The following is a 252428-nucleotide window of genomic DNA, read 5'->3' on the forward strand; positions in this document are numbered from 1 at the left end:
GAATATGGGACGGTGCCAGGGTATCTACGCATGTAGCATCCCAGACAAGGGGCCGTCCCATACTCCAAGGCACCAACGTCATTCCATCAGGCCTCTTACCATCATCCCTGACCAGGCCGTTGGGCTCGAGGACCGCCGGCACCTTGGCACTAACAAAGGCCCTACGAATGACGTCATTGATGCTGGCGTGCCGAGGTATCCTCCCAGCACTTCGGCTGCAAGAGAGGCCGTGGTGGCCTAGGTTGTCTACCATGACGCCGCATTGGCATCGGTGAGGCATGTTTGTTGATGCTCCTATTCTAAGGCAAGTGGCCAACCGGAAAGTTGAGTTGTCCAGCAAAGTTCCTATTGTTGGTGATGGAAGTGCCTGCAACCACAGACCCGACTCCCACTCCGCTGTCGCAATGAGACGAGCTCGATCTGTTGGACTTAGTGCCGTCTCTAGGAGGCTGTTCCTTGTTAGACGACAGAGAGGCTCGTCCCACTGCCTTTGCGAGCATGGGTTGACAGGTGGGTCTGTGTTGGGGCATGTTAGTGACCATACGTTCTTGGCCTCGGAACAGTGCGCAGCCTCCAGGACCCCAAGAGAAGGGGCTAAAATTTTCCCGATAAGGTTTTGAGCACCGTGTACCGAAGCCAAGAAAGCTGGTAGCGCCACGCTGGAAATTTTGCGGATGCCCAGGCCACCCAACCTAACGGGCAGGCTAGCCTGGGTCCAAGTTCTTTCCCCAAAAGATATGTTGAAGACGGTGGTGAGAGTTTCTAAAATTAAATTGTCCAAATTTGAAATCAAAGTGGGGTGTTTCCAAAAGTGTGATCCGCGAAGTATGTATGTAAATTTTGGAACAAAAAGACAATGTTTCATTATACAATAAGCCGAATGTATGTTAATTTTAGTCAAACGATGTGAAGATGCCTTGAAATTTTGAATTTTTGTATTTATAAAATTTCCAAAAGATTGGTCTAAGATGGGACAGCCAAGAAGATGAAGCGTTTCTTTTGTAATAATTTTGATTCCGGGGGCAAGTTGGTTAAATTGTTCCAATGTGCGTTCTTTGTTTGGGCAGGACTCTTTTCTCTTATTTTAGTAACACATTCATCTTTTAAAACGAAATACCTATAAACGTATGAATAGCTTCGTACGAGTTGTCAATTTTGTCATTTGTCATTACGTGGCTCTACTAGTTTAGGAAAAGAAAACAAGCTTATGGTCGGCTAATTGCAGAAATATCTGTTTCTTATCAAGAATTAATATATTATTAGCAATATGGACAGTAAATGGACTAATCTAGGCCTCATAATAGCAGTTTTTGTCACCTTACTTAGCTCTGTAACTAGCTATACTATCACAGTCGATGCCCATGCCGAAGAGTGCTTTTTCGAACATGTTGAAGCCGATACGAAAATGGGTAAGCCTAATTTATTTAACCTACAGCCGCTTTGTTTGTTTTGTGATTAGTTTTTATTCATTGTACATTGTCAATTACTGACATTCTGTTTTCATATCGCTTAGTTCAAGTTGTTTCCAAATGTAATACATTATTAATGACAAAAATTGTTTTCAGGCCTAACCTTTGAAATAGCAGAGGGTGGGTTCCTTGACATAGATGTGACAATCACGGGCCCCGATGGCACAGTGATATACCACGGCGAGCGAGAGTCCTCAGGCATGTACACATTCTCTGCACATGTGTCTGGTCGCTACACTTACTGCTTCAGCAACAAGATGTCTACTATGACACCAAAGGTAATTTGATACACAACAAAGCTGTTTTTAGGGCACTGTATTATAAAAATATTTTAACAAATTATAAATAAGCAAATGTGACAGCCATTACAGGTTTTATTAAAAACTGTAAAAAGCAATTAATAACAATTAAATTGTAAAGTTAATAGTTATTTATTATTAAATAAACATTTGAAATCATAAAATACATAATAAAAATTATCATATATTATTTTCAATAGCAAATTGAACATGAAAAAATATTCCACAGGTTGTAATGTTCAACCTGGAAATCGGAGATGCCCCCCACAAGGCAGAAGGAGACAAGGATGAGGCAGTGGACCATAACAAACTGGAAGACATGATTAAAGAGCTAGCCACCACTCTCAAGACTGTCAAGCATGAGCAAGAGTACATGCAGGTAATTCATATTAAAAAAAAAAATTATTGAACACAACTATGACACACCATCGTGAACCTTATTCCAATACATTAAGGTTATATTAAAACTTAACCGTGCGCATCTGTGGCCGTCTTTGTTGGTCAGATTAATGTAAAAAGTTTAAGGTAGGTATTCACCACACATAGGTAAGTTTTGGTAGCTTGATTGGTAGTGGTAGGCTAGCCAGATCTAAAGTTGAAGTCCAACATGCACAGAAGATTTTTTTGCTAACAGGCTTTTTCGCCGAGTCCAAAATAATGATTCAATTCGGTTTTATCTTCCACTTCTTTCTTATTTTTAACCACTTAACTAGTGTGTCATCGGAGTAAACCAAAAATTTTATTTGTCAAAATGTGTTGCAAAATCTCTCTAAGAGGTTGCAACGACTCATAAAACAGGAAAAAAATACTGGTTACTAAAGGGTTTATGAAGTCGTAAAGCCCGTTATAATATTACATTACTATAAAGGACGGAAAACGAAGGGTTGCAGGCCAAGTAGATATAGACGGATAGGAATACGCGGCCGGCACGCCGAGATTTGTAGTGCTTTTCTCAAACTTGCAATTAAATAATAATAAAATAGAAAAAACTATAAGGCTGTATCTCCTAAACCGTGCGTCGTAGCGCAAAAATAATTAAATTTTCATTCCCCTTTGGAACCCTGAAACAATATTTAACAAACACAAAAAGAAAAAAACCAAAAAAAAGCATAATGGCTGAATTTTGCTTATAGGTTTTTTAAGGTTGAATGCCACGACATGCCATAATTTGACGTTTAAAAACAAAAGAATGTTGCCTTACAGGCCTAGGTGTGTAAGGCTGTATGAAATTCCTTTACATATCATCTTCAATCATTGCACCTGATATGTGGTATTTCCGGACCTAATTATTTTTTTTAATTCCATGTCCATATTTCATTATAAGTTTGAGAAAATAATATTTATGTAAAATTTGCAGGTCCGCGACCGCATCCACCGCTCCATCAACGAGAGCACGAACTCGCGCGTGGTGCTGTGGTCAGTGTTTGAGGCGTCCGTGCTGCTCGTCATGACCGTGGGGCAGGTGTACTACCTCAAGCGGTTCTTCGAGGTCCAGCGCGTCGTTTAACGCACCATTCACTGCCGGGTTTTGAGTAATTTACAGAGTTCGCAATATGAAGCATGCGCCAGGCTTATTATTTTCGTGTTTATAAAGCATTCGTCATTTTCACGGATGACCTGTCATAGGGTATCAAAGAAAAACAGTCCAATATAGATTCGGTTTATCCAAAAGGTATGGTTGATTGGTGCAAGTTACTAGTGAATCAAATAACGCGAGTGCTAAATAAAATCCTGTATTGTATCTATGAGCTATCTTACTCGAAATCAGTGGGGTTTTGTATTTAAAATCAATTTGTCACTAGGCGAAATGTGTTTTTAGTTCAATCAGCAGTGTTATGCATATTTTAACCAACGCAATGTTTCTTTATAGTGATAAAAAATATATGTTGTTAGAACTGAGAACATAGACAGCCTGTATGACTTCAACTCGCTCCCAGTATGTGACAATATCATGACTGCTTTCATATTATTATAATCAAGTGATGACACTCTACAATAGACCTTATTTATAAGTGTTTATGAGCTACTTTTGTACTTACTTCGGTATAAGGCTCGCCATCATTTGAGGTTTGTTTATTTACGAATTCGAACCATCTGTACAAACAAACGCATTCAGAATGATAAATAGGATTCGTTATATTAATATAATCGATTATTGTAATATAATGAACCCCAAATATCATGCCACGCACGCACATATCTGTGGAATAGTGCTCATTTCGTTGTTATCCCCGTAAAATAAAATTACCATGATCAGTTTATGATGACCATAGTACAAAGGAACTGGGTGGTCACTGCCAACGCACTTGGTCAATATTTGGCAATCATTCACCCCTTTTTCGCAAACATGGCTCTGTTTATCTTTTCTTTTTATACTAAAGAAAGAGATGCACTACGAATATTTGTAATATTTTAATAGGTACTCTAGTTTAGGTGGGATAATCGAGATAAGCCGTAATGGAGTTTTCGCGCAAATCTTCTGTTTGTAATAGTAATCATCACAAGGGAGCGAGGCGTGGACGCGTTCTGATCTGAGGTGTGACCGCGTGAGTTATCGAGTTATGAGTTTTGATGAAATAAATTAATATAATGTTTGTACATTAGTGTGTTTTATTACCTTCAGGCTTCTCTACAAACTTGAGAGTTCTTTACAGTTAACAAAATTGTTTATTAAACTAAATATTTTTATACATATATTGGGCACAAAAATAATGTTTCTAAAATATTTTTACGCGTAAATAAAATAGATAGTTTTACTTATCAAATGCACCGTAAGTACATACACTTAACACAATATACATCTATAACTGGTGTACTGCCTCTTAGCTAATATTTTATACTTAAAACGACCTTTCAACACAACCAATTCAGATCCAAAATAAAGTGGAGTTACTTGAAGTATACCAGTTTTAACAAGATTATGTCACAACCTCTCTTTCATAGCATTAATCAGTTCATTCTTACTAAATTCTAAATTAACTACTACGGAAGCTCTAGAAGCAACAAGTACTTAGTTTTATGTAGTTTGCATGCATTGCATACAGCATGGCGCTATTGTTTAGATAATTACTATAATATACGTAAATACTACTACTAACTTTTATTAAAATTTTAATTCACTTTTGTGCACTATGGGTATTGACTGCCTGAAATAAAAGCTTTTTATTTAATAAAGTAATGTCCTACTTTAAAACCGCTTAGAATTTTTCATCGAGTGTGCTCGTGTCGCCGTCGGTACCAAGTTTTGTTTTATTTGTTAGACTGCTGCGAAATGAGCTGGATATTGTATGTTTTATATATCAGACTACGGCGGTCAATAGGTTAATGTGCAAGTAATTATCTAAACAATTGCTCCATATGCTCATCGCGTCATGTTGCTAGGCCGCGTCTACCATAGTCGTACTAAAAAAAATGTCGAACGGCGAGGCACACGACAAATCGAGGCAAAATTGTATAATGTATAGAGCCCCTAAGGCAGGTCGAGGCGGCCGATGACGAGCGCGGGCAGCGCGGTGCCGGCGGGCAGCTGGCGCGCGGCGGCCGACGCGCCCGGCAGCGCCAGCAGCACGCCCGCGCCGCACGCGCTCAGCAGTCGGCTGCTGCACTGGTGGGGAAAATTATATGTCGTTTTAACAATACTAATAATAAATATGCCACTAGTCAGGGCACAGCTTCAAATGCGAACGTCTAGTATTGTGCAGTTTCAACCCAGTGGTACAGCTTCAAAGGGATTTGAGCAGCGTGCACCGAGGCCGCTCGCATATGCTCCGCTTGAGCGTCCACGGTATGCACACGACACATAAATACGCAAATGCTATGGAATGGCATTATAACCTAAATCCTATGAGATACCATGGATGGGCAAACGTAGTAGTAGGGTACACCCTCTGACAAGGTGGAGTGACGGTGTATTCCCATCTGTGCCCGCCCCCCGGTCAGGTCAGGTCCATTTTTATTTCACGAATTGGAATTTTAACTGTTCTAATAAAAACTCTCAAAATCGACATTTGTATAATAAAAAGAATGGAAGAAAAAGAGGCCGTCACAGATGGGAAGGATCCCGCCGGGAGGCCAAGTTCCCGCCGGGGAATACACCGGAGTAACGATCTTCGCAAGGTGACTAGCAGAAACTAGATGAAAGTGGCCGTTAATCGCGCTCGTTGACGTGAAGTGGGAGAGGGATATGTCCAGCAGTGGACCAGTACAGGCTGGTGATGATGACGTACCTGGCTGCACGAGGGATTCATAGGCAATGAAAATGCAGATGAACTTGCCAGAGCCGGATCCGCAAATAACCACATAGGTCCGGAACCATTCGTGGGGCTCTCACAGGGAACCATTATAACGGCTATTAAAGACCACACTAAATTCAAAATTCAAAAATTTATTCTGCAAGTAGGCCTCAAGGGCTTTTTTAAGTCAATACAACATTTATAGTAACATCATATAGTGACATGAAAAATACATAACAACATTTATAAATACAACAGCCAATAAATACCTGGGTAAACATTACATTATAATAATCTTAAAATAAATAATTAATACAATACAATAGAGATGTATAGTCTCTATGGTTAAAAACACATTAAATCTGGAAATGTAAAAGGTCCCCAATGTCAGAGTACTAATACTAATAAAATTTGGAGGTTTAAAGTCTCTCCAAGTGTCAAAATAAAATTTATACTAAATAAATAAACCGCGTCTGGACTGTTAAACTAGCAGTCTCATAAACTAATGCTACATTCTGTACATAACTAGTATGTACCAAGTCAAGTATATTATACAATATGACAGAGACGTATAGTCTCCACGGTTAATACATTAAGTTTGGAGATGTATAAGGTCCCCACGGTCTGAGAAAAATAATAATACACAATAATAAGATTTGGAGGTGTAAAGGTTCTCCAAATGTCAAAGAATAATAAATAAAAAAAATTGTATGAAATACATATTTCACGTCAAGATACGAGGACGAGAAACCAAAAAGAATGGGACAGTCTGACGGGTCTAAAGCACTCAAAGCTCTTCATACAAGAAGTAGACTCCGGTTGGAGCAAAAAGCTATGGAAACTTAGCAGGAGACAACTCCAAATTATAACAGGGGTGTTTACGGGCCATTATGGGGTCAAAGGGGTTTTGGCCAGGATGGGACACTCTGACAACACCGATTGTCGAATGTGTGGTGAAGAGGAAGAGACAGTAACACACCTAATGTGTGAATGTCACGCCCTCGCCAGACAAAGAATGAAGGACTTTGGAACAGGCTATCTGGAACCAAAGGAATTCAAAAGGCTACCCATAAGCTCCATCACCCGACACATGGAAATGGTCAAAAAGGCTCTTGAGTAGCTAATGGGTCTTTCCTTAGGGGGCAACTACACAAAAGATCCCTATGGGTCGAAGTGTATCCGCAAGGGCCCCCGGTAATTAGAAGATAAGATAAGACCTGGCTGCCGAGCAGCGTGGCGGTGGGTATGTCGCTGTCGGCGGGGTAGGCGAGCGCGGCGCGCGCGTACTCGGGCCGCGGGTCCAGCTGGGCGGGGTGCGACAGTGGACCAGTACAGGCTGGTGATGATGACGTACCTGGCTGCCGAGCAGCGTGGCGGTGGGTATGTCGCTGTCGGCGGGGTAGGCGAGCGCGGCGCGCGCGTACTCGGGCCGCGGGTCCAGCTGGGCGGCGTGCGACAGTGGACCAGTACAGGCTGGTGATGATGACGTACCTGGCTGCCGAGCAGCGTGGCGGTGGGTATGTCGCTGTCGGCGGGGTAGGCGAGCGCGGCGCGCGCGTACTCGGGCCGCGGGTCCAGCTGGGCGACGTGCGACAGTGGACCAGTACAGGCTGGTGATGATGACGTACCTGGCTGCCGAGCAGCGTGGCGGTGGGTATGTCGCTGTCGGCGGGGTAGGCGAGCGCGGCGCGCGCGTACTCGGGCCGCGGGTCCAGCTGGGCGGCGTGCGACAGTGGACCAGTACAGGCTGGTGATGTTGACGTACCTGGCTGCCGAGCAGCGTGGCGGTGGGTATGTCGCTGTCGGCGGGGTAGGCGAGCGCGGCGCGCGCGTACTCGGGCCGCGGGTCCAGCTGGGCGGCGTGCGACAGTGGACCAGTACAGGCTGGTGATGATGACGTACCTGGCTGCCGAGCAGCGTGGCGGTGGGTATGTCGCTGTCGGCGGGGTAGGCGAGCGCGGCGCGCGCGTACTCGGGCCGCGGGTCCAGCTGGGCGGCGTGCGACAGTGGACCAGTACAGGCTGGTGATGATGACGTACCTGGCTGCCGAGCAGCGTGGCGGTGGGTATGTCGCTGTCGGCGGGGTAGGCGAGCGCGGCGCGCGCGTACTCGGGCCGCGGGTCCAGCTGGGCGGCGTGCGACAGTGGACCAGTACAGGCTGGTGATGATGACGTACCTGGCTGCCGAGCAGCGTGGCGGTGGGTATGTCGCTGTCGGCGGGGTAGGCGAGCGCGGCGCGCGCGTACTCGGGCCGCGGGTCCAGCTGGGCGGCGTGCGACAGTGGACCAGTACAGGCTGGTGATGATGACGTACCTGGCTGCCGAGCAGCGTGGCGGTGGGTATGTCGCTGTCGGCGGGGTAGGCGAGCGCGGCGCGCGCGTACTCGGGCCGCGGGTCCAGCTGGGCGGCGTGCGACAGTGGACCAGTACAGGCTGGTGATGATGACGTACCTGGCTGCCGAGCAGCGTGGCGGTGGGTATGTCGCTGTCGGCGGGGTAGGCGAGCGCGGCGCGCGCGTACTCGGGCCGCGGGTCCAGCTGGGCGGCGTGCGACAGTGGACCAGTACAGGCTGGTGATGATGACGTACCTGGCTGCCGAGCAGCGTGGCGGTGGGTATGTCGCTGTCGGCGGGGTAGGCGAGCGCGGCGCGCGCGTACTCGGGCCGCGGGTCCAGCTGGGCGGCGTGCGACAGTGGACCAGTACAGGCTGGTGATGATGACGTACCTGGCTGCCGAGCAGCGTGGCGGTGGGTATGTCGCTGTCGGCGGGGTAGGCGAGCGCGGCGCGCGCGTACTCGGGCCGCGGGTCCAGCTGGGCGGCGTGCGACAGTGGACCAGTACAGGCTGGTGATGATGACGTACCTGGCTGCCGAGCAGCGTGGCGGTGGGTATGTCGCTGTCGGCGGGGTAGGCGAGCGCGGCGCGCGCGTACTCGGGCCGCGGGTCCAGCTGGGCGGCGTGCGACAGTGGACCAGTACAGGCTGGTGATGATGACGTACCTGGCTGCCGAGCAGCGTGGCGGTGGGTATGTCGCTGTCGGCGGGGTAGGCGAGCGCGGCGCGCGCGTACTCGGGCCGCGGGTCCAGCTGGGCGGCGTGCGACAGGCGCACGCGCAGTCGTGGCCACTCGGGGTTGCGGCCGCTGCACACCTTGGACGATATCAAGAAAACGGTGACCTCATCGTGATCGTAATATTGATCGTTGTGTAAGGGTATCGATAATTGAATGTTTTAGTATAGATGTCATGTAACCAAACGCTGGAATTCGACCCCGACCCCGAACCACTCTAAACTATATTATTTACCTTCTTAGTGTGAGAAAAGCCACCTACGCATAAATTAAAGAAAACTTTAATTCGAATTAAAGGATATTAGTACGAAAGTTTAGAGGGTAGTTTGAGAAAAATCGTTTTTTTTTCAAAACATTTGCTTGATGATTTATTACCTTGAGGGCTCGAATTACGAACAGCAGGCAGCACACATACGCTGACACTGGGTTACCTGCAAATGTAAAAACATTAGTAGGTAGGTACAGTCAGCAAAGCTTAGCTGCATACAAACGTGTATGCAGATTGCAGGAGTGCTAAGCTAATAGTTAAGATGACTGTACATTTTAATTAAAAATGCAAGTACAAAATATCATCACACATGTTATCTAATCCCACTCACATGACCATGCCTGCAATCTTATCTTTGTCAAATGTTAAGCTCATCAGTTAAAACAAGTGGGTATTAGCCATTTGATTGGGAAATGCATCATAAAATTTACTTTGGAATTCCAGATAATAGTCTCTCGATCAATAATGGTACCTACAGCGTCAATCAAATTTGTTTAAAAAAGTACATACTTTGTGTGACTTATTTAGTATTCCTAATGTGTATATTGTATAGTTTAAGTTACCGGGCAGCGCGAAGATGTACTTGGTGCGTCCGTTGAACTGGCAGGTGGCGAAGGTGCTGGGCTTGCCCGGCTTCATGCGCACGCGCCCGAAGTGCAGCGTCGCGCCGAAGTCCTGGGACACATTTATAAGATCTTAATTCGCGAGTCTGTATGAACCTATAAATATCTCGGCCTCCGCTGTCACTCGACATCTATATTATAATGTTGCTGTTTACGAAACACCTTGTAAGGCTTAGCACGCACTGCGATTAATTTCTTGCGGTTTCAATCTTGCAAGTGAGTGTGCTTATATGAAGCATGCCGTACGTTACACTCTTTGTGGTTCTGATACGCGTTCTAAACCTAAGACACCGTTGTAAACGTTTACAGAGAGCACAAGGTCACACACAAAGGTGCAATGTTACTTGTAAAATACTATGATTCTAGCAGTACAATCGAGTTGCATTCATTCTACACCATTTTATACTGTAATGCCCGATTCACATATATTCCAGTGGCATTCCAGTCCAGTGATCGAATCAGTCGCTGGAATGCTACCGGAATAATGTAAACCGGCACTGAAATATAATCATTCTAGTTATAATTCCAGTCCAGTGACTGGAATGATGGTCCACTTATTGATTCCAGCTCGCCCAATCCAACGCCACTGGAATATGTAGACATTAAATAGTGAAAACGTATTGTCTTTTTGGTAACAGTCTCCATAAATTCACTGCATGATGAAAATTACTGGAATTAATTGTAAACGATTCGATCCAGTTCAGTGCTGGATTCGATCACTGGACTGGAAATTTACTGGAATAGATGTGACCGGGGCATAACAGCTCGCTAATTTAAACGAGTAAATTAGTACGGTAACCAATGTGTAGTGACCGTGATTGTCTTATGTTCTCCGTCTAGTATACGTACTGTGCTCGCTATTCGAAATATATTCTTTGATTGATTTTAATTTTGTGGGTTAAATAAATAAATAATAGAATAATAATAAATATTGTTATTATATTATTTATTTGCGGCTTTGCGGTTTTTACTGTAATAGTCAATAGAATCTCGAAACGAGACTACTTTGAATCTTAAAAATTATACCTTCGGTCCCTCTCGTCCATTGAAACACGACCCGATCATACGAAATCCGAAAGAGCCATGGCGCCCGCCAGCCCTATGGTGTAACCGTGGAGTTATCCCCCAACCTTGAGGAGCACCGGCTTCAGCAGGTCCCTCTCGTCCATTGAAACACCATCAGAGCACACGACGACATCAGCGCAAGTTATCCTCATATCTTGAGGAGCACCGGCTTGAGTGAGTCCCTCTCGCCCATAGAGACACCGCCCGAGCCCACACTGACATCAGCGTGAGCCATGGCGCCCGCCAGTGCTCTATGTTATAGCCGTGGAGATTATCGTCATACCTTGAGGAGCACCGGCTTGAGTAAGTCCCTCTCGCCCATGGAGACGCCGCCCGAGCACACAATGACGTCAGCGCGAGCCATAGCGCCCGCCAGCGTGGTTGCTAACTGCGCCGGCTCGTCCTTCGCGATGCCGCAGTCTATGGTATCATAACCGTGTTCCCTGCGAATATAGACACAATACAGTAGTAATTATAAGGGAGATACATAATAACAAAAGAAGTTTTAAACAAAATGGTTAGTTGTAATTAACGTTCGGCCAACACTGCATTGGGTGAGATTTTTACAGAAAGATAGATTTATTTGAAAGTATTGAAAGGGATTTTATGTATTGGCACCTTAACCCTTAAGGGCGTCCCCTATCTGAATGACCTCGCGCGTTCCAACTCCTTCGACCCCCCTTCCTCGTTATTCACCTTTACAACTTGCATTTGCACAAGCAAGCAAATTATTGCGTCCATTCGCTCTCTTAATATTCACTCACTCACTTTAATCTTAAATAAACAGTGAAAAATCAAAATCATACGATCAATTCACAAATAATATTTGCGCGCGCGTCGCGTCGAGTGACACAGGTTCCTCATCTGACGGTCAAGCCGCGACTGCCCCTCGTTGCCCGCACAGACACCTGCACGCCGGGGAAACGCACGAAGTTGAATAATATCGATTTCTCAAAAACTATTTATTTATAAATTTTATAATTGAAAAATCGGCAGACGTTAATGGAAGTGTCAGAATCATTATTCACTATTGGTTACAGTTTCGTGTCTAAACGTTGCATTATATGGGAGTTTATACGGATTTCAACTCGAGAAATAATTATTTACTGGTGATACGATATGTTTTTTGAAATATCAGTAGACAAAATTAAAGAACAATTACCAAGCTAAAATTGTGTACAAAACTTTATTTTTCATACAACGTTCAAGCTTGCTATAGCCACGTAAAACATCGAATTTGGCCTGGTAGCCCCTTAACGTAATCACCAATGGCTTTGCACCTGTACGTTTTTAGGGTTCCGTAATCTGTACCCAAAGGGTCAAACGGGACCCTATTACTGAGACTCCGCTGTCGTCCGTCTGTCACCAGGCTGTATCTCATAACCGTGATAGTTAGCCAGTTGAAATTTCTATAGATTATGTATTTCTGTTGCTAGCGGCAACAGACACTAAACAAATACTAAAATCAGAATAAAATAAATATTTCTTTCCAATCTCGAGGTTCTCATCCAATCTCCGAAGTTAAGCAACGTCGGGCGGGGTCAGTACTTGGATGGGTGACCGTTTTTATAGATAATGGTACGGAAACCTTCCTGTGACTTGGTTTTTTTATTATTAAATATATTGTAAAGTACAAAACTGTCTGTATTGTGGGTTCGTTTGCAGATAAAAATCTAACTTGTCGTAACGTCGTGTTTTTAGAGAACTTATATTTTTGACTATCTAATTTCTCCCAACTTCTATAGGTTTTGATAACCAGTCCAAAATTTTAGATAGAATGCATACAGTAATGAAATTCAGTAGCATGTTATCTGCTGTGAGATAAAAATAACTGTAAATATAAGCAAAAACTTGCTTATATTTACAGTTATTTTTATCTCACAGAAAAAGCGATAACGTCGACAACGAAGATTATAATCAACATTGTTGAAGTCTCATTTTTGATCCACTGTGTACCGTGCCCAGTGGGGTTATCTGACTGACATAAAAATAAGATATTTTGCCAATTTTTTTTTATAAGCTTCTTTATTATCTACTTACACTGTATTTTCTTTTAACCAATCATCAAGACGATTTTAAGAACCGCAAACCGAAAATAATAATTGTAAACATTTGATGTAGGTACTAAGGTACGATGCCACAACACAAGTTTATGAACTATACTTAAGGTGCATTTTCGTCAGTTCATTGTCCGTTACTTGGCTGTGAAGTGAAGCCTGTGAGTGAAGATTTGTGTCATCAGCAACTTATTTTATATAACCTCCTGGGGTTCGAAGTACTAATACTAGGACAAAATCGGTTTGCAGTGAAAGCCCAAGTATCAAAATAGATACTTGAAGCCAAGACCCAGCGTGATAGTACTAGGACAAAATATTTACACGCTCCAGGTGGATTTGAATTACCCGCCATGTCATTTTGACGTTACTGGTTAGTCAGTGTATATATTTGGCATTGTGGCAGCACTGCTTGAAGTGAGCGGGGAGGGATATTTTCGGTCTTCTGTCACAAGACGTCGCAGCAATGACACGTGCAACGAGAAGAGGTTAGTTTAACTTATTATTATCTTTGTAATCTTTACATTTTATTCACTACGATTGGTTTTATTTTCGAGATAAAGAAATAAATCATTCGTAAATACTGTGATTTCAACTTAATTTCGTATATTTTAATATGATTCTTGTATGAAAATGTATTCGTTCTAGTACTAGTACACTGGGCGGTCATACCATAAATTGCTTTTCATATTGATTTACTATGCTCCTTACTCTAATGTGTACTGACAGCAGTACCAGCTCAGAACCTGTGAGTGCAAGCCCTCCGCCAGCCCCGCAACTTATTCGAGGACGAGGTCGAGGTCGATCGTTATGTTTTTGATTGTTAAAATTTACATTTTGTAAGTGGTTTTTTGTAGTTACTTTTTTGTAAAATTAGACTTAAATGTAAATGCTTAAGTTTTATATTGGTCTATTTTTGTAGTGACTATTTATGTTCCTTTTTCTGTAGTTTTTTAATAAAAGAAGATTAATTATGTTAACAAAAAAAATTTTCAAAAGGAATATTTTGTTGATTTGAATGTTAAAATATGTTTTTTCTGTAATAAATTTAAGTTCCTGCTGTGAAGCATGCTATTTTTTTGTATCTTAGATGATATTAATGATGATTAAGTTGATTTCTGCTAGTATAAAGTGTTAAAACTCTTGTTTTCTATAAGATTTTCAAGACTGATTGATGTGATTTATATTATAAGTAAAAGCCCAAAGTGCTAAATATAGAACAAAAGATTATAGTGTTTTTTTTTATTTCCTGGCAAGCCTAAATCATTATTATAACACCCCTAAAATATAAAACTTGTACTTGTTAGGGTTGACCAGATATGAACAATGTTTGTTCTGGGCGTTCAGGACTTTATTAATTAGTTCTAATATTAGGACATTGGGTCTTCCTCGGATGTACCCTCTAAAAATTTGGGTCGTAGGAGGTTATAACCATACCTGAGTAGAACTCTAAGCATAGTTCGGTTGGAGTCTCTGATGTGCGCGGGTTTCAGTTTCGCCTCAGAGGGTTCCTGTAGTTCATTGCCCGTCGAAAGTAGCGCTACCTACGGTTACATAAAATTAAATTAAATTTTGTCATGGACACTATATGTCGATTATAAGCAAGAGACACAGTTTCTGTAATGTGCCGCGTGATCGAGAGCACCAACAGTCTCGCGAATCTGGAATTTCATTTACATGAAGTCTAGAGACCGGGTACTGTGTACTGTAGGAATATTTTAATTAGTATTAAACTAATGATCTGACGTAGGACGTAAGGTTATTGTTCTTATTGAGCATTTATATGCAATAAACTATGTCTAATGCAAATAAAATGAATCGAATTGATTCTATCATATCGGAAAATATGTTAAACAATAGTACTTACTTTTGGGTGTCCTTTGACAGTAATATTCAGGTGACCGGCTCCTGCCAGGATCCCAATGTGCCCCGCATCCAGAACAGATCCTGATGGAAATTCATGATAGGCTCATTAATAAGGTCGGTGTACCTACACCGCAAGCGTGAGCATGGACGTGTGAACTGTAATGTATGAAGTCTCATAAGATACGTAACACCGCGCTGCACGCACATGACGTGCAAGCGGTGTGACGTGTCATGGGAAGATTCATAGATTACAATTCGCACGTTTACGTCGTTGCGCAAGCATCCGGCACAAGCGAGATATTTCTAAATATTTGTGATATTGCACTAAACAAAGTAAAGGGCTAACATTTTTGTCTTATTCTTCTTCTTTATTTGCCATGGCCTAACGGACGTCGGCGACCACCTTTGCCATCTCTCTTCTGCTCTTGGCCATTCTTGCCAGTACGGCTGCGTTATTCACGTTCGTCCATTTCTTAATATTGTCAAGCCATATGAACCTCCTTCTTCCCCTTCCCCTGTTGCCATCAATTTTTCCTTCCAATATTAGTTGTAGTATATTATATTTGTCATTTCTGTATAAGTAATTATTTTTTCTGTATATATGTCCAAAATAAGACATTTTCCTTTTTTTCACCGTAACCAAAACCTCCAACTTTTTCTCCATTCTTTTAAGTACTTATTAGGTACAATATTTAAATTAGTTTCACCTATCCCTTCAGCAGAAGTCCTATTAGTTGATTGAGCTGAAACTTCACATACTTATGTAAGTGAAGTGATGAGTTGAGTGGAAATGCAACATGATGGTACCACCGAGCTGATATGATGTTGGAGACCGAAAGCGGCCATAGGATTTCTGTGATAAAACAACGCAACCTCATTGTGTATCTCAGGTATTATAGTTTATGTATCCGTACCTTTCTTGACCAGTTCAGCTCCCATGGGTATGTCGAAGCCGATGGGCCGCACGTCCTGGCCCGCCGTCGGCGCCACCATGATTTCCACTTCTAACTCTGTATCACCGTCTTCTGATGCTGACACTAATTTAGTGTCTTCCACCTGTACAATGTAATCTAATAATTATGTGGATACCACAAGATGGATAATAAAATGCAGATTTTCACGGATGAGAGAGCGTGAGGATTGTTCGCAAAACCACATTCCTTATTACACTTCCACTTATTACGTCCAAATGTTATTTAATTAATTACGTTTTTATAACGTAACATTGGTCATTGGTTTGAGTAATTAATTAACTACACACAGCACCATATTTGGCTTACGCACTTGAGCGTCGGCGTCTAGGTAGCCCTATGGAAAATAGTATCGCAGTGCACTTGCGCCAACGTTTCGTTGAGCAGCAGCCATAGAGTTGTTTAGACGACGACACTCGGGAAGGTATCTCTAAGTAACCCAAGTCGCGCGGTTCCGAGTTCCGACCTACAGAACAGCATCCACTATTCGCTCCAGCGGGCAACGCCGAGCCGGTGTTGAAGCGCACGCACTGTTCGGGAGCCGTCGGCGCCTCGCTCGCCGGCAACGCCGCGCGCACCGTGCGAACCCCCGTCGCAGCTTACTGTTTAGTGGTTACAGAGACCACTCCGCGTGGTTCCTACTTGCATGACAGCATCCGCTCCGGCGGGCAACGCCGCCCCAGTATTGCCGCGCGCGAACTGTCCGGATGCTAAGTGCTAACGGCGCCTCGCCCGCTGTCAGCGTCGCACTCACCATGCGAACGTAATTTGAGTGTACGCAATTCCTACCTGTACGACAGCATCCGCTCCGGCGGGCAACGCCGCGCCTGTGTTAACGCGCGCGCACTGTCCGGGGGCTAAAGGTGCCGTCGGTGCCTCGCCTGCCGTCAGCGCCGCGCGCACCGTGCGAACGCCGGCCCCGTCGCAGCTTAGAACTGCGTAACCTGAATCAACACTCGTCGAATGAAGTTCGCATAGAAATAATGGTGGACTATAAATATGTAAACTTGACAAACAACAAGAAAGTCCTATAAAAAAAATTAACCATTAATTAAACTTTTTGATACCTCATAAGAATATTTTTAAAGATATGGTTACTGGAATAAGTGCTTAAATAATAATTACCATCTTTAACTGAGGCAGGGAATGGTGGCATAGGTTCCTTAGTACACAAAGATTCAGCTACCACTCTGCCCAGAGCCTTCTCAATTGGAACTATCTCCAAAACATGAACCCACTCCCGCATCACATTATCCACAGTTTGGAACGCCTCCTTCATTTCTATCATTGGGAACGGGGATTCCCGGGCTCTAAATGCTACTTTACCCAATACCACATTACTAGTTTTATGCCCATGAGAACAGGAGTTGAACTGCATAGAGTCATGTATAGTTCTCACTTCTTGTAACTCATCATTGATCAGAGCTAAAGCATGGGTTAAAACAGGCTTTACAACTGCAAAACATTCAGTAACAGCCTTTTTGCTACCTGGAAAATTAATGATTAAAGTTCTGCCTCTTATCCCAGCCACTGCTCTTGAGAGCATTGCCATTGGAGTCTTCTCTAGACTCGCCTGAGTTATAGCAGCTGTAATAGCCGGTGCATCTCTATGGATCACAGCCTTAGAGGCCTCAGGAGTCACATCTCGAGAGCTAAACCCAGTCCCTCCTGTTGTTAAAATTAGGTTTACGTGAGCTTCATCACAGAAGTACTTAAGCTCTTTTTCGATAATCTCCCGTTCATCTGGGATGATAATTGTATGCAAGTTTGCCTTGGGGAATAATTCTTTTACAGAAGCAGCTAGAGCAGGCCCGGATGTGTCCTTGGAGTTGTCTTTAAAGCAAGTGTCACTGATGGTCAACACTGCCACAGCTTTAACCATTTTTTAAACTAAAAAGATAAATAAAGAATATATTATATTTTCAAACTTTCTTAATTACTCTATTATGAATTTCAATTATTTAACACAAAATTACGATTCAATTTAAAGAATCAAGACCTTTTTGACTTCTTTCCGAGATTAATGAGTTTTATACAGTTTATACACAATACAAAATATGCGTTACGAAAACGTCTCTTTTTTACAAAGTCGGAGATATAATAGGGGCATAGTCTCCAGAAGCAAATGTATTGTTATCAATATCATTAACATGCAATACAAACAAGATATAATGGCATAATGAAAGTCGGTACTTACGTTACACGCCGGTGCACACTGTAATGATAACAAAATACAACCTATACGTAATACTTAAGACGTATTATTGGTTTCTGAATGGGTATGCGATAGAAAGATTATTACTGTTACATCAGAATGATAAAACAACAATGTGTAAATATAGATAAGGAAGGATTATTTAGATCAAAATCAAACGCTGCCGCGTAACCTTGAGCGGTCAACAATGTGATGAGTGTCAACTATGTGTCAACCCTCAACTGTCACAAATGTCATCTTTGATATTGGCAAGCTATTTGAGCTAGCCGTAATACCGCTTAATAGTTTTTATTTTTGGACTGGCGATAGCCTACAAAGTATTAAATATCGACACGGACAAAGTGCCAAAAATGTATATACACGACCTTATTGCCCCTACATTAAGGTATTGTGTACATATTCCTATGTCTGTGCCGTGTAGTTTGTTCTGTACATAGTGTAGTGTTCATATTGTTTAATAGTTGTATAAGTTGTATGTAGTCTATTAGTTAGTGGTAATTTGTATTTCTTTGCAGATCGGATACTCCACCGAACACTGTCTATGACCGTAATATGATAAGATTAATATACTAGCCGTGTCTTACCCAACCTCGACATTGGCAGAATCATCAACACCTTGATGGAGCCATAACACGAAAAATTGATTGATATAGAACGGCCATTTGGCGCTGACTAAGCGCCGACGCTCATAAGTCGCCGCTTTTGAGTCGCTCGCAAAGACGCCGGTGTGCGGTTGCTCTAATTCCTTGACTGTATAAGATTGGCAAAGCATTCTTCAAAAAATCTATATAGAGTCACAGAATAAGTAATAGTAATACCGTACAGAAAGGAAACTTCCTACAAAACCAAAGTTTGACAGCGATTCAGGGCCGAATCGTGATGTTTTAAATAATTTCTAAACTATCCCTTTCGGCTATTTAGGGTTATCAAAATTCATCTAATTTTCTTATCTGTGATTGTGCACGCCAAGGAACGTCAAGTTGTGCCAACCCTAACAATTGCAGGGAGAAGCCCAAACCCACAGGCAACGTGTAAAGTAAAGCGGGCTTTAAGACGTACGCAAAACCTTCGCGCCTGCGCATTACGCACACCTCCATAGCAGCCCGCGTAACCAACATGCCACTCGTAACGCTCCGTAGCGAACGAAACGCAACTGTCACTGTCGCATTAATAAGGAAAAGTGATAGAGACAAAGAGTAAAGTAAGGATAAAGATGACTACGCTGCGCTACGGAGCGTTAACGATTGACATGTTGGCTACGCAGGCTGGTACCGCAGAATAAATAATAGTACTACCGTACAGAAATGACACTTCCTACAAAACCGAAGTTTGACAGCGATTCAGGGACGAATTATGCCTTCCCTTTCTAATGTATGGCCTTTCAGCCATTTAGGGTTGTCAAAATTCAAGTCATTATGTTATCTGTGGTCATGCACGTATTAAATAGGGACGTCATGTAGTGCCAACCCTAATAATTGCTCGAAGCAATGCCGAGCCGAACGGAGCCGGGAACAGCCGAAAATAGAAGTATCGCCCCACTGCTGGTACTGGCGAACCTTTTAGTAGGTATTTAGCACGAATTATTGCATATATTTTTATATTGTTTTCTTTGTACAGCGTAACAGACTGACCGACCACTAGGACTAGGTAGTCCTTGCAAAGAGGTCTTTCAGACCAATGGAATAAAATTACAATTACAATTAAAAATAAATTATAATACTTCGGACATAATAAAATCAGAACTTACTAAGGCACATAATTATCCAATTACAAATAACATAATTTAATCACAGTGGCTTATGAAACTACACTTTTATATTTCTCTATAACTTGATTAATGATTTCTCTTTCCATAACCAAAGAAGGGCAAACATCTATCAACCGCTTTAGAGGCACGTATCGTTGAAGCGCCTTTGAATTACCAACTATTAGTAGTTTGTGTTTGGCGCGTGTTACTCCGACAGCTAAACGACGCTGGTCGTTTAGGACTTCGCCTTCCTAAAAAAAAATCGTGATTAAACATTGTGATAAACAATTAACAGTTGACGTCTGTTAGGATGGTATTCCACCTGTCCAATTTCTTGGTCCAATGTGCATTTGCATCTTCCATTTTGCTTAATGAGAGAGTAAGACGCAATGCACATTGGACAAAGAAATTGGACAGGTGGAATACCATCCCAAGTAAATATTATTTATTGTGCACCATACAGTTAAAATGGTAATGTACTTCATATATTGTTTTTAGTTTTATCATTCTCTCATTTTAGAAGTTACAGGGGGGGGGGGACACATTTTACCACTTTGGAAGGGTCTCTCGCGCAAACTATTCAGTTCAAATGATATTAGAAACCTCAATAACATTTTTGAAGACCTATCCATAGATCGACAGAGGCATCCAAGTAGATGTTCTCTATTTTGATTTCGCAAAGGCTTTTGATCGCGTAGATAACGATGTGTTGCTGATGAAATTAGATCAGATTGGCTTCTCTCCCACTTTGCTAACTCTCTTCGCTAGTTATCTGCGTGATCGGCAGCAGTATGTCCAGCATGGGTGTTTTGTCTCGGCCCCATATCATACGCGGTCTGGTGTCAGTCAAGGCTCCATATTAGGGCCGTTTCTGTTTGGGATCATGATAAACGACCTCAAGTCAGTTCTCCAGTCGGCTCAGTGTCTCCTATACGCTGATGATTTAAAACTAGTGTATGGAGTGGAGCAAACCACCGATTGTGAGTCCCTGCAGAAGGATATCGATGCGGTATTCCGGTGGAGTGTGGAAAACAAGCTGTCATTTAACACCAGTAAGTGTTGTGTCTGCACCTTTACTCGTGCACGTATGCCAATATATGCCAAATATTTGCTTGCATCCGAGCCCATCAATCGCGTGTTCTCCGTTAAGGATTTGGGCGTGGTTTTTGATACGCGGTTCACTTTCCATGAGCACATTACATCGCTTGCTGCTAACTGCTACCGAAAACTAGGCTACATCATTCGCAACCTTCGCGATTTTCATGACCCTACAGCAATCAAGCTCGTCTACAATGCCTTAGTAAGAAGTAAGCTAGAAACTTCCTCAATCGTTTGGCATCCCTTTGAGTCGACGTATGCACTGCTACTTGAAAAGGTTCAAAAAGCCTTCTTGAGATTTTTTTACCGTAGAACGCATGGGTACTACCCCTTCCTATACCCGACGAAGTACCTTCTAGGGACTCTAGGGTACAACTCATTGGAGGTAAGACGCAACTATAATTTGTTGACGTTTGCGTGTAAGGTGATACGCGGTGAGTCGGACTGTCCGGAACTGGTGAGTCGCCTGGTGCGCCTGCATGTTCCGGACGTTCCTAGGCAATCACTAAGACCGCGGCGACGCGATCTGTTGGCGGCGCCGGCGGCGCGCACCGTGTCGCGCATGAATTCTCCATTGCTTCGCTCTCTCTCACAATTGAATGCGCTCTTGACATTAGCACCGGAGTGCGACTTGATTGCGTGGCGATGGGAGGCTGTGAGAAGGGAATGCCTGAGATTCTGTGAGATGATGGATGCTAGGCCCTCAACTGTTGTTGTTTAGTTTTACGCTTTTAATTTATATAATTTCATGACGTATTGGTTGCGACTGTAATGTTATGGAAATATGTTTGAAATAAAATAAATAAAAATAAATAGATACGCCACACGTATGGGTTTGATGAAAAAAAATGTTTTGAGTTTCAGTTCTAAGTATGGGGAACCCCCAAAATTTATTGTTTTTTTTTTCTATTTTTGTGTGAAAATCTTAATGCGGTTTATAGAATACATCTACTTACCAAGTTTGAAGAGTATAGTTCTTATAGTTTCGGAAAAAAAGTGGCTGTGACATAAACTGACAGACAGACAGACGGACCTACGAATCTATAAGGATTCCGCTTTTTGCCATTTGGCTACGGAACCCTAACTAGGTATCTAAAATAGGTCACGATAGCTGATAAATGGTAAACTGCAATAATACTGGACGAAACAGTAATAGTAAACTTTATATATTTCCAACATCGAGCTAGAAATTAGGCTTTTATATGATATAGTATTATTCCAGGCTTACCAACGTAACGGCTAAATATTTTATCTAGATTATGTCAACGCAGAGTTTTGCGGATGTTAATAAAATAGTATGTGGCTAATACAGTGTACCAACATTAGGTAATTGTAATATTAGTTATAATGACAGTTACTGAAAGACCGTCAGAAACATACTTTTGGCAGGAAGAGTTGTCTGTCGTCTGTCACAACAAACGTTGTGAATTGTGATAAGCGAAAGAACATATGTTTTGACATAAAATGAGTTGATTAAAACCTGTGAAAAAGGGCAAAACTTTTATACTTGAAAGCATCATACGTATCCCCAGGAAGAGGATCATGAAGTGTGCCATAATGAAACATACATTTTTTCATTGAATTTGTATCGAAACAACGACGAAGCAAAAAATAACCTTCACTTTGTTGTCAGCAACGTCCGTTTCGTACAAGAATACACTATGACAGACTTGTCCCTCCCCTGGAACTGGTTGACAGTGCTGACTTCAATACTTGCAGAATGGGACAGTATAGGATCTAACCTTCACTTTGTTGTCACCGATGTCTCGTTTCGTGCAAGAGTACACTATGACGGACTTGTCCCTCCCCTGGAACTGGTCGACAGTGCTGACTTCGACACTCAGCGCTCGCCGTAGAAGCGCCACTTGCTCGCGGAATGGGGATATTACTCCGATGTCCGATGATTTTACTCCACCCTAAAATTGGAAAGTTTAATAAAAGCAAGATTTTCAGAATCAATATCTCTTCAAACACAATGAGGCAGCGAATGATGATCCCTATTACAGTTCCTCCAAGTCGTTTTTAGATAGGCTTCATTTAAAAAATAATTGAAGAAATAAATTTTTACCGTGTTTTGATTATTTAATTTTTATAGTTGGTGTCCACGATGACGCGCAGATTAGTCAAATATAACCTTTAATAACATTACGAGTCAAGGCACGCGTCTTCGTGACTGACACGATGTAAATATTTCTAAATAAAAAACCAAATTTGAAAATACTAAAAAAATCTACAAACATTTGATATTGACAGTTACTCCATACAAAAACGGACAGACAGACGGACATGACGAATCTATAAGGTACGGAAGGTGGAGGTAAGGAAATAAATCTCCATGTACCAAAAAGTGTCATCAAAGAACCTTAAATAGGTGGCGCTACAATACCTAGAATACTTAAACAAGAAAAATCAAATCATAGACAGCGCACTTCACTCCGTCAATAGCGCCTAGTTTCTTAGCTACTCTAGCGCTACTCTGAGAGATGTCACTCCTCTTAATTCCACACTCCATACTATAAGGGTTCCGTTTTTTGCCATTTGGCTACGGAACCCTAAAAAATGAACTGTTATAGGGATCATCATTCGATGCGCTAGGTATAACTTAGAGACTCCCTAGATTGAGGTGCATTTCAGCGAAATCCAAGTAGTCTCGATATCATCGAGTTGCCAGTTTCTCTCACATGATTACAGATAAATCATTATGCAGGATTTTGGTGGCAGCGTACTCGTATTCACGTAAAGTCCAGAGAGATAGTAAATTAAGATCTGATAGACATTATTAATTCATTCAGATCCCTTTCGAGCGTAACTGACACTAAATTACACTTTATGACATGTTAATTGTATTTATTTATGTTAGTTATATAATTAAGTTAAATTATTTCAAATCGATATTATTTAATGTGATTGTGTGTGTGTCGTCCTGAAATGTATGTACGCCTAAAAAGGTAGAGTTTGGTGAGACTACTAGAGTTTTTACTAGAATTTTGTTACTAGAATTTTAGCTAAATATGTAACCAATTCTCCACATGCAGTAATAAATTATTTCATTTATATTTAATTTCATTTAACCATCGCCTATATTATGCCGTTGATATGCCTTCTAGAAAGTGACAGTTTCAATATAATTACTTACAGCTGTTAAAGCTTCAACTATCGCCGAAACTACACAGGCCTCGTCGGGGTTGGCGCACGTCTTGTGGCTAGTTTCAGTCTTTTCCGCCATCTTCATGTCCAAGAATAACACAGCGTTCTCTGGTTCTGCGCTGCACGCCTGCAGCAACCACGATTCTGATGTGTGTGCTGACAATTTCTAGAAGCATACAATATACTTTATATATTACATACCAATGACAATGAGTTTTTCGGAACTCATTTGATATTTACCAGTCGCTCTGAAAACATCGTAAACATGTCGAATTAACGTTAACCCTTTTCCAGGCATAGTACCATTTATCGACCACATACGCACCATTACAATTTCAACTTTAGCATTGCGATTTAAGGTTCAAATTAGATTGCAGTTTCTGGAAATGTGACTTGTCTTCAAATGAATCGTCATAGCTGGATTAATTGGAATATATTTGGATTTTTTGGGAAAACCTTGTAGATTGGTGGGGCCTGGAAAAGGGTTAACTCCTAGTTCCCCTGCTAGGTTTGGTCGAGGGCTGTGGATTTCGTAAAAACAAGTACTTGTAATTTTTTAGGAGTAGGCTACCGGGCGACCCCTAGTCTCCAGTAATAAATCCAGGACAACGTAAAAGCATGATAATGTCAATAAGTTTAATTGCAAAGTTAAAGTTAACTTTATGACCTGGGTATTCATTCTATCATTAGAAATTAGACTTCCGCCTGGTTCATTCGATATTGCAGCTAGTTGACACTGCATTTATACATATGTTGACAAAAAACTTGCTCTTACTTTTAAAATCAGTAGACTCTGTTACCTGAGCGTTAATGTTCAATTTAGCCTGCGCAACTTTTTCATCAGCACACTTCAGTCTATCATTATACGCCACTTTGTTAGCCAGATCGGCTAGGGCCTGGTTCATTCGATATTGCAGCTGCAGCGTGGACGTCGCTTCTGCCGTCATCAGTCTGTGGAATAAGCTCTCCTCCATGCCTAGTCGTCTGAAATTATTGTAAATTGTACTCTTATAGAAAGCAATAAGGTATACTTTTAATAAAACAGCTTATGATTATAAATTCCATTATTAGTAACTTCTTATATAAGAAATATATCTAGTGACTATTAATAACAAAATAAATTAATCAAAATTCAAAAAAATATTCTGCAAGTAGGCCTCAAGGGCTCTTTCACGAGTCAATACAATATTTACTGTGACATCGTATAGTGACGTGAAAAGTACATAGCAACCAAATAGCAACATTTATAAATACCACTATTTAAATAATTACTACAATATAGCAGAGATGTATAGTCTCTTTGGTAAATAATACATTAAATTTAGAGATCTAAAAGGTCCCCAACTTCGGAGTACTAATACTAATAAGATTTGGTGGTGTAAAGTCTCTCCAAGCGTAAAAATGACATTACAGATCAGGACTGTCAAGCTAACAGTCTTATAAACTAATGCTACAGGATGCATAACTAGTAAGTATTGAATAAGTCAAGTATATTAAATACAATATTACAGAGACGTATGGTCTCCACGGTTAATACATTAAGTTTGGAGATATAAAAGGCCCCCATGTTCTGAGAAAGATAATAATACCCATTAATAAAATTTGGAGGTGTAAAAGCTCCCCGTGTGACAAAAGTTGTATAAAAATACATGTTTCATATGGGAGCTACTAGGGATGGAGAATAGTTTGCGGTTACAACATAATGCAGTACAATACGAGTTTTTTTATTATCTATGGTTACCTTGCAGCACGACTTCTAACTACGGGTGGCAGTTGTTCAGGGTCTCCTACCAGGACGAACCGATTTGCAGCGAACAGAGGCCGAAGAACTGTGCATTGTAAAACCTGGAGAATAAATGCACGCAAAACATATGTCGCAGTTTTTTTAAATTAGTTACCAAATGATAAAGTTTCTTACACAAGTAACTAATAACATTTTTGAGCTAAATTTGTTTGAGAAATAATTTTTAGAATGTAATCAAGCCAGGTGAATCAATATTAGTCAAAGTGGTAATTATACCTGTGCCTTGAATTCAAGTAAAATTATGGAATGACGAGTGTTACCTGAGTAGCTTCGTCTACTACGCAGATATCGAACGTGGTGCGAGCCAACATTGCGTGCGCGGCTCCCAAACACGTCACTCCAACCACTTCCTGTATAATAAGATTTAACATTAGTGATACAGAATTCAAAATCAATTGACAAATTCCACTATTTTGATTTTACGTTGAAAAGAAATCCGCTCACAAATGATGATGATTTTGCTACTGTCGAAACGAGGCATTTTTTAAAAATCATACTGTTTGTGTATCCCATTTTGGCTCGGCTCCTGGCTCTTGATATTGCCCTGTACTTAAAGACAGTGGGGACGGAGCGTCTTCCCCCAACAGTGGAAACTACCATAAAAACTGTTTTGTTTTAACACATGTATATTAATTAATTTCCATTAAATCGACATCAGAAGAGGCTAAAAAGATATTTTTATATGTACTAGATCATTTTAAAAGGTACAAGTCCCATAACTAGACATGTAAGAATACAAGAATAAGGTACGATGGGGCTGGCATAATCATGTAACTGATTTAAGTCCCTAAATAATAAATAGAAAAAAAATCCATGAAATTGTTACTCGCCATAGAGTTATACAGTAGTTCCAACTGATCCGGTGTCTCGCATTTAGACGCTAGTTGATGTTCGCAGCGAGCCAGCAGGCTCGGAGCCACGCGCGCCGCCGAACCGAGCCGCATCACTTTCAGGGACTCTGGTATCCTGATACACGAATTCGACAAAGATGATCACAATATTCTCTTCTTTTACAAGCCATACTCGCTTGGAGTTCACTGAAATGGTTGATTGTTCACAATTCCGATGCACACGTGCGTGGTTATTTTTCTCGTTTGTTTCACCCTCATTCTGGTGTTCCAAAGGTATCTGACCAGAGTCTCCTCATGTTTCTTACACGTGAGGGCTCGAAATAGACGAAATGTATATGGAGTATTTTTTTTTTCACCATTTTCATATCGGTCCCATGGGAAACCTTGTTCAGTATGACCATCTCAATACATTTTTGATATTGTGGATCACGACCCCGAAATCACCCAGTATTAGGTTTACTTATAATCATACAATAATGCAAAACTTTTTTTTTCTATCTTTAACAATCTTTCCGCTTAAAGGAGTTTAAGCCGAATGATTGTTAAAGTTAAAGATCGTCTGATAGTCGGTTAACAAGTTCCTGTTGCAGACGAAGGAGCACCAGGTCCCTCAAACCTCAACCCTGGAATCCCAGAAGAAAGAGCCGAAAGCCAAACTGTGGCATCCGAGCCAAAAATGTGGAAATGTAGACTATTTAATAAACGGCGAATTTCGCGAACTGGCCAAGCGATTTCACATGCCTGTTTATCTCGAGCTCTAGACATTAGAGTCGTTTCATTACATACCTGCTCAATACAGTGTCGACGGCCGAGTGTGTGTGCGCTGTGACCAGCACGCGCTGTTTAAGCGCCACCAGCATTTGTATCAAGACGCTTATCGTCTGAGTTTTACCTACACAACATAAACACTCATTAAATACCCTATAATTAAATTATACGTACATGTATGCCACTTATCCATAGTCAGTGTGGCTTATGTAGGCTATTCCTTTAGTACTTTTGAAATTGTTAGGAAGCCAATATTTAGTTTGATGATATTCCATGTACTGGTGATTTCTACAGCAGTTGTCTCTTCTTCTGAAATGTTTGCTACCCGTGTATGATCACAACAAAACTCGAATTCCACGCATTGTCAAAAAAAAGTAGTTTGCAAGCTAGATTCTGGTAAATTGATAATGTAGGTAATCATTTCTAGTGAAGCACACGCAAAAATATAATATAGATATAGATATATATCATATCATCTACATATACTTTTTTTTTAACTTTTAAACGGCAATCGATGCAAGAAAATTATTTGCTTTTTGTCTGATATAGTTAACTGATTCGAATATATGTCCCAAAAAAACTTAAGCTAAGGAAGCCGGCCTGCAATTCCTTTTCTTTTCAACTATCATCACTTCAGTTTATAGTTTTTTCATGCAAGATGATACAACACCAGTGTTAAAACGGCCAATGATTATGAAATGTTAATCCAAACACTGCACTACTATAAATAAGACAAGTTTTAGCTAAGTAATATTATTATTTACAGTGCAGTCTGCGTATTTCGTAAAAACAACTTTGTACTAACAATTAAGTAGAATCTCACTTACCTGTCCCCGGCAAGCCCTGCAACAGCGCATAATCTTTAGCAGCGAGTGCTTTGAGCACGGCTCTCTGTTGTTGTATGTTAAGTGACTTCATCAGTTTAGTGCCGAGTCTGCCCACTTCGCGGGGGAGCTTCTTTTCAAATTCAGGCGATTCTTTGTCGATTATTATTCTGTAATTTTATTGTCATTTAGTCATATGTATATTACATTTTTTTTACTAAATGTGATGAGCATTAGGCTTATTTCCTCTCTCTATTACCACTTTTAATTTTGTTTCATCCAATTATTTATATTCGCAGTTTCGAGCTTCCTAAACACGTCAAAATCGGACCTGTCATTGAAATAACGATTGTTACGCCACTTGCCGGGTCCAAATGTAAATCTAAATCATCCTTAGACCAATTCAAAAACACACACAAAAAAACTCTTAGAAAGAGTTCAGTAACTAGGAACTCGAAATTGGGGCGTTTCCCTCCCGCCGAGTGCGATACGCTAGGGCTAATATGCGTAACGAATTTAACGGTTCTTCAGCTATCGAATGATGTTATATTACATTTTAGATGTAAATGATAATAAGTAAATATAACACCATACCGTTTCAAAGGATTTAGTTCATTTTTTTTAGATTGCTTCCAAGCGTGCAAGAAGATTTGTAAACGTGTTAACGTCAAAAACTTAATTAATACAACATTGCCCTATGTTACTTTACGATTAATATTACCTTATTCACCATGAATTCCTAATTTAATATCTTTATTTAGCTATTTTCTGTCAAGCCCCTACTGTTTAGATTAGTACCAACATTACTCGCTAGATGTCTCTGAGCGTAGATTAGATGCCGCTATCGTTTGTTTGCCGTAGTTTCGTTGGGGTGGACGCGAATGTTTACAACGCCAACATACATACATACTTACATTATTTTTGAAAGTCGACTCTCCTGTAATGCGGGACTAGTGCGGCTTTATGATAATTGATATAATATACGTACAGTTTACATTTAATTTTAAATCAGATTGAATTCAAATATTTATTACAATAACAATGACGCTTGTTTGTATTTTGTAACTCACGCACGGCGGGTCCCGCGTATACGATAGGTATTTAATTTTATCTATTCCACATTGATATTACATTAGTATAAAAAAATCATATTTATCTCAAAGCTCTGCATTTTTTCCCCTTAAGGAAAAACCGGCGATTCTATGTAATTTATTCCGGAAATTTTAATTAATTTAATTTTTATATGTGCAATAGTGGTTGGAATTCAGTACAATAGTAATCACAGTAAAGTACTAGGTAGTTTTCCAGCTTATAAAATGTAGGTACCAAATTTCAACGACACCCGTTCTTGTGTGATGAGGGAAAACAGACATACCTGCAAACTCTTCTATTTAAAATATTTGTAGGATAAGGCTCTGAACAGTAGACGTGGATGAAATCGGGTTAAAACCCCCTTCTTCAGACAACTTAGCAACTTCTTACAAACCTCTGTTAAATACTGTCTCTATCTAACAAATAGAAATGTCAAATGGCGGATAGTGACACACAACAATCAACGGTTTGTTAGATTTGATTTTTGTCAATGAATGACGCTATAAGAGTGAGAGAGAAACTAACTTTCTCAGTCGCAGCGCACGATCGCTGTCTTCCAGCAGCACTCCCAGGTTAGTCAAGTTCTGTACTGTGGTCGCGTATGACTCGTACGTGTCGATGTAGTACACTGTGTCTTTGCTCAGCCGGCGACCAAGGTCCCTGAAACATAATACAAATTTAAATACCTTTGTAAAAGGCAAACCAAACAAGAGATGGGAGAACCTAGATACATTTTGTTGCGACTGGCAGGAGCATGCACCAAGCCGTTACGAGGGGCGCAAGAAAGGTAAGGGTTTTGCCTAGCAGTCAGGCGCATAATAGGCTAGAGAAAAAAACGATGCAATAATGTTTTATTTACGAAGGTTTTTTTTATTCATCATATAGAATATATTCTACGCTCGGGAATTCTTCCGCATAAAGTTAAAAAGCAAAATTATCACCAATCTGAGGAGGAGAGTAGCGGCGGAGACGGATCAAGATAAACAACCGATATGTTCGACGTTACGTTTAATACTAATCTCTTAAAACTAACACACTACATGATATACCACGCCACACCACCGGGGTTGACAAAAAAAAAGAAAAATATTATACATTTTTTTTTTTTTTTTCGCATATATAAACAATGTACTTAGTACAAACATGTCACACAATACAGTTGTTGTTTTATTTTAACAAAATATTACTTAAGAACCTTACACATTGTAATAGTTTTACATAATAAAGATATAGGTATGACAGTTAAGACACGTTAATTGTCTGGAACGAACAATTTAGTTCTATTAATATGAACAGTATCCTCTTTTCCGTTAAGAGAAATTACAACATTAGGATTTTCTAATCTAATCACTTTATATGGTCCTTTGTATAGCGTATCGAGTTTGTTACCAGTTTCACTTTTCACTAAGACGAGATCGTCCTTTTTATAACTCACTGTGTTCACTTTTGTATCGTAAGTACACTTCCTAAGCTGTTTACACTTTATCAAGTTTTCGCGCGCGTCTTTGTGTGCCGTCTGTAATCGATACCTTAACTCTAAACTATAATCACTAGGGTTATACAGTGGTTCAATTGTACTTCTTACTCTACAAGGTAATTCACATGATTTACCAAAAACAAGTTCAAACGGGGTGTACTTTGTTACTGAGTGTACTGAGTTATTATATGCGAAACACCAATATGGAAGCCAATAACTCCACGTTTCTGGATATTTATTACACTGTATCCTTAGATAAGAACCTAGATTTTTGTGACTATTTTCGAGGGAACCTATTGTTTCATGGTGATATGCTGTTGATTGTAGTTTATCTATTTTTAACAGTTTACATACCTCACTCATTGTAGACGAGACGAATTCGGTGCCCCTGTCCGTAACTATCGCCTTGGGTGGTCCATATCTTAATATAAAATTATTAACTAAACTACGTGCTACACTTACCGTATCTTTATTTCTAAGTGGGTAAGCTTCTACAAATTTGCTCAGCTCACACTGAATAGTAAGTATATACTTATAATTTTCATCGTCCTGATCGATCGGTCCCATTAAATCTAAAAATACCTTATTAAATGCCGCCGAGGCTGTAGTCGTCACTACCATCGGCTCCACGGTATGTCGAGAGTGTTTGTACTTTTGACAAGACTCACACTTTCGCACGAATTCCCTGACATCATTTTCTATTGATGGCCAGTAGAAACGTCTCTTAATATTGTTAATCATTCTACGTACCCCCGCGTGGCCACTTGTGGGCAGTAAATGGTAGTCACTAATTATGAATTTTTTTTCGTCATCATCGTATATTCTTTTTACTCCTCTTAATACACATACGTGTGGGCCGGACCACTGTTTACGATTATTTATTTCTTGTATTATTCGTTTGATAAAAAGCTCGTTTTCATCATTTTTAATAATACATATTTGTTTGACGTCAATTTCTTTACAGTACTCACTCAATTTAGTTACAAATTCGACTCGCGTAAAGTGTAATCTAAAATCGAGATTTACATATATTATATTTTTATTTTTATCATAACTGAAACATTCCTTCTTTTTTATTATTAATTGTCCTTTCTTTTCTAAGTTGCTTACTTTCTCGCCTTTTACTAACATCATTTCTACTGCATTTTCTGGTATTCTTAATATCTCTACAACACGCGGTTGATCAGGCCGCTTGCTTGTGTCGACATTAGGAATATCATTTTGCACGCTTTCCGATTGTAATCTCCTAGCTTGCGCTCTCGTTACCACTGTCATAATTTGATTACTCATCTCTTTTAATTCGTTAGAAGTAATTACTATACGTGATAATGCGTCCGCAACTACATTATCTTTACCTTTCACATAACAGACATTAAAATCATACTCTTCTAACAGTAGTCGAAATTTTAATAACCTACTTGAGGGGTCTTTCATCCCGAAAAGGTAAATAAGTGGTTTATGGTCTGTCATGATTGTGAATTTCCTTCCGAATAAATATGGTCTGAAATATTTTATACCCCATACTACGGCTAGTAACTCTTTTTGTATCGTCGGGTAATTTTTTTCAGCTTTATTTAATGGTCGACTGGCGTACGCCACCGGTCTCATATCGTAATTACATAAAACCGATCCTACCGCTGTACCTGACGCGTCTGTTTGGAGAATAAAATGTTTATCTTCGCTAAAATCCGGATATTGTAGTATAGGTGGGGAAATAAGTTTATCTTTTAAATGTTTAAAACTTTGATAACATTCTTGGGTGAAACTGAAAGGTACATCCTTTTTACACAGATTAGTTAATGGCAACGTAATATTAGCAAAGTGTTTTATAAATTTTCTATAGTAGTTACAGAATGCTATGAACCGTCTAACTTCATCGGCATTTGTTGGTATTGGGTAATTTTTTACGATTTTAATTTTTTCAGGGTCCGGTAAAACACCTTTTGCTGAAACCACGTGACCCAAGTAAAGAAGTTCAGTTTTTAAGAATTGACACTTGGTCGGATTTAATTTTAAATTTACTTGTCTTAGCCTTTCAAAAACATCTAAAAGGTTTTTGTTATGAATCTCTAAATTTCGTCCAAAAATTACAAGGTCGTCAAGGTACACGAAACATTTTTCAAAATTTAACCCAGACATAGCTACTGTCATTACTCTAGAAAAGGTACTAGCACTAGTGCGCAGGCCCATCGGTAATCTTTTCATGGAATATTGGCCTGTATTTGTGGTAAAACTTGTGTATTTACGACAATCTGGGGTAAGCTTGACTTGATAATATGATTGGCTGAGGTCTAAGTGTGAAAAGTATATGGCACCAGAAAGTGAATCCAATATTTCCGTGATATTGGGTAGCGGGAATTTATCGTCTTCTAATTTCTCATTTAATTTACGGTAATCAATTACTAATCTCCACTCTTTTTTATCTTTATTCAATCCCTTTTTCGGTACTAATAGAATAGGACTAGACCATTCGCTTCGCGTTTCTTCAATTATGTCATCATCGATCATTCGTTTAATTTGCTTTTGTATTTCCTGTTGTTGACTCTTAGGCACCCTATAAGGTTTTACATACACCGGACTACAATTCTCTTTAACCTTAATCGTATGTTCGCACACAGAAGTACTTGTAAGTTTATCCCCTGGTAGATGAAATATGTCAGCATACTTAGAACAAATAGCTTCAATGTTTCCACGCTCATTATGTTGCAAGTGGTCAAGTTTCAATAACGATAACAACTCTTTAGCCCGAACGGAACTTGAGTCGCACTTGCTGAATTGACACATGTTGTATTCGTTTAATGAATACAATGTAGGTTGAAATGTAGGTATTGTTATGTTGTTATGGCTAGCATTTAGAATTTTAATAGGGATTACATTGTTACGTGGTTTTACTATTAATCCTGCTAGAAGCACGTTTTCCTGTAACTCTTGCGGGCATACGACACAATCCTCTAGTATTGTTTTATCTAACCTAATATAATGAATAGATTCGCTGCGAGCGGGAATCGATAAATGATCACGGCTAACTTTTGTCGAACCGTAAATTGGCACAGTTGTCGATATGTTTTGGTTTCTTAATGTTAATTGAAAGATTTCTAAGTCAATGTTAGCTTTATTTATCTTTAAAAAGTCGAACCCGATAATTCCGTCTGATTTTACAGGTAAATTGTCGAAAATATGAAATTTATGTTCGATTGAATAGCCATTCGGAGTAAGTAATGAAATGTACGTATATGCATGGGAATGTAAAGTACCGCCTAGACCGCGTACCGGTATGTCTTGGTTGTATACAATAGTATGTTCTGGTAACGCCTCGGATTTAATAGCTGATAGCGAAGCTCCAGTGTCGACTAACCACGAGCACTCTTTATGTGTTGTGTTTAAAAATACGTATCCGATATTATCGTCAAAGGTTAATACATGCTCTTTAGGCACGAAAAAACTCACCCGTACTTGGCTGTGTAAGTTCGTTGTTTACATGAGTCGTAGCAAGTACCTGTCCCCTACCACGAGAAACTCGACCGCGATTCGAACGCGATCTTACATAGCTGCCGCGGGACTGGTATCTGTTATACGTAGGCATGTTATAGTTACCTCTATACTGTTGGTAACCTCGAGTCGAGGCATTGAAATTTCCTCTATACTGTTGATGTCCTCGATTTGAGGTATTCGGAAGACCTCTATATGGTCTATATCCTCGGTATCCGTGGCCATGGTACTGGTTTCTGTGGAATGACTTACCTCTGAAATTTAACATCGTATTGGTCTCTGGCTGCGCTGACTCTTCGTCCTGTGCAGCACGTACCGCATCCTTGAAGTTAGTATAGTCTCGAGCCGCTATAATCGTACTGAGGCGTCTATTTCGCAATCCGTCGGCGAACTTTTTTATAGCTAGCTGCTCATTTATCGGCTTAAGTACCTCACACGCTTTTTCGTTCGTGTTGGATTGTGAGATAGTTAGGTTTACGAAAATATCCTCTATTTCATTTGCGTATTGCGAAATAGACTTCTCACCCTGTGAAACACTGTTTAGTTTAATGAGCAAGGCGTTAGCTGATTTTTTGGTCAGCAAGAACTTTTTCATGTCCGCAATTAAATTCTCGCAAGTGTCATACTCAGATTTAAGTTTTAATTTTGCAGACTTTGTTAACCTTGTGGCTAGGACAAACTTTATTAGTAGTTGTTTGCAACTACTTTCTTTCAGACATCCTTCATACATACAGATTGCATCAATCAAATTATTTGTTACATCTTCAGAACCGTCCATTACAGGCAACAAAGTCGCCGCCGTTTTTAATTCGAACTTGTCCATGGTAGTGGTGTTTGTATAGCTATTTTTAGAACAAGCAGGTTGCGTTATGTTACACTGATATGATAAAATCTTTTTATAAACGCACTCTATGTTATCTATTACATTTTCTAATGTATATTCTGCATACTCTATCGTAAAATCTTTCTTATTTAAGTTAACAAGGATCAGTTTATATTTTTCATATAGATTCGTGGCATTTTTTATTTTGTTAGACACATTTAATGGGTACAAGTGCCTTTTTTGACCTAATTTTCTTAATGCAACTTGAATATCCTTTAAATTTTGAAATACGATATCAAGTTCTTCCATAAAAATAAAGATAAGAGCTTACTATTAGTTCTAACTGAAGACAATTAAAAAAAAAACTTACATAACTATAAAGCGCCACTTATTTTCGTCGAACCGTATTGTTACGCGCACACGTTTATATTGCCGGTACCGGTACCTCCTGGTTCTGGACGTCGCTGCTGGAACGATCACCGCGCCCCGACAGCCTTAAGCGAAGCCTCCGGAATGCGTTGTCCCGTAGTTCATGTCTCACCAGCTTTCTATGACAATTATTATATTGTCTATAGGCGATATATATGACGCCTGCTCCACATAGGGCCAGCACCACCGACAGCAAGATATTATTAACACTTGTGTGGGCCCTTATTTCGGCTCCGGCATCGTTCAAGTTGCCGTGCTGATTCACGATGACCTCCTTATTGTCGCACACACACTTTGAGCACTCTTTGCCCATTTTTGATAATTAAAAAGTTTTCTCTGAGTGAACGAAACACCGTCGCACGAGTATCGAGTCGCGATTGCGTCATGATTCCCGTGTATGCAAAAAAGTCCTTCGTTAGCGAAACGCGCTGGCAAGGGTCGCCATCTGAGGAGGTTAGTAGCGGCGGAGACGGATCAAGATAAACAACCGATATGTTCGACGTTACGTTTAATACTAATCTCTTAAAACTAACACACTACATGATATACCACGCCACACCAACACTCAGGGTTGTATAGCACAAAATCCTTTTTTACTTACCTTTCCAGTAGAATCTGCATTTCGTTTTCTTTAGAAACAGTGACCACTCCAGCGGCAATCCACGGTCTGTTATCTATGCTCACTATTGAGAAATCGCCTTCCTGGGGGCCCTTGGTTTTATGCTGTGTTTTATCTAAAATGTGATATCACATGGTTGTTATTTGTAAGGTTAAAAAAAATACCATTCATACGTTTTAAAAATAGTTAAGTTAGGTGACATAAGGCACCTTTTAGCCGAAAAAAAGATGTATATAACTCAGTATAACATAAATAGTCTAAAAAAAAACGTGCCTCGAAAAAACAAGAAGAAATTATGCTCGAATAGATGGCGATATACCTTAGGCCTATACTCGAGTAGATGGCGACACCGTTTGATAAGTTGATAACACACATTACTGAAAGAACATAGGTCAAATAGCCATATGTCATTCTAAGAATTTTAGCCCTGTAAATTTAGTTGACTACAAAATTTACGTTGACAATACGCCTCTATCCTCCTGGGACCCAGAAGCAATTGTTTTGTATTTGAATTTGGAATCCTTAGTTACACAATAAAAGTTAAAAATAGATTTTGGAATATGTAAAAAAAATTGTACTCGGGTCTGAGGAGGCTATACTACATACTCTTTGGCCGAACCATTATTTCTTGCTGAACATACGTGGTAGGGTCAAATCAGTAGCTCTTAACCCCTTAACGCATAATACCTATAATAAATATTTTATTTAAATTTGAACTTTAATAGCTGTCAATAGAGTTGAATATTATAACTGCCATATATGGTGGCATGTGCGGTAAAAGGTTAAGACCCTCTATAATTGTCCTTCGATTCGAAACCTATCAAACAAAATCTTACCTCCATTATTTATACTCTGTCGTTCGAAGGTATGTGTGTATCTATCGCCAGATTGTACCACTGATTTCAGTCTTAAATTCGCAGCGCATGTTCCACGTTTTGATCTAGAACAAAATTATTTTAAATGAAGCTGTTCTGACCAGCTATTTTTGCTGTCACAATCGCTTCTATACGTTTTCTAGATGTGTTGTGTGTTCTACCGCTTGTACACTTGGCTGTGCTCTAAGGAATTGTTTGACATGATGCCAACGGCCGGTTTTTATCACAGAACCGTTCGCCGTCGGCAGGGTGTTCATCCTCATACCCTAGAGCTTAAATGGTCCCGCTCTGTGCTATTCAAAAGGAATTTCCTCCCGCGGACGCTCCGGCTGTGGAATGAGCTACCTGCCGAGGTTTTCCCTAAGGGGCTACAGTATGGGGTTCTTAAAAAAAGGAGTGTACAGGTTTTTAAAGGCTCGGCCACGCGCATGTAACACCTCTAGAGTTGCAGGCGTCCATAGGCTACGGTGACTGCTTACAATCAGGCGAGCCGTATGCTTGTTTGCCGCCGACGTGGTAATAAAAAATCCCAGTATGCCGAATATTTCCTTAACGTTTTTCGAAACTGTCAGACGTCATTCTATTTAACTCAGATGGCTGATGAGGTAGTTGCGTGGTGGGTTATAGTATAGTTTTAATCTTTAGACTTTGAATCCTGTGTATTTCGTTTTCAATTACTGAACATTATATAAAATAGCCGCACGCACCCTTCAACCACATAGTCAACCATAAAAACTATGCACCAACCATCATGATAAGCGGCTGACTTATAAAGACTACACTGACATCAGCCCGAGCCATCAAATCATTGAAATTATTGTAAACCTTAAAAATAGCACCATAGTGTCGATAACCGAATACTAACCTTTTCTCAACACTGTCAGTCCACAACGCATGCAACGGGGACGCCGACATCTGTCCAGTTTCCTCCATCCTGAGAAGCGCCGTCCAGTGTAAGAAGTAGTTGATGTGCTCCGCCGACAGATGGCCCAGGGCGTCCTGCTTCAGTTTCGAGAGGGGGTGGGTTTCTGATACTATGGGACCGGTTGTGTGCCTGGAGAAGTAGAAAGAAATAAATACAAGTAAATTAATTATAAAAGCAGTCGCTATATATAATTTTGTAAGTCTTTTCACTGGCTTTAATTTCAAACCCATATTGCTATGGTAAGAAAAAAAATGTTAAGGTCAGACAGCCAAAATGTATGAAACAACTAATTTTTTTTCGCACATTCGGGGTTGGTCCGATAGCAAAAATTGCTCAGTATGACCTATATATTCACCCAATAAATTATTGCAAGTGACTAAATAAGCACCCAGTATGTCAAAAACCGTCCAGCCGTTTGGGCTGCAGGACATGCCAAAGAAATGGACATAGATACTCGAAAAACAATACCCTTCTTCTGACGCAGTCGGTTCAAGATGGCACATAGCCTTTAAATCAAACACATGACAATTCGGTGTGCATGAAGATTGTGATGTAATAAACAACTCCTAACGTTATAAAACTTTCAATAACTCACAAGGAAAGGTACCCAACTGTCCGGTTCCGATTTGATTTATATTTATATATGTTATAGAGTACTTTAAAATAACGGACACGTATGTTTTTTTAGCTGCCCATACTCAACCTATTGGGAGAAATTGTCCTCCAAAGTACTAAAAAGTTACTAAATCTTCTAATTCCTATAGAAATTGATGCTCAAGCAACTTGCTAGTTTATGGCTGGTTTGAGTATATGTTTGAAAGCAGCAAAAAATAATGAGCACGTGTTTTGTTATATCGGCTAAAACTCATTTTTCCTAAATGATTCTAGATGACAGGCTGTCTGTAAATTAGTCAATAGGGATATTAGTATTACTTACTGCAATGTTCTGCCGTCAAGAGTGCCGTTCTAGCATCTATCGTAAACCGTAGAATAACTTATACATACTGTGCCTTAAACTGTTTTTTGACAAGTTTTCTCGGATAAAAAAAATTACATTGAAGCATCAAGGCGGTTTGCTCACAAAGGACCTACTGAGAAATGTGAAAATTGAAATTTAGTTATCCGCCTCTTTATCGCTCGAATACGCAAGAATGATAGAGAGGTTAGATAAGGAAATTACGATTTTCTTGTTTCCCGGTAGACCCTCAGATTGTGATAGATTGTGGAAGTGGCGCCCCCTACGCAGTTTCGCGTAATATTCCCTGTTCACATTAAAATAATATTACGAAACCTTGAAGACCAACTAAAATTTCACTTCAACCTGTGAGTCAGTAACACATTCCTTTTTTTCTAAATGTTAAACTTACCACAGATGCAAGGAACAGACGGTGAGGTAGGGGCACTTGGCGCACGCATTGTGGTGGTTAACCGGATCCGGCAAGTTTTGTTGCAAGAGGCTCGAAGCCTCCTCTATGTCAGTCATTTGCTCTGCAAGACGAGATGAGACGGGATTTAATTTACATTTTAAATTACAAATTAGTTTTTTTTTTTTAATGTACAAATGAACATGATTCAATGGAATAAATGATATGATATGATATGATATGATTTTAGAGAGGAAAAGGCGCTTAAAGAAAAGGAGGAAGGTATACTATAATATCTCATTATTAAAGGAGGTAAGCACTGTTTATATTCAAAAATTTACTAACAGCATTTCTTGTTTATGTAAATAATTTGGTTTATAAGTCTACAGAAAATCATTCACATTTTTTTTTATCACCCGTTATGTATATTTGCGTACGTATAAATTATCATAGTTACTTCGACTTCTGTCTATTCTCATACCCACTTTTTGCAATCTTGCACCAAACTGTCTCTGTTTAGCCCAATGGTTGACTGGTAGAGAATGCCTTAAAGCGTTAAGTCCGCCATTTGTGCTCTTTTTTTGTAAATTTGTGCAATAAAGTTTAAATAAATACATATATTTTGATACCTATAGGTATAAAAGTCTATAACAAGACACCAAAAAATGTCACCGAGCTTACAGACTCTAACCCCCTTATTCATAAACGTGTACTAAAGTTACGATGCTACTAATCGTCGTTTGTCCCTTTCCATCATACCAATACGTCGGAAAGGGACAAACGATGATTAGCGGCATCATAACTTTAGTACACGTTTATGAATAAGGTGGTAAATTCAAAACTGTTGTTAAGCAAAAACTCATTTCATACTATAAAATAAGCGATTAATCATGGATAGGGATGTATTTCAATAACGTCCTGCATTAGCAATCTAGTGCATCAAATTTCTATAAGAAAGTACAGAAAGTACCTACTGTATGTTATCTTATGATTTTTTTTTAAATTCCATATTAGTTTAAATTGTATTTTTTTATCTAATGTATGTTAGTTATAAGATGTAATGTTTTGAAAAAATGTCCCGTCGAGTTTCTTGCCAGTCCCATATTGGGATACCCTCCTACAATTTAGGAGGGATTTAAATCTTCGTGGGTCAGAGATGTAGGGTTAAAGCCGGCATAACTTTATTTGACGATCATAAGCGCATTGTAATATGCCTACTTAAAAAATAACCTATCTTTATCTTTATTTCATGACTACTTTACCTGGGTCGGTCGCCGTGGGCCCATCGGCCAGGTACTGCACTAACTGGTTACGCAACATTATCAGATCCCTTCTTTCAGGGTATCCACAGCTCACTTCCCTCAAGTCCACGCGCTCTCTGTGAACCACAATACTCGCAGTTAAAGATTTGATCTACCCTAAGTAGCAGTATAGATACAGAATGGGTCTAATAGGTACAGTCGGGTCAAATAGGTAACAGTTAGTGACGGTCAATGTGGCCAAATATATCGTAACACACCTTTGTTACCTTATAGTCTGTGTGGAAAGAGAAGAGTCGTAGAATGTATTGGATCCCATACATTTCATGACTCTTTTCTTTCCGCACAGAATATAAGGATGTGTCTCGACTGTAGTAAAGCTGCTCTGGCAAATACCACGTTATTTTTAGGGCAATAAAGTGGTGTAAAAACTTTGAGAGAATAGGATTAAAATAAAGTAAAATATGTTTCTAGACTAAAATATGTAAACGATCTCAAATACTAGTCTTAACCACTCTTAATAAAAATAATAAAGCAAATTGTGTTTTGTTTAATAAATCAAACACATTTATACTCAAGATAAAATAGAAATTGAAAGTACTCACGTGACACTAGGGGGGAGAGAGGGAGTCGAGACAAATCTCACGACATCTCACCAGGGGCTGTCAAAAAATCCTCTAAAACCCCTCACGTAATTAAGGGAGCGTCCCTAAGCGGTCCAGTCTTCTTGCTCCGCGCGGGAGCTGCTCCGCTGACAGTAGTGATGCCTTACTTGAGGTAGAGCAGCAAGCCGCGCTGCTCGCTGGTCGCGGGGTCGGCCGCGCGCTGCAGCGCCAGCATCATGCCGTACAGCACGAGCTGCTCCGCTGACAGTAGTGATGCCTTACTTGAGGTAGAGCAGCAAGCCGCGCTGCTCGCTGGTCGCGGGGTCGGCCGCGCGCTGCAGCGCCAGCATCATGCCGTACAGCACGAGCTGCTCCGCTGACAGTAGTGATGCCTTATTTGAGGTAGAGCAGCAAGCCGCGCTGCTCGCTGGTCGCGGGGTCGGCCGCGCGCTGCAGCGCCAGCATCATGCCGTACAGCACGAGCTGCTCCGCTGACAGTAGTGATGCCTTACTTGAGGTAGAGCAGCAAGCCGCGCTGCTCGCTGGTCGCGGGGTCGGCCGCGCGCTGCAGCGCCAGCATCATGCCGTACAGCACGAGCTGCTCCGCTGACAGTAGTGATGCCTTACTTGAGGTAGAGCAGCAAGCCGCGCTGCTCGCTGGTCGCGGGGTCGGCCGCGCGCTGCAGCGCCAGCATCATGCCGTACAGCACGAGCTGCTCCGCTGACAGTAGTGATGCCTTACTTGAGGTAGAGCAGCAAGCCGCGCTGCTCGCTGGTCGCGGGGTCGGCCGCGCGCTGCAGCGCCAGCATCATGCCGTACAGCACGAGCTGCTCCGCTGACAGTAGTGATGCCTTACTTGAGGTAGAGCAGCAAGCCGCGCTGCTCGCTGGTCGCGGGGTCGGCCGCGCGCTGCAGCGCCAGCATCATGCCGTACAGCACGAGCTGCTCCGCTGACAGTAGTGATGCCTTACTTGAGGTAGAGCAGCAAGCCGCGCTGCTCGCTGGTCGCGGGGTCGGCCGCGCGCTGCAGCGCCAGCATCATGCCGTACAGCACGAGCTGCTCCGCTGACAGTAGTGATGCCTTACTTGAGGTAGAGCAGCAAGCCGCGCTGCTCGCTGGTCGCGGGGTCGGCCGCGCGCTGCAGCGCCAGCATCATGCCGTACAGCACGAGCTGCTCCGCTGACAGTAGTGATGCCTTACTTGAGGTAGAGCAGCAAGCCGCGCTGCTCGCTGGTCGCGGGGTCGGCCGCGCGCTGCAGCGCCAGCATCATGCCGTACAGCACGAGCTGCTCCGCTGACAGTAGTGATGCCTTACTTGAGGTAGAGCAGCAAGCCGCGCTGCTCGCTGGTCGCGGGGTCGGCCGCGCGCTGCAGCGCCAGCATCATGCCGTACAGCACGAGCTGCCCGCGGTGCTCCGCTGAAACTGACGCGCGGCCGCTCTTTAGTTCTAATGGGACTACTGCTGACTGGTGTCCTGTGACAAAAAACATGATTTAGTTGTGTCGTGTCATACTCACGAAGCAAATAAGTCTGTGAAGGCGTATCCCGCCGAGTTATATCCCTCCGAAACAGCTCGATCGGTGTCGACCTGCCTTATACCACATGACCTCGGCGGATATTTTTGTTGCTCTTTACAATTTCAAGAAAAAAATTGAATTGATGAAAGCAGCACCTTAAACCTCGCGGGTTAATAGTGTTAATCCCTAATTTAATAGTGCAAGAAATCATAATAATTTGTAACTGAGGAACTGGAGGGAAGCGGGCTGCGCTGTGCACAAAGATGTGTGTAAGGGAAGGAGAGGGTTATTATCGGGGATCCTTTATGATACATCCGACTTCGTGCAAGGACTGTACCTATCTGAGACGACGCCAGCACGTCGGGTCGCACGGGTTATTTCAAACGTTTACTTGACACTTGCACCGTCTGGGCTATCAAAACCGCTGCCAACTTAGTCTGACTCTAGTACATTTTTTACAAGAAAATACGGCATTGAAGTCCGAAACTTTAAGCTACGGTAAAAGAAGATATACCCAAGCTATTAGGCGCAACTATAAAAAATTACTAGCCAGCTATATGTAAGTTCAGTACTAACAATAATTCGTATACTTTCATATTTTCATGTTTAGGTTTACATAATTTAATTAAGGTAACTGTTAAGTTTACAATATTAGTAATAACTATTGTGTCTAATGTAACAATACGAGATTGTTTGTTTGTTAATAAATAAAATAATAAAATAAAATAAATTATATGATAAGTGTCTTAATTGATTTTAATAAGTAATAACGCATTTAGTGTTTACCTGTAGTTGGATAAACATTAAACACTTAGTCATGTATCTGTTGGTAAACATTAAATAAGAAAAGTTTAACCTTTTCGTTCATGAATAGTGACTTGTAGCGTGGCGTCGATCTTCCCCTTCAGGCCCAGCTGTGGGCAGCACAAGTTTTCTTCAATGTCCAGCACTTCGTTGATATTTCCGCACCATTTATCTTTCTGGCCCTAAAATACATATGGAGTTTAGACTCTATGGAGAACCAAAACGAATAAAAAAAAAACATTTGTTCAAACCGCTTGGCAATATAATCCAAAGAATTGGCGCAGCTGCTAAAACAAAGGGGAAACTAGGCCTTATTGGGACCCTTACCGTATTAGGAGGCGGTTTGTCCGACATATACGTTTGCATGAACTCTGCCAGCGGTGCAATGTATTGTTACATGTTCGAACTCGCCTCCTCATCTGATAGACCTGCGTTGTATAAGCACTGGATTGATTCCTAATAGACCTTACCTTGTTCGGAGGTGGTTTATCCGACATATACGTCTGCATGAACTCCGCTAGCGGTGTAATGTACTGATTCATGTTCGAACTCGCCTCCTCCTCTGATAGACCTGCGTCGTATAGGCTCTGAATTGATTCCTTTATTATATTGTTCGCCTCCTTACGTAGTGGTTCCACAGACCTAATGTTCTGCGTCAGGGCTTTTTGTACCAGCTCGTGCACTAATATGCCGATTGTCATCTAGAACAAATTTATATAAGATATTAATATAACTTAGGTATATCATAAGATGATTACATGTCCTGTTCTTGGAAATAAGTAGGTATTCACAGAAGAGATAGCCAAGTAGTTATAGTTGCGCTGTTTACACTTTACTCATGCTTCCGCTACTGCCGACATTTTGCGGCAAATCATAATCGACATTAAATCGTCATAAAGCTTCAAGTAAAATAAAAAAAGCGGCCAAGTGCGAGTCGGACTCGCGCATGAAGGGTTCCATACCATTACCTATAAAAACGGTCACCCATCCAAGTACTGACCCCGCCCGACGTTGCTTAACTTCGGTGATTGGATGAGAACCTCGAGATTGGAAAGAAATATTTATTTTATTCTGTTTTTAGTATTTGTTGTTATAGCGGCATAATCTGTAGAAATTTCAACTGGCTAACTATCACGGTTCATGAGATACAGCTTGGTGACAGATGGACGGACGGACGGACAGCGGAGTCTCAGTAATTGGGTCCCGTTTGACCCTTAGGGTATGGAACCCTAAAAACTCTGCTCATGCTGCTACTAAAAGACACATGCTGTCAGGATAGTGTAAACACCCCTTGAGCCCAATGGACGTGTTATCGGGTCAGCTATGGCAATCAAAATTCAATTCTAATTTTAAACTCAAGGTCGTTTTTCGGCTGCCAAGATATCAGTAGATCCATCAAGATGGATCTACTGATATCTTGCCATGGTTGGATCTATTGAGAATGAAGGCCTGAACCTTGGGTAGATAGGTAGGTTAATCTTACAGCAGTATTGGCAGAGTCAATGCCGCGCCAGCGCTCCTGTAGAACAGCCTTCCGTTGGCAGAACACACTAGTGTATGATACGAGACGGTCCGTCAGCAGCACCAGAAGCCCTGAGGAGTTGGTGACGGTGAAGCTGCCTTAGTTACATGGGGCGATGAACCTGGGCCCTGGGAGGGGTTAATCTTACAGCAGTATTTGCAGAGTCAATGCCGCGCCAGCGCTCCTGTAGAACGGCCTTCCGTTGGCAGAACACCCCAGCTACCACACTAGTGGATGACACGAGACGGTCGGGCCGTAGCACCAGCAGCCCTGAGGAGTTGGAGATGGTGAAGCTCCCTGAGGAGTCCCGTGAGGCGAGGATGCTGACGATGTCGCCGGGGTGCAAGGGTGTTTGCAGCCTGAAAACGTAGGTAAACTGAATTGTTACAAAGCACTAATGATAGCAATTATTATTAGGTAGTTAAACCACTAGTAAGACTGTTTTCATTGCATTTTTTATATGAACAACAAACATGAAAGTAGGTAAGGATGGAAATATGTCTGCTACTTGTTCACACAAAAAGCACTGAATGTATTCGGAGACTTTATATAGGTATTGAAATTTACCCCTAAAGGCCTGCGCAAACCGGCGGAGCGCAGCGCAGATGACCGAGGATTTACTCCACGCAGCGCTCACCGAGTAAAATCCCCTGCGACACCGCGAGCGCCCGCCAGCGCCGGCGGCCGGCGCACCAGGGAACACTTCAGCGCATGCCGGGTGTACTTTATCAAAAGGGATTAGTGACTAGTGTGCACGAGTTTTCCCCTGTTGTCTGCCCCGCTACCCCAGCATACTAGGGGATGCTGCGGCATGCCGGCGCCTACTGCCGCGGTATCCTCTAAAGTGCTCCTCGATGCCGCGGAGTAACAATGCTCCGAGGTCGATCTCAGAGCATTCAAATTTATACCTAAATAGCCGGGTCCACACAGAGCGAGCATACGTGCGAGGCAATTTCCTCACGCACAAAACGGCCAATGTAGACGTGCCTCGGCCGACGTGGTAATGTAATTGAAATAGGAAAGAATTTACATTGATAAATTTAAAGCGCACTGCGCTTCGCCGGTTTGCGTAGGCCTTAAAGGCAAGGGAAGGAAAGAGAAGGGATACTTCCTTTTAAAGTCCTATACATATGTATGAGAGTGTTTATAATGACTTTATATGGACCAGGTTGTAATTATTGTAGCAGGTTGTAGTAATTTTACAATAATTTATGAAAAGAATAAATTGAAACACATAATAGTAAATTTTAATCCTGAAAACTAAACTGAAAAAATGTTTGTTAAAAAAAATAGATAAGTCATGTTGTTTCTTTTTTTTACTTTCTTACCAGATGCCTTCAACAAAACATGTAGCCCTATTATTAGTAGCATTCTTGAGTTTTAGTTCCAGCCTGTTGGATAAGCTATTGACTGCTTCTATTTCACATCTCTGCAGCACACTCAAATCCAAGTCTTCTATATTTTCCTGATAGATCAATTATATCAATTAGAGTAAGTTACAAGTAATTCAACTATATTCACAATCATCCTAAAGGTTTTTAACACATTCACTGCTGGGAACCCACCTGGTGGGCGCTCGTGAACTTTGTTCAGATGCCGGACATGGTGGGCGCTCGTGAACTTTGTTCAGATGCCGGACAACCCGCTGGGCGGGTTGTTTTGTACGCAGCTATAGACCACCGGTTTCTGGGGTAGTGCGCCGTTTTTTGTCTGGCAGTCAATGTGTTAAGCTAAACTTCTAAATTGGTATAGTTCAAATCATGAAATTCGTAATTTTATCAATTTAAAATAACAGTTGTGAAAATTTGTCATTTGAATACAAAAGTGATGTATACCCGCTAAGAGTTTAGAGACCATTATTGATGATGCTTTATTTTGCATAATATGAAGGACAGAACATAAGAGCCATACAATAATTTTATACAACTTACAAACTTTATCCTCTAGCCACACATTAAAACTTGTCTAGCCTTGTGCCGCCCAATGTACATTAGGATGTACACTCCATTTTGATGGAATGTCAACTTTCATTAAAACAAACAATGTAGCATTTCATTGGGCGGGTCCACACAGAGCGAGTATACACGAGGCCATGCCCCACGCACAAACCGGCAGCATGTGAGTTTTCTTCCTATTTGTCTCATAAAATATTCGAACAAATGAAAATCAACCTAATTAAAAACACAACTAGATTCTAACTTCCTTAGCTATCATTTTGTATGGTGGGCAGTTCGAGGCTAGAAAAATAAGATATGTCGAAAATAAAGATTCAAAATAGAATGGAATGGATGACCTTTTTATCGGCCTTTGGGCAGCTAGAGGTTATAGTAACCACAATGAAGTTTCCATACCTCATCAATGTCTTCAGCCCAGTCATCACCAAACATACTGTCAACTTCTGGGTCATCAAATACAAGAACTTTAGCACATTTGTCAGGAGATTTGTTAATTTTTACAGGAGAACTGACAGACTTTGGTGAACTGCAAATCTTTGGAGTACCTTAAAAAATAAGACAATGAAATGAGATAAAAGTTAAGTTAAAGAAAGTTTCCATACTAAATGAAATAAATCATTCAGATTCAAAGCAGCTTTAGGTTTCACCACTGAAATATTTGATAAATAGATTTAATTTAGAATTGTTGCATATTGAAATTTAATTATGTAAATATATTAATGTACCATTGCTGTTTTTGGCAATATGTGGCACCTTATTGACATCTGGACTATCTTCATCATGTATATTATAAAAGTTGGGTGAAAACTTTGCTTGGCATAATACATTAGAACCATGATTATTACTTCCATTTGATTTACACTCAATCTCATCATCATCCAAGATACTTTGTATTTCTTTTTCAATAATATTCTTTTCTTGACTTGAGGTCAGTGGTGACCTTTTCTTCGGAGAACAATTTTTAGAGATCCCATTGGTTTCTACATGATCATTTCTTAAAAGACTATCAAAATCATTTTCTGTATTTGCTGATTTATAACCATTTTCTTTCCCGGGCGATTTCTTTACTGTCTCACTGTAATAACCATTTTTTATTGCAGATTTTCTTGTGCCATTTTGAAAACCATTTTTAATTGGACTTTGCTGTATACCATTCTGGTTTTCACTTTTGAGTTTTTTACTTATATCGTTCCCATTAATCGTGCATGCTTGGTTAGTCCCAGAGGTCTCGACATGAAGAGGAGAGGTAGCTTTTCGTTTAACTGACAACTTTTCAACTTCTTTTGTAGGTAAAGACTTTTTTACAGGTGCACTTTGTGAATTTGTAACATTTGTGTTTTTAAAAAACTGTGTAATGGCTTTTTGATTCTTAGGCGGCCCTTGTTGAGCCTGTAAAAACGTACGGGGTTAACAAAATTAGCATTACGATGTTTACGTTCACACATGATCAACATGTTTATACAACATAGTGATAAATACCTTTTTCAAGCTTAAAGATTTAGGTGGCATTACTTCACAATTCACATAAGCAACGAACAATGTTAATATTATATCCTAATAAGGAAATATTGCAATTGCACAATAATAAAATTGAATTGTTCTACTTCAAACTGAAAATAAATGTCATGGTGTAGTTGTTTTTTGCCCGCGAAATATTTGACGTTTCTGAGGGCACGTTCGAAAATATTACGAAAATCATAATATGAACGAAATAGAATACAATAGAATTCTAATTTCCCATTAACAAGTCCAGAATGGAGAAGAAGAGGGAGATAAAGATGTTTCGGTTTAGATGTTTTGCGATCACGTTACAAACAAACCGATCCATTACATGCTATTGATCGTATGACTTATGAACCTTTATCGAAATGTCAAGACAAGTGAAGTGACATATTAATGTTTTGATTTAAGGTTATGGCTCGTGCTGTAATTTAGCCTTTTGTATTTATAAATAATTACCGTAGTTATAATATCAATTAGAATATCTATACCGATTTACAATGTCACGAAGACCAGAGTTTCAGGCGCCACCTGAGATCGTAAGTACTCTTTATTTTATAAATTTAAAAACTCCATAAAGCAACTTCTTGAAATAACTTTTGCATTATTTCAGTTTTATAATGAAGAAGAAGCAAGGAAATATACTCAAAAGTAAGTTTGACTACATATATTCATGCATAGTTTTTATTAAGACTATTGTGTAGTTTAATATACATTTATCCATTTAATATATTTATGTACTCCGGTTTGGCCTAGTGGGTAGTGACCCTGCCTACGAAGCTGATGGTCCCGGGTTCAAATCCTGGTAAGGGCATTTATTCGTGTGATGAGCATGGATATTTGTTCCTGAGTCATGGGTGTTTTCTATGTATTTAAGTATTTATAAATATTTATATATTATATATATCGTTGTCTAAGTACCCTCAATACAAGCCTTATTGAGCTTACTGTGGGACTTAGTCAATTTGTGTAATAATGTCCTATAATATTTATTTATTTATTTATGTAAGATTGCCCCATAATATTATTATTTATATATATTATTACAGCTCCCGAATTATCGATATTCAAGCTCAGATGACAGAGAGATGTTTAGAGCTGCTGCTGTTACCTGAAGATACTCCTTGCTTGCTCTTAGATATTGGCTGTGGATCAGGGCTCTCTGGATCAGTGCTAGAGGAAAATGGTCACATGTGGATTGGAATGGACATCTCAAATTCCATGCTTGGTAAGATTTTTTGGTATTATAGTATTATACTTAATATATTGATGAAAAAAATAATAGTTATTGTTCAGTGTTTTAATTCATTCATTTATAGATTTAATTGAAATAAAAAATCTATCAAAATTTATTTCAGTATTTGTTTTTTACCTGGAGAAAGAACCTTTTTGTTTTTTTATTTAAAATTGAATTTAGAGGCCTAGGGAAACAGTGGTTTTATAAAGGTTAAATGAAAAAGTTACTTTTACAATTACATAACTTAGAAAAACAGATTATTAGTTTTCTTTTAAAAGCAGTTAGTTTTGTTAAAATATTATCAGACTAAATGTTACAAAACGGGACCCTAAAATATTTATTTATGATTTTAGAGGTGGCACTGGAGCGAGAAACGGAAGGTGACTTAATACTAAGTGACATGGGTGAGGGAGTCCCATTCCGAGCAGGTTGCTTCGATGGGGCAGTGTCCGTGTCAGCCATCCAGTGGCTGTTCAATGCAGACAAGAAATCACACCAGCCTGTCAAGAGGCTGTATAAGTTCTTTAGCACATTATATGCTTCACTGGTATATTACTCGTTTTTTTTCTTCAATTTTGCAGAAAACTATCACACCATACTTTTGCAGATAACAATTTCTAATTTTGGATTAACATTAATTTTGGATTTTGTGATTTCACTTATTGCATTGATTTCTTTGCTGTTACATTGATACATTAAGAGATAAATAACTATATCTACTTTTATTACAGGCTTAGATTTCAACACAAAATTCAAAGCTAAAAAGCTAATCTACTATTAAATAATGATTGATGCAAACCTATAAAATTATATCAACAGTAAAATTAAAAATTATTTATAATGTAAGTTAAAAATTGTTATAACTCTCAAAAATTTGCTTTTCAGTCTAGATCAGCTAGAGCAGTATTTCAGTTCTACCCTCAGAATGAAACCCAGCTGGAACTGCTCACTTCTCAAGCTATGAAGGCCGGCTTCTATGGAGGTGTTGTCATAGATTATCCAAATTCTACTAAAGCCAAGAAATTCTTCTTGGTCCTTATGACTGGGGGTCAGGCACCACTCCCTAAAGCTTTAGGTAATTTTATTTAAGTGTTTTTGTTATAATATGTACATTACCATCAATTATAATGGATTGGTAAAGTTATAACCCTCTTTTTCCAAACATTTTCCCAGTTGATGTGATATTTTTATTAAGTGGGAATTTTACAATATTAAGTATGCATGCTGTATGATGTACTATGTTACAAACAAACTTTTCTGTTAATAACAATCAGGTACTGAGGAAGAAAATAGTCTGCAAGTAAAGTATGCCAGGAGAGAAGCTGGCAGAAATGCAAGAGGGAAACCTCTAAAGAATACTAAAGCGTGGCTTCTGGAAAAGAAGGAGAGGAGGCGGCAGCAGGGCAAGGAGACCAAACCAGACACCAAGTACACTGGCAGGAAAAGAAGTGGAAGATTTTGATAACTATTTATTTAGACTTATAAGAGATTTACAATATTAATTAAGAAATAAAAAATATTAATTGAATCTATCTTTTGATCTCATATTTCCAAACAGTATCAACTCCATGTCCTATTGTCTCAGCCGGTGTCATGTTAGGCAGAGGGAATCTACATGCTACCACTACAGTACCATTTTCAGTTTCAGCTAGAAGCTTACTTTCAAATTCCGACATCATTTGCTCAACACCAAATATAACTATGTTGTTGTATGGTTTTAGACTAAAAGTCCATAAGTTTCGTCTATAAAATTTCGTGTTCTGACTTTGAGAAGATAAAAGGGCTACTATTTTAGAGTAATAAACCAACCAAGGGTTGAGTTCTACTCCATCCGACTTGAAACCTAATTTGGCTGCTGTAAAAACGATTCTTCCATCTCCTGAACCAACGTCAAGTAGGCGACCGCTTCGCCCGCTCAAGGCTTTAGTAACTCCAGCTAGTTGTTCTGTTGTAGCGGGAACATAAGGAAGGCAAACCTTCCTCAAAGCTGGTGACACAAATGGGATACACACAATGCTGACTCCTACTGCTAATCCCCCTGTTGTATAAATTAGTATCTTCCCTGCAGGTGATAATTTTCTAGGAGTGTTCGTTTCAGAACCAAGTAGCTCTAGTTCCATTATGTAATATTATAATATATTAAATTTATCCATCTATTTAAGGTTATGATAATTTTGACATACCAGCTGATTACCATAGACTAGATTTTTTTTTTACATCAAACTGTTCACTATCAAGCAGGTTCACTAAACTCTATGCTTAGCTTATTTTGTTACTGGCAACACTAAAATATACGCTAGTGTCAATGTCAAAAAAGGTGGACATCGGCTGAACCGGGTGTACTGTATTTATTTTGCTGAAATATCATTGCATTTTCTCCATCATGACTGCCTTCGAGGAGTTCGGCGTCCTCCCCGAACTAGCTAAAGCTATCGATGAAATGGAATGGACGCTACCGACAGACGTACAGGCTGAAGCGATTCCTCTAATTTTGGGTGGTGGAGACGTACTCATGGCTGCAGAGACTGGTAGTGGAAAGACTGGTGCTTTCTGTTTACCCATTTTGCAGATTGTGTGGGAGACACTGAAAGATATACAGGAAGGCAAGACCAGCAAAGTGATAGCACAAACATCGTCTGAATGGACAATGTCCTTTTTCGATCGGAACGATGCGTTGGCGGTGACTCCAGATGGGCTGCGCTGCCAGTCGAGAGACCAGAAGATGTGGCACGGCTGTAGGGCCACGAAGGGCGTGCACACCAAGGGTGCTTATTACTATGAGGCTACAGTCACTGATGAGGGGCTGTGCCGTGTAGGCTGGTCTACACAAGCTGTAAGTTGGTTATGGTATTAGGCTTGCTATCTATGTCTCTTAGTTCAATATAATATAACAAAAATAACCTTTGCAATTGCCACAAAATGCTGATAGTGATAGTGTTTGGATTTCCTAGAATTTATTAAATATTTTCTTCAAACATTAACAGGCAAGGTTGGATCTTGGCACAGATCGCTCAGGGTTTGGCTTTGGAGGTACCGGTAAGAAGTCCAATGCCAAGCAGTTTGATGACTATGGTGAAGCATATGGAAAGAATGATGTCATTGGTAAGATAATATTTCGTCCTTGTTGCATAATTTTATTTATTGCTAGTCTTATAACTTTATTATTACTTTTATATTACTAACACACAAATCAAGCCAAAATATTCTGATATGATCTAAATTATAAAAATCTGTTAATTTTCTTTTCATTCTGCCAACAGCAACACATTGTGTTAGGACATAACTGCCAGTACCATTTTAAATTTACAAATCTTATCTTCATATGTATCAAAATGTAATGAAAGGTCCCAGTTTGTTGCTTACCATAAGGACAAGATGCTTGTATCTTTATACAAATTACCTGCCAAAGCATCCTTATGGCAAGCGACAAAGTGGGACCTTTTGCTCGGAAGCAACACATATGCAAATAATATGTTAATTCAGTCATCACAGTTCATTCACTTCTCTCTAAAATGCAGGACCAATAAGCACACTGTCTTCCAGTTTGACATGAATTGAATTTGCACAAAATTTCAGACTAGTTTACCACGGTTTTGTTTGTATACTGACATAGTTACCACCACTTTCAGGATGTCTGCTCAACTTTAATACTGGTGAGATCCGGTACACTAAGAATGGAGAGGACCTAGGAGTAGCATTCAAATTGGATCAGTCCCGTAAATCTGATTGCTACTTCCCTGCTGTAGTGCTTAAGAATGCTGAAATGAGCTTCAACTTTGGAGCTACACCCTTCAAGGTATTGAGAAGGCTAGATCAGTTTTTTGCATGCTAAGTAGATGATTTGCCTTCTGGCAGTTATTAAATAGGTTTACTTAAATTTAACCATCATAAGATTATCTCGATTACCTTTTCCTTTGCTCTTTGACACTTTTTTCATTGCATGTTTATCATATAAGCTGAATATGTCAAATAGACGAATATTAAAGCTTGCGGCTATGGTTTTTACGCTTAAACAATCTGGCATTCCACCATATCTCGCGCGTAAACTTGAATGGAAGTCTAACCGAAAGTTGAAAGGTTTGCATGAGCAACAAGAGCGTATCTCCCGTCCACTATTTCGGCTTCAGTCATTTAGAGGCAGTTTTGCTATGCTGCGTCTAAATGCTGGAACAATTTGCCGCCACCCGTAGTTAACAGTAAGTCCCTGGCGGTTTTCAAACTGCGTTGCAAGGCATATTTACTGGACCTCCAAAAGAAAGTAACGTACACTTTTGGTTGAATGACCTGCTCTATAGATATTTAAATTTAGTTATCTTTTTTTTTTGTATTCACTGCGTATTGTTCGGTTTTGCTATCCTGTCCTAAATGTAATAGTGTTAATGTTTCTGCTGTCCTTAGCTAGTGTACAAATACGGCGGTGGCAGAATAACAGCGTCCGTTGCTGGAAGTTCTTAGGGCCGCTGTGCCCCGAGACCTTTTGGCGCAGACATTAGCCGAGCCACTTTCCCTTTCAATTAGTTTGTAAGCATTATTGTGTACCTATGTTTAAATTTTTTGAATAAACGTCTTTATTATTATATTATTATTATTATATACTACATAGAGCATACATACATAACACAGAACATACATTGGTTAATTGGAAGAGATCCCTCATAGGGATCCTTCAGAAGTTTAGTATAGTTATAGTATTCATGTTTCTTTTGTTCACTTTGTTTATTTTTATAGTAATTTATTCTTAGCTGTCTTTTTGTATTACAACTGACCTTAATCCCTTTTGAAATCCATTTAGGAGTTTGCTGCAACACATAGTTAACCTTGATTCGCCGAATGGGAAAACAGAGTTTGTAAAATACTGATAACAACTCGTGGAATTTTTGAAACGCGGTATTAAAGTCACTTTCAATGTATACCTCGGAAAACGATAGCTTTGCTAGACATTCTTGGAATAAGGCCATGTTTTCTTGACAGTAGTCCCGTTTGAACTTATAATAATGTTTTGGCTTTTTTATTTTTGAGTTTACTTTGAAGCTTAACATTTGAGCAGTATCATGATCGGACAAACCTAAAGGTAGAACTGCAGCAGAAGCATTTTTAATATTGCTCAGTATGTTATCTATGCAAGTTTGTCCTCTAGTTGGACATGTGATATGTAATGTTAAATTATAATTTTGTGCGATATCTAAAAATTCAGTACTAATTTTACTACTTACAAGAATATTAATGTTGAAATCTCCGCATATGACAATTTGGTTAAATTTTTTACTCAAATCGTGAAGCATCATATTGAGTTTTAGGAAAAAGTTGTGTGGGTTTGAGTTTGGTGTTCTATAAAGACAGATAATGACCAAATCAAGTTCAGATATTTGTATTCCACAACACTCAAAAACTCTTTCCGTTGTAAATTTTTTGAGTCCCTCTAAAACACAAAAGTTTATACCTTTTTGTACAAAAATGCAGACTCCACCTCTCTTAGTTTCTCGTGAAAAAACTGCAGCTAAAACGTAATTTTGCAGCTGTATATTATTCTCACTTCCGGATTTAATAAATGTTTCAGTTAGACAAATAACATTAGGATCTTTATATTCTCTTGCCAAACTGTTTATAGTTACTTCTAAGATATCTTTTTTTGCTAATACACTTGCAATGTTTTGATGCATTATTCTAAACTGGTATATTTGATTCTTGGTTTGAGCGAAAAAGAGAGTTTTCATTTTCTGTGTGTTGTATAAGCTTTGAATCGGTTTTAGGAGTTTTGTCATACTGTTCAGCATTATCTAGTATTATATCTTTCTTTTTAAAGTAGAATGTAATCTTTCTTTGATTACTATTAGGGGCAGTTATTTTTGGGGACACAACAGGAGTTTCCTTCGGAACAAAATTGTAATAGCTTTCCTTATAATCCTGTTGATCTATTACATTACTAATTTTTGTGCATAGCTCGTTTAGATATTTTATTTTGCTTTTGTCATTGTGTTTGGATACGTCAATGAATGTGCAATTTGATTTAGAAGAACAGCATTGATTAATTAAATAATTCATTACATCAGAATATACCTTTTCACTCCTTCTTATGCTTAAGACTAAAACTGTGTATTTTACTAAATAAGTTAAAGCATTATTAAGTTCATATATAGTGTCTATAACATTTTCATCACATTCACTTACTGATAGTACTATTTTGTCGCCTTCAACAAAATCATACTTGACTACTTCTTCCATTATTGATTGTGTAGTAGACCCTGGTTTGACGACTGAGAACACTTTATACTTTTTATATTTACTCTCTTCCCGCATAAGTGTAAGCTTTGAGGCTAGCCCGACGCACTGACGCCCGCCAAACATAAAAATTGTATCGGTAATTTTGTCGTTAGTGTTATTTTCCAGCTTCCATTGTTTTGATGGCGATGATCGGGAAGAGAAAGTGTTTGCTTTTTGCAGATTTTCTTTTACATGCGGTATAGTAGCCACTTGAGTATCTTCTGGGTTAGCTTCTGCTCTAACCCTGCTTTCATCGTTATTTTTATTTGTAGTTAGGTCATTCTTTGTTGATGCAGTCGTCACTGGAGAATCTTCTAGTCCGGTAACTATATCGTTGCCATCATCCCTATTATTAATAGGGCTCTTATATTTGTGATTCAGTGGTGTCTGGGACCTGATGTCTTTTTCTTTTTTCTTCCCAAGTCTTGGGGTCAATTTTCTTCCAGCTTTCTTTCTTATGTTCTATCTACTATAAAATATTTCTTATTCATACAATAAAGTGTTTACTTACATTAGGTAGTAATGTATATCCTTGTTCAACTAGAAAATGATTCAAAGTTATTTCAAGCTGGACTTAGAATCAACTTACTTCTTCAAAATTGGAAATGTTTTGTAAATTGACTTCAAAAACAATTAGAGACATAAAATCAACAAATCCAGGAATGTATACAATGTATAACTTTTTCCGACAAGTAATTCTTAACTGGAAACCATTATTTATTATTATTATTTGAAATTTCAGCATCAGCCTCCAGCCGGCTATGTAGCTGTAAATCAAGCGCCCAAGGAGTGTGTCAAGAATAATGTGGTGCAGGCCGGAGTGGCTACTGAGAGCAAGCCTGCCAACAACGCGCCGCAAGCTATCATTATTGAGGTAATTTTTTTAGTATGATGACTTTGGTGTACTATAACCTTGGAGGATTTAAAAACTAGAGACACATTGACTGTAATTTTCTGTACAAAACAGTACAGAAAATTACAGTCACAAACAATATAAGTATTATATTAGTATTGTTAGGTATTTATTTACTAGTAACTGAAGGTAGGTAGGCATGTACAGTAAGCTGCAGAGTATGACCTCACATTGCAAACAAATTTCTATGCAGGGGGGGGGGGGGGAGGGGGTCACTTAACTCTGCAGTTTACTGTACTTGTAGTATCCCAATGTGTGTTTTGTAAACAACATACATATCATTCCAGCCATCGCGCGAGTTAGCAGAGCAAACTTGCAACCAGATCACCATGTTCAAGAAACACATCGACAACCCGAAGGTGCGCGAGCTGCTGGTGGTGGGCGGCGTCAACGTCAAGGACCAGATCAGTCAGCTCAACGCTGGCATTGACATTGTGGTGGGCACGCCGGGGAGGCTGGAGGATCTTATTTCTGGAGGTAAGGTTGTCTTTGTAAGACTACCGGCTGGTATGTATGTGTATTTATCAGAGGCAAAATTTCTCAAGTCGTGATTGTGGTTTTGTGTACCGTATTTTTAATTGTATTTCTCTATTGGAGAAATAATTTAATCTAATGTAGGAAATGTTCGAACATCTGATTAATTTGGATGACTGCTAGCGACACCTAGTGTAACATGTAGGAAAACTGAACTCTGCATACGACAAATTAAACAAATACCCAATTGCCTTACTACAATTACGGCTTACAATATCGGCCCAATTGTCTAGTTAAAGTTTATTTACTTCAGCTTAGTTCTGTAAACGTAATACAACTTTTTTCCCTCAGTTGTTGTGACTACTACTGGCGACATCTAGTATGAGTCTAGGAAAACCCAACTCCTTTGTTGGTTGGTTAAGTCTCTGAAGCCGAATAGGGACGTTGATTGACAAATAAAATTTGCGTAAATACAACTTACAACCAATTTTTGGACGTTTTCCACAGGCCTTAGTTCTCTACTCTAATAAATAAAATATATAATATCTCATTTCAGGTTACCTAGCGCTGACTCACTGCCGCTTCTTCGTCTTGGACGAGGCCGACGGGCTGCTGAAGGCCGGCTACGGCGACATGATCGAGCGACTGCACCGGCAGATGCCCAAGATCACGTCGGACGGACGCCGGCTACAGATGGTCGTGTGCTCCGCTACGCTTCACGCCTTTGAAGTTAAGAAGATGGCGGTAAGTATTGGATTCTTGAAGGCCGGCTACGGCGACATGATCGAGCGACTGCACGAACAGATGCCCAAGATCACTTCTGACAGACACCCACTACAGATGGTTGTATGTTCCATTACTCTTCACGAATCTTCACTCCTTTGAAGTCAAGAAAATGGCGGTAAGTCTTGAATGGTGCAGTCAATCAGATGCAGAGAGAGGTGACCTCCTCTGGATACAATCAGACTATGCAGCTATATAACATTCTTCGTGATATTTCACTGTCAAATAGGTATGGAGAATGAATTTTGTATGTAGTTGTTCAATAGCGAGAGAGTGGACTGTAGTTCGAAAAAGGGGGGCGATAGGGAATGAAATTTAGGGGTCGGTTGAGCAAGAAAGTTGTGTTGCGATAAAATTAAATTACTGAGTTGAGCTTGAGTGTAAAAGAACAGTGTAGGGCGGAGTTACCTTCCAGTCCGGGAGTTGTGGAGTGAAATCGTCGGTCGCCGCTGAAGACCGCTGGTGGCGATTCCGGCTGTCCTTTGTCGCAAGCTAGAAGTAAGCTTAGAACCGTTACCTTGAGTCATCCAACTTAGACCTCGGATTTTCCACTTCACGGATGTGCACGGCGTCCTTCGGCTACACAACACTGATACTAAATATGTGCTAATAATGTTACTGGTAGTAGTGCTTTGGGTCAACGCGAAAATAATAACGAGAATAGCGGAACGATGTGATCTAGTGGTAGGTTCGTGACACACTGGCTCTGTCAACTGTATGACAGGGCAACAGTTTATTTTTTGAATATTTGAATGTCAACTGTGACATGGTGTTGCCACAGTGAATACAGAAAGTATATTATTAAGGCGTAACTGAACATTCCGCCCACCAAAATACACTAGTATTTTGACTAAGCGAAAAAGAACAATGAAAGTGGAACGAGTACGATAATATTAAAACTAAACGAGGAATGGACAACACAAATGTAGCGCACTAAAGTGACTACGCAGGTAGTGGACACAGCTTGACCACAGGTCGTTTGTACAACCCTGTGGCAGTGCGCACAGTAACCACACGACAGATCCCGTCGGACCCGGGATGTGTATCGATAATGCGACCCAGTGGCCACTTCATTGGGCTCGTCTGCTCGTTCACAACGAGCACAAGTGCGCCAACTTCGACGTTAGGATGTCTATCATGCCACTTCATCCGCTGCTGGAGAGTATGCATATACTCCTTCGACCATTTGTTCCAGAAGTCCTGGTGCATCTTCTGAAGCAACTTCCAGCGTTGGAGAGGGCTAACCCGAACGTCTGAGAAGTCTTCCTCAGGCACGACCGATAAGGGTTCCGTGGTGAGGAAATGACCCGGTGTCAAGGCCGACAGGTCGTTGGGATCAGTGCTGAGTGGAGTGAGTGGCCTTGAGTTGAGTAAAGCCTCGACTTGGGCTAAGATCGTCGAAAATTCCTCATATGTTAACCTTTGGTTCCCGACGACACGCGACAAGTGTGTTTTTACAGCCTTGATACCGGCCTCCGCGAGACCTGAAAAGTGAGGGCTGCCTGGCGGATTAAATTCGAATTTAATCTCGCTATGCGTAGCAGCATCTCCTACTAGACGTTGCAAAATGTTGCTCGCACCGACGAAATTCTTCCCCTGGTCGGACACCAATCTATTACACCGACCACGACGTGCGACGAAGCGTCGAAGCGCGGCGAGAAACGCGTCTGAGGACAGTTCAGTGACGAGCTCCGTGTGTATGGCCTTTGTCGAGGTGCAGACGAAGACGCAAATATAACCCTTGTAAGTTTTGTTTCCCCGTCCGCGACCCAGGGCTATGTCGAAAGGTCCTCCGAAGTCGACAGCAGCACTCAAGAACGCCTTGAGCTGAGCCACCCTATAAGATGGCAAATCACCCATGAAGGGCGCTGGAGCACCGAGTGGTCGGACACGGAAGCATTTCATGCATTTCGACGTGACTGCGTAGATAGCTCGCTTCGGGGACAGTATCCAGAAATGCTGCGATAGCAAATTCTGAAGCGTTTGGACGCCTGGATGCATGAAACGCTTATGATACTCGTCAATCAAAAGGGAGGTTAGCCGACTGTCGCGAGGTAGTAAAAGGGGATGTATAACATCAAACTCGAGAGAGGTTCGCGACAGGCGTCCGCCCACCCTCAAGAGACCCGCGTCATCGAGGAATGGGGACAGTTTTTTGAATGACTTCGGGAGGGAGTTCGAAAGATTGTTCTTCACCTTCTCGATCTCCGAAGCAAAATGGCATTGTTGCACAAAGCCCACGAGAAACATTAGAGCCTGTTTTATTTCCAGGGGTGTTAAAGGGCCATCCAACAGGTTGTTAGACGTCCTTTTATTTCTCACGTTGTGCACGAAACGACGACAATATGCGAGGACACGTTGGAGTGTCCTCAGCGCCGAGAATTTGTTTATTAAGTTGTCAGTCCACGTCTCCTGCACTGAGACGGAGAGGACAATCACCTTGCGCTCTTCGTGTAGGACATCCACGTCGACTGACAACGTTGGTTTAGGCCAGTCAGACTTGTCCAGCACGAGCCAAGATGGACCCTTCCACCAGTTACTATGGTGGACCAGGTCGTCCGGCAAAAGCCCTCGCGACCCACAGTCGGCTGGATTGTCGCCAGTCCTAACGTGTCGCCAACAATCAGGAGGGATAATCTCCTGGATGTGACTTACCCGGTTAGCCACGAAGGTTTTCCACTTGGAGGGGCAAGACTTTATCCAAGTCAACGCAACGCTGGAATCAGACCATGCATAAACCTTATCGATTTTGTGGAGAGGCTCTAGAGCCTCTGCGACCGACGCTACTAAATCTGCAAGCAGAACTGCGGCCAGCAATTCCAAACGTGGTATGGACAACTTACGAAGAGGGGCCACTTTAGATTTACCACAAACCAGCTGGACGTACCGCGTTCCGTTCTCACCCGACGTTCGAATGTAGATCACCGCGCAAAATCCTCGCTCTGAGGCATCGCAGAACCCGTGGACTTCGAGCGAGACAAAATCCTTGACCCTTCGGCGCGGGACTGACACGGATCTCAACGAGGGCAGCTGCGCTTTGAACTCTTGCCAGTCGGAGGCAAGGTTCTCTGGCGCGTCGTCATCCCACGAGACACCTGAGACCCAGAGCAACTGCATAAGATATTTCGCGAAGAATGTTACTGGTGATAGGAGGCCTAGAGGGTCAAAGATCCGAGCAATCTCCGAGAGAATGGTACGTTTAGTGCACCGACGATCTTCGACAGCCACCTGAAAGGTAAAGTCGTCCCCTTGAGGTAACCACGAGAGGCCAAGAATTTTTAGGGAAATGTCCCCAATGGAGTTAAACTCCCGAAAGTTCTCAGAATACAGGTCTGAGGTGGGGACACCATCGAAGAACTCCTGTTGGTTCGACGTCCACTTCCGTAAATGGAAACCACCAGAAGCTAATATTGTCGACAACTCTGACCGAAGCCTCCGAGCTTCTTGAACAGAATCAGCTCCAGACACCACATCATCGACATAGATGTCGCGGTCTAGAACTGTTGAACCGGAAGGGTATTCTGCTACCGATTCCTTGGCCAATTGAGCGATTGTTCGGAGAGCTTGGTAAGGAGCGGACGAAACGCCGTATGTAACGGTCAGCAGTCGATAGTCCCGGACAGGCTCATTGACAGACGGACGCCAAAGGATACGCTGATATTCAGCATCTTCCGGGGACACTAAAATCTGCCTATACATTTGCTTGACGTCGGCCGTGAAGACAACACTATGCCAACGAAAACGAAGGAGCAAGTGGAAGATGTTGTTTTGCAGCTTCTGCCCTGGCAGTAGCGCGTCATTTAGCGAGATGCCTCGGCTGTCCTTGGCACTGGCATCAAATACGACCCGAAGAGGAGTGCTGGTCGACGAGGGCCTCAACACTCCATGATGGGGAATGTAGAAGAACTTCCCCACATCCACCTTCGGGGGGTCACATTCCTCAAGGTGGCGACAGCTTTCGTAGTCCTTCATAAAGGCTACATAATTTTTGTAAAAATCGGAGTTACTCAATAACTTCCGCTCTAACGAGGAAAATCTCTTAAGAGCGATGGCCCGAGAGCCCGAGAAAGTGGGTTTGTTGGAAGTGTCAGTAAAAGGTAGAGGAACGACAAATCTACCTTCTTCTGTGCGACGAAAGTTAGCGAGAAAATATTCCTCGCACAACTGATCCTCCTTCGACAAAATGACAGTGTTCGGGGAGCTGACATCTTCCAACTCCCAGAACTTCTTAATAGAGTCGTCAATTGACAACTTGCCCACGACCAGTTGACAGCTGTTGCCACGGAACCGAGACCGACAAATCTCCGTAGCACCGTCACCCGCGTCACCCATCAAAATCCACCCGAAAATGGTGTTTAGGGCAGTCGCCTGGCCAGGGGCCCCACGGATTAAACCGGGGCGCAACGAGGAAGCGAAAATGTTGACATTCAGGAGCAAGTCAACAGGCCCTGGAATGTGCCAATAGGGGTCGGCTAATTCCAAGCCCCTAATATGTTGCCATGAGGAGACATCAATCTGTTCCGTTGGCATTTCTGGACAGATTTTTGGCAACAAATAAGCCTCCAATGAAATAGAGATATCAGAACTTCCATGGCTTGGCGAAACGGTACATGACAATGTGCCACCGGGCCTAGCCTCCACTTCACCGATACCAGTCACAGAATGCTTCCCATATTCTGCCCGAAGACCAAGCTTTTGTGCACATGCTTCGCTTAAAAAGTTGCAACCACTGGCACAGTCAAGCAAAGCCCTTACCGCTACTAAGTCACCTTGGGCATTTCTCACCAAAACCTTGGCAGTTGAGAATAAAGAAGAAGCCGCAACATTACTTGCTACCATTGCCAGCGGACTTGATGTGTCTGATGGAGGTGGCGAGTTATTTACACCTACTGCCGGGGAAACAGGCACATTTGCCTTATTAAAATGTAACAGTGTATGATGGGAGAACCGACACTGCTCACACCGCTGTTTTGACTTGCAGGTCTTGACAGAATGAGACCCCGACAAACACAGAATACACAACTTGTTCTCTTTAACACACTTGAATCGAGCAGCGGGGTCATATTTAAGAAAAGTTGGACATGATGTAAGGCTATGAGCCTGCCCACAGATCACACATATTGGAGCGGAGACTACTAAGGCCATTTTTGGCTTACTCGAAGACTTACTACTACTAGGCTGAGGAGTACTAGCAACAAATCCCATTGACCCAGCAGCATCTAGCGCTCGGTGTCGTCTTTCAATAAAATCCTGCAACTTACTATATTCTGGGATATCATCAGAGTCATGCTCCAGCTCAAACTGCTCCTTCGTGTTCCTATCCAACTTCGACCACAGTAATTGTAAAAGTAAGAAATTTTTGTCCGGCAAATCAAAACCCTTCAAAATCGATAAGTTTTCAGTAAAAACCCTATGAACCCGTTGTAAGTCACTAGCCCGAGACGCTTTCACTGGCTCACAATGTATAAGTTTGTCATAGTATGTAGTTGCAATTAATCTAATTTTATTATATTGCTTGTACAGCGCTTCATATGCAACCTTATAATTATCATCGGTCACAGGATAATTCTTTATAAGGTCGTACGCCTCATTCTGCACACTCGATAGCAAATAGTGTAACTTTTCTACAGGGGCAATGTCTGTTCGCTTATCTACTAACGAGTTAAACAATTGTATAAAGGTTACCCAATTTTCAATTTTACCATCGAAAGCTTTAATTTGTAATTTTGGCAACTTTGGCAAGACTGGCTGTGGTGCCCCCGAACCTGCCGAAGCCCCAGCGAAAGATTGCTTTCCATTCTGCAACCGCGATCTCACTGCCCTAACTTTCGAGTCGAACATCGCGGTATGGGAGCAAATCTCGCGGTGCTCGCTTCGCGGAGCATTGCTTAGAAGCCTTATTTGTGCTTCATGAAAGTTCTTTGCAATTGTACACAATTCATTCTCGTCACATAAAGCTAATTCCGAATCCGATAGCATCTGTAAATACTCTATTCTCATCACTTGATAGTCACGAGCAATCATTACCGTGTCTACACCATCCTCTTTCTCGACAGATTTATCACCGTGCGACATGTTAATAAACACAAAACACTGCGATTATTACACAAAAAAAAACTTCAAAACAAACTGCAATTCACTTAGCTTCATAGACATACAACATAACCTTAGCTTACACTTCAATGACTGACACTGACAGCTGACAGTTGATACTTGACAACGAGTCCGGTTAATGCACAGCCAAATAATGTACATCCCAATAATTGGCGACCACTTTTTTGGACGCCAATTATCGGGCTGTACATTATTGCCCTGTACAAACAGTGGCTTCGTATTATTGGCCCGGACCGAGCTTGTACAGCCTGATAACGCTCAACCCAATAATACACGACCCTATAATGCGAATCCATTTAGTGGACGCCGAATATTGGTCGCACATTATTGGCCCGTACCGAGAATGCTCGACCCGGGATTGCTCATCCCAAGAATGTACAGCCCAATAATTGGCGTCCACTTTTCGCTACAAACCACAGATTATAAATATTTGACACATAGAGTGATATTCTAGGGATGGGGCGACGATTTTTAAGTTTACGATTCAATAATGTTGCCATGCGCAAAAAATAAGCAGATAATGGTAAAATCAGCCTAGACGGGAACAAGTTTTCGTCAATCTAATTAAATTTTCCGATCAATGAGACGTAGTTTTATTAAAGTGACAGAGAAGTGCCTGCAATCTGCAAACTTACGATTTTCGCGTTTAGGTATAGCCCTGGTGGTGTGGAAGTGACCAATATTATTGATGAAGCGCCAATTACATCCACACTTCGATATCTTCACGAAATGTCCCCATTTCGGGCCTGATAAGCGTTTTCTTTTCACGGAATATCAGCACATCGTTAACAATATTTGAAAAGTAAAAAGTACTTTGTCTCTAATTGCCAAAATGTTCAATATTTGTTATTTTGCAAATGAACCATATTTTTACATTTCAAATATTATATTTAAATTAAGTTTCTTTTCTCTACTACCTAAAGGTTATCTGGAAGAGATCGCTATGTAGCGATAAGCCGCCTGTTGTTTACCTCTATCTATGTATTATATGTGTTTCCATTTACATTTTTTCAGAGGTTGTGCAATAAAGAGGATTTGTATATTGTAAACGATGTGCTTATATTTGATGAAAAGGAAAATTATTATTTCTCGGGCCCGAAATCGGGTCTGATATCAGGCCTGATAAGGTGTGGACGTAATTGGCACTTGATATGAAGATGCGGAAATCATCAATTAATCATAATAATAATTACATCCACACTTCCCGATTTCGGACCCGAAATCAGTCCCGATTTCATGTCTGATAATCGTTTTCGTTAAAAAAATACTTTTTCTCTAATTGCCAAAATTGTGAAATGTTTCATATTTTTTGCAATGAACCATTTTTTACATTTAAAATAATGTAAACGATGTGCTAATATTTATTTGGTGAAACGGCAAAATACTCTTTCTCGGGCCCGAAATCGGGTCTGATATCAGGGGGCTTAGCGCGAAAATAGAAATTCGCAAAATGGGGGTCTTTCTTTTTTACTCCAACTAAGACGTAACTAGAGTGACAGAGAAAAATGCCTGCAATTGACTTACTTCGATGTACGCGGTTATAGCCCAGGTCTGATAAAGTGTGGATGTAATTGGCACTTATATACAATCAAAAGTGATCAAGTGAAGATACTTTTGAATAATGAATGCTTAGAGATGGTAGATAAAGCACTGTTTCTTGGTTTAATTTAATTTAATTTAATTTATTTATTTCAAAAGACAACAATGGTCCATAATGGTTAGTAACATTTAAGGTTTAAAACTAAGTGTTAGTACATTGGACATAAATCTACAATGGAGTCCTCATATAAGAACGCTAGCAAAGAAACTAAGTTCGGCCGCTTACACCATTAGGAAAATCAGGCAATTGACCAATGTTGAGACAGCTAAATATAATAATAATATATATAATTATAATTATAGACGTATAATTTATTCGATTTTCTTTGCCGAATGTTAAACCAGTCGAGACTAAGATACTTTTGAATAATGAATGCTTAGAGATGGTAGAAGCACTGTTTCCTGGTTTAACATTGGACAAAAATCTACAATGGAGTCCTTATATAAGAACGCTAGCAAATACATTAAGTTCGGCCGCTTACGCTGTTAGGAGAATCAGACAATTGACCAATGTTGAGACAGCTCGCCTTGTCTATTATAGTTATTTTCATAGTGTAATGTCATATGGTATTCTGGTTTGGGGCAGAGCAGCTGACATACAAACTATATTTGTCTTACAATAGAGAGCCATTCGTAACTTAAGAGCACGTGAATCATTAAGAGAACTTTTCAAATAAATTAATATTTTAACTGTAGCTTCCCAATACATCTATGGTTGTATTATTTATGTTGTTAAGAACCTAGACTCCTTCACTAAGAATTTAGATGTTCATAACTATAACACTAGAAATAAAAATAAGCTTTCTATCATAAAGTTTCGTGTCCGCTAAGTACAAAAGTCATTCGTTGGGCAATGCATTCATTTTTATAACAAGTTACCTGACGATGCTTTAAGATTACCTTTGCCAGCTCTTAAGAATACTTAAAGAAGTCATTGATGTTGAAGGCTTATTACAGAGTCGAGGACTACTTGACAGACAAACATGCATGGTCCAAACCAGAAACTGTAAAAACAAGTAGCAATTAAAATCATTGTACTGTGTGTATATGTAAAATCATTGTATAGGTGACACAGCTCAGGTAAGAAAGCACATCAAATACTTTTTGTAGGTATAGCAATCTGTCAGACTTATATAATGTATATTCTCATTATTGGAGCCAAAATATGCTCCGCCCATACCTGTGCATGCGGCAAGGACGTGGACCGGCTAGGCCGACATGGCCTCTCATGCACCAAAAGCGCCGGCCGATTATATCGCCACGGCACTATTAATGATCTGATTCGGCGGTCGCTTGCTACCGTCTCTGTGCCTGCTACTTTAGAACCCACAGGCATGGCGAGAGACGATGGCAAGCGACCGGATGGAGCCACATTGGTGCCGTGGAGACTGGGTAGGCCTTTGGTGTGGGACGCCACATGCGTAGACACCTTTGCGCTGTCCCACATCCAGGCTACCCGCGCACAAGCCGGCGCTGCTGCCGACCAGGCCCAACTACTCAAGCGCCGCAAATACTCATCTTTACTGCAAGATTATGAGTTTGCGGCGCTTGCAGTGGAGACAATGGGACCTTGGTCGGCGGACATGAAAACATTCATGGGGGCCCTGTCGGCACGGCTGATCGACGCCACTGGAGACCATAGGGCTGGCGCTCTCCCAGCGTATATCCCTGGCAATACAGAGAGGTAACTCGGAGGTAGCGTTATGGGATCTTTGCCGCAGGCGGAGGCTTTAGAAGGGGTATTCTTTTTATAACTAATTTGTTCATTAGTATATCTTTTACTTTTAGTTTTATTTAATATTAGTTTAATTTTTAAGTAGTTTTATTTTATGGCTAGTTTAGTTTTAATTTTATACCCTGTGATTAAGGCATTTAATACCTAATATAAGTTTTTATCTGATTATTACTAGTGGCATTAATAGATATAAAACACTAAAAAAATATGATCTATCGAGCAGTCATGAAAGTGATTTTATTCTCATTTCTTTATTAATTTAATTTTCTTTTTCTTTTATAAGAATTCGATATGTTTTCTGAAAGAGCTACGTATTTGTATGATTTTATATGACATACATATATTATATTCTTTTATCAATTTTCTATAAAGAAAAGTAGCTACTGTATCATGCAATTACGCATGATTTCTATAGTAATCTAAATTGTATTTTATTTTTCTTATTTAATGCATGTCAATTATAAGATGTAATGTTTTGAAAAGATGTGTCCCGCCGAGTTTCTTGCCGGTCCATATTGGGATACCCTCCTCCAATTGAGGGGGGATTTAAATCTTCTCGGGTCAGAGATGTAGGGCTAGAGCCGGTGTAGCTTTATTTGACGTTCATAAGCGCATTGTAATATGCCTACTTGAATAATAAACTATCTTTATCTTTATCTGAAAAACTTGGAGGTGTCGCCGATCTAAAAGTACTTTCATTTTTTTTTTGTATCGCAGTGTGTTCTATAATAAAATTGATGTCGTATAATTGCCTTTACTATATGCATAATATATGTGACGCACGTCAAAATCGGCTCGCTAGAAAAAAAAAATTGAATAAAGATCTTTTTTTTTTACCAAAATCTATAACATTTGGGGGGGCTGATATTTTGCATACTTGCTACTAATATAAAGCCATATCATCAAAAAAAAATTTACAAGCCAAAACTCGCTGGGGGCAGATTCACTTAGCTTATCCAGGCATGGCCTTTCATCTAAATCGGTCCAGCGGTTATTGTTTCGCCATACAAACTTCCCCCTACTTTTCACACTCTCAAAAGATGATTTTGGTTATAAAAACTATCCTATAGCGCCAATTTATAGGGCCTGTACCCCTAGTGTAAATTTATTCGATGGCGTAACGTGACGTACGCGTTTACGTTAAGTCTCATTTTGTATGGGATTTTGAGAATTCAAAACGTTCCGCTTGGCGCGCTGTTTCTAAATCCCATACGAAATGCTCCAGTCATGGAATGTAAGGCACTATTAACTTTCAAACTAACAAATATCAATGAAAAATGTAACTTAAGCAGCTCTTTGGCTCTTGTTTATGGAAAAATGTTGGCAGCGATTAAAAACTGATGGTAAATACTTGTTTTACAGAATTTGTCTATACCATCCCATTACTGATGCTTGTTCCATTATAGGGGTGTTTACTATATCGGGCGTTTACTCAGTTGGTACTGGTTAATAAAACTCATCTCTCACAAAGGAATTTGAGATTAATTTGGAAAAGTTAACAAAAATAAGAAGTTAATCCACTATGCTTTCTTCGACATCCGCTTTATTTGTCACTTGATCACTTCCCTTCGATGTCATTATATGCGTATTCTACTGTAGGTATAAACAAACTAGTATTTTACCTCAAAACTAGTTTTTTACTTAATAAAAATTAGAAATTAGAACAATCACTGCACTTACCTATACCTACTTAGCATATGAATGTAAGTTCGAAGAAATCTTTAGATCTACAGAGACAATAAATTCTAGTCTAGTATTGTAGTAGATTTAGTCTACCTTAAAGACGCCTTGTAATGGTACAGTCAGCGTCAAATACTTCGTAGCAGTCAAAGTAGCCAAATAGTTCGGTACACCATATTTTTAGTATGGTGTACCGAACTATTTGGCCACTTTGACTGCTACGAAGTATTTGTTTGACGCTGACTGTACTATCAAAAACCGCCCAAGTGAGAGTCGGACTCGCGCACGAAGGGCTCCGTACCATTACCTACGCAAAAAACGGCAAATAAAATCACGCGTTAGTTGTTTGGGAACCCCACTTTAATTATTTATTTTATTCTGTTTTTAGTATTGGTTGTTTTAGCGGCAACAGAAATACATAATCTGAGGATATTTCAACTATCACGGTTCATGAGATACAGCTAGGGTCACAGACGGACAGACAGACGGACTGTGGAGTCTTAGTAATAGGGTCCCGTGGTTACCGTTTGGGTACGGAACCCTAAAAACTAGTCCTTTAGGGTTATAATCGCCCAAATCTACAAAATCCGCAATTTTCGCGATTTTTTGGGTTCCGTTTCTGTACCTTAAAAGGAAAAAACGTAACCCTCCATCCGATTCATAACTCTAACATCCGATTACTCCGGAACAACTGGACTTTGGTACACGTACAGTCGTACACGTATGTAGCTTGGTGACCCAAAGACCGACATGCACCTTCAAGAAAAGAGCGTACTCCCATCTTAAATGCCGGCAACGCACTTGCAACCCCTCTGGTGTTGCAGGTGTCCATGGGCGGCGGTAATCGCTTACCATCAGGTAATCCGTCTGCTCGTTTGGCTCCTGTATCATAAAAAAAAATATCACACGGGCGGTGACCCCGAGTCGTCTTATAAGCTCAGGGGGCCTACCGCGAAAACCGAAATTCGCAAATTGCGGGGATCTTTCTCTTTTACTCTCACTATGACGTAATTAGAGTGACAGAGAAAAATGCCCGCAATTGACGAACTTCGATTGTCGCGGTTAAAGCCCAGTCTATAGGGGTAGGTGTAGGTCTGAATTGGGGGCAAGTTTAAATAAATTAGTAATACAAAAAATTTAAATTTGCAATAGTTATTTGTACAATAAGAGAGCAAAGTTTGATATTGCTTCGAGTGCTTGTTTTGAGTCCCGTGCAAGCGAAAGATTCTATAATATAATCTAATTTAGAATATTGAGCGTAGTAAGGGACTCAAAAGCGCACGAGATGTAAATAACTTTGATCTCGTGTAGTACACAAAAATTTTCACGTCAGTCAGCCATCAAAAAATACTACCTGAAAAAATGTAATCCGGACGGATCATTATTTAACTCATGTTTTCTGAAGGTATTCTAACAATTAACTTTAATTACCACAATAAAACAAAACGAAAGAAATTTCAATAAAATAATACGAAAATAATGAATTAACGAACATCAATTGACAGTACAATTGACAACTTTATTTGTAAAAAAAAAAACTTTGTAAGATACGGTCCGAATTGCGGATACTACTATTTGTCAACTATAGTAGAGATCGTTAATAGTACATTACGATACAAGTGCGAAAAATAGGAAATTCAAAACGAGTGGCGATAAATTAAAACACGACCGAAGGGAGTGTTTTAAATCGACACGAGTTGCGAATTACCTATTCGCACATGTATCGTACAACGTTTTACATTACATATGGTCCTTTAAATGCTCGACACAGTAACGTAAATATGCTTATTTTTGCACTAGTGCTATAAAGTAGCACCATATGTACTGTAAAAGTAGTTAAGTAGGATTATTTACTGCATAACAATTGCGTAAATTTGTATAAGTTCATTGTTTTGATTGTATAATAAAATACGTAAAATATGGCGTTTTTATTAATTTTTTTTTTTTTTTTATTTAAATACACAATAAGAAATACACAGAATAATTCCTTTTACATATTTAAAACTTAAATATATATTATAAATTTTAAACTTTTATTTCTTTAATTAGTTATTATATATACGAATGGAGACTCGTAGGGTGTTTTGGAACGATGCGGTCTGACTTATTTTGGGGGTCTATTATAAACCGTCGTAAAAGAAGTGTTTAAAAGTAAAATGCCAATAAAGCTGAAAAGGAAAGTTATGAACACATGTATAATTCCATGTTTAATATATGTAAGTCAAACGTGGAAATTCACCAAAAAAATCCAGAATCTAATAACTACATGTCAAAGAGGTATGGAACGTAGCATGTTAAACTTGAAAAAAAATCAAAAGATACGACACACAAGGATAAGAACAGCGATTAAAACTATATACCTAGATGCTCTCAACCAAGCTCAAAAGTTGAAATGGCGATGGGCCGGACATGTGGCACTACTAAAGACCGCAGATGGACTAAAATCGTCACATTATGGAAAGGCCTTAAGGCAAGCGACGCAGTGGAAGACCACACTCACGCTGGGACGAGGACATCATAAAAATAGCTGGACCAAACTGGCATCAGACCGATCAAAATGGCAAATTTGGAAGAGGCCTTCACCTGAGAGGGGTTCCTGTTACATATCTACAAATTATTTAGGAAATAACTAACAATTCCAAAACTAGTATGTAAGCAAAAAAAACAAAAAATGATTTACTAACCATCATAAAATAAGAAACAAATAATTGTACTAATTTAGCGGGAAATAAAAGGCTTTATATTTTATTTTATTATTTATATTATAAACCGTCAATATACCGTTGAATTACGTATGCACTTTTTTTGTCTCTTTCTTTTTGCTAATGACGTGAAAGGGACAAAGACAATAGAATCCGAATATTTCGAACTTGTATTAGGCAATCTTGAAATGACATTCGAATCTAAAGGTCACTTGAATGTTATTTTGTCTCACTAAGTGAGCAAAATGCGATTTTGCTCACTTTTTTTTAAGCAGCAAATTACCCTTGTTCGAGCTGCTGACGTGAAAACTTTAGTGTATTACATATGAAATGAAAGAGCTCATTGTGAAAAAAAAATTTTTTTTATAATTTTGGAATATACAGTTTAGTATTAGAAGTTATTCAAGAAAATAGGCATAAAAATTACCATTAACCCCCCCCCCCCCCCCCCCCTACCGTTACTTTGATATTAATTCTCGAGTAATTGTGGAGAATTCTAATGCCCTAATTTACAAAGCTATCGAACGATATTTTTCCTTCAAATGTGCGACAGGTAAATGGACAAATAATAGTACATTAACCAAGTGCAGTCGTGTTTGGCGCCATAAAACTTTGAAGACGAGCATTTATAAAATGGTTGAGAAAGAACAGGTATGGGGATGATTTGTCGATAAAAATCATCGTACTATCCGTGGTTAACGGCTCCACTATACCTGTACAAACATATTGTATAAATATCACAAGTAAAAATATAAAAATAAAGAGTGCTTAACCAAATCACACTGCCTACATTGGAAAGCCAAAAGCTTCATAAGATTAACTTTGAGTGGTACACACAGCCCGGGACTGTTTAAGCGACAGGGGCAACTCGTTCCACAACTAGTGCGCACCGTGAATGAATTTGCACACGTTCGCGGCTTATTTGAAGGAAGAGCAAGAGTGAGATTCGCACTTGAACGTAAGCGGTGATCACTTCCTTCAGTCAGTTAGTTAAACCCATCAAAAACATAAATGTGAAATGACAGCCAAAAGCGAAAGCCAAGTTCAACATTAAAGGCCTCCCCACGATTTCCATAGATTTTTGACAAGTTTTGAGTCGTATCACCTACATTTGCACTACAGCTAGAAAAATTATAAGACAAACGGCTATCGGTTATGCCCTGGGGAGCTACTGCAAATTTCGCAAATTGCGGATGTCTTTCTGTTTTACTCCAATGAAGGCGTAATTAGAGTGACAGAGAAAGATGCCCGCAATTTGCGAACTTCGATTTTCGCGGTTATAGCCCGGATGCCCGCCCCTTTAAGTCAAATCTCATATTCTCAGCTATATTCTAGAAAAAGGGGCAAACTATGATGGCACCATCTATGCAAACCTTTGACAGTTGCCAACCCCATTGTGTCGCTTCTTCCAACTTCCAACTCGGGTAAATCCATTCGACCCTCTCAGCAAATACCTATTATCTACCCTATTATTTACCTTTGTTAATACCAAAATCGCATAGCTGACAGATAGATTTACCAGAGTTTGAAGTTAAGCGACTCAATTGTTACTGGAAGAAGTGGAAGACCTGATATGTACTCACAGTAGGGTTCAAAAGTGCATGGACATGTTATGAATGACATCATTCATAAATTGTAAAAATTTGAACCTGATGATACGTGTAAGCAATTATAATTAAATTGTAATGTTTAGATAGTTACATATGCTTTTTTATGTGTGTACCTAAATATTTAAAGTTTTAGATAGTTTAGTATTTTTTCCCTGATATTTTACACTGTAGCTATAATATGGTGTTAAATTAATTTGTAGGTACGATTTCCGCTTAATTGTAAAACATGATGCTGTGTTGTTTTAGATCTCGTGCTATTTTTAAGCAGACTTCAATTTCATAGAAGGAGGAGGTTCTGTATCCCTGATTCATAATTAAATTCCATCAAATCTACCACTGTGTTGCCAGTAAAATGAAACGTTCCATAAATAGTAAATATATTATTGGCGAACGAATGCACGTAAGTAAATAATTTAATACTAATTTGAAATACAATATTTAAATACTTAGTTTAAATAATCAGACTTATGAAAAAAGTATTAATTAGCGTTAATTAATACTGAATTAAGACTATTTTGAGGTAGAAATGTTCGTTATGAAATGGTGATACTTCAGGTGTAAACAACATTTGGTATTCCGTTTTAATACAAAAACATTATCGTCTTAAGATGTGTGTATTATTAGTATTATTACTATACCTCAAAACGTAAATTCGAAAACGACAACTACAGGATAGTGTAATACGCCCTTATGGTACCATGATAGATTTATGGCGGCCATGACACTCACTTGTCAATTGGCAAGTCAAGTTGTCACTTCATTCGGCATCTGACGTCTGTTACTCATAGTATTTTTCAAACAGAAAGGGTAATCAGAAAAGAACAGACGTCATCTCAATACAATTTAGCGAGATTTGGCATTTTAAGATTATAAATTGTAGGAAATGACACCTCTCACCGTACCCAGCATGTTTTAAAAATACCCTAGTCCCCAACTGAGCAAGGCTTGTACTATATACATTATAATAGGGTTGTTCCAAATTTTTTGAAACGCTTGTATTACGTTCTATATTAACTAAAAGTTGCCCTAAAATTCAACTCTTATACTAAAAACGGCTTTAAATATGTTAAATTAACCAAATATATTTTGACAGATGCTTTGGCGCCCAAAACGCTCTTTGAAAATTGTGTGACGTCACAGTTTACGATTTGACACATAACTACATACACACGTAGAAGATACGAACTGTCAACTGACATTTGTCATTTGTTGTTTATCGCCTAACTATCAACAGTGTCAATCCGAGAGTTGTGACGTCATCAGAATCTTCAATGACGTTTCGAGTTTGGTCACATGACGTGTGCCAAAAGATATTTTAAATTCAATACATATTTGCAAAAATATGGTCATTACAGGTCCCCTAAAAGTAGTTTAACATGTTCTTATAATCCAAAAGAATTTATTGGGATACAATTCTGCCCTAAGATTTGTAGATGGAAACAACCCTATTGCTTAAAGACGATACATTTGAATGTAATTTTGTACGTATAGTGAATAAATATTTACTTACACATAACAAACATCTAAAAGTCGAAGTATAGGCGACACATTAAACAAAAACCCTTCACTTATGGATTTGGCAGCGTTCAATTAAAGGTATAGAAAATGGAGTGACCGAAACCGGTAAAACGTCCCACTTTGTCGCTTGCCATAAGGTCGACATTTGCTTGTATCTTTATACGAATAACCTGTCAAGGCGTCCTTATGGCAAGCGACAAAGTGGGACGTTTTGCCGGTTTCGATTAAATATTTTGACTTAATTTCTGTATTCCATACAAATACAGTTTTATTATGTTCGTCACCTTCAGTAAGATAATATTTTTTTTTTTATTCCAAAAAGGTTGGTGATATCTGGTCCGTCATACTGACGTTGACAGATGTCATTGTGACAGTGACATTCCTTAGTAGATTTGATGGAATTTAATTATGAATTAGTGATTTTTTTATGTGCGTTCACCGATTACTCACACACCCGTAGTCCGATTAGAGTACCTAATTCTTTTTTGTTTGAAAGGAGTCACATGCAAGGTGGTTCCATTTTACTTTGGTCCCGATCTGATGATGGAATCCATGAGGAATTAAGGGAACTCCTCAATTTTTAACGGCACATGTATGGTATGGTGATTTAGGTGTTTTCGAGCATTTTCTCTCGAAAATCACCAATTTGTAAGAGTGGACCTGATGAGTGATGATGATGATTGTTTTCATGATAATGATTTTTTAAATATATCTACATTACTCCAGCACCGGTGGTAAAAGTAACTCTTTTTCTGTTTGTAAGAAGTTACCTCCAAGTTGTTTCCGTAATATTTTTAGCTCTGATGGAAACCATGAGAAATTGAGGAAACTCCTCAATTTTTAAAGGCACGTGTATGGTGATTTCAGTGTTTTCTAAAGTACTTCAAGCATTTCCTCCCAAAAACCACCCATTTGTGCAACTGTAGCCTAAGCCTAACCACGAGTTTGACCTTACATATTCGCTAACGTCTTCGTAAACAAAGAGACTGAGAGGTGAGGGGTAGTTGTGAGAGATGAAGGTAGAGGGTAGTGTTTTGGGGGTCTGAGATTCGGGGTTGAGGGGTTGGGGTTTGACGAGTCAGGGTTTGCGAGGTTAGGGGGTTGAAGAGGCGGTGAGTTGATCGGTAGGGGACTGAGGGGTTGGGAGTTGATGGATCGGGGGTTAGGTTAGGAATAACTAGAAATGTTTGTTTGTTTGTTTCTTTGTTTTTGTTATAACAAGTAATATAATGTGTCTTGTTTGTGTTTACGAATAAAAATTATTTTGTTCTAAATGGAAAATAAAAAAATATAAATATCCTTTATGCAGTTTTCGAAATATTAGTAAAGTTTTTTTTTACTTTATTAAGTACACTTAACCGATATCGTACAATATCATGGGAAACATGTATGCACATTATGGCTTAATGAAAACTTTTTACAATAAAAGAAAACCGACTTCAAATAGGATATAATCAAATATTCCGTACTTACCGCCACCGACCGACACCACTTCTAATCAAACATATCAGTTGGTATATTGCATGTTGTATATTATTTGCAGTTGGTTGCATTAGGATGCAAGATAATATTTTATTTTATCCTTTTTGAAGTCGGTTTTCTTGTTTTGTAAAAAGTTTTCATTAAGCCATAATGTGCATGCATGTTTCCCACAGCGTTTCCCATGATAGGTATTGTACGATATCCGTTTAGTGTACCTAATAAAGTAAAAAAAAAAACTTAACACACACATTTTACCACTTTGGAAGTGTCTCTCGCGCAAACTGTTCAGTTTAGAAAAAAATGATATTAGAAACCTCAATATCATTTTTGAAGACCTATCCATAAATACCCCACACGTATGGGTTCGATGAAAAAAAAAATTGAGTTTCAGTTCTAAATATGGGGAACCCCCAAAAAAAATTTATTTTTTATTTTTGTGTGAAAATCTTAATGCGGTTCACAAAATACATCTAATTACCAAGTTTCAACAGTATACTTTTTATAGTTTCGGAAGAAAGTCGCTGTGACACGGACGGACAGACAGACAGACATGACGAATCCATAAGGGTTCCGTTTTTTGCTTATTTTATGTCTTTCCCATCGCGGGATAATAGGGATCCAGACAATTGGGAGGCGTGCGTGGAGCTGAAGCCAACACGTAGAGTCCCTTTTGACACTTATGAAATGTAAGGGTTACACCGAGCGGGTGTTGCCCTTGCCCATGTCATCTTAAAATGCACGCAGAGGCAACACCAGCCAGGGTGTAAGGACTATTGAGAGTTCATGAGATCTAAAATGAGCTAGACTAATCGGCTAAATTCTGGGCTATGGGATATCCCATTCCCATTTTATATATGTGACAGTCAGACAGAAAAGGATTAAATATAAATGGGACATTTCTCAGTAATCTCCGCTTTGCTGATGACATAATACTATTTTCTGAAACAGCATCGCAATTACAAAGAATGATTAATGACCTTAATGAGGCAAGCAGTAAGATCGGCTTAGAATTAAATATTAGCAAGACCAAAGTACTAACGAACCACCATAAAATACCAATAAGTGTTAACAACAACACACTAGAATACGTTCAAAGCTATGTTTACTTAGGCCAACAGGTGTCATTCTCTGCGACAAGAATCGAAGAGGAGGTCAAAAGAAGGGTTAACATAACATGGAATAAATTTTGGAGCAATAAAGAAACCCTAAAATCAAAGCTCCCTATGAAGCTCAAGAAAAAAGTTATCGATTCTTGTTTACTACCTTGTCTGACGTACGGCTGCCAAAGGTGGATCTATAATAAAAAAATTAAAAATAAAATACAAGTAAGTCAGAGAGCAATGGAACGGAGTGTACTAAATATGAGATTAAAACACAGAAAAAGAAACACTGAAATAAGAAAAACCACTAAAATAATAGATGCTTTGGAACACTCTCAAAAACTAAAATGGAAATGGGCCGGTCATATAGCACGCATGGACAAAGAAAAATGGACAAAGCGAATAACTACTTGGCAAGGACCAGCAAATAAAAAGAAAAGAGGTAAACCGAGGGAAAAATGGATCGACGATATTATAAGAAAAGCCGGCAAAGACTGGATCACACAAGCACAGGATAGACAGGCGTGGAGCAAAATGGAGGAGGCCTTTACCCGTAGAGGGGTCCATATTGAAAAAAAAAAAAAAAACAGTAAATAATTTTAATAATTCAATTTAGTAATTTCGAATTTTTGATCATATCTGCTTCGACATAATTATTATAGTGATAGAAAAAAAATAATTTATATAATACATATATGTAGTTAATGAAACTTGATTTCTGCATGGAACTGATTTTTTTTTAATTAATTAATCATAATTAGACTATATTTTATTTAAATAATCAATGTTGAAATCTTAATAATTAATGCATGTTGAATATGTACTTAGATTAGTTATTCATTATGGAAATAAAAGGCTTATTATTATTATTATTATTTGTATCTCCGTTACAAACTCTCGGGTTTTTAAGCCCGGTCATTTATAAGGCGTGCGTGGGGATATAGATCCAACACGTAGAGGCCGTTTGGAGAGCTTTGATGTCATGTAGAACGCCTGCTGGAACCCATTCATGTGTACATAAATAGATACCCATAAACCGGTTTCACCAGGCATTGGAGGCTATTGCAGAAAAATAGAAAGAGTCCTGGTCTATGGTTTGAATTTGGGTGGAAAATAAGACTGGGCTATTGCTCAGAGTTCCGGACACCTGCCATAACATTGTGATATACAGTGTTATCAAGGCAGGCGGTGACTCGCCACTCGCTAGATGGGCACCTGATGCGCCATCGTAAAGACGGCCAGGCGCAACACCGGCGTGAGCGGCAGTTACTCGCGGCGTTATGCCCTTTAACACTTCCACCCCTGGAGCGTATAGCTCTAACGTCTCCCCTCTGGACGGCCAATTAAGGCAAGCCAGAGCAGAGAGTCCTACGGGTCCCCTTGGGGTTCCACTCCGACCGACGAAGACACGCCGGAGACGGAGACCCTGACCGACTCTCTGGAGCACTCGGGTCCGTGGGGTCGTTACTCCCCAACAGCTCGCCACAAGCTGCCCTGCGGGCTTATTATTATTATTATTATTTGTATGTCTCTTACAAATTCTCGGGACCATGGGGTCCCGGGCATTTTGAAGGCGTGCGTGGGGCCGAAGCCAACACGTAGAGGTCCCTTGTAATAAGACAATTTACTCTAAAAGTAATGTGACACCAACCGACGATTATCCCTGTTCACACTATAGCAGTGCACCCAAGGACAAGCCCCGGTTAGTGTAGGACTATTGTAAGAAAAAGGTACAAAAAGAAACCGGGCTATTGGGTTGAGTTGCTAGTGGACTGGTAACCGAGACTATGGAGGTGACTATGGCACCTGCCCTGATCATATGTTAAAAAACACGAAAAAATGGACAGGTGGTGACTCGCCAACTCACAATATGGGTCCCCGAAAACGGCCGCTCGCACAGAGCGACAAGGGGACAACATTGCGTGAGCGGCTCAGGGTGTGGAGAGGTGTGCGCCGCTTTCTACCCAGTGGCTGTCAGCAGCCACTGTGCCAACTCGCGTCTTATGCATATTTCACTTCCACCCTGCGAGCATATAGCTCTGACACCCCACTCTGGACGGCCGGTAAAGGCAAGCCAGAGGTGAGAGTCCTGCGGCCCCTGCTCAGTATTCACTCCAGCCGGCCAATCAAGGCAAGCCGGAGAGAGAGGCCTGTCCGACTCTCGGGGGTATGGGACCCAAGGGACGTCACTTCCCATTCAGCTCGCCACAAGCTGCCCTGGGGGCTTATTATTATTATTATTATATGTGACAGTCCATATCAAAAGGGACCTTAAGGCGGTCGGCGCTTACGCCATTATTAGCGGCGCGCCAATACTAATGCAGAGGGCCTACCGCGAACCACGTTCGACGTGTTTCCTCTTTGTCGCTCTCGTAAATTCGTACGTAAGTGTGACAGGGAGGCAACACGTCGAACGTGGTTCGCGGTAGGCCCTCAGTACTATGCAGCAACGCGACGTAAGCGCCGACCGCGTTAAGGTGCCTTTTGATGTGGACCGTCACATATTTGAACAATTTTGATTTTGGGTGACAGCGTGACACCCACAATCTCCGCACCGGGTGCCACTCATGCTAGCTACGCCACTGGGTTCGACTGTGTGTTTTTATGTACCTACAGAAAATTATTATATTCATTGCCGCCGTGTAAGGCAATCCAACGTACGTACGTACTCGAACATTAAGTATATATATCACTACCAGGGATGTACATGTAAATACAAAATACAAGATACTAGATAGTCAAGTATCTAAGATATCAGATATGGAAGGTGGAGGTAAAGAATGGAATCTCCATGTATCAAAAAGTGTCATAAAAAAACCTTAAATAGGTGGCGCTACAATACCTAGAATACTTGAAAAAAAAAAACAAATTATAGACAGCGCGCTTCACTGCGTCAATAACGCCTAGGTTCTTAGCTACTCTGGAGAGATTTGGAACAATTATTTATAGCTGACAGCTGGACACTTTTGCAACAGCTCTATATTCTGTTTTTTTATTCCGTAGACTAAAATGACATTTCATGTGGTACTGACTTTCATGTCATGTCTTACATATGAAACGTCATTTTAGTCTACGGAATAAAAAAACAGACCTTACCATAAGAGATTTCCCTCCTTTTAATTCCACACTCCATATACAAGACATTGACGTATTAAAAGAAGAGGACGCCCAATGGCCAATGCCAAAGAAATGTGTCAAAATATATAGAGCTGTTTGACATTATGCAATGCGCTCTGGTAGATGCTAATAACGCTTCTTTATAATTTTAGTCAAGAAAAGTATTTCATACAAAAGTAAACTTAATGAAATACAGTTTTCAAACGGACATTTTAAAACATTGAATACTTTATGGTTAAATGACGTTTTCGTAAGTTGATATATCATTGTATAAACGTCAAAATGAATAGCGAGTGAATGGGAATCGGGTTGTATGGAGCCGCCGCTACTGCAAAATACATATGTCTAAGTTATGATGACTGGATATATTTTCATGTTTCTAAATTAACTTCGGTGCTTTTAGTGTCCTTGTTGCTACCGAACTTTTATTAAGTACTGAGTTATTACATGGTCTTTTTAAATACCTGTTATTTAAAATTTCTTCATATTATTAAACGGCAAAATAACATGCTCAAAGATCTTTTGAAGGGCCGGCAGCCGCAGGTGTTCAGAAAAACCATAAAACATCAAAGTGTTTGCCAAAACACGGTGTCTTTATTTTGTTTACTTTAGGAGTTCCTTTGGCCACCTTCGGGCTCCACCATCAGACCAGCTTCATAGCACCATAATATTGCACAGTCACCAAGTGCACCAGATACTACCAAATACCAGGCCAAATCGAACGTCGGGAAGTGGTAGTAAATCGACTCGCAAGATTGACCTAACGACAACTTCAAACTTCATTCTAATTCTAAATAACATGTTATTCCACTAAAACCTTATTTAGAATAACTCCATTCATGGAATATTCCGTTCCGTCTTTTATTCTTCATTTAAAATAAAAATTGCATGATTTATTCCAGTTCATGTAATTTTAAAATAATAAGGAATGGATTTATTCTTATTCCATTGTGTTGGAATAAGAATAAAATTTCTGTTTTTATTCTTATTCGAATTGATTTTTGCCCAACACTGCTCGCAACATGGTTTTTGCATCCGACTTAATGATTAAAGCTCGCCGTGACTTGAGGGACGATTGCCAAGAATTATGGGTTTCTTCTGGACGCCATGTTGGAAAACACTATGGAATCATATAACCAATTATACCTCATAAACCGTGGTTCTTCCGTTTTCATTCTGCTAGTAAATAGGCTACGTCTACACTCTGCCGTCTCCGATTGGGTCACGTCTGCACTCCTGTATTCCTCGCAAAAATTAGCTCTTTATGCGAGTGCTGTTTTGACGAAGGAACTTCGGATCACAATTTCTTTTTTTGCAACAGACTTAACCGCTCGTTATACGATGTATTACCGAATAATATCCAGCGGCCTATCAATTTTCAAACGCTTCTAGTTCTCATGGATCCTCCCATCACTGGAATTCTTCTTAAACAAGGTGAGGGGGTGAGTAAGGTTGCCAGAGCTTAACGAAGGAAGCATACGGGCCGCCTGATGGTAAGCAGTCTCTGTAGCCTATGTACGCCTGCAACTCCAGAGGAGTTACATGCGCGTTGCCGACCCTAACAACCCTCCCTCCCCTCTTTGAGCTCTGGCATGGCAACCTTACTCACCGGCAGGAACACAACACTATGAGTAGAGTCTAGTGTTATTTGGCTGCGGTTTTCTGTAAGGTGGAGGTACTTCCCCAGTTGGGCTCTGCTCTAGATCTGGAATGACATCCACTGTGCTGTGCCTTACCACACTAAGCGAGATGATATTCACAATACCCATACCTCTCTTGTGGATGTAGTTTAAGGACGTACCCGGGTCCATTGTCTTTTTGATCTACATTTATTTTTGGAGCTTTCTTTTTTCGCAGTGTAATGTAAACGTACAGTTAGTAACAGGTTAGACATCGACTTTATTACAACAATTCTGTGATTGTTGTTATGTTTTTTACGTGAATGAATGTTTTCAATACATTAGATGCTATTATAGAATTGTTATGGTTTATTCCCCTTCGCATGTTAATGTCTTTAAAAAGTTTCAGTTGTTTTGCAAATAGTAAATACATCTTCAGACGCATAAAAAAGCCCACCCATGTACAACAACAAAAAAACGTGTTAGCAACGCGTATGTGACACCCTGGTGTTTCAGGACCTCATTGGCTACGGTGAACGCTTGCCACCAGGTGAGCCGTATGCCTGTTTGCCACCAACATGGTATTAAAAAAAAAACTAATGTAGACTCCATAGATTTTTGTTCCGTGACAACCGTTAATTTGTATCAACAAAATGAATTATTAAATTTTTATTTCTGTTAAATTATCAATAGAACTCACTGAAAGAAATATATGCCATCCTTTTTTAGGGTTCCGTACCCAAAGGGTCAAACGGGACCCTATTACTGAGACTCCGCTGTCCGTCCGTCCGTCTGTCACCAGGCTGTATCTCATGAACCGTGATAGTTAGCGAGCTGAAATTCTACAGATTAAGTATGTATTTCTGTTGCCGCTATAACAACAAATATTAAAAACAGAATAAAATAAATATTTATTTCCAATCTCGAGGTTCTCATCCAATCACCGAAGTTAAGCAACGTCGGGCGTGGTCAGTACTTGGATGGGTGACCGTGTTTATAGATAATGGTACGGAACCCTTCCTGTGCGAGTCCGACTCGCACGTGGCCAGTTTTTTCTTGTTGTTTTGCTAATAAACGCATTTTTAGGGTTCCGTAGTCAACTGGGAACCCTTATAGTTTCGCCATGTCCGTCTGTCTGTCTGTCTGTCCGAGGCTTTGCTCCATGGTCGTTAGTGCTAGAAAGCTGAAATTCGGCATTGATATATAAATTAATAAAGCCTACAAAGTAGTACAATAAAATCTAAAAATTTAATTTTTTTGAGGGTACCTCCCCTACACGTAAAGTGGGGGGTGATTTTTTTTTTCTGCTTCAACCCTACAGTGTGGGGTATCGTTGGAAAGGGCTTTCAAAACTAATAGGGGTCTTCAACAAACATTTTTTGATAAAGTGAATATATTCGGAGATAATCGCTCCGAAACAAAAAAAAAAAGGGTCCCCCCACCCCCTAACTTTTGAACCATAGGTCCAAAAAATATGAAAAAAATCGTGGAAGTAGAGCTTAAGAAAGACTTTAAATGAAAACTATAGCGGATATGATAAGTTTAGCTGTTTTTGAGTTATCGCAAAAAGTTTCCCCTTCATAGTAAAAAGACTTTAATTAGGTACTGATTATGCAAATTTGCCTATTTGTTTAACTCGCGTTTCATCCCTTGGTTAACAATTTACTATACTTTAAGCTCCAGTTTAGCTTATTGTGACGGAAGAGTAACTACGGAACCCTACACTGAGCATGGCCCGACATGCTCTTGGCCGGTTTTTTTTACAGAACATTTCGTCATGTTTGACAGTTGTCGTGTCGACCGCCGAAATGAGACTGGGAGCAAAACTCGTGCTCGAGCCGTTCGAGCATTACTTTTGTGGGGCCATTTTTTTCGGCTGATAGTGAATCCAGTTAATTATACTTACATCAATGATACAATTTAAGATACCTACCTCTGGAAATGGTATTTGAAATACTAGATAGGTATCTTCTAAATACTTTTTAAGATAAAATACTTTTTGAAACAAAACTCCGTTTTAAACCGACACGTCACGCTTTACGCAGTCTATTATGGGTTAAAGCGGAGCAATGGCGTCCTACGTTGCGCTAGCCTAATCAGCACTGTCGCTGTCGCCACTGTCCATTCGTTACACATGCCCTAGCCACCGCAAGCGTTTTTGTTTGAGTAGCGTGGTCTCAGATCATAAGCGCGGTGATATTAGGAAGTTGAGCTATCTCCAGTACACTTTCGTTGGTACCCAGTAACCCTGTCTTTCCACGTTATGTTTATGTTTAGTATACCATACGTACCTACTCACTACGTACCTAGGCAGCGCACGTGGCAGGTGTAAATTCCGTCTTTGTTCCTGGGGGCCTACCGCGAAAATCGAAATTCGCGAAATGCGGGGATCTTTCTCTTTTTATATAGCGTACGACGTCCAGTTTTCAGCCCCCTACAAGAGTATGCTCAAGACACAAGTTTGGTAGACAGTCATTTTAGTCTTTTTCGTAAAGTGTTTGTTATTCCATACTCTTGCACATGGCTACGTCCAAGAGTATGGAAAGAGCAAGGGCTCTTCGACAGGCTTCTTATGATGATTTGATGAAGTATTCAGTATTCACCGCCATTATGGACAAAATTCAGCTGCGACCCAGTTACACTTGAGGGCCTACCGTGCGGGCGCTAGGGCGCGTTCGTGTTGCCTCCCTGTCACACTTAAGAAAGAACTAATAAGTGCGACAGAGTGGCAACACGTCGAACGTGGTTCGCGGTAGGCTCTCTGGTATACTAATAGGTCTTTTTTACCTTTTATTTTACATACGGTTTTTACGTAGTAGTCCCCTATTACGGTAGGTACGTGGAAGGTACCCTAAAAAGGGCAGCCAAATTAAGCCTACCAAAAATAAACGAAGTATTAACACGTTGGCTGCCCACCATACTTCACCGAAAGTGTTCCTCCCGTGCCCCATACAATTTTCGTGTTCCCAGCATCGGACTATTACTGAGGTTAATAAAGATGTAAGTAACAAGCTTTCGATTCCACCGGTGATGGTCATAGCGACACAGCCAGAGAGCTGGCCAGAGAAGATTACGTGATCCCACCGGTGATGTTTATGGCAGCCAACGTGTTAAAGATTAGCCTTCCTGGCTTTGCAGTGGTAATCTACATTAGGCTATATTGGTGGGCATATAAGTGAAACATCGACAAAGGTACAACGCCTTGTAATATATTTATAATAAATATGAAATACATAGTTATTAAGTAAATTTTATGTAATGACACATACATTAATACAAATTTATAATAAAATCATTTCTCATTGGTTCTTCATTTTCTACATAATTAGGCGTAGGCCGCTGTCTTTTTAATTCCATTGTATGAAATCCAAAATCAACAATAATCTTTTCATCACACTTGCTCGAAAAAGATCTTATTTCATGCAGGTGTGCTGAAGGACAAAGGCCTACTTTGTTGCCGCGGGATTTATGGATTGTGAAAAAAAAGCTATAACTCCCTAGGGAGTTATAGCTTTTTTCTTTAATTATGTCACTTATTCATACAAACCAAGTAGCCTAAATGAGTTTTACTTTTAAAATACTGACGTTTATAATTTAATTTAATTTGATTATTTTAACATCCGATAAAAATATTTTTACTTAATTTTCAATCGTGGCTGAATGCCGAATAGGTCTGTGCCTTCGATGCCTCACCTTCCAAGAAATCGGACGAATGTATGATATGTCACCGTATTTAAGAATTATTTCGCTTAAAATTTTGTTTTTTTTTCTTCGCAAGTGTGATGAAAAACATTGTGTGTAACTCCGGGGGTAAGAATATTGCAAACTCGAAACATACAAAAGACAGCGAACTACGCCTAATTATGTAGAAAAGGAGGTAAATTGTTTTTTTTTGTCACTGCACCGACCTTGACCCATTTCAGATTTGCCCTATGGTAGACTGGTAAGATGCCCGTAATTTGACTGTATTTAAAATAAATTATTTCACACCATGCATGAAATAAAGCACCAGATAATTATTATAAAAACATAGGTAGCTTTCCGGTGCAGACAGACAGACGGACATGGCGATACTATAAGGGTTCCTAGTTGACTACGGAACCCTAAAAAGGTACAGATTGTAAAGTAAAATTTTATTTTTAAAAATCAGATAAAATTACATAAATTTTGTGGGTCACACTAGGCTAAGCCTGTCCCGTGACTCCACGTTTGCGTATTCTGTTAGAAGCGACTTTCACATATATTTCACCTAATGGACAACTTTACAGTAATACATTTAACACAAACTTAACATTAAGTACAATTAATTAACAAATTCGCTTATAAATGTGAAAATAAGATGTCAGACTTTCGTAGGTTCAAAATTAATTAGAGGTATAAATTTCTTATTGACAGAGTAAGAATGATTATGTTGCAAGTATCTCATACCTAGGTTAAAAGCACAAAAAATATGTTTTTAAGTATTTTTTTTTTTCAGTTTTAAAGTTTGAGTAAATTAGTAACTCAAAAATTGGCAATTTTTGGACATGATTATTTTAATTTTTTCTGAGACGTTTTTGCTATTTTTTTTACCAAAATAAGAATGTAACTTAATGACTTATATGTTCTAGAAACCTATAAAGCACTAAAAGTGTGTTTAAATGTTGATCTCTTTCTTAAATTTATTTTAAAATGTTGCATTTTTAGAAAATGATTATTTCTGGAGATGTTGATTAATATTTTTAGGCATCTCTTTTATTTGCCGGTGTAAAGTCGAACAGCGTAAAACCAGAATTATTAATCTTGGAATAATAATCATTCTAGGCCAAATCGAAAATCATACAATTTCCTTCCTACAAAAATCGCATTTGGCAGTTGACATAGAATAGAGTACGAGCTCCAAACGTCCTGCAGTGCCGTTCTATCAACTATTATTGGGCTCAAATCAAAAGTGTATTAAAAGAGAAGAATGAAACAGCCAAAAAACATTAACAATTCCAGCAGGTGACGGGGTGATGCAGGCAAATATGAAAAACGGGTCCGTAAAAAGCTGCCACTGAATGCGCTAGGAACAAGCTGCCTATCACTCCTACAGAACAAATAAAAAAAAGTGACAATTATCTAAATTAAAAGTCGCTTTTTATTGTAGTTATTCTAAAAAACTTAATTTGTTCTCAACTGCATCAGTTTTTTTTCATTTGAAGTTTACAGTTTTTTTTCGGTACACTCCTTATACGAGTATATCGTAATGTACTAATTTTGATCTACGATTATATTATGACTTATTCCAATTCCATTTGAGAACTATTGACATGCACAAAAGGTTTACATTTGCTCCATGGGAAGCTGTTGGAGGAAAGAAAATTATGAAACTCATGAACTTTCCTTTTTCATATTTTACTGACAGGTTTTAAAAATGTAGTGCAATTTCCTTTACCAACGTATTTTCACGAAAACGTACGAACGTGTCATGCTTTTTCGGTCATTCAGTACAATAAGTATTGAGGTTGACTGAAGTAGCATGACGAATAGCAACGTTTCCGAGAAAATACGAAAAATAAATAAACAAGTATTAAAGGGATATTCTTACACAAATTGAATAATTCCCACATAGAAAACTTCCATGACTCAGCTACAAATATCTGTACTCATCACTAAAATAAATTCCGTTACCGCGAGATTCGAACCCAGGATCATCGGCTTCATAAGCAGGATCACTACCTACTAGGCCAGAGTGGTCGTCAAAATGGTAAAGGATTATGCACTACACCTGTAATCTACCCCGTGAACTTGAGGAATACCTCGGGCAACAAGATTAGTATTATATCTATCATTTTTTAGCGACGTCATGCACGCCTTTATAACTATTCGCATCTTCCCCTGCAACTGGCGAGAGACACGAAGACGTCAGACGCCCGAGGCGCGCGTCGCGCGTCCGGCGCCGGCGACCCAGCAGACTCATTCTGGCTGCCTGTATCAGCTCCTGAAATTTGAGATTTATTTTCATTAGAAACGTTGTTTAAAGTGATTTTATCTGTGCAACATGAACTTTAATTTACTTTCATAACTATACATTACAATTGACTAATATGTGTCACTATAGGTGAGCGTCAGGATGGCGGGTTGAGCTATGAAATCTTGTCATTGTACCTACCGCACTAAAATATGCAGTTATATTGCACATTCAGTGTACCTCTGTAAACCTTTAATAGAATAAATAAATATTATAGGGACATTCTTACACAAATTGACTAAGTCCCACGGTAAGCCAAGCAGGCTTGTGTTATGGGTACTCAGACAACGAAATCAGTACATCTATTCCTAAAACGACCTAGGCTTAAAAAAGGGTACGAAACCCCATACAATGGATTTCGGATATAATATAACGACGATGAAGGGACCACCGAAATTTCGTCGTTATAATCGTAAGTAGTAATAGCCAAAGGTAAAGAGATACAAACAATATATATATATATATATATATATATATATTTATATTTATATTTTCGTTCATGTCGTCACAGATATGGGTGAATATGGTATCGATGCATTCAGTGTAATGCCCTGAACACATTGACATATATCTAAGGACGGGCCTTAATGGTAAGAATGGGGTCAGTAAAGCGGTGTCACGCACACGAATTCGAGCCCATCGTACAGTCTACCGCCAGAACGCCAATTGTTGATGAGTTCGCATCACATGCGCGATTGGTCGCGACTAGTTGCGTTAGACTGCAGGATTGGCTCGTGAGTGACACCACTAAACTAGCACCATTCTTAGTGCCCGTAAGGCCCGTCCTTAGATATATGTCAATGCCTGAACACAAATATACGAGATGACAAGCGCGAAGTGGTGGGGGTAGTTGCTGTGACGTCATAAAGTCGGCAGTACAAACTTTTATTTTATTTTCCTTTAAGCATACCATGTGAGGTACCAAATAACAGGGCTTTGTGATTAGATAACAAATATATAACATACTGTAACTTTTTCAATACTTGCTCTAACAAATTAGTTGAAAACTTTCATCAATTTTGGCCATTTGGCGTAGACATTAGCTGAGCCACTTTCCCTTTCAATTAGTTTGTAAGCATTATTGTGTACTTTTATTATGTACCTATGTTTAAACTTTTTGAATAAACGTCTTTATTATTTTTATTATTAGGGTGCCTTTCGACGAGAGATGTGCTATGCTATGTTTTCAATCATACATTTGAAACGTAGCTGCAGCTGGAGCTGCGTTTCAAATGTATGATAACATAGCATAGCAAGTATGGCACATCTCTGGTCGAAAGGCACCCTTAATCTCTTTATTTATTTTGGGTCTTAGGTTAGACATTTTATAATATGATTATACATAAAAGTAAAATACAAAAAACCATACAAAAAGAATACAAAAATACATATAAACACATTATAAAAAACTTAACCTAGGGTGCCGCCAGTAGCGGGGCAGGGCCCAAGCTGCCGGTGGTCATGGCCGCAGAGAGGAACCGCCGGACTATCCGCGCCGTGTCCAAGATCATCGCCTTCTGCATCTGACCCTTGATACAACCACCTAGCGAGAGTCTCTCAAGGTGTTGATCGAGACTCTTTGCTATGCGACTGTTAATATCCTCTTTATAATGATAAAAAATAATTAACCAGATTTATCAAAAAATATTAATATTAAACTGCAACACAAAAAACCCGACTGTTCACATATATTTTTGAAAGAACATTTTACTAGGTAACTTTCATTTGGTACCCATATTGCTATGGTAAGACCCCCCCCCCCCCCGTTTTTTCATTAGCGGGCGCCATTTTGAAAATGTATATAGCCTGTCACTAAGAAAATTCTGACGAATTCAACCAGAACTCATATATCAAAAACCGTCCAGCCGTTTGAGCTGTAGGGCGTGCCAAATAAATAAACATAATTATAGACATACCCGCGCTCGAAAGACGTTACCCTCTTTCTGATGCAGTCGGGTAAAAATACTATTTTGTTACTGAAAACATATTTTTACCCGACTGTGTCAGGAGGAGGGTAATGTTTTACGAGCGTGGGTATGTATATAATAACCCCTACCACTTTCGCCGCTGTCATCTCATATATTTGTGTTCAGGGAATTACACTGAATGTATCAATACCATATTCACTCATATCCGAGACAACATGAGTGAAAATCGATTTCCAGAAGACTTTTTGTTTGCTGGCAGGCGTCCATAGGCTATGGTGACTGCTTACCATCAGGTGGGCCGTATGCTTGTTTGCCACCGATGTGGTATATAAAAAAAACCTGCATTTGTTTTGAGTCTATATCTCATTTCACGGAGAGGTACACAGGTTTCTATAAAATGTACACTGAAGTACAAAGAAGGTTTAACATGTTTATTTAATATTTTATTGAAATTGCTGACATCCACCTGCCATTTGACACTCACCAGTGTTGACCTCAGCATTGTTTTTTAAGATTAGAATTTTTCGAACCTACAAATTATTTTTATTGAGGTAATCTAAAAAACCTCAAACTGAGGAAATCTGAAAAAGGCGGACTATAATTATTTAAATTAATTAAGGTACATGTGTGGAAGACTGCCTGTCAGGTAACAATGTTGTTACATGACCATTGTAAATTTATCATATCATGCATTATAATTAGAGAATATATATTTTCTGAAAGTGTTATGTTTCTTTGTATTAAGGGGATCCACCAACATATGCATCCTTTTGTAGTTTTGCTCTTAAGATTGAGTTTTTGATGGTGTATGACCCATTGACCAATGACCCAGTCCCTGTTTTTCAGATAAACAGCTGTCTTAATGGACTCACCCTAATATATTTTGCAGAAACCTGCACCTTGTAGCATACACCTTGCTTTCTCAGCCAATCTCCATATAACCAAGATATTCTATTGAACAAATGGCCCATGTCACTGCTGGATTCAATCTGTGCTCTTCATAATCTACATACTGCTGTATTTCCCTCATGTAGTCTGCAAAAAAATTAAGTGAGTGTGGGGTAAAACCAAAGCCTGCTAACTTTGACAGCAACAAGTCATTATCAACCAGATCTAGTGTCTTTAAAGTCAAAGTAACCATTATCAGTTTGACTCCTGCTACCCACTATACATATTATCTGCACTACGTGACTAAGAAGATTGCTGGCCGAACTTCTTGTCGTTCGAAAGTCGAAACCCTCTGCCTTATCTCCTGATCCACCTATCAGTACTGGTTATCACTCAAGTAATTTTATAAATTTCTAGGAATACTTTTAGCTTGAAACAGAGGTGCAATAGCGGCTCCGCCAGCACAATTCTACAGTCCTTAAATACGCACGAGGGAATACCATCCGGACCAGAAGATTTTTTTGGCTTGAAGTTGTTGAAGGGCTCGTCGCACGTCTTGTATATCTAGCCTGTCATAACCTGAACCCCTACAGCGCTCTTCTCGGTGCCCGCTGCGACTATTGCGGGCTGCGGCGCTTACCTCCAACTTTCCACACCTTCACACTGTATACAGAGTGAAAAAACCTAGCAAATTCACTACTTGTTTACCGGACAAAGGTTCCATTAAATAATATTTTTTCCGTACCTCTACTGTTTCTTTTAGAGTTCATATAGTTCCAAAACGATTTAGGTTCTCTTGCCATATGATTTCATGCATACATTACAAGTATTAGAGCTCTTGAAAACCATACATTAAAAATAAAAAGATGATAACAAAGCGTAATGTAAACCAACACGTGTCAACACTGTCAATATCATTGAAAGATGTCACTAGAAAAAACCGATTATTTTTAAACTGTCAAGAGCTCATGTCAGAACGTCCCTACTAATTTTGACAGCTGTCTTAAAAAAAAAAATGTCTCTGGTTTTTGGCTTCCAATTATTGGGATGTACATTATTGGGTCGAGCATTCTCGACCCGTACCAATAATGCGCAGCCCGATAATTGAAAGCCAAGGGACTCAGATTAGTGGACGCGAATTATAGGGTCGTACATTATTGCCCTGTGAAAAGAGTGGCTTCGTATTATCGCCCCGGACCGAACTTGCACAGCCCGAGAATGCTCAACCCAGGAATGTACAGCCCAATAATTGGCGTCCATGATGGACGCCAATTATTGGGCTGTACATTCCTGGGTTGTGCATTATTTGGCTGTGCATTAGTGGCTCCCCTTGACAACTATCAAAAACGTTGCCAGCAATATTAACAAGTGACCGAATGATTTTATTAAAGCACCACTACACGACCAACTTTCTTGCTTACCCTCGAACTTTTTAATAAGTCTACCCTAAATTTTTAATGCAAAAGATGACAAAACAAATTTGAGTAAGCAACTATAAAACGAGAAACGACAAACCATAGGTACTTTATCAAACTATGCGGATCGAAGGCCAAAATGTTCAATAGCGAGAGAGTGGACTGTAGTTCGAAAAAGGGGGGCGATAGGGAATGAAATTTAGGGGTCGGTTGAGCAAGAAAGTTGTGTTGCGATAAAATTAAATTACTGAGTTGAGCTTGAGTGTAAAAGAACAGTGTAGGGCGGAGTTACCTTCCAGTCCGGGAGTTGTGGAGTGAAATCGTCGGTCGCCGCTGAAGACCGCTGGTGGCGATTCCGGCTGTCCTTTGTCGCAAGCTAGAAGTAAGCTTAGAACCGTTACCTTGAGTCATCCAACTTAGACCTCGGATTTTCCACTTCACGGATGTGCACGGCGTCCTTCGGCTACACAACACTGATACTAAATATGTGCTAATAATGTTACTGGTAGTAGTGCTTTGGGTCAACGCGAAAATAATAACGAGAATAGCGGAACGATGTGATCTAGTGGTAGGTTCGTGACACACTGGCTCTGTCAACTGTATGACAGGGCAACAGTTTATTTTTTGAATATTTGAATGTCAACTGTGACATGGTGTTGCCACAGTGAATACAGAAAGTATATTATTAAGGCGTAACTGAACAGTAGTATTTTCTATTCTGTACCTTGAACTGTACTTGAAACATTATTATACTATACTGAAAATATAACTGGAATTGCAGGAGAAACTGATGCACTTCCCAACGTGGATCGACCTTAAGGGCGAAGACGCGGTGCCCGAGACTGTGCACCACGTGGTGGCGCTGATTGACCCGCAGAAGGACCGCTCCTGGGAGACCCTGCGCAAGTAAGCTAACAATGCGTGTTCCCATCCTTCCCCACATTTACGCTGACGCGTCGTAGACGTAGTGGCCTGACTCGTACATCAAGTTTTTAACTGCCGACCCGTGGTATCGCGTACTTATCGCTCTGTAATAACACTAATTACTTTGAACAGCAGTGTGGCCGATTATTATGTATGATTAAGTGTAGGCACGTCCGGGCGGAAATGGGCGGGCTTCACTTTATATTGGTATACGCCATGCATGACTTCCCTAATTAAGTAAAAGGATAGCTTTGTACCGCAAAGATCGTTTAACTCTGACTTATAGTTATTAAATATCTCGTTTTCACTCAAAATGGTCTAATATCATATTATCAATAAGCGTTATTGCCATAACTAGGGTGACTGCTATAGTTATTGGCCCCTTCATAATAATTGGCCACTGTTAGCAATAAAACTTCTATTGCCTTGTTTCTTTCTGCCTTACTATGAAGTGGCCGATTACTCTTTAGGGGCTAATATTCCAAAAAGTGAACTTATCAACAAACAAAATAGCGAACGGTATGTCTATGTACATAATTTTTACAGACAAATAACAACAGACGCTGTTCACGCGAAGGACAACATCCGCAGCGGGAACACGACACCTGAAACGCTTTCCGAGGCCGTCAAGATCCTGAAGGGCGAGTACTGCGTGCGCGCCATCCGGGAACATAAGATGGACAGGTAAGGAAAGATTTTACTGAAGCCTAGTAAATGTGGACAGCGGAATGGACATGCAATATACAAATGGAAATATTCGCAAATCACAAAAGTGTACATATTTTTAAAATTGGACTATTGTTCGTTTTTTAGCATTAGAAAGAAGGAATTCGACTTTCTCTTTTTATTGAAAAACAAGTCACGGCAAAAATGTAACAATTCACATACGATTATTAGGCGGGTCCACACAGAGCGAGCATACGCGCGAGGCAATTTCCTCACGCACAAACTGGCCAGTGTAGACGTGCCGCCGATATCGCCTCCGCGTATGATCTCTGTGTGGGCGCCTGTTTACATTCTTTTGCTTTCATACAATAAGTACTTCCTTTGTTCCAATTTAGGGGAAATTCCAATATGGTGTGTATTGGGCCGGAGATGTAATTATTTTTTTATAAAGTGGCCAAAAACAGCGTCAGATCATCGACCTGCAAGTCTGCGATAGTTGACTTACAGGCGAGCGGGGTGGAATCAAGAAATTCATATCCGAATTCATCATTCGCTGTTCAGTCGAGTCAGTTAAGACCCTTCTGATGGCAATTTGACTGATATTCAACCAAACGTTGGCTACATTCTACGGGAAACAAACGATACCGCGATGTACGAATCGGGCCGGATGACAAAGTGACATCTAGCGTGGAATTGGGTAAACTTTGTCCATACGGTCGATGACCTTGGTTCACACATGTGGTTTATAAATAGTGAACTCTTATCATATTTAGCTTAACCTAAATCTCCCAGGGGTTTTAAATTTTTCATACATTTTGTACTAGATATCGCGATGGTCGAAGGCAGAAATAACTTCCCTGCCGACTCGATATCGCGACGGTGGGTCATGCACACTTTTTTACAAATATATATAATTATTTTTCAAATTGTTAATGTTAATTATTCTAGTTTACTAACAATTGGCCTTCATAATCCGGGACTTGGCCAAAACTCTGTATGTATACAGTGTGTAAATCTAATACTGGCGATAAATTAAACCAGACATAGAACTCATTAGTGTAATCATTAATTAAGATGTTTTTTTAAGTTACACTTAACTGTGACCCCATAATTAATTTTTGAAAATTTTATCAGCAGCAATGTACTGTAAACATGGATGCGTTACCAGAATATCTATTCGAAACGATTACTACGCATTTACAAACTTACCTAATATCTGCAGGAACAATCACATGTTAGTATTACACTGCGTTTAATGTTTTGTGGTTATATTGGTGGACAGATTGCTACTAGGCATGTTATAGTATTTTATGCAACAGTTGTATAAGAAGGGTCAAAAAAGGCGAGTGGCGTGAATTGTAAAGGAATACGCCACGAGCATTTTTTGACCTACTTATACAACGTTGCATACAATACTTTTCCTACGAGTCAACAAAAATAAATCTTAATTTAGGCAAATAAAGCAAAAGTACATAGCCAAGACGCGCGAGCATACCTTGTTACGCGCGCGGCCCGCCCCGGGCCGCGGCCGGCCGGTCAGCGACACCTTCTCGTAACTCATGAGGCCCTGGTACTTGCTACTTGCTAAATTAAATTTTTGGATTGTTTTTTCTCGATTTTGGCCACCGTAGCCCACTGAGACTAACAAGCAACGCTAAGCGGTCTTCGTAGTCTATGGGTGTTGCTATATTACGGGTGTCACATGCGTGTTTCTGACTTATGAAGTGATTGTTTTTACTATGCAACCAAATGAATATTTTGTAAGTTGGCAGCAATGCACTTAGTTTAAAACTGTATTCGTTTTGATTTTGTTAGGTTGGTAGCCATTAATCGCAGTAACGTTATAGCGATTAAAAGCACAAGAGCTGTTATGAGGAATAGACAATATAGACTTTTCTTGAAACCTTTTATGTATGTTCTTATAGTCGTGTTAATGAATGCATAAATGACAGATAACAGTAGTTAGTGTAGGAAATAAAGGTAGTGGACCCCGCAGTAATTACTCTGCCAGAAAAAACTTTACAGTATGATAAAGTATCAATAAATAAAAAGTATTGTCTTAATTTCCAAAGAATAATAATAATAGGATTTAAGTAAATACCTAAAGTATTATAGTATTTTATGCAACAGTTGTATAAGAAGGGTCAAAAAAAGCGAGTGGTGTGAGTTACAATGTGAGCCGGAGCCGAAGGCGTAGGCGAACATTGTAAAGGAATACGCCACGAGCATTTTTTGACCTACGTATACAACGTTGCATACAATATTTTTCCTACGAGTCAACAAAAATAAATCTTAATTTAGGTTAAGAGCTTTTATGAGGAATAGACAATATAGACTTTTCTTGAAACCTTTTATGTATGTTCTTATATTCGTGTTAATGAATGCATAAATGACAGATAACAGTAGAGGAGTAGGAAAAATCGTTAATATCTTTTTACGGAAAAATGTTCCGTTCAAACTTTCTTCACCAGACATATTCATGTAACGTATTACAACAATATATGAAATATCCAAAAAAATATCCCAGCAGAAATACCAATATTAATAAAATATATAGTACAAGTTTCATCAAAACTGGTTCAGTAGTTTTAAAGATCTCGACGGTTAAGTTTTAAGATATCGCAATTTATTAACGATAAGCATACAATAAGTAGGTAATCTTTATTACGTGGCAAAAATTTTAGAACCTAGTTGTTTTTGACGTCGGTTGTTATTAACGTCTTTAGCGTGTTATTATTCTAATCAATGTTATATAAAAAAGCGTAAGTATATATTATTCGGTACAAAGAAAACGCAAAAATCACTAAATGTAGTGTAAAGACTCACACATGAGTGACAACGACAACTCCCTTCTTAAGTGTGGACTGCGGGTCACGCGATCGGGTCGTACTAGTAGCACAAGGACACTAATCTGCACTTAACTGCTAAAGGAAGACGGTACATTATTGCGTAACCGCGGGATGGATTTATCTTCGCTTCAAAAATTTCGGTGTTCTGGATGATATTTCTTTTGGATATTTTGAATTTAAGTGTATACGTGACTACTTAGTATATATTTAAAAAGAATACAGGCTGAGAAATTTTCCACTCTCAGTTTTTAATAGTTTTAAAATACATACATTCGGGTATGTATTTTTTTTTTGGATATTCTTACCCACTACGCCAAATTATATTCTAAGATCATATAAGAAGAAAAAAATGACAGAGCAATTTTCCGATAAAAATGAGCGTCAAAAAAAGGAATTATCATTTAAAAAAAATCACGTTTGACAAAATTTTTAGATTTTTTTCTAGTATTACATACTGGTACAAATAACTTATTTGGTAAAATAATTTTGGACAGAGGAATGACTCGGTTAAAAATATAAACAGATTTATATTTTTACGTATAAATACCTAACTTAGAAGTGTTTTTTTTTGGATATTTATATGTTAGTTTCGACTCATACTATACAATAACCAAGCAAAATTTTATTGACTGAGAAATTAATGCATGGGTCTCCATACAACAACTTGCTTCATTTCCTACACGAAGAGGAGTAGGAAAAAGATATTAAATGTTATTTATTTATCATTTTTATCAACAAAGAAATGACTTCTTCTACTTCTAATTAATGTAATTTTACTCTGTCAGTGTCACGATAACAGCACTTGACGTGATGTTTCCTAATCCGTAGTTTCCTAATACTGAGCCAGAGACATGTCAGTCGCTTTATTTCTATGTACTGAGCATAGACATACTTTGATAGCACCTTTTCTGAAAATGCATTTCATATCAGTACCTAATTCTAGGAAGATAATTGTTTTGATATCAGTCATTTGTCTGATTTTGTTATACCAGATGGTGGGAAATAAGCATACGGCCCGCCTGATAATTGTATTATTACCAAAATTGATTTCGAGAATTAACTAAACAGTCTAAACACCACAAACTTTGGTACATTGTTTCAAAACGTGACTAACTCTTTGGTAAAGTTAAATGTTTTTTATTTTATTTCAACTTTGATTTGACAATGTCAGTCATTCAATTCAATACAGAAGTAATCGTAAGTTATAAAAATGCCTCGTTTAACAAATTTTACTGTTCCCGAATTAATGGACATGATTTTAATTTACGGTGAAGCATTACAAAATGGTAATCGAGCGTTAGCTCTGTACAGAGAGCGATTGATGATTTACTGAGTTATTTGAACTTAACAGATTAAACATTAAAGGTACTAAATCCTGGCGTAATAAAAATAATTGTACCTTCGCGTTTTTTCTTAAAAATGAAATCGATAATTTGAAAAATTATAACGCCTGCAAAATTGTAATAGCAAGCAAAATATAAAATGAGTAAAACTTGGAAACCAAAAATAAAATGACTCGTATTATAATTGAATATGAAGGTACAAAAAAGGTACAAAAATTTGGCTTTTATGGAATTTATCAATAACCACGGGAACGTAGCGTAATAAAGTACGACCGCCATTCTGACTGTCAGGATGGCGGGTGACCTGTTTTTTGGTGATAACTTTAAGTACCGTGAGGTACAATTTTTTTTAAAGGAGGTACTAAATAGGTAACCAAAATAAATATATTGGGACAAGCTTACACAAATATTACAATATTTTTAAATCAATTACAATAGCTATATTATCAAAAAACTAAGCCTAAATTAGCCTGAGGCATTGTTCCCAGGACACTGGCCGCGTTCCCTCTCTGCACAGTGAGGTACTAAATAGTACAAATTAGGTACAAAAATATGGTATGGTTTTCATTTAATTTTATTTAGGTACACCCGCCATTCTGACTGTCACAATGGGAGGCTTTTTATATGCCTCTTAGCTGCTTCGCATTAGTTAAAACATTGTTATTTAAATGCCATTAAAAAAAAAAATAAACAGATTTTAACGAACAATTACCTTAGGAAGCGTATTGCCTAAAATTATATATGTATTTTTACAGGGCCATAATTTTCTGCCGCACAAAACTCGACTGCGACAACATGGAGCGGTTCCTCAAGTCTTTCGGCAGCGAGTTCTCGTGCGTATGCCTTCACGGTGACCGGAAGCCGCAGGAAAGGAAGGCCAATTTGGAGAGCTTTAAGCAGCAGAGGGTCAAGTTCCTCATCTGCACTGATGTCGCTGCTAGAGGCATTGACGTATCTGGACTACCATTTAGTGAGTTGTTTTTTGTTTAGTGTGTTTATCTTATGAAAATATTACATGGTAGTTGCCGCCATAGTCGCTGCTAAATCACTTCGACTAGCACTTGCTGGATTTAATTTTATATAAACAATGAGATTGTATTGATATGATTTCTGGAGACTACTAACGCCACCTAGTGTAAGAACAAGTAAAACACACACGTATAATCTAATGGATAATAGAACACGGTCTACCAGTAATTCTTTAGAACAAATTGATAAGCGTAGATCAGTTTCGAGCAATTTTCGCACATATTTTTTATTTATCAACGTACGTTTTAACAGACTACCACCCAGGTAAAGAGGCATTTTACTTAAGTGTCGCTTACATAAGTACAGTTTCAATCTTTTAGATAATGCTAGGACGAATAGTTGGTCTAATAAAATTCCATGGCTTGGCTTGAAAAATATTTATGGAGTTAAAGCAAAACATATTCATAGCATTTTCTGAAAGATCAAAAGAGTAGCACTTGTAATCGACGTACTACTATTGTCAAAGAAAAATGGAACCTTGAAAGTTGTACTGGATGGCGTATCTGTCGTCAGTTCTTTATACGAAACTTCAACAATTAAAAATGTTTCAGTGATAAACGTGACCCTGCCTGATGAGAAGTCAAACTACGTGCACCGCATCGGACGTGTGGGCCGCGCGGAACGCATGGGGCTCGCTATAAGTCTGGTTTCCACTGTGCCTGAGAAGGTATGAAACTAAACCAACAACCAACCAACACTGCATATGCTGTGAAACAAGATGCCTCGATTGACATCCTTCTTCTCGGTTGTGGGCAATCTTCAGTCGTTGTTGAGATGTACGCCCAGTAGCAGCCTCGCCCATCTTGCGGCACCCACTTTGTAGTTATTTTAGCCTACTGCTGTGTGTGGGTGCATGCGGCAGAAGTGGTCGGACCAGTCCCAATTCTGCATGGCGGTCTTAACTCCAACATTATTGATGTAAACACGGATATTTGAGAGCAGAGTGATTAAAGATTCGTTCGAAAATGCCAAATATTTTTTTGTTTTTGAAACGCAAACTTTTTTTTTGTATTTAAATAAATTCACAGTTCGATTGTACGACCCCAATCGAATGTAATCGAAAAACAAATACGAAACAAGTAATCAGTATAAATGTAGAATTTAGCATATACGGCCAGTTTTACATGGGTGTTTACGTAACTTCCAGGTGTGGTACCACGGCGAGTGGTGCTCGTCGCGCGGCCGCAACTGCTGGAACACGAACCTCATCGACGACCGGCCCAAGGGCTGCTGCATGTGGTACAACGAGATGCAGGTGATTACACCGCGTTACACCGTGGTTACATCTAGTTAGGGGATATATTGGGATATTATCAAACTTATTAAAATCAAGATTATCCCGTCAACCCCAAATTGATGATGCGCCAAAAAATGTGGTCGCTAAAGATATAATTTTTCACACCTACATGAAAGCTGAATGCACTGATCATATCCATATTTTATTATTATTATAATTACCGAACAATAATCTCTTCTTTTTTTTACGAATGATTTTAATTAGTAGAATTCGGTGCATACAATCAAAGGGTTCGAAAAAAGTGAGGACACCTAACGCCATCTGTTAACAATTCAGTTGAATCAATCTAGTTCATATTTCTATTCTAGATGGCGCTAGTAGTAGTCAACTTTACAAACATTTGTACTTATATAAATTAAGAAACCGTTCTATTTGTGACCGTTAGCATCAATTTATGCCAGGATGTACAGTTTATCAATCGCAGGGTACAGTTAATATTTTCCTCTATTTGTTTTAGTATTTGGCCGATATTGAGGACCACTTGAACGTGACGATTCAGCAAGTGGCGTCCGACCTGAAGGTGGCGGCCAACGAGTTCGACGGTAAGGTCGTGTACGGACAGAAGAGGACGCAGATCGGCTCTGGCTACCAGGTAAGTGTTGTTGTACCGGGCTAGCACAGGAGTGGCGCGACAGTACCTCGCAGGCGAGATAGACGACCCGTTCCACTTTAATTAATAAAAAAAGAAAAAAGGGTAGTCTATCTCGCGACGGGCGAGATACTGTAGCGGCTCTCCTGTGCTAGGCCTACAGAGGCTATTATTTTATCAATAAAATAGTGGTGCAGTTTTTATTTAAATTGTAAATTTTTAGAGTTCAGCTCTCAGGATAATAGTTTAATATTATGTTATCCGCTGTGCAGGGATATACAACTATTTTTGTATAAACCTATGTCAGTAGAGTATATAATCTTTAATTCCAACGAGGCCTAGTTACTAAACATGTAGCCTAAGTTGTCACCCCCGTGTTTAGTTAAAACGAAACGAATCGGTAACGATAGCATTGAAACTTTTTCGATCTCATGGTTCTTTTTTTTTACACTAGAAAGAAGGTAAGCGATATTTTTATTAAACAAGTTTTGTTTATTTACTAAAAAAACACTTTTGAAAATTAAGTGTAAGAAAATATGTTACAATTATAAATCATATACGATTATTTAAATTCTTTTACTTAAAAGCGTTTATCAATAAAACGAACTATAATAGGAGAAGTATTCTGAAATGACTTGTATTTATTACCTCCCATGATGTTAGTCATACAATATTTTTCGAATCTAGTGTCGACATACATATATTATTATTTTATCATACTCTTTGGTGTCGACTAAAAAATGTTCATAAAGGATGAAGAAGCTAAGAGGGTTTTAAACATAGATTTAATATGCCTGTGGTTTTAAAGACTTAGACACGCGTAAAGTACAAACTAATTGTTTTCTTCGAGTTATGGAGGTTTTGGGCTTTATCTCGTGTCAACGAGGATTTTGTCTTGTGTTTCCACTGTATTTACAAAGTTTGTGTTGTTACAGGACCACGTGACACAGATGGCGCCAGTGGTCAAGTCCCTGCAGGAACTGGAGTCGCAGGCGCAGCTGTACTACCTCAAGATGCACCACAACGTCACCATTGCTTAAGCTTTAGATATTTATTTATAAGTTTCGTGAATATAACGACTGATCTTGCGTAACTCTGTTTTATTGTAAGAACATTTAAAGCCCTAACAGCCGTGAAATTGCATTGCCACTTTCTAAATTAATTCATTCATGTGGCCATCCAATTTTCAGCTCGCTGTATGTACATGCATGCAAACATCTGTAGTCTTTTCCACGAGTAATACTACTAAGCCTTACTGGAACGTGGAGTGGGTATTCGCCTATATTCGTATTGTATGCTTATGTTCGCGTTGTCTCCGTTTCGTGTCGGTAAAATGGCCAAACATCAAAGAGCTCTCGTGAAGTTTCGTGCTGGCGCAATACTGTTCCTCTGGCTGTATTGGGATAAAAGAAATAATACAAGTCACTGGCGCGTATGGAAATTTTATTTTAGGATAGGTTCACACGGCGCTAATTTTTCCAACATAAAATCGTTCACATGGCTAGACTGCTTTCACGCATAGATGCCATGTGGACGATTTTGAATGATGCCATACATGCTGTCTGGTGACAGCAGCTGTTTTCGATAAATCCCCGTATACGGTATACGGGAAAAATTAACGCCGTGTGAACGTCGTCAGATGACAACCAAAACTCACTACAAATTCAGAACAACAGTGTATTTATTAACACTTTTAGCATAGTGAGTTGTGCTTGTTACCTAAGTTCTCTAATGCAATGAATGATTAGGAAATAATAATTAAATAAAACACATTAAATCAAAGTTCATTATTTTTTTATATTTCACTCAATCACTACTGATTATTATTTGGGCAGTGCAAGGTGCCCTTATTCCAAAATAAATAAGTCTCATAACACCGCTACGTAGGAAATTAACCATAACAATACTGTTGCTAAATGTAATATCCAATCGGCAATTGTTTCATCTCATATTAATTAACAAACAAATACCAGCCTCTTAATAAACTGCCCATGACAAAAACAATTCATTTATAAATAATATACAACTACGTTAAAAAGTAGAAACACTTCTGTAAATTAAATATTGTTCAAGAAAAAAATATTCTACAGATTAAAATAAAGGCGCGATTACGGTACCCTTTAATACGGCGGTCGCGGCAGTCCTCATTTGGCTGCGTAGGCTTCGACTTCTTCGCCATGTAATTCGTGTAATCGGGCCCAACTTTAGGTGTTTATTTTGTCTTGGGTGATCTTAGCTTGAGGTGGTCTACAAAATCTATCCATTATACAAAAATAGTCAATTTTAACATGATTACGAATTAGGTAATTCGGCGACAAAACTTCGTAAATTAGATAACCTAGTAATGTGATAGCTTGTAGTATTGTAAATTCTACACAAAACTAAATAGGTATAAAATTCGAAAGTTTGCCATCCTCCAACATTTCATGTCTTACAGGATATGAATGTGTATTATTCTAGTAACTCATATTTGAACGTTTTTATCATATAACAATAATAAGCGAGTTTGGGGTGTTTTGCCTTGCTGCTGTGAACGTCAACAAAATTTTAGTTTTAACGTCGACCATAGACTGAATTTTATAAAAAACTTCAGTTTAAACGTTAAAATCTAACTCTAGACAATTCAGTTTCAGCATTAAGCTTAACTAGATGTTACGCTTTATTTTTGTTATAAATTTGATTCTCATTTTAAACATGTAAAAAAAATTGCCTATATCACGGTTATAATTGGATATAAAAGTACTTAAAGCTAGTTAATGTTCTTCCAAATAGGTGTAAGATACAATTACATGAGAAAGCCACGTGAATGCGACAAAGTCTACCATAGAACCGGTTTCCTTTAGAACTCGGCGTTAGTAGTTTAGTCACCAACGTACTAAGTGACTTAACGCGTGTATTCGAGGCATAATTCTACAAAAGTAACTCACAACATCTAAAAAATCATACCAACTCGAACCAAACCGCGGTTAACAGTATTCAGTGCTACCCGAATATTTCTTACGTGTTATACTTAAAACAAAATGCATTACATATTTGAACGGAATATATTAATCTATTTAAAATATATAATATAATTAACCTAGAGTTATTAGGATGTAAAATTATGCAGAGACATTTTTAAAACACCATTTGGTTGGTAGCACATTCAAACATATTGAAACAATCATTGTATAAACAAAAAGAAAGCTAAGAATATATTTTTTCATATTATAACGATCTTCAGCCGTATACCCATGTTTGTTTCAATAGTCCCAAATAACCTACCACACAAAGGTTCTAATAATTCTTGTCCAGTCTTACTAGACTTTCACTTTATTATATATCATAAGGCTTTAGAAGTATGTCAATTAACTAGTGTTAGAATCACACGAGGCGTTAGATTAAGTATACAGGAGTAGGAACTAGGAAATCAATACAATTATAGCGATGTGATGTTGCTGAACTGGTATAGGAATTTCGATTAAACATTTTTTTTTTTAAATTAGACCACTTGAATTTTCGTCAGAACTAATTTACATGGCGGCACTTATGCGAGGTCTCAGTCGTATAGTTATATTTTGGATAGCTCGTTCCTTAAACCTCTCAAAACGCAAAGCAAGAAAATTATCAGTTATTTTTTTACTTACTTGCTTGCTTAGAGAACCACAATCAGCAGCAGGTAACTAGTAATTTTTGCCGCTGACTGTACACTTTAATAACAAAGTGTATACATTCAGTCCAAGGTTACTATCCAGCAACATTAGCCTGTGTCATGAAAAGTTAGAAATCGAGTGCACGATAGGTAGTTGCAATACTATTCGTAATTCGAAGGTCGACCAGTATAAAGCTCCGTGTAGACGCGCAAAGGTCATTGACACTCCATTGTGGACATGTGCATTATAAACGCGTACAACTGGCATGCGGAACCAATGCTATGTTACATTTGACCTCGACTCTAAAACAAATGGTAAATTTCAATATACCATTTGACTCTTGTCTAGACAAGTCCTGCAGCCACAGATTCAAAATAATGTATTGTCTCTAAAATTAGGCAATCATAAAAGGTGATGTATACTGACGAATGGGATCAATTACCTATTTAACCGATGAATTTCGTCACACAAAAGCATGCATTCGTAAGATTTTTTTAAAAACAAGTACCAATCAAATCTTAACTATTAAAACCCTGGCAGTGATATATGAATGTCATTGCAAAAAATAATTCAATTGATGGATGTAGGAGAAATAAAGCGCTAAGATGCTTTTACCTTAAATTACTGGTGAACGATAGGCGATACAAGGACGTCATAAATATCTAAACGTTTAGTGTTTAGGGCTACCCACCGGTTCTAGCTTACAAATAATTACACTAAGTGAGATATAAAATTTTTCTTAACATTAAAATTTCTCTAACTGACGTGTATCAAATTTCGAGAGTCAACGATTTTCGAGTAAAAAATCGTTTAGAAATAACTTTTTAAACGTTCAATCCAGTCTTGGTAAATCGCTGACGCTCGAGGACATTTCTTTTATGTTCTCAATTTCTTTCAAATTTCCTCTCTTACTTTCTCTAATCGGGACACAGTCTCTATCACACTTACGCTTATGATCACTACAAGTCTCGCAAATGGACTTTTTGTATATTTCTATAATACAGAAAATGCAGGGAGATCTATATCCAGGGCGCGCCAAAAATTCCTAAATCAATAGGGAGTAGCAGGTTCCACATTTAACACATTCACTACCAACAACGCATATATGCGATCAGCATCAAATTTGTTCCCAGGCCACGCCCCCGGCAATGAATGCGATAATAATGTTGCTCGCCGAGATCTCAATTTGCCGGCCAGAAGTCGATATTTAAATTTTAAATTCAAAATTGAATTTAGTTTATCTTCGCTGACCCGATAATGCGCCGGTCGGAAGCAAGGAGTTAATCTATAGTATGTTATATATACGTCACCCCTGGATTATAATATTTATAATAATTTGAATAATGAATTAATGTGACTTCAAACATTCTGTGCGATGAACGTAATTTATCTCTTCGGTGGGCAAATTAATTATTTCTTTTAAATGAATGAGGATAGAGCATTTCCATTATTACGTCACCTTTTGATGATGGATTCGAAAATGAATGTCATTAATACACTGAGCAAATGTTACAACCGTGCGTCTTTCCAATGTTCAAATTAATAATAACTTAGAACTAAAGATAAATACAACACTATTCGAGTTAGTTGCGTGTCCGTAATTTAGGAATACAAGGTGACAGTCAAAAACTTATTACAACCTTCTTACCGTAAAACCAACTAAACAGAACCTTAGCCACAAATGATGCAAAACAGGAATTAAGTCTCGGATTTGGGTGAATGCACAGGCACGTAGCATTTTTCGTCAAAAAATGGGTATCTATCAAGCTGTCCATTTTCCCCACAGCCACACTACTATTAATGCAACCAACTCGGGCATGTTTTATGGTAATTTCTTGCATCGAAACAAGTGGTATTCAAGTTCAAGGATAATTTTTAGGATAACTTTAGTGTTGACGATGACGGCGCTAACGTCTCAGGCAGTAAAGGGCCGTCTCCAGGCCTCTCATGAAGGCACCATAAGACAGTGACGTCGGTCATAAATTTAACTTAAAACGCAATATTCATTTGTACTTGCATTTTATTCGAACGCAGTTGACGCTGTTTACTAGAAATATAAGTTGCTTCAATCACCTTTTGCTAAATCCCTTTGTTTGGCATAATCATTAAAAGTCATAATCGTAGTGATTATATGCTCTTTGGTCATAATGTAATAATAGTCATAACTCTGAAACCGTTAACTTTTCAGGAATTTCCTTAGGTTATGCTATAGATAGGTTAGGTTAGGTTTGTTTTATGGCAATCCTGAAATGTTACGCGTTTCTGAGATAAACCAAATTATGGCTAACGAAAATGCGGACAAGCAATACATTGTGACTTAAAGCTTTATGAGAAACAATAGAGACCCATTTCAAGCTGATGCATGGTTGCCCGGTTACTGTTGCAGTATTCAAAACAATTGTTCAAACTTGATGTCAATGTTGATTTATGTTTAAGATTTAATATGAATATTATAGAAAAAAAAAACTTATTTTTATAGTAAACCGCATGCGTGATTGCTCCTTTATAAAGTGGTGCTTTACTTAATTTTCATAGCCCATTATGTAAAACTATGAGTTAGAAACCTCTATGCTGGTATGTCGAATATTCATACATAAAACATCAATTTGTTATAGAAAACAGTGGCGTAGCGTGCCTTGGCGGGGCCCCGTATAAGGTTGTTAGGGGCCCTTAGGAAGGGTAAAGATTTCTCACAAAAACGCACGTTGGGGGCCCCGTATAATTGATACGGCAGGTGCGGCGGTAGCTACGCCCCTGACAGACAATCAAAGCCTTGAAACACATCATTTGGCAAACATCCAGCATCAATTCTAAACTCGCGTCAATTCAAGTAGTTAGGCCACTCGTCTTAATTCTTAACAACATTGAATATTATGTCCAACTTCAAACAAAGCGTCATAACAGAAAACTTCACAATTAAGCTAAATTATTAAATAACGTTCAGTAGTCCACCGGAGATTTCTGGAAACATACCTGTAAAAGAGTATACTGTGTGTTTATTTACAAATAAAAAATAACTGAGTTATTAGAGATTTTGGACAAACATATTACTTTGCTAACCCGCGAAAAAACAGCACGTATACTCAACCATTTTGATTTTTGGACCAATATTTACTCAGTAACAGTGATTATATTAAATATTGATAGCAGATTCAAGAGTCTTATGAGTTAAGAGTTTTGGGCATTGTGGGCTAACGTCGCAAGTCCCTTATCTTCTTCAAATGAAGTTAAGAGATTTGCATTTTAGGCGACGATATGTAGCATCAGGACGATCAGGCACTTGTACAAATGTAATCTCAGACTTACCTGTCACACGTCAGAGCGCGAGCCAGGGGTGGTGCTGCAGCGACTCCTTGGAGCGGTCGCCGTAGTCGTAGGTGAGCTCCTCGCCGGGCGCGATGTCCGTGGCCGCCAGCAGCACGAGGCGCGGCCGGTCCACCCACAGCGCCTTCGTGTGCAGGTTGTATGTAGCGTCAGGTACTTGTACACTCTCACCTGTCACACGTCAGAGCGCGAGCCAGGGGTGGTGCTGCAGCGACTCCTTGGAGCGGTCGCCGTAGTCGTAGGTGAGCTCCTCGCCGGGCGCGATGTCCGTGGCCGCCAGCAGCACGAGGCGCGGCCGGTCCACCCACAGCGCCTTCGTGTGCAGGTTGTATGTAGCGTCAGGTACTTGTACACTCTCACCTGTCACACGTCAGAGCGCGAGCCAGGGGTGGTGCTGCAGCGACTCCTTGGAGCGGTCGCCGTAGTCGTAGGTGAGCTCCTCGCCGGGCGCGATGTCCGTGGCCGCCAGCAGCACGAGGCGCGGCCGGTCCACCCACAGCGCCTTCGTGTGCAGGTTGTATGTAGCGTCAGGTACTTGTACACTCTCACCTGTCACACGTCAGAGCGCGAGCCAGGGGTGGTGCTGCAGCGACTCCTTGGAGCGGTCGCCGTAGTCGTAGGTGAGCTCCTCGCCGGGCGCGATGTCCGTGGCCGCCAGCAGCACGAGGCGCGGCCGGTCCACCCACAGCGCCTTCGTGTGCAGGTTGTATGTAGCGTCAGGTACTTGTACACTCTCACCTGTCACACGTCAGAGCGCGAGCCAGGGGTGGTGCTGCAGCGACTCCTTGGAGCGGTCGCCGTAGTCGTAGGTGAGCTCCTCGCCGGGCGCGATGTCCGTGGCCGCCAGCAGCACGAGGCGCGGCCGGTCCACCCACAGCGCCTTCGTGTGCAGGTTGTATGTAGCGTCAGGTACTTGTACACTCTCACCTGTCACACGTCAGAGCGCGAGCCAGGGGTGGTGCTGCAGCGACTCCTTGGAGCGGTCGCCGTAGTCGTAGGTGAGCTCCTCGCCGGGCGCGATGTCCGTGGCCGCCAGCAGCACGAGGCGCGGCCGGTCCACCCACAGCGCCTTCGTGTGCAGGTTGTATGTAGCGTCAGGTACTTGTACACTCTCACCTGTCACACGTCAGAGCGCGAGCCAGGGGTGGTGCTGCAGCGACTCCTTGGAGCGGTCGCCGTAGTCGTAGGTGAGCTCCTCGCCGGGCGCGATGTCCGTGGCCGCCAGCAGCACGAGGCGCGGCCGGTCCACCCACAGCGCCTTCGTGTGCAGGTTGTATGTAGCGTCAGGTACTTGTACACTCTCACCTGTCACACGTCAGAGCGCGAGCCAGGGGTGGTGCTGCAGCGACTCCTTGGAGCGGTCGCCGTAGTCGTAGGTGAGCTCCTCGCCGGGCGCGATGTCCGTGGCCGCCAGCAGCACGAGGCGCGGCCGGTCCACCCACAGCGCCTTCGTGTGCAGGTTGTATGTAGCGTCAGGTACTTGTACACTCTCACCTGTCACACGTCAGAGCGCGAGCCAGGGGTGGTGCTGCAGCGACTCCTTGGAGCGGTCGCCGTAGTCGTAGGTGAGCTCCTCGCCGGGCGCGATGTCCGTGGCCGCCAGCAGCACGAGGCGCGGCCGGTCCACCCACAGCGCCTTCGTGTGCAGGTTGTATGTAGCGTCAGGTACTTGTACACTCTCACCTGTCACACGTCAGAGCGCGAGCCAGGGGTGGTGCTGCAGCGACTCCTTGGAGCGGTCGCCGTAGTCGTAGGTGAGCTCCTCGCCGGGCGCGATGTCCGTGGCCGCCAGCAGCACGAGGCGCGGCCGGTCCACCCACAGCGCCTTCGTGTGCAGGTTGTATGTAGCGTCAGGTACTTGTACACTCTCACCTGTCACACGTCAGAGCGCGAGCCAGGGGTGGTGCTGCAGCGACTCCTTGGAGCGGTCGCCGTAGTCGTAGGTGAGCTCCTCGCCGGGCGCGATGTCCGTGGCCGCCAGCAGCACGAGGCGCGGCCGGTCCACCCACAGCGCCTTCGTGTGCAGGTTGTATGTAGCGTCAGGTACTTGTACACTCTCACCTGTCACACGTCAGAGCGCGAGCCAGGGGTGGTGCTGCAGCGACTCCTTGGAGCGGTCGCCGTAGTCGTAGGTGAGCTCCTCGCCGGGCGCGATGTCCGTGGCCGCCAGCAGCACGAGGCGCGGCCGGTCCACCCACAGCGCCTTCGTGTGCAGGTTGCCGGTGCGCGAGTGGTTCACTAGGCGGCCGAGGCGGCCCGATTCTGCTGTTGCGTCGATACTGCAATGTTCAACTTTATTACAATCTGATTTATATCACCTAGTCAGAAAAAGAAATGATTAGAGATGTAATCATCGTTTACTCAAAAATGCCGTCCGGCAAAGTAAACTTTGCCTGTTAAAAAATCCACTAGTTACCACCAAGTTGTGACCCAGTGGTAACTACTGGGAAAAACCAAAATTTTGTTAGCATTCAATACTAATAAATACATCCTAAATATAGAAAATGAATTATTAAGAGATAATTAATTATTGCTTTAATCAATAATTAATTATCGGTTGAATTAATTATAAGTTAATTAGTTATTAGTTTAATTATAAGTTGATTACTGTTTCAGTAAACTGCCTTAAAAGTGATCAAAAATATTGGGTCATTACCTATGAAATTGGCGTTTTTGTTCATAAGTGTAAGTCATGTCATAGTTTATTTATTTTAATAGTAACTACGAAGTATTTTTAAATTTCATTAGTGCGCAACATAACAACGTTTTTACATACAATTATTTGCTACTTTTATTGTTTTATGTGTCCCAATTAATTTAATTTAATGCAATTAATAGGCGCGTTTTCCTAGCCCGAGCGCGTCGCCTCAGCCGAGGCACGTCTACACCGTGGCCGTATTGTGCGTGAGGAAATTGCCGCGCGCGTATGCTCGCTCTGTGTCGACCCGGCTAATAAGATTAATTTCATCCTCACATTAATTTTCCCTCTTTATTTTTTACACTTGCACCGGTTTTAATATTTTTGATCACTTTTAAGGCGGTTTACTGAAACACTAATCGACTTATAAATATTTATTAAAGTACTCTGTAGTTATACTATGCTATTTCTACTGGACTTATTAGTATTGAACTCTAACAACTATTTGGTGCCAGCTATACTGGGAATTTTTTTCCCACCTTTTACTACTGGTAAAAAAATCCCAGTAGTTTTCCACTGATAACAACTTGGTGGTAAGTAGTGGAAATAACCCTTATTAGGTTAGTTTCGAACTTAAGAAAAGTTGACATGGTCATATAAAATTAAGGCATAGGTCCATTAAACAGCCAAACAGATGATCAGTACCTTATTATTACACGGTACCGCGACTATTTAGCTGTCTCAAATCATCATCATCATCATCATATCAGCCCTCTATCGCCCACTGCTGAGCATAGGCCTCTCTTCTAGTACGCCACTTATCCCGGTCCCGAGCCAATCTCATCCAGAAGTGACCCGCAGTCTTCCGAATGTCGTCCACCCAACGAGCCAACGGACGCCAGGCACTCCTTTCGTCTGTAAGCGGCCACCATTCCGTTAGCATTTTGGCCCACCTGCCATCACTCTGCCTGGCAACATGTCCCGCCCAGCTCCATTTTAATTTGGTAATGACGTGTCCGACGTCTTGCACCTTGGTGCGACGTCGGATCTCGACATTCCTCACTCGGTCTTGAAGTTTGATGCCGAGCATGGCGCGCTCCATGGCTCTCTGTGCCACTCGAATTTTATGCACAGTCTCCTTAGTGAGCGTCCATGTCTCGGCACCGTAGGTCATGGTGGGCAGGACACATTGGTTAAAGAGGCGAGTTTTCAGGCATTGTGGAATGTTAACGGGTTTGAGGATGTCCGCCAGTTTATTGAATGCCGCCCAACCCAGCTGGATCCTCCTGGAGATCTCCTTCCGTTGGTGTGTTTTGTCAAAAGATAGAATATGTCCAAGATACACGTATTGCTCGACCACCTCCAGTACTTCGTTCCCAACCATAATAGTTGGAATCGATTCACTAGAGATGTTCGTCATAACTTTAGTCTTGGACATATTCATCTTAAGACCAATCTTCAAAGAAGCATGGTAAAGGCTTTCAACCATGACTTGAAGCTCTTCCAGGGTCTCGGCGAACAATACAATGTCATCGGCAAATCTGAAATGTCTCAAATAGGTTGGCGTATTTTAGGCAGAGAAATACTCTTTAATTTTTTGATAAAAAAAGGCGGCAAAGCAAATCTTTGCAATAGTTTGAACGTTGCTTCTATAGTTATTTGTGTCCCAAGGGAGGAAAAGTGGGAAATTGCGTGCCGCGTGTAAAATTGTTACCCAAGCCGAAGGCGAGGGTGGCAATCACGCGGGATGGAATGTCCTACGTTTCCTCCCGTGGTACACATACTATTTTTCTGCTCGACGGAGGCGGAAAGCGGCAACTTCGTTTAGCGCAGCGGGAGCAAAGTTGATACTTTCCGCCCGGAGGGCAGAAAAAATATTTTCTGTTATATTTTCATTTCTTGTACTACTTTTGAGAAAAGCATATGACTCGACTGGAACTTGCTGTCTTCGGATTCAATTAAACGGACTCCCAAAACCGAATCCTCAGCCAGCAAGTAGCTACTTCCGCGCCTCGACAATATTCAATATTCAATAATTTTAATTCAGAAAATAAATTCCATACATTAAAATACAATATAAATTAAGATAAAAATAATGTACTATTATCGTTAAAGACTAATTGCTTTTCAAAGGATTGTGTTTAAGTTATTACAAATTGCGTTAGAATGGAGAGGTCAACTATTATACCCCGGTTTTTTAAGAATAGATAGATAAAGCGTTTATTTGTATTTTTTTTATTTGAATTTTTCTAACCTCAAAAGTAATGGTAATTAACTTTTTCTTCCGAAATACTAAGGTTTCTATGATATCTAATATTGCAGTACATTAATACGCAAACAAAACTATAATTCAGTGCATAGTTACTAAGATTTAATTTAGGAGGAAAAAATTAACTAGTAAAATTAGAAAAAAAACGAGGTATAAATGTTTCATATTATCCGAGTTTCCCTAACATTTTTCTGACTTTTAAAGACTCCCACTCAATGTTTATACAACTTTACTGCTCTGCTAGCTAGCTGTGTTCCAGTTAAAATGTAACAAGTATTGGCCTCTATCCTTCAGCATTGTGGATTTTGCTTTGATCACCGTTTTTTTTTTAAACATTTAAAATGTTCATACTATGTGTATTTATCATATTTCAATATTCTTTTTATTGGTTCTTTTCATAAATAACTATTGTGGGCAACTCCAGCGATCTCCACTCTCTAAGATGTCCGCTTCTGACCCTTTTGTATGGTCTGTATTTCGTAGGCTTTTAAAATGTATCTCTCCATCTTATGTTGCATATCCACCATTCTTTCATTCTTCTATACACCCAGTGATGGCCTTTGCAGCATACCAGCCAGAGTAGATTAAAATAACTCACCAATACTGTTGGTCCTGCAGTCTGAAGTAGTACATATAGCAGCCAGCCTCGGGGTCCTGCGCATACATGTGCTCGCGCTCGCGGGCCTCCTGCACGCCCACCAGCTCCCCCGAGTACTCCACTACGAAGCTGCCGCGGCAGAAGGGCCGCGTCGCGATTATGCCGCGCCCTTTGCCTTCGAAATATGCCACCTGTAGAAAGAATGCAAGTTTTCGTAAATTAGACTCTAATCTAAGTCACTAAATTTGTAATTTGTTTTAGTCTTTAGTAGTACAGTCATTAGCCGGGTCCACACAGAGCGAACATACGCGCAAGGCAATTTACTTACGCACAAACCGGCCAGTGTAGACGTGCCTCGGCCGAGGCGGGGCGCGCGTTTTCCGTATGTTCGCTGTGTGGATCCGCCTAATAATGGATTGTATTTTTTTGTGCTGAGATAGATGAGGGGATAAACAAAGTATGATAATGTCAATTTTACACTACTGTAACAACAAAACATTTAGTGTCTATCAAGTAACTTTAAAATATAGGTCAGTGCTCAATTGCTCATTTAGAGCAACACCTTATCTTAATATCATTTCCTGTGATATGTTAACGGAATAAAACAGATACTTATAATAATTATACTTTTCAAAAATTACAGTAAAATAAAATTATAATGCCTGTGTTTTGTAATACAAATTAAACTTTTGATTCTTAAAAGATTATTAAAAGTAAATATGTATTCATTTTTCGTAATCTATATTAATGGAGAATATCTAGATATTGTAGTAGCTCACAAATTCAGATTTTAAGAAGATAATTAAATAACAAATTATTTAAATACATATAATTAGATAATATTAAAAAAAAATCACCGCCAGCCCATCTTCTCTTTGTTCTCTCACAGCCCGTTCCAAATCTCTCATCTTCTCTGCCATCACACATTTAGAAGTCTTCCTAACACTACGTCTCACAGGGAAATACTCCGTTAGCTTATGATTTGAATTTCCATTTGTGATTTTAGGTTCTACTTTGACAGTCTTTTCTATATCTTTGGGTGTAGGAGGACGTTCAACCTTAGGACTCTTTAGTTCTTCCTTAAAATATTCAGTTAGTTTGTGGCTTTCTGCGGCACGGGCGGCGGCCCGAGCTGCTCGGGAACGCACACTGAGTCCGTTGGTCATGTTTGTGAACCCGTTACAATTTTTCAGTGGTTTGGATTTTACATCAATTTTCTTTATTTTTGGTTCAGATTTCACTTCTACATTCTCAGTCTTTGTGGGTGTGGCAGCTATAATCCTGTAATAGGATGAAAATTAATTATTATAATATGTCTAAAATTAATTATAATAATCTCATGCAGTCAATAATAATCTAGCTGGTTAGAATAATTAGCATAGTATAATATAGTGTTATAGTAAGTTAATATTAATTAAATAAATAATAATAAAGCCTCAGTTACCTGCGCTTTCTATAGGTACGGGTAGGTCTGACAGGCTGGTGCTCACATAACTCAATGCGATGAGGGGTCTTTACACCCTCCTGGGTGGCCAAAGTATTGGCTGGAACACAATTTGTGAAGTTTTTATCAAGGACCATCCAAAAGAAACAAGATATGGTTTTATCAGTTGACATATAATTTAAAGATTCTTTTAAAGGTTATAATATGAAAACTAGAAAGGTATATAATTTTTAAGAAGAGGGTAATAGATAAAAAAATATTAATAAGATTTCATTTATATATAAAAAATATTAATTTCATGTCAAGGATAATCAGAAAAAAAGACAGTCAAAATAACCTCAAGGTTTCCATGATGCTGATCATGTTTTATTTTGATAAGTGCCACCAATAGATTTTTAGATGCATACTGTGAACAAAGCTAGATTACAATATAACCCTGGACCTCTAATAGTTATGTAAAATTATACTAACCTCGAACCATGTCCTTCAAAGATTAACAGACGCAACAGAAAGACCCCAAAAGACCGTCAGAGAACTGGTCTTATCAGACGCAATGCTGAGGCAGCGTCGTGTTACGAATGTTTGGTAATAGACCTTGTCATGATATGATCGCGGGAAATCTTCATGTGATCAATCATCATCTGGTTCTTGTCACGAGCGGAACATGCAGATATTGTTACCTACAATATACTTCTTCAAACTTTAGGATGGCTTTGTGTCTTCGCCATTTATTAATTATAATTAGATTTCTTTTAAAAACTGACTCAAGATACAGAAGCTACAGGAGAAAGAAAATGGACGCTTGTTTTCGTTTTACTATTACCTTTTCTTTCATTGGCTATCAAAATGAAATTTTAACCAATGATATCTAATGAAATTGTATTCACCATAAACAATATGCAAACGCTCGTAACGATGAACTAAATAAAGGCAGCTGTTCTTTGTCAGACACTTCTATTCATTGAAGAGTATTTACTTTAGTACTGGCAGGCCGTACCTATCAACAAATTTTGATAATTTATATTACTGGTAACATTAACATGTAAAAAAAATTTGCTCCCGCCTTTTTATTGAAAGAGCTATAACCGCGAAAATCGAAATTCGTCAATTGCGGGTGTTTTTCTCTGTCACTTTAATTACGTCATAGTGAGAGTAAAAGATCTCCGCAATTTGCGAATTTCGGTTTTCGTGGTAGGTCCCCTGATGGGTGTCCTTGGTTCTTTGGAGCCAGAGAGCCTACCGCGAACCACGTTCGACGTGTTGTCTCTCTGTCGCACTTGTTAATTCGTGCGTAAGTGTGATAGGGAGGCAACACGTCGTACGTGGTTCGCGGTAGGCCCTCAGGGCTATAACTCAATCGTTAATTGCGGGCATTTTCTCTGTCATTCTAATTACGTCTTAGTAAGAGTAAAAGAGAAAAATCCCAGCAATCTGCGAATTTCGGTTTTCGCGGTTGGCCCCCTGGGACAGATATCGATGTGAGTCGAGTTCCAATTCCAGTCTAGTCGGACAGTGTAAGGTAGATATGACGACAAGTCGGCAACATTAATTATATTTTTATTAGTGGGTAGGAGAATATTCTTGACCTTCCGACGCAACCAGGCACTCGGCCATTTTGCCTGCGGCCATAGTGATCAGTCAGTAGTGTTATAAAGTATATTAGTTAAGTGCTGACGTCGGATTACGGAGACAACGACAGCTTATCTCTTGCAAGTTAAGTACGCTTGGTCTGATATTTACTCATTATATTATAATAATAATAATAAAGACGTTTATTCAAAAAGTTTAAATATAGGTACATAATAAAAGTACACAATAAAGCTTACAAACTAATTGAAAGGGAAAGTGGCTCAGCTAATGTCTGCGCCAAAAGGCCTCGGGGCACAGCGGCCCTAAACATGTAGTTTTACGGACATCGTAGACCATAATAGTATCGATTGTAGTTTGTTGTGATATTTGTGCGTGTGAGTTCCAGAATTAGTCACGGGGTAAGTGTACCGGCTGATCAATCCGCTTTATTGATGTCACTCTGTGATCATGGAAGGATTTTATATTAAAGTGTTATTCACACTCACTGTGCGACACTTTGTTCACAGCATACGGGAACGCCCTTCCTGTCGGATTCGTTTCTGAAAATTTAAACAAAAACTCCCGGAATAACACTGCGGAGGATACGTACTGCAATTTCGCCACAGTGTCATAAGACGATTTGGACTAGAGGCTCAAGTACTCGGCTGCTAAGCAAGTGTTCCGGGTTCGCTTCCTGCAAAGGCGAAGTCTTTTTATTTCTTTTATTTTTGTTTGTATTTAGTGTCTTACTTTTATCTTCATTCATTTTGTTTTTATTTTAATTTTTTTGGCTTTTATATAATTTACGTAAACAAGAGTTTCTGTAACTTTTAGTCATCGACGAAAATCTCTTGGCTATTTTGGCAGTATCGTGCACTGTAACTAATTCAACTTTATTTTAGTATTTAAGGTTTTTGTAATATTTTTAATTATTATACTGTAAAGAGTGTAAAGTTAACTGTCACCAATTGTTTTATCTATCATCGAATTCAAGAACCCGAGTCAATGCCAAATTATAACTAATTATAATCCTTAATTACCTAATTAGTATTTGTAAGAGTCTATAAATAGAATTCCCATAATGTCGCCCTTATACTTATGCCTTGTCTGATATTTATCTGTTATGACTCTTGATACTAAAGACCCTCCAAGAGAACTATAGAATGTTTGTCCGCGTAACTTGACTGTGATGTCCTCGACCGGTTGAAACGGACTGTGGTGATGGTGTCCCCAACCCAACGAGGGCGTGCGCCGGTGTTGGTGTCCCCAACCTTAATATCAGGCGTACGCAGGAGAGCTTTTCCTCAATCGGTTGAAACGGACTGTAGTGATGGTGTCCCCAATCCAACAAGGGCGTGCGCTGGTGTTGGTGTCCCCAACCTTAATATGAGGCGTACGCAGGAGAGCTTTTCCTCAATCGGTTGAAACGGACCGTGTATGGTGTTGGTGTCCCCAACCCAACGAGGGCATGCGCCGGTGTTGGTGTCCCCAACCTTGTAAGGCGTACGCAAAAGTGGATTTCCTCAACTAGTGGAAAGTGTATGATCTCCGGGACATTAGTGACTTACTGACTATGTTATAATGCAGAGTCTCCATGACGTTACTGACAGACCTTAACTAATAATATTTCACCCTCAGATGAAGGACGGTGGCGCCCTGGTAACGGCGAGGCAATAATAGGGTTGTTTCCATCTACAAATCTTAGGGCAGAATAGTATCCCAATAAATTCTTTTGGATTATAAGAACATGTTAAACTACTTTTAGGGGACCTGTAATGACCATATTTTAGTAAATATTTAATTTAAAATATCTTCTGGCACACGTCACGTGACCCAACTCGAAACGTCTTTGAAGATTAGGATGACGTCACAACTCTCGGATTGACACTGTTGACAGTTAGGCGATAAACAACAAATGACAAATGTCAGTTGACAGTTCGTATCTTCTACGTGTGTATGTAGTTATGTGTCAAACCGTAAACTGTGACGTCACACAATTTTCAAAGAGCGTTTTGGGCGCGAAAGCATCTGTCAAAATATATTTTGTTAATTTAACATATTTAAAGCCGTTTTTAGCATAAAAGTTGAATTTTAGGCAGTGGCGTAGCATGGGGGGGGGGCGGAGGGTGCGGTCCGCACCGGGCGGCACTTTGCCGGGGGCGGCGCTGCGGAGGTGTCAGTTAAAAAAAAAATTTTTTTAATTTAATGTATAAAAAAAAAGTTAATTTCTTCCAGTGTTTTTTTCGTCATTTTTTTTGTTACCAAATCCGGGTACCTATGCAGGTTCTATGCATGGGTGATGCAAGCACAAGGTTTCTCAATAACTATTATTTAGGAAACTTATTTCGTTTCAATGTTATTTTAAATAAATGTCTCCTTACGCATTCTTTGTACTTCACCGTAATACGGCAATGATATAATGATAGACCGTCGTTTCACATGACTTTGAGTAAAAAGCAAGATATAAAAACAAGCTTGCGAATTAGCGAATTGCTGCATTAGAATGATACTCGTGCGTAAAATAGCGTTCGTGAAGTAGGCGATTTCTCCATTATTCAGATTATTCTATTAAGTTTTCTCTGTAATGTTTCTAAGTGATATTCTACCTTCTATTCTATGTCAAAAAATGTTAATTTCACTTTTCAATTCAATAAATTATTCAATAAAACTAATAAAAGTACTCTTTTTACACCATGCCCAAATTTTTTATAATGGATGACAAAAATAAGAGGGCGGCAAATTTGGGATCCGCACCGGGTGCGAGTGACCTATGCTACGCCACTGATTTTAGGGCAACTTTTAGTTAATATAGAACGTAATACAAGCGTTTCAAAAAATTGGAAACAACCCTATTAGCGACGAAGCAGATAGAGATACTGCGATCATCAACAGAAAGATAAGGATTTAAATAATCAGATAATCCGTAACCAGCAAGTAACCAAGCACACATTTGATTAGCATCGCGACGCGACGCCCTCCACTTACTAGTATGTTATCGCAGTCATACTAATGATATTTAATATAATATATTATGTGTTACACATATGTGTGACTGATAGAAAGCAGATTAGCAGAGAAAGCGCTATTATTCTTTGTCCTTGATGTTTTTTGTTGCCCACCGTTCTTATGGTGGGCAACTAATAACCCGAGCAAATTACGTAGGTTGCTTTTGGTATGTTGTCATGAATGTTAAAACGTGTTTTTAATTTTGTCGCATTGCGTATGTTGTTCTACCCAGAGACATGTCAGTAGCTTCGCTTCCTATTTCTATGGTTCTACCTCACCAGCGCACGCGGTATAGCACATCCAGTGTTGTCACATCTACCAAATTTTCAGTAGATCTACCTATTTTGCCTGCGTTCTACCTATCTTCCTCCCTCAGCCTGAAATCTGCCTATTTTTCAAAATGGTACAATTGTAAGCAATTCTCAATACATGTGACGGAACATTACTTAATTTCTACCGAATTTCAATTCGATTTAATGAAAGCTTGCCAAAGAAACAGATTATACAAGCAGGTTTATTACCTACAAACAATGGAAATCCTAACTTTTGTTTAATTTTCTTTAATAAACACGTGTACTAACGTCACAATATTAAAAACTTATAAATAATTCAAAACATTTTATACACATTTTTAATCATAAAAATGTACTTCTATTGAGTGGTAGATCTACCTATTTTTCATTTTAAACTCTACCCATTTCTACCTATTTTTGCACCCTGTTCTACCATTTCGCTAAAATTGTATGTGACAACACTGAGCACATCCAGAACGTAGTGATTATATGCTCTTTGAGCACATCTATACCAAAATCTATATCTATACGATCCTAGGAAAAAGGGCGGGAAACTTCGACCTGTGCGCGCGTCTTTTTTTACATTTAACAAATTTTAAATAATTTTTGTGTTAATAGTGGTCCACTCTGTGTAAATACTTTGTAAATATCATTAGTAGTTAGTTTATTATATTTTGTATATATACATTCATCACCTAGGTAAGTTATTTGTACATTTTTCACCGCCATGAGCGGTGACGACGATGATCCGCATGACCCAGGGGGAGGTTGTCCTCCGGTTTCCCATACAATCACGATCGACTACAATAATAAATCTGATAAAGAAATGATGGAATATCACAGCGTGGATACAGATAGCTCTATATCCTCTGTGGCTAGGAAACGAAGGACAGCATCAAGGAAGATATGTCGTCATTGCAATAAAAAAAAGCGACATAATAAAGATAAAAATAGGGATAGGGAATCTATCAAAGATGATTGCGATTGTCAGGTTTCCATAAACCATAATAATGATAGTAGACATTCTCACGCTCCACTTACAGCTCCTGCCCCTGCTCCTGCTCCGGCCCCGGCCCCGGCCCCAGCCGCGATTCCTGCTGATGTTATCACCTCACAGCCCACAGCTAGGAAACAATATATTAATTCAGATTGTTCACCATACATTGTACATGTACAGAAGCAACAAGAATCTCCCAGCGATGGCACTTCTATACATTCAGTTGCTTTTGGCAACTTTTTAAAACGCAATCATTTTAAAAACATTGTAAATGGCAGTGTTAAGCGTATAGGTCGCAATAGAGTCTCACTATCATTTTCAAAATATGAGGATGCCAACCAATTTCTGCAAGACAGTCGACTGAATGAGAATAGATATAAAGCATTCATTCCATCCTTTAATGTTATTAAAATGGGTGTAGTTAAAGGTGTTCCATCTGAAATGTCTTTGGATGAGGTGAAGGAAAACATCAGTGTTCCAGTAGGTTGTGGTGAAGTCTTAAAGTTGAGGAGGATTAATTATAAAGTCATGGTGGATGGTTCTCCAGTCTGGAAGCCATCACAAACAGTTGTTCTAACATTTGATGGCCAGGTTCTCCCAAAACGCATTTTTATGTGTTATAACGCTCTGCCAGTAGATTTATATGTATATCCAACCATCCAGTGCTTCAACTGTTGCCGGTTTGGTCACACACAGGCTCAATGCAGATCTAAACCCCGGTGTTACAAGTGTGGACAGAGTCATACTGGGTCCTCTTGCACTATTGAAGAGGATTGTGCTTCTTGTTGCCTATGCTCTGGCCTTCACTTTGCTACAAATAAGTCTCGCTGTCCGGAGTATGAAAGACAGAAAAATATAAAGCTTACTATGGCCACAAGTGCTATTTCATATACAGAAGCGATAAAATTGCATCCTCCTGTGACGAAACCTTATGCAGATGTGGTTATAACCACTCCAACATCTCTACCGACCCAGACAACTAGAAATAATAATAATACAGGCACAACTACTCATTCATATAAAAAAACAGTCTTTCTGAAGCCTCGCAGCTTGCCAAAATCCCAAAAAGGTTTTGACACTGCCTCACATTACAATTTAGCTAAAGATTATAACATGCCATCTCCCTCCGGAAATGGTTGTGCCATTGTGCCACAATCTAACAATAAAACTACCAATGACCTCATATTAGAACTTATTCAACTATTAAGCATTAATCTTCATAAAAATCATTCAGAACCGTCCAACGCTGCACACATTACCAGTCCTTCTCATGTTTCCTCCAATAATGGCCAACAATTCCAAAATCCTGCAATGGAATTGTCGCAGTATCAACAATAAAAAAAGTGATTTAATACATTTAATTAAGAAATATGATCCATTTGTTATTACCCTATCTGAAACATGGCTTCGGTCTGAGTCATGTTTCAGAATTCCTGGCTATGCATGCCTCCGTGAAGATAGGTCAGATGGGCACGGTGGTGTAGCCATACTTGTTAAAAAATCATTTCATTTCACTCATGTTCCATTAGCACATAATCATGATTTTTCCATAATTTCAGCACTTGTAGATAACATTTGCATAGTTTCAGTGTACATACCTCATCCCTCACTCACCATACTTAGTGAAGTAAGAAATATCATATCATCTCTTCCTACTCCATGTTTAATATTAGGAGATTTTAATTGCCATCACCCTGCTTGGGGGTGTTACAACTCAAGCAGTTTAGGAGAGGAAATAATAGACATAGCTGATTATTATAATTTATGCATATTGAATACTGGTGTTCCTACTCGTCGGTCTGCTCCCAATGAGAATCCTAGTGCCTTAGATTTATCCATTTGTAGCTCTTCCATTGCACACTCTTTACTGTGGGAGGTACTTCCACTCTCCTATGGTAGTGATCATTTTCCAATTGTCATATCTTTTCCTTTCAAAAATAAACCATTACTTAAAAGATCTCCACTGTTGGCATATAAACTTCAAAATGCAGATTGGGATAAGTTTCGCAAACATATGGATGAGAGGTTGGGAGAATTGCCCAATGTATCTCGGCAACATTTGTTCAAATCTTCTGATGCTTTTGCTAAATTTATAATTAATGTAGCTGATGAAGTATTTCCACGTAAGAAGCCCTCTAAATTTAACATTCCCAGTCCTCCATGGTGGGATTCCGAATGTTCAGAAGCTGTTAAAAAGAGAAAACAAATTGAGTTAATGTATAATAATAACATGAGCGAAGAGAACTTTAATTCCTTCTTAGTTACTTCAAAAGAAACAAAGCAGTTTTTGAAGAAGAAGAAAGTTGACAGTTGGAGGTCTTTTTGTGCATCCTTAAGCCCCAGTACTCACCCGTCAGAAGTTTGGAGGAAAGTTAGAATGTTTAGAGGAGCTTTTGTAGAAAATAGTGGCATCAAACTTGATCATGCAGTAGCTGAATTTTTTTTAGATAGACTAGCTCCTCCATTTGCCCCATTTCCCGTGTGTCTGGAACCGTCTCCCTCGTCTAATACTGATAACGATAACTTGCAGCGTTTTAACAGTCCGTTCTCATTGTTGGAACTAAAGAATGTGCTATCTTATGTGAAGGATTCTGCACCAGGATGCGACGGTATTCCATATTCCTTTTTGACCCATTCTAGTGACAATATTCTAGGTTACTTTCTTAATATTATCAACTCAATATTTTTGACATGCGACATTCCACCAAATTGGAAAATACAGTTAGTGTTACCCTTTCTCAAACCGAATAAACCCCGTAATGATCCAAACTCTTATCGTCCAATTGCGTTATCTTCTGTTTTAATTAAGATTTTAGAACATTTAGTTAAAAATAGGTTGGAGTGGTTTATTGAAAGTAAGAAATTATTACCTGATATTCAATATGGTTTTCGCAAAAGTAGAAGCACATTAGACTGTGTTAGTTTATTAGTTTCTGATATTCTTTTAGCCTTTTCAAAACGCGAATATGTAGTAGCTTGTTTTATAGATATCAATTCTGCCTACGATAATGTAAATATATCAATTCTTGTAAATAAATTGTTCCTCTTGGGAGTGCCTGAACGCTTATGCAATATTATTGCTGCTATGTTTTATGAACGGTCGATCAAGTTAGATTTAGATGATAAAGTATTATACAGGACAGTTTGGAAAGGACTACCACAGGGCTCTGTGTTAAGCCCCTTACTTTTTAATGTATATACATACGACCTTAGTTCTAATTTGCCAGATTATATATCTATTATACAATACGCCGATGACATAGTTCTTTACTCTAGAAATAGATCAGTACAGAAGGCCTGCGAGCATATAAATGCTAGTTTAAAGGAACTAAATGTATTTTTAAATAATAATGGGTTAGACCTTTCAGTTCCGAAAACCTCGGCGATTCTATTTTCTCCAAGAAAAAAAACTGTTCATGAAAATTTATCTTATGGTGGATCTGCAATCTCCTTTTGCGAAGAAGTTAAATACTTAGGAATTGTTTTAGACTACAATTTGTCCACCAAGGGTCATTCCAATTATGTTAAAGGTAGATGCGAACGCTCATTAAACATATTGAGATGCTTAGCTGGTGTATGGTGGGGTAGCCATCCTTTCTATTTGAAGCTTATTTATAATTCAGTTATAAGAAGCGTTGTTGATTACGGTTCTTTTCTTTTAACACCGGGTACAGAAGAAGCCTTTAAAGCATTCAATGTCATACAGAATAAGTCACTTAGGACAATCCTTGGTGCTATGCGAACCAGTCCTGCTAATGCTATGCAAGTGGAGTGTGTTGACCCACCTACGCATTTAAGACGTCAATTTTTATCTGACAGATTCATTTTTAGGACTATGCAATTTTCATCACATCCTCTGATCACAAAATTATTGACTCTTTATGATCACATACAGACATCTCCATATTGGCGTAATAGAACTCCTCCTTGTATAATTAATAGCTACCTTAAATTTAAGTCTCTGTCTTCTCCTACTGTCAGATATATTTCCCTTCCTATATACGAGAAAGACTTTGACTCTTTGACTATCTCTCCACAAGTTATTCTAGACTCCAATATTATTAAGCATATAATAAGTGCAAAACCTGTATTTAACAACTTAGTGGGCGAAAATTGGTCTGGTTGGCATCACATATACACAGATGCATCAAAACTTTCTACAAATAGTTGTGTTGGGGTTGGTGTATTTCATCACCAGTATAATGTTGTAGAAAAAATTAAACTCCCTCCAGAGTCTTCGGTATTTACTGGAGAACTATTTGGTATTTATAAAGCTGTTGAGTACGTTTGCATGTTTAATTTAAATAAATGTGTAATTTTTTCAGATTCTAAAAGTTGCCTCCAACTTATATTAAAGTCACCTTTTAAAATGGCATATAATTTCCCTTTGTTATATGATATCCGAGAACTCTTGTTAAAATGCGAAAAGAAAGGGCTTACTGTAAACTTTGTATGGGTGCCAAGTCATTGTGGAATTCCCGGAAATGAGAAGGCTGATCGTCTGGCCGTAGATGCTGTTGCTTCTGGTGATATATTTCCGTATAAAAACTATTGCCATGATCTTCTTTTGCTCCCCAAAAGATATCTCAGGCTAGCCTGGGAGTTCTTTTGGTTTTGGAGCAGCCTGGAATCAGGAAGTTATTACTTTAAGATTCAAAGCGACATCCCTATAAAGCCGTGGTTTTACAATAAAAACTTTAAAAGACGTGAAATATCATGTTTAACACGCATGAGATTGGGCCATACATCTGCTCCTTCTGATCTTGCTAGATTTCAATTTATAAATGACCCTAAATGTGACTGTGGTGCTGATGAGGCTGATATTAACCATATATTCTTTTCTTGTCCCTTATACGATCGCACTGTTTTTATGGAAACTTTACAATCTAAACATATTCCCTTTCCAATAGACATTCCTTCCTTGCTTATTAACCCCGATTTATATAACATCTTAGCTTGGTTCATCTTCCATTATAACATTAAAGTATAGTATTTTATAATATTAAGTATATTTATCACATTGTATTTTTTTTATTGAGCATACCTGACCTGACCACTTTTTCCAAATTCCGAATATCCTTTATTCCTTTCCGCGTTTATTTCCCACCCTTTTACTTGACGTTGGCTATGGGCAACACCGCCTTCAAGTCCATACATAGAAAAAAAAAAAAAAAAAAAAAATATACGATCCTACCATTTATGTTTCATTGACCATTGTCATGTTTCGTGTTTGCGTTATTTAATTCTGTTTTGACAAATTTGTGTGATATGGAAATAAACATGAATTCTAAAAATGTTTGCTACGTATGGGACGAAAATTTAATCCAAGAATGTGATCGCCTTCCAGCTGTACCCGGTCGTGTAAGTTGTTTTTATACTTCGTGCTTCCCTAAAATACTAGATTCAGTAGATTTTATTACGCTATTTGTATTATACACAACTTCTATTTTTATTTTTCAGGCTTCTATGGTACACAGCTTGATTACAGCATATGGTCTACTACAGCACGTTAAAGTGGTTCGATCAAAACCAGCGGTTCATGCAGACTTAATGAGATTTCATTCCGATTTGTATTTAAACCATTTAAAGACCTTCACAGAAATAGATGACGAATATATGACGACTACTGTGGATGAAGAGTTAGGCATTGGTAAATTACATTCTTGTATTTTTAATGATAATTACAGCAATTACCATAATTAACTAAATGGATTGTTGTGTTTATAATGCTTTAATCTAACTAACATTGGCCCAGTGTATTATTAAGAGTATAAGAGGTCATAATGTAAAGGATAAAATTATGAGTTGAACTTTTATGAGACTAACTTTTAAATGGTAGTTTTCCATAGTCAATATTTTTCTGAAACATTTGCTTGGGTATTTAGTTTATGTATATAATTTTGCTTGTGGTTTAATTCACCTTTTGTCTCTACAGGATATGACTGTCCACCAGTGTCAAAAATGACTAAATTGGTGTCAACCCTGGCAGGTGGAACCATCACAGCGGCCCGATGCCTCACTTTAGGCTTAGCAAAAACTGTTTTAAACTGGTGTGGAGGATGGCATCATGCCAATAGGTAAAACTTACACATACTCAAAAGCTCAAACATATCTCCACATATATCTCTATACAAACTTGTGTAATACTATTTATCCACAAAATTTGTCAAATCCAGGTTTACCATTTCTGACTAGATTAAATTACCTTAATTATATCAATATTTTAAAATTATTAATTTATACATTTCCAGACATGGTGCTGAAGGCTTCTGCTATGTGAATGACATAGTACTTGGTATAGAATATCTGAGAGAAAAGTTCCCTAAAGTCCTGTACATAGACTTAGATGTACATCATGGTAAATATTCTTGAAGGTAAATTCTGTGCACTACACAAAATACCTATTATACTTAAAACTCATCTATCCTATTAGGTTACTAATTTGTAATTATTCAACCTAACAGCTAATATCTTACTACTTACACAAATAAAGTTTTGTCCATCTCTTCACATTTGCTTGCTTGTTACTAAGTAGTGGACCCGGGTACGCCCTTGTCCAGAAGAGAGGTATGGGCATTGTGAATGTCATCTCGCTTTGTGTGGTAGGGCACAGCACAGCAGATGTCATTCCAGATCTAGAGCAGAGCCCAACTGGGGAAGTACCTCCACCTTCAGAAAACCGCAGCCAAATAACACTAGACCCTACTCATAGTGTTGTGTTCCTGCCGGTGAGAAAATTTTGCCACAGCTCAATAAGGGTGTGGAGTGATACGAGTCAGCAACGCGCATGTAACTCCTCTGGAGTTTCATGCATACTGCTTATTATCAGGTGGACTGTGTGCTGGTTTGCCATTGATGTAGTATAAAAAAAATGTTATTGATGTTGCTAGATAGATAGAAATGTTTCATTTAGCTGGGCAGCCACCACATTCATACATACACTGGCTGTCATTTCATTTATTTGCCATAAATTGTATGTTTACATAAGATGGTACAGTTTTATAACATGTTGTTTGGTCTCAATACAATTTTACCAGATCGGTGTAGCTAATTTAAAATAAAACATTTACAAAAAATTGCCACATTTCAAAATACGTGAGTGTAATCCGTAGAATTATTTTAATGTTAGTATGTCTCACGACAGTTTAAATTCGAATAATAAACTACCTAGCATCATTAATTTGTACTGATCCAGTACTACTGTACTAAAACTGTTTAAAGTCTTGTTTGACTTAAATATCACTGTTCTTTATTTATTCAATGTCTTTGATCAGAATTTCAAATATACTTAGACAAAAAAAAATGCTACATTTCAAGCGGTGTGTTCCCATTGATCCCCACCGGGCCAGGCCTATGGAACTCTCCGCACGAGCTCGGATATATACCTACGAATCTCGTCCAGTTCACGGTACAAAAGCAAGCCAGTTGGTTGTCACACGCGCTCACGTACGCACGCCGCGTGGACGCGCGCTCGATTATGCCAAAATGTATGCGGAAGAAATATCTTCGTCACGAACAAATAACGTAGCTTGTAGTGTAGTTTTTGCATCCATCCAGGATGCAAAGATAACAAAACTAATAAAAAAAATCGTTTTTGCTCTTCCGATAGATAGGATAAGTAGACATTCTCAATATAAGTACACCTGTCGTTATTCTTTTTAATTACGATATACGATGTATGTATATTTATGATTTCTATCATTACTTTCTTTTTTTTAAGAAACCCATAATTTTAATCTCAGAAATAAATAATATAATAATAATTTTTCTTTATTGTGTAACATAAATATCTATCAAGTTTTAAACGAAGTTTTACAATTAACTTTTGCTGGGTTCATTGTGCGGTTTATAAAACGGCGTAAACATTGCGGTTACTGCACGGAGATATAACCTTTTAAAATGTTTCGCAGTCACTCGTCGGAATGAAACTTATAAACGGAATATTATAATTAGTTATTGGGATTTATCTCTTGTCTTGGTTGTCTGGAAGAGATCGATTTTTAGCGATAAGACCGCCTGTTCTTAGGTAAAAGTAGGTAGTCTTAAGCTTGTATTTCGCTTTCGGTGTATTTTTTAACTGTATGGTGCATAATAAAGAATATTTACTTACTTATCTTACTCATAGTTATTTTACGCTACCCTTTCATACAGCTAATGACAAGTTCTAATGCTAGTTTGACCATTAAAATAAAACTTTTATTTGTACCTACTTAAGTAGGTAGATATCTTCTAAAGAATCTAGTTAAAGTAGGTACTTATTTGTAAAATCATTTCTAAGCGTCGGCAACCCTAGCGTTGCGCCCGTGCGCGCGGTGCGGGGAGCGGCGTGTTGAAGGTCACTCCATTGTATTTTTGTGTAGATATTAAAACGGTATAGGTATTTGCGTTTTCTTTGAGAGATAAGTATCTGTTCGTAAGAACTATTATATAATGTGTGACCGGATCATTTCATATAAATCATTCCCATGTATTTGACCCCGTGTCATGTATGGCGGCGGTCATGTGGGGCGGGGACAAATGTTACTACTCCTTTCAAGCTCACTTTTTCCTTTCAAGGTAATGGTGTCCAAGACGCTTACAATCTAAGCAAGTCAGTGTTTACACTGTCCATCCACAAGTTTGAGCCTGGGTTCTACCCGGGAACAGGAGATATTGATGACATTGGGAACCTGGTAGGCAAGGGGTATGCTTGCAATGTACCCCTACGTGCTTACTATTCTGATGACACTTTAGAATATGTGTTTGGAAAGTGAGTTCTTAAATGGTAACTTTCAATTACATTGTGGATTAATATTTGTAGTTGTATTTTCTGACTGGCAGACAGATACTCTAAAAAAGGATATAATTTTGATTCATGTTAACAAAGGTACATTACAACATTCACCCCATTGGTTGCCACAAGACTTATTGTACAAGAGTGTTTTGGGCCTATGTTCCAACACTAGTCAGTCTAATGCGGATCAGGGCTCCACACACCTTTAAATTTGCGTGTATTCAGAAAATAAGAGCTTTTTCAATTACTGTGAAGTAATCGCACGTTACTATACTGACTTTAAAATTATGAGGAAAGAGGTTGAAATTTGGAAAATTGAATTAAATGCAAATATTCAACATTGCAGGGTATTCTCATCAATACTTGGCCATTTCTTCCCGGACGCTATTGTAGTGCAATGCGGCGCAGACGCACTAGCGCTGGACCCGCACGGCGGCGCGTGCGCCACAGCACGCGGGTACTGTAAGTGCGTGAGCAGTGTCTTAGAAGCCGGGAGACCGACCATGCTGTTAGGTGGAGGTAAGTAACCTCAATGTTAAGGATATTTGTTAATACTCTGTCATTTCCTCCGGCTATTGTGGTGCAGACGGTACAGTGGTGCGTCCCGGCAGCGGGTACTGTAAGTGCGTGAGCGCCTCAAGGCTGGCAGGCCGACCATGCTGCTTGGTGAACGTTCAACAACAAACAAATCCTCAATGTTAGAAATTTTCATCTATACTCGGTCGTTTCCTCCGGTTATTATGGCGCAGTGTGCGTCACCTGCTTGGCGAAGGTAACTGATCTCGTTGTTAAAGATTGACGAACGGTCTGGCCTAGTGGGGGGGTAGGTTCGAATCCAGGCCGGTGGTCCCGGGTGCGAATGCAGGTAAGGGCATTTATTTATGCGATGAACACAGATATTTGTTCCTGAGTTATGGATATTTTCTATGTATATAAGTATGTATTTATCTATACACGTTATCTGTGTTGATGGATTCCACTTATATCTAGACGGCGGTGTTTGGCTCGCGGGCAATACCTATACTCTTTATTTTGATATGATTCACACAAGTTATCAGACTTGCCGATAACGCGTACAAACTCAGAATCATTGTTTTAATTTTTTTTACAACATACCATTACAAAGTTTGTTCAACGATTGTTAGTTAAAAAAGTTAAGACCGAAAGATGACATTCATAATTAGACTCAAACATAGAGGTACAATAAATATAGAGATGAAATGGTAGAGCCGGCAGATGACCGAACGAGATGCTCTTAATATGGCACATTCAGTAGGAGTAGCAGAGAAAGTGCTATGATTGTGCCATGTTGACTTAAATATTTGTATGCCTAATGGCAAAACATGGTGATACGCTACTATAACCTAGACCTATTATGTACCTGTGTTTACAAATAAACGTACTGTTTGATTGTTTGTCCTTGTCACAGTCGAAAACGTGAATGTGCTTTCTCTATATTTTTCATACAACCATCATCACCATGTTGAAAAATACCCCGGCTACGCTACCTCTGCCATTGCATGATTGCACTGCAGCCTCTGTGCGCTTGCAACATTTTACACTTTCTTCTAAACATTTGTACCTTTCAATTGTATTTGTACATTTGTGTTGTTAGGATAATAATGGGAGTACCTTATGTGTTTTGCAGGTGGCTACAATCACGCTAACGCCGCCCGCTTGTGGACGAGTCTCACGGCCGTAGTGACCGGAGTATCGCTAGATGAGAACATTCCGGAACATAGGTACTGGCCGCAGTACGGGCCCGACTATACCGTGGCCATACAACCAACGCCGTCTAGAGACGCCAATAATACTACGTATTTGGACGAATGTGTCGGGAGGATACAGAGTACGTCCAATATTATATTGTTTATTTCATGAGCCATGATTTTTTTTTAACGCAATTATATGTGATTTTTATCTTTGAATTCTTCTTATAGGTAATTTAAACACACATTTACAAAAGGAGAAATGTGTCCCGAAGGAAGCACATGACAAACTCTCAGAAAACAGTTTATTAGTCAGGCAAAATCGGAGACTATTCGAAAAAATTAGGAAATCAAAACTAGATGCTGGAGAAGACAAGACAACTGACGACGTCTATGCGTTTACGGAATAAAATATCCCATCAAAAACATAAATGTGAAATGAGAGCCAAGTTCAATATTAATTTACGATAATGCGTCGTTGTGGAAATCATATAACATCTCAAGTGAAATTAATGCATTGTGCAAATAATTGTCTGTTTAAATTTCAGATTAAATATATATTTCTTATTAAGTAACATACATTGTGATAGTATCAAGAAACAAGCAATTATTATATAAATTCATTTTAGAATGTTGCATGTTCTTGTGACTAAAATTTCAGGATGTTCTGCACAGAACTTGGCACTCGTATAGATCTCAATTTTTTGAACTTGGCTCTCATTTCACATTTATCTTTTGGATGGGATATCATTACTTTTGTACAGTTGAAAGAAATAAAAACACGAGAAACACAGTTACAGAGTTAATTGAATACAATAAAGGCGAACTTATCCCTGTATGGGATCTCTTCCAGTTAACTCCGATAGATAAATAAATATTTGGGGACATCTTATACAGATCAATCTAGGCCCAAACTAAGCAAAGCTTGTACTAAGGGTACTAGGCGACGATATATATATGTATATAGATAAATACGTACGTATCCACATAGAAAACACCCATGACTCAGGAACAAATATCTGTGTTCATCGCACAAATAAATGCCCTTACCGGGATTCGAACCCGGGACCATGGGGTTCATAGGCAGGGTCACTGTCACTACCCACTAGGCCAGACCGGTCGTCGTGTGTGTAGTGTACACTCCCTTCGGTTGTGTTTTAATTTATCGCCACTCGTTGCGAATTCCCCACTTTTCGCACTTGTATCGTAATGTACTATTTCCATCGTATTATCAATAATTTTCAGTTTCCAGACTTTTTCCTCTTTATACATGTAATAGTCTACCTTGATGCCAAATATCGAGTTTATGGGCATTTTTTAGAAAAAAGTGTACCTGGTCTACTCTGTACTTTTTTTTACTATCGATTTCAGCAATATAAAAAGTGCCTCGCTTTGAATTGTCAGTTTTGTAACTAGGGCTTGCAATATCCGCCCAGTTTTCGTATCCGGATATTTCGAATATTTATTATTTTACTATCCGGATAAAACGGGTAATTCGAATACTTTTTATTGAATGAAACTCACATGAACTATATAAAAAGTGTAATATAATCAAATTTTACGTATAAAAGGCTGCGTAACGGCAAGTCTTAGGGTATTTTTAGACGTTCTACCTTTTCGGCGAATTTTTTTATTCCGAATTTCACTTGGATAAATCTTCGCCGATGCTTTACTCTCTGCTCAACGTTCGGCAAATTTGATTTATGAGAACGTTTTATTTTGTACAGTTATTTTTTTCAAAGTAAATTATTCTTATGAAAAACATTTGAATACATTTCATTCGCCAAATCTTTATTGGATAATTATTTATTAAAGGCGCGATGAAGCACGTTACGTCATTGTAAAATGTTCTTTTAAGTTGATGTGCAAACATACAGTTGGAGTTGTTAACCGTGAGATTAAGTAAGTATGAAACGAATTATTATGCTGAGACTGAACATCTTACGACCTTCAACAAGGAGTTTTGGCCGAAGGGTGTCAAGTTTGGGCGGTTCCGAGGCCGGCTCTCTGACACTGCGGGGTTGCGAAATGCATCGCAACCATATGATTTGTAGTGTTTAGTTTTAAAATATATTGTTATAATATGTATGTCAGAGCACAGACTTGGTCTTTGACAAAAGTTCAAAAAATCAAAGTCAAGGTTTGTCAGCGAGCAGAAGTATCTTCTGTAAAGTTTCTAGGATTCACTTTAGATGACCATTTACACTGGAAAGACCACATCGAGCAAATTTGTGATAGACTGAACAGATTTGTGTTTGCTCTACGAAGATTGAGAAACACAATATCTGTGGAAGCAGCTTTGGCGGCTTATCACGGATGTGTCTTCAGTCCTTCACTACGGCTTGATTTTGTGGGGTAATTCTGTCGATGTTGAAAGAGCATTCATTATTCAGAAAAAATGTGTTCGGGCTATCTGTAACGCCTGGCCTGAAGACTCTTGCTTTCCACTGTTCAAAATATTGCAGATATACTCCCCTTACCCTGCTTATACATAAAATAAATATGTATGTTTGTAAATAACAATAATTTTTTTTTTTTCAAAAAACGTGGGGAAGTGATACAGACAGACCCGACCAAATATTATAAATTTGCTACATAAACCACGAGCTTATAAAATTATTTACAAAAAAAAAGTATATAAATTGTGTATAGTAATATATAATTGACTAGATTTTGCTTGGTGCGCGGGGCCCGTGGGCCCCGCGGTGTGCATGGTGCTGTAGTTGGTATTGTTGTTTTTGTAGTTGGTGCTGTTGTTGTTGATGAGTTATTGTTGTAGGTGCCGTTGTTTGAGTGAAAAAGTTTGTTTTCCAAAGGGAAGAAGTGTTGCAGTTGTACTTTTGTTGCGCGTGCGAGCATGCACTCGGCCTTGCGTATGTTGTTATTAATATTGTTGTTTATGTGTTGTTGTTGTAGTGTTTGTTGTTGTTGCTGTTGTTTAGGTGTAAAAGTTTGTGTTTTCCAAAGGGAAAAGGTAAAGCAGTTGTACTTTTGCTTGCAAGGAATGGTCCGCGTGCGAGCACGCACTCCCGCAGCTCGGCCTTCGGCCTCGCGTGCTTGGGCGATCCAATGGGACGCTCCGGGCCTTCGGCCCTACGCGGAGCTCGGCCTTCGGCCTTCGCAATATAGTTACTTTGGGGGTTGAAGGGAAGTTGGAGCGTAAACACGACCCAATAGTAAAAGTGTCTTGACAAGCTCACGTCGGGCCTACGGCCTTCGGCCTCCGGCCCGCCGTTTCGCTTGTCTAAGACACTTTTACTATTGGGTCGTGTTTAAGCTCCAACTTCCCCGCTGGCGAACTTCGAAGGGGACGCTTCGGGCCTTCGGCCCTACGCGGAGCTCGGCCTTCGGCCTTCGCTAGCCTCGACGCTTCGCCGTCGGGCCTTCGGCCCGCCGGCTCCGCTTATTAAGACAGTTGACTTGTTGCCGGTTCGCTTTATAACTTTTCCCGTTATTTTTGTTGTTATTAATATAAAGAAGATTTGTTTTCCAAAGGGGAAAGTTAATGCGGTTGTACTTCCGCTTTGGGCCGCACTCTCGCAGCTCGGCCTTCGGCCTCGCGTGCTTGGGCGATCCAATGGGACGCTCCGTGCCTTCGGCCCTACGCGGAGCTCGGCCTTCGGCCTTCGCTGGGTTTCGAAGCTCAGCGTCGGGCCTTCGGCCCGCCGCTTCGCTTATTAAAACAGTTAACTTGTAACCGGTTCGCTCTATAAATGCATTTTTCCCGTTATTTTTAGTATAAAGAATATTTGTTTTCCAAAGGTGAAATGTAATGCGGTTGTACTTCCGCTTTGGGCCGCACTCTCGCAGCTCGGCCTTCGGCCTCGCGTGCTTGGCCGAACCAGTGGGACGCTCCGGGCCTTCGGCCCTACGCGGAGCTCGGCCTTCGGCCTTCGCTGGGTTTCGAAGCTCAGCGTCGGGCCTTCGGCCCGCCGCTTCGCTTATTAAGACACTCGGGGAGGGTTGGTTTCGCTTCGGGATTAGTGCGGGAAGTTGGAGCTTAAACACGACCCAATAGTAAAAGTGTCTTGACAAGCTCACGTCGGGCCTACGGCCTTTGGCCTTCGGCCCGCCGTTTCGCTTGTCTAAGACACTTTTCCTATTGGGTCGTGTTTAAGCTCCAACTTCCCCCTCTCAGGTGACGCTTCGGGCCTTCGGCCCTACGCGGAGCTCGGCCTTCGGCCTTCGCTGGCCTCGACGCGTCGCCGTCGGGCCGTAGGCCCCCCGGCTCCGCTTATCAAGACAGTCGACTTGGTAGAACGCTTGGGAGCACCGTACGCACGCAGCTCGGCCTTCGGCCTCGCTTTTAGTTACTGGGGGTTGCACGCTTGGGGGTCGGGGTGAAGGCTCCGGGCCTTCGGCCCTCCGCCGGGGTCGGCCTTTGGCCTCCCAGCCTGAAGCTCGCCCTTCGGGCTCGCTTAACCTACTTGGAAATTTTACTTTGCCCCTGTCCACCGCCATTTTGGATTTTTCCAAAAAACTTTTTTTCATATGGTAATCTTGGCCCCCCAGGCTCGCCGCATGCAAAATCTCAGCGCGCTCGAACCAAGATTAAAAAAAGAAAAAAAAAAAAGTCGGCCATTTTGAATTTTTTTTTGATACAGTTTTATTTGTCTCGGGGCCCTCTATGACATTTGGTCGAGCACCCCCCACCTATCACGCACCGTTTGAGAGTTGCCATACAAAAGTAAACTGGCCATTTTTCCGCCATCTTGGATTTTTTCCAAAATTTTTTTTTTCCGTACGAGTCATTGGGGCTCCGAGATACCGCGACCAAAATTTCAGAGCGCTCGGACCTTTTTGAAGTTTTAGAAAAAAAAAAAGTCGGCCATTTTGAATTTTTTTTTTCTTATTCAGATTCCACTCGGAGCCCTCTATGACATTTGGTCGAGCTCCCCCGACCTATCTCTCACCGTTTAGCATGTGGGGGATTCGAAAAAAAATCCCATACAAATTTTTTTTCGAGCTAAAAAAAAAAAAAAATTTTTTTCGAATGCGGGGGCCCATATGTACCCACATACCGGTTCTCGGCGCTCTCGGACCGTTTTGAAATTTCGGCGCCATTTTGAGTCGGCCATTTTGAATTTTTTTAAATGCCATTACATTCGTCTCGGGGCCCTCTATGACATTTGGTCGAGCACCCCCCACCTATCTGTCACCGTTTAAAAGTTGCCATACAAAATAAAAGTGGCCATGGTGTCCGCCATCTTGGATTTTTACCAAATTTTTTTTTTCCATACCGATCTAGAGGGCCCCGAGATTCCGTGACCGAAATTTGAGCGCGCCGGGACCGACTTGAAAATCGGCCGCCATTTTGAATCCGCCATTTTGAAAAAAAAATGGCGGCCTCCGAAACTGCCCAGGGTCCTCTGTGACATTTGGTCGAGCACCCCCCCACTATCTCCCACCGTTTGGCCGGGCCGTCAAACATTTTTCTGTCCCGATCCGGTAGACCGAATGTTGGATTTTTCCGGAGGTCACCGGACCGCCCTCTGTACGACCGTACCAAACTCGAATCCCCCCCGCGCCTCCTTCCGGGAGATCAATTCGCGTCAATTCACGTTCGGGCTGCAGCTTTATATAATATAGACTAGATTTTGCTTGGTGCGCGGGGCCCGTGGGCCCCGCGGTGTGCATGGTGCTGTAGTTGGTATTGTTGTTTTTGTAGTTGGTGCTGTTGTTGATGTTGTTGTTGATGAGTTATTGTTGTAGGTGCCGTTGTTTGAGTGAAAAAGTTTGTTTTCCAAAGGGAAGAAGTGTTGCAGTTGTACTTTTGTTGCGCGTGCGAGCATGCACTCGGCCTTGCGTATGTTGTTATTAATATTGTTGTTTATGTGTTGTTGTTGTAGTGTTTGTTGTTGTTGCTGTTGTTTAGGTGTAAAAGTTTGTGTTTTCCAAAGGGAAAAGGTAAAGCAGTTGTACTTTTGCTTGCAAGGAATGGTCCGCGTGCGAGCACGCACTCCCGCAGCTCGGCCTTCGGCCTCGCGTGCTTGGGCGATCCAATGGGACGCTCCGGGCCTTCGGCCCTACGCGGAGCTCGGCCTTCGGCCTTCGCAATATAGTTACTTTGGGGGTTGAAGGGAAGTTGGAGCGTAAACACGACCCAATAGTAACAGTGTCTTGACAAGCTCACGTCGGGCCTACGGCCTTCGGCCTCCGGCCCGCCGTTTCGCTTGTCTAGGACACTTTTACTTACACTTTTTTCCCCGCTGGCGAGCTTCGAAGGGGACGCTTCGGGCCTTCGGCCCTACGCGGAGCTCGGCCTTCGGCCTTCGCTAGCCTCGACGCTTCGCCGTCGGGCCTTCGGCCCGCCGGCTCCGCTTATTAAGACAGTTGACTTGTTGCCGGTTCGCTTTATAACTTTTCCCGTTATTTTTGTTGTTATTAATATAAAGAAGATTTGTTTTCCAAAGGGGAAAGTTAATGCGGTTGTACTTCCGCTTTGGGCCGCACTCTCGCAGCTCGGCCTTCGGCCTCGCGTGCTTGGGCGATCCAATGGGACGCTCCGTGCCTTCGGCCCTACGCGGAGCTCGGCCTTCGGCCTTCGCTGGGTTTCGAAGCTCAGCGTCGGGCCTTCGGCCCGCCGCTTCGCTTATTAAAACAGTTAACTTGTAACCGGTTCGCTCTATAAGTGCATTTTTCCCGTTATTTTTAGTATAAAGAATATTTGTTTTCCAAAGGTGAAATGTAATGCGGTTGTACTTCCGCTTTGGGCCGCACTCTCGCAGCTCGGCCTTCGGCCTCGCGTGCTTGGCCGAACCAGTGGGACGCTCCGGGCCTTCGGCCCTACGCGGAGCTCGGCCTTCGGCCTTCGCTGGGTTTCGAAGCTCAGCGTCGGGCCTTTGGCCCGCCGCTTCGCTTATTAAGACACTCGGGGAGGGTTGGTTTCGCTTCGGGATTAGTGCGGGAAGTTGGAGCTTAAACACGACCCAATAGTAAAAGTGTCTTGACAAGCTCACGTCGGGCCTACGGCCTTTGGCCTTCGGCCCGCCGTTTCGCTTGTCTAAGACACTTTTCCTATTGGGTCGTGTTTAAGCTCCAACTTCCCCCTCTCAGGTGACGCTTCGGGCCTTCGGCCCTACGCGGAGCTCGGCCTTCGGCCTTCGCTGGCCTCGACGCGTCGCCGTCGGGCCTTCGGCCCGCCGGCTCCGCTTATCAAGACAGTCGACTTGGTAGAACGCTTGGGAGCACCGTACGCACGCAGCTCGGCCTTCGGCCTCGCTTTTAGTTACTGGGGGTTGCACGCTTGGGGGTCGGGGTGAAGGCTCCGGGCCTTCGGCCCTCCGCCGGGGTCGGCCTTCGGCCTCCCAGCCTGAAGCTCGCCCTTCGGGCTCGCTTAACCTACTTGGAAATTTTACTTTGCCCCTGTCCACCGCCATTTTGGATTTTTCCAAAAAACTTTTTTTCATATGGTAATCTTGGCCCCCCAGGCTCGCCGCATGCAAAATCTCAGCGCGCTCGGACCAACATTAAAAAAAGAAAAAAAAAAGTCGGCCATTTTGAATTTTTTTTTGATGCAGTTTTATTTGTCTCGGGGCCCTCTATGACATTTGGTCGAGCACCCCCCACCTATCACGCACCGTTTGAGAGTTGCCATACAAAAGTAAACTGGCCATTTTTCCGCCATCTTGGATTTTTTCCAAAATTTTTTTTTTCCGTACGAGTCATTGGGGCTCCGAGATACCGCGACCAAAATTTCAGAGCGCTCGGACCTTTTTGAAGTTTTAGAAAAAAAAAAAGTCGGCCATTTTGAATTTTTTTTTTCTTATTCAGATTCCACTCGGAGCCCTCTATGACATTTGGTCGAGCTCCCTCGACCTATCTCTCACCGTTTAGCATGTGGGGGATTCGAAAAAAAATCCCATACAAATTTTTTTTCGAGCTAAAAAAAAAAAAAAAAATTTTTTTCGAACGCGGGGGCCCATATGTACCCACATACCGGTTCTCGGCGCTCTCGGACCGTTTTGAAATTTCGGCGCCATTTTGAGTCGGCCATTTTGAATTTTTTTAAATGCCATTCCATTTGTCTCGGGGCCCTCTATGACATTTGGTCGAGCACCCCCCACCTATCTGTCACCGTTTAAAAGTTGCCATACAAAATAAAAGTGGCCATGGTGTCCGCCATCTTGGATTTTTTCCAAATTTTTTTTTTCCATACCGATCTAGAGGGCCCCGAGATTCCGTGACCGAAATTTGAGCGCGCCGGGACCGACATGAAAATCGGCCGCCATTTTGAATCCGCCATTTTGAAAAAAAAATGGCGGCCTCCGAAACCGCCCGGGGTCCTCTGTGACATTTGGTCGAGCACCCCCCCACTATCTCCCACCGTTTAGCCGGGCCGTCAAACATTTTTCTGTCCCGATCCGGTAGACCGAATGTCGGATTTTTCCGGAGGTCACCGGACCGCCCTCTGTACGGCCGTACCAAACTCGAATCCCCCCCGCGCCTCCTTCCGGGAGAACAATTCGTGTCGATTCATGTTCGGGCTGCAGCTTTATATAATATAGATTACCTAAAGACATCAAATTATTGAAAGGAAATAGATTTAAGAATAAACTGACTGCTTGGCTTCTTGATAATTGTTTCCATAGTATACAAAAATATTTAGATCACAACTGACATGCTGCTGAAATTTCTAGTTGATAATTGACATTCATATTCAGGAAATATTGTAAATTCTATTTTATTTATTATAACTTTGACATTTTGTTTAACTTCGACCCTCGATTATTATTTTACTTGACATTGTGTAAAGGGTCTAGCAGGCTAAGCTAACAAGAAGTGTGCCCCCAACGATGGATTTTGTCGATATTTCTGGTAGTGTACTGTTAGGTCCTAAGGACCCTCCATGCTTAACATCAGACCTCGATTCTCTTTTGTTTGCGAGTTATTCAGGATAACGTAAAATAATTAGGGTATCGTTGAAAGTGTCATATTTTATAAACGATTCAAGTTACGTGAACCAAACAAATTTATATTTGATAACAATAAAAAAAACTACAAAATGCATATGCATCCTGTCCTTAAACTTCATTGCAAAAAATAAAAATATTTTTTTTCTTCCAATTTTTTTTTTACTTTTCGCGGAGGTACTCCTTCAAAAAAAATATGCATGAGTAGCCACTAATTCCCACTACATACACATATAAAAATATTTGCACAAATGTTCGTGCTTCATGTCAAAAAAAAAACGATTCTCCAATAAGTAGTCACTGGCATTATATGTACAGATAGCAGTACATCAACGATGACGTGTCAGCTTTGATAACATCTGACACATAATATTATCTGCATTTGTTTTTTGCATTTTGTAGTAGAAAATGGAAAACATTTAATGCAAGTCTTGTAAAAAAACATTAAAAAATATCCGTGGGAAACAAAAATGCATAGAAACAGAGCAAGAGGCTGATTTATATAGCAAATGCACTAATATGTTAATTTGCATAAATGATTTATTGTGTGGTAAGTGTCGGCTTTTAGTGTATAAACATAAAGCAGTAGCATCAACTTCTGCGAGTACATGCACAACAATTGGCGATGCTGGCTCTTCGTCTGCAACCTACTGCTTTATGTTTATACACTAAAAGTCGACACTTACCATAAGGAAATCAAAGCTTTGCTTGACAAGAAGAATCTTGCTAAATCGAGATACAAAAGGAACCCTTCCGACTCTAACAAATCTCGTTACCTTACCTTGCGCAATCGCTGCAGTACAGTTTGTCGTGATGCACAGAGAAGGCATATCCACCAGTCCGTTGAAAACGGGGAGCCTGCTAAAGTGTGGAAATTTCTCAAGTCGCTAGGAGTTGGAAAACCACAAGAGCACTCCTGCCCCAAAGATATCGATCTCAACCGGCTTAATCAGCACTTTTCCACTTCCGCTATCTTTGATGGGCCTGCCAAGAAGAAGACCCTTGAGGTTCTTGCCTCGCTTCCGACTCCAAACTCATCTTCCTTTTCTTTCACGCCTTTTGCCGACAGTGATGTTAGGAGAAGCGTTGTTTCCATAACGTCAAATGCCGTCGGTATCGATTGTATTAGCCGTACTATGATCTACCCCCTTCTAGACTTCCTGGTCCCCATTATTTCCACTATACTTAATAATTCCATCTCCACATGTTGTTTCCCTACGCTATGGAAAGATGCTTGTGTTGTCCCGATTCCAAAAAAACCAAATCCTTCTACTTTTCCAGACTTTCGTCCCATTTCTATTCTCCCCTTTCTTTCCAAAGTACTTGAGCGTCTTGTTCATCAGCAGCTTGTATCCTACTTGAATAAACAAGACCTCCTTAACCCCTGCCAGTCTGGTTTTCGGCCCGGTCATAGTACTGCTACTGCTCTCGTCAAGATCACCGACGATATTCGGGCGGGAATGAATGATCAGAAGTTGACAGTATTGACGCTACTAGATTTTAGTAATGCGTTTAATACTGTTGACTCTGACATTCTACTTGGTATGCTGCGGTCCCTTAACATATCTCCTGCGGCAATTGGCTGGATTCGCAGTTACTTAATTGGTCGTCGGCAATGCATTAAGGTGAATGATCTCTGGTCTTCTTGGTGCAACACGCTGGCCGGCGTACCGCAAGGCGGCGTGTTGTCTCCTTTATTATTTTCAATTTTCATAAATTCCATAACCTTCAATCTTTCTTCGCATTATCACCTGTACGCCGACGACCTTCAAATTTACTCGCAGGGTAAAACTGATGATCTTCAGACTGTCATTAACACCATAAATAATGATTTAGTGAAAATCTTGAACTGGAGTGTTGCTTTTGGCCTCAAAGTAAATCCTTCAAAAACGCAGAGTATTATTTTCGGAAGTCCAAAATTATTATCGAAGATAGACTTCAATACACTATCCCCAATTTATTTTGATGGCGTTCTGATCCCGTATTCGAAGCAAGTAAAAAATTTGGGACTTCTCATGGATAGTACCCTATCATGGGTGCCTCAAGTTGGCGAAGTAAGCAGGAGAATGTTTGCAGCAGTGAGCTCTCTTAAAAGGCTACGAAATCTTTTACCAATACCGACCAAAATTGCGCTTGCCCAAACCCTCCTTCTCCCCATTTTGGACTACGCTGACGTTTCATATCCTGATCTAACGGAGGAGCAACTTAATAAACTTGAGCGCATCCAAAATATCTGCATCCGGTTCATATTTGGGTTACGCAAGTATGACCATGTTTCTCTTTTCCGATCACAGCTCAAGTGGTTGCCTATTCGTTTTCGTCGTAACTTTCATATTCTGTCTGTCCTATTTTCTATTCTTTTCCTTCCAGCAACTCCCCGCTATCTCAAGGAGCGTTTTAACTACCTAAATTCTGTGAGGCTGTCGCGCAGCCTGCTTCTCTCCGTCCCATCTTCTTCTACAAAATTTTACAACACTTCATTTACTTTTCAAGCTGTCCGACTCTGGAACTCCTTACGCGTTGGCATTAGATGCGCTCAATCTCTTGCTGTGTTTAAAAAATCACTCAAAGAACATTATTTATCTCTCCCTTAGTGTTTATATAGTACATAGTTATTTTTACTCTGTGGCTGACATGCTGCTGTCATATTTAGCTATGTTTCGGTTAATTTTATATATATTTATATGTATGTTTATGTATGTCTATTTATATTCCTTATATGTGTATGTTTATTCACTGTAATTGTGTGTGTGAATCTAGGCTTCATAACGGTTTAGCAACACCTACTTTTTCGATTAACTTCTCTATTTCCGCTACCCAAAGGTTGTCTGGAAGAGATCGCTTTTTAGCGATAAGACCGCCTGTTGTCTGCCTCTAAATTTAATCAATGGTTTATTTTTCTTGTATATTTTTACTGAGGTGTGCCAATAAAGAGTATTCTATCTATCTATGTTAAGCATGGAGGGTCCTTAGGACCTAACAGTACACTACCAGAAATATCGACAAAATCCGTCGTTGGGGGCACTTCTTGTTCGCTTAGCCTGCTAGACCCTTTGATATTTTTAAATTATTTTCTATTTTTATATATATTGCCTGTTTTTTTTAATATTTGCACGCCTGCATGCAGACTGAATGCACGGATTTTCTTTTATCTTGTAAGACCTTTATATTACTGTGTACTGTGTTCTTTGAGCTATGGAGCGTAGTATTCTGAGCGTGAAGTCAACCGATCGCATTAAAAATACAATACTACGCTCCAAAACTCGAATAACTGATGCAGCTTAAACTGCCGCTAAGCTCAAATGGCACGTCTGCCGTATGCCCGATGACCTGTGGGCCAAAACAGCCACCTGTTGGGTCCCACAGGTTGTAAGGCGTCACGGTAGACCTCGGCGGAAACGGCGGGACTAACTTGACGCCTTTGTGGGAGACTTTCGAGGATAGGGACACGTGGAAGAATAAGAGGGATGCCTTTGACCAGCAGTGTAACAATATGGGCTCAATAATAACATATTTATTAGTTTTAAGGTGTCTTGTCTATGGGCCACTAGTTGCCTGAAATAAAGAATTCATTTCATAAAATGCGGGACGGTTCTCCTTTACCCGACCAATCTGGGTATGGTATATTGACCGTCAACGTATTGAAAAGCATGAAAAATTATAGTACAATTAGGCAGGGTACTGCCGAGCGAGCGAGTGAGAGCACGGTGTTCTCGCGCGTTACTTTCAAATCAAATTAGGTACCTACTAACTCTACAAAACGGGACAATCGCCCCTTGCGGGACGCATACACTAGGGCGCCAGAAACGGGACGTCCCACGCATACCGGGACGGTTGGCAACCCTAGGTAAAAAGTACAAAAGTAGTTCGAAATGGTTCGTGTAATATTACACACGGTTGCTGCGTCGCCGGTTCCTTTACTTCTTTTCTTATGAACTTGGCTGGACACGCTACCGCGTGTCTAGAGAAGAAATAAGGATTAGTGTTTTTTATATTTTACCTAAAATACATTACATCCGTCAGTATCGTTATGGGATTTGTCAATAAGCAAACAAGCTTTAATTCGGAAAAAATATATATTTAAAGTTCTCATTGAACTGATCAGCACACCTGTTGTAGTAACCCAGTAACATATCAACTTAAAAAAATATTCTAATACATATATTAAGGATTGATCATTATCAAATTCGCATTTAACATTTAGGACCAACAATATTACACAATGCAGTAGACCAGGGGTTCCCAAAGTGTGCGCCGCGGCGCCCTGGTGCGCCGTAGAAAGTAAAGAGGGGCGCCGTGAGTTCTATCATTATCCGAAACTACAAATATTCGCGGGTACCTATTTGAGCGCTCGCATCGGTAAATAATATGGCGCCGTGTCACTCTTTTTCGACCGTGATTTTAAATTTACAAGGGCGCCGTTGCAAACTACTAAACTTGTAACTGCGCCGCATGTTGAAAAAGATTGGGAACCCCTGCAGTAGACACTACACAACGTTGAGACAGGTGGTAGCTGCATTCCTCAAAATTAACCAATTTTCCAAAGGCATTCTAAAAGACAGGTTACAAATATAAAAACCCAACAAAGCCTGTAACATTGATCAATCAATACCATTTAAAATGCATATTACTATCAAGAAAACCGCTCTAACACTTAACTTTTGTTCGCTCAATTCTCTGGCTTCAATTTTTTTATTCTTTTCATATAATGCAAATATTTACATGTACACATTTCCTGACGGGATCATAACACTTGCATATTACTTTACTTTCGACATCAAGCATAAGGTTTACGAACTTACGAAGTCCAAAATAATTAAAATAATACGCAGATAAATTTATTGTCTCTCAAGGTCAATTGACCACAAAAATTATTTTGAGACAGATATAAAAGTATTGAAATAATTAATTTTCCAGTTACCTGACTTATTAAATACAATTCCAAACCTCTAATTTAAGAATAAGCATTAATTTTAAGCTTTTATCTCTGCAATTGCTTCACTAATTGCTTAGTGTATATAAATCTGTGCACAATAGTTATTACAAGCAACATAGTAGTGAAAAGCTACTTCAATGCTAGAAGATAAGCTGATGTAGCTGAATTAACAGCAGTACTACTGAAATTCTTGCAGTTGACAATTGACTTTGTATGTTGCATATTATCATATAAACATACTTTTAATAAGACTAACTTCAGAAATGTGACTTAAATAAGTTAATGACACAGTATTATTAACAACTACAAAATGCAAGTTCTCAGGGTAACATAACAGGGACAGGAAAACTTAGTAAATAATATAAATAAATGGAGGTAAGTAAACCAGTAAATAGCAATATGACTTGCCCACTGCTGTTAATCCAAGCTACAAAGGCCTAATCAATGAGCTTAGTCCGAAGGCCGCTTCTCACTATGTTTCTTAGTAGATTCCTCTGCATTTTTTGTAAACTTCTTTCTGTCTTTGAGGAATTCTTCAGCAAGTTCTGCACGCAGCGGGTGCTCTGGTTCGGGATCATTGACAAGAGCAACTAAGGCTTGGATAACTGAAATAAAACGTTATGCTAAATAAACACAAGTGCTGCGATATACACGCATCAGCTCCAAGAGCTGCTAGTGTATCAAATAAAATGATTAGTAATTAGTTACATATAAGTATAATAATGCATGTGTACTCGTATTTGTAGTATAGTGTTTAAGTCTAGTGTTCCAAATTAATATGTATGAGTCATTATGTTACTCGAAATTAACGAATTTTAATTTTTTTTTTTAATAAAGTATAAATATATGTAAGTCTACATATTTTGTGCAAAATTTTTGTCTTATCTAAAAATCAAATCAAATTGAGTGCTCAGAACTTTTCCCCATAAGTTAAGGAAAAGGGTTCTTTAAATAGGCATCTGCTGTGTGGTATGAAATGAATGAAAAGATAATGTTAAATAAATTAGGTTAATTATTGAAGGCAGGGCTTGAAATTTCTTGACTACCAGGGGTTTTTTAACTTTCCTAGTCTGAAAATTCCAATATTTCTGCCACCATAGCCGATTACTGCACTGTTCTGCCGCCAGAGTGCAGCTCTAGCAACTTTCGTAAACCAAAGAGTAACTTATACATACTGTGCCTTAAACTGTTGTTGACATGTTTTCACAGATATTAAAATATGACATTGATGCATCAAGGCGATTTGTTTACAAAGGGCCTGGCAGGAAATGCGAAAATCGAAATTTAGTTATCTGCCTGTTCATCACTCGAATATGCAAGAGTCTTCTTATTCTTGTAAAGGGATCAAACTCTTTAAATTAAATTCTTGTCTGCCAATGCTTTGCCACTTCTAGCCCTCTGGGTGTAGCCCTCAGGAGATCTTTCTCAGTGCACATCGTTGAGCACAGGGAACATTCAATCATGTGTTTTGTTGTTTGGAGGACTCCACACTCGCAGAAAATATCACCTTGTCGGCCAATACCCCATCTCAGAAGATTATCTTTTGACCGACCCAACTCCCGTTCGAAGTCGGTTAAGGGCTTTCCACACTGCCCAGTTTTCCTTTCCCCCTGGAGGCAGGAGTTCCGCAGCTGGTATGCGTAACGATGCATAGTGATAAAAGGTTATATAATGAAATTTCGATTATCTTGTTTCACGGGAGACCCGCAGATTGTGATGGATTATGGTAGTGACGCCCCCTACGCAGTTTCGCATAATATTCCTATTGAAAATTATTAAAATTTCATTGAACTAAATAAGTATTACAGGTAGGACCCTGGGCCATAGGAGGATAAAAGTGTATGAAATATGTGACATTATCTATGAAAAGGGACCTTATTGTCGATGGCGCTTACACCGCACTGCATAGCGCGGCGTTGTTTATAATATGGGAGCATCATTGATAATGGTGTAAGCGTCACCGACAATAAGGTCCCTTTTCATAGATAATGTCACATATCTTATATGTGATATAACTTACCTTGATCAGTCTTGGTGGCTGGCTTCCAGTTCTCAGCGCTGATGATAGGCAGACAGACCTGGCCTTTCTCATCTATGTTGGGATGGTAGATTTTTGTCTTGAAGCTAATCTTGGGAGGCTTGAATGGGTATTCAGCAGGGAAGTTAATCTCAATCCGGAATGCCCCTTTGTTGTAAGGTGGGTTATCCTACAAAATAAAAAAATAAAAATAAATATATTGTGCCTTTAGTATCAAAAAAGCTTCTGTAATTTTAACCAAAATCAAATATTTTTCAAATTGTATAAGACATTTCTTGAAATTTTACTGTAAAAATTATTATGTATACTATACTTAATTTATATCTCACTTTCAATAATCTATTGTAGTACTGTAAATTCATTTGCAGATAAGATCAAGATCGCTTAAAGAGCAGCTTAATGACTAGTTTAGTCTGAATTCTCATTGGATTTGAATACATGTACATATACTTACTGGTACAATTAATCCTTGCCATGTCAGGATGTTTGATTCATCTACCTGGATATCCCTGAACGATTTTAATCCCGATTGTCTAATATCATTTAATTCCTGAAATAAATGAAGCAACCATTGGTAAGACTCCTAATTCTATTTCTAAGCGATTTTAACCAATTCGACATAGTTGATGTTTACATCAAATCAATTAAACAGCGAGGTGCTACATAATTTAAATGAAAGCACACACGAAAAATGCTTAGGAATAAATTTCTAGAAAAATACCGAGCAGTACCGTGCGATTAAAAGCGATGTCTCACCTTTTGAAGTCTCCTGGTTGCAGCCATTGTACTATCTGTCAAATATCACGTCGCTATTATACGAGTATACGCTTTTCCAGAAACAATATTATCCCTTATTTTGTTAACCGCATGAATACCATAATTAACAACTCAAGTTTCATAAAATAACTAGATTAACGACATCAATGCCCCGAAACGTAAATTCTGCCTTAGTCCTACTTCCACCATTACAAACTTGCGTTTTATTACACCATGAATGAATCATGCGGCGTTACGTCAAAAAACCGGTTTTGCTTAGATTTCTATAAATCGATTGTATAAATGGTTTTTTTTGCAATGATAATATTCAATAATGCTCCTGTGATCTGCTTCATGCCGTTTAAATGTTTTGGCTTGAAGATTTTTTTAAAAGAAGCTGTTTATTTTCTGTACATTAACTAAACGTTTCATTGGTGCTGCCATCTATTAGATGGCAGCACTGTGAGATACTTATTGTGAAACGATATAAACGTATCGAAACTTGTTTTCGTAGTCGGAATTATTTATTTGTCGCGCTAGATGGTGTTGTTTTACGTTTTCTGTTTAAAAGCAGACAGGACACTTTTTCGGGGTTCTTGGCGCCCAAGTTCTAGAGTCCATACATATCTACATACACGGGTGTATTGGTAAATAATGAAACACAGTTTGTGACAAATTTAATAATTTTATTACACTGCGATTACAATGCGAGCGATTGAAACCAGGCTATTGAAGTTTACGGAATCAATTAAAAACATGACGGTCGATCTAACCAATAGTTACACGGAGCGAAGACAGGCTCTATACACTTTGCAATATTTTTACGGGGTAATTGCACTTTTTCAAGCGCAATTACCCCGTATAAGTGCATCAGCTCCTGGGAGGTAAGAGAGTTAACGCACCAATCGACCAATCGCACGATGCAATAGACGTTAGTTCGACATGTCGGCCATATGCAATTTGTTTGATGGTTGGTTTTGGTTGGTTGGTGTGTTGACCCCCCAAGCCGGCTAGACCGACTAAGGCTGCGTTCACTCGTCGTGCGAGCGCTCGTCGTCGCGGCGACGGTTGCGGGTGCGGCGGTTCCAGCCGCCCTCGCGCATGCGCTCTCGCTGCCTCCCGTCGCCGCGGCCCGCGCCCCCGCGCTGGAAGAACGAGCCTTGCTTCTCGAAAATACGCTCGTTGGAGTCTACGAGGTTACCGACCTGGGAAGTACAGAAATATAACTTATAAGATGGTTATTCCACTATCAACCATAAAAAATTATGAACATTTCGAGATCCTGTTCAACAATGATTGCGATTTTGTTGAGTAAAACGAGTTAAGCGACGAATATTCATTGTTCTAAATAGTTTAGTAAATAGGGTTCTGGCACAATGACGATAGACAATCTTGTGATGTGAATGTTCTTATCTTATTCATATGTTGTGACATCGCTGACATGAAGGTGCGTCCAGAGTGCACGCAGTTAAAGTTACGCAAACACGAACATTCATAGAACACTTTTTCCAGCTCCAGAGAAGAGAAGCCTTTTACGAAGTGATGTGTGACAAGATTTACGACACATACCTTGTCAGCGAGCTGCAAAGCGAGCGCCTGCATACGAGTGGGCTCCGAGCGATGCAGGATGGCGCACTCGCTGGGGTCATCCAGCGACGCCAGCAGCTCCTCGTTGATGATCATTTTGGACACCAGAGAATGGACCTACAAAGATATAATGTTATTGCAGCATAGAAAAAACAAAATAAAAAAATACAGATAATGCTACTGCCCGTTTTTTTACATTGACTGTAGGTGGGTACATATTAGGCGCACAGCATTTGCTCGACGAAGGCTCAGATTGGTAGTTTAATCTCATGAGGCCATGCATACCTACAATATATGCGACTTCCTTGAAAGAAGGAGGATATGCTTCATGTGCATAAAGACGTTTCCATCAGAATAGGGTTCTTATGCACTTGGAGCATAAGGACCCTTCTCTGATGGAAAGCCACATAGGGAGCGTGCATGAACTGTAGGAGGTAGCACAAGAGCACTGTTTATTGGTGTGAAATGTAAATGCCATTAAGTTAATAATTTACGCCACAAGATGGCGGAACTTACAACGCACAAGCTAGCGTGATTGTGACCTATAACTTCTATGTTTGGCAATGTGCTGTAAATGTAAGTTGGTTACATAAATAAATACAAGTACCTTCTGGCGAGGCAGCTCGAACATGTCGGCGAGCGACTTGAGCGACAACGAGGCGTAAACGTGGGCGTACGTGAACAGGTAGGTGCGCAGGGATTCCTCACGGATGAGGCGGCCCAGCATGGCGCGCACGTTGTCGGCGCCGACCATCAGGTCCCACACCTGGAATGAGAACATAATTAGGCATGTAGAATTGAACTCCCCGCATAACAGTTGGCTACGCAGGTGCGTAACTGTAATAAGGTTATTAACGGACCTTGCTGTGTACGCTTTGATTTATTTTTACATATACATATATTGAAATTCAATTTTTTTGCATCAAAGTTAAGGGGCGCCAATGCGCTGTAAACTTAAGTAGTAATATAGCTATAAGCTAGGTAATAAAATTATACGATAAATATGAGAACAATGAATAGAAGCTACCTATGTTGATTCACAACGATTCGTCTTGTACAAATCTGTGTAGGTATTGCAGAAATAACCGTTATCAACCTTTGGGTTATTTAGGATCAAACCTGCACTTTGAAAGTCTCATTATTGCAATGGTGTGTAAGTATATCTTCGTAAAATACAATAAATAATAACTTTTATCCCTATGACCAACAGACTACAAGAGAGCAAGAGAGGTACGGGCATTGTGAATGTCATCTCGCTTTGTGTGGTTAGAGCAGAGTCCAACTGGGCAAGTACCTCCACCTTACATAAAACAGCAGCCAAATAACACTAGACCCTACTCAGTGTTGTATTCCTGCCGGTTTACTTTACTCGGTTGCCAGAGCTCAACGGGGGGAGAGTTTAGGGTCGGCAACGCGCATGTGACTCCTCTGGAGTTGCAGGCGTACATAGGCTACGGAGACTGCTTACCATCAGGCTTGTATATAGGTATGCTCGTTTGCCACCGACGTTTGTACCAACCAAAAACCGACCAAAAAAACGATTGAACAGTGTGGTTACCTTGGCGTTCATCTTCTCGTTGACGATGTAGTCGAGGCAGGCGCGCCAGTCGCCGCGGCGCATGGCGCGCGCGGCCGCCACGGCGTGCTCGCGCATGGACTCCGGCGGGCCCACCAGCGCCTGCCGCTCGCTGGCGCGCAGGTTCTGCGCGCCGAACATGTTCGTGTTACCACTCACGTAGATAACGAGTGTGTCGATCAATGGCGTAATTATAACGAGACAGAGCGGGCTTAATGCCAGGAGCCTTATTGCATTAGGTATAAGTTACATATATTGGTTGCTATGCCATTGCAGCGAACTTTGAGCCCCTGGCCTGAAAGAGGCCCCAATTCGAGCGAGAGACCATGAGCGTCGGCCTGCATTTGATAATTTGAGCCCGAGTTAGTCTGATAATTATGTCATTCGTTATGTATTTAGCACAACAACAGTACATTTATACCTTTAACCATGACCAGGATTTGAATCTGCAAACTTTCGTCACGCTGGTTCACCCCAACGTAGCGTAAGTTTGCAACAATTGACTGAACTAGCGAACACCAGTTGAGTGATGATTTTTTCATAATTTTTCTGTTGAAAAACTAGTGAATTTCAACTTAGGTTTGCAAGAAGCACTATTTTAACGCCATATATTTTCCTAGACAGCTAAAAGTGGATACAAAAACGATTGAAGCTTAGCTTATAAAAATGAATGTTATTTTTTAACGAAAGGTTGTAAACTTCAAAACCGGTTGTTTTTAGCTCTTGGTGCAACATACCTGGTAGAATGTCTTGCTGATCATACGCCGGCGTGCGTCGAACTCGTGCGCCGCCATATACGGGATCTCGATCATCATGGCAGACACCAGGTACACACACTCCAGCAGCTCCAAGTTGATGTGCATGTGGAACGGCATCTGCCGTTGCTTCTCGATCTTCTCCTGCTCTTTAGAGCGCTCGTGCTGACGCTGAGGCAGCAGCCCTTGGGCTAACAACTCCTTAGGTTTGCCGGTCATCATCAGCTCAGCCAAACATCCGTGAGCTTCCTTCACGTTGCCGCGGCGGAACGCGCAAAGACCTAAGTTAGCCATTGTACGATTGTACAAAATCTGCGTGCTAGGATCAGAATGCTGCACAGTTTCTTGAAGATGCGACATAAGAAGCAGGTCGCGCGCTTGGAACCAGTTATCATGGAGCGCATGATGGTACATATGAGACAAGATGGCGCGAGTACGAAGACGGTCGGATTCATCATGAGCGTAGATGTACTTGCAGAGACGCTCCATCTTCTTGATCGAAGTTTCTTCGCCGGGAGGCAGGTCTTTCCTGACAGCTCTCGTGTCAAACTTGTAGTACAAGTGATCTATCTTACGAAGGTACGCGCGGCAGATTTCCTGAGGTGTTCCATCTCGTTCGACAACGAGGCATACGCGGTCGATTAAGGTGGAAACACGGACTTCATCTTTCAGCCTCTCGACGTACTCGTTGGAGTGAGGGTCGCACTCTTTAAGGAGCTTGGTGAACTCGTCGTCAAGACGCTCTAAGGCGGTGAGCAGGCAGCCGCGGACGCGGTACGGAGGGGTGACGAGTTGCTCGTTCTCTTCCAGGATGGACTCGCTGAGGACCATGTCCTCGTGGGCCAGGAGTAGGGTGACCATGTGGTCGACGTTCTCTACAAGTCGTGACCAGTATTCAGGCTTCATGGCGTCAGACACCTGTATAAAAAACGTAAAATTGTATAAGTAGTTATCATTTAACTCATCATCTCTTCCTCTCCACGTAATTTTCCAAAAAAAAAAAAATTTTTTTTGTCAGTTTTGCAGTTTATTAAAACAATTTTTGTCATAACGTGCTTTATAATGTTGAAAGTATATTAAATTTGGAACAATTTAAACCTACACGCAGCGACGAATGTCAAACCGTTCTTCAGATATGATGGAGGCTTCAAAAAATGTCTTTTTTTTTTTACTTCTTTATGAAATGTTGAGTATTGCTTATATCTTTAACAAACTGTTGGCAGACGGTTGTGCTATGAGCTAAATTGTAATAAATCAAGTTATAGCATATTTTATTACCTTTCATTTTAGTGTAATAAAGGGTCTGTAAGTCCAATAGTTTTCTAGTTGCCAAATAATGAAATTGCGATAATAAGGAAGGCAAGTAATATTTCATTTTTTTAAATCCTTACAAAAAAAAGCCCAAACGTTGAGAGCGTAATCTACGATTAGCTTTTACCAGCCTTCCCCGATAGCAACCGAACACTGTTAGAGACCAACCATTTTTAAAATACATGATGTAATCCTGTTATTCCTCATGCACATTTTGAAACACAGGGCGCAGCGCTCAATTTGAGCTAAGCGCGTCGGTCAGTCACTCGAGAGAGAAGAGTTTCACCTTAGGGTTGTAGTCAAAGAGAGCAGCAACGGTAGCAGCGCGCAGTTTGAGCTGCAATGCGTCGCCCAGGTTATGTTGCTGGGCCACAGTGCGGAGTTCGTGCAGGAGCTCGAGTTGCGCGCGACGGTCGGTGCGCTTGCGGCCTCTAGCGGCGCTGATCTCGCCAAGTTTCTTCACTACTAGGGCTGCGTCGATGTCGCTGTCCTATAACAGATAAAGGTGGTTAGATAGCTCAATAAAGGGGTTCTATTTATTATTATTATTGGGGTTTTTTGGGCCTTAGAGTGCCACGTCGACCAGGTAGTGATCTATTGTGACAGCCCTTTAAAGTTCATTACTGATTAAAGAGGTTCTAAGTAGTGCTTTATAGTAGAACCTGAGGTCCTTGCTTTTTGATAATGTGCAAGGTTGTTTCCTTCTTGCGAAATAATTTACTTCAGATTCACACTTTTATGTGGGAGAGTGCCGAGTGGTAAGTCTCTCAAGTGACCTCGGAAAATTTGTTATAAATTACATTTTTAGTAACATGTTTAACAGCTGAATGAAACGAAACGTCTCACCTTAGCAAACATCTTAGGCTTGTCAGATGTAGCAGCACCCTTCCTGACAGTCTCCCACTCGCCACCATCATCAGCCTGGTCCTTCTTGCCAATCTTAGCTCCACGATCCCTTCCCTTCCTACTCTTCTTCTTCTCCTTTTCCTCATCTTCGTCTCTCTCTGTGGTCTTCTTCAAGAACTTGTCACGGAGGGTGGTTGCACCGCGCGCCTCGTCGTCAGAGCTGGAGCTGGAGTCGTCGGAGCTGGAGCCCCAGTCCATGGAGTCGGAGGAGTCGTCGTCCTCGGGCGGCGGGCGGCGCGGCGGCTCGGGCGAGCGCCTGGCTTTCACCTTCTCTTTAGGCTTCTTTTCCTCTTCAGACTCATCTTCAGAGGAGGAATCTGGAATATATCAACTTGATAGAAATTCTATTGTCATTGTAAAAATCAGGATTCACCAAACCAGATTCAGGATTCTTTTGGTTTAGTGCAGCAGTTTAATGCAGTCTAGTCTAGCGTTTTTCATTGCATAATTGCTGAGTAAATTAAGGTTTCTATGTTAAATGCCTTACATGTGTTCTACTGTCAGCACTCTTTTTATTCAATTGAGCACATCACACACGCAAGTCTGTAATTGAGCACCTTTTTGAGGTGCTTCTAAAACATGCCCACAAAAAAAATGGGTACTTATTAGGGTACTCACAGAGCGAGCATACGCGCGAGGGAATTTCCTCGTGCACAAACTGGCCAGTGTAGACATGCCTTGGCTAAGGCACGTCTGTTCAGGCGAGGAAAACGTGCGCGCTGACTCGGCCGCGGCACGTCTACACTGGCCGGTTTGTGCGCGAGGAGATTTTTCGCGCTTATGCTCGCTCTGTGTGGGCCCGGCTATTGACTATGGAACATCAAAAATGGACAAACATAAGAATCATTTTAAATTTGTTGACATGATTCTCAAGTCAAGAAACATAGAATTATAAAAATAAAGCACAAAAAACCTACCTTTCCTTTCCTCATCTTCCTCATTATCATCAGGCAAGTCAGGGTTCTCACGGAACTTGCTAATCTCAGCTTCAAAGTCCTTAGTGTATTTCCTGAGCTTTTGCCTCAAAGAGGTCAGGGCTTTGCTGTTGCCCTTGGACAGAGTCTTTCTGCTGTCCCAAGCTCCGGCGACCCAGTCATCAAGTTCCACCAGAGCTCTAATAAAGAACCGAGGAGCAATGCCATTTTCCTCTTTTGCTACAACAGGAGCTGCACGTGTGTAAGCTTTCTGAAGCTCTTCGAAGGAAGCAAGAGCTGATGAGAAGTCTTTGATCTTGCGGTGGTTACGAATATTGTGGATTATCCCATCTAATTCTTCGTACCTCTTCTCTTTCATAGAGCGCACAACGCGCTTTGTTTCCTCCTCGTCATCACTGAACTAGAATTAAAATTACACATTTTATTTTTTCATATACAGCAAAAATAACAATTAAATGCCTCATTATTAATGGGGGCCTAATTGCCTATGAAGTTTTGAAGAGGTTGCTGTACATAAGTTAATAGATATGAAAACAATATTCATCATAATTTTATCTGATATTCATTTACATTATATAATATAGGTTTCATAGCATGAAAGCTTTCTTTAAAAGTTCTTGGCCCTTGTTTAGGGGAGAATGGAACAAGGGAATATATGTAAACTAACAATGTTCTGGCCTAGCCGGGACTGGCCATTTGTCCAGATATTTGGACGGAAGGTGGACCTTAAGGGTAACAGAATGGACAGGACCAAGAAAAAAAAGAGGATGAGGAAAACCTAGGAAACGATGGGCAGACGACATTATAAAACTAACTGGAAAGAACTGGATGGAAACAGCATAAAACAGAGAGAAATGGAAGGGTATTGGGGAGGCTTTCACTCAGTAGGGATCAGTGCAATGGACTGAGCAAATAAAGCTATAATAAATAAATAAACAATGTTCTGCATAATGAAACAGAATACAATACATATACTACACACAACAATACATATACATATAATAGAATATGAAGTTTAAAAAAAAATATGGCTTAGGAAACGAGTAAAATGGAACTTACCGTGTAGACGGGGGCTGCTGGGCGCACTACCTGATCTTCCTCGCTGGAGCTCTCCTCACTGGAGTCCGTACCAGTCGCGAAAAACCGACTCATTTTGAATTGTCTACGTTATTTACCTGAAACACCACTCACCATTGACAATCACAATAATAATAGTCGAAAATTGATTTTACACCAAATAGGAACGTAAATATAATTGAAATAACAACAAATTGAAGTAATTAAATACGATTTAGCCAAATATGAGGTGTTGTCTCGTCCTTTTTAGGTTAGGTTATTGTAATAATGATTTCTGGCGTCTTATTACAGATTTTTACCTTCGGTAAAAAATAATTTTCTTGTTTCTGCTAGAAGCACTTGTTAAGAGTGGTAGCTTCATGAAAATATTTTGAAAAAGAGTAGAAAGTCGAGGCAGTCCAGCTTGCCCACGACGCACGTCACTCTAAAAAGAGAGAGTGTTTATATTAGAAAAAGATGGAAAATACATCACACGTTGTCAAAAACTTGATAAAAGAAGCAGTTCATGAAATAGCTCAAATAATCTAAGAACGAAATAAACGGGAGTGAATGAATGATAATCCAATTCCAGTCGTTCAGATATTCAGAAAAAATGACGTTTCGATAGAAAGACGCATTTTCACCAATTTTATTGCATTTTCTCTAGATGTAAAATAAATTAATGTTATTCATTACGACTTCTTGATGCTAATACTTGAAGTTGAAATGAGATGAAGAAAAGCTTTGCAAAGTTAAATTGGTAAACGTCCCGATTAAGTTTCTACACACCCATGGAGTTCACCAGCTTGATACTGCCTCTTACAAAAAATATTTGTCGTACATGCCTCGCGGAGTCAGATACTGAAATGCTTTTAAATGTACAGGATTTAATCGAACATGAAATGAGCAAAATCAAACTTATAGATATTTTAATATATCTGAATTGTTTGGAGGTAAGAGTCCAATGATTCCAAAGAAGCCTTTCATATTCCTACAGCCCTACATTTAATTATAACATATTTTAATTTATTTACAGAATAACGATGAGGAGAATTGGCCTAGTGGAATGTGTGCATCATGTGTATCAACAGCACTAGTATCCTACAATTTCAAATTGAATTGCCTAAAGGCCAATACTACCCTGTCTCAAATATTTATTCAAACATCACCTACCAACCTGCAGAGATCTGATATAGACTCAATTGATATCAATGTTGTGTATCAGGACCATGAGTATGAACTGCCCTTATTCAGCAGTCAGCCGGCCTTAGATTTTGACCATCTGCCAGCCACTAAGGAAGTAACTCCATTGCCTTCTGTCTTTGAAATAACATCTACAACACAACCTCCAAGAAAAGAAGGAGAGAAACGGTATGCTTGCACTTTTTGCCCCAAATCATTTACTAGGATTTATGGACTGAAGTACCATATGGCGAAACACAATAATATACGAAAACATCTTTGCCCTAAATGTGGAAAATGTTTTCACACGGCCAGTGGGTTGAGACAGCACTCAATCTCACATCAAGAAACTGCTCAATTCAAATGTGGTTTTTGCCGCAAAACTTATAAATCTAGACAGTCCTTGAAGGAGCATTTCCGTGTGGCTCACTCAAAAAATCGCAAGCTGTTTGTTTGTGTCACATGTGGAAAGAGTTTCACTGCGAAATCAACTCTTATGATGCATATTAGAAGTCATAGTGGAGAAAAGAAGTTTGTTTGTCAGCATTGCCCTAAGACATACACAAGAGCATCTTATTTGAAAGTGCACAATCTCACTCATACTGGGGAAGAGAGACCTCGGCTATTTGTATGTGAGAATAAAGACTGTGATAGAAGTTTTTCAACAAAACATTCTTTGCTTGTGCATATTGCACATACACACACTGTAGAGAGGCCACATAAGTGCAACATTTGCCTCAAAGGATTTGCTACTTCCTCTGGGTTGAAGGTCCACTGGGAATCTCACTCTAAACAGGAGATAAGCTGTAATATTTGTGGTAAATCCTTGGCCAATAAGAGAGTGCTGCAGAAGCATATGAAGGTGCATGATGTAGATGCCAATGATATGATTCTTGAGACGGTTGTGGATGATGTGTTCTTTGACCAGGTCTATTGATTATCATCTGTGTTAAAAGTTATTCAGAATTGATATTGTAATAAGTTTGCAACTTTGTATATGGTATAGTCTTATTACATTAGTACCCACCATAGTAATGTAAGATTAATAAAAAATAAAATGAAAGGTATTGCTGTTTTTGTTAAGTAGGTATTCCAGTGTTGTCTATATAATATAGCTTTTCCCCTACATACCCTTGATAATTGCATCTGAAATTACCATGCTTTTATCAGTGAATGAAGTACAATTGAACAATAATATCAACAGTTTGAACAATTATCCTGTTCACAATACACATAAATTAACATAGAAAACCACATTGCTGCTTATAAAGTTTATTTATCACATATAAAATAACACGGACAATTTTCAATTATAATATATTTATGGCATACTTTTGGTGATAATATGCTGATAACACTAATTAGTATGTTTTTTAGCTATTACATTTAATGTACAAATATAAAAACTACAAATATGTGGGCATAAAACCTAAAAAGATAGTAACAAAAATAAACAATGGTGAACATATATTTAATAATTTTAATAAAATAATAATGTGGAATCTTCTAAAATAGTAAAAACTAAACCTAATTACATTGTTCTACTTTTACTATAGACCATTCATTCTTACTCCAATTATTTGGTAACAAAACATCAAATCTTTAAAAAATTGCAAATAATGTAACCCAAAATAAAGACAATGTTATTATTAACATATTTTTGTTAGAGCAAACAATCCAAATGTGTTTCTGTTTACCAATTTAGACAAGTAGTTTGACATTATACATCTAGCCTTATACTAATTATATCTCATTATCTAATGTCTGAGAGAACCAGAACACAACAATTTATAGGTGGTCTATATAACTATGTAAGGGGTCATCCATAAATTACGTCACACGAATTTCGAGATTTTTTGACCCCTCCCCGCCTCCTTGTAACAGTTGTAACACTTGGTCACATTTATCAAACCTCTCCCCCCCTGGTGTGATGTCACGTTTTTGGCAATTTTGTTTTCAAGGAAATCAGCAAATCTAATTAGGTATTATCAAAATATTTTTAGACTAGGAAAGAAAATTAAATAAATAAAAATGATTATCCAAAAACTCATTATTTAACTGTACAGGAAATAAAAAAAACCTTTAAATAAATTCTTGATTACTGATGAAGTTAAAGTGACGTCTCAAAGTTTGTGACTCCCCCCTCTTCGTGTCACAACATGTCACATTTTTTTAACCCCCTCCCTCCCCCCAAACGTGTGATGTAATTAATGGATGACCCTTAATTGATAGCTGAAATCAGTGATTGCAAGTTGAATGCCACTTGGATTGGGGGATACACAAAATTTGGGTTTTACCAGCCAGATTCATGATGGGTTTTTCCATATAAGAACCAAGTTTCACTCCCAACAACGGATTGCCAGTAAACAGGTTTATGTTTGGCTTCATTCCAAATAAAATAAATAATGGGGAAATCCTTATTCCAACTTTTCCTCACAACAAAAACTTGTTTGAGTATAAATCGGAACAAATGGGAATTCAAAACAAAATGCAACCACAAGCACATTTATGTACTGAAATAGTTCATTAGGTAACACATTGGTGCAGCATGCACATGCTACCTCAGTTTCTTTCTAAGAACGATGCCCAGCTTCATAACCATGCACTATTTCCCCAGTAGTTTGTTCATTTGCTTATTTTGTCGGCCAATTTTAATATCTGCCCCCTCAACTTTGTCCTGGATGGTGTCTATGAGGTCATTTTGTTGTTCGATTTCTTCCCCAAGAGCTGCTCCCAAACCTTTAAGTCTTGTAATAGCGTGAACCATCTCATCTAAGTTAGCATCTAACATTTTGTTAACACGGTCACTGTCAGTCACAGGGTCAGCCATGGTTTGCTCATTCATTCCTCGTAGCCGAGTGGATGGATGTGAATTGTAATTGTCTCCAATGCCTGAACTCATTGGGCCTAGATTATCTAGAGTTTCATTTAATCTGCTGCCGCTAGCACCAACCCGGCCAGTTTGGGAATTAGGAGAGGCTTGGCTCCGGGATGGAGGTTGTTCAGACTTGCCAGAAATGTAGTTTTTGAGGCCCCAGAATACTGATTTGATTCCGTTGAGATGTTTTTGCGTCGTGTTTAGGTTGGTGTTGATTTCATCGAGACGGCGGTTGGTGTTGTCGAGCGCGTCGCGCTGCCGCGCCAGCTCCTCGGCCGTGGCTATGCCGATGTTTTCCGAGTCTCGCAATAGCTGCACGCTGCGTGCGGAGGAGTCCAACGTGCGCTGCTCGATCTCTCTTTGTCTCTCCAACATTACTTGCCTTTGTCGTTCTAGGTTTGCTATGTGGCCTCCGTACGCTGTACTGGACGTGTTGGCAGGTCGAGTCACGGCTGATGGTGGCGGATTACGACTCCTGTACGCGTTCACAAAAGTGTCGTCGTCTACGTCGTCCTCGTCCTCGAACAAATTGTTTGGATTAATATACTTGTGCCCAGCCATTTCAAGTATTTAAACTTCTAATAACGAACTAGTTATGACTTAGACCACAATAATTTTACTGAGACAAAGAAACACAACAAACAATTTAAATTGGTTCGAACCAGATGAGTAACTTATTGTAATTACTTCGTTTCGTTCGATTTCCTTTCACGATATGACTAAAACGTCATCATGACAATTTCCGAGTTCCGCCCCCGCCACAGATAAACGCAGATAAATGATGAATGAGTCCTACATTCATTTCAATGCATAGAATCATAGATGGTAGGATCCTATAGATATGCTATACGCGTGCGCCTGTGAGGGACAGCACATACGCAACGCGACAAAATTAAACACGTTTTAACATTCCTGACGACTTTAAAAAAAAACCTACGTAATTTAGTCGAGCTATTTGTTGCCCACCATATAAAATTACACCAGATACAAAAGATAAGACTATCCCGTTCGACCATTTCCCCCCACCGCTTATGCCTGATCCAGTTAAATTGGATTCATGTTTCAATGAGTTCAAACATAGAGCCACAGTATAGAGATAAAATGGTAGAGCCGGCAGATGACCGAACGAGATGCTCTTATGGAACTTTCAGTAGGAGTAGTAGAGAAAGCGCTATGATTGTATATCCTTGTCACAGTTTAAATTTTTTTTACTCTCCACCGTAAATTGAGGTATGGCTTCTGGTAGGCAATAAATAACTCGACCAAATTATGTAGGTTGTTTTTGGTATGTTGCCAGGAATTTTAAAACTTGTTTTAATTTGGCGCATTGCGGATGTCCTGTCCCTTGTCGCGGCGTTCTCATTATGTATACTATATAGACAAATAAATGTACTAGACTACGACAATAGTCTACAGACTATAGAACGCCGCGACAATAGAAATAATGGTATAGTGTGTATGTGGGTGTAGGAGTGGTTAGTCCTACCTTATTGTCCCGTCGTAGTCTCGTCTATCTGCTTCGCTCTTTTGCCTCTCATGCACCATCTGTGGTTAAAGGTATTATATGATTACAACGATCACCAAGTGTTTACAGCTAAGTATGGTATTTTTTCATATATCTATTTCCAAGGGTGATGGCATCATCCATCAATACACAAGAGTTACATATATATCTATCAGTTAACTCTAGTACACATGAGCACCATCTTACCCGGCCGGATGAAGGGTACGAGTTGCCAACTACCTATGTAGCTGTATAGTCAAGGGGGCGTACCGCAGCCGAAGCTGCCCCTTGCGTGCTGATAAAGGAGTAACTAGCGGCCGAAGCCACCTTACTCCTACACGGGGATAAAGGAGAACCTAGCAGCCGAAGCCACAGAACTCCTAACGCCTTTCTCTGGATTCAAGGGGGCGTACCGCAGCCGAAGCTGCCCCTTGCGTGCTGATAAAGGAGTAACTAGCGGCCGAAGCCACCTTACTCCTACACGGGGATAAAGGAGAACCTAGCAGCCGAAGCCACAGAACTCCTAACGCCTTTCTCTATAGTAGCAGCTCCCCTTACGGGGAGCATCTAGCAGCTAAACCTGCCATTCTCTTACACATTGATATAGGAGGATCTGCAGCCGAAGCCGCAGACTCCTACACATGCATAAAACACCCTAGTCCGCCTTAACTAAGATAGCCTCTAAACAGCCTCCACGACGTAAATCGTGGCAAGCTCAACTCATACAAACTTACTGCTTCCACGGCAAAGTCACGTGGCAAGCCAAAAGATTAATTAGTTAAATGTATAAGATATAAGTATATAACAAAGCGGTAAACACTTAGCTTTCTGGTAAACCAGCCCATGTGGTCACCGACTCCACGCGTCGCCTTTGTTCACTTTACTAACACTTGTTATCACCGTTCTAACCACTTGAAGCTCTAACGACAAAATGGCTGTCCGTTAGCGACCGCAGCGTATTTAAATCTTGATCTACCTACATGAGTATCTATAAATGTAGTAGAAGTTGTCAGAGCTGTCAGACTAGATTTGAACCTTCGCGATACGATCCGATTCGACTTAACTCGATCGGATCGATCGTCGCGACACTCCCTACACACGGAAAGTGACTATTTGTCGACACACAATTTTGACTACGTCATTTCTCTCTATCTACAGTTTTTAACCTTCTCATCATCAAAGTTTCCATCCACTTCAAACCCTTTCTGGGTGTAATCTGGTGTAGTAACGTCGAGATAAATTTCAGCCGTTAAACTTGTTATACTCATTTAAATAAGTTAAAAATATTTAAGAATGAAGGTATTTTAGTTTAATTAGTATCGATATCTATCATTGTACCACAAAATAAATCTGATTAAGCTCAGTCTTTAATTTACTGTGCCATATGACTAATAAATTGTGTCGTCAGTTACTTTAAATCTCTTAGATATTTGCTCCAGATCAGTCGAATCAATACCTCTTCTGATATGTATAATCATCATGAACATCTTGAAGATATCACATTGCTAACAACTTAAGCGAACCCAATTTCAAATTTCTTTGTCTTGAAATTGAAACTTGTATTATGTGCTTTAAAATCGTATTTCCATCTATCCAAATACTATCTCTGTATTGTGGGGACTTCTAACCCTGTTTAACTTTATGAACTCAAATCATATTCTAAATCTACTATTCGCTTTATATGATTACAAATCGTACTCGGATATCTTTATGGGCAATACAAACATCGATGCCACAGCAGGCCTTACACGATGCATAGAAATTGCATTTATCGCTTCATGCGTGATCGTGAATGTAAACATCAATGCCACAGCGGGCCTTACACGATATATAGAAAGTTGAATTCACCGCCTCATGCGTGAATATAAACATTAATGCCACAGCGGGCCTTACTCTATATCACAACAAAGTAGGGGTTGTTAAATCTAGCAGCGATTGCCTGCACCTGCAGGTGCCTGAACCTGCCTTCTGTCTTTCCTGTTGTCTGACTTAGTCTGTCAACCTTCATTATTACTGTATGGACTTGTCCTGGTTGACAGCCCTCCCCAATAAAGGGGAAAAAAAAGGGCGACTTATGGTACTTTCAAGACGTAATTGTTTAACATTGATAACGGAAATATTTAACAGTCTATATACCAACAAGACTACACGCACCGTGTTATTCAAACACCTATCATATTTTATTCGTATAAGTTATCAAAACTTGTTTATTTACTGAGTTACATCCCCTAGAGGTGCCTTTCTATTCAATATAGAAACTACTGTCTTTAGGCGTAATCTGGAACAGGTGGCTTTAATTTTAATTGAATATGAATTAGACTTCGATTTAATTAATCGAATAATAATAAAATACTTCCGCCTCTATACGTCCCACTACAGGGTACAGGTCTCTTCTAATAGACTAGAGCGCTTGGGCTATAGTCCCCTCGCTTAAACAAGGCATAAATAAATTAAATTAATACCCGTGCAACCTAGGCTACCAGTGTAGCCAAAGAAAAATCGAAAGGTTTAGAACCATATATCTCAATTGTTGAACTATGTAATCACTGTTCAATTCAGTATCTAATACAGCGATTTCATTTTATAATAATGCAACCATGTCATATATCAAACATTGTATATAATTAAATAAATTTTATTCAGGACGCTAGAACAACAAAAAATAATAATCATAGTCATAAAAACGGGTTATAACGTCACTCGTCACTGATAAGGTTTCCACTCAGCTAGATGTCAAAGTAACTTTTGCATACCTTGACGCTAGTCTTACATGGAAGTCGTTCCAAAAAACGCGATATAAATTACTTGCTCTCTTTCGTACACGAGACTAAAATCTCAGATAAGTTATTCAGTGACAACCTTATTTGCCTGTAAGCAATATGTAGGTCTCGAAAGTCTAATTTGATTTAATCACAAAGACTGTCTCTGTCATACATCAAATTTTCATTAATTTATAACGTTGTGTAGTACTACTTCATATTTACACTCGTTTGACTACTCTCTAAGTCGTGTACCAATTTCGTCATTAATTTTCCAATATGATACGTTACAAATCTACATAAACTCTTTGTTTATTGAATAACGTTTCCGGAACACAAATCAACTATATATCTTCTGGATCTGTAACTGCTAACCAACGTATGTGGAGTAGTAGTAGGAGATATAGCAAGATCTATTCTGCCCAAGTTTTAATACTTTTCACTGTTTCATAGCAAATAAATTATTAAAGAACGGCATTCATAACCTAAACGGTCAACATTTTAGCTCAAGATTGGTTTTCATTGCTGTGAAACGCTGATTGCTTTATCATCCGCGTGTCCAACTAGCTATTTTATTTCTCTTTTATTCACAAACTATATAACAAGAAACCTCAAGTGCGTCGGAGATGTAGACACATAAGAATCATAAGATGTAAACGGAAAGTAAAGAAAGTTTATAAGCAATGCATATGATTGTATCAATAAGATACTTGTTGCACCTTAAAGTAAGGTAAATCGCTATTTTTAATTTATTTCGCGGAACGCACAGTGTCTGTCATATACATCTGATAGAAACACGTCTATCTAGTAACACATAACTAACTAGGACCACATTTTCCGATTCCTCAAAATAAGAATTCTGATGATATGTGATGAGCATGATCATTATTATCATACCCTATGAATTGCTAGTAATTTTTATGGTAACATATTTCCAATGTTCTCTTTGAAACTTTAAAAACCACAATATACTTTATAGCTTAGCTCATCGACTATGTAGTTGTACGTTCGTTCTGACTAACATCACTAAAGTTGTTGCCATCTATTGCGATTGATTACTAAACCTCACTGACTAGTAAGTAAGGTTTCAACCAGATAATGACCTTTCATCTCTAAGTCAAATTCTCTCATTAATTCTCCAATGACTCATACATTTTGTTATTTAAACTTCTAAACCTATTCAATAGTTACATAAATTTGTTTATTATTTAAATTATCCAACTAATATAACGGATGAGTAGAATTCATAGGTATTGTATACCTACCAGAAGATCCTTACTATCCTAAATTAACATGAATGTTTTAACAGAAAAACATTATTTATTTTTTGATTTATTTCTTCAATATCGAAATCCGTCTCTGCTTTGTATGCTCAACAAAGCATCTAGGCCTTTGGCCATCTATCTATCAAACAAATTTGATTTCAAGATAAAATTTTAGTCAGATGTGTGATGATGATGATGATTTCAAATTAATAGAAACACACTGGATGTGTCTACCTCAGTTATCTTGTATGGAATTGTAGGCCTGCTACGCATAAACACATTTATCACAATTATACTTATTTGTCATCAGCTCAGTTTTGAGCTATGCAAAATTAATAATGACTCAATCTCTACTAGCAGTTTCACTCTTAACTTACTTACTTCTCATCCAAGAAATACCAGGTAGGTATGTATTTATATGTATACCTCTATGGAAATTTTTTAAATGTAAGTATTTACAGTTGATGCTCACTATAGCATAAAGAAAACATGGTGAAGAACTAATCTTCTGTGATTATTATGAAACTAATATCACTTTCAAACAACTGACTGTGACAAGCAACTATAATACATTACATTATAATTTAGTCCATTTATAATGTTAAGTGGCCGTCTTATTTTACGAAAATTATTGCTACTTCTTATTCTTCCCACGCAAGCATTTTTATATTCACTATCACATTTTATTTGATGTATTACTCATTCAAAAGTTTTTTCACAAACATTCGCTTTTAGTGGCCCATAAAAGTTACTATTTTAATGCGTATCTAGTATATGCTTGTACGCACTTGCTCATAATGAGCACTACACGAAGACCTAACAGTCGGTTTAATTATTTCTAGCACGTGCCTAACGAATCAAGAAACTAAAATTTTCAATTATTCACTTAATTGTAGTAATTAGGTAAGCATCTATCTTTACTATATTTTTGTAATATGTTTATGTCTCATAGGAGTCATAGGCAATACTTTCAATATTAGTAAAACAACTCATGAACCGCTCATATCGAACATGAGCACGCTAATTGCCAACCGCGACAGTAACAAGTTAGGCTTTAGAATTTCAACTATACCCCAGATTTATTATTTCTTGAAAGTAATATCTTCCTTTATACAGCTACAATTTTTGCCTGGACATGAAATTAATACTTTAATTTTCCAAGTAAAGCCGATTCAACGGGTATCGCTTATCCTTTTAAACTTTACCGCGCTAATTAAATTAGATACTTTCTTTATACTGTAAAGATGGAACAATTATTTTCCTTTATTATTCTCTACTTAACCAGAGTTGCATTAAATTATCAACAACTACATTTTTATGCAAGCGTAGAAACCCGTTACTCAAACGAACCTCATGTTTTAGTGTTCGCGCGCGAAATTAGTTTGGCAGATTGTCAGTGACAAAAGGTCATTGACCTTCTTGGTGGCTTGATCAATTATAAAGTTTGGACTTCTCTCATTTAATTGATATGTACTGTGCGCGATATAGGTACTAAAGATGTACGCTGCGTACCTACTTCTATGAAGAAGCAGTGATTTGTGTGCTAAACCCCTTTAACGGAGCGTAAAACCACGGAGCACGGAATGATAATACGTGCGACTACCTGTTTTAATTCGTCAAGACAAAAGTAACTCAAAACCTTTAATTTACTCAACAAGAGCTATGCGATTGAACTTTATGCTTTAAGTGCACAAATATAACTGACTTTCTATTTAAACAACACTTGAAATAAGTCTAACCTTCACGAGTAAGTTTCTACGTGTAATCGTCTGTGCGAACATAGTACGCACTTGTATGGACATAAGGGAGCTGCACTGTACTTATTATGCCTTAGACAAACATCAAAACTGTAAATGTTCACTTCAAGATAACAATCAATTTGCTTTTCATTACTTGATAGCACATTATTTTATGGGTAAGCAAAATGTGAACAATTAACATCTTTCACTTGAAATTTACTCATTTCTCATAAAAGCCTTACTGTAATAGACTGATATTAAACTACATTGTCATTGCTATGTTTTGTTTTCTTTTTATCCACAAGTATATCACTTTCCTCATGATGTCAAAACAATGAAATAAAATAACCACTTTATTAGTCTTATACTTGTAACCTAATATAAGCTATGCATGGAATAGCTTTGAACAGAAGCAAATGGATCGAGTTGGAGGAGGCCTTCACTTCACCTAAAGAGGAGTTCACCACTAAGCAAAATAAATAAATTAAATGTAAACTAAGAAATGTGAATCAAACTTAGTGTGAATAAATGGCTTATTTATTTTATTATACTTATAACCTCTTAATTAACATCTTGGTTGATATTTATACTTTGCCATTCCGAATTCTTTGAGGGTATCAATACGCTATTAGTCTTGAATAAGAATACACTATGCCTTATTAACATGTAAGTATATGTTAAACGCACGCAACTAAGCAACCAATCTAGAAATTTGAAGTGGTATGTATGAAGTGGGTAATTTCTCTGATATATGCCTTTAAACTCAAGTACATCCAAAGTGTAATAATTTAGGTCATCATTCCATTTCAACAGCGTTCAAACTGAATTTAAGCTTTACTCAACTTTGTAAGTGAAAGTAATCATAAAACTGTATTGACAAATATTCTAACAACTGTTCAGTGAATGTATTGTGTTGTCGAATTCGAATATGATTTAACAACTTTTTACTTTTTAGTGATGTTGTAAATATTCTGAATTCAGTAAGTACCTTTTTTTTTTTTATTATCCTGTTATTTGCAACAATCATAGTAAAATGTAACTTGGCTGTACAGACAAGAGCACATAGAATCAAATTTCAACTAAGAGAGTCTCTCTGGTTTACCGATCAAGTTGGTACATTTCTGTTTAGTAACTTTATATTGAACTCTATTCATCATATTCCGACCAATATATACCAACTATGGGCCTTCCCAACAACAAACATTATGGGTTGAATACGACTGCTACTAGCAAGTAAAGAAATATAATAATGTAAGTATCCTATATGCGTGTATGTGCTTCTCATTTTAAGGAAAATAAACTGGAATAAGCTAGATAGTACATTATTTTAGCAACCAAGTAATGTTCCCTTTTTGGTAGATAGTATAAATATATTTTGAACTGTACTGGTAGGTATTTCATTTTCTATGTACATTTAACTTTATGTGTACAACAAATAATACTTATTTATTTACTAAATACAGCAGGTAAGTACTATGTATGGTCAGCAAAACTATAGATTTTCACACTAAGTGTTCCTTCAAACTCCTGATGACTCCTGAACTCTAGTAAATAAATTAACTGAGTTTATAGTATGGCAGGTACTAAGGTAAGGTGAATTCTATGCAACCAAAGGACTACTTTGAACTCAAAAGTCAGAAAAAAAATGTGATCAGACTTGATGATCATTACTTTTGGCATATGATCTCAACAAGTACAATTTTATTTATTTTGTCTAATCAAATAATAAAGGTATTTGCAATGGATTTGTATTTGTTTACCATTGACTTAACATTTATTCATAATACTTATGGATGGTCACATATGTACATTTCAGTGATACTAAAGGCGCAAAGGGTCTCAAATCTAAGCTCACATTTTCTAGTAATATTTTCATTTGCGAACAAGTTCTTGTACAAGTGACTATAATTACTTACTTGACATCTGATATTTTATTGAACTCAAATCTAACTAGTAAGCCTCTTCAATGCTATCTTATATTTGCTGCCCAGAACCCGTTTGGTGGTGGTTGGTATTGTAGATACCTAGGTATTGGAAATGAAGCGCTAGACACTGTAACTGTAAGTGTTAAACTCTATCTTGCTCCACAGTGATAAACCCATGCTTTATTTATTAATTATTCTTGGTTGATCTATCGGACCACAACAATCAGCATGTGTATAGCCAGTGAATGTCTACTTTCTAATCTATCAAGGAAATAATTTAATTCAATGTTTATTTGCACATTATTTTATCATAACATAATTTAATTGGGTACAATGGTAAGTAGGTAAAGTTCCAAGTCATACCGCACTAGTAGAGAACGGGTAATTCACTCATAGTCATCATAACTCATATTAATATGTCATAGTCTATGTGGTATCCCTGTTTTTCCAATAATTTGTAGATCTTATGTCGCTCTAGACAAAATGCTATTTATTCAGTGTCAGTGTCTGTCAGACTCTACAATTATAAAACAGCTTTTTTATCAGTCTTCAGTAATATCAAGAGAACTTTAGGGCAATTTAAAAACTAAGCACTTATTAGTTTCGTTATTTAGTTACTAATTTAAATCAAACATTTGATTTAACGACAAAGATTCATTTAACCATTTACTATATATTACTTTGTTATCGGATTCTCTAAACTATATCCCTAATACATGAAACATTGATCACGAACACCGCCAAGTCCCGGCCGCAGACCAGACGATGCCGCCATGAATGCTTCATACCTAAACTAATACTTACTTCAAAATAAATACCGATAGAACAAGCGTTCAAATAGAACTTTACTCGAATTTATCATTAACTTTTAGCCCTTCCAGCCATAATGAGATTAAATTGTATAGCCAGCGAGTATCAAGGGTGAATTTACTCAATGCTACAAGCACTGACCTATCACACATAGACAGTTAGTCCTCATAAGGCTAATCTGCCAAAAGTGAAGCCGAAACACGATCGATGTGTGCGTGCGACGCTCGTGTCTTACGCTCAGCGACACACACATATATACAAAAACGGGTTGCCAGAGTTCATTTATTCCCCTTAAAGTAGATGGATTTTAACCACATCCTTATACTTGGCTATCAATCATTTGGGAGTGTGTATGTAGATATTAAATTTATAGCAAAAGCTTTCAAGGTTTCTTTTAAGGACTTTGCATTTCTGTACTTTGTGAAATAATGTTTAAATAAAAAACGTTTATTTTTTTATTTTACAAATGTGCACAAATAATAGCTGGTAGAATTGACTTTGGAATAATGATTTTAAATGATAAATATTTAATGACGATCATTTGGATTCGATTTGGTTTGATTTTATTTGATATCTTACATTTAATATTTTCTTCGGGTTGGTATGGTGAAAAGTTTTGTGTTTCACTTGGGGCAAAATTTGTTTAACTCTCGTAACTTGAAACCCTCGCAACGCTCAAGATTCCATTTTTAGAAATTTTGGGATCTTTATCTACTTAGCTCGATAATATTGCTAATTAGCACGAGCGGTTAAACAACAACTTTCCCTCTTGTAAAACAAATAACTATTTATCGTCAGTACTAGTAATTGTACCTGCCGGCCTAGCCAAGGTTGCAATCGCTATTGCTTCGACAACGAAACGCTTTGTGTCTCTCTATCAGTCTTCCATATAAGTGCGACAGTGACAGTTGAGTTTCGTTTTTACAGACCTTAACTGTAACACCTGTGTTCCACAAATAAAAATTTATTTACTTGCTCATCAAAATGGCGAGAGCATATTCGACTATGTTTAGTCGGTTTCCATATTGCATCGTTCCTATTTAATCTAATTTTTTCCATCCATCTCGCAGACAGAAGCGGATCAGTCGGAAATCTAAAACGAATATCACACAAAATAAAAATATGAATTTAAACTATAATTTTATAAAAGACAAAACATAATTTGAAATAAAAGAATGAAAAACTAAAAAAGAATATTTTCTATAGTCATACAAGGAACTTAAAGTAAGCATATTAATTTTATCAATGTAATCGTCATGCCTCATTTGGAGGAAAAAAGATTCATATCACCTGGCAACATTTATAAGTAATGGCGGCTGACGAAAATTTGGATTTTTGTATTTACAATTACGTAAAAATATCACATTAAACTGGATACTGACGCGTGAAATGTTATATCAGGCGGTTTGTTTTTATTCACTGATGTGTTGTGACACCAATTCACCGCACAAACAACCATCTTTCTTGTATTTTTTAATTTATAACCTGGAGGTGTACACAAACCAACTCGACCTTGAGTACTGCGAGGGCCGTTCGGATACGATGACACGAGGGCGACATAATGTCGCCCTCGAAATGGCTTCACTAGGGATGTACAGACTAGGCATCTAGGCTAGTTATAAATCTATGGCTACAAGTATCTGCACCTGTTCAGTTTTGACAGACTTGAAACTAAAGCAAACCTGCGACGCTCAATACGTTTAAAGTAATAAAACCTGTCTCTCATCTCAACAATCACAAATGGTTCGGATCCAACCAATCCTCAGCACATCTTCACCATTTTGTCGCGGCGTTCTCATTATGTATACTATATAGACAAATAAATGTACTAGACTACGACAATAGTCTACAGACTATAGAACGCCGCGACAATAGAAATAATGGTATAGTGTGTATGTGGGTGTAGGAGTGGTTAGTCCTACCTTATTGTCCCGTCGTAGTCTCGTCTATCTGCTTCGCTCTTTTGCCTCTCATGCACCATCTGTGGTTAAAGGTATTATATGATTACAACGATCACCAAGTGTTTACAGCTAAGTATGGTATTTTTTCATATATCTATTTCCAAGGGTGATGGCATCATCCATCAATACACAAGAGTTACATATATATCTATCAGTTAACTCTAGTACACATGAGCACCATCTTACCCGGCCGGATGAAGGGTACGAGTTGCCAACTACCTATGTAGCTGTATAGTCAAGGGGGCGTACCGCAGCCGAAGCTGCCCCTTGCGTGCTGATAAAGGAGTAACTAGCGGCCGAAGCCACCTTACTCCTACACGGGGATAAAGGAGAACCTAGCAGCCGAAGCCACAGAACTCCTAACGCCTTTCTCTGGATTCAAGGGGGCGTACCGCAGCCGAAGCTGCCCCTTGCGTGCTGATAAAGGAGTAACTAGCGGCCGAAGCCACCTTACTCCTACACGGGGATAAAGGAGAACCTAGCAGCCGAAGCCACAGAACTCCTAACGCCTTTCTCTATAGTAGCAGCTCCCCTTACGGGGAGCATCTAGCAGCTAAACCTGCCATTCTCTTACACATTGATATAGGAGGATCTGCAGCCGAAGCCGCAGACTCCTACACATGCATAAAACACCCTAGTCCGCCTTAACTAAGATAGCCTCTAAACAGCCTCCACGACGTAAATCGTGGCAAGCTCAACTCATACAAACTTACTGCTTCCACGGCAAAGTCACGTGGCAAGCCAAAAGATTAATTAGTTAAATGTATAAGATATAAGTATATAACAAAGCGGTAAACACTTAGCTTTCTGGTAAACCAGCCCATGTGGTCACCGACTCCACGCGTCGCCTTTGTTCACTTTACTAACACTTGTTATCACCGTTCTAACCACTTGAAGCTCTAACGACAAAATGGCTGTCCGTTAGCGACCGCAGCGTATTTAAATCTTGATCTACCTACATGAGTATCTATAAATGTAGTAGAAGTTGTCAGAGCTGTCAGACTAGATTTGAACCTTCGCGATACGATCCGATTCGACTTAACTCGATCGGATCGATCGTCGCGACATCCCTTACGGGCGTATGAGTATAGCTATAATAGGGTTGTTTCCAATTTTTTGAAACGCTTGTATGTTCTATATTAACTAAAAGTTGCCCTAAAATTCAACTTTTGTACTAAAAACGACTTTAAATATGTTAAATTAACAAAATATATTTTGACAGATGCTTTCGCGCCCAAAACGCTCTTTGAAAATTGTGTGACGTCACAGTTTACGGTTTGATACATAAGTAACTACATACACACGTAGAAGATACGAACTGTCAACTGACATTTGTCATTTGTTCTTTATCGCCTAACTGTCAACAGTGTCAATCCGAGAATTGTGACGTCATCAGAATCTTCAATGACGTTTCGAGATTGGTCACGTGACGTGTGCCAAAAGATATTTTAAATTCAATATTTACAAAAATATGCTCATTACAGGTCCCCTAAAAGTAGTTTAACATGTTCTTATAATCCAAAAGAATTTATTGGGATACAATTCTGCCCTAAGATTTGTAGATGGAAACAACCCTATTGTGCCAGAACGGCACAACTATACGTATAGCACATCTAGTTGATCCTACCATCTATGAGATCAAAGAATGTAAGAATGTTCATCATCAATTCGTTCATTCGTGTCATTAGTGTTTAGTTTTGTGCATATTCTGTGGTTCTACTTTGTCATGTTATGAATGAATGAGATGATGATTGGATTGTGTGATGACTAAAAATGAAACCAATAGTTTTTACTTAATAAATAAGATTAAGATAGATATTTTCATTTCAACTCTTCAATCATGATGGCAGGTAAAGGTAAGTTAAATAAGCAAAGCAATAAGAAACCAATACTTTTTGTTTTAAGACATGAAAACTAAAGTTGTTTCGTGCTACACTGAATTTAGAAAATATCTTATTTTAGGTATGCCGGAGACAGAGGAACAGAATAGGATAAGGTTTCAAGTGGAGCTAGAATTCGTTCAATGTTTAGCCAATCCAAATTACATTCATTGTGAGTATAGAGGTTATATTTTGTAAATAAACTAAAGATTACCTACATAAGTATGTGAGTAGCAGCCAAAGGTAGCAGCCCAAGACTTGCGGCTTATGATAATAATAATAATAAAATTCTTTATTGTACACTGCATAAAAAACAGATACAGAAATTGAAAAAATATATACATTGGTAGGTAACAACAGGCGGACTTATCGCTAAACAGAGATCTCTTCCAGACAACCTTCAGATAGTGAGATGGCAAACGAAGCGAAGTTAACGGGTGGTGTATAATAAAGAAAAAAGTAGTAAAAATACAATTTAATACATATACTACCCCTTAATTAGTTAAGATAGACTACATTTATTACTATATACAAAAAATATATACATATATATAAATCACAAAGGAAGCCATAACAATGACAAAGAGTTTAAAAGAATATAGGTCCATCATGAAATAGACAAATAATGTTCTTTTATTAGGTTTTTAAAAATGGAAAGTGATTTAGCATGTCTAATATCAATGGGTAGATAATAATACACTATAATACTATATAATAATGTTCATTTTTCCGTCAGATAGATGCTTTTCGTAATTTATAGATAATTAATTCCTACTTTTTAAAATCTGAATAGCTACATATTATATTAGCTTATTTATTATAGGTACCTGTTTTCTTATCTAGTGAGTTATATTATTAAGACATCACATTTTCAGTTCTAGCACAGCGAGGCTACTTCAAGGAACAGACCTTCATCAACTACCTGAAGTACCTCCAGTACTGGCGGGAGCCGGAATACGCTCGATACCTCAAGTACCCAATGTGCCTACATTTTCTGGAGTTGTTGCAGCATGAGGCGTTTAGAAGAGAATGTGTATCAGCTCAGGTATCTATCAACAGAAATGATTGCTGGGTCACTTAACTGCTTTATAGTTTTAAGAGATACTCTTTTGTAAATAAAGAAATGCAATTAATGTAATAAATCTGTCAATAGGCGGGTCCACACAGAGCGAGAATACGCGTGAGGCAATCTCTTAGCCAAGGCATGTCTACACTGACCGCTTTGTGCATGAGGAGATGAGCCTATATGAAAGATAACATAAAAACTATTGGTGAAAGATTCTGATCTAATTAAGAATACATCTTCATTGTTTAGAAATAGAACTGGATGTTCCATGTCTTGATAGCTTATGATTATTTCACTCAATTTTTATACCTGTCAAACAAACTGCACTATTAATAGGTTTCTCAAATGTTTGTATACTCTGCCTGTTACAGTTAAAACTTATAATTATTGTTTTGAAACATGTACTTATTGTATGACATAGGTATACATACATAAGTAAGTAAGTAAGTAAATATTCTTTATTGTGCACCATACAGTTAAAAATAGACAGAAAATTAAAAAACACGTAAAAGTTAGGTAACAACATACTGCTTTTCTTGCATTTTTTTTCTTCACCAAAGAGTAATACTTCAAATGATATTCAAAATAAGATAGATATCTAACCAGTTTTTAATGTATTTGCATTGAAATAAAATGTATGTATATGTCATACAATAAGTACCGGGCCTAGGTTCTCCCATGTGTTGGAAGATCTGATGGCAGTATTTTTTGTAAAAAGCAGGGTCTGTAAGAATTCTTATTTCAGGTTGTCAAAAGTAATTATGAGGCTCCTTTGGGAACACTAAAATGACCCCACCATAATGGGAAAATAATTTTAAATTTGTTGTGCATTGTGCATGATTCCACTAAACAATAGAATCTGTTTTCCAAAGGCTATAACAGACCCTTGGAAAGAAAGAAACGCTATGGTCAGAGGAATTAACATTGCACCCTTTTCATTCCAGGTGTGCAAGTTCATGGACGACCAGGCGATCCTGCTGTGGCAGCACTACACGCGGCGCCGCACGCGCACGCTGCAGCCGCCCGACGCGCCCGCGCCGCCCGCGCCGCCCGCGCCGCCCGGCCCGCCGAGGCAGCAGTCCTAGGGTTAGCTTTTGATAAGAGGAAAGGGAACGGCCGCTTCTCCATACAAACGTAGTCTCCATTTTCCTCCCTGAATATTGACATTCTGGAAAATATTGTTATATAATTTGATGTATATGAAGCATGCTATTATAATAATTAAAAATTCGATAAAAATCAAACGTAAAGGCATAGCTGTGGTTAATATGCAACTCATACTCATACTCATATATTTATTCATAATAATTCATATTATATGTCACAATTTTATTTAAAATAAATTATTTACAAAACATTATTTGTAACATTTTACATAATAATAAAAAAAATAAAATTAATATTAAATCTAGGTTTTTAGGTACTTATTTTGTACTCCATAAACTAATTAAAGCTATGAAAAGTGTGCTCGATAAGCCATTTTTTCAGTTGCATTTTAAAACTCATTAATGACTGCGCATTCGTGACATGTCCCGGCAGTCGGTTGCATTGTACACAGTCGGCCCCATCACGAGAGTCGCTGACTTAGCTATGCTTAACACCCAAGAGTTTGTGGGCGTTCCGCAAGTTACGACCGTGGATGTCAGCCCCTCTCACGTATTCATTAAGGTGTCATCGCACATAGACGGCCACGTGGTATATCACCATGGAGGACAGTGTGAGTATCTGGAGGTTCTAGAAGTGCGGTTTTGCAGATGTACTTTGTCCTACCTGCACAATCGCTCGGACGGCTCTTTTTTGCACTCGGTAGACAGGCTCCCATTAGGCAGCGCGGCCCCACAGCTCCACGCCGTATTGGAGGATCGAGTGCACAGTGGCAAAATAGCAAGACCTTACCACATCCCTGGACACCACCCTTGCCAGGCGTCGCAGTGCGAAACAGGCACTTGCCAGTTTGTTACAATCTTTCATAGTGTGTGCTCCCCACTGGAGGCCCTTATCAAGTTCAATACCCAACAAATGGTATCAACATATTTTCAATAATGTTAATATCCAGAGAGGAAAATGAGGACTATGTTTGTATGAAAAGGCGATTTCGTGCGAGTCCTCCACTTTCGTCTTAAACTTTTCCCATTCTGTGAATAAAAGGCTGTTAGTCTTTTCTGGTCTTAAAGACTAGTGGCTTTTTTTGTTTGAGAATGGCAGTGGAGGTCATGATACGAGAGAGAGGTAGGTAGAGATGTGTTAGCATATGCTGACACTAGCAGCGTTAATTGTATAATTCTGCGCTGAAAAAACGCGAATGTATATATTAAATTTAATATAACCTCTATTATCCGAATGAATTGGGACCGTGAATAGTTGTGGTTTTGGATAAACTAAGTCAGTGTTCGAGTAATTGGAGATTCGAATAGTCAAGGTTCTACTGTATTGGGTAGCTAATAATCATAATCATAATCATTCTTTATTGCAACCATGGTACAGTATAGATGTTATACATGATATACAATGTCTCACATGGACCCTGCAAGGGCACAGCATATAATATCTTTTACAGTACATATGGGGCTACTTTATAGCACTAGTGCGAGAAGTAGCATATTACGTTACTGTGTCGAACATTTAAAGGGCCATATGTACTGTAAAACGTTGTACGATACATGTGCGAATAGGTAATTCGCAACTCGTGTCGATTTAAAACACTCCCTTCGGTCGTGTTTTAATTTATCGCCACTCGTTTCGAATTTCCTATTTTTCGCACTTGTATCGTAATGTACTAATTCATAACTCATAACATATTATCATATTATTAGCAACATTATCAACTTATTTAAGAAAGTCATGAAGCAATTCTTATATTACACATGAGATCACTAATAAATGTCAAACAAATAAATTAATTAATGCCTATGCCTGATATGCCGTACTCAGTCCATATCTATATTCTTTGGAGGCTTAGTTTGTTATTGGCAAAGTTATTGATTGTATATACGAGGTGTAAAGTCTAAACAAAAATCCTGCAGCTGAACTGGATGGCGCTGTACTGCGCCATATGTTGTGTAGTAACTTAATGATCAAATAATAACTTGACAGCCCGAGTTACCACATAATGTACAGAGCTATATAGCGCCATCTACACTAGATGTCAAATTATAAGCACAAATATGTCTGGTACAGTCAAGTGCAAAAATATGTATCGAAAGAATCGTCTCATAAATATGGTACTATGCTCTTATTACACTGGAATAAGATGCTATGGGACATATTTTTGAGTAAGATGTGTACACCTATATTTCTACACTTGACTGTACTTTACAGATGTAATAATACAATACAATCAATGAATGTTTGGTGATAGGGTTCCTTTGAGCACTCTTCAAGCCGAAAAAATATTGAATATAAGTCTTATCCTAATTTAATTTTTTTTTAATTTGTTTGGGATCACCAACAGACAATACATCAGAGAAAAAATAATCTGTAGCTTACATAACAACAGCTTAATGAGGGATAAATTAATAAAATTTAACCTTTAAAAAAATCTCATTTTATTTATGTCTGTTTCTGAAATATTGATAGACTGATTGATGTATTATCGTAAGTTTAAGTAAGTAAATTAATTAAAACAAATAATTTTTAAATTATCGCTCCATTCTATTTTCCCTAATGGTCGGAAAACATGAAAAAAAAACCCTTAATATTAGATACTAACTAAATTCTTACCCCCTTATTCATAAACGTCTAGTAAAGTTGACAAGCCGCTAATAATCGTTTGTCCCTTTCCATCATACCAATACGTCGGAAAGGGACAAACGATTATAAGCGGCTTGACAACTTTAGTAGACGTTTTATGAATAAGGGGGTTAGAAGTTAAATTAGTAACATTTTCCCTATAAATGTCACAAAGTATAAGTGACGGAGATAAAAGTAACATAACTAGTTTTTATGACGGCATCCTTAAGGTGCAGTGAGTTCAGTTCTTCTCCGAACGCAGCTCGCCGAGCACTGAGCGGACGGCCGTGCATGCCCAGGATTGTGGATATCATCGCTATTAGTTATTTTTAACGAAATCGATGAGATCCAGCAAAAATAATTAATAGCGTTTGCTGAAATAGTTGCAAATATTTAATAGTGCGTCTTTGACCTAAGTTTGTGATTTCTTTCTATTTAGCGAAAGTTGTTTTTAATCAGGTATCAAATCGATGAATTTACTAGAGACCTCAAGATTGCTATTCATATTTTTTGTCAACCGTATCATGGTCTCGAAAAGCGCTACCATTTTTTATAAATTCTGCTGCCTGAACCCATTGCACTTTAACATGTATACAGCTGAAAACCACAACCAAATGGAATTTGTCATTTTATCAGCCAATAACTGGAACATAAAAGTGTGGCGGTCGTACGTCTCATTTGACTTGTTCAAATGGTAGTCTTTGAACCAATTGTAAGATTCCATAGTACGCCTAATGGATAGCGTCAATATAATTGCTGCGAAGTTTAGAACAAAACCAGTTCTATATCATAAGAATTCCGGTTCAAAATCGAATGTCACTCCACCCAGAGTTATTGTGAATATTGTGTGAAGTGATGCTTAGGTTTTCGCCGCGTCTGGCAAAGGGCACGTAGCGTCACGTAGTAGATCAGTTCTACTAGGCTCATCATGCTGAAGCCCATGCACAGGCCCAGTAACCCTCCAGTGTTTGCTGCTCCGGAAACAAAAAAGTATAGGTAGGTAATCACTTGTGTAGCCATTTCCGTCAGTAAAAAAAATACGTGTTCAAATTTCCGCGCCAGTACAATAGACAAAAATATCGAGCTAAAGAATTTTGAGCCAAGAGTCAGATTTTGTGGAACTTATGGACTCGAAACCCAGAAGTAGTAGGTAGATTGAACAGGTGAGAGAGAACGATTTGCCCATGTATAGAAATAATTTACTAATGTATACTATATGAGGAATTCGAAGAATTTTTAGGGTAGGTATTACCCTACCCTACGCCTACGTAGAATAACAAGGGGGTCGCGTCATTAAAAAAGGTTGAAAAGCACTGTCCTAGAGTAAAGTTATTGACAGTATCAAAAGTAACTGATCAAACTACGCGTCAGGTACTTTTGAACGCAAACTAGAAATATATCTCTATTTAGAAGAGTAGGAAGGGAAGCAGATACTTTTGGCGTGTTGTTTCATTCGGTACCTCCTATTCATGTTGACTGTACATATGCGAGTAAACAATGTTGGTAATATTAAGTAATTTATACTTACACAAAAACTCTGTGAGGCCGAATATTTCGCCTTTGGTGTACCTTGTAAAAGTACGGTCCTCGAAATAAAAGTGGATTATAAGCATGTTGTTTCTGAAAAACAATAATTTAAGGTTACATTTTGATTCAACTTCAAACATACTGGAATACTAGTAAGTATGAGATCTCTGTGCACGCCGGAAGGCACTCCTCGCCTGACTGTTGACCTGCAGTAAAGACATACTCACGTAACGTATTCAGCCGTTTTGTTGCCGCTGAGCCGCTTGGCGTATTGCTCAACCATCGCCTTGCTTAGTCTGGCGGAGCTCATACGCTCGTAGTATGAGATCTCTGTGCAAGCTGGCAGGCACTCCTCGCATGACAGTTGACGGCCTGCAATAAATACTATCGATTTAGAAATTTACTGGTACTTTGATAAGAAGTTACAAATAAAAGTTTAATTGTAAGGGTCGGCAACGCGCATGTAATGCCTTTGGAGTTGCAGGCGTCCATAGGCTACGCTGACTGCTTACCATCAGGCGGGCAGTATGCTTGTTTGCCAACGTCGTGGTTTAAAAAAAATTGTCGCGGACTTTACCTAACACCTGAATCAATAGGTCTTACCTTTTCTAATTAAATTTATATTAGAATAGCAATTTGCGTCGGCTTTACCACAAACCCGTGTGGTTTTGTTTTCTGAAATGATAAATAACTTGAATTAACTAATTCTTTAAATAAGAAATAAGACAACTAGGTAACAAATCGAATTATTTTCTTTTATTTGCTTGCCCTGTTAGTATGTACGGGACAAATATTGCAATTGGTTTTCGGTTTCGGATGAAGCCGAAAATTTGCATACATATATGTAAGTCGGGTGCCAATGCAATATTATGGTACCATCAAGCTGATCTGTAGCCATAGGAACTCTGTGATAAAACAACGCAACCTAATTTAGTTTGGGGTTTTTAGAATTGTCTCGTTGAGTATTAGTTGCCTGTGGAAAAAAGTACAGTTAGCGATAAATGCTTGTACCAAAAATTAAATCTTTGCCAAAAACTTATTTTGGATGGGTTGGTCACTTTATCTTTACCTAGTATATGACATCAATTTCAGTTAGACGAAGTTTGTTGCGCAGTCCGGTTAGTACCTACGCTTCTGACGAAGCCTGCGCTGTGGATTTAGATGATGGTTGAGTTTTACTTACGTTTTCGTTTAATAGATTATTTTTATGGTTCAGTTTATAAGAAATGAGACAGTCTTAAGGTACTTTAGAAAGAAAATATTTCAGCAATTCATTCAAATTTAAAGTAGGTAGGTAATTGAACCTGTGGTGTTGATTAATATTGTTATTTAGACATACATTTTCTACTTACTAGGCATGTAATATAATACACATTTGCATAAGGCCAGCATATTTCGAGCTTCGCACTCCATCTCACAATTTTTTAAAGTGTAAGTCCTGAAATGAAATTCAAAATCAATTATTAAGTAATAGTGGCGTAGCGTGAACTGATTAGCCGTGGGCAAAGTCGCAGCTCCGATGCCTTTTTCTTTCAATATGTATTTGTATTCCCAAGGTAATAAAAAGTTTGGCTTTGCGGGGGCCCTTGAAGTGGGAGGCCGTGAGTGAGGGCCCACTTCGCCCATGCCTAGAAACGCCACTGTTAGGCAAGTACATTGTAGTGTATTGTACTTGACAGTAACAGGTTCAACCCTGGAGCCTACTACAAGATTTGTACATGTACATATTTTTATGTCCACAGCGCTTATAAAACTCTAAATATGATGATCCAAGCTTCTATGTAAGGCCCGTATATACATATATCGGAGGTTCGCTATTTTGGGCTATTCGTACACTATAAAAGACCAAGGCCTTCTCACAGGAGAACAGGCACACCTGCTTATTGACATCGATACCCCGGCAGGGAGTGCGCTGTATCTATGATTTGGGGGTTGGATGGCGATACGAGCTTCTATGCCTGGCCCGTATATACATAACTGGTTTGCTATGTTGGTCTATTAGTACCTACAGTTACCTGCGGAGATCAAGCACACCGGCTTATTGACATCGATACCGTGCAGTTAGGGAGCTGCTTCCATGATTCGGAGTTGGATGACGATAAGAGCTTTTGTGTCTGATCCATACATCTCAGGTAGGTACGCTATATCGGGCTTGAAGTTACTTACCTGTAGAAAACCAAAGCCTTCTCACTGGAGAACAGGCACACCCGCTTTTTGACATCGATCCCCCGCAGGGAGGGAGCTGCGTCCATGATTCGGGGTTGGATGGCGATACGAGCTTCTATTCCTGGACCGTATATATCACCCAGATTCGCGATGTTGGGCGTTTCCGTGGGATTGTGCAAAAGGATCTAGAATTTCATTTCAAAGTGGCATGTAAATTGGTTGTCACACGGTCGTACGATGTTAATAGAATGATTGCAACGAGAAAATACGTATGTGACTGTATTTGTTTCTTTGGGGCTCTTCACAGTTTGAATATTTTGACAGAATTTAGATGTGTCATGAATTACAATACAGTAGACTAACAGAGTATTGTTTGCTTCAGCAGAAAATAGCTTTAGAATCATTTCATGTGATCAATGTGGTCAGACTTGCCTTAAAACTGGGGCTTTTCGTGGAAGCACAGTAGTATTCAGCCACATTCGCGTCCAAAACCAACGTCAAACCATGATCAGTTCCGATACCTACAAAATAAGTTTTTTTTATTATTACATTTTATATTTCTCGGTAGGCAAATAAGGTAATTTACTGCTCGGTTTATTATGATTGAGTACTTAGATAGAATTACGTTTCCGATAGGTTTTCTTTTAGTAAAACTAGTCCGGGGAGCCGTGAGACACGAATGACACGAAATTATATTTCTCAATCACAAGTTCAACACTACGTGCCTTAGACATCAGAATTTTATCTGTAGTTTCTAATATCTCTAAACAGCACGTGTAAATTTGCATTGGCGATAATTAAAATCTATAGGTAATTTGTTTGCTCCGTCCGTCCTTTCTAGGTTCCTACTTTGTAAGACAAAATGTCCTTAAAAGTGAAAATAACGTAGGTGGTGTTAACGTTTGCATACGTATTGTTGACTATTACTAACCTCTGGGTCTCCATGGAAAACCGTTATACGGCGCATCGGCCGGGTAACCGCCTTCGGGAGTCCAATCAACCGAAGGTAATGGGAACGTAAAATTCATATCGTTTAAATCTTTGCTGCAAACATTAAGCATACCTTAAATTTGAATAAACGTAACGACGAATTAATTCAATAGGTTTAATCTTGTATCAGGTATTACGGATTGCGGAACAGCTTGTTGCGATGGACGACGTTGAAGGTGCAACACAGTCCTTCGTCGGTAAGTTGCGCGTTGAACAAGTCCTGGCAGCTCATCTCGCCGGAGTCCCAAATGCACATTGCTAACATCTCGCTACATGGCTGGGTTACCTAAAGGCAAGAATAATTTCTCAGAAAATATTAAAAAGGCGGTTTTACGTTCGTACATTTTTGTTTTTTTATTTTGGGTCTTATGCCAAATGTGGACTACGAGTAGTAATGGCTGTGTGGAGAGGAAGGGATATTTTAAGAACAACGAAGAATTTGTGGGGCATTTTAAGAACATCGCATAGTTTTTAAGACAAACTCACATTTATTAAGAAGGAGCGGAAGTAGTTCCAATCGGCGCTTTGAGCAACGTCGCTTTCAAATATTTCTGTGTCATCCTGTGATGTGCATAAGCTTTCGAGCAATTTCTTGTTCACTGGATCACTGACAAAAATATTTCAATAAATTCACAAAAAATGTTTGTTTAAAACTATGGGTTTGAGAAAACTTTAGTTAAAACAATAGTATTGCTTTGAGAAATAATACACTCGCTAGTAGTAATCGTGACGCGTTTGGAAAAAAAAATACTTAGGTATTATATTTACCCGTCTTGTTTATAACGTTTCGCGACACTTTTCTTCGCCTGATTGACATTGCACACAGTAATGGCTGGAAAGGGCAGGTTCTGGAGAGCCATGTTCTCAGGGTTGATGCTCACGATCATGGGTGAACTTCGCCATTTGTCATAAACGTTAAGGATAAAGAATCCTGCGCAAACTATGGAGCAACTGAATGCCCCTAACCAGAAGAATCTGTGTGCAGAAGAATTTACTACGATAATGTTGATGATAAAGTCCGCAGTTTTACCACTTTCGCTTGTAGACTCGCTAGTCGAGCTACTCGGGTGCATATAGAAATAGAGTAGTTGACTGCTTAGTCAAATCAGTTTCTTTTTTCGAACTGTCAAGACGATTAGCCACTATGAAATACAAAATAATGACGCCACGGTCATGTTACGGTCTCTTTATACTTCTTTCGGATTTATTAAATAGAAATTGTGTCTGAAAATAACTTAGGCCTAGGCTTTTCTAATTTTTCTGGTGCTTAATTTCGTGCATGGTGTGAAATAATTTATTTTAAATACAGGAAACATCCCTATTGAAGAGCTTTACATTGAAAGGGTCGTGAACCCATCTAGTCAGCAAGGGTTTTTAACTTTTCAGAGAGAGTGAGGGAGAGATCCTTATTTATTGCGATGGCATCAAATAACGTTAACGCACGCGGACCCCTATCGCGTACCTTTCAAACCAAGTTAATTTCTTTTCTCCCACGTATCGGAGACCATGCAACGTGGACGTCAACAGATATTCTCTTAGGTCTTTCCGTACACCTTTGCCACCGCAACCTGATATTATATCCTGGTGAGAGTGGTGAGGTCTCTCCTGTGTAAAAAGTCTTTCCATTATAAAATAAAACTAGGTAGGTTATACATATACTCATGAACCTCTCTTTGTATTTTTACGTGTGTTCCACCGTTCCACAATATGGTGAAGAGTAAATTCGTTTTACGGCTTTTGATATTTACTTATTTATTATACTAATTTCCGAAAAGAAAAGAAAATCCGTACCTAGTCGCTAAACCTACCTCACTCTTGCTTCTGGTTATAGTTCGTTTATGATCCCAAACATACCACGGTGCCGGATCTTGACTATTGTCAGTGGTCCAATAATTAGTTTTTTGCTGAAACAGCGCTTTTTTTTAAATTGTTAAATGATATTACGTATATTGAAATTAAGACCGGATCTGAAGAATACCGGAGAGAAGAAAAATTGCCGGACTAGACAAAATTACAAAACGAAGTTAGGAAAATGGAACAAACTACAGGATTAAGCGATATAATAACGACCGTATCGTTAATTATGGAAACAAGGGGCCTTATTCGACATGCACAACTGTCAAATTTCGCGTCCACATCAAATCAACACTTGATTCTATCGCATGTTGATTGTATCAAGTGTTGATTCTATCAACTGTGGATATTATCATTTGGAACAATCAAAACTCATTCATAGAAAAAATAATCAAACTAAAATCAACTTTGTTTATTACTACTATACAGTTTGTAATGGCTCTGAACTCGAAGTGGATCGGTTTGATTTGATTGTCACCTGACTGTGGATTGCTAATGTCAAATTTTGACAAGTGTTGATTTTATTGCTAGACTTTATTGTCTATGGGCTTGGGCACCATCTTGGATTTTTTGACGTACGACAGGGAATACCCTTCCTTTCATACAATATATGGCATAGAGTAAGGCGTCTTTTTTTTTTAAAACATAACTTTACAAGAATCAGCGACATCTTGTATCCGATAGTATAAGTAATGCGCTATGAATAATGCGGCGGCGAGTAGTGAAACTATACCTGACAATGTCAATCAATTAAAAAGTGACCACACAGTTGATGGTCGATAAAGGCGATTATTAATTGAATTTTAACGACAATAAAGCACTATTGACATGCGATCTTTTTGTTGAACCCACACCTACACGTCGAATAATGCTCGCTCCACATATTCTCCTAGAAACGCTCAAAATTGTAAAAAAAATTGATGCAATTTACTCCGCACCCAGTCTCAAGTTGCTTCTAAACCACGTTCACGAACCAAGTTGTAACCTAACACATCTGTAAATATAAGGCATATGATTTAGAGATAAAGTCCGTTTTTTTTAAATTACGAGATGGTTCATGAATAACCTTTATTACTATAAAAATAATACTACATTTGTCAAAAAAAAAATCTGTATTGCGCTATTACATAATGCATAAAATTGATATAAAGATAGGTACCATAGTAGCTCGCTCACTTGGTCTATCAACAACTATTTTAATGCTCTTTGTACTCGTATACGCGACCCCATTGTATGTACAGTCGCCATCAGATATATCGGAACGCATGTATGAGATCTCAAATTATTAAGATAAGACCTACTGTCCTGTCTATATTACTTACCAAGACCTAAGTACCTATTATTTATATGTACCTACACAAAGAGAATTCCTATGTTAAAAGGAGATTAAATACATATTTTGTTATTCAACTACAAATAAAATAAAATTTATCTTTTTCAGTTAACACATTTTTTTACCGATTTCTTTAATAAAATAAAACATTAAAGTATTATGTGACTATATTTCATTGTCTTCGGTGTAGATTATTTACTGATGTTCCAATTTCCTGTATCAGTTTGGTACCAGGAAATATAAAAACTACACCTCTTCAAAAACTTTGCTGGTAGTTCGACATCTGTAAGTTTAAATATAAAACATGATAAAAACACTTAAGTCAAAAACGTATACATTAAATATTTGCCCTATATTCTGGTCGCTCGGTAGGGTGCCCAGAAGGCTGGGTGCATTTCCGCGCTGGTTAACAATGCTGATCCTCTGGTCACCAGAAGCCTAAATAAGGCGCTCTCATAGAGCCACGCTAGTGCCCTACAGTTTCAAATTCAACCCCAAGTGCCACAAATGTAGTTAAGGGTTTAAATTCTGGATCAAGAACATGGAATACTATTCGCTAGTAAGGCCATAGGTATTAGAAAAAAATAATAGTAGGAGACGGCCGTGGTCATGGTAGGTGGTACAGGTGGGCCAGGCAAGCTCTGAAATTATGCACCTATTTTACTATAACTTTGTTCACCTGTGTATATTTACTGTTTCCATGATAATCATTTTTAATATGTAGCCCGTGTAATCGGGCTGTATAATTGGTCTCATATTTTTTAACACAAAATCATAATTTTAATTCAATAATTAATGGTGTTTTACATATTAATCATTAATGTTTAATGTACCTATTTTGCAAAATTTTCTTGCATATAATAATATTGTTTACTTCAATTGACGTGTTTATTATTTTCGTTACTATGTCAACGTTAATACTTAAAAAATTATAACGTGAAGGTTGAGTCCGCAGTACAGTTACAGTTTACGTACATAGTGGCATTAGCACAGTCGGATTAGGACCAAACTCGAAATGTCTGAACAGTCATGAAATTTGGTATGTATATACGCCCCTTAAAGACCCCTTTTTCATGCCCACACCATTTGACATTTGGGGACCTCGAGGAACCGCAGCCATCTTGGAAAATGTGGACCATCCAGGAGAAATTCGCGTTTTACTCTAAATCTACGTTCTTTATTCAATAATCGTGTAAGGCAACATTCAAGCTTATAAAATTCTACATAAAATAGTTTTAGACATCTTTGCGAAAAAAAAATGATATTGCTGTAAAAAATACTTGCTAAACCCAGATTTAGCCCTTATACCCTTTCATGGGATATTCTCTTAATAGGAAACTTGGAACAATAAAAATTCCACTTTTAACTATACATTTGTACATAATCTACCCCAATATCAATATTTTACTTGACTGCAACTTAACCAGAAAGTAGGGTTATGGGTATAAGTACTGAGGATTCAGGACACCCTGTACCTTAGGATACTGGACGGATTTTTTAAATGACGTATTATTTAGCCCTAAACTTTTTTCTTCCGTTAATTTTAGTAACTTTGTATTGCATAGCACTTGTATACTAACTGTGGATCTACTGATGTCTGTTTTACTGTACTCCGCTCAATAGTTTAGGCGCTAGAAGAAAAAATATGATTTAATATTCGGAGTCCTCTCAAGGCGGCTGTATTGATTTTTCTTTAATAGAACAAGTAAAAGTAGGTTGTGAATGGCAAGAGAAATCTAACGATACGTCATTTAAAAAAATCCGTCCAGTATCCTAATACCTAGCTACTGGGTGTACTGAATCATCAGTACGTACACCCATAACCCTTCTTTCTGGTATAGTCACAGTAGAGTAAAATGTTAATATTGGGGTAGACCACGTACAAATGTATAGTTAAAAATAGAATTCATATTCCTCCGAGTTTCCTTTTAAGAGAATGTCCCCTGGAAGTGTATAAGCGTTAAACTTAGATTCAGCAAGTATTCTCTATAACAAGATGTATTGTTCTGCAAAGATATCGAGGACTTTTTTGTGTAGAATTTAATAAGTTTTAATGTTGACTGTTGTGTTGATGGTACACATTTTCCAAGATGGCTCGGATTCCTCGAGATCCCCAAATGTTAAATGGTTTGGGCATGAAAAAGGGGCCTTTAATTTATATACATAATAAATTTCATGACTGTTACAGAGATTTCGAGGTTGGTCCTAATCCGATTATGCTACATAGTGCGTCCGCAGCAAATTCGGTTCTCCATACAAATGTAATTACGCTCTCATTTTAAAATGACTTGCTAGATTGCTCTGAAACTTTGTACTTATAATATGATATGGTATGTCTATGCCTATAATTAATTTAAAACATAAATGTGAAATGAGAGCCAGTTAAGTTCAATATTAAGAATATGAGTCGTTGTTGATTCGCCGACAACGGAATTGAGATCTATATGGGTCCCATGTTCTGTGCTGTGTAGAAAATCCTGAAATTATAAAAGATTTGTCTTGGTTAGTTTTTACGTATAGGCTACGTATCACCGAAACGTCACAAACACCACGAAGGTTCGGCTTGTACGGGCCATCGTTTTTCCTATATTCTTACACGCTGCGGAGACCTGGACTATCCGAAAGACAGAGGAAAAGACGATAGACGCCCTAGAAATATGGTGCTGGAGGAAAATGCTGGGGATATCCTGGACCGAGTTTCGGACTAATGTCTCCATCCTTAAAGAACTCCGTATCAAGCAGCGCCTTTCGACTCTCGTAAAGACCCGCATACTCAGTTTTTTCGGTCACGTCTCGAGGAGGAACAACGACTCCATAGAGCGTCTAGTGGTGCAGGGTAGAGCAAACGGAAAAAGACCGCGCAAAAGGCCACCTATGCGATGGACTGACCAAATCAAATCTGCCATGAAGGGTCCCCTGAACGCATTTGCCAGAATGGCCCCCAACCGCGAAAAATGGCGAGAAATCGTACGGCAAGCAACATCTGCGCCTGATATCAGCAGTTGACCACGACGCTCTGCAAAGAGTACAACGACAAAGAAGAAGAAGACGTATCATATTTGTCTAAAATTTGGTTTGTTGGTACACACACAAGGGATAGTCTCTAGCTAGGTACGGGGTGCCACACTCGTCAGCGCGACGGCGATATTTTTTACCTTTTACCTAAAAATCTCAAATTTGTGTACGGGCTCAGCTCCTGTTTCGTCTTAAGCCTGAATTTAACAGATTCTGACTCACAGGGGGCTTTGAGCATGCTGTTGCGTTCGTTTTCAAATTTTGAAAAAAAGAACTAGCCTAACAACACAATAAATGCTTGTTTTTCCGCATTCTTCACTATATCTCCCTGTCTCACTACTATCTGACCTTCTAACCCAGAGGGGAAAATATACCTTATTGGGGCTACTCCATCTTCCTCATGATAATTATATATTTTACTTTACTGTAAAGCAATCGGTACATGTTACAAGATGCACATTGTTAAGAGCCGGGGTTAGAACCCACGACCATTGGTTTTAAAATGAAGCTTTGTATATAATTTGTATTTTTATAATAAATCTGTTTTCTTGTTGACATTTTGTGGTATTGTATTGCTTTATGTTAATTGTCAAGATAGTTCTTTCATCCTGGACAATTGTCACATGCGTCACATGTACGTTTTATGATAGATCTACATCGACGCAACTGCATGTCATTGTCAAAGAGCATATAATCACTACGTTTTAAGAGACGGGACTTCCATACTAGCGAGTGGAATCAGTTTGTTTCGCAAATCATTACCAAAATGTACGACAAAGAACCGTCAAAGAACCATAGTACCAACATAAGCGATTTAAATAGTGTAGTACGCTACACGCTTACGATTCTTATCGATATCGATAAAATGGGGAGGGTTGAAACATAGGCTCCTGTCTACAAATTTTGTACTCGAAATCAGGTTAGCATCGAGTCCACATTTAAGTTGTATGTTATATAGTGGATAGTTCTTAATTGGACTACTATCTGGTCGGGCTTAATGTGGACCCGAATTATTTTAATACAGTTTTTAAGTCGTGTTTTTTTATTTTATTAAATGCTTGATTTTCATAATTATGAGCACATACATGTTTGAATAAATGTAACTTTTCTATGGGAAAATGTATCAGGTCTTCGTTCCCAACAAATTTGGCCCACTGCATGCATCTTAAAACATACAGCCTTGGAAAAGCATGACTTTATCTACAGTTTATATTCCATGTGTTTGCTAATGAGATGATCAACTGATTATTTCGCGCTAATATGCATCTATAAATCATGTTTTTCGGCATCCAGTTATCAACAACCCTATATCAATGCTTTAACTTTTTATGTATTTATATGTCTGTTAATCATGAGAACGGGTCTGGCCTTGTTGGCAGCGACCCTGCCTATGAAGCCGATGGTCCCAGGTTCAAATCCTGGAACGGGCATTTATTAGTGTGATGAGCATGAATATTTGTTCCTGAGACATGGGTATTTTCTATGTATTTATAAATACTTATAAATTAGGTTTATGTACATATATATATACATTATTGCACAAACTGACTTAGTACTAAAGTATGAATGGCATGTGTTGTGGGTATATATATATATATATATATATATATATATATATATCGTTGTCTAAGTACCCACAACACATGCCATTCATACTTTAGTACTAAGTCAGTTTGTGTAATAATGTCCTATAATATTTTTTTATTTATCATAAAAACAGAGATTAATTTTCTTACATTTTAGGTTAATATATTAAATAATCACTAGATAAAAAAAATATGTTAACTAATGACCATTAATGCATAAGTAATAGATAATTTATGCATTATTAATCTTCGACGAATTAATTATGGTCATATTGCATGCTAGTTCTAAGGAAATTTCACATATTTAATTTAATTATTTACACTGATATACAAATAAAACTAGTTATCGATAGTTATAGTACATCCCTAGTTCACAACGAAAAATAATGTAAAATATCTAATTTTCGATGTGTTTATAGCCTGCTGACCCAAAATAAGGTCAAAAGTATCTAAAGCAATACTTACCAGTCTTCATCCAAGGGAAATTTCGCCATAAAATCCCTTTTTTCGTGATTTTCTCGAGTGGCTCGCTTGCCACATATTTCACACTTAGTAAACCGTTTTCTCGCTGGCATTGTAACAAACTCGCTCTTTGCTCTGATCACGGTTGACTATTTTCGATTTTTGCACTAAATAATAAAGAAATTACACGAAATACCCGAACAAAACATTGAAGCCTTCAAAACAAACAAAGCAATTAGGCTGACAGTAGACTTGATGTAAACTTGACAGAATAAATAGCACTGACGTTTTCTTTTTCTTCGTTGGCAATGATTTGCGAAACAAATTCCATACAAAACTTTTTTCTTCCTAGTTGCGTCAGCCTGATCGGAATTTGGCAGCTAACTCCATCTTGCGTCCAGTAGAAGAATCAAAATCGTACAGGTAAAACTACTCTCTGCCTTAGGATCCCCTTTTAAATGTCATAAATCCAAACATGGCAGCCATACCCATCGACAAAAAAGTCTACCGTTGATCTAATTTCATTTGACAGTTAACTAATACGTATTCGACACGCTTATATTTGACAACTAGAATCCTGACTAGAGCTGGGACTGCGTACCAAAAGTACGTCTCTGTTACTCGTACCAAAAGTACGTCTAAAATACCAGTTTTACGAGTATGACCCCCAATAGGCAGTTTACGTATTTGCCGTGCTTAGGCGTCTTACAAATAAGGATTATTTATACAAATATCGACTTATTATTTCGGTAAGGGTCGGAAATATGGTGACGTTTTGAGTGAAGGCTATGAATCTATTGTCATATTTTTGTTATATATTATTACATTATTTTTAGATACAACAGACACCCAGACGACCATCTGTTAACAAAATTTTATTTTACCTAAAGTAACGGTAAGAATGGAGGTACGAGGTGATAAAAGTTTCATATTTGTTTTATTTCAGAAATCAAAGTCCGTACTTTTAAATACTCGACAAGCTAAAAGTAGTCTATTACAAATAACCTGTTCCAAAAACTATTCCGGTACAACGGCCCGCCTCTAGTGTGGATATTGTTCACTGACAGGTGGTGATAATAGCAATTCGACAAGTCACAATATTTCTCACATCAAATGGAAATCAACACGAAACGTCACTTTTAGCATGTCGAATAAGGGCCAAGTTTGCATAGGCGTCGCCCATGAGGGGAGGGGAGGGAGCAGATCCCACCCTTAGAGAATAAAATTTATAACTAAATGTATGTTTCTTCCCCTCCCCTTGAACTGCCCTCCCTAGGCCATCAGCTAAACTAAACTAACATAAAATCGAGTAATTGGAAACTGAGTGGTTTTTGTACCCAAACAACCTTCAGTACAATCGCTGTCCAAGAGAAAATGATGAACAGCAAAATCAAATTCAGGAAACTGGCTGATGGAGCCATTAAATAACTATAGGTAAGTTAGCTTTTAATATTATGTTTAAAGTTGCAAGAATATCATAGGTAGTTTAATATTTTTTCTGTAACATAATGATGACCTAAACAGAACACTAGCTCTTACAATTAAATGGTTAGAAATAAATAATTTGAAAATAAACCTAGAGAAAACCAATTACATCCAATTTCATACAAACAAAAGCAACTCACAACAAGTAGACATACAATATGAAAATATCTCCATAAAAGAAATAGGGTAAAGGCACCAGTAGTCAGCCTTATAACGCAATTTTAAAGTTTGTACTCTCGGCGTTTCTACAGGATTAGTCGGATAAATAAACGCAACACATGGTTAGATCGAGTGTTTATTATAGTTTTAAAATAAAATATGTCAAAAAATAACAATCCTCTTTATAATATTTATAATTCACTTTAAACAAAACATGACACTTTTTTCCAGTAGTCAGCCTCTAAAATCCAGTAAGCAGCCTTCGTGTACCCAGTACTCAGCCTTTATAAACTATTAATAACAATTTGATCAAAATCACTATTATTTGTATCAAAATTAACGATATTATAATATTTATTATTTCTTATACCTAACTCTTATAAGTACAATTCTCATGCTACGAAATTTGTTGGCCAAAGGTGCTTAAAATTATTCTTGCAAACTAATAATCACTGTATTTATCTTCTTATTTTTTATTAATGAATCTGTTTTTAAAACGAACTATGTATTATAGTATTTATGTTCCTAGTATTCAGTAAAAATATTAAACGAGTCTATGCAGATTTAATCATCATTTGAATTAGGTACTACTTGTATTTAATAGGTCCATTATTTTTCGGTTGTTTATGAATGTTTGTTTTCTACTACTAATATTCAATACTGGTTTATTTAGAGTAATTTTTTGACACAATATGTGTACTCGTGCTCGCGGAGGCTACGGCATTGAAACAATATTCTCTTTCCTAGGGAAGCAGACAGGTTTATTAGACAGAATTTTAACTTTGGGTTCCTTGTCACGCGTTATTTTCTTTGCTTTAGATCGTGTTATGTCACTAAAAGCTGCGTCATTATCTGATAAATCTGTCATCATTTCACAAATCTTTTCCTTATATATTTAATATTGATCCTACTAAAGTTCAAGGTTTCATTTTGTTGCAATAGTTTTTGCTTTTAGTTATTTTATGTTCTTACTAGTTTTTAGGGCTTCCTTTTGTCTTTATTTGATTGCTATCTTTTCTAATTTTTCTTGTTTTATATTTTCCCCTTTTAATTTTCTCTCTTTTTCTTTTCGATATCTCTCCAGTCTTTAGATGATATGGCTCTAATTCGATTCATGACTCTGGAAGTACTAGATGTTTGTATAGGAGATATGTATACACTTTTGAACCTAATTTCAATGAGTTAAGGTTCAAAATATATTAATGGCCGAGTACTGGATCCGCGAAACCCAGTGCTCAGCCGCATTAAAACATTATTTCAAATGCGGCTGACTACTGGGTTTTACTTTAAATTGACTATGACATGCCTAACTAAATTTGAATATGTAAATTTAACGGTCCTAACGGTCGTATTGGCTCGAAAATAAAAAAGTTAACTAATAACCCAAAGGTCAGCCGCGGGAGGCTGAGCACTGGATTTTTTGTAAAAAAGTGGTATCCAGTGGTCAGCCTCCTCAATTTATAAGTTAAATATTGATATTTTTATTCAAATATGACGCAATTTAATAGATAAACTAACAAATAAACCCATCATTAACAAAAAACAGTAACTTTTAATATTAAAACATAATTTTTCTTACACGTTAAGGGAACACCACGTGCAGTAAAAAATATGGCGGACATGACACTCCAGCTCTCGTCAACAAACATCACCTTTATGAACGAGTATATTTTTTCCCCCCGATACCTCACCGCACCTGTCGCGTTACGTATTAAACAATAAGGAATCAGAGCTCCTATTGGACTACTAGCGATTTGTTTAATTGAATATTACAGATATTTATGACCAATAAATGACTCAAAAGGCTGACTACTGGTCCCTGGCTGGCCACTGGTGCTGTTACCCTACTAGATGAACGATTTCTAGGTATAGTTATTGACAATCAATTGAACTGGAGAGAACATGTAGATAAATTATGTACCAAAGTAAATAGGTTCGTATTTGCTCTAAGAAGAGTGAGCCAAACTGTTTCCACACAAGCAGCACTAATAGCGTATAATGGATATGTTAACTCAATTTTAAGGTATGGCGTAGTAATCTGGGGAAACTGCACTGATAAGCATAATGTATTTATTGTTCAAAAGCGTTGCATTAGAGCCATATTTTCAGTTAATCCAATAGTCATGCCGTCCATATTTCATACAAAATAATATTTTATTTTATTTATTTAAGGTTCACCAACAATAGGGTTGTTTCCATCTACAAATCTCAGGGTCGAATTGTATCCCAATAAATTCTTTTGGATTATAAGAACATGTTAAACTACTTTTAGGGGACCTGTAATGACCATATTTTTGTAAATATTGAATTTAAAATATCTTTTGGCACACGTCACGTGACCAAACTCGAAACGTCATTGAAGATTCTGATGACGTCACAACTCTCGGATTGACACTGTTGACAGTTAGGCGATAAACAACAAATGACAAATGTCAGTTGACAGTTCGTATCTTCTACGTGTGTATGTAGTTATGTGTCAAACCGTAAACTGTGACGTCACACAAATTTCAAAGAGCGTTTTAGGCGCGAAAGCATCTGTCAAAATATATCTTGTTAAATTAACATATTTAAAGCCGTTTTTAGTCTAAAAGTTGAATTTTAGGGCAACTTTTAGTTAATATACAACGTGATACAAGCGTTTCGAAAAATTGGAAACAACCCTATTGTTGACATCGATTCATTCAAAACGTACAAGCTAATACATGTAAGGAGTGGTGTCACAATTACTTACAGGTAAACACGGCATGCGAAACAAATATAAGTAAACAACTATAAAAGTACCAAAATTTTAACTTAAATTCTAATTACTTATGTTTAAAAAAATATTTTCAGTCAGATTTTATAAATTTATTTAGTGGGTCATAGTGCATATTCGCCTTGTCACAGCAACCATTAGCAATTGCATATTGGAGAGTTAGTGCCTGAAACTGATCTTCTAAGCGGGGCGTAAAGAGGGGTGAAAGCATTACGGGGGAAACGGGATGGAGCACGAAAGTTCAACAATGTCAGCAGTTGTGGACAATCTATTTTGTGATTCACTAACTTGTACAAAAAAGTTGCATCTAGGAGCGTCCGTCGGTCTTCTAGGGAATCCATCTTGAAATATTGCAGTTTCCTTTGATAGGATATTGATCTTTTAGCCATAACACGTGCCTGAAAAGCTAAGTGACGAGTGCACCTTTTTTGAATACGCTCTAACCGTAATGAGTATTCTTTCTTTCCCCTGTCTTTATATCTATGAAGTATTCTTTCTTTCCCCTGTCTTTATATCTATGAAGTTTCTGTTTTTGTTCACAAATATCACAAAACATGATATTACATGATATTACAAAAAACCATATCATTGGGTGTTCGTGTTGTTAGACCGAAATACAAACACAGGTTACCTAAACCATATGTTAACCTGTCACTTACTTCAAAAAACGCCTATATCATGTGCATCACAATCTACAACAAATTACCTGATCATTTTAAAGACATGGATCTAAAGCTGTTGAAGTCGAACACAAAAACGTGGCTTATAAAAGAATGTTTTAACTGTATAAATGATTTAGATAATAAAAGTTTCTCATGAGTGTTACTAGTATGTAAGTAAATATGTTAACATAATTATATGTGTATACTGTAAATGTATGTACACCTGAAAAGGTAAAGGTTCGGTGTGACTAAATATGCAATTGTATATTCGACCTACAATGTAACCTGATTCTTACATACAATAAAAAACTTTGAACTTTGAACTTAACACAAATTGTCATTTTATTTGTTTCCATAATGAACGATACGAGATCCTTATAACTTAACTAACGAATATATGTACTTAGTTAAATCACCTAAAAATACTTTTACGAATATTCTGTAATTATAAACCACCTTTCTAAAATCAGTCGAATCTTTCCGTGGCCGTATTCCAAAGTTGTGGTGAGGGTAGACCATCATAGCACTGTTTACGAGGCAATCGCGTCGAATTCAGAAAAAGTAGTGACGGCAAAGGCAGAGGACTACTTGTAACGTAATTCCCCACTGTAAATGTTTGCTGGTAGATAATCGTTTGATTGTAAAGCTGAATGATAGATCGACCTTGCCCCGCCTCAATGACCAGCTTTCGATGGCACGATTATAAATTTTCTAGTTATTTGTCGTCCTGCACTGATCCATGTAATTAGACTTGTAGTTGCGTTCATTCGGCGGCGAACCTTTAATTTCGTTAATTTAGATTTGATTTTGATAACATGTTTGAACAGTTAACGGCATCGGCATCTACAAAGATTAATTTGATAGGAGATTACTAAGGCACGTTTTAACTAATAAAAGGTGTATTTTATTTTTGCTGCGCTTCTGTTATAAAATTTGCCATTTATTAAGGTAATACTAACCTAACCCAACAATAAAAAATATCTAAAGGAATATTACAAAGTGTAGAATCAGGAATCCAAGTTTAATTGTTTTTCAATTTGCACAAAATCATTGGGACCAATATACTGGGTTGGGTAACTGAAGAGAGCCTAGAACCCAACGCTTACAAATTTGTTCCGCTCCCGTTACAGGCAAATAAAGATAAATAAATCCATCCGGTAAATAAGTTAATTTCATTTGATCTCGAGTTATGGGCGGTGAGTGATTTTTATATATCATCGTAGGTAAGCAATGAATTTAGAGATTTACTTTGTCGTAACTATTTTTGTTAGATATTGTATTTTTCTCAAACTTGCTATGAAATGATGACATGACTTACGTCAAATTAGGTCCGGAAATACTACATATCAGGTGCGATGAGTGAAGATGATATGTAAATGAATTTCATACTGCCTTACACACCTAGGACTGTAAAGCAACCTTCTTTTTTTAAACGTCAAATTATGGCACGTCTTGGCATTCAACCTTAAATAAAAAGCGGCCAAGTGCGAGTCGGACTCGCGCATGAAGGGTTCCGTACCATTTATGACGTATTAAAAAAAAACTACTTACTAGATCTTGTTCAACATTTTACCACTTTGGACACACATTTTACCACTTTGGAAGTGTCTCTCGCGCAAACTATTCAGTTTAGAAAAAAATGATATTAGAAACCTAAATATCATTTTTGAAGACCTATCCATAGATACCCCACACGTATGGGTTTGATGAAAAAAGATTTTTTGAGTTTCAGTTCTAAGTATGGGGAACCCCCAAAATTTATTGTTTTTTTTTTCTATTTTTGTGTAAACATCCTAATGCGGTTCATAGAATACATCTACTTACCAAGTTTGAACAGTATAGCTCTTATAGTTTCGGAAAAAAGTGGCGGTGACATAATCGGACAGACAGACGGACATGACGAATCTATAAGGGTTCCGTTTTTTGCCATTTGGCTACGGAACCCTAAAAACCTATAAGCAAAATTCAGCCAAATTGTGACACATTGTCTTGGCATCCAACCATCAGCTAGCTTCTACCATCAGTTGGCTTGGTACGGTGATCTGTTGTGCATATTCGTTGCTAAGGAACGGCGGTGGCGCATCGCGCAGGCGCGCGGACTTACGCGCGTAAGGTTGTACACCGCTGGTAGAGTGGCGAGCCGAGTAGTTCGCCACAAAACAAATTGACTACAATTTTTTGTTTTAATTGCAAGTTTGAGTAAAGCACTATACATATCTCGGCGAGAAACGGGGTTGCCGGCCGCGTATCTCTATCCGGCTTCGCTACGCTCAGCCGTATCTACCTGCAACCCTACGTTTCCCGGCTTCTATAGTAATGTACTATAATCTGCCCTATTTTTCGAGGCACCTCTGTACAATATGTAATACTTACATACTCGTATAATCTACCTTTTTCATTGCTCGCAGGTGATTCGTGTAGCCCATTTGGCTGCTTCTACCGTGGTATTAGCGGAATGCAAACTATGACAGGGAATGTAAACTCTATTACGGTTTGTTGACAACTGTTAATTCAACCTTACGTTGACCCCTTCATGCTGCATCTTCAATTATGTAGTTAGATTGAGTTGATAAATGACATGAAATATCGATTTGAGTGAGCGTGTCGTGAGAGAACAGAAATAAATAGCGTTAGCCGGCGGATAGCTCGAAAAGAAGAAGACAAGTTCTCCAATAATTTTAAGTAAGTTATTTATTGTGATCTTAACATTGACTCCGTTCTACAAAGGATATGCAAATAAGTGTATGACCATACCGGCCACGCTTGTATGTCAGGCCGTGTTGAGCCTGAATATTTCCCGCTAACCTTGTCTGCTTTTACAGATACCAACCTACGTGTGCAGTGGAAAGGTGACTCAGTAATTGAAACAATCAGGTATTTTCCGTTCCATATTATTCGTTATTACGCATACATACATAATTATGTACAAAATATCATTCAATATAATTTTATAAAAGTAACAATAAGCCACAAAGATAGAAAGAGGCTGACGCACTTGCACTTGAAGTGTTCCTAAATGAAGAAGAGATCGGAGGAAGAAAGAGACGGTCGGGCGGAGATCTAGCGTGTGACGGGCGCGGCTCGCCAGGAGCGCGGGTCACGGGCTAGCGCTGCGCTCGCGCCGCCGGGAGGGGGAGGGAAGGGATTCACCAGTGCTGCTGGGGAGCGTGCTGCGGGGGCGCGGCGTGGGCGGCCTGCTGGTGGGCAGCTAAGTGGGCGGCGCGCGCGGCGGCTACCTCAGGGGTGTCCAGGATACCGGAGCCGTCGTTGGCCAGTCTGATCTGAGCGGCTTGGTGTTGGGGGGCACCCTGCCAGGAGGGAGCACCGTTCCACTGGTTGTGAGCGGGGGCGGCATTCCACTGGTTGTGGGCGGGGGCGGCGTTCCACTGGTTGTGCGCGGGAGCAGCGTTCCACTGCTGGGCGGGGGCGGCGGACTTGACAGCGGACAGGGCGGCGAGGTGAGCAGCGCGGGCCTGCGCTACCTCAGGGGTCTCAGCAACGGGGGCGGGAGCGGGGCCGGCGGCGTTCCAGGCGGGAGCGGCGTTCCACTGGTTGTGAGCGGGGGCAGCGTTCCACTGGTTGTGGGCGGGGGCGTTCCACTGCTGGGCGGGGGCGGCGTTCCATTTGGGCTGCTCAGCGCGCTGCCAGTACTCTTCGCTGTCCCAGCGGGGATCGTAAGAGCCATCGTCCTGGGGGTTGGGGTTGTTCTGGGCGGCCTGTTGCAGGGCCGAGAGATGGGCGGCGCGGGCCTGCGCTACCTCGGGGGTGTCGAGGATGTTGCGGCCATCCTGGGACAGCGCGATGTTAGCCGGGGGACCAGCCCAGCCCTGGTTAGCCTGGGCTCCGCACGCCAACGCCAAGCAAGCGAATACAATCTGTGAAAACACAGAATATACCATTACTAAAATGAACTTGTAACTATCCACTCGCGGTACATGTAAACGAAGGATAAATGGTTGTTTCCTGCATTCAGGTATTGATTTTGTGTTTGATAGAAAACCTACAGTGTTACTTAAATCCCAGCAATTGTAATAACCGCGGCTATAGTTATTATTTATTGTACCAACTAGCAAGATAATATTCCGAGTTACTCGCCCGCACCGTGTCTAATTGCTAGCTGCCTCTCGTTATACAAAACGAGTTGTGGGTACTTATCTGGATTTAATATAATTCTAGTAGTCTGATAAGGCGCCCTCGATAGTCAGGTGTCTGTTGTCTCGCAATTCAGGTACCTACTTTATGTTCGTGTAAATTATACGATTAATAGGTACAAAAAGGATATACCTAAAAATAACAATTCATTCATAAAGTAGAAGTTATCTAAAAACATGAAATTATGTTGGTAACTAAATATGAGCTTAATGTTAAGTTTTGTGACTTATAGCTTGCCATACTTAATGCCTTCGAGCAGCCTTAGTTACTAAAGATTGTACATTTATTTTAATGTATGCAAACAACCCAGATAAAGCTGCACCGGGTGCTGTCAGTGATATGGAATGCGCGAGGTAAAAAGGTCAATTTTAAATGTACGGCTGACCATCGATACCATTTTATTGCTACCTATAATGGGGGCTTTTAAAAATGGTATCAAAATCATTTGCTTACTAAATGTACGCGATGCGAAATTGGTAAAAAAAAATCTTATGCCTTAATATATTTAAAATTTACTTGACACCGGTTACTTGCAATGTCAAACAAAAAAAAATACATATCACCGAAAGTATAGGTAAAGTCCAATATATTTACATAAATGTAAGTTACACCTGAGCTATATTTTTTAAAATAATATTATTGCACAAGTTAGAGTTGTTTTCATGTACACAGTATATTTGATCTCAATATTATTCATTTATATGATTAGTGGGTATTTAAGTAGCTTAAATATATGTAAATTAATGTAAATATACTAAAGCTTGGTCATAACAATGTTTACGTTCTAGTTTGCATCTATTCTTGCAATTTAGTGGGTAACAGTGTTGTACTGTGTTCGCATTAGTCACAATATGAGTCAAACTTACTATAATAATAAAAATAAAGAAACAAAAAAGGAATCTATATAAACAGTAAAGAAACATTGATTGTCTTATTCGTCACTTCGAATTTGAAGCCTACATACTCTATATTATTTTTATAAATTTCAAGTTAAGTAATTTCAATTTCAGATGGACAATTAACTCAAATCTCGAGAATCGGTTTTCACTTTTGTGCCTATTTCTATTTGTTGGTTTCATTTGAAGCAATACGTCTTTCTTGCTTTTACAAAAACCCATTAAAAGTGTTTTGTACTGATGTCTTCTGAAAGTTATAGAACCCGTACGGCTTCAAGCTTAAATCGTTTGCATGATTTATATATTACAAGTAAATAAATTTCGTTTAATTTGAATATAACGTTGCTTAAAGTGTGAACGAAATAGTTAAACTAGATTAGAAGTTTATTTACGAGGCAATGCAATTTAATGAGATGAGAGCATAGGTAAAGAATTTGCGGCGAGCGTAAGTTCAGGCTCGCGTAATGATGTCAGGGCTTGTGGTCGCGATCTCGGCCAGGCCCTAGGTATGATCTAGATCTAGCCCCTTATTGCAACTGGGCACCAACCACAGGCGAGTGATCGGCAAGCTCACAAGTACATACAAGGGAGCTCCTATTAGGAATTGCTGCTACTGATCTTGAAGTCACACTTATGCTGGTGGGTCTACCATAACGTGAACTATGGAAATAGACCTAGACACATAATCGAATTGCAGATTTACTTGTTTCTACATAGCGGCAGATTTACCAGTTTACACGCAAAGCCTTATAAGTGCCGATCAATTTCCAATAAGTTATACATTTCTGACTACCTTTCCACTTTACAGGATTTATTTTCGTGAAAACTTCTTAAAAAAATATGCATGCAAAAAAGGAAAAGTTCGCGACTTACTTGCTCTACGAATTGGGATATTTAGAATGAACATTGTCTTAATCTAATCGGATCGATATAACAACGATCGATGACATGAATTGAAGAGCACGCGATCGCTAGCGCCGTCGCGTAAGGTTGTATTAAATCTAATTTGGAACGAATTTCTATGATTGTCGCGCTTTACTCTTCGTTCTAAAAGACACTAATTGAAAATAAATATATAACTGTTAAACTAAATGCGCGTTAAGTAATCCACGTCCGTTCTTGCGCGTGACGTTACAAAACGTGTGATTAAAATCGCGGACACTCACTTCTCAGAAAATGTAGAGTTCATCCTTGAATTCCAGATATGGCGAAATTATGTAGGTATCCAAATAATTAAAATATATTGTTCTGGAACCAGGCCAAAGTGATAAACATCTAAACAATAGGCAGTTTTAATTATGAAACGTTCTAATTTCAATTAATTCGGTCGCGATAATAGGAAGTACACGAATAGTACACGACAATGAACTTCAAGTTGCAAAACGAACAAAAAATGTCACAGGCGTGGTGGCATGCGCTCTAAGGTACTGGTACAAGTCACAAGCTGCAGCGGTTTTAAGAAATTATATCGACTACAGCTCCGTGAAACTTGCTTAAATCGAAATTTGTAAGAGATTTATTTTGTTTACAAATTGGTATTGAACTTTACGGATTCGATCTAGTTGTAACTTCATAATCAGTTCAAAAACGCGTCCACCTCCGCTCTTGCGCATTTCCAATAAAAGTAAGTCAGCGAGTGAACGGCGCCAAGGTCCGAATCCGAAGGCCGGCCCAAGGTCGCGGAGCAGGAAGCCTGCCTTCCGGACTTGCCTCCACACTGACTGACCCTCATATGTCACGTTGGCATTTGCTTTCCATGAGAATGCAATTGCATTTCCTATTTTGACATACACAGCTATAACAGTAGCTTCATAGATTGGTACATAAAATTCGTACCTGATTTAAAACGATAGTGTTCCCTACGTAAGCGAGTGCAAGCACGATGCCTTGTTGCGGCCACATACAATATGAAGTTTGGCAGCTATTCAATTAAAATTCTTGTTAATTATCTCCATTTCCTTATTAAACACACTTCCTTTATATTTTGGAAGGTTGCAATAAACATTCGCACGCAAAAAGTCGCTATTTTGCCAACGAGTAATCAAAGTTAGAAAAAAAAAATTAGGTTGCAAAGTTTAAGTTTAACCAGTTCCTACTTCAGTAAATATTGGCAACATAAAGTGAGACATTCAAGTGTTAACTGCAACATAAATCGCACCAGCCGTACTGCCTCATTGCCCACGGGTTATTGAATTTTTCATGCTACCACCATTTATCTTAATACGTTCGTATAATTTTACAAGGGATAAAGAAGGTAATGTCGTATTTATCGAGCCGAAGTACTTTTTAATGCTATAAGATATCGAGGATCGACCTTCTTAAAAGTTGTTTGCATTTAAAGTAATGGCTGATGCAACTCTCCCACGCGATGCGTCATATGTGGACAAATTTAGAGATAAGATGCTGATAAACAAAGACAGGTAATATAAACTAGGATTTAGATTTCAGCGTAACCTATTGCTCTAACTCTAACACTGGCCACTGGTGGGTGTTTTACGTATAATGTATAATTAGGATATCGATTAAACTGCCGCGGGGCGGTGCGTGGGCACCGGGCATGCCCTTCTAAATCGGTGCGCACTGGAATGCAGACAAAAAGCGCCAGTGAGCGGCGAGGCTGGCGACACCCGAGCGCAACATTCGAACTATAAAAATCTGTTATTGATATTTATTTGACATTACTCTCAGTACCTACAGCTCACCATTATAGGTACGTGCACGCGAGGTGCATTGCAAATATTATAAATCAAAATCAGATGTCTAAAAGTTCGAAAGCCGCTTTAAGCCAGGTCCCGTGCAGCGAGCGCTGGGTGCGCCGGCGCCGCGGACACGCTGACAAAGTTTCCCATCCCGACGCAGTCATCAACCAATCAGACTACATTGATTTAAATCATCTGATAAAGTAGTCGAAATTGAAATGTTATTACGAACAATAGGCACATTGAAATAGCATCAATAAATAAAGATTGTATCTGAGCGAAACTAATTCAAGCGACATGAAATTGTCATTAAAATAATAATAAAGATACCGCGGCTTGGATTATAATATTGGATAATATGTGAGAAGGCGGGCTAATCTGTTGACAATTGTTGACGTAAATGGAGCATGAAAAGGCTGAACAGAAACTAGACAGCTAGTTTACTAACACGATGCGTGGGAGGTGCGAACTTAGCTATCATGTACGCCCATAATGCCAGTTTGAATTCCTAATGTGCAACTCTGGCTGAAATCGCTATCAATGTCAGCCAGTTGTCACTTTTTTTTATCAAGTGTCACGCCATAAGTTGTATGTCTCAGTTACCAGTACTTTTACTAACAAAATATATATGCGCAATTTCTTACAATTTGAATCAGAAACGGCAGTTTACAATTCGTCGTTAAAACACAATTAGGTAGGTATGATTTAAATATCTAGGTGGTCGTAAGTTATTTTAAAGTAAAGTTGATTTAATGAACGCTAGAAGGCAATAATTTGCATTTGTACATTATCGATAATCTTATCTGATCCTATTTCCCTTTAAAGAACTGAGAATGTTAAATTTGGAGACAATTGAAATGAGGAATGTAATATTTCATTTAATTTGGTGCTAGTTACCGATGAATTAAATTTGATCTCATTAAATTTAAGTAGTGCAATGTCATTGTCAAGTTATTTAGCAAGTGAAGGTTCTTTTTACTGGCACAATGACTCTGAACTGGTCGCTATGGATTAGATTATGAAATTAATCTCAAATCGATCAAGCGTAAGCAAATTTTTTGTACCTTCCTATATATTATCGGTATCGGCTTATATTTTACCGGTAATAAGTTGATGATTATAACTTTTCATCTGTAGAAGAAACAAGTTCTCTAACATGGTGTACCGTGATGTTATTTTTCTTTCATCTGTCAATCTGGTTATCCGTCAATCCTTTCTTGCCCCGACAATGGTGGTACAATGATGATTATGCATTTATAAGGACAGGTCGCCCTTGCCTTAAAGATCAATATCTTGGCAATTGGTCAACTTTCAATGACATTGGTGCGGAAACGGGTCGGGTTTCGTTTTGTACTCGTTTTCCGAACACCTTAACCGCATTAGTTATTGTTATTGCAAAAAATGTGTACTTTACTAGCTCTTGCTCAATTTTATTTCTTTGTAGCGTGCGTACCTACGTTAAAAATAGACAACTTTCGCAGTATCTATTTAAGGAAGTACATACCTATTGATAAAAAACTTTTAGAACATGGGGTATCCAAGTACAAAAAGGTTGTCTAATGTGATGATGTCACGTTTATGTAATGGAATATGGAATGTTAATTAATCGGCAATTGGATGGAAATAGAGCAAGTGAAGATGGAAAGGAGGTAGATAAACATAATTAATAGTTGGATGCTCGATAAGAAACTAGTGAAGCTTGGATTATTTAATCGTCTTTCGTTGTTTTCACAACATTGTATTTTTTTTTCCCTATAGAATAATATCGATGATAACAAATAATTACGCAAGTTGGAAAGTATCCGATAAAAGCCTGTGAGCAAATACGGAGATGAAATTTATTATGAAGCTTTATATCATTTTTTAATACTACGTCGGTGGCAAACAAGCATACCCGCTTGATGGTAAGCAGTCTCCGTAGCCTATGTACGCCTTCAAATCCAGAGGACTTATATGCGCGTTGCCGATCCTAACACTCCGCGCCACGTTAAGTTCTGGCAACCTTACTCACCGGCGGGAACACAACACTTGGTGGTGCACCTCTATTTTGCAAAAAAAATAAATTAGCCAACAAGTTGATTATTCTTAGGACTCTTCCTAAAGGTTTCACTGACACGTTAAAAATATATTTACAACATATGATAGTCAAGTTATGATTTTATAGAGCATAAATGTTTTGAATTGTAAATTTCTGGCAATGACCTAAGTCGCGTGCGCCGACCTCACGTGCCGCGTCGCTAACTTTTTAATTTTCGACACAGGCCTAGTTGTGCACGTTCTGCCAGTTAACGACATAATTATGACAAAGTGCATTAACTTTACTAATGAATATTTTGTAATGCACATAATGTGATCATTGTTTACATTAGCACTCTTAAAACCACCTTATAGCGACACAAAGTAGGTAGTTTTGGTGATATGTTATCAATATTTGATAAGTTTAAGTATATTGACTTTCGTTAAGCTCTGTTTCTGAGAAGCATTCTGTGGCGAGAAAAACTTAACGACAAATGAAAATGTACAACAGAAGAGACAAAATACGAACTGACATGCAATCTACTGAATTGTTTTTTATTAATATATTTTAATATTATTGTAATATATTTTAGAAATTAGATTATAATTTTTGAGGCAAACATAATTTTTCAAATATATAACTCTGTGACGTCGGATGAAATTCACGTATTTACAAAAAATTAAAAAGTATATCATATTAAAAAGTATTTAGTAGCATGAAAGAAAAACGCGGTAGTCGAATTCGTTTTGTGACTGCTAGTGACTTAGAAATGTTATAATATACATTATCGTGTACCGCAAGTGGACATATGACTACTACGTAATTTTGATAGTAATTCAGACCATAGTGAAGAAGTGTCATTATACACGTCATATTTTCATAGACATGCACAAATTGTTAGCTTGATCTGAATCTATCAGAATATTATCATTTGGAGGATATTCCATTTAGAAAGAGAATAAAGAAATGAAATTGAATTATGACATTAATGGATTAAACACATGGAACAATCAATTGTTTATTGTTAAGAAATGTATTATATTTGATCAGAATTGATTGCTTTGTTATATTGTTAGAAGAACAAGTAGAGCCAATAAGATTGAGTAGAGGTCAGGTATCCTGCGGTGCCTGGCGTAACAAGCAGGTTGGGCAAGGCAAAACAAAGTGCTCTACAACTGGTTCCCAGTATCTGATTTAACAACAATAAATTGAGTTATCGCAAACCGAAACTGCCGCTCGAACACCGTTAATCATTCGAACGGAACCATAGAATTTGCATAAGTGATCTACGACACATCATTAGATCAATATAGATCATTGCTAACTGTCCGATTGTATCGAGCCCCGAGGCATATTTAATTAAGTTATTCACACATGTCACTGTCTATTTAGGTTTTGATTAATAACTTTCGGAATAGAAGTTTTAAGTACTCACCATGGGATTCATTTTTGAAAGGATGTTAGCACAGAAGTGAAAGAGAGAGATAGTTTTAGATTATTTAGCGAGTTTCGTTAATAGCGCTGCTGGAAGACTAGAATCTTCCAGGACTCGCTATAGTGAAGTGCAACTTGCGTCTGTGTCGAATCAGGGCGGGAGCGAGCTTATATAGTTGGGCAGGTAGGGGGTAGGGGAGGGGGCGCGCCCGCGCCGCGCGCGTGAAAGTACTGGGACAACAATATGCCATTGATAATAGCTGAATATCAACACATTTCAATGGCAGTGCGTAACCATGTGGCCGGCCGTTGCGTTTTCGGTGATTTTTGACTATCGTGCCCGTTTGATTGACTTTTCGGAATCGTGTTCGTAGACTGGTGAATATTGATTACCTAGTAGTTTTACAGGAATTGAATATATCCTTTTACTATTGATGTATTGTAATTATGTATTAAACGTAAGTTTTTATAAAAAATGATGTTTTATTTCATAATATTTTTTTTTAAGTGTTTTAACAGTGAAGAGTTAAATTATTTTGTTTAAATATTTCTCTATTTTATTTATGTGTTTAACTAAGTAAATAATACATTGTGGAAAACGTTATACCAATTTTAGCTCCTTAAAATTATTCTATACAAGTATTTTGATAAAGTTTACGGCCGCAATTTCATATTAAACTTCTAATTCCATATGCACTTAAGTTTGCATTATGTGCATTATGAACTAAAAACATTACTTGTGCTTTAAATTTTGGTGAATTTAAATAACATTACTTTCTGAATTTACTGATTCTTTTCATAAACCGAATAATTCATACAATTTATTAACTGTCATTGACCTACACTACAAAAACATAATATTATAGAGTTTCTTACTTTTAGTGGTTATAGATAAAGAAAGTGACGATTCGTAGGTGTGTAATGACAATTACCTATAGTGGTTAATGTGAAACAAACGGCCCGATTCTAACTTTAAGATACGTCAAACATTTGCTAAAGATACGATATGGATTAGATATGTCAGTGTTAAAAGCGACGTTTTTTGTTTCAAGAAGCGTCACTTTTGACACTGGCTAATTTGATTATTCAAACAAAAACGTCACTTTTGACAATGATATTTCCTATCCATATCGTATCTTTAGGAATTTTATGACGTATCTTAAAATTCGAATCGGGCCGTTAATATTGGAGCGGCATCGGCATGGAGAAGAAACGGGGAGAGTGTGTAGTTGCGTAGCCGCGTAGCACGCGTAGCAATGCTACGGGTGCGTTAAGATTTGCTGCAGTGGATGCTGCCTTAATGCCTATACGGCTCGATCCGAAGAATAATTAAGACACGTTTAAGATCTTGGATCTATAAAAGATCGATAACTAAACGATATGTCAAAATTGATGTTTATTTCGATTCCGCTGTGATCCCAATAAGATCTATCTACGATATTTCTAACGTCAAAGTGACATTGGTTGCCCGAATCGAGCTGCTTCTGTCAATTATACGACATATAAGTTATAACCGATGTCTATACGAGAACTTAGCTAAACCAGAACTTATCGTATCTCATTCTTCCAATCGGGCCGATACTCCGTAATTGATACAGGATGAATTAATTTATTGGGCCCTTTGGGGAAACTATCTTATACTCCGTAGTAAGGCAGAAAAAACAAGGCAATAGAAGTCTTATTGTTAAGAGTGGCCAAATACTATAAAGGGGCCACTATAGCAGTCACTCGAAGGGCTTGTTTCTTAATGTCACAATAAAGTATTGGATAGCCAATTGACAAATAAATTAACTTCCAGATAAAAAATACCTACAAAACTTGCACTTTATCTACCAGTTAAGCTTATTTGAAGATTGTGAAACGCCAACGATGACCTTATGTCAGATAAGTTGCAAGTAGCTTATTCAGGACTTTACTTGGACATTGTGTAACTGGCCTTAAGCATTAAAACGTTACTAAGGTATCGTAACTTTTTTTTTGGGAAGAAGCAATTTAACAACCCTAAAACTGCATCGTTTATTGCATTGTTTTTTTTTCAACGCAAATAGGCTATCAAGAACATGCTACGAGCTGGCTACGAGATTTCAGAAGATTCTTCGTAACGTAATTGTTAAAAATAATAGAATCTGATGTGTGTGAATTTTTACAGGGTCAAATAATTAATAGAATCAGGCGTTACTTTGCGGAAATCCATGCTAATTAAAACAAGAAATATTACTTTGCTAATCCGCGAGAAAATAACGTGTTAATCAATCAGTGCTAACCCGTTATACTTACTTGCGTATTTTTACATGCAATTAATGTTCCCACCCTCCCACCGCAAAAATAAATACGCAAATAAATATAACAACTAGTACAGTAGTGTAGTAGTGTAGTAGTAGTATAGTGGTAGTAGTAGTATAGTTTTGTACTTTTGGTGGCGGGTTGTTATATTTATTTGCGTATTTATTTTTGCGGTGGGAGGGTGGGAACATTAATTGCATGTAAAAATACGCAAGTAAGTATAACGGGTTAGCACTGATTGACTAACACGTTATTTTCTCGCGGATTAGCAAAGTAATATTTCTTGTTTTAATTTTACAGGGTCATTCTACTTTTTACTGCAGATACTTTTTATTGCGATTTTAAAAAATCTTGAAATTTTAACATTCGTAATGCGTTTTAACGTACACTAGCTTGTAATACACGGTAAGCACAGAATAGGCCTCAATATTTGAACCTTGACTTTTTTATTTTTAGAATTTATAGCCTGGAGTATGCAAACATACAACTATGTTACCGTCCCTGCCCTTTTACTTATAACGTCAACTTTGTTACTTATAAAAAAAAAACAAAAATAGATTACATGTTTTTTCTTTGGTTCCAAGGTATCTTTAGTGCGGTATAAGGTGTTATACATTGATAAACAATTTATAAAAAAAACATAATTTACAAATATAAAAATCAAATACTTGCTTCTGGGGACAAAAAAAAAACTGCAGTAAAAAGTATAATGACCCTACAATACTGGTTTAATTATATCTGTTTGTAAACAATGAACTAAATCTATACGTAATTTAGTGTTTATAATCTCAATTCGATCAACTAAGAATCGATTAAACGTGATTAATGATTATTTCCTAGAAGGCTTACGATTACTATCAGATTAAGTTCTTAATCCAGTTTGGTCAATGAGATGTAATCTATCAATCATTTGATAAATATTTTGCCACGAGTCTATCAAATAAAGTGAATAGTACAGTCTGCATCAATTGCAGCGGATGAAACAACGCTACAGAAGTATCTGCCATCCTAAATTATTTTCTTAATTGAGGAGGTATATTTCTACAGTTACGGTTCTAAATAATATGTCACAGTTTAATTGTTTTACCATATTTATTTATATATTTTTGTTATGCTATTATAGAATGGTAGTATACTTTTGACGCGTAGTTTGATCCGTTACTTTTGATACTGAGTGTACCAGTAGACATTCAAATCAGAGGTTTGTTTTTTATGATGTTTCTAGCCGTATTACCTATACTTAGAGAGAGGTGACCCTCCTGGATAGACTGATTGTATCAGGGGTCACCTTTCTCTGCAGCTGACTGTATAATCGGTGCAACGGTCAAAATCACGAATGCCATAAAAATAAATAAATATAAATAAATATTATAGGGTCATTCTTACACAAATTGACAAAGTCTTACGGCAAGCTCATGAAGGCTTGTGTTGTGGGTACTCAGATAATGATATATATAATACAATATAAATACTTAAATACATATTATAAAACGCCCATAACTCAGGAACAAATATCTGTGTTCATCACACAAATAAATGCAGGATAGGATGAACACAGATATTTGTTCCTGAGTCATGGGTGTTTTCTATGTATATAAGTATGTATTTATCTATATACGCATGTATATCGTCGCCTAGTGCCCATAGTACAGCCACATCTGAAAATATCTATATGAAAAATGTGCCAAAAATATGTATACACTACCTTAACATATGGACCATAAAATCGTGTATACATATTTTTGACACTTTTTTCGTATCAGTATTTTCAGACATGACCGAAGCTTTGATTAGTTTGGGACTAGGTCGATTTGTGTAAGATTGTCCCCAATATTTATTTATTTGTATGTCTTTCCTATGGTTATGACCGAATAATGGTATTTTGGACCTTTGCCGAAGTCAATTAGTAGAGGCCCTTTTTACACTTTAATGAAATGTAAGGGGTACACCGAGCGGATGTTGCCCTTGCCCGTGTCATGGGACGCACGCAGAGGCAGCACCCACCAGGGTGTAAGGACTATTTGAGAGTTGATGAAATCTAAAATGAACTGGGCTATTGGGTGAAAGTGATGAACTAAATACTGGGCTATGGGACATCTGCCTAATAAAACGGTATACAATTTTATTTATTTTATTTTATTATTTATTACACTACTTTTCGTGTTGTTTTAATGTGCCATGTGTGTATCAAATTATTTGTGAATTCTATGTCACTAACCCCAATTAATTTTAAGATTCGTTGTACAGTACTAACATTATATGGATCTCCCTAGATTCGATGCAAATAAATAATTGAATTGAATTGAAATTGAATAAATTTTTAATCATTATGGAATATATATATAAAAAAAAACAAATTATTAACCTACCTTTCTTAAACTAATCAAAATTTGGGCTCACGTAAGTTCATAATTCAGCTACGGCGCGCGTGTTCTCTTATCGCTTTTAATTCTCTCTCATATCATTCCGTCTCATAACCACAATGTTGTAAGTTTCTCTAAGACATATAAATCTGACATATTTAATACCTATGAACATTGTAACTCGCAGTCACGCTACTGATAATGATTCTTTTGCATAATTTTACATACACAGCGGCGATATTCGATCTTTGAATCTTATCAGGGTACCTTGCTAAGATGCCAATAGTTTGTGCCGTAGCGAACGAAAGGCTAATGTCTCTCTGTTGCACTAATATGGAATAGTGATCGAGAGAGAGAGAGCTAAGGTGCAAACGATTGGCATCTTGCCTAGGCCATCTGGATTTGATATTCGGGCGAGATGCACAAAGAGTACTACCAGATCAATGTAACAAATCACCTTGGTTTTTAAAGTTCAAATGGCGCTCCAGTTTCGTGATATCGGCTAAATAGTAGCCGTCACTTTCTTGTAATTCTGTGCGAAAGTGCTACATAACACAATAGACAATAAAAATGCAACCGGGTCATATTACACATTTTATAGTATGCTTAACTCGTTCGCGTCTTTCCCGTAGATATCGCAAAGTTAATGGAATAGTAAGCAAATTTTTATACTGCACACTGATTGGCGATATTTTTTTTCAATATTTGAGACTTAAATAAGAAAAACGGGATATAAGTATATGTACCATAGTCGTTAACTTTTATTGTGTTATCAACAGAACCTTTTTCTAAAATGTGTTTGATCCAACTATCATATTCGTATAACTTTGATAATGGCGTACTGACCTACCGACTGGCGGTGGAGATAGATAGCTATTACCATCCAATTACCTGAGAAAATACACCAATTACTGTCAAAGATCGCAGTAAAACTGTCATGACACTGTTTTATTTACTGCCACTTAAATTAGGGACTGTGCATATATAACCACCGTTAGTGACATTGGAAAACTGTTTCGAACTTGGAATTTAAATCGCGAGAATACGGTGAACAATGAAATGAGTTTTCGAATGCCATTTAAGGTTATTATGTGTTGTGGGGGAGTCCTGCGGTATAGACAAAAGGAACCGAAGACAGCGACCATCTTAAATGCCGGTATTTAACCTGTTACCAGTAACAACAGAAAGGTACCATTTAAGCTTAAGCTTTGTACTACTTAAAAAGTATTGATGTAATTGATGAAAGCCGTAGTAAAATAGAGATACCCCGAATCATCAGCTTATATTGTTCATAGGAAATACGCTCGTTTTAAACCTATAGGTGGCCTTATGAAGTTCTTAAAACCCACTTCTATTGCGCTTGGCTCGTCTTAAAAAACGCCGAAATGCAATAATCAATTATTGTTCACGATATAGCACTTGATAAGACGACCCGGTTTGGCAACGAGCACCGCTCCAACACGCACATCGAGATCGCTAATTGATTGTGTTGCTTGCGTTTAGCCTAACGAGTGTCAGGTTGTCATTAGATAACACCATTGCGATATGTTTCACACGTTTTTATGTAAAGCAAGTCTCGATGACATCGGTAAATATATAAACATATTTGTACTGCTAAATTGTAGTTGTCAATTTAATTAATGTAAGATAGTTCTTTCATTCAATCTTCGATTTTACTTAATTCATTTTACGATACCTCCCATACAACTTATTATTATTAAGTAGGTAAGTATTAAGGAGTGAGCACTTTTAGCTTACTTTGTCGACTTTTGTAATGGGGTTCGTTTGCGTCAAATCCGGTAGTTCTGATTTTTTGCAGACTTGTTTATGGTGTTTGACTCAATGAATAATCCAAGTTTGTGACCTCGAGCGCCGAACGCAAGTTTTTTAGGTTTTCAACAGAAAACCTAAAAAACGCGATTATTTTTTTAGATTTGGCCTATTATAACCCTAAAGGGCTAGTTTTTGATGTTACCATCTCGAGACGTTTTTAAAGTAGACTAAATTTGCTACAGTACGAGACCAGAATTGTCTCTGTAGATTTAATAGTTTCCGACATAAAACCTTTCAACGACCTGAGAAGATAATATAAAAAAAAAGCGGCCAAGTGCGAGTCGGACTCGCCCATGAAGGGTTCCGTACCATTTATGACGTATTAAAAAAAACTACTTACTAGATCTCGTTCAACATTTTACCACTTTGGAAGTGTCTCTCGCGCAAACTATTCAGTTTAGAAAAAAATGATATTAGAAACCTAAATATCATTTTTGAAGACCTGTCCATACCATACGTATGGGTTTGATGAAAAAAAAAATATTTTTATTTTATGACTTATTAAATAAACTACTTACTAGATCTCGTTCAAACCAATTTTCAGTGGAAGTTTGCATCGTAATGTATATCATATATTTTTTTTAGATTTTTCATTCAGTTATTTTAGAAGTTACGGGGGGGGGGGGGGACACACATTTTTTCACTTTGGAAGTGTCTCTCGCACAAACTATTCAGTTTAGAAAAAAATGATATTAGAAACCTCAATATCATTTTTGAAGACCTATCCATAGTTACCCCACACATATGAGTTTGATGAAAAAATATTTTTTGAGTTTCAGTTCTAAGTATGGGAACCCCCAAAATTTATTGTTTTTTTTTTCTATTTTTGTGTAAACATCATAATGCGGTTCATAGAATACATCTACTTACCAAGTTTGAACAGTACAGCTGTTATAGTTTCGGAAAAAGTGGCTGTGACAGAATCGGACAGACAGACGGACATGACGAATCTATAAGGGTTCCGTTTTTTGCCATTTGGCTACGGAACCCTAACAAGTCCTTTAGGGTTATAATCGCCCAAATCTAAAAAAACACGAAATTTTCGCGGTTTTCCCAATTTTTGACAAGGTTGCGTTCGGCGCTCGAGGTCACAAACTTGAATTATTGATAAGGCTAACATCATAAACAAGCTTGCAAAAAATCAGAGCTACCGGATTTGACGCAAACGCTTATGTATAAAGTTACTGTATTATTAAGAGTATGAGTCGTTGATAACGCTTGGGCGTTACAACCGCCCTAAATTATTTATTTGGATACATTTCTGTCGAAGTGTTGAGAAATTTTAATGATATTTCTGGTTAATTGAGTCAAGGACCACCACCAGAGAGACAATCAAAAATATCCGAATTACTCGTCATAACTACATAAGACCAGAAAAAAATAGTTAGGAAGCCTAAACGCACTGATAATGACCCTGGTATTTTTATGCTGTTTAATTGTGTCGGTGCAAAGTGCATATACAAAAAGCATAAGGGAATGCCGCGTATTTCGTGTACTTAGGAAATTTTGATATAAATCAACACATTAAATAATTATATATTAAGTTTTCTCTTGTATTATGCGAATAGGATACATTAGGGCTACAATTATCTTATTAAGTATTTATACTTTTAGCTTTTGTCAATTCCATTACACAACGAAGTGTTTGTTTAGAAATTGACCTCGTGATGGGTCACGACTGTAGCCAAAATATCGAGCAACAAAGTCCTAACGTGCTACAAATAATGCAATATCATCGGAACTACGCAATGATGCCAAATTCAAGTTCGATGCGGACTATTACTCTGTTTTTTTTTTGGTTAGTAAGAACCTCGCAGAAATACCTAAGAAAACGGTTCTTGATAAAAAGAAGTAAATAAACTTCTGTGGTTTCTAATGTTAAAAAATTAAGTTATCTACATGGCATTTTCATTTTTTAACAAAGGCTGTTGGAATGATAACCACGTTTGGACAAGAGTAGCATGGATTGGGTGAGACTTCCCGCGATCTGCAGCACTGACTTTATAGCACACATAAGGCTGTTGATTGATGGATTTTTAACTAAAAGTGTTGTTTATAGGCTGAAGCTATCGCATTATTTGCGGTCAAAATTTACGTTTGTGAAAATTCGTTTTATTTTGTAGCATAGATTTTTATGGGTAAATATAAATAATAAAGTGGTAGAGGTTTGTTTCCCCGAAGCAAAATAAATATTAAATTTGTATTGTCACTATGAAAATTTAGGGGTTTACAGACACATATCGCGCTTAGTAATTAAAAATACGCGTGTAAAATCGAAAATAATTTACAAGACACGACGTACTTGACGTGTTCACCATTTTTTCTATATAAATAACTTTGCGGAATACATTCAAATTAAGAAACCTGTTATTAATTATTTCGGGTAAGTTGGTGCCTAAATAAACTCGGCAAGAGCTCGAACGTGACATTTATGGTCTTCACCACTGTAATTGGCCTACAAAATATTTATCTTTTTATTATTACTTATTTAATATCTTCCCATAAATTTACATATGTATGATCAAGATATACAAACATAGCTCAGTAACATAACTTACTGCTCCGCCGAAAATGGGCTTATAGTGATTGTGCATGTTCTGACAAGGCATACCCATCGAGGACTGAGTCATACTTCGGTGGATATGATTTGTATCTTAATACTGGGCATTCGTGCAGTACAAGCTCTTCGCTTTTTTAAGCGTTAAATGCATATAAGTACACGCATTTATTTGGTTTCATCCATTAATAATACTTCATACTTAGTGATCATTCAACTCTACCAAAGTGTTTTTTTTTTTGTAAATTTGTTCAGAAGCCTTGGGTGGGCCACACATCATTTAGCTGTTCGATTATTATTTAGTACATTCCTATTCTAACTTTGGATGTTGGTGACATTAAAAGATTTATTACTTTGACACCAACCCCGAAATCACTAATAGGACAAAGCTTTCAGATCTACTTACCCTGGCCGCACACGCACCGAATTTTCCGTACGGAATGACACGAGCAAGCGAGACAGTGCTATGCATGTGTAAAGAGAAGTCCCGTTCACACATGTCATTCCGTACGGAAACCGGGTAAAAACTCCTTGCGTCTGCGGCCAGCTCTAATCAACCGAAATAGCATTTTTTATTTATTGACGACCTGTCTGGGCTAGTGGGTAGTGACCTTGCCTATGAAGCCGATGGTCCCGGGTTCTAATCCTGGTAAGGGCATTTATTTGTGTGATGAGCACGGATATTTGTTCCTGAGTCACGGATGTTTTCTATGTATTTAAGTATTTATAAATATGTTATATATATCGTTGTCTAAGTACCCACAACACAAGCCTTATTGAGCGTACTGTTGGACTAAGTCAATTTGGATAATAATGTCCCTGTAATATTTATTTATTTATTGATGTCAGGTACCTGGGTATATCATAGTAACACTCGTTTACAAACATTCCTTATGTATTCAGCTAGTGTAAAAGTACCCAATTGGCCACTTCATGTTATGGTGTAAGGTCAAAACACAAATCACCTGGAGCACGATTCTGATTCAACAACTTGTTACGGCTATGAACTGGTTTTGACTCGACCTTGACTATCGTCTGGGAGATTGGCGTGCATCTCACGCACGACTCACTTCATTTGGCATGCACCAATCAGCGTGAGCGATCTTCAAGGTCAAAGCCGTAACAAGTTGTTAAATCTGAATCGGGCTCCTGGGTGCTTAGCCAACGTGCCAATCGTCAATGCTCCGTAGCGCAGCGCAGCGCGTAGCGCAGTCATCTCTCTCTATCACTCTTCCATTTTAGTGCGACAGTGACAGTTGCGTTTCGTTCGCTACGGAGTGTTAATTGGCACGTTGGCTACGTACCCTGGCCCATACTTTACACTACAATAACAGCGCTGGACAGCTCTAACTGTCCATGTACACTTGTACAGTTGTGACCTGATAGTGAGAACTCGGTAAACGGCTTAAGAGTCACACTAACCAGCCGCCGAAAAGCGCGGCACATATCTTTTGTTCTTTTCTAATTTCCTAGCTTTTTTTATGAGATAAACGAGCCCATGGACACCAGAGGGTTTGTAAGTGCGTTGCCTCATACGCTCTTTTCTTGAAGGTCGTATCGGTCGGGAAATTCCACAGTTTAGCTGTGCGAGGCAGAAAGTAGCTTAATGAAATTTAACATGACCATTCAGTCATTCAATATAGCTTCCTTGTAATACAATACCTTCTTTGAAAGCTGTTCGTTTCTGTGTGGGGTCGCAGTTCGAACCCAAACCTACTTTGAAATATAAACGTGTAGTTCGACATATAAACATGTATTATATTTATATATTGAACAAATGAATTACAATGTTTAGTAGTCCTGCCATTTAAAATACTCTGAAACGATTCAGCGATCAAGTACCTAATATTCGTTTAATAGTATTTCTAAGAAGTAAGAAAACTTTGAATAAATATTAGATGAAACAAAATAACACCAAACTATGTTACTAGAACTAAAATTTAGATGAATCGTTGTCGATGAAAAGATTTTCGATAAAAAGTTTGTTGGCAAAACAAGGGGGTAGGGTATCATGTTGTCGTTTTAAAATGAGAGCGTAAATTCCATTGTATGACGGCGGCTAGCTTCGTGTGACTTAAAACAAGTATGTATCAAGTATGCTTTATAAGCACTCGGTAAGGATAAATGTCAATTTGAATAAAATATTCGGCGCTACTTTAAACGCGCGGATAAACATTGTATGCTAATGATTACATTTGCGCGGATCTTAAATAGTTTTAATTTCGTTTTTATTCTCGCGTTGACAATTTCCATGTGACAGTTACAATGCTGTGCCATCAACACCTCAAGGTATCGGCATACTCTACTGAAAAAGGCGTTTACATTGTTAAGTTTCCTGCCAATTTGTTTAGGTTATAAATGTATTAAATTGTCATTGTTTCATCTAAGACTGTGCGAAACTTTGTAACCAGTACCAGTTTAATCCAGTTTAGTAGAATATTCTTCACAATATTAAGTAATATATTCTGGAGAACTATTTCTTTCAATAAAATGAAATAAAGAAATATTAATTAATATAGGTATAAATAATTAACATATAAATAGTATTTATTTTAATTCGGGTGTTGGTAAAATTATACTCTTTTAAGTACATAATTTAAGTTTAGATTGCCGTTTTCCATCAACGATTGTCATCTTGGTTAGGCCCTTAGGAGATAAAAATAGTTATCTATTTACGATACAAGTGCGAAAAATCGGAAATACGTAACGTAAATGGCGATACATTAAAACACGACCGAAGAGAGTGTTTTAAATCGACATGAGATGCGAATTACCTATTCGGACATGTATCGTACAACGTTTTACAGTACATATAACTCTTTAAACATAAAACAACACACTCTGGCTAAACATAAAACTTACCACTTATCGTATAAACACCTATGTACCTGGTAATGTTTAAATTTTCTGGTAAAATTTTCGACATAGTCACATAATGTGCTAATTTACGCACTAGTGCGGCAAAGTAGCACCATATGTACTGTAAAGGTATTATGTGTTTTTGCTAAACGTACGACTTCGTTGACTAGGGTACCGGTCCAGGAATTACGTTTGCCTGTATCACCTGCCCCTCGCCGCGCGGACGGCCGACACAACCTTTATACGACAACTGCCTCATTCATTTTGTTATTTTAATTCGGGTAATTTTCAATTATAAAACAGACTCATTTGGATAACTGCACTAAAGAAGAAAGAAAACTGTTGTATACTGGCCTATTTCGCTGGAGTGCCAAGTTGTAATTTGGTGACTATGGTGTAAATACAGGAAAGTGGACATAATTATGATACCCAAAACTCTGAAGAGGGAAATAAGAATAAATAGTTATTTTTTACTGTGGGGTTGTTACTGTTAGTCTGTTGCTGTTAATATATGTTGGTATATTTTGGTTTGTGTCTTATGTATGTTTACGTATGTCTATTTTTATTTTCTTATAGATAGCTTCATAACATTTTTTTTCTTGCAACACCTACTTTTTTGATTAATTGTTTTTGTTTCTGCTACCCAAAGATTGTCTGGAAGAGATCGCTCTTTAGCCATAAGACGGCCTGTTGTCTGCCTCTATCGCTAATCAATTGTTTTTCTTTAAGCTGTATCTTTTACTGAGGTGTGCCAATAAAGAGTATTCTACCCATCTTCGTATCTATGAAAACTTATATGGAGTAAACTATTTATTTATAATTTTCTTTTTTTTTGAAACTAAAAATAAATTAGAAGTAAGGAATCGTTTTAAAACTTTGGGCAATAGTAAGGTTCGTTAAAACATTACATTAAAATTTCAGTTTGACGAGAGTACTGCACCCTTGATATTAATAAAGCATTAATGTAATTGAAGTGGTATTGATAAAATAAATATATTCGTAAATTAGTATACTTTAAAAAAAAAAACCTTAATTCATATAACTCAACGAAATCTGGGTCTGAAATAAATCTAATCTATGTAAAAAAAGATTAACATTTGTACATTTTGTTTTTGAATACCAATTTAAAGTAATTTTATCTTCATCGCAATAAACACGTTGTATCGAGGACACAACAAGGAGTGATTTTCATTAAAATAATTGATTTTAAATTGGAACGTCATTTGTTAGCTGTCACATGCCTCTCGAACCTTGGAGGTTATCGGCTTTTTCGGTGACAATTTGACAAATACGAGTAACTGCTTTTGGTAGGTTCAACTTTCAAGATGTGTTATAGTAGGTGGTAAATAATTAACGTTCTACCATGTTTTACTAGTCGGACAAGCTATTAAGAGGGAAATATACCACTTGATCGTTCATACAATGTTTTTCCACTTCTAAATATGTTCCATACTCCATGATTTTTTAGTATATTATTGACACAATGAAAAACTAGGTTTATAGGTTCTTCTTTTCAATTTTTTTTTTTTTTAAGTGAGACTTATAAACTTAGAATATATTACGCTGAAGCGATCGACATCAAAATCAAAGTGGTTTGTCAAGATTTAGTTAGTGGAAAACGTTTTCTCCCGAAATGGAATTTCATAAAAAAAGTACCGTTATTTCGTTAGATTCAAAAAGCTATTATTTCCTCTTAACTCTGCTTGGCGTTTGTAATGACATTGAGGACAGTTCAAACTTATATTTGACTTAAAAATGATACCCGTGTGTCTCACTCGCGCTAATACATGTACGGACAAGAGTCCGAGCGAAATGAATGCGCGAATGATTATTAAATGATATAATTTAGACATTTTTTTGATGTCAAGTGTAAATTCGAATCCTAATCATAAATATAAGATCTCTATTAAAATATGACGCTTATTTATAATGACACTCCTATATGTCGTTTTACTAAAGCTTAAACAAAACTTATTAACTAATTAATAGGCTCATGTCTCAGGGACTCTGCTTTAATGAAACCAATGGTTTGCTTTGCTTTGACTTCAACTTGGTCTATAACTTCAAAAATAAATAATGTTTAGCCAAATTGTTTTTAGAGTTTCGTAGCCATAATGGCAAATACAGAACTTATTATAGTTTCTTCATGTGTAGCTGTCCGTACGTTACAGCTATTTTACTCGTAAATTTGGAGCAAATGAAAAAAAAGGAAAAATGTACAAAATATACTGATAGTGGGTGGGTCACTGCATATGTGTAACTTAAAGTGAAAAAATATCAGTAAAAAAAAACCCGCGACATATACTAGTAACACACTGAGATAGGCCTATAAAAATAATATTAAGGTGGCAAAGAGCGTTTATGGATCTAGCGAATACTTTTGAAAATCATTGCCAAAGGTCCAAAATAATGTGGCCTCTCCCTCTAACTTAATTTTGAACCGGGCAGAGTGGTAGGGTCGGCAACGCGCATGTAACTCCTCCGGAGTTGTAGGCGTATTCACATAGGTTACGGAGACTGCTTACCATCAGCCGGGCCGTACGGCTTGCTTGCCACCGACGTAGTAAGCTATTAACGAGTTTAAAAAAAAATTATCTTTTTATTAAAATGACGTACCTGCCGCGAAGATACTTCCTTTTGCTTGTATGACTACTTGTATCGTACGAATCCCTCTAATATGCATCGTGTTCCGACACACTCACTTGGCCGGTTTTTTTTAATATACGATATTTAATAGGTCTAGTTCAGAGAAGGTACTAGAGTAAATTAATAATTATTAAAATTTAAATGCCTATTAAGCAATTTTGAAAAGTTGATACTTGGTAGTAAAGTAGGTACCTAAGTACTTGGTTTGATTAAAAAGGTTACGACACGGTAGAATATGGATGTACGGATAAAATAAAAATAGAAATAAAATAATATATATAGAAAAATGGATGTATGTATGGATGGTTCGGTTCTTACTGTACACACCTTGACATTTCTCTGTTTGGCCCTATAGTTGACTGGTAGAGAATGCCGCCCACGAGACATTAAGTCCGCCATTTGTACCTTTATATGTGCAATAAAGTTTAAAATAAATAAATAAAAATATGGTACATTTTCAATTCACGTGCGACATAAAGACGACATCAACGCGCTTCGAACGATTATTTTACAAGTTTTACAACAAATGCTTTGATTTGATAGTTTCGGAATGATCTTCAAAGTCAAAAATATATTTATAATAACATTAATAAAGTAAAAAGCATACTTGGGTCTCTATCTGGGTAAACTTCTATGTGTAATTTTACTACTATGAATAGTGATGTGAGTATGCTATGTCTTTATTTGCCAACCTAATGAGTCGTCGCGACCTTACACAGCGGACAGAAGAAGCAATTTTCACGCCCCAATAGCGTTGCGGTGGCGCGGCATTATCCCACACCACGAACGTGTAATAGCTACTCAAATAATACTAATTTACAGGCTACTCGGCTTACTGTGGTGTGAAGCTATGCATGTTTATTACATGGTCTTACATTCTGCGAAAACTATATTAAATTTTAATACGTTTTTGTGTACCTATTCGAGACTTGACATCATATTTGTATAAGGATTTTAGTATTTCAGGAATTGGATTATCTATCAGCTTGGTGTTCTTCCTAATTCGTTAAAAACTCTTAAACTTGCTTGTTAAAAGCTTTTGAAATAATAAGTAGCGAATATTTGGTAGAGAATGCCTTTTGGCATTAAGTTCGCCATTTGTACATTTTTCTTTATGTGTGCAATAAAGTTTAAATAAATAATAAATAAATATTACGTACATTAAAAAGCCGTACATTGATATACGAGCATGCTTGTATTTTTTTTATGGTAGAGGAGGCAAACGAGCAGACGGATCACCTGATGGTAAGTGATTACCGCCGCCCATGGACACCTGCAACACCAGAGGGGTTGTAAGTGCGTTGCCGGCCTTTAAGATGGGAGTACGCTCTTTTTTTGAAGGTTTGAAGGTCGTATCGGTCCGGAAATACCGCAGGCGACAGTTCATTCCACAGTTTAGCTGTGCGAGGCAGAAAGTTCCTGGAGAAACGCACAGTTGAGGACTGCCAACCATCTAAGTGGTGAGGATGGAAATTGATTAATGATATCTTTGACCTTGACTTTGCATTAAAAGGTCATAAAACAATCACAGAATCTTTAAGAACAGTTTAACTAGTAATAAATTATATCAATAAAGTTACTATCGTGTTTTACACTTTTTATTAACAAATATACCTATCGCCGTTTAAACGTAGAAAAAAAGTAAATAAAACACGACGTCGGTATGCGACCTCGTGCATTTCCCTATCAGTGCTTCCGTTCCGTGACACGCGCGGGCGACTAAACGGAGCGACTTCTAACCCCGATCGATTTCTATCTGCATTGATTTTGGGTGCTCGTGCGAGGGACTAGATTGGTTGCTAGGCTAGACTGTCAAAATTGGGGAACCTAAGGAAATGTATGTAAAAAGTAAGTGAAACACGACGTCGTATGCGACTTCGCACATTTCCCTATGCGCGAGCGACTAAACGGAGCTACTTATACCCCGATAGATTTAGATCTGCAATTAGATTTCAAAATCTGTTAACTACTAAGGTATTTGTGTATGCGTATTAATTGATCAAAGTAATTAATGAATTAATGAGTATGAATTTCAAATAATTAAAAAATGTAACTACTTATACTTTCGTTTAGCATGGTTCGTTGACTTGACACTCTGTGGGGCATTGATATGAAACAAAATAGGTGTTATTTGGTATCACAATGCAGGTCAAGCGCAACTGATCGTTAAACCCCCTTATCGATGTTACAATTCATCAGGGTTAGCTAAAATACGTACCCTAAATTCGTCTTTAGTACATAATTTCGCCTTAACTAGCATTCAAATCATAATTCCGCCTAAATTGTGAGATTCATGGGCGTATTGACAATTAAGATTTGGAATAACTTTGTGTAATTTTCACAATAAAAAAATTGTAATAAAGGCGAAACTGGGGACTGGTGGCAAAAAAGGTTCTTTTAGAAGTTTTTTTATTTATTTTTGAACTATTTTTACGCAGTGCTTTTTATAGTGAATTCAATGCATATGTATTTCTTGGTAAAATTATTATTTTAATACTAGTGCGTCCCGCTCCAGTTTCGCACGGGTTACACGAAATCTTAACAAATTATTATTAAGCCTTCTTCAAGAATTACTTTATTGATAGGTGACAGCCGCATGAGAATCCGTTCAGTAGTTTTGTTTTGAGTTTCTCGCGAACATACAGACATACAGATAGACACACGCGGCGGAGGACATTGTTTTATAAAGTATTGTAGTGATTTGACTTGGGCGTAGGTGAACCAACGGTGAAGTTAGGGATCCCTACGGTAAGCATTTTTACCAAGCCTGATTTTCAATGAATTGCAACATTGATAACGGGGTTTGCTGTTCGTACAGTCGCCATCAGATATATCGGGACGGTCGAGATGCTCAAAAATATCTGAACACGCACTCTAACGCCTTGGCAATAGAGGCGTGTTCAGATATTTGAGAGCACCTTGGTCGCTCCGATATATCTGATGGCGACTGTACTCTACTTCTAATCCCAATAGGTCACGCGACCTGGTTTGACTCGTGAGCTCATGACATTACTATCTAGATCACTTTTATATGGCTTTTACCTTCCATTTCATTTCGACCTTACTAAAGTTCTCGGTGAACCAGTCTTCATTTGCACTTTGTTAGTAGGTCGGGTTAATGCAATAAAGTTGATGTTGCCTTTTTATTTGTAGATATAGTGAACTTAAAACCGAATTGCTATTAGCAATAAGAAGTTCAAAATGACAAGGTTCTATAATTGCTCCATCGTGCATAACACCTGTAATACTGTCAGCACCAAAATTATCTACCATACTCTCAAATTCAAATGGATATTGACATTATGGAAAATATTTTTGCATAATTTGATACACATTAACCTTAGCTATGCCCCTACGTTTGACTTTTTTCGATTTTATGATTATTGTAAAAATTAGGAGCGAAAAACAGATTTCATACATTTTTTTTAATGCAGGAGCATTTAAAATAAATGTAAACTCTTATAATAATTAAATATTCGAAAAAAAAAAAATAAACGTAGGGGTATAGCTGTGGTTGAAATACAACAAATTGTGTCAAAATATTTTTAATAATGTTAATATCCAGGGAGGAAAATGAGGAGTACGTTTGGATGAAAAGACGATTTCGCACGGGTCCTCCACTTTCATCTTAACAAAAAGAGATATGTCTTTATATTAGGGCCCATTTACACATTGATTAGTGTTTAGTGCGAGTTCATACATTTGCTACTTGCGTTTAGTGACAACTCACCAATCAATGCCAATGTCATTCAATGTCTATGTGTAAACAAGCCCTTATAACAACACTTGGACTGTAGTTGGAAAGTACTATAGGACGCTGGATAATTTTGACGCGTTGTTTCATCCCCTCGAATATTTTGACACCAAGTTTGTGATGTGATAATTCAAAATGGCCGCCGTAAAATTAAATATGGCCGACGGAGGAGTTGGTTCCTATCAAAAACTTAATGCTATAGACCTAACAAGTACCTGAAAAAAATTGGTGCTTTTGTCCAGTGTGTCCACATTTACGACAATTTATTCGACAGGTTGCCCACTGAGTTTGCCCCACTATTTTTAACACATCGGTTTTATAGAAATAGATTTCAAGTTTTATATTACATATGTTATAAGGGCAAGCGTTAACATATCACATTGTAACGGTCACCAAAAATCATTCTTTAAAAAACAGTTATAGATATAGATTACCAAGCAATCTATCAGCATTTTCCAACTTTCTGTAGCAGGCAGTGTGGATTGAGTAAGACTCAATTTGGTATTCGTCCAATATTAAATATTCACAGCACTTTTAAAGGTGGGACTTAGTTACTGAGAAATTAATGTTACCCACGCGCGTTACACTTAATCTTGTCATACAAACGTCTTAAGTATTTCTGTTAGAACCTTGAAATTTCAAGTTAATTTCAATATTTTATTTGTACTTAAAGTTCATGGCAAAACAAGTCGTTAGTGCAATACCCAAAAATACATAATGTACTTATACTATGACAGCTAGAGCACAGTGCCCATACTCGTTACTACATTTAACCTCCTAAGGCCCAAGATCCTACTTATAGTACTAATTCAGTTCATAGAAATTCAAATCATACTCAATTGGGACAGAGTTGCATTTGTTTTGTTTCGTTCAATTTTCAAACAATATAAAATCAACTCTATTCCCTGTACCTGGATTTTTCGTTTGTATGGCTGGGCCTGGGAGGTTAAACTAAGCTATTACTAATTGAATATTAACTTTAAACAAGTTTTTTCGCGGTTAGCAAATTACTAGTAGTCATTGCATATTAAATTTGTCATTTTGGTAGTAATTAGGTAAAACTAAAAAACCCAAAAGACATATCTATTCGCAATAACATAAAATCAATCTGTGAGCCTTTTGGAATAATTCTGCAAAAAAAACCCATCATCATCATTTGCCGTAAAGCGTACTTTTTTGTCGTATGCAGCGAGTTGCACTTCAGTGAAGTGAAATAAGGTTGACTAAAAAAAAAAGGGTTTCCAGCTATACGTATTCCACGCGCAGGTTACGCAGTAGTGGGCGCGACGTGACCGGCCGCAAGGGCGCCGGGTCACACTGCGCGCCCCCAGCATTCTTTCCCATTGAGTCCTCTATACCTACTTCGTACCTTTAGTGTGAACTTTGTTATTTTGTCACCTACCTCTAATTTGAAATTTTGTAGATACTTTGTTCCTTTTTTTAGGGTTCCGTAGCCAAATGGCAAAAACGGAACCCTTATAGATTCGTCATGTCCGTCTGTCTGTCCGATTCTGTCACAGCCACTTTTTTCCGAAACTATAAAAGCTATACTGTTCAAACTTGGTAAGTAGATGTATTCTATGAACCGCATTATGATGTTTACACAAAAATAGAAAAAAAAACAATAAATTTTGGGGGTTCCCCATACTTAGAACTGAAACTCAAAAAATCTTTTTTCATCAAACCCATACGTGTGGGGTATCTATGGATAGGTCTTTAAAAATGATATTGAGGTTTCTAATATTTTTTTTTTCTAAAGTGAATAGTTTGCGCGAGAGACACTTCCAAAGTGGTAAAAAGTGTGTCCCCCCCACCCCCCCCGTAACTTCTAAAATAACAGAATGAAAAATCTAAAAAAAATATATGATATACATTGCCATGCAAACTTCCACCGAAAATTGGTTCGAACGAGATCTAGTAAGTAGTTTTTTTTTAATACGACATAAAAATTAAAAAAAAAATTTTTTTTCATCAAACCCATACGTATGGGGTATCTAAGGATAGGTCTTCAAAAATGATATTTAGGTTTCTAATATCATTTTTTTCTAAACTGAATAGTTTGCGCGAGAGACACTTCCAAAGTGAAAAAAAGTGTGTCCCCCCCCCCCCCTGTAACTTCTAAAATAACGGAATGAAAAATCTAAAAAAAATATATGATATACATTACCATGCAAACTTCCAACGAAAATTGGTTTGAACCAGATCTAGTAAGTAGTTTTTTTAATACGTCATAAATGGTACGGAACCCTTCATGGGCGAGTCCGACTCGCACTTGGCCGCTTTTTCTTGACTTTTTCTTTGATTGTTTTGACAACGTCAAATAAAATCTTTTACCCCTTTTTACCATCTTTTAGGGTATCGTAGTCATACTTACTTTAGTCTTTGATCGTAGTCAACTAGGAATCTATAAAGTTACCATGTCCGTCTGCCCGTCCGAGGCTTTGCTCCGTGATCGTTAGTGCTAGAAAGCTGCAATACGGCATGGATAAGTGTACACATCAATCATGCCGAAAAAGTGGTAAAATAAACTAGAAAAATATTGTTTTGGGGTTCCTTTCTCACACGTAAAGTGGGGATGATATATATTTTTTTATGTAACCCTATAGTGTAGGATGTCGTTGGATTGGTCTTTCAAAACGGGTACGGGTTTTCATGAACATTTTTTGATAAAGTAAATATTTTCTTAAATAATCGCTCCGAAAGAAAAAAATGCGTGCCCCGCCCCTCTAACTTTTGAACCATGGGTCCAAAAATATGAAAAAATCGTGAAAGTAAAGCTTGATACAGACATTAAATGAAAATTATAGCGAACATGATCGGTAAAGCCGTTTTTGAGTAATTGCAAAAAGTCTTCTTTTCTTAAGACGAAAGTGGAGGTCCCGCGCAAAATCGCCTTTTCATACAGACGTAGTCCTCATTTTCCACTCTAAATGTTAACATTATTGAAAATATTTTGACTCAATTTGTTGTATATTAACCACATAGCTATTGATTTTTTTTTTCAATTTTTAGTTATTATAAGAGTTAGGAGCATTTTAAAATTTGTATGAAGACTGTAACTCCTAATTTTTACAGTAATCAAAAAATCTAAAAATGTAAAACGTAGGGGCATAGCTATTGGTAATATACATCAACTTATCTAAAAAAAATCGATAATATCAATATCCAGAGAGGAAAATAAGGACTACGTTTGTATGGAGAAGCGGCCGTCCCCTTTCCCCTTAAAATATACATATATACGTCACATACGTAGACCTTTTGTGACGGAAGGGTAACTACGGAACCCTACACTGAGCATGGTCCGACATGCTCTTGGAAGGTTTTTTCTTAACTGGAATCATTAGGTACAATTATTGAACGCTGAGGAGTCACTCACTGCCTTCGGTGTTTGGTTTTGATTTAAGGGATTATAATTGTAATAAAAAATCAGCCAAGTGCGAGTCGGACTCGCACAGGAAGGGTTCCGTGCCTACAAAAACGGTCGCCCATCCAAGTACTGACCCTGCCCGACGTTGCTTAACTTGGGTGATTGGATGAGAACCTCGAGATTGGAAAGAAATATTTATTTTATTCTGTTTTTAGTATTTGTTGCTATAGCGGCAACAGAAATACATAATCTGTAGAAATTTCAACTGGCTAAATATCACAGTTCATGAGATACAGCCTGTTGACAGACGGATGAACGGACAGCGGAGTCTCAGTAATAGGGTCCCGTTTGACCCTTTGGGTACGCAACCCTAAAAATGCGTTTATCAAAACCAAAGGTTGAATCTAAGGTCGCGAAAGTTGGAAGAAACGCTATTGCATCAGAATTGTCGCACCAACATATAATTTGTATAATGTATAATTTGTAATTTTGCATTTACACCGTGGAAGCGCTTTGGTTGTTTTTTACTTTTGGTATATGTAAAATAAACGATATTACATTTGAAATGGAAGTAAAGTACGGAATATTAAAACAGTGGTACGTTACAGAATAAGTAAGATTTTCCAATTAAATATTCGTACTTGTTAATCATTAGGAAACGCCTCATGATTCCTAAAAGCGTAAATGGGATGAAATTCTAAAACCAATTAGGTATTATGCCACTAATTGATCCTCAGGCATTTTTATTTAAGGTATAATGAATTCCATGAATGTTCTTAATAAACTATGGAGTCATTACGCACTACTTCTTTTTATTACAAGTTTAGTACTACGATATAAATTATGTTAAGATGCTGCGATATTTGCATCATGAAATCATTAATATTTTTAGCAAGTTATTAGGTTTGTTCAAGAAAAATCCTTATTTGAAGTTTGAATCGCTGGTTTAACGACGTTATGATTATAGTTATAATGCTGATTTAGCTTGTGCAAAATTTTACCTTGTGACCTCCATCTAATGTGTGACATTAAACTTTACTTATTTGTTTTATTACCTAGACCCGGACTAATAAAGCAATTTGATTTGACGTCAGGTTAGGTAGATATTTACGATTGCAAGCCAATTTCTCTCTAAGCAAATCTCGCGGCCAAGGACTGTGCAGAATAAGGTGGTACCTATTAAGACGGTATTGCTGCTAAGCAGGTCTAGAGCCACGTGACAAAGTACCTAAAATCAATTTGATATCGATATCACTGGCTGCATTAAATGTGTATTTTATATCTTTCGATGTGCTCAAAATGGCAATACAGGGTGTATAGATTGTGTCATTCACGAAGACGCGTGCTTTGACTAGTAATGTCATGGTATTAAAGGTTAGATTTGACAAATCTGCGCGTCATCGTTGATGACATGACAACAACTATACAAAAGATAAGCGTGAATACGATTCATACAAAGTACTTATAGTAATAATAAGTAGAATCTCTCTTAACACGCAATTATCCTAAAAGTGTAGTTAGGTTTATATCTTAATACCAAAACTACGTCGACAATGTGCACTAGGACACGTCCTGAACATTTTACCAACCAAATTATACGATATGAGTGATATTTTGATACTTTTCTAAGTTCGCATATTTTTACTTGACTACACCGAAGTAGCTGAAATTTTATCCGACATTTCTGGTTCGAAATTTAAGGCACCAATTACAACGCTAATATATCATTCAGTACCTTTTTCTCGCTAAACGGGTTTCTTTAATTCTTCGGTCATTTGTTAAAACTGCTCTCGTTAAGCCGGCGGTTTGCATTTCTCAAACGTATAGTTGGTAGCATAGCGGCCTTATTACAATCATTAACCAAGCACAAACCAGTCGAAGGCTCGGGTTCAACCAGTATAAGTGCATTCTCCGACTATGCAGATTTTTTATTTAGGTATTGCAGACTGACTTGCGATTGACCCTAAACTCTGTTTTATTTCACTTTTATTCCAGATGACGTGAATTGCTTTTGTATTAAATTGACACTTGTATTGGGCAAATTGTGGACTGGATAGTCAAATTGTCATTTTGGTATATGGGATATAAAATAGACCACTATGTGGAAATTGACGACCAAGGTAAAAATAAAGCCCACTGTCATTGGAATAAAGTTTCCCAATTGCTAAATGTATTCGACAGTATAACGCGATTTGACGATAATAACGACGGTGAAGAAATATATGTAGCTTCATCGCTGCAGAATTCTATGTTAAAAGTAAAACTGCTTACTCTCCTGATACAGTATATGTTCATGAAGGACTCATTCGTATAATAACCTAATTAACTTTTTTGTAGAAAATAGCTGTGTGAGTATACCCGGGGTTTTAGATACTTACGGGAATGGTTTCGTGTATTTGTAACTTTGTTTATTGTATAATTGTTACCAAACTATGAAAAATAGGTAGTAAGCTCCGAATGTGCTTAGAAATGGTAAAGTAGTTTCTATTGGTACAGTTTTTACCTATTATTGGCTAGTGTAAAACATTACCTCACCAAAACCCCTGCATGTTTATGTTGTCGAGATCATCTTACGTTGGTGCCAGAGAGCTCCACTCGCGGTGCTTGCGCAAGTAACACAGGCTGTATATCAAGGCCAAGTTCGCAGGCACTCCCGGTGCAACTTTTACACCGTGTGGATTTCCATTGCCTTGTCGATCCAGGTGAGTCGAACACTCAGAAACCCAGCTGTGTGGATGACCTTTGGACCTGATGGACCTTTAGAAATCCCAAAAATACATCCAAAGCCTACAACGTCGGAACCGGTGGTCGTGGTTTGTCTGAACTGAAGCCGCCCGCTTATACCTAAGAGATACCGCGAACCACGTTCGACGTGTTGCTTGGGATATCACACTTACGTATGAATTTACAAGTGGGACAGAGAGGCAACACGTCGAACGTGGTTCGCGGAGCCCTCAGATCCTACGTACATCATCTTCCTCGCGTTGTCCTGGTATTTTGCCACGGCTCATGGAAGCCGCTTGGCAACTAATCCCAAAAATTGTCGTAGGCACTAATATTATGATCAAATCATACGTATATATAATTTTAATTTTATATACCTACTCGTTGCTCGTCGAAGAAGAAAAACGTAGTGTTCTTCGTTGCCTGCTTACATTTGGGAAGGAATTCAATGCCAATTTCCATGGACGTATATAGACTGGTGGGAATTTAAATAGTTAAACGTTTAAAGCGTTCGTCTCGCCTGCGCTTGGCGTTGGAATGGCCCTGGCTGTGTAGGCGGTTGTTGCTAAGTCCAATGACAAAAGGGTATGTCGACCCTTACCATGTGACCGCGAATCATATCTCTAGGTCCGGCATACGAATTAAAAGACTTGGATCGATCTCAATTTGATCTCAGATTCAAAGCACTTGCAGGAAAGAGTGCACGGTTGCAGTCTCTAGTGATGACAAAATATATCAAATTGAGATCAGATGGGTGAAATTCGAATACCGTTCGTTGGATTAAACACTGCTTGGTTTGCCTGTAGAGTGTAGATAAGATGAGCGAATTATATTTCGTACGACGCTTTTGCTTATGATAATGGGAATACATAATGGTGCCTTTATCTAAGTTATAGTATAACTACATATCCCTTATACGATCCATCACATACATTTCAGTAGGCACGTCCCACATCTGAATTTGGACAGTGGTCAAAGGTTTTTTAAAGTTTTATAGTCAATGTCATACAACCAATAGGACAGTACAAAATATGTATGTCCAACGCTTCTTTTATTTGACGTGGCATTGGATGAGTGCGACCTTGCTTTTGAAGCCCTATTTTGCATATAACATAATCACACATTCTACCTATTCTATTATTGCAAAATGATTTTTTATTATGTTACGTCACGGTTTAAAAATGTATTCGTACTACAAAAACAGATTTTTAGGGTCGCGTAGTCAAAAATGGCTAAAACGGAACCCTTATAGTGTCGTCATGTCCATCCGTCTGTCCGTATGTCACAGCAATTTTTATTGTTGAGCCTTTTAGAAATTTGTAATAACAATAATGGCAGCAGTTTTGAAGATGTCAGCAATAGTTTTTTGAATGAATTATTGTTAAAACAGTGGTCAGCTTCAGAAGTACGCGCAAAATTTGTAAGTATATGGTTTTAAACATTCTCTAACAGCTTAATAAAAAATTAGATATGTTTCAATATATAGAATAATTACTTACACTGTAAAAAATAATTCTAAACAAGAACTACAGCGATTTATATCTATTTGGAAAAGTATAAGAGGTTGTGGCAGATACTGTTGTTTCATCTGCTGCTATTGATGCGGACTGAGCCTATCTACTAATAAGTACTTATCATTTTGTCTTCCAGTTATATCCTCCACTTAATGCATAACGGGTCGGACCTCTATACCGTCTATAGCATTGATTTACGAGTGTAAAGGTGTTTTATTGGTATACATCATAATACAAACAGGTATGATGCCAGTTCGAATGGAAGAAGAGGTGTGCCGCTAAGGACGAGGACGAGTCACTAGTAACAATGAATACGAATTGTAGTGGTTTAGTTTGCCCAATAATTTTCTATAATTCATTCTATAATTGTGTGAGTGACGTTCTGACAAACTCGGAGGGTATAGTGGGGTTATCCAACAAACTCGTTTACCGAATTCTGAAATGTTATATCTTTTAAATAAAGCAATGCCTGCGGATACACTCACCGTTAACTCTTATTGTGCCTGTAACAGTAGGTAGGTGTAAGTAACTTTGTGTCGTGTGTTTTATATACATGGTATTTATATATATGTTACAGAATTACCTACCCCAATTATATTAAATAAATGCATTGAAATGACATCCTTTTTTCAATTGAAACCTAGGGAAGTACCTATTAAAAAAAAATGTATTACTTATACAATAACGAAGAAATCATTACGCAAGTCTGACTGGTCTTAATGGTATAAGCTACTTTGATTAAACTTCCTAAATAATCCTAAATCCTTTCATTAAGATTGGGGGATTGATATATTACCTATGTTATATGCGTTAATCAATGGTTAAGATAAAAATGATTTAGATTTGATAATTGATTAAGATTAGATACTTGGGCACGACGCACGAGCAACCTTGCAGCTATACCGAGATTCGGATTTGATTATTATAGCGCGCGACTGCAATTTGGTGCAATATTTTTTCATGATTATGATTTACTGCACAGTCAAAAGAGTAAATAGTAACAAGACTGTTAATTAATATAGTCGAATGGAGTCCCAAATGCGTGTGGTCTGGCTAAACTTAAACAAGGTAGTATATGTCATCCGCTGGCCAGCCAGTTTATGCATAAAACACTTTATGCTCGACTATGCCGGTGTCTATTATAACGAAACACTGCTATTCGAAAGAACTATACGTAATAAAGGACCAGAGCGTAACAGATCTTTCTGGGGTAATACGGTAGTTAATCTTTGTAAACAGTAACTGAACTGGCGGTAAAAAAAACGCTGGAATGTTGATCGCCTTCTTAAAAGAGTGAAGCGTGAAAGGTACGCGTTTGCTCTGAATGGCACTGGCTCCATGAAATAATGAACATCATGCACCTTATGTGGACATTGGTCTACAATGATCACTTTTTAAGTTTTTATCCATCATTGCCGTTATTGGATGCTTATTACAGGGCTCTTGTTCATGGTTATCAATAATTTTGACCAGAATGACTCTGATCTACGCTTACGCAGTGGTTGCGAAGTAAGAGGTCAACTTAAAAATGAAAGGAGGACTTGTGTCCTGAGATGAGTGTATATAGGTTATTGAATTGCATTTAGAGATTTAGTATAATTTATAGATAATCGGTGTCAGCTCTTGTAAATGTAGGTATCTCTATCGGCCTGGTCAATGTGTAGGGCACTAAAGCATATAAGATTTATTGCAGGGAATAACCCCATAGGGCAAAAACTCTTATTTGAATACGTACGTCGCTCAGATACAGTCAGAAAAGAAGGGATTCGCTCCTTCGCCTCGACCGACCTTCTGTAAGAGGAGTATGCGTACAAAGTACAAACGCAAGAGTTTAAAGCGACAAAAGAGCTCATCGACCTTTCTTAGATAATTCTTAGTAGACCTTGCATGAGGACATAGCGAGTATTTAAGGAGCTTTCGACCTGGTCCCGGTACTACCTTCACATATGTCAACTTGCAAAAAATGAGATACTTAATTAAATTTAAATGAATGCCTCCAAATAAAAAGCTCGTAAAAAAGTCAATGTCATTACCGATTTAAGTATAAGCAATGTCTCACAGCCTATACTTATAAGTTTGAATGATTAAGGAAGACTAATGCATTAATTGTGGAATCGAAAGAACATTCAACGCAATAAATAATGTTGGCACGGTGGAGGTTCCGATCTTCTGATTTAAAGAGAGAGATAAATGTAAAAGTGATCAATTATTGCTTTAAATACATGATCGGCACAAATATATTGGTTTGGAGGATTTAACAACTGGAGTCGCCTTTAAGAGCTTACCCCTATATCGAAAACCTGGGCTAATGGTCATATATATTGTATGGACTGACGTGCCCCGGCCCCGCAAAAATTGGTGGACTGTTTTGTACAGAAAGCTACCAAACAAGGCGTGTCCAGTTATATTGGACTTTTAATGTCTTCTTCACTTTTCATTTGCATAAATGCTTACTTCCCATACGGTAGTCTGTAAAATCATCTAAAATAATTCACATCCGTTAGCATCCTTTAGGATAGGGGCTTGCCCGGCACCCTAATCCCAAGAATGGGTAGAGACAGTATTTTAAACGAAAGTACTTGCCGTCTGACCTTCTACTGACGAATAGGTACAGTCGCCATCAGATATATCGGAACACCCAAGGTGTTCACAAATATCTTAACAAAGCCTCTATTATCAAGTCAGTAAAGTGCACGTTTATTTATTTTGAGCATTCATTGGTACAATCTATGAACCTACGATGTCGGGTTTAGACTGTCCTCGCCGTACCGGTCGGCTAACGTTGCTCTTAGAAATAAATAAGCATTTATATCAATCAATATGTTAAGAATACTACGATTAGAGTTTACAGACTGATGTACAAATCATTTTACTAAGAGTAATTGGTATTTTACCCGGGTGCGTAGACAAGATGCCAATCGTTCGTATCACTCTTCCATATTAGTGCGACAGAGACAGTTGCGTTCGCTACGGAGCGTTAACAATTGGTACCGTGTTTACGCACCCTGCGGTGGCAGCATGGCTCATTTTTATCACTTGGTACTATGCCCGTCACTTTCGCACTTACATACTTGTTAGAACGTGACAGGCATGGGGACAAACGATAAAGAGCCGATCATCTTAGCTCTACTGAGCTCAGTTTAGTTATATACATAGATACATTGTAGAGAAAACTGCGACTAAACAAACTCCATTACATATTTCCTATGTACCAATGTAATTTGTGCAGCTCTAAAGTAAGGTCCGGAGTAATTACTTAATTCAAAATGACTTTCGTCGGCCTGTCATTACGCATTTAATAAGCGTACACTTAGGCAGTCAATGCTGCGTGTTTATCTGAACCCAGCCCGCCCAGGTCACCAAACACATTTACACATTACACAAAGACCCAAAAAGCGACTCCTTTATAGGCTAATATAAACCCTTTCCCATTAAACTTAAAGCGCAATTTATAATGGGCGACCGGAGTTATAAGCTCGTTAACTGTGAGTGCGAATTATTCATGCTAAGAAATGCAAATAAAGTAGCCTCTATCATGAAGACGTAAAGGTCATATTTGATTAGAGGTAGTCAGTGGGCTAGTATACAATTAGAGATCCGCGGAGTAAGATTCTATTAGAAATATTGTTACCAAAGATTAAGTGCATCGCATCATCGAAATTGTCTGTATCAATTACAGCTTACAAGCTTTCATTGACTTTATGTAATGTGATTCCTAGTTTTATTGTTATGGTAATTCTCCTCGTGTGGTTACTCAACTCTAATTAGTACGGTCACGTCTGAAAATATCAATAAGGACAAAGTACCTAATATATGGGCCATAAAGTCGTGTATACATATTTTTGGCACTTCGATCGTGTCGATGTTTTCAGATGTGACTGTACTATACTACTAGTACTCTGATCTAATCAATCCTTTACGATGTGTCCTGTTTGACCACCTTGATCCAAGTAAACTAGCTAGTCCAACTTTCTCCATGTCTCCTCTACTACTACTACTACTTGCTAAAACTACCGTGTGTCCAGGGGTATTATGTTATTTTCCTAACCCCAAGCATCAGGCATTAATTGGGGTAATACAACCACAGGTGTAGAATCATGCTTAGGTACGGTAGGTTAGGTAGTCTTCTATCTTCTATGATTGTTTCCCCTTGAGTCATACAGATATGTATGTTAAGATTGTTAAGTTTGTCGTAAAAAAGGAAACTAAACTCTACCTACATACTTATCTATAGTACTTTCAACGCAAGAGCGACTTAATGAACTACATTACGGTAAAAAGATCGGAATTCGTTAAATAAATCAAGCTTACTTATCTATACGATGCAGTAATTTCTGGACTGTGGGGATGGGGCCTCTAGTCGATGATTCAATTACAGAGTTCGTGTATAAGATTGATTGATTGATGCCTGATATTATTGATTATTAATGCGCTGTCGCTCAACTTTTATTATGAACAGTTAGCTGCACAGATAGTTGACCCCTCCTGCAAAAATAATCTATGCAGGCCCCCCCTGTATACATAATTAATTACTACATTATGTTATTAAATTCCGCAAGCAAGCAAGGGTTATAGTAATCATAGTCCATTTGAAACTTTGAAAAAAAAAAGAATTATGTGTTATTTAAAAATCACCAGATTTTAAACAAATGTGTTATTTATGTGTATCTATTCGTACAGAACTCTAACTACGAAAGAACTAATTCATACTTAGACGTTCTCTACGTAATCGTTAACGCCCATACATCAAAATTTGGACTGAGATCCAGAAGTCATAACGCATATAAATCAATTTTATTACCCCCGTGTTGTATCACTCAGCGAACTATGATTTATTGATGTCGTTATAAAAGTATAATAATAGTCTTTGGCTTGTAAAGCTACGTATGCTGGAATGCTGTGTGTCGCGTTCTAATATTCTATTTTTTGCCCCGAGTCGTGACAAGTATTATGCTTATCTAGTAACGTAAAAGTGTTAATATAGCTGCATTGCTTTAATAAACATTAATCTGACTAAAACACGTATTCATTTAATTTAAGCTTCTGTGTTGATGAAGCTGGATCTTTAGCAAACGAGTTAGCGGTACCTACCTATAGGGGTCTAAAGAACTTTTAATTACGTCTACAAATAATTCTTTTTCAAATATTTCTACAGCATAACAAAAAACATTATGCCAAAAAGTGCGTCGCTTAATGTATTTAATAAAAAACAAATTATTCTCGGTTTTTTAAACTCTTCACATTCACACATATATACATACACGCTATAGTTATTGGCCCCTCCATAGTCCATAGTAATTGGCTTGCTGGCTTCAGTGGCTTCTCTTAACAATAAGACTTCTATTGCCTTGTTTCTTTGCCTTATTATGGAGGGTCCAAACACTATACCCTCCCCAAGGTAGGATAAATCTTTTAAACAGTGAATCCAACTATTGGTCTCTCGCTAAGGGGCCCACAGATTACCAGTTCGCCGGATGATATTAGTCTGTCAATAAATTGCAAAAGGTTTCGGACTGACGACTAATACGAACCGAGAGTGTGTGGCCGCTTGACGATTCCGGTCGGAGTTGACAAATATCGGCCGGACAGTCCGTGGTCTTGGGGTGAAAACGGACGACTTTCAACTGCTAGCTAGTGTGTAATACTCGCAGAGGTGGCAGCAGGCTATTGCCGGCAGGCAGTAAACGCTTATGACTGTGTGCAGACCTTATTGGCCTAGGACGGCAGGCCACCCAATAGGACTAGAGGCTGCAGGCGGACTGGTAATGGGTGGGATCCTTAGTTACAGTTTAACTGACCTAACCTTGATGTAATAAACCTTGATATGTTTTATGTGAATAAGACATCACAATACACAGGTAAAGTCTTATACAACATTTTACCATGACTGTTAATTCTTGCAACGTCGTGAACCTAGAATAGCCAAAACGCCCGCGGCCGGCCGTTCGGGGCAATAAATCGTTTCTGTATCAATTCAAACATTTGTAATTATAGTGTAACATACAAGCCAATTAAAAATAAGACATAATGTAGCACGGAAGATATATGGCTTCTCGATAAATAAGTGGGTACAAATAATTGTGGTTAGTGGCGTCAGTTGGGCGAGGTCAAGTATTGTACACTTCAATTGAAATTTGTTTGGTATGTGAGGTGATCGTTACATTCTACTTAATATTACTAGCTTTTGCCCGCGACTTTGTCTGTGTGAAATTAGTAATTTGGGTAACTTATTTTTACCAATCAGTTATTTATTGTTTCCCCATACAAACTTGGCCCTGGCCTCCCATCAGCAGCGTCTCCAGCAGAAACTTGTCCAGCACCGTCTTGCAGGCGCTGAGAGACGCGTGGGAAGTCACCTCCAGGTGTTCCAGGTCTTGGAGAACGGCTTGGTCAACCTGATCACACCAAACAGTACCTACTGCACGTTCATCGTGTCGTAGCTCTGGTCAGGCGCCTTCATCTGGCAGCCCTCTAGTTGTTCCAGGTCTTGGAGAACCTAACCGGCGTACAGTATTTCATAACGACTTCAGATTCAGTGAGTTTTACCCCTCATCTGATGCATCCAGCAGCACTCCAGGTGTTCCAGGTCTTGAGCTGTCTCTATCAAACAATACCCAACACCACGTTGAGCGAGTGCTACCCCTAACCCTTTGCACCCATCAGCACTCTAGGTCTTGAGCTGCCTCCATTAGATCCCGGATGTAATTTTCTAACGGGAAGATTAAGATTGGAAATTAGTAAGGTATCGGTACGGCAGAGGGTACTCAATAATCCTCGTACCTATTTTCACTAAATAAATACGAAACTATATATGGCTTGGCCGTTTCGCTACCGTCACATGGGCGTAAGGTGAAAAAAATATTAACTATACAATTTCTCTTGTAGTAACGAAACGGCCAAGCCACATATTTTGACTTTTGACTTAGGTGTAGAGTTTCTGAAGTTAGGGCTTGCAGAGTTAGACGCTTGAATCTACAAGAGATCTTATAACTTTTTGACAGTGCGAGCCTTAATCCCGAGAATTTTGTTTATCTGGTATAATCCAAACCCAAGTTATGAGGGTTCAAAAAACGACGAAGCGCTTCCCGAAATAGTAAGTAGTGCCATTGCGCTTCGCTTTGCTCGTCTGGGCGGGGGAACTACCGTGCCCCCAGATATGATTAGCTCTTAAACAACTTTTAATTTGTGGTCAACACTTAAATATTTTGTTCTTAATTCAAATTTAAAATTTTGTTGTAGACTGTACACTTGTGCAGTGTCATTGTGTTGCTCTTATTGATTTTGACGGACGACTTAGGTTTTTAATTTACGGTAGCACTTTGCCTTCGAGACTCCTCGAGACCGGTTAATAGGTACAATCGATCAACGAGTTGTGTAATAGTTGTTTAACAATAGGTTGCTAGTGATGTCCGAGACAAGCTTTTCTGAGCTCATAAAAATATATTGAGGTAGGAGAGAACTTTGTTTCAATTCACTAGCTATAGGTAACTGCTAAAATAAATAGGTAGTAATTGTTTAGGTGGGTAAAGGCATATTAGACATAAATACCTAATGACATACATTACATAATAGGTAATATACAGACAGAGGTATTACAGTAACTGTACAAATACTACACTAAAGTAGAGAAGTAGACTCTTGGGACGTTATCCAAACACCCTAAGCCCGGTCCCACAAGTTTTTTTGGAGAAATCGCGAAACGTCTGGTTGACGTAACTGGTGACCGAAGAGCTGGCGGCTTCCTCGCACAACGTATCAGTATTGCGATTCAACGAGGAAATGCTGCCAGCATCCTTGGTACAATACCTCAAGGGCCTATTTTAGATATAAGCTAGTTATAGTAATCATCTTTATATATCCATTAGTATATTGTTATTGTAAATAAATACGTTTTATAGCCCGGTAATATTAAAACGATATTAAATACGGATTGTAACAGTAACGTCGCTCTTGTAAAAATATAGGTAAATACCTAATAATTAATAATCAAACGAACTTACCTGTGAAGTTTGATTACAATTATGCGAGTATCCAAATCCAAGACAACAAATATAATTTACTAGCAGCAGTACACGTTATCGTGCAGTCCAAGTCACACATTTTAGAGATTATAGTATTTAAAAAACAAGTTCGCGCTGTCCCTCTCACTCGCTACGCCGCGTTCCTGCTTCGACATCGCTCCTCCAGTACTCATTATTTCAGAGTTATTTTTGTGTTATTAACAGAGACTATTTTATTTTCATTTTTGGGGATGGGGGGCGGGTCTTTGTTGTCTTGGATTTGGATACTCGCATAATTGTAATCAAACTTCACAGGTAAGTTCGTTTGATTATTAATTATACTTCGTATCCAAATCCAAGACAACAAATATAATTTACTAGCAGATGTTCAGAGCTTTGTATTTAAATTCAAATCCTGAATGCGAAAATAAAATAAAATATCGATATCAAATCAGTATGTTACGAACATACTGATATTATTGATTTTGACTAAAGAGAACAACGTACCACCTAGAAGTTATTAATTTATATCCAATTTAAATAATTATTTATGTATCCACATAGTATAAATGTAAAATGTATGTATAGCATAATAAAATTAAGGAGTGAAATTGCTCTTGGTATTTCATTTCGTTAATATTAAAAAAGTATAAAACTTTCTTTGATTTCACTGTAGTATATTGATAAAGTTGTATATATCTTAATATTCACAAGGTACAACTATTTTTATGTCATTTACAAGCCAGGACGCCATTAAGTGTAAATGTGTTTTCAAGCTTTAGTTGGCTCTAAATAAGTTTTAGATGGGCATTTTCTGTCTGTAACCATATAAACAAACCATTTTGTATAATTTAGAATTTACCAACCATTCTCTGGATGTAATTACAACGGAGACAAACAAGCATACGGCCTGCCTGATGGTAAACAATCACCGTAGCCTATGAATGCCCGCTACTGCAGAGGTATATTACATGCGCGTTACTGACCCTAAAATATAATCTAATTTTATGTTACGACACTTTAAAGTTAATTTTGAATACAGCAATCAATACTTTCCTCGGTAAATAGCCTTTGAGTGAGGTAGATAAAGGAGAATTTTCTTCATTGTAAAGCTACCATAAATATCAAGGCTATATGTAAGTACTTTAAAACTAAATCTGGACAATTACTAGTAGAGTATCCTGTAGGTATTAAGTATTTGAAACTTATCACTTTGAAAATATAGATGGACTAATTTTAGTTATTACCACAGATCAAGAAATAGTAATATGATATTATTTATAACTAAATAGCTAATCTCATCTGCTTATGCGTATCTGAACGATGATGGCTACTACGCTAACAAGTGGCAAGGAACTTAGGTAGATTATGTGTTGAGTTATGATATATTTGTGAACAAAATATCTGGCATGACTTGTAACTTGTACTTCATTTTAAGGAGTAACATTTTTTAACGTTACCTACAATAAAACTGTACAGTGTGCATTGCGACGAAAAATGAAAACTATTTAAGCTTTCTTTTACAGCAAGACAATATGACAACCCGAGCATTTACATTTCAGACAATAATAATGTTATTGTTAAAGGATTTCAACCCTTTACTGCGATTATTAATCTAGCTACTTAGCGCAAGCGACTGCAACACGTGGCAGCATAACTCTAGTTGCATGGTTGCACAATTTACAGCACTTATTTCGCGTCGCGGGATAGTGCATCAACGGCGGTTCACCTCTTGTTTGATGCGGCGATGTTCCCCTGAAGTTTGGAGCTTAGAATCCGTAAGTAAATTGTACCGGATTTATTACATTAGGCTCGTTGATATGGTATATTCTTGACAGCATATCAAAGCTGACGTTTGAAGTTATTAGGAGTATATAACAGCGTGATATGAGTACAAATCATAAATTTGGGTTAAAGGGTTTACAGATATATTTTTCCCTATATGTTGTTTACATACAGCATTTCTTTGTCTGTAAGGGCAATGACATTGCGTACATTTTGTTTAAGGTATTTTAGGCCGCATTAACACCTATTAAATTACCTCAGCGTAACAAGAACCTCCTTTATATTTCATTATTTTTACAAGTCCTGTAAACTTTAGCTCAACCTTAAATATTTTTGCTCTTTAGTCCCTTATATTTACATGCGTAAAGATACTTCCAATACTATTAAAGTCTTCAATCATTACATTGGCATCAACACTGTTATAGTAGAGCAACGTTATATATCTTTGACGATATCATTTTGAGATATGTATAATGACCGACTGTAGACCGAAGAGCGAAGTGACCGAAGAGCGTAGCGACCGAAGTGCGAAGCGACCGAAGAGCGAAGCGACCAAAAGGAGCAAAGCAACCGAAGAACCAAATGACCGAAGCATTATAACCTCGACACTTAAAATGAAGCACATATAGCCTCGACGCTGCGGAAATGGAGGCCTCGATACGATTATTGTGGAATTGTATAGTACATATAACTTAAAGTGCGGCATATATCTTCGTCACTGCGACAGCTGCGACAGCGGACCCCTTGACACAATTATTGTGGAGTAATGATAGCATCCTCACTATGACGTGGGGCAAACTTAGCCTCAACACTACGACAGCAGAGCCCTCGACACAATGATTGTGGAGTAATGATAGCCTCCTCACTATTAAAGTGGGGCAAATATGGCTTCAACGCTGTGAAAGCGGAGCCCTCGACACAATGACTGTGGAGTAATGATAGCCTCTTCACTATTAAAGTGGGGCAAATATAGCTTCGACGCTGTGAAAGCGGAGCACTCGACACAATGGTTGTGGAGTAATGATAGCCTCATCACTATTAAAGTGGGGCAAATATAGCTTCAACGCTGTTAAAGCGGAGCCCTCGACACAGTGATTGTGGAGTAATGATAGCCTCATCACTATTAAAGTGGGGCAAATATAGCTTCGACGCTGTTAAAGCGGAGCCCTCGACACAATGGTTGTGGAGTAATGATAGCCTCATCACTATTGAAGTGGGGCAAATATAGCTTCGACGCTGTTAAAGCGGAGCCCTCGACACAATGGTTGTGGAGTAATGATAGCCTCTTCACTATTAAAGTGGGGCAAATATAGCTTCGACGCTGTTAAAGCGGAGCCCTCGACACAATGGTTGTGGAGTAATGATAGCCTCATCACTATTAAAGTGGGGCAAATATAGCTTCGACGCTGTTAAAGCGGAGCCCTCGACACAATGATTGTGGAGTAATGATAGCCTCATCACTATTAAAGTGGGGCAAATATAGCTTCGACGCTGTTAAAGCGGAGCCCTCGACACAATGATTGTGGAGTAATGATAGCCTCATCACTATTAAAGTGGGGCAAATATAGCTTCGACGCTGTTAAAGCGGAGCCCTCGACACAATGGTTGTGGAGTAATGATAGCCTCATCACTATTAAAGTGGGGCAAATATAGCTTCAACGCTGTTAAAGCGGAGCCCTCGACACAATGATTGTGGAGAAATGATAGCCTCTTCACTATTAAAGTGGGGCAAATATAGCTTCGACGCTGTTAAAGCGGAGCCCTCGACACAATGGTTGTGGAGTAAAATATAGTACCATGTCGACATCTCATTTATAAGAAAATATTTATTTAATATGTGTTTTAATTTTGAACTATTAATTAATGTGCATTATAAAATTACATTAAAACTTTAATCAACACAGTTAATACCGATTTTCTGTTTGATGAATATCTTGTTGCACAGTAAACCTAAGCTTCTAAGTACTCACGGAAAGGAGAATTATTATTAGACGGAGTCCACAATATTACACAAATCAAGTATATCTTTCCATAATATATTTCATTTTAAAATTATATTATATTATGTTAATCAAAGCTGTCTAATAATAACAATGCGGGTAACTAACTGACGATCAAATTTAGGAGGCGACCACATCGATTGGACCCAAGACTCGACGATACCGCGATGTCCGATTAAAGCCTACTACCTAATCCGTCATGATCCATACGATAGATTCACTATGGCCCTCATATGGGGCATGGGGCGCACGGTATCGGAGCACGCATAGCACGTCCCGTTTGTATACGTCGATTAATGGCATTAAACACTTTAAACTGTCAGTCAGACTAAATAGTCTTCCAATGTCTTATTGTGTATTGATTGACATTACTCCTGTATATTTATACCTATAGGTATCCTCATAAGACGCTCATTAAACTTGTTGGTACTGTGTATGTACATTTGCATAAAGACGCGTTTTGTTATCATTCATAGGCACTTATTACCAATCGGCAAGGATTACCATTGTTATCTGTTTTATTGTATGGTAGGGTAGATCGGACATGGTAAAAGCCGCTTTCATGAAACGATTACCTAGTATATATTAACTTTATTCAGATATGGTTTGTATATTTAAATCTGTACGCGAAAGCATCTCGTAAAAAAAAAAAAATTGTGAGTGAACATTGCATTTTATGCAATCATAAAATGAAATCTAAATAATATTATATTAGTAAATAATACTATAATAGTACGTATTACAATTATTTAAAGTTCAAATTGTAATCTATTTGTAGCCCCATACTTATTTTTTCCGTAATTTATTTATTCAAAAAAGAAGGTAGTTGTAGTAAGTGATTTCGTATGAACGTAAAAATAACTTACTTGATTTCTTAGGTAATAAGTTTATTACGCTAAACGAATATACCTACAATTTCAAATTGAAAGTTTAACTGCCATGTAAGTATGGCAAACGAGACTAGACTTGCCGAGCTGAATAAACATCAATTTTTCGTTCGAGGGTACGGCGGTCGGCAGTTCAAATAATGTTTTGATTCTATACTTCTTATTCAGCGCACAATAAACATTAATCGAAACACAATTAGGTACACATATTTAGAGGAACACTATTTTGGCGAAAATACGTGTGACTCGGACTAACACAAAAACATGTAATGAGTACTGGAGGAGCGATGTCGAAGCAGGAACGCGGCGTAGCGAGTGAGAGGGACAGCGCGAACTTGTTTTTTAAATACTATAATCTCTAAAATGTGTGACTTGGACTGCACGATAACGTGTACTGCTGCTAGTAAATTATATTTGTTGTCTTGGATTTGGATACGAAGTATAATAAGCCGCACGCACGTAAAGATCAATTATACTATGAATAGATTTTTTGTTGCTTACTCAACAAAAAATGTCTCCGAATGCTAGATCCGACAAAGCTATGAAAAAAATTTGTGTAGGAATATAGTGTTTTGATGCGTTCTACTATAACATGCTTCGTCAGTCAGTACCTATTCCTTGGCACTTGGGTAGCAATAAGCGTACTTCAAATAATGATTATTGTCTGGAATTCCAGAATAGTCCAATCGAGTAAGGTTTAGACACTTTACCCAGTATGTACTTTGAGATAAGTTATGCATACATTGTTGATAATTGTTGAGCTAACGCACCTCAATTGGTTGCTTAACCACACTATTGTTTGCTTTGGCTAACATGACAAATTGCTTAGTTATTACTTATTACTAATTAAGGCAATCCACAAATGACCGTCGTCTAATTATGACATTATTGAGCAATATTCAAATAAAAATGTCAAGGTGTTCCATATGCTTGACTAGACTTTGTCTTAAACATGTTTTTGATACTTACCTATCTAGTCCTAATGTCCTAGATTTGCTATTAACTCCAAGATATATTATTATATATTTTTTAGATATACGATCTAGAGATACGATCTACATTGTAGGCACCTAATTTTCTTAAATGATATGTCATATTTTATTAAGCAAACGAGCAGACGAATCGCTCGATGGTAAGCAATTACCGTTTCCCATAGACACCCACAACACAAGGGCTACTTATATAACCGCGAAAATCGAAGTTCATCAATTGCGGGCATTTTTCTCTGTCATTCTAATTACGTCTTAGTGAGAGTAAAAGAGAAAGATCCCCGCAATTTACGAATTTCGGTTTTCGCGGTAGGCCCCCAGAGGGGTTGCAGGTGCATTGCCGGCCCTTAAGATGGGATGTTATTTTTATGAAGATCGTATCGGCCCAGAATACTGTGAGCGGCAGTTTAGCTGTGCGAGGTAGGAAGATCCTGGAGAAATGCACATTTGAGGACTGCCAATTATCTAAATGGTGATTGTGGTGAAAATGTAAATGTAGTCGCGTAGAGCGTCACTATGTACGAGTAGGCATATAGTCATATACTAATCTAATAGAAATATATGAAGGAGAAAGAAGAAGATGTCGATGAAATAAGGTTTACAAATGGTTAGTTAACGTTATGATACATCTGGCATTGAATTAATCATCATTAATCGAATAAGGAACCCTCAATTTTTCTATGCTAGGACTTATATAGGACTACCTTTCCATAAACTACTGTTCATTTACATAAACTGTACATGTAACTCTATTTGTATAACATGGTTAGGTATTTGCACTTATATAAAATCTAATTATTCGCGATAGTATCTTTCTATCTCTAGTTACAAAATAGATATAGTAAATAACAACTTCGTCAGTTACGTGTTTCCAATTAAAAGAAAGGACGCACTGTATCAAACACCAATCAGTGACCGTGGACCCGTAATTAATGTCCACTGGGACTCAATCAATTAATTTGTTAAGATTTTCAATTCAAATTATTAAGATTTCATGTTTTATAGCTAGTAACTAACTTTCTATAACGTCTAATGGAATTCAAAATGTGGACCTAAATTGATTATCAGAGTACTTGGATATCTTTATACAGTACTTATCAGCAATAAGTGGACAGATAACTAGGTATACACTATACAGGAAGTAACAAAAATAGTGGTGATCCGTTTAAGGGCATATTCGGTGTAATGATCTGATTTTAAATAAACCGGTCAAGAGCATGTCGGGCCACGCTCAGTGTAGGGTTCCGTAGCTACTCTTCCGTCACAATAAGCTAAACTGGAGCTTAAAGTATAGTAAATTGTTAACCAAGGGATGAAACGGTACCTTTCACCCGAGTTAAACAAATAGGCAAATTTGCATAATCAGTACCTAATTAAAGTCTTTTTACTATGAAGGGAAAACTTTTTACGATAACTCAAAAACAGCTAAACTGATCATGTCCGCTATAGTTTTCGTTTAATGTCTTTCTTAAGCTCTACTTCCACGATTTTTTTCATATTTTTTGGACCTATGGTTCAAAAGTTAGAGGGGGGGGGACACATTTTTTTTTTCTTTCGGAGCGATTATCTCCGAATATATTCACTTTATCAAAAAATGTTTCTTGAAAACCCCTATTAGTTTTGAAAGACCTTTCCAACGATACCCCACACTCTAGGGTTGAAGCGAAAAAAAAAATTCACCCCCACTTTACGTGTAGGGGAGGTACCCTAAAAAATATTAAATTTTTAGATTTTATTGTACGACTTTGTCGGCTTTATTGATTTATATATCCATGCCAAATTTCAGCTTTCTAGCACTAACGACCACGGAGCAAAGCCTCGGACAGACAGACAGACAGACAGACAGACAGACAGACAGACAGACGGACATGGCGAAACTATAAGGGTTTCGTTTTATGCCATTTGGCTACGGAACCCTAAAAAAGTAGAAGAAATATTTTTGCTACACGAAAATAGTTATTTGTACAACAAGAGAGCAAAGTTTGATATTTCTTCGAGTGCTTGTTTTGAGTCCCGTGCAAGCGAAAGATTCTATAATAGATTCACGAGCGTATCGAGTGAATCTAATTTAGAATCTTGAGCGTAGTAAGGGACTCAAAAGCGCACGAGATGTAAATAACTTTGATCTCGTGTAGTACACAAAATTTTTCACGTCAGTCAGCCATCAAAAAATACAACCTGAAAAAATTTAATCCGTCTTCATCACTATTTCACTCATGTTTTCTGAAGGTATTCTAACAATTAACTTTAATTACCGCAATAAAACAAAACGAAAGAAATTTCAATAAAATGATACGAAAATAATGAATTAACGAACATCAATTATTGACACTTCAATCGTCAACTTTTTTTTGTTAAAAAAAACTTTGTAAGATACGGTCCGAATTGCGCATACTACTATTTGTCAACTATAGTAGAGATCGTTAAAAGTCGTTAAGTAGACTGCGTAACAATTGCGTAAATTTGTATAAGTATATTGTTTTGATTGTATAATAAAATACGTAAAATATGGTATTTTTATTAAATTATAAACTTTTATTTCATTAATTAATTATTACGAATGAAGACTCGTAGGGTGTTTTGGACCGATGCGGTCTGACTTATTTCGGGGGTCTATTATAAACCGTCAATATATCGTTGAATTATGTATGCACTTTTTTGTCTCTTTCTTTTTGAAATGACGTGAAAGGGACAAAGACAATAGAATCCAAATACTTCGAACTTGTATTAGGCCCCGCACGTTGTAATGACATTCGAATATGAAGGTCACTTGAATGTTATTTTGTCTCACTCAGTGAGCAAAATGCGATTTTGCTCACTGTTTTTAAGCAGCAAATTACCCTTGTTCCAGCTGCTGACGTGAAAAAATATTTTTTTCTATGGAGCAGATCGTTCCAAGTCGGCCAACCTTCATTCATACAGAGGTAAAAAGTTGTTTGCATCATTGTTTTTCTTTTAAGTACGTTTTCCTAGAAAAGGTCCTACTTAATAACAAAATTATGATCACATTATGGTGCGTCCACCGTCCACATGTCCACATGCTGGACATGTGCAAGTTTGTTGTTGTTTCTAGCTGTTCAACCTTATGTATTTATTGTTTGTTATGTTTAGTTATTTTGATGATGACATTGACTTATTAGATACATAGGAGTTATGTATTATATAAAACTTGTTTTATGATTGTTAGCTTAACAGTCTCTTGACGTGAAACATGTATTTCATACATTTATTTTTATTTTTTTATTCTTGAACACTTGGAGAGCCTTTACACCTCCAAATCTTATTATTGTGTATTATTACTCTTTCAGACCGTGGGGACCTTATACATCTCCAAACTTAATGTATTAACCGTGGAGACTATACTGTATTATTGTATAATATTCTTGACTTGGTACATACTAGTTATGTATTCTGTAGCATTAGTTTATGAGACTGCTAGCTTAACAGTCCAGACGCGGTTGATTTATTTAGTATAAATTTTATTTTGACACTTGGAGAGACTTTACACCTCCAAATCTTATTAGTAATAGTACTCTGACATTGGGGACCTTTTACATCTCCAGATTTAATGTATTTTTAACCATAGAGACTATACATCACTATGGTATTGTAGTAATTATTTATTTTAAGATTATTATAATGTAATGTTTACCCAGGTATTGGCTGTTGTGTTTATAAAGGCCTACTTGCAGATTTTTTTTTTGAATTTTGTATTTTGCTTCAGATTGTGCGCTTAATACGAAAGGGGACGGCCGACTTTTAGATTTTTTGATTATTGTAAAAATTAGGAGCGAAAAACAAATTTCATACAATTTTTTAAATACTCTTATAATAATTGAAAGTTCGAAAAAAAAACGAAACGTAACATAGCTGTTGTTGATATATAACTAATTGTGTCAAAATATTTTCAATAATGTGAATCTATCCCTCTTCACCGCACTGGGTTCATGTCGAATTCGTTTTCCGTGCAGGCGGCCCGTCTTTGGAACGGACTTCCCTACGGCATCAAAAATGCTCAAAATAAGTTTGCATTTAAAAAATCCTTACATGCTTTCTTTGCTAGCAGAATGAAAAATAATAATGTATGTGTAAGCTCTATATGTTTTGTCGTTATTTATGTATATATTATAAGAAATATAAGTATGTATGTATGTATTATGTATGTATGGTATGTTATTGTATTATATTTGGTTGTTGTTGTTAAAGTAGCACCGCCCACAATCTCTCTGCTTTGTCTAAAGGTTGACTGGTAGAGAATGCCTCATGGCATTAAGTCCGCCTTTTGTACTATAAGGTTTTCTTTTGTGCAATAAAGATTAAATAAATAATAAATAAATATTCAGAGAGGAAAATGAGGACTATTATTTTACGTTTGTATGAAAAGGCGATTTCGCACGGGTAACTTTCGTCTTAAATAACATAAGTCATCTCCTCTTTAGTCCGAAATAAAGCCTCTTTAGTCCGAA

General features: G+C 38.7%; 15 protein-coding genes and 2 long non-coding RNA genes across 17 annotated transcripts; 6 read left to right on the top strand and 11 right to left on the bottom strand.

Annotated features, from left to right (window-relative positions):
• Window positions 1–1162: 1162 nt before the first annotated feature.
• LOC133529360 (transmembrane emp24 domain-containing protein 2) lies at window positions 1163–4366 on the top strand. The gene is made up of 4 exons (XM_061867066.1): window positions 1163–1409; window positions 1566–1747; window positions 1998–2147; window positions 3126–4366. The coding sequence occupies exons 1-4, from the start codon at window positions 1268–1270 to the stop codon at window positions 3273–3275; spliced, it is 624 nt and encodes a 207-aa protein (XP_061723050.1). The 5' UTR covers window positions 1163–1267; the 3' UTR covers window positions 3276–4366.
• Window positions 4358–19295, bottom strand: LOC133529363 (gephyrin). The gene is made up of 11 exons (XM_061867068.1): window positions 18113–19295; window positions 17041–17805; window positions 16705–16859; window positions 15859–16000; window positions 14946–15025; window positions 14516–14622; window positions 11308–11467; window positions 9900–10011; window positions 9444–9499; window positions 8999–9148; window positions 4358–5372 (listed from the first exon to the last, which is right to left on the bottom strand). The coding sequence occupies exons 2-11, from the start codon at window positions 17795–17797 to the stop codon at window positions 5238–5240; spliced, it is 1854 nt and encodes a 617-aa protein (XP_061723052.1). The 5' UTR covers window positions 17798–17805; window positions 18113–19295; the 3' UTR covers window positions 4358–5237.
• Window positions 19296–19824: 529 nt separating this feature from the next.
• Window positions 19825–48775, bottom strand: LOC133529356 (DNA replication ATP-dependent helicase/nuclease DNA2). The gene is made up of 23 exons (XM_061867062.1): window positions 48607–48775; window positions 47853–48516; window positions 47524–47672; window positions 46501–46637; window positions 45321–45531; window positions 44121–44351; window positions 43703–43832; window positions 42644–42803; window positions 40725–40840; window positions 39466–39586; window positions 38039–38227; window positions 37135–37238; window positions 36281–36413; window positions 29987–30121; window positions 28373–28539; window positions 27564–27669; window positions 26757–26892; window positions 26187–26276; window positions 25864–25967; window positions 24923–25106; window positions 24112–24288; window positions 22718–22891; window positions 19825–20128 (listed from the first exon to the last, which is right to left on the bottom strand). The coding sequence occupies exons 1-23, from the start codon at window positions 48634–48636 to the stop codon at window positions 19928–19930; spliced, it is 3849 nt and encodes a 1282-aa protein (XP_061723046.1). The 5' UTR covers window positions 48637–48775; the 3' UTR covers window positions 19825–19927.
• Window positions 48776–48941: 166 nt separating this feature from the next.
• On the top strand, window positions 48942–51392 carry LOC133529359 (probable 18S rRNA (guanine-N(7))-methyltransferase). Its single transcript, XM_061867065.1, has 6 exons — window positions 48942–49166; window positions 49241–49278; window positions 49677–49855; window positions 50218–50411; window positions 50750–50939; window positions 51139–51392. The coding sequence occupies exons 1-6, from the start codon at window positions 49128–49130 to the stop codon at window positions 51324–51326; spliced, it is 828 nt and encodes a 275-aa protein (XP_061723049.1). The 5' UTR covers window positions 48942–49127; the 3' UTR covers window positions 51327–51392.
• LOC133529362 (ATP synthase subunit C lysine N-methyltransferase) lies at window positions 51319–52071 on the bottom strand. The gene has a single exon (XM_061867067.1). The coding sequence runs from the start codon at window positions 51982–51984 to the stop codon at window positions 51394–51396; it is 591 nt and encodes a 196-aa protein (XP_061723051.1). The 5' UTR covers window positions 51985–52071; the 3' UTR covers window positions 51319–51393.
• A 108-nt stretch (window positions 52072–52179) lies between these two features.
• Window positions 52180–102584, top strand: LOC133529357 (ATP-dependent RNA helicase Ddx1). Its single transcript, XM_061867063.1, has 13 exons — window positions 52180–52697; window positions 52849–52966; window positions 53494–53660; window positions 56868–56999; window positions 57326–57515; window positions 58069–58256; window positions 93576–93700; window positions 94265–94402; window positions 99332–99546; window positions 100157–100272; window positions 100753–100860; window positions 101360–101494; window positions 102427–102584. The coding sequence occupies exons 1-13, from the start codon at window positions 52248–52250 to the stop codon at window positions 102529–102531; spliced, it is 2187 nt and encodes a 728-aa protein (XP_061723047.1). The 5' UTR covers window positions 52180–52247; the 3' UTR covers window positions 102532–102584.
• LOC133529269 (uncharacterized) lies at window positions 85760–92604 on the bottom strand. Its single transcript, XR_009801115.1, has 3 exons — window positions 92125–92604; window positions 91364–91526; window positions 85760–88533 (listed from the first exon to the last, which is right to left on the bottom strand). It is a non-coding gene; the product is annotated as an uncharacterized LOC133529269 (long non-coding RNA).
• A 684-nt stretch (window positions 102585–103268) lies between the features above and the next one.
• LOC133529364 (uncharacterized) lies at window positions 103269–108588 on the bottom strand. Its single transcript, XR_009801120.1, has 2 exons — window positions 108430–108588; window positions 103269–108096 (listed from the first exon to the last, which is right to left on the bottom strand). It is a non-coding gene; the product is annotated as an uncharacterized LOC133529364 (long non-coding RNA).
• A 1783-nt stretch (window positions 108589–110371) lies between these two features.
• LOC133529358 (histone-lysine N-methyltransferase Set8) lies at window positions 110372–116452 on the bottom strand. Its single transcript, XM_061867064.1, has 5 exons — window positions 115868–116452; window positions 115397–115496; window positions 114810–115233; window positions 113953–114143; window positions 110372–110726 (listed from the first exon to the last, which is right to left on the bottom strand). The coding sequence occupies exons 1-5, from the start codon at window positions 115875–115877 to the stop codon at window positions 110519–110521; spliced, it is 933 nt and encodes a 310-aa protein (XP_061723048.1). The 5' UTR covers window positions 115878–116452; the 3' UTR covers window positions 110372–110518.
• Window positions 116453–126461: 10009 nt separating this feature from the next.
• Window positions 126462–132536, top strand: LOC133529398 (histone deacetylase 8-like). The gene is made up of 8 exons (XM_061867102.1): window positions 126462–126622; window positions 126722–126911; window positions 127197–127338; window positions 127513–127619; window positions 129818–130010; window positions 130381–130553; window positions 131683–131883; window positions 131975–132536. The coding sequence occupies exons 1-8, from the start codon at window positions 126530–126532 to the stop codon at window positions 132151–132153; spliced, it is 1278 nt and encodes a 425-aa protein (XP_061723086.1). The 5' UTR covers window positions 126462–126529; the 3' UTR covers window positions 132154–132536.
• A 12828-nt stretch (window positions 132537–145364) lies between these two features.
• On the bottom strand, window positions 145365–148615 carry LOC133528817 (ubiquitin-conjugating enzyme E2 L3). The gene is made up of 4 exons (XM_061866284.1): window positions 148386–148615; window positions 148084–148179; window positions 147612–147798; window positions 145365–146196 (listed from the first exon to the last, which is right to left on the bottom strand). Exons 1-4 carry the CDS (start codon window positions 148410–148412, stop codon window positions 146042–146044), a joined length of 465 nt encoding a protein of 154 aa, XP_061722268.1. The 5' UTR covers window positions 148413–148615; the 3' UTR covers window positions 145365–146041.
• Window positions 148616–149050: 435 nt separating this feature from the next.
• On the bottom strand, window positions 149051–156980 carry LOC133528813 (eukaryotic translation initiation factor 3 subunit C). Its single transcript, XM_061866281.1, has 10 exons — window positions 156832–156980; window positions 156515–156630; window positions 155438–155855; window positions 154461–154837; window positions 153901–154104; window positions 152286–153221; window positions 151531–151674; window positions 150580–150738; window positions 149955–150089; window positions 149051–149590 (listed from the first exon to the last, which is right to left on the bottom strand). The coding sequence occupies exons 2-10, from the start codon at window positions 156605–156607 to the stop codon at window positions 149417–149419; spliced, it is 2640 nt and encodes an 879-aa protein (XP_061722265.1). The 5' UTR covers window positions 156608–156630; window positions 156832–156980; the 3' UTR covers window positions 149051–149416.
• Window positions 156981–157114: 134 nt separating this feature from the next.
• LOC133528815 (oocyte zinc finger protein XlCOF8.4-like) lies at window positions 157115–158760 on the top strand. Its single transcript, XM_061866282.1, has 2 exons — window positions 157115–157464; window positions 157548–158760. The coding sequence occupies exons 1-2, from the start codon at window positions 157303–157305 to the stop codon at window positions 158628–158630; spliced, it is 1245 nt and encodes a 414-aa protein (XP_061722266.1). The 5' UTR covers window positions 157115–157302; the 3' UTR covers window positions 158631–158760.
• Window positions 158761–158949: 189 nt separating this feature from the next.
• LOC133528816 (soluble NSF attachment protein 29) lies at window positions 158950–161306 on the bottom strand. The gene has a single exon (XM_061866283.1). It carries the CDS (start codon window positions 161130–161132, stop codon window positions 160299–160301), a length of 834 nt encoding a protein of 277 aa, XP_061722267.1. The 5' UTR covers window positions 161133–161306; the 3' UTR covers window positions 158950–160298.
• A 12929-nt stretch (window positions 161307–174235) lies between these two features.
• On the top strand, window positions 174236–179097 carry LOC133528818 (mediator of RNA polymerase II transcription subunit 31). Its single transcript, XM_061866286.1, has 4 exons — window positions 174236–174390; window positions 174497–174586; window positions 175290–175459; window positions 176425–179097. Exons 1-4 carry the CDS (start codon window positions 174375–174377, stop codon window positions 176563–176565), a joined length of 417 nt encoding a protein of 138 aa, XP_061722270.1. The 5' UTR covers window positions 174236–174374; the 3' UTR covers window positions 176566–179097.
• A 123-nt stretch (window positions 179098–179220) lies between these two features.
• LOC133528820 (pickpocket protein 28-like) lies at window positions 179221–185980 on the bottom strand. Its single transcript, XM_061866288.1, has 12 exons — window positions 185355–185980; window positions 184661–184867; window positions 184379–184499; window positions 184030–184178; window positions 183834–183946; window positions 183335–183423; window positions 182903–183087; window positions 182089–182174; window positions 181340–181411; window positions 180964–181108; window positions 180738–180829; window positions 179221–180180 (listed from the first exon to the last, which is right to left on the bottom strand). Exons 1-12 carry the CDS (start codon window positions 185516–185518, stop codon window positions 180041–180043), a joined length of 1563 nt encoding a protein of 520 aa, XP_061722272.1. The 5' UTR covers window positions 185519–185980; the 3' UTR covers window positions 179221–180040.
• Window positions 185981–200078: 14098 nt separating this feature from the next.
• Window positions 200079–208560, bottom strand: LOC133528745 (pupal cuticle protein-like). Its single transcript, XM_061866195.1, has 2 exons — window positions 208403–208560; window positions 200079–201078 (listed from the first exon to the last, which is right to left on the bottom strand). Exons 1-2 carry the CDS (start codon window positions 208412–208414, stop codon window positions 200350–200352), a joined length of 741 nt encoding a protein of 246 aa, XP_061722179.1. The 5' UTR covers window positions 208415–208560; the 3' UTR covers window positions 200079–200349.
• Between the last annotated feature and the right edge of the window lie 43868 nt (window positions 208561–252428).

The sequence above is a fragment of the Cydia pomonella genome, chromosome 20 (assembly GCF_033807575.1).
Source record: "Cydia pomonella isolate Wapato2018A chromosome 20, ilCydPomo1, whole genome shotgun sequence".
NCBI lineage: Eukaryota > Metazoa > Arthropoda > Insecta > Lepidoptera > Tortricidae > Cydia > Cydia pomonella.

Bases quoted from the DNA above. Each gene is read 5' to 3' on its own strand.
- LOC133529360 (XM_061867066.1), top strand. From the start codon at position 1,268: ATGGACAGTAAATGGACTAATCTAGGCCTCATAATAGCAGTTTTTGTC. The intron at 1,410-1,565 runs GTAAGCCTAATT...AATTGTTTTCAG, and splicing joins TGAAGCCGATACGAAAATGG to GCCTAACCTTTGAAATAGCA. The intron at 2,148-3,125 runs GTAATTCATATT...TAAAATTTGCAG, and splicing joins ATGAGCAAGAGTACATGCAG to GTCCGCGACCGCATCCACCG.
- LOC133528818 (XM_061866286.1), top strand. The intron at 174,587-175,289 runs GTGAGTATAGAG...TCACATTTTCAG, and splicing joins CAATCCAAATTACATTCATT to TTCTAGCACAGCGAGGCTAC. The intron at 175,460-176,424 runs GTATCTATCAAC...TTTTCATTCCAG, and splicing joins GAGAATGTGTATCAGCTCAG to GTGTGCAAGTTCATGGACGA.
- LOC133529358 (XM_061867064.1), bottom strand. The intron at 114,144-114,809 runs GTGATTTTTTTT...TTCTTTCTACAG, and splicing joins AAAGAGAAGATGGGCTGGCG to GTGGCATATTTCGAAGGCAA. The intron at 110,727-113,952 runs GTGAGTTATTTT...TGAACATTGCAG, and splicing joins CTGCAGGACCAACAGTATTG to TATCGACGCAACAGCAGAAT.
- LOC133529356 (XM_061867062.1), bottom strand. From the start codon at position 48,636: ATGCCACCTAAATCTTTAAGCTTGAAAAAG. The intron at 39,587-40,724 runs GTAAAGTAGTCA...CTCGTCTTGCAG, and splicing joins GCCCACGGCGACCGACCCAG to AGCAAATGACTGACATAGAG. The intron at 27,670-28,372 runs GTAAGTGAGATT...TATGTTGTGTAG, and splicing joins GCAGGGCTTGCCGGGGACAG to GTAAAACTCAGACGATAAGC.
- LOC133529359 (XM_061867065.1), top strand. From the start codon at position 49,128: ATGTCACGAAGACCAGAGTTTCAGGCGCCACCTGAGATC. The intron at 49,279-49,676 runs GTAAGTTTGACT...ATATTATTACAG, and splicing joins GCAAGGAAATATACTCAAAA to CTCCCGAATTATCGATATTC. The intron at 50,412-50,749 runs GTATATTACTCG...TTTGCTTTTCAG, and splicing joins GCACATTATATGCTTCACTG to TCTAGATCAGCTAGAGCAGT.
- LOC133529363 (XM_061867068.1), bottom strand. From the start codon at position 17,797: ATGGTTAAAGCTGTGGCAGTGTTGACCATCAGTGACACTTGCTTTAAA. The intron at 15,026-15,858 runs GTACGGATACAT...AATTTCCATCAG, and splicing joins AGCTGAACTGGTCAAGAAAG to GATCTGTTCTGGATGCGGGG. The intron at 9,500-9,899 runs GTAACTTAAACT...TTACATTTGCAG, and splicing joins GTACATCTTCGCGCTGCCCG to GTAACCCAGTGTCAGCGTAT.
- LOC133529398 (XM_061867102.1), top strand. From the start codon at position 126,530: ATGGAAATAAACATGAATTCTAAAAATGTTTGCTACGTATGGGACGAA. The intron at 127,620-129,817 runs GTAAATATTCTT...TTTCCTTTCAAG, and splicing joins AGACTTAGATGTACATCATG to GTAATGGTGTCCAAGACGCT. The intron at 131,884-131,974 runs GTACGTCCAATA...TTCTTCTTATAG, and splicing joins ATGTGTCGGGAGGATACAGA to GTAATTTAAACACACATTTA.
- LOC133528815 (XM_061866282.1), top strand. From the start codon at position 157,303: ATGGAGTTCACCAGCTTGATACTGCCTCTTACAAAAAATATTTGTCGT. The intron at 157,465-157,547 runs GTAAGAGTCCAA...ATTTATTTACAG, and splicing joins TATATCTGAATTGTTTGGAG to AATAACGATGAGGAGAATTG.
- LOC133528813 (XM_061866281.1), bottom strand. From the start codon at position 156,607: ATGAGTCGGTTTTTCGCGACTGGTACGGACTCCAGTGAGGAGAGCTCC. The intron at 151,675-152,285 runs GTATGTTGCACC...TTCGGCGCGCAG, and splicing joins TCAGCAAGACATTCTACCAG to AACCTGCGCGCCAGCGAGCG. The intron at 149,591-149,954 runs GTATGTGTCGTA...TGTACTTCCCAG, and splicing joins CTTTGCAGCTCGCTGACAAG to GTCGGTAACCTCGTAGACTC.
- LOC133528820 (XM_061866288.1), bottom strand. From the start codon at position 185,518: ATGGAAAGACTTTTTACACAGGAGAGACCTCACCACTCTCACCAGGAT. The intron at 181,412-182,088 runs GTAAGTAGAAAA...TTATCATTTCAG, and splicing joins TGTATTATATTACATGCCTA to AAAACAAAACCACACGGGTT. The intron at 181,109-181,339 runs GTAAGACCTATT...TATTTATTGCAG, and splicing joins TATAAATTTAATTAGAAAAG to GCCGTCAACTGTCATGCGAG.
- LOC133529357 (XM_061867063.1), top strand. From the start codon at position 52,248: ATGACTGCCTTCGAGGAGTTCGGCGTCCTCCCCGAACTAGCTAAAGCT. The intron at 93,701-94,264 runs GTAAGCTAACAA...TAATTTTTACAG, and splicing joins TCCTGGGAGACCCTGCGCAA to ACAAATAACAACAGACGCTG. The intron at 94,403-99,331 runs GTAAGGAAAGAT...GTATTTTTACAG, and splicing joins CGGGAACATAAGATGGACAG to GGCCATAATTTTCTGCCGCA.
- LOC133528817 (XM_061866284.1), bottom strand. From the start codon at position 148,412: ATGGCTGCAACCAGGAGACTTCAAAAG. The intron at 148,180-148,385 runs GTGAGACATCGC...CATTTATTTCAG, and splicing joins CAACCAGGAGACTTCAAAAG to GAATTAAATGATATTAGACA. The intron at 146,197-147,611 runs GTAAGTTATATC...GTTTTATTTCAG, and splicing joins AGCCACCAAGACTGATCAAG to TTATCCAAGCCTTAGTTGCT.
- LOC133528816 (XM_061866283.1), bottom strand. From the start codon at position 161,132: ATGGCTGGGCACAAGTATATTAATCCAAACAATTTGTTCGAGGACGAG.
- LOC133529362 (XM_061867067.1), bottom strand. From the start codon at position 51,984: ATGGAACTAGAGCTACTTGGTTCTGAAACGAACACTCCTAGAAAATTA.